The sequence below is a fragment of the Fringilla coelebs genome (genome assembly GCF_963513975.1).
Source record: "Fringilla coelebs genome assembly, chromosome: 24".
Taxonomy (NCBI): domain Eukaryota; kingdom Metazoa; phylum Chordata; class Aves; order Passeriformes; family Fringillidae; genus Fringilla; species Fringilla coelebs.
In genome coordinates, this window is record NC_140050.1 from 4,624,869 (window position 1) to 4,867,055 (window position 242,187).

The 242,187-nt window shown below is 47.1% G+C and overlaps 12 protein-coding genes across 17 annotated transcripts; 6 read left to right on the forward strand and 6 right to left on the reverse strand.

Annotated features, from left to right (window-relative positions):
• Positions 1-475: 475 nt before the first annotated feature.
• Positions 476-65,742, forward strand: CPAMD8 (C3 and PZP like alpha-2-macroglobulin domain containing 8; the record flags this gene model as incomplete). The annotated part of the gene is made up of 43 exons (XM_084221341.1): positions 476-564; positions 2,786-2,937; positions 4,059-4,081; positions 4,974-5,139; positions 5,261-5,313; positions 5,875-5,892; positions 6,850-6,904; positions 7,046-7,159; positions 8,153-8,237; positions 8,512-8,620; positions 10,655-10,882; positions 11,020-11,190; positions 11,558-11,686; positions 14,571-14,760; positions 15,895-16,067; positions 16,182-16,331; positions 16,434-16,595; positions 19,354-19,496; positions 20,357-20,422; positions 24,608-24,833; positions 25,843-25,996; positions 26,542-26,684; positions 27,096-27,147; positions 27,783-28,081; positions 28,814-29,039; positions 29,584-29,760; positions 33,504-33,585; positions 35,188-35,344; positions 35,781-35,855; positions 38,173-38,338; positions 39,373-39,459; positions 40,341-40,477; positions 40,819-40,974; positions 41,360-41,422; positions 42,179-42,417; positions 45,889-45,976; positions 51,928-52,002; positions 52,602-52,707; positions 52,792-52,902; positions 54,203-54,418; positions 54,877-54,951; positions 60,967-61,135; positions 65,721-65,742. 43 exons carry the CDS (start codon positions 476-478, stop codon positions 65,740-65,742), a joined length of 5,577 nt encoding a protein of 1,858 aa, XP_084077467.1.
• A 993-nt stretch (positions 65,743-66,735) lies between these two features.
• Positions 66,736-69,292, reverse strand: F2RL3 (F2R like thrombin or trypsin receptor 3; the record flags this gene model as incomplete). The annotated part of the gene is made up of 2 exons (XM_084221081.1): positions 66,736-67,805; positions 69,217-69,292. 2 exons carry the CDS (start codon positions 69,290-69,292, stop codon positions 66,736-66,738), a joined length of 1,146 nt encoding a protein of 381 aa, XP_084077207.1.
• A 4,816-nt stretch (positions 69,293-74,108) lies between these two features.
• SIN3B (SIN3 transcription regulator family member B) lies at positions 74,109-88,961 on the reverse strand (the record flags this gene model as incomplete). Its single annotated transcript, XM_084220933.1, has 19 exons — positions 74,109-76,605; positions 77,006-77,210; positions 77,623-77,717; positions 78,005-78,097; positions 78,393-78,566; positions 79,384-79,553; positions 80,420-81,014; positions 81,228-81,411; positions 81,911-82,149; positions 82,510-82,626; positions 83,260-83,467; positions 84,099-84,217; positions 84,463-84,552; positions 85,017-85,139; positions 85,348-85,491; positions 85,835-86,098; positions 87,184-87,337; positions 88,113-88,219; positions 88,857-88,961. 19 exons carry the CDS (start codon positions 88,959-88,961, stop codon positions 76,375-76,377), a joined length of 3,417 nt encoding a protein of 1,138 aa, XP_084077059.1. The 3' UTR covers positions 74,109-76,374.
• Positions 88,962-104,492: 15,531 nt separating this feature from the next.
• On the reverse strand, positions 104,493-111,371 carry TMEM38A (transmembrane protein 38A). 2 transcript variants are annotated; one of them, XM_084221209.1, is made up of 7 exons: positions 111,073-111,182; positions 109,499-109,577; positions 108,955-109,111; positions 107,917-108,101; positions 106,947-107,034; positions 106,724-106,841; positions 104,493-106,468 (listed from the first exon to the last, which is right to left on the reverse strand). In XM_084221209.1, exons 3-7 carry the CDS (start codon positions 109,098-109,100, stop codon positions 106,247-106,249), a joined length of 759 nt encoding a protein of 252 aa, XP_084077335.1. In that variant the 5' UTR covers positions 109,101-109,111; positions 109,499-109,577; positions 111,073-111,182; the 3' UTR covers positions 104,493-106,246. The 2 variants fall into 2 exon arrangements, with proteins under 2 accessions (XP_084077335.1, XP_084077334.1); XM_084221208.1 differs by lacking the exon at positions 109,499-109,577 and having other exon boundaries at positions 111,073-111,371.
• A 56-nt stretch (positions 111,372-111,427) lies between these two features.
• Positions 111,428-114,166, forward strand: SMIM7 (small integral membrane protein 7; the record flags this gene model as incomplete). Of its 2 annotated transcripts, XM_084221106.1 has the most annotated exons (5): positions 111,428-111,476; positions 111,946-111,987; positions 112,071-112,123; positions 112,722-112,812; positions 113,236-114,166. In XM_084221106.1, exons 1-5 carry the CDS (start codon positions 111,451-111,453, stop codon positions 113,249-113,251), a joined length of 228 nt encoding a protein of 75 aa, XP_084077232.1. In that variant the 5' UTR covers positions 111,428-111,450. The 2 variants fall into 2 exon arrangements, with proteins under 2 accessions (XP_084077232.1, XP_084077233.1); XM_084221107.1 differs by lacking the exon at positions 113,236-114,166 and having other exon boundaries at positions 112,722-112,816.
• A 1,693-nt stretch (positions 114,167-115,859) lies between these two features.
• On the forward strand, positions 115,860-138,238 carry MED26 (mediator complex subunit 26). The gene is made up of 3 exons (XM_084220898.1): positions 115,860-116,116; positions 132,644-132,718; positions 134,024-138,238. The coding sequence occupies exons 1-3, from the start codon at positions 116,042-116,044 to the stop codon at positions 135,704-135,706; spliced, it is 1,833 nt and encodes a 610-aa protein (XP_084077024.1). The 5' UTR covers positions 115,860-116,041; the 3' UTR covers positions 135,707-138,238.
• A 731-nt stretch (positions 138,239-138,969) lies between these two features.
• On the forward strand, positions 138,970-145,465 carry SLC35E1 (solute carrier family 35 member E1; the record flags this gene model as incomplete). Its single annotated transcript, XM_084221046.1, has 6 exons — positions 138,970-139,369; positions 140,511-140,581; positions 140,897-141,034; positions 141,638-141,763; positions 142,234-142,479; positions 143,590-145,465. The coding sequence occupies 6 exons, from the start codon at positions 138,970-138,972 to the stop codon at positions 143,818-143,820; spliced, it is 1,212 nt and encodes a 403-aa protein (XP_084077172.1). The 3' UTR covers positions 143,821-145,465.
• Positions 145,466-149,724: 4,259 nt separating this feature from the next.
• On the reverse strand, positions 149,725-168,777 carry LOC311162805 (scaffold attachment factor B2-like). 3 transcript variants are annotated; one of them, XM_084221353.1, is made up of 21 exons: positions 168,450-168,777; positions 167,605-167,692; positions 166,122-166,186; positions 165,823-166,033; positions 164,526-164,584; positions 163,692-163,719; positions 162,240-162,741; positions 161,762-161,808; positions 161,257-161,357; positions 160,297-160,446; positions 160,098-160,198; positions 159,512-159,645; positions 158,895-158,983; positions 158,252-158,388; positions 157,374-157,667; positions 156,618-156,755; positions 155,307-155,346; positions 153,257-153,369; positions 152,412-152,524; positions 152,154-152,220; positions 149,725-150,125 (listed from the first exon to the last, which is right to left on the reverse strand). In XM_084221353.1, exons 1-21 carry the CDS (start codon positions 168,642-168,644, stop codon positions 150,005-150,007), a joined length of 2,793 nt encoding a protein of 930 aa, XP_084077479.1. In that variant the 5' UTR covers positions 168,645-168,777; the 3' UTR covers positions 149,725-150,004. The 3 variants fall into 3 exon arrangements, 2 of the variants coding, with proteins under 2 accessions (XP_084077479.1, XP_084077478.1); XM_084221352.1 differs by having other exon boundaries at positions 164,526-164,588; positions 165,755-166,033; XR_014616738.1 differs by lacking the exon at positions 152,412-152,524 and having other exon boundaries at positions 150,053-150,125; positions 164,526-164,588; positions 165,755-166,033; positions 168,450-168,776.
• A 256-nt stretch (positions 168,778-169,033) lies between these two features.
• Positions 169,034-188,175, forward strand: LOC311162807 (scaffold attachment factor B1-like). The gene is made up of 21 exons (XM_084221356.1): positions 169,034-169,329; positions 170,572-170,659; positions 171,574-171,638; positions 171,723-171,929; positions 173,972-174,034; positions 174,607-174,634; positions 175,532-176,033; positions 176,464-176,513; positions 179,405-179,505; positions 181,184-181,333; positions 181,429-181,505; positions 182,406-182,545; positions 182,816-182,907; positions 183,256-183,362; positions 184,176-184,469; positions 185,168-185,305; positions 185,783-185,825; positions 186,669-186,790; positions 187,287-187,399; positions 187,508-187,559; positions 187,813-188,175. Exons 1-21 carry the CDS (start codon positions 169,141-169,143, stop codon positions 187,940-187,942), a joined length of 2,751 nt encoding a protein of 916 aa, XP_084077482.1. The 5' UTR covers positions 169,034-169,140; the 3' UTR covers positions 187,943-188,175.
• Positions 188,176-190,106: 1,931 nt separating this feature from the next.
• On the reverse strand, positions 190,107-192,942 carry MICOS13 (mitochondrial contact site and cristae organizing system subunit 13). The gene is made up of 4 exons (XM_084221017.1): positions 192,781-192,942; positions 191,478-191,634; positions 190,723-190,774; positions 190,107-190,301 (listed from the first exon to the last, which is right to left on the reverse strand). The coding sequence occupies exons 1-4, from the start codon at positions 192,807-192,809 to the stop codon at positions 190,204-190,206; spliced, it is 336 nt and encodes a 111-aa protein (XP_084077143.1). The 5' UTR covers positions 192,810-192,942; the 3' UTR covers positions 190,107-190,203.
• Positions 192,943-193,500: 558 nt separating this feature from the next.
• On the forward strand, positions 193,501-199,047 carry HSD11B1L (hydroxysteroid 11-beta dehydrogenase 1 like). The gene is made up of 7 exons (XM_084220903.1): positions 193,501-193,832; positions 194,500-194,630; positions 195,471-195,582; positions 195,957-196,048; positions 197,784-197,877; positions 198,180-198,345; positions 198,570-199,047. Exons 1-7 carry the CDS (start codon positions 193,748-193,750, stop codon positions 198,754-198,756), a joined length of 867 nt encoding a protein of 288 aa, XP_084077029.1. The 5' UTR covers positions 193,501-193,747; the 3' UTR covers positions 198,757-199,047.
• Positions 199,048-202,429: 3,382 nt separating this feature from the next.
• CELF5 (CUGBP Elav-like family member 5) lies at positions 202,430-235,526 on the reverse strand (the record flags this gene model as incomplete). Of its 2 annotated transcripts, none has more annotated exons than XM_084221118.1 (12): positions 202,430-202,557; positions 202,657-202,800; positions 203,818-203,901; positions 203,989-204,051; positions 204,265-204,411; positions 205,000-205,144; positions 209,477-209,623; positions 210,560-210,639; positions 211,199-211,327; positions 217,568-217,619; positions 228,768-228,850; positions 235,241-235,526. In XM_084221118.1, 12 exons carry the CDS (start codon positions 235,524-235,526, stop codon positions 202,430-202,432), a joined length of 1,488 nt encoding a protein of 495 aa, XP_084077244.1. The 2 variants fall into 2 exon arrangements, with proteins under 2 accessions (XP_084077244.1, XP_084077243.1); XM_084221117.1 differs by having other exon boundaries at positions 204,946-205,144.
• Positions 235,527-242,187: the final 6,661 nt, after the last annotated feature.

The window sequence follows — 242,187 nt, forward strand, 5'->3', positions numbered from 1 at the left end:
ACCGGGACTGCACCGTGCCGGGGCTGCCGTGCCCCGGTCCTGCTCCCCGGGACTTCGGCTTTCGCAGCTCCCATCTGTGGAGCTCATGAGGAAGGCGAGGAGCCCGAGCAGCGCTCCCGGGGCCGTTGGGGCTCGGGCGGAGGCGGGCGGAGGTGCGGAGCGGCCGGGGCCGGGCTCGGCGCACCTGGGGCCGGGCGGGGCGGCGGGCGGGGCGCGGCCCCCTCCCCTCGTCCCCTCCCCGGTGGCGCTGTCAGGAGCGGGCGGGGAGCCGCAGACAAAGAGCCGGGGCCGGAGCCGAGCGGGCACCGGGGCCAGGAGGGGGCGGCCCGGGGGCGGGGACGCGGCGGGGGCGGCGGCCAGAGGCACCGGGGAGCCGAGCCCGGGCGCGGGGCGGCGGAGCCTCGGGCTGCGCTCGCCGGGAACAAAAGGCTCCTGCTGCCCGCGCACGGCGCCGTGGCCCGGGCTCCCCGGCACCATGTCCGGCTGCGAGCCCCGCCGCGCCCGGGCGCTGCTGCTGCTGTTCGCCCTCTGCAGCCTGAGCGCTGCCCAGCCCCGCCAGCGCCAGTAAGTACCGGGGACCCCGCGGCAGCATCCCTGCGCAGGGCGGCGGGGGGAGAAGCGGCTCTGCCCGGCCACGGCTCCGCGGGGTTCAGCAGCCGCGGAACAAAGCCCGCGGGGCGGCCAGAGGGGTCGCGGATGGAGCGCGGCGGTTCCCGGCTCTGCCCGGCGGTTCCCGGCTGTCCCCGGCGGTGCCCGGGAGGAGCGGCCGGGAGGAGGAGAGAGCTCCCGTGCCATACCTGCCTGCAGCTGCCCCGGGGAGCGGAGCTTTTATCTGCCAGCAGTTATTTAAGGAATCCGCCTGCTGCGGTGCTGGGGGTGGTTGAAGGTAGCGCTGGGCGCTCCTGAGCGGCGTGTGAAGATTTTTATATCTTTTTTTTGTGGGAAAGATCAGCCGGGGAGAAAGTGCGGGGAAAGTTCTCTGACTGTTAGGAAGTGAATCCGCAGCTCTTCACCAGCAGGTTTAGGTTAATTTTGATTAAGGTTTGCTTTGTTCTTTATCCCTGGCTTGTTATAGCCCGACAGCATCGTGAATAGCTGCATTAACTGAGTGCCATGGAGAACTTATTCTCATTTGCTTACTAGAAAATATTTCACGTCCTGCCAAGTTTTGGTGTAACCTGACAGAGCTGTTACTTAAAAGTGTTTAAAGGATCTGTCCAGTCCCTGTCAAGTTAACTCTTTGATTGCCAAATCCAATATTTCATTTTCAAATGCCACTTATTAAGTGATTTAAATGATTGTATCAAGGGACTGATACTTCAGAAGGAGTTTCAGCAATTCGGAACAATGTGAGTACATGTGCTTCACATATGGCACTGCAGCGCTGGGCTCATGACAGTTTAAATCTGATCATTTCATCCTGAGTGCAGCTGGTACTCTTTCTCCCTCTGCAGCTAAATCAGCTATCTCTCTTACCCACGATTTCAGGCTCAGTAGTAACTTTTTATTGTTATTTATTACCATTCTGATGAATTTTCAAACCTGGCAGCCATAAGGTTTTGAATCTGGAAGTACCCCGTGCAATTTAACTCAAATGCCACAGAGTTCTGAACTTCCTTTGGGGGTAATGGGATCTCCATGGCAATGAGGCCTGCTGAGAGAGGAACATGGGCTTGGAATTTGATAAAAGATTACTTGGGGGCTGTAAAACACCATCATCCTCATCCCAAAGTGATAATTAATCATGAGCTAAAGCAACCTGACTCATGGGACTGTAGAAAGGCACGGGCTGAGAAATTTGGCTTGAAAAGGCATCTGAGGAATTGCCTCTTGTTTTAAAAAAAATCCTTTTGGGTAGGGAAGAAACCCCAGAAAGGTGTGTCATGAAGAGAATATAAATGTGTTGCTTCCAGCCCAGTGCATCAAAGAGCTCAGAGCCTGCAATGCTTTTAGCTGACAAGTTCATGGCACGGTGCCATTCAGAGAGGAGTGGTGCAGATTCCATTCAGAAACTCTCACATTGCAGCATCTATGGGAGGTCGTTTTGGGTGGCTTTAAAGCTCTCTGTGTGCCTCCTAAAATAATGGCTTTTGTAAACTTGCAGGGTCGAATTGTTTGAACAAGAATGTGGTAGTAGAGCTGGGAATTCGAGCTCAGTTTTGTAGCTGCAGTTTCTGGGCTGCTTCTGTAGAAACTGCAGGGTCAGGTGTGTTACATGCCTTGAGCCTGACATTTAGAAAGCTCCAAAAATCAGCTCTGAGTCCTTGCACTTCTCCTATATGAAGCTGAACTGTGAAAATGGAGCCATATGACTGAATCAAAAATGTCTAAAATGTTTTGAAGAAAGCATTGGCTACAAAGCTCTATGAGAGGTTCAGGTGCCTCCTTACTCCTTCATGAACTTCAACTCTTTTATGATTAGCTGGTTGCACATTTAGTTTGTTACATATAGCAGATAAATGAAGGGGGTTTCATTAATTTATTCACTTGAATATGAATTTATTATTATAGATGCAATAAACATTGATATATTACTGATTTTATTTAAATCTTAAGGATTTGCAAGCTATTTCTAGCCACTTAGGCTCTGTTCATTTATACAATAGATTATATTTATACATTAGATACAGGCTTAGACTGCTGGTGACAACAAATGTGACCCTACAGGGGCAAATACATCACAGAGTATTTGTTCTTTTCCTTTTGCTCCACAAGAAGTGTCTCACAAATGGGGACATTCCTTGTGGCTGTGCCTTGACTGACCCCTTCCAATTGTGCTCCTCAGGGGTTATTTGATTGCAGCACCTTCTGTTTTCCGCTCTGGGGTGGAGGAAGCCATAAGTGTGACCATCTTCAACTCTGCCAAGGAGACCACGGTGCAGATCCAGCTGGTGGTCAAAGGAGAGGCGGTGTCACGGAGCCACGGGACAGTGCTGGGTGAGCTCTGAGCACTGAGTGATGAGCTGAGGTGCTGTGGGAGCACCTTGGTATCTCCTAAAGAATTGCTTTAGGTGATAATGGAATCAAACAAATTGATTTGCTGCTGCTGCACCTTCTCTGGGGATTGTGTAATGTGGTTTTGATCTCAAACACTTTGATAACTTTGGAAGACCAAGACATCCAGAGACCAAATATAACTGATATTCTAGAGTTTTATAGTGATTATACTTCCTTTTGATACCTGAATATTTATCAGTGAATATTTTTAAGAAAAACAAAAAATCTACATCATCATCATCAATTTCTTCTCTCCAAAATGAGTTCTGGGAACACAATCTCCCCATCTTCAGGACTGGGTGTTGCTGAGAGAGGTGGTAATGTTTGTGTAGTTGGATAAATCTTTAAAATCCAAGCTAGATCCCTCTGTCTGTGAGTAAAAGCAATGTGATCTGATAATATCCAACTTAACCCTGGGTGAATTTACAGTGGTGACAGTGAAGTGCAGCAGCTCTGTGGTACCACTGTCAGTAGAGCTGGAAGCTGCAGTGTAGTCAAGGCAATCAGGCTCTTTAACCCTCATGTTTTAACCCTTCTGTATGTTAAAACTGGGAGTTTTATGAAAGCCATTCCATTTCTTGGAACAGTTTGTCTCTGGTTGTGTCCTCCCCTTGATGTCTTTGAAAGTGGCTGACAATTGCAAAGCAATTCAAAGGGAGTGATGCTGACACATGTGGACAGCAAATGCTCCAGAGAACTCCTAGGTATGGCAGTGTCCAGCAATCCAAACAGATCCCATGAGTGTTTGTTTTGAGAATTATTTAAGTCCCAAAAGAGGCCAGGTCCTTTTCAGAGCAAAACAATTCAACAGAGCACTTTGCAATTTAAGTTGGGCAAAAGTTGTAAATAAATGTGAACTAGGTTTATTTTGGAGAGCTCTTCTGGGTCTGACTTATTCACCCTGCAGACAGTGCAGGAAAATTATCTCAGGTAAAATCACAACTAAGGGATACTGCAGGGAGCAGCTCCCTGGTGTGGGGTCTTCCTTCACTCAGCTGCCAAGATCTAAAATCTTGGTGCTTACCTTGAGAATAACTCCCTCTCTCTCTCTCATATTTTAGGTAAAGGAACAATTAAGCTGAAGGTGAGTATCAATATTTTAAATGTTTTTGGTGAACATATAAGGGACTTCCCTCAGCCACACCAAGCATTGCTCTCTGGCACAAATAAATGTCACAATCTGGGGCACACACTGAGGAGGACACAGCCACCACGAGGAAAGGTGGAGAGTGAGAACAACAAAGCTCAGCCCATCACAGCTCACCTTTACACCACTGAGGAAATCAGAAATCAGTGGCTCGTGGTTCCATATAGATTTCTGTGCTGGGGTTATTTTATAAGAATGGCAGTACAGAATTCTGTGTGGGGGTTATAACTTCAAATGTTGGCAAAATGGAGCTGGACTAGAAGAACAAGCCCTTAAAAGTGTGGGGTTTTGGTAAAGTTTCTTAACTTAGGACTTTATTTGGGCTTGTCATCTTTGGGATGTTAAAGGGGGGTGGTGGAACAAAATATTCAACTGTGATCTGCATCTGGAATGGTATCAGATTTTTTATTTTGTCACTTTTAATCTGAAGCAATTTTAAAGTACTTATTTCTCTGAGCAGATGGTTGAACATGTTCATGCATGCCCTTTTTGTTTTGGGGGCTTTTTTGTGTTGCTCATTGGATTGGTTTCCCCACATAACACACTTCTGTACTGGGAGCTGCCTGTGTAGATCATGGATAAACCATCACTCTGCTTGAGTGATAAAGGGCAGAAGAGAATTTCCTGCCCTGTTTCAGCATGAATTCACTTCTTTAAAGTGTATATATTGCAGAAAACCTATTATATCCTTAATTTTCCTTTCACTACTAACACAGATTTACACCAAAACACAGCAGGTGCCTCTTCTTGCTCTCTTCAGTGTCACTTACATTCCCCAGAAGCTCAGAGGTTTTTCTGTGTGCTCCTCACCTCCTGGGGTGTTTTTTAGGTGCCTTCTGGGCTTCGTGGACAAGCACACCTGAAGGTTTGGGGCAACAGGCACCTGGCAGAGGAAGGGTACATCTTCCACAACTACACCACAGTCACCATTGACAGCAAGGGCTCCTCAGTGTTCATCCAGACTGACAAACCTGTCTACAAACCCAAGCAGAAAGGTAAAGTCATCCTGGACCATTTGCCAGATGCTGGGGCTGCTTTCAAGGGGAGTTTTAGGCTGAGCTCTTCTGTTCAGTCTCAGCTCTGGTGAGTGATAATTTCCCTCTCTTCCTTTTTTAGTGTTGATAAATCTCTTCATGGTGACTTCTGACCTGAGGCCAGTCAATGACAGGGTAAAGAAATCTGTTTTCTTTCACACTCTGCAATATGATGGAATACTTGCATTTTATTCAAATAATTGAGAATTATTTAAGTCCCAAAAGAGGCCAGGTTCTTTTTAGAGCAAAACAATTCAGCAGGCACAGGCTGCCCTGTGCTGGAAGCTCAGCCTTGGGGGTGCTTTCCAATGCACTTATGCAGAAACAGAATTGGATTTTGTGCATAGCTTGTGACAGCTTGTTTTATTTGTAATTAAGCTTTTTTCACTTGGTTATATTCCTATTGGAGGTGAATACAAACTTTTGGAGTGCTGGCAAATAGGAGGCAGCTCTGCCAGAGCAGAGACAAGAATTTTTCAGAGACTTGCACCTTATTTAGGTAGTGCACAGAAATGCAAATTGTCACTTTTCCAGATAGCTCTCTGAATTAAAAGTGTGTTTCTCAGGCTACTCTTAGCAAAGATGTTCAAACTCTGTCACTTTGGGTCTCACACTCTGCTTATGTTGGCTCAACACTTCATCACAAAAAGCAGAAAGTTGTTTCATAAAGCCTTTTACTTTTCTTTTTTCTTTCAGATTGAAGCTTATGTGGTGGTGAGTATCTGTGTGCCCTTCTAGCACCTTCCTGTAGAGGTACAAGGTTTGTGTAGCATTTAAAGGAACAAATTTCTGCTTTTCCTGTCCATAATGGCCATTCCCAGACCTGACCAATGCAATTCTCAGTCCCTGTGTCTTTATCTGATCTCTGTGCCTCTGGTTTTTTGCCATCACCAGCAAATATCCCTGTTTCCTATTTCAGTTTCAGAAATTCATTCCCATTTTGCAGCCTGAGAAGAACTGGCTTGATTCACTGGGATTTACAACTGTGACAGCCCCACTCCCTCTCCCTTCTTTTCACTCCAATCCTTCATGTGCTGGGCTGGCAGAGCAGGGCCAGCCTCATCTCTGCTCCCAAACAGGGATAGTGGAGAGCAGAAATTCATGGAAAGGAAGGGGATCTCCTGTCCTCTTCCTCATGAGCTGAAAGAGAGGTTCCCTCTGTGTTTAGGTTTTGGGATTTTGGTTTTGGGTTTGGTTTTTTTTTTTTTGGTAGGTTGGTTTTTGTGGTGGGTTTTTTGGGTTTTCTTGTTGTTTTTTCATGTGCTTACCTGTCAGAAAGCAGAAGGATTCATTCTTGTTGAAGATTTAATGCTGACAAAACCAGCAGGATTCCTTTCATCTGGGTTTTTTCAGCCAAAATTTGTCTTTCTGCTTGTACAGCTCCCTTTAGGAATGAGGTCAGTTCATCCCACCCAGGGCTGGTGTCCTAAGGCAGGGGGAAGATCTGCTTGACAGCATTCACTTGTGTGCATTGCTTACAGGACAGAGCTCTTAAATAACTCCAGAAGGCAAATACCCCTGGTGTAAGGAATTCTTGGGACATTTTTGACAGTCATTGGTTACATTTGAGCTCTCAGAGAGGTGTGTGTGTGACAAAAGGAAGTTCTTTGTTGCAGACTGAGTTCAGTGCATGAGTGATGCTCATTTTCTCCCCCCTGAACCTCCCTGCAGGATCCCCGGGGCTCTCGGATGATAGAATGGAATAACTTGAAGCCATTTTGTTGTGGTAAATTCCAGATTATTTATTTTTATTTTCCTCTGTGTACTGTAATTTGCCTTTGCTTCTGCTTTCACTGAGTGGTGTTCAGTGAGGCTTGGCAAGGGCTGGAGAGTGACAGAGTGCAGAGAGTGTTGTTTTCTCTTTCAGGCATTGTCAATATGACTTTTCCCCTGTCTGATCAGCCAGTGTTTGGGGAATGGCTCATCTTTGCTGAGATGCAGGGGCACACTTACAACAAATCCTTTGAGGTGCAGAAATATGGTGAGTGACCAGATGCACTTGGAAGAACAGAACACTGAGAAATGCTTTCACTTGAGATGAAACACCTGAAACACTGCCATGAGGGAAAATTCCTTAGAGCCATGCATTTCAGGGGTGCAGGCATTGCTAACTGGGAGATTTGCTGAGGTCACCTTGCCAAGGTGGTTTTGGTTTGTTGCTGTTGTTGATTGTCCTGGTTTGAACAGACAGGTGTCTGTTAAGGAAGGCAGGAGCCTCCCCTGAAATGGAAAATGCAAACCCCCTCCCTCTGAATTATTATAATTTTGAAATGAAAAGGCCTTTAGGCAAAGATATGGGAATAGGAATAACTAGGAAAATTAAAAATACAAATGCAATAGTACAAAAAAGAAAACAAACCACTGCCAGAGTCAGAGCATGCTCTGCCCCCCTGTGTGTCAGGGTGGGGGCACAGCCCCATCCCAGGGGGGCTCAGCCCTCCTGCAGTGCCAGCTGTGGCTCTGCTGCAGCAGGATCCTGCACAAGGGGGGAGTTTTCCTCTGCAGCTCCAGGGCTGCTGGAGATGGGCCTGCTCTCCCTCTGGGAATGCAGGGCAGGAGAAAGCTGCTCCTCTGGGAATGCAGGGGGCAAAGGCTGCTGTGCTGTTCCAGGGCAGATTGTATCCAGGTAGGAATGCTTGGCTCCTGCCCTGGGCACAGCATCTCCCCATGGGATGATGGAATTTGATCAGCCCTGCAGGGACACTCAGTGGCCATGGACAGAGGAGATCTCCTGGAGGGAGGATTGGCTGTGGGAGAGATAAAGAAAACTGCCCCATGAACAGAGAGAACTGCCCCAGCTCTGACAGATGGGAACAGAACACACACCCCATTTCCAACCTAATTGATTGACCCTCTGCTGGATATTACCCTGATAAACCAGAGCCAGCTCCTGTCAGAGCTCTGGGGACTTTTGCTATAAGCTGGCCAATGAGATGTGCTTGGAAAGATTCTGCTTTATTTCTTTTCATTGTAGTGTTGCCAAAGTTTGAGCTGCTGATCGATCCCCCTCGCTACATCCGTGACCTCTCCCTGTGTGAGAAAGGAACTGTCCATGCCAGGTAGGAACAGGTCCCAAACCAAGTTTCACTGCTGAGGGTTGTAGTGCACTCACTGCAGCTTGGATCCCACCTGCTGCTGACTTTTCAGGTGATTTCTAATCATCAGCAGCAGCTTTCTGATGTGAGAGCCTTCAAAACCATGGTAAAAATAACAATCTGGAGAACTTCCTGTGGTAATGTTTTCTAGATGTGCAGCTGACATGGTAATTGTCTTTATACAACCAGAGGAACAGAAACCAGCTGGAAGTTATTAATCATCTCCTTTGCATTTCAGATACACGTTTGGCAAACCAGTGACAGGGAAGTTAATTGTCAATATGACTATAAATGGTGTGGGGTACTACAGACATGAAGTGGGACACCCTGTCCTCAAGACCACCCAGGTGAGGGAGACCATGGACTCACCTGTGATAAAATCCCTGATCTGTCTTCTTTAACATTTATCCCACAGCTCTGTTTTGTTGCTGCTGGGAGATCAGAAAATGAAGGAGTAGTTATTATAACGGATGTCATTTCTTATTTTTACATGGTATGTTTATGATTTTACATATTAGGAGGAGGCTCTTTTCCCAAAGGCTGTCCAGACTCCACAGGGAATGATCCCAGCCCCAAGGCTGCCAGAGCTGCAGGAGCTCTCAGGGCTGCTCAGGGTGGGGGTGTTGGGGTGGCTGTGCAGGGACAGGGGCTGCACTGATCATCCCTGAGGTCCCTTCCAGCTCCGAGGTTTGGTGGGATAAGAATTTGTTGGCATAATTTTAATCTGTTTTAAGAGCATGTGGAGCTGAGGAGAGCAGGACCTGAGGTGATAGAGTTAGTCCAGACCATGGCTAAGGGAGGAAAATGAAACTCCCTTTTCCTTTTTCCCTCCCCCTTTTCCTTTTTCCCTCCCCCTTTTCCTTTTTCCCTCCCCCTTTTCCTTTTTCCCTCCCCCTTTTCCTTTTTCCCTCCCCCTTTTCCTTTTTCCTTCCTTTTTGTCACAGACACATTTTATGAAAAATCCTTTTGTTAGGGTCTTTTCTCCTGAGAAGCCTCAGAAACGAAATGTAGGCAATAATTATCTGCTGCTGTGGAATGCAACAGGTGCATCTTTGATTGGTTTTCATGTGGTTGTTTTTAATTAATGGCCAATCCCAGTCCAGCTGGCTCAGACTCTCTGGTCAGTCACAAGATTTTATTATCATTCCATTCCTTTCTATTCCTTTCAAGCCTTTCGATGAAATCCTTTTTCTATTCTTTTAGTATAGTTTATAATTTCCTTTTAATATAATATATATATAAAAAAATAATAAATCAGCCTTCTGAAACATGGAGTCAAGATTTTCCTCTCTTCCCTCATCCTGGGACCCCTGTGAACACCATCACGTTTGGTGACCCCGAGTGAGGAACATTCCCTTTCCCCTTTCTTCTTTTTTCCCCTTTCCCCTTTCTTCTTTTTTCCCCTTTCCCCTTTCTTCTTTTTTCCCCTTTCCCCTTTCTTCTTTTTTCCCCTTTCCCCTTTCTTCTTTTTTCCCCTTTCCCCTTTCTTCTTTTTTCCCCTTTCCCCTTTCTTCTTTTTTCCCCTTTCCCCTTTCTTCTTTTTTCCCCTTTCCCCTTTCTTCTTTTTTCCCCTTTCCCCTTTCTTCTTTTTTCCCCTTTCCCCTTTCTTCTTTTTTCCCCTTTCCCCTTTCTTCTTTTTTCCCCTTTCCCCTTTCTTCTTTTTTCCCCTTTCCCCTTTCTTCTTTTTTCCCCTTTCCCCTTTCTTCTTTTTTCCCCTTTCCCCTTTCTTCTTTTTTCCCCTTTCCCCTTTCTTCTTTTTTCCCCTTTCCCCTTTCTTCTTTTTTCCCCTTTCCCCTTTCTTCTTTTTTCCCCTTTCCCCTTTCTTCTTTTTTCCCCTTTCCCCTTTCTTCTTTTTTCCCCTTTCCCCTTTCTTCTTTTTTCCCCTTTCCCCTTTCTTCTTTTTTCCCCTTTCCCCTTTCTTCTTTTTTCCCCTTTCCCCTTTCTTCTTTTTTCCCCTTTCCCCTTTCTTCTTTTTTCCCCTTTCCCCTTTCTTCTTTTTTCCCCTTTTCCTTTTCTTGTCTTTTCCCCTTTTCCTTTTCTTGTCTTTTCCCTTTCCCCTTTCTTCTTTTTTTCCCTTTCCCCTTTCTTCTTTTTTTCCCTTTCCCTTTTCTTCTCTTTTCCCCCCTTTCCCTTTTCTTCTCTTTTCCCCCCTTTCCCTTTTCTTCTCTTTTCCCCCCTTTCCCCTTTCTTTCTTTTTTCCCCGTTTCCCTTTTTTCCCCTTTCCCCTCTCTTTCTTTTTTCCCCCTCTCTTTCTTTTTTCCCCCTTCCTTTCCCTTCCATCCCAACCCTCCCCAAGCCCCGCTGCCCACCCCTCAGCGCTGTAGCCGTGTTTGCTGTGTGTGTGTGGATGTGCCAACCCCTCCCTTGTGTGCCCCACCCAGATCGATGGCTCAGCCCAGTTCGAGGTGTGTGTCAGGGACATGATGCCAGCAGATGTCCCCGAGCACTTCAGAGGCACAGTCAACATCTGGGCCACGGTGATCAGCTCTGATGGCAGCAAGCAGGTGACCTTTGATGACTCCACACCCGTGCAGAAGCAGCTGATTGATATCAAGTACTCCAAGGACACCAGGAAACAGTTCAAACCTGGGCTGCCTTACAAAGGCAAGGTGAGATTTAAGAATAATCCCATTTTTAATGGTGGTGGGTATTAATAATACTGATTTAAGTTGATCCTAGTGATTTTCCCCACCTGGAATTGCTGATAATGTCAAGCTAACTGTTCTATAAATGCCCCACTGTGCAGGTAGAGGTCACTTACCCTGATGGAAGCCCAGCTGACAGAGTCACCATCCGAATTAAAGCTGAGCTCACACCAAAGGACAATGTTTACACAAGTGAACTGGTCTCAAGGAATGGCCTGGTGGAGTTTGAAATCCCCTCCATCCCCACAGCTGCCCAATATGTCTGGTTGGAGGTGGGTAAAAGCTCCTTATAGGATTAGCAGGCTTTAATGTAACTAATCTTGTCAAACCTGCACTTTACAAACCAGTGCTACAAACAGGAAATCGGTGCCTTTTAGCTTCAGCTTCTGGATTTCAACACAGCAAACACTGGTTTGTTTCCTGCTGCCAAGGGAACTGATGTTGATAACCACCATGAAAAGATGCTCCTCCAAATACACCTTCACATGGGAGTAGGGGTCCAATATTTGGGGAGTAAAGATGTCAAGAGATGAAAGGTGAAAGGCATAAAATGGGAGAAAAGAGTAGAGATTAAGAAAGACCAAAATGAGCTTTCTATGCATAACACTGATGTAACTTTTTTTGTTGTTTTTTTTTAAGACCAAAGTGACAGCAATTGATGGGAAGCCCTCTGGGGATCAGTATCTGCCCAACTACTTGTCCATCAGCAGCTGGTACTCACCCAGCAAGTGTCACATCCAGCTCCAGGCACCAGATAAACCTTTCCAGGTGGGTTGACTTCACCTTCCATCGTGGAAATGAAATAAAATCCACTGCATTGCTTGGCTTAAAGCACTTTGCTCTCATTCAAGATTTCTGGACATTGCTGATTCTGGGATCTTGAGCTGTTTCCACCACACAGGATGAAGGAGCTGCACTTGAGCCACCAAATAATTGTTGAATGTGGTGCTAAACACAACAGATCCTCAAAATCCACCCTTTCTCACCTCAAATCCAACCCTTTCTGTTCAGAGGGGGTGGGTACAGGCCTGGAAAACTTCAGGATTTTCACATTTGAATGTGTTTTCTGTGCCTGAGTAATGCTCAGGCATGGATTGCTTGCTGAAAATGATTGGAAGTGATGTTAGTGGGAGTGGCTGAGTTACTAAAGACCAAAATTATGGCTGTGTAGTCTCACTGGAACTTCCAGTTTAAATCTCAGCTGGATCTGCTCAATCTTCCAGTTATGGAGCTCTGAACATGATTGCTTTGTCTTCTTTGGTAGGGTTTGTAGGAGCCTCTCTAAAAATGTAGTCCTGCCCTATAAAAGTTGTTGTGATCCCTCTCCTAGAGAAAAGATCTGATTTAACCATGGTTCCTGTTGCATAATGTTTTCTGAGAGTTGTTCAGGGTTTCTTCTTACCCAAGAAAGTGTTCTGAAGGTCTGTGGAAAAAAAAAAAATTGGGTTTTGGCCATAAGCACACTGAGATTTGTTATCAGCAGGTCTGTGAGGTTGGTTTCAGATTCTTTGTATCCAAATAAGAGCATTTTTTTTTAATCATTGCATTTCATGGAAGTTTAATGGCTAATTAATCTTTTACAAGTTTCCTGAGGTATGGAAAGGGGATTATACACTGCTAATCTGAACACATTGTTCTTATTATAACCTGATTAGAACTAATTCTTCTGTGGGAAAGCTTGGAGCTGCTTGACCAGCTGATGTGGGAACTATTCCCATGCATTGCCAGCTCTTACTGGGTGTTCCAATTAGCTACATTCATTTTTTAATGAATTGTTTCATCATTTGCACTGGGGAATTCTTAATACTTCAAATATTTGATGTCACGAGGCACCTCTTGGACTCTGTGGCATTCTCACTGTGTTTAAGCACCAGCAGCTCCACTTCTGCCCTTTTGGTTGGTGCCATGTGTGCATTCTGCAGGGAGAGCACTTGGAGCTGAAAAAGAGAGGTTTTCCAGAACATTCCTTTGGGAATTTTCTAAGCCTGGATGGTTTTATTTGGGAACTGCTGTGCTTTAAATGGCAGGAGGGTGAGGAGGGGAAGGTGCTGAGGAAATCCTGCTGACCACAAGTGTCAGCCCCTCCTCAGATGCCAGGAGGAAGGAGTTTGTGTTCCTAGGGAGGTCTGCTGCTCCTCAGGGTGATTGATCCCATGGCTGGGTCTGTTCTGTTGGGAATTTGGGGGATTTTGTTTTGGGGGTGTTCAGTACTCACTGAGCCCCTCTGGGTGCAGAGTTCCAGGTGTGCTGCTCTGGAACCTATTGCAGGTATCAGATGAGCTACCCAGACTAAAAAAAAGCAGATTTCTTCTCATTTATTTGTGTGTTTGACACCTCCCTGAGTGCCCAACTTACAAATTGTTGTCAAGACTTTGTGTAATTTGACAGCATTTTCCCTCAGATCTCTTCCCAGTCATTTCAGGCTGATGTTTGAATTGGTGTTTGCCAATGGATGTGATCACAATTAAACTGCAAAAACTATCAAACACAAATCTCTTCCCACCCCCAACCCAACTCTTTCCTTTTTTGGGCTGGGCTACTGAAGGGGTTTCTAAAATTCAACCAATTCTGACAGCTGCTCTGTGCCAAAAGGCTTAACTTCCAGGATTCCAGAGATTCCTTTATTGTTCCATTAATGCATACAGCCCCCAGCTCAGTCTCCTGTAGATTTGCAGGGAGTGGAGAGCTGAACACAGGCCCCTTCTTAGTGTGGAAAAAGTCCCTGAGAACAGTGCTAATGTAATAATACAACAACATTCTTCCTCCTTCTTCCTCCTTCTTCCTCCTTCTTCCTCCTTCTTCCTCCTTCTTCCTCCTTCTTCCTCCTTCTTCCTCCTTCTTCCTCCTTCTTCCTCCTTCTTCCTCCTTCTTCCTCCTTCTTCCTCCTTCTTCCTCCTTCTTCCTCCTTCTTCCTCCTTCTTCCTCCTTCTTCCTCCTTCTTCCTCCTTCTTCCTCCTTCTTCCTCCTTCTTCCTCCTTCTTCCTCCTTCTTCCTCCTTCTTCCTCCTTCTTCCTCCTTCTTCCTCCTTCTTCCTCCTTCTTCCTCCTTCTTCCTCCTTCTTCCTCCTTCTTCCTCCTTCTTCCTCCTTCTTCCTCCTTCTTCCTCCTTCTTCCTCCTTCTTCCTCCTTCTTCCTCCTTCTTCCTCCTTCTTCCTCCTTCTTCCTCCTTCTTCCTCCTTCTTCCTCCTTCTTCCTCCTTCTTCCTCCTTCTTCCTCCTTCTTCCTCCTTCTTCCTCCTTCTTCCTCCTTCTTCCTCCTTCTTCCTCCTTCTTCCTCCTTCTTCCTCCTTCTTCCTCCTTCTTCCTCCTTCTTCCTCCTTCTTCCTCCTTCTTCCTCCTTCTTCCTCCTTCTTCCTCCTTCTTCCTCCTTCTTCCTCCTTCTTCCTCCTTCTTCCTCCTTCTTCCTCCTTCTTCCTCCTTCTTCCTCCTTCTTCCTCCTTCTTCCTCCTTCTTCCTCCTTCTTCCTCCTTCTTCCTCCTTCTTCCTCCTTCTTCCTTCTTCTTCTTTTTTTTTTTTAATGCACTTTTCAATGCCCCCATTTGTTAGGAGAGGGCTCACCCCTCCTGTGGCCTGGAACCCAAGCAGGTTCCTGTGCTTTATCACCCCAAAACTCCTAACAGAGCAAATCTTTGGCTTTTCTGTCCCTGCCTGCAGGTGGGAGAGGAGGCCTGGATTGCAGTGAAATCCACCTGTCCTTGCAACTTCACTCTGCATTACGAGGTGGCCTCACGAGGGAACATTGTCCTGTCGGGGCTGCAGCCCAGCAATGTCACCCAGCAGAGGAGCAAAAGAGCCACCACAGCCCTGGACAAGAACATTGACCTCACACATTTCCCAGGAACAGGTAGGCAGCACCAGAAAAACAACCTTTCCACACCCTTTTTTTAAATGTGACACTCCTTAAAGAATATTTGTGCAAGAAAAAGAGTGAAATCCATTGCCCTCGGGCATGTAAAAAAGTTCTCCAAGAGGGGCAACTCTTGAAAAGTTTCCTTTGGTCTTTCTGAAGTCTTTCTCAGATGAGGAAAGTCTAATATTTGCTTGGAGTGGAGTGGCAGGGAAGTGTAGGGCAGGGCTGGGGCAGTTGGTTCAATTGGTTGAGTTTAAACTTAGATGGAAAGAGAAAATTCAATGGATTGATGAAGGAGATCACACAGCCCACAGGGGGAAGGGAAATGGAATGGGGACTCCTGCTTTGTACAAGGAGTAAGAGAAACACACAAATCTGGTGGATTTGGGGAGCAGGGGGGTGAAAAATGATGGGGTGGGGAAGATGGATGTAACACCTGCCAAAGGAAAAGTCTGGCTGTCCTGGTAACCGCTGTGGGAGTGACAGGAACCTCCCTCCAGGTACCCAAGCCTCTGGCAAGCAGTAATTTGGGATTTGTGGTGATTCTCTGCACTGAGGGTTTGCTCTGAGCTGTTGCATTCAGGGTTTGCTCAGAGGCTCTGTGGCTGCTCTGGCTCTGGGAGGGTTCCAGGCCAGGTTCTTGGGACTTTGGGCAGCCTGCCCTGGTGAAGGACATCCTCATCCACACAAGTAGAGGATCTTTAAAGGTCCCTTCAACCTAAACCATTCTGTGATTCTATTTAACAGCTCTGCTCTAGAAACTGCACAATCCTTTTTCAGGCTTATTCCTTTTCTCTCATCAGCATTCTCCAGCAATAGATAACATTTTCTGTTTATTTTCAATGCCTTGATAACTTAACTGTGTGTTTCCTTGATTTCATGGCTGGAAAACCACTGAGTAATCCTTCCCTACCCACCTTCTCCATGCTGCTCATTAAATTATGAGTGCTAATCACCTTTCACAGTGAGGAGGAAAAGGGAAAAGATTCTGAACTCAAGAAGGAACAAGGGAAGAATGCAAGTCCTGAGTGGAGAGTTCTGTGCCTGTCAGCACTAGGAGGGGGCAGGAAGGGAGTGACTGGGATAAATAAGGCTATTTTTTTTTTCTCTCCACAATTCCCATTTCAGCACCTCCCAGCACTCCTGCAGCAGAGGTTGAGGTGTGTGTGACCTTCCTGAGGTTCTCTGTCGTTCACTCCATGGCTCCCCTGGGTCGGCTCCTGGTCTACTACGTCAGGGAGAACGGAGAGGGGGTCACAGACAGCCTGCAGTTCACTGTCACCTCCTCCTTTGAGAACCAGGTACTGCAGAGGGAGAGCAGCTGTCTCACTGCTCTTTGGGTTTTGGGACAATCGTGGCCTTTAATGGCATTTCCCTTTAATGGCATTTCCCTTTAATGGCATTTCCCTTCCCAGGTTGCCGTGACGCTCTCGGCCAACGAGACCAGGCCTGGTGACCTCGTGAGCATCAAGGTCAGAGCTGCAAAGGGAAGCTGTGTCTGCATGGCCACAGTGGACAAGAGTGTCTACCTGCTCAAACCAGGCTTCCAGCTGACAGCCAGCCAGGTAGAGCGAGCTGCCAGCACTGATGTCCCCTCCTGACCCCTGTGACCCTCACCCAGCTGGAGGGAGCAGCCCAGGAGAGCAGCCCGTGCCCTTTCCCTGCAGGTGTTCCAGGAGCTGGCAGAGTATGATGTGTCTGATGCTTTTGGAGCTCCAAAGGAAGAAGGGCACTTCTGGTGGCCTGGCATGTCCTCGCGCCGGCGCCGCAGGTCCTCCGTGTTCCCCTGGCACTGGGACATCACCAAGGACGCTCGCTTCGCCTTCACAGTAGGGAGAGCCACCCTCCCTTCTCTCTCCTGTGCTTTCCTGTCTTCATTTTCAGCCCCAGAGCCACCCTCTCTTCTCTCCTGTGCTTTCCTGTCTTCATTTTCAGCCCCAGAGTCACTCTCCCTTCACTCTCCTGTGCTTTAGGAAGAGCCACCCTCTCTTCTCTGTCCTGTGCTTTCCTGTTTTCATTTTCAGCCCCAGAGCCACCCTCCCTTCTCTATTTTCTGCTTTCCTGTCTTCATTTTCAGCCCCATAACCACCCTCCTTTCTCTCTCCTGTGCATTCCTGTCTTCATTTTCAGCCCCATAACCGCCCTCCCTTCTCTCTCCTGTGCTTTCCTGTCTTCATTTTCAGCCCCATAACCGCCCTCCTTTCTCTCTCCTCTGCTTTCATGTCTTCATTTTCAGCTCCAGAGTCATCCTCCCTTCTCTATTTTCTGCTTTTCATGTTTGCAGGATGATTTTCAGCTCCCAAACCAGCCTCCCTTCTCCTTGCAGTGTCTGATTGGTGTTTTCATGTTTTCTGGGGCACTCTCAGGCCCAAAACTACCCTCCATTCTCTCTTCTCTGCTTTCATGTGTTCAGAGGCATTTTCAGCCCCATAACCAGATTCCCTTCTCTCTCCTGTGTCTGTCATTTTTGCAGGGGGAATTTTCAGCTCCAGAGCCATCTTCCCTTATTATTTGTGCTTTTCATGTTTGCAGGGGCAATTTTCAGCTCCAGAACCTTCCTTCCTTCTCTGCAGAGTCTCCTCTGTGCTTTCATGTTTGTGTAGGGTGATTTTCAGCTCCATAACCACTCTCCCTTCTCTCCTTTGGTGCTTTTCATGTTTTCAGAAGCATTTTCAGCCCCATAACCAGCCTCCCTTCTCTTCAGAGTCTCTTTGAAGTTTTCAGGGCAATTTTCAGCCCCATAACCATCCTCCCTTCTCTCTTCTGTGCTTTCATGTTTGCAGGGCATTTTCAGCCTCCCTTCTCTCTGCAGTGTCTCTCTTGTGTGCTTTCATGTTTGTAGGATGATTTTCAGCCCCATAACCATCCTCCCTTCTCTTTTTTCTGTGCTTTCACATTTGCAGGGGCTTTTCAGCCCCATAGACCAGGGGTTTCCCCCACATCAGAGCTGGGTTAGGATGAAAAGTGATTTTTGAGAACAGATGACGCTGTTCTAGCAAAGATATCTGAGAAGCATGGTTTGATTTTTGGCCAATCCAATTTTGGGAGGGGCAGTTGTCCTGCTGGGTGAAGGAATTCATGCTGATGCCCTGGAGAATCAGGCAGGGACCAGAAGGCTCCTCCAGGCAGGGGTGAGCTTGCAGATCTCTTCTCCAGCAGGGAGGGAAGGTGGAATGTGAATCTTTCCTTGTAACCTTTTGGAAATCATTTCAGTTTTTCTTTCCTGCCCTGCTTCTCCCAGCTTCTGTTGCCATCTGCATGAAAGACCTTCATACTCCCTCAATGCTGTATATTTACAGTTAATTGGTGTGTTTCCATAGTTAAATCTGGCCAGATTGTAAAAATCTGATTTCCTTTGATCTGTGCTGTGCATTTGAATCAAATTGAAAGTTGAGCATTTAAAGCAAGTTGGGTTTTTTAAATGTACTCATGCACTAATTCATTTTTTTTTCATTGCTTTGCATACTAACAGTGCAAACCAGTCATTTATAGCTCTTAAGAAAAAAGCTGCTATTTCCATGAGCTTTTTGCTTTGCTTTTGTTTAAAATGGGTGTTCCCTCATCTATTTGAGAAGTTCACCCTTTCAGGCTCTGCTCCCATCCCTTCTTTGCTTTCCACACCACTGCAGGGTGGAACCCCTGCTCCCTGGGACAAGGAGAAGGCTGAGCTGGAAATGTTTCATATTCCTTAATCATCTTCTCCTTCTTGCTCCTCTGAAATGCAGACTGGCCTGGAGAACCAGCTCTGACGTTTGTTCTTTCCCTTTTTGCTGAAAATGGTGATCCTTGCTTCCTCCACATCCCCCAGCTCTTCATTCTTTGGCCTTCCTCTGATTTTAGCTAAATTATTTTATTCTGTAGCCTTAAACCCTCAGAGGCTTTCACACATTCCCCCAATTCCTCAATCTCTTAATTACAAACTCTAAATCCTCATTTTTGCCACTGCTGCTTCTCCCCCTGGGGTCTGAGGATTTTTTTCTCTGATGCAGTTTTTTTGTCCTTACTGAGAGCTGCAAACTCTTGGGGAAAATTTCATTTTTGGGGAGCTGGTGTGAATGCAGGGCTGCACACTTGGTGTGTGCAGAGAACAAAGCTCATCCTGGACAAGGGAATTTAGGGGACAGAGCTGGGAGCTTTCCCTGTGTGAACACTTTTCATTTTGCTTGGCATCCCTGGCAGGACAGAACTGGTGATGCCTGATGCCTGCTCACTGCAGCAGAGCACACTGGAAACTTTTAGGAAGGATAAAGAGGGGGAAAATAAGATTTTTTTTTTTTTTTTACCTGTCACACTTGCCCAGTAATGTTAAATACTGATTTAATGCATTTTCCAAACAGACAAGAGCTTCCTCATAAAGCACCTTCACACTAAAAATCATTTTTACACAAAGCTTTAAAAAAATCCTCAAGATTCCATTGAGATTTCCCTGGTAAACTTTGAAATAGGATTGAGGGATTCTATTTAAAAAATCAATTAATTAATCACATTAAGTTCTTTTTCTTTAATTCTTTTTATTTATTTCTTTTTTTTTTTTTTTTTCTTCCCTTGCTGGTTTTTGTTTTGTGCTGTTGATTTTTCACTGTCTAGGAAACTGGCTTGGTGGTGATGACTGACATAGTCAGCCTGAACCACAGGCAGAATGGAGGGATGTACACAGATGAGGCTGTCCCAGCCTTCCAGCCACACACTGGCACCTTGGTGGCCACCATGCATTCCAAAATAGCTCCAAGGTAACTTTTGGGGTTTCACATCTCTTGTCTGTCATACTCCTGGCTGGGTTTTCTTCTCTATTCTCAGGTTTAGAAAAGGCAAAGGTGGGGAAATTCTTCCAATGGCTTGGTAGATGTAAAAAAAAAAAAATTAACTGACACAGCTTTGTTAAATTTAATTTAATTCTGGAAAAGTGACACATGCAGAGAGTGCTAAATTATCATTTTGAAGAATATTTCTTTGCAATTTGCTGTGGATTTCTTGCAATATTTGCGAGCTGCAGCTGTTTTTGCAGAGTCACTCATTGCTCATGATTTGGACCAGAATGAGGATCTGCAGGAAGGGAAGGCTCTGAAGTACCACAAGTGATGAGGATGATCCTTCCCTCTGCATCCTGAGCTTCCTGGGAGCCTCTCTGAGCAGAGGAACTCCTGGGTTTAGCTGGGAAATTGATAATGAAGTATAACAGGTAGAAACAAGATGATTAAAATTGTTAAAATATCAGAAATCAGGACAATTCCAAGAGCAGGGATGGAGAAGGATGGGATTGCAGGAACTGCTGCTGGAGGTCACGTGCTGCATTTCTTCCCCTTGGTTCCATTTGGTGAAAGAATTTGGGTCACAAACCAATTTTATTGTAAATTCCATTATTTCTGCTGGTTTCAAAGGTTATCTTACTTATACTGCTTTTTAGGTTCTTGTTTCTGCCTGCAGAGTGGGTGTGCACACAAAGGGATTGTTTCAAACCATTTTATTTGTGTTGTTCACTCCTTTGTGAGTCTGCACCAGCCAGAGTCAGCTGATAACTCTGATTTATCACTGACTGCTGGAAATATCTTATTAAAAGAATCAGTTTGCAAGGATTTATTTCTTGTTTCAGCAGAGCAGAGAAGAGGAAAAGAACCTTCTTCCCTGAGACGTGGATTTGGCACTGCCTCAATGTCAGGTATTGGCTTTAATTGTATCCAGAGGGTTGGAAACAAAGCTCTTTACAATCTCATGAGTTACACTGGCATTTTATGATTTTAAATTTTTTTTATTATTATTTTTTCCCTGTATTGTTGTTGTTTTTCTTCATTACCACTTCAGTCTTTGCAGCATTTCCTCTGAAGTGTGTTCCCTGCTTGAAGCTGAACCTGTCAGCTGTGCCCACACTGATTCTCTGTTGATGGCTTTTCTAATTTCACCCTTCTTTCTCTGTCATCTCCTGCAAGAACATCTCCCCCAGACCTCAATCTGCCTCCTCTCAAATCCTCTGGTTTCCTCTGGGTACAGTTGGAACTAAAAAAATAAATCACTAAAGAGACAACTAATCCATCCCACAACAGCACATCTAGGATAATTTGAAGCAATTATTAAAAAGCTTCTCCAGGTTTGCAAGTAAACTTCATCCTTAATAAATGGTTGTAAATTAAATTTGACAGGAACTTGGAGCAAGTATATTCAAATCTGTTCAATTGAGCATGAAATATGCTTTGTAGAAATACACAAAGAATTCCAGAAGTGCCCATTTGGGCCTCAGCAAGCCAGGGCAGTTAATTATAAGTGGGAGAGTGTGGAATAAAAAGTTGCAGATTGCATTTTCTCTACTTCATTTCATTAGAAACAACTGAGGTGGAGCATTCCTTAATTTCCACTCTCTTGAACAGGAAGAATTTTTTTTTTTCTTCTACCATTTATAATATACAATCAAAAAAAAAAAAAAAAAAGAAATTAAAAAAAAAAAGAAACAAAAGCCTAATGTCAACTTCCCAAACCAATTCTAAAAATTCCTAGAGCCTGGCTGGAGGGTCTAATGGCTGGAAATGAGTGTGTACTTTGGCCCTGTGCCCAGAAGAGTAAGTGCCCTCATGTGTGAAAATAATGTTAATGCTGGTTATGGGCTGAAATCCCAGTGGAAAGAACATCAGCTGCAACAAATTGTCCGGTTAAACAGGCTGGAGCTGTGCCAGCCCTGGAGGCAGAGCTGCTCCTCCTGCTCCTCAGGGCTGAGCATCATCAGGGCAGCTGCAGGCCAGGGTGAGCACCAAGTGCCTGCTGGAAAGGAGCTAAAATAACTTTGGCATTTAAGTAAGTTTAGATGGGATATTGGGGAAAAATCTTTCTCTGAAGCCCTGGCAGAGGTTGGCTGCCCCTGGATCCCTGGAGTGCCCAAGGCCAGGCTGGACAGGGCTGGAGCAGCCTGGGACAGTGGGAGGTGTCCCTGCCATGGCCAGATGTTCTCCAAGGCTCCTTCCCACCCAAACCATACCATTGATGCCTTGTGAGGGCTGACCTAGAACAGAGACCAGACAGAGTTAGTTAATAAAGCAGGGATTTGTCAGGACACCTCAATGGATCCACCTTGGGCAGCACCAGAGCCCAGCCAGGGCTGCTCCCAAGATGAACCAAAATGGTCCCAAAATGGACAACAGGTCCCAGGGTCTGTCCCTGGGATCAGTTCTGCTCCATTTGCACCTTGTAGTTCATTGTCCCATTCCAGCCCCAGCCCCTGCAGTCCCACCCTGCTTGTTTTTCTCTCTCCAGCCCACGGGGTTTGTGCTCTTGGGCTGAGATTTGGATCATTTGTCCTTGGTGCCCAGCTGGAGCAGGAATTGTTTTGTCTCCCTGCTCTGTGCACAGAGCTCACCATGCCCTGATATGAAGCCCAGACCCACCCACTAAAGCAGCACAGAATGTGAAAAATAGAAAATCTCAAACCTGAGGCATCAGGGTGACTCCAGGCTCTGACTTCTTCAGGGCATCTCTGATCCTTACAAAGTCTCATCCTGCAAAGAAAAGGTGGGACATGAGCAGGATCAAAGCAGAAGTTCAGGGGAGGGCACTGTGTTCAGCTTCTGTGAATCAGGAGTGGCAGGACAAGGGGCAATGGGGTTGAAACTGAAAGAGAGGAAATTTAGGTTTGATAACCAAAGAAATTCTTTGCTGTCAGGAGGGTGAGCCAAAGGTTTTCCAGAGAAGACGTGCCTGCCTCATCCCTGGCAGTGCCCAAGGCCAGGCTGGACAGGGCTGGGAGCAGCCTGGGACAGTGAAGGTGTCCCTGCCATGGCAGGGGTGGCTCTGGATGGGCTTTGGGGTCCCTTCCAACCCAACCCATTCCATGTTTTTAGGATCCAAGTGCATTTCCCAAAGCTTTTCCCTCTGCAGTTTGAGCTGGGGGAGCCGCGTTCACCAGCCAGTGTTTGCAGTCTGGCTGAACGATAAGAAGCACACTCATCTCCACTTTTTATTGTTTTAATCCTTTCCCTTTTTAATCCAAACACAGAGGTGAGTCCCTGATGAGCTGCCTGAGGGAAACAGCAAAATCTGAAGAGCAAAACTGAATTTCTATTATTATGAAGCATGGAAGAGGATACCAGGTTCTGTGCTATGCACAGAAAAGCTGAACACACAGAGATTTGATTTTTAATAACTCATTTCAGTCCTCACTGAAAGAAAATGATAGCTTTGGAATTTTTCTGAGTCAGTCATTCCAAAACCAAGCAAACCAAAATGTTTCTGAATCAAAACAAGCAGTTGCTGAACTGGATGTTTAGAAGTTTCTCATTTGTCCTTGCATTCAGGCAGAGTCTGCAGTGTGGCAGTGAGTTTCAACAAAACCCACTTTTATTTCATTAGCTGTTCAATCAATTATTGTTGAACTGTTTTTAGCCAGGACTTTGGGATTATTTCCTTTTTTTTTTTAGATTTTGGGGTTTGTTTCAGAGTTTTGTTTAGATTTTTTTTTAACTCTGTGCAGACATTTGCCCCTAAGAAAAGGGACTTGGAAATGAGGCTGTAAATGAAGTTTTTAATCCAGGAAGAATTTGTGATTTGCAGAATAACTATTTGCTTTTCTGCTGCTTATAAATATTAAAAATGAAATACTTGCAGGTCTCAAAACTGATAGAAAGCACAGAGCCTTTTGTAAAGCTCAAATCAAACAATGCTATCTGATAAATCTGCATCTGGAGGGAATTCCCCAAAATATTAGGAATAAAAATATTAGGAAAATTAATCCACAAAGATCAGAGGCTTATGTCCAAAAAGGAGACAGAGGAGTCCTTTGACTTTATTTGAATAAAGGGAGAGGCCATGGGGCATCCCCTGGGATCTCTCAGATTTTTGGAGGATGCAGCCTCCTTTTTATCCCGATTTCCCTTCTCTCTTTCCCCATTTCTGAGGTACTTGAGAGGTTCAGACTTCCCAGAACACCTGATACCAGAGATTTCCCTCTAATGTACAACCCTCCCTTTTAATTTTTCATTCTTATGGAATTTAGGGTTTTTCCCCATTGTTTCTTTCATCTTTCAATGTCTAATTTCATTTCTCAGCAAACCTAAAGTTTATTTGGAAAAGCAAATCTCTTTTTCCATTCATCAGTCACTGGAATCCTTCATCTCCCAGTGCTGGTTTTATCTACCAGCAGCCCCACAGCTTGTTTGGAAAGACAAATCTGCTATTCCTCTCAAAAATCATTTAATTAATGTGATGAACATTAGTGCATGTTGCTTTGGCAGTACCAGCTGTGAAAAAGGCCAATAATTTGTTTTTAAATTTTTTTTAAGTTTAATAGTAATAAAATGGTTATAAAAATAGTAATGTAATTAGAGGAATAATAATTTGGACAATTTGGATTAGACAATATGAGATAATAGAAATTAAGAGTTATGGACAGTCCGGGTACCTTTTTCTGGGCAGCATAAGCCCAAAAAAGGACACATTTAACAGAGGATTAACCCTTAAAAACAATAACCTGTTGCATATTCATACACCTCATCCATGATGCATAAATTCCATTCAAACACAGGATTCTGTCTGGGCAGTTTCAGCTTCTTCCTCTGAATCCTGACAGCATCATCCTGCCCAAGTGAAGTGGGAAGAAGTTCATTTCTCCTGATAATGGGGCAATAAATTCTCTTTCTCTGAAAGATTGAGGTGTCCTGTGGCTGCTATCTCAGTGAGAGTCCTTTCTTTAGGAAGAAAGTATCCTACATAGCATAGTTTCTATTTTAACATTTTGTTATAACCTAAAACTATATTTACCACACTACTTAAGAGAATTAATACAGCACCACTTTCTAACACAACACATATAATATTCATTTGAATATTTACAAAAAGCCAATAAAAATATGCATTTTTCCCACAGCTCAGGGGAAGCCCAGCTGCAGGTGGAGGTGCCTGACTCCATCACCACGTGGATCACCGAGGCTGTGGCTCTGTCTGAGGAGAAGGGGCTGGGCATTGCCAGCCAGACAGAGCTGAGGACCTTCAAACCCTTCTTCATCGACTTCACCCTGCCCTACCACGTCATCAGGGGAGAGCAGACCAAGATCCCCCTCACTGTCTACAACTACCTGCCCCTGTGTGCAGAGGTAAAGCTCAGCCCTCACCTCTCACTGACACATTTTATGGAAAATCTTTTCCTTAGGGCTTTTTCTCCTGATAAGTTGAGGGGCCTCAGAAATGAAATATAAATAATAATTATCTTCTGCTGTGGATGCAACAGGTGCATCTTTGATTGGTCTCATGTGGCTGTTTTTAATTAATGGCCAATCCCAGTCCAGCTGGCTCAGACTCTCTGGTCAGTCACAGGATTTTATTATCATTCCATTCCTTTCTATTCCTTGCTAGCCTTCTGATGAAATCCTTTCTTCTATTCTTTAGTGTAGTTTTAATATAGCATTTTAATATAATATATATCATAAAATAATAAATCAGCCTCCTGAAACGTGGAGCCAAGATTCTTCTCTCTTCCCTTGCAAATTCCCCACTCACCCCTGCCTCAGTTCTGGCCCCTGGTGGGTGAGCTACCTGTCACAGGAGATAAGGTGGCAGCTGACACAGGGCTAAGCTCAGCAGAGATGCTTGGAGAAGATAAATATTGCTTTTTCTTCAACTCAAATAAATGTCATCGCTTGGTTTGGTTTTGGTTTGAAATGCCTGTGGTAGGCTGAAGTGTCTTGCAGCACTTCAGAAAAGCAAATGTTGAAAAAGGCAGGGAAAGGGCACTTGAAAAGACATTTCCCAGTTGGGAATCTCATGCTGAACCAAAAAGAATTTCCCTCATAATCAAAAAGCTGCCAAAAATTGGTCATTTTGAAGGAATTTTTTTTCTCAAGGGAAAAAATCTCCCCGGATGTTTTCTTCTCACACTCCCCATCTGCCCAGCTCCAGAAGCATCTCCCAGAAATACCTGTAGAACTGCTGAGCTGAAAGCACTGCTCTCAGTCAAATCCATGGCTAGAAACTTTAGAAGAATGACCAATCTTCATTCTGTGATTGTTATGAAGAATTCTGTGGGTTTCCCATCATTCCCATCGATCAGTTGGACTTTGTGGCCGATATTATTTCCAATAAATGACATTTCCATATCTTTCACAGGTCCATGTGAAGATTTCTGTCCCAAAAGGCATCAAGTTTGTGGGGCACCCTGGGAAGCACCACCTGACCAGGAAGAAGTGTGTGGCCCCTGGGGAAGCCAAGCCCACCTCCATCGTCCTGTCCTTCAACGAGCTGGGCCTGAGCAACATCACTGGTACTCAAAACAGCTTCTAGGAGGGGTTTTACAAGTGCTTCTTCTTCTTCCTCTCTCAGGAGATAATTCTTGTTTCCCTATTGCCCCAGTTCATTCATTCCACTTGTTGCCAGCTTGGCTTTTCAGCCTCATTTATTGTAGGAACAAATCCCCTGCCTGTGATGCACAGAATGTACAAACAAACATCAGGACGTTCTCTGGTCATCGTTTTTTTGGGTGTGATATTGAGGCTGGGCCTGTTTCATTTCCCTGAAGAGATCAGTGGAAATTTTTAACCAAGAGAATGACAACAAATTCTGTGCAAATAATCCCAGTGAAAACTAGAAACCAAAAACTAGGGAAGAGTTTCTCTGTTGCCCCGTGATTGATCAAATATTGCCTAATTTTAGATGTGACCACTCAAACACAGATAAAGGGAATATGAGAGAGGTAATTACAGCACTTGATGTGCTGTTAATCAGCTGCTTCTTAATTAGTTTGGATCTCTGACTTCTAGAGATCTTCCTATCTCAAAATCTCTGCTGCTTTTCCCTTCTGTTTCTTAGCAAAAGCTTTTGCCTATGGTGGGACCAACTGCTGCCAGGAGGGGATGCAGAGCCTGAAGAATGGCAAACACTCAGAGGACTCTTACTTGGACAAAAGGAGCCCTGTGGGGGTGGATTATGTTCGCAGCAGTGTCATTATTGAGGTGAGAAAACACCAATTCAGGAAAAAAAAAACGCTTGGGAAATTGTGAAATAAACCTGAGCAGGTTTATAAAGACCCTCAAGGTGATCACAGCGTGTTGGGAGATTGGAAATAATCAGCTTTAGTGGGACTTGTACAGAGAGAGCCCATTTGAGCTCCTCTGGTGAATCTTCAACACTGTTCAAATTTCTATTTTATGGGATCTTTCCCTGTTAATCTAAGAAATACAATCAAAGGGAAGGTTCTCTGGCACTGCTGTGGCTAACAGAACACAGTGCCATCACTTTTCTATAAAGAATATAAAGCACTGCACAGCAGCAAAAATAATTTCTGTATCTTCCAAGTCAAACTGGGATCTGTTCCTGCTAATCCAAGCCCTGTGGTTTATGCATGGATTTCTGTCTTTCTATAGCCAGAGGGACTGTCCAGAGAATACACCTACAGTGTGTTCTTCTGCCCAAATGGTAAGTTCATGATTTGAATGAGATATTCAGTTTGTTTGAATCAGTTTTAAAAAGAAACATTTGGCTTCTTAAAAAAAAAAAAAATTAAAAAAAATCTTTGTTTCCATTTCTCTGTGATTGATGAGTTATGGTCTGTAGGAAGAACTTGTAAATAAAGAGTCTTTCTTACCTGGCTGGCTAATTATGAATTTGCTCTAACTGCCCAAGTGATTTCTGGAAATGGCCATTAAATTCCTTTACTTTATGGAACAGTTTCAGTATTCAGCACTGTGGACAGTAACTGGGACTGTACTTTATTTTCAGCTGGTGTTTTAAGATTCAGTTCTGGAATCAGTCTGTCCTTTCTGCCAGAGATTTGGAGAGCTCAGAGCTGGCTCCAGTAGCTGAACAGAGATGCTTTTGACCGCTAGATTAGAACTGAAAAATCACTTGCTGAGCTCATAAGAAATTCAGCTGAGCAGTTTGAAGTCTTTTCTGCCTTGAAGGGGGTAAAAATAAAAGATGAGAAGAAACAACCCTGTGTATTTTAGTATGGAAATAACCCCCATGTACATAGCAAAGCTCTGTTTGAATTTCAGCTATCAGCTCGAAGCCGAGCTCCAATTCTGACAACATTCCCTTGTTTTTCTGACTAGAGAAAATACACATTTCCACACCTAACAAATATGAGTACCAGTACCTGCAGAAGCCAGCCCAGATGAGGCACTTTGAGCTGGCAGTGAAGGCTCACAATGATGCTCACCTGGCCCTGTCCTCGGGCCCCCACGACATGGCCGAGATGGCCGAGATCGTCATCGGGGGCCAGCAGAACTCCAGGACCTGGATTGCCACCAGCAAAATGGGAGAGCCAGTGGCCAGCAGGGACACACCTGGCATCCTCTCCTGGGATGAATTCCGCAGCTTCTGGATCAGCTGGAAAAATGGAGTTATCCAGGTACTGAACTCTTCTGGGAGTCTCCTTGTGAACGGAGTTTGAGCACACACAGAGCAGTTTTTCCTCGAGCTTCATTCCTGTTGCCTTTTCCCTCTGAAGCCCTGATCAGGCTGTTGTGATCACAACAAATCTGCTTTTGCCACCAATATGTTCTCAGGACCTCAGTCCTGGTTGAGATGGAGACAATACAAAGCAATGTACTTTTGCCATTGTCTTATTTGCCATATTGTCTTATTGCTATTTTCAGAAGGCTTCAAACTGTTTTTATTCTAGCATGCATCCTTTTTATACCTTACAAAGCTCCTAAGTTAACACTTTACTCATTGGTGACAAGAGACAAAGTGTTTGTTGGAATAGTTGCAGGTTTCTCTTATTTCTCCTTTTTTCTTTCTTGGTTTCTCTGTCAACAACCTTGGTAGAAAATTCTTTCAGGGGTAAACGTGGATCCTCAGATCAAACTTCTCTCTGGCTCACAGAAGTTGCTCTAAAACCTCTTCCACGAGTCCTCAACATTTGTAGTGATGAAACCTGCAGGCCAAGCCTGTGGATTTCTCATTGAACTCCCTTGCACTGTTTTGTGGGTGGGAAGGAGAGAGCTATTGCTGCATCTGCAGGGCACACCTGGGCTGGGAGGTGTCCCAGCACAGCAGGCACAGTGACTCCACCTGGGTGGGCTCCTTGAACTCCACCTGGGTGGGCTCCTTGAACTCCATGGTCTCTTGTCCCTTCCAGGTTGGCCACGGTACTCGGGTGCTAAACGAATCTATTATTGTGGAGTGGACAGTCCCCAAACAGCTTGAGGTGAAGTACATTGGCTTTTCCACAGGCTGGGGGTCAATGGGAGAGTTTAAAATTTGGAGAAAAGAAGAGACTGATGAAAATCACAATGAAGCATTTACTCTTGGAGTTCCCCACAACATAATTCCAGGATCAGAAAGAGCTACGGCTTCAATAATAGGTATCAATAATCAGGAGGTATCGCTTAGGTACCCCTTCCCAAATGTCAACAGATGCTCCAGCTGTTACTTCTGACCAGTACTTGAGTCATGCACAGCAGATAAGATAGTCACAGGCACTTTAAAAGGTTTATTACTGCTTAATTCTGGGGCAGATCATTCCTTGGGGTTTTTTGTTTGAAGCCTTTTTGGGTTGACAGTGGCTTGAAGTTGGTGTCACATGAGGGGCTTGGCAGGGGCACTGTCTGCTCCAGCTCATGGTGTTTATCTCATTGTCATCCTCATCACAAATTGTGCTGTGTTCTAAACTGGTCTAAACTGGGAAGTCATGGATAATCAGAGGCTGAAATGTGGAATTTCTTTAATCTAACAAGAGATTGAAGGGCTAGGACTTAACAGCTGAAGGACTTCCCACTTCTCTCAGTTTATTTAAGCTGATTTGGGGTAGCCAGGAGATATTAGTGCAGTGAGGTGGGGGATAACCATAAAACACCAAAAGGAAACTTTAATTGCCTGATCCTGAACATCTCCCCTCTTTCTCATCAGGAGATGTGATGGGTCCTACCCTGAACAACCTGGACAACCTGCTGAGGTTGCCCTTTGGCTGTGGGGAGCAGAACATGATCCACTTTGCTCCCAATGTCTTTGTCCTGAAATACCTGCAGAAAACCAAGCAGCTCAGCCACGAGGTGGAGGTTGAAGCTACAGATTACCTTGTTCAAGGTAACTCATCACAATTAAATTTACAGATGGAGACAAAGTTTTGAATTCATAGTTTTGCTTTACATGTCCCTTTTTGTAATCAAGAATAGCCCAAGTGGTGAGGATTCATCATTTCTTGCGGGATAATCTCAGCGTGACATATTTTGATGGCAAGATGTTTTCCCTTGATATGTAACCTGTGTTTCCCTTCAATAACTCCTAGTTCAGATGTTTATTGATTTATCTTAATCTTTTTTCCTTAGCTGATTTCTATGTTTAAGCATTTTAGAAAGTAAAGGAAAATGAAACTTAGTAAAAATCTGTATATTTAGGGGGTTTTGCCTTATTCATAAATTGTCTTTTTAAACCTTTAGTCACTAGAGTTATGGCTCCTTTCTGGACTTTTTTTAAACAGTATTTTCTTAGTAATAGTATACCAAAAATCAAAATTTGGTATCCAAAGTAGTTAAAAGCCTTCATTAGATGGCTCTAGGTTATCTGTCCTCTCAGTGTCCTGTCCTACTTTACTAAGCAGCTCCTCAAAACAACCTTTTTTCTTTTTTTCTTTTCTTTTTTTTTTTTTTTCACACTGTTTTTCTCAGCATTTGTTTTGGGAAGAGCCACATGCAAAATAGTTTTATAACTAAGTACAATTCTCAGGACAAATAAGAATTCAGAGATCATTAAAAACCAGAGTGACCCAAAGGGACAAAGCTCTCTTGTGTATGAGTCAGACAATAGTCATGTCATGAAATCAGAGGTGACAGGGTTAGGTGGTTCTCCTCTGAAAATATAAATATAAAATGTAATATGTGAGATATTTCTTGTGTTCAGCAGCAAAAGCCCAGTTCTGCTTCCTCTGCCTGGCTCCAGTCATTTCACTTGTAATTTTCTGGGCTTGCTGGGAGCAGTGAGGCAAAGGGAATTTGTTAATGGCCCGAGTCAGTGTTTCCTTTGCAACATCATTTGCTTTTGTTTCTTTTTATGAATCTGCAAACCTTCCAGGTTTTTGGCTCCAAACTCTGTTTGCTAATTAACCCTTACAGAAGAAACCCCCAAGAGTTTTAAACCTTCTGTGCTCACTGGAACCCTGCCAAGTGTAAGGTTTAGATGGGAAATGCTCACTCTAGAAGGCTTTTGTGATTTACCAAGCCAGAAAACTTCTTCATCCCTCAGGCATCCATCATGGAAAGTGCTGATAATAAATGCCAATAATTCCCATGTATTCCTTCTTCTTTTGAAGTGGCCTGGGCTAAACCAGCCAGTATTTTTTCTACTTTCCCACCAAAAAAAAAAAAAAAAAAAAAAAAAAAAAAAAAAAAAAAAAAAAAGGCAGGTGAACAAGAGAAAACTGAAGAGGGGCAGGTCTGCAATGATGCAATGAGCCCCAGAATTCAGAGAAGTGTTTAGAAAAGAAGAGGGCTCAAAAGAGCTGCAAGACATAAAGTCTGTGCCACTCCCAACCAACAAGCAAAGAAGAATAGCAGTAAAAGCAATGAAGCATAATTCAGCTCAAAATCACAGAATTACAGAATATCCTGAGTTGGAAGGGACCCACTGGGATCATAGAGTCCAGCTCTGGAATGAGTGGCCCGTACAGCCTTGGCAGTTCTGGCACCACGAACATTCAAAAACAGGAGAACAGGAACAATGAGAAGAGGGATGTAAAATATAAGAACTGAATGTGTCCATTCACACACTGGAAATGAACACTGAGAGCTGTTGAAGCAGGCAGTGCTCAGCAGTAAATCCTACCTGAGGGCTACAGGGGGAAGAAAGCAATTTAATTTAACACCTATTTTTTTTGGAGGAAGAAAAAAAATTATACCATTACTTAAGCTTTCTGCCAGGTGTTTGTACCTATCCCACACCCCCAGATAAAGATGTGGTGGCTGCAAGAGCTTCATCAACCTCTAGGTGTTCATTCCTCCCATTTTCCAGGCCTTTCCCTGGGAGCAGTCTGGGGCTACAGAGCAGCTGGGGAGTGTGGGAGTGTCTTGGTTTGGAAAGCCAGGTGTCTGCTAAGGAAGGCAGGAGCCTCCCCTGAAATGGAGAATGTGAACCCCCTCTCTCCAAATTGCTATAAATTCTAAATTAAGGGGCTCTCAGGCAAAAATATGGGAGCAGGGAATAACAGTTCTTTAATGGGGAAGAAAATAAAAGGATAAAATAAACAATGAAGTGAACCAAACCAACACTGACAGAGCCAGGGCACAGCCTGGCACCCTGTGGGTCAGGGTGCTGGCAGCAGGGCCATTGGAATTGTGGCTCAGCCCTCCTGCAGTGCCAGGGGTGGTTCTGCTGGAGCAGGGATCCTGGAGAAGGGGGCAGAATCCTCTGAAGATCTAGGGGCAGAGGCAGCTGCTGTTCCTCTGGGAATCCAGTGCAGAAACTGTGCTGATGTTCCAGAATCTCCAGATTATATCCGGGTAGGAATGTTTGAAATGTCAGATTGTATCCAGGCAGGAATGTTTGCAATCTCAGATTGTATCCAGGTAGGAATGTTTGATATGTCAGATTGTATCCAGGCAGGAATGTTTGAAATCTCAGATTGTATCCAGGTAGGAATGTTTGCAATCTCCAGATTATACCCAGGTAGGAATGCTTGGCTCCTCCCTCTGGGCTCACATCTCCCATGGGATGCTGCAGCTCTTATCAGCCATGCAGGGACATTCAACAGCCTGTTATCAGCAGATATCTCCCCAGTTGTGGAAGAGATAAGGAAAGCTGCTCAATTAACAGAACCAGGTGCCACACAGATGGTGATAGAATCCATCCTGCCTTGCAGTCTGGCACAGGGAGTCAAGGGCAGCCCCTCCTCAGGGACTGAGCTCAGCAGAGAAACTTCCCCTCCACAAATGAAACAAAAAATCCACTCCCATAAAAACCTTGTGTGGTGTGGAATAAAACTCCTGTGCTGCAGAATTCAGCAGGCATTAAGTGCTTTTTGACACAATCTTTTTGCAGGTTGGAGTTTTCCTTGTCAGAAATATCCATCCTGGAGGATTTGACTCCAATGGGTGTTTTAGAGCTTTATCCAAATGTGTGTTGTATATTCATCCATGTGGAGGGATGAATACACATTTTATACAATTCATTTGTTGGCATGAGCGTGGCTGTAGACAAACAGGGCTGAGAAACAAATCATTTTCCTAGTAGAAAGAGCATTTTTTATTTTCAGTTTTTGTCCTCAGAAGACATTCCAGGAGAGAATTCTTATCTTCAGCATTCACCTTAATTATTCACCTAATTATTATAATGTTAATAATGATGTCTAAAGCAAACCTTGGGACTGCCCCTGCAGCTGGAGGTGTTCACATGCATTGAGGTCACAGCTGTTGTTTTTATGTTACCTAAAGTTGTTCCAAGCAACAGCTTTGGGAAAAGTCAGAATCCAGCTGTAATGTCACAGGCAAAACCTTTTCATTTCCAAATGGAAGGAGAGTGGCTGTATGATTAAGTAAAAACCTTTTGATAATGCATTTATTTCAGAGAAGTGTCAGATTTTCAGCATTTGCAGTGTCCAAAAGGCAGGAGCTGCAGTGTCCCAGATGTTACCCTGAGCAGATTTCTGGACAAACTGCACACAGAGCTGGCTCTCACTCACAGCAGAATAAGAAGCTGCCTCAGGCAGCAGAATCCCTTACACATGTTCCAGATGTTCTGAGTCTTCATTCACTTTAAAAACTCATTTTTCTCTGTGTGAGGAGTTTTGGACTCCCCAGTTCTTTTCAATTTCTTTTCTTTTTCCCAATTCCTTCCAGGCTACCAGCGCCAGCTGACCTACAAGAGGCAGGATGGCTCCTACAGTGCTTTTGGGGAGAGGGACTCCTCAGGGAGCATGTGGTGAGTGGCTGTTTAAAACTGAGCTCAAACTAGTTAAACTGAACTAAAACTGACTTAGAAAACTGCTAAGCATTTGCTAAGCAGGAAAAACACACAACTGGGAAAGAGGAGTGATTTTCCAGCTTCTCTTGTGGTATCACACACAGTGGAGAGGAAAATATTCAATAATATTCCATGGAGTTGCTGTGCAGTGCTGCTGAGTGCTCTGACTGCATTAGCTGGTGTGTTGGAGGGGATTCAGGACTCAGGAGCAGTTAGGAGAGTTAAATCTGCTAATTAGTCCAGGTTTCAGGCACAAAGCTGTAGTTAAGGATCATATCTGCAATTGGAGAAGCAATTAAAGGGTATTTAGGCACCTGACTCCATTAGGGAATGGAGTTTTACCTGAAGCAGGGAAATGTGGCAGAGGCTTCTGTCAGGTGAAAAACCCACCAAAACCAGCTCAAAACCCCTCCAAGACATCCTTGTACCAACAGGATGGGTTTGTGCACTGTGATCTTTGTGATCTTTGGATTTGTGCACTGTGACCTTTGGAGATACTCCCTAAATACATTTTCTATCACATCAGTTTGTTGTATGTTCATAAACTTTTTCTCTAAAGTAGTTTACATATTCTATGAACTCTTTAGCATGGCTCCTCCTTGGTTCTACTTTTTTAGAGTATGTTAATTCCTTGGTTGTGGTTTTAGTCTTTTTTTATTATAATTTTTAGTTTTGGGCTTTGGTCTTCAGTCAGTGAGTGCTGATGGTTGGCAGATTTGTACAGGTGTCTTCATTATATTTTTATTGGATGTTACCCCACCCCAGCAGGCATTTTAACACAAAAACATTATATCAGCTATTTCACTAAGCTTAATTAACAACAGAAATAAAAACTATATCTTTATAACAAAGTTATTTTAATACCACACATACAAAATCCATTTTAATATTTGCAAAAAGCCAGTATTATAATATGTATCTATAACACAGGGAACTTCCACCTCAGCCCCAGCATCTCCCAGTCCCTGGATGTGAAATGTGGTGACACAGAATTACTCAACACTCCAAAAATCCCCTGCCAGGCAGCAGAGTTTGCTACCCTCCCATTCCTCAGGGGCTTGTAAATGCAATGACTCAATCCCCCCAAGCTGGCCAGTGCTCACACTTGTTGTCAGAGGTTTAGAATTCCAAAAACACTTCTGGTGCTTTCTGAAGTCTTAATTCTGTATAAAGTGTAGCACAGCTTCAGGCTTGAGGAAAGGATCCTGATTTCTTATGAGAAATCTATTGATTCTTAATTTTAAAATATTGATTCTTAGCTTAAAAACTTTAATAATTTGGGATGAAAAAGAACTGTATTTCAGAGTGTGGCATAATTATGACAAATACACCTTTGAGTTCTACTTTTTAATTTAGTTTGTCGACCTTTAATCCTTTGCTTACCCAAAGCCTGGTCAGTGCTCAGGTGATTTTATGTCCCATGAGCTTTTAACAATAATATTTAGTGTTTCCCAACGAGATTTTTTCAATTTGTGCTTTCTAAGAATATCGTTTTTTCCTTACAGATGCTTTAATCTGAATTTTTTTTTCTCAGTAAAGATGATGAATTCATTTTTACAGGTTAACAGCTTTTGTCCTCAAGTCCTTTGCTCAGTCCCGTGGGTTTATTTTCATTGACCCCAAAGAACTCTCAGCTGCCAAAGACTGGATCATCCAGCACCAGAAAGAAGATGGTTCTTTCCCTGCTATGGGCAGGATACTGAACAAGGACATTCAGGTAAAAACCACCCAGGATCAACTTGCAGCAAGGACATTTAAAAGTTGTTATCAGAGCATGAAGTGATGCAGTTTGAATGTGAATTTTGCACTTGAAAGGCTGGGATGCTGCAGGGAGAACCAGGGGGATTTCATTTCAGAAAGGTCCATCAGAATGTGTCTGTGGGCTGTCCCCAGAGGATGGAAATCAAGGTGTGAAATCTTAAAAATTCCTGCATTAAATGTGTCCTCAGGCCAGGGACAGCTGGCTCCAAGCAGTGTGGGCTTGGGTTCCTAAATTTTGTATTCCTTGTGTGCAAAGAAAAGAAATTTGGTGATGCTTCAGCTTCTCCTCCAGTCCTAACACATCCTTTGGGTTGCTTCAAAATCTGGTTTTTTTCCTCCAGTGTCCTTTTCTCCAGTTTTCATCCAGTGGTTTGTGTTGTTTGCCCTTCCAGGGTGGGATCCATGGGAAGATCTCCCTGACAGCTTATGTGGTTGCATCTCTTCTGGAAACAGGTGTCACTTCTGAGGTAACAAAAGCTTGGTTAGAACAGCTCCAAAAATTCTCTCCATTCTTTCTTTATAAAATCTTCATTTTGCTGGTGTTTGCCTTCAGAGGTTCTGTGCTCTCTGGAATGACTGACAGCATCCAGGGAAGGGGAGGCTGCTGGAAAGCCTTGGGATTGTTCTGAAGTTGTTCAAGGTGGTCTCCCACCCTCCAGCCATCAACTCATGATTATTTCACCAGAGCAAAACACTCCCCTGCAGCCCCATCCTCAACCTCTCCCAGAAATTACTGCAGAAAGAGATTTTCTGCCTCTTAGCTTCAAGCTGTGAGTGCAGCCTGTGCTGATCCTGCTCTCTTGCCTGCAGAGATTCAGAAATCCTGGCTTGGTGCTAAAAGCAGTTTAACTTGGGGATCCAGAGAGCTCTTGTGGTCTGGCTTGGCTGCAGTGGCCAAAATGCTACTGCTGTTGGATTCCAGTGGCTCTGGAGAGCTGAGCTCCTGCACTGAGCTGGACTGAGGGCTCTGCAGAAAAATATTTCTGTTCTTTGCAATGAGACAGAGCAGGAACACTGCAAAAAAAAGAAGCAGCTATGTAGAAATGGCCAATTCCACTGGGAAAAAAACCCCAAATTTCCAGTACAACTGGTGTTTTTGGAATTCCTCCTTAAAACTCCTGGTGGCACAGTGCTCCTGCTCTCTGCTGTGTTTCTGCCAGCATGCAGCTTCACCAGGATGGAGATGTTCAGGTGAGGTTGTGGTGGCACATCCCCACTGACCAGCCCTGGGAGGATGCTCCCCTGCAGATCCTCTGCAGCCAGGGGAGAGGGCAGGGGGGCTGGGAGGTGAAAAGAGGAGGTGCAATGGATGCTGCAGCATCTCTTGGAGATCTGCTCTCACACAAAAGGGCCCATTCAGGCACAGCCCCGTGGGTTTGTGGAGGTGTCAGGTGCCCATTCAGAACCTCTGAAAACCTCAGCACTCCTCACCCATCCCTGTGGAGCCTGAGGAGTGAGACCAGGCTGCTGCTGCAGGCAGATGCCCCCTAACCCCCTGTCCTTATTAAAATTATTAAAAATTCAGAAAACCCTGCAGAGCTCACAGAGGAACTTCCTGCCTCCCCTGTGAGCAGTGATGTGATGCTCTCTGGGCTGCTGTGTGGCAGGGCAGCCCCAGCAGTGCAGTTTCTGTGCATTCTAATGGTTTTCCTAGAGGAGATTTGTGAGTGTTCCTAATGATCTGAGCTAGGAAATGAGGAAGGGGAAGGTTAGTGCCACAGGGAAATCAAAGGAAACCAAATTACATCAAGTCCAATTAAATTGTTTCTATAAATTATCAGAGCCACGTTCCTGCATGGTGAGGTCATTGGGGGAGTTAATAAAACATGTTTGTTGGCTGCAGGGACCCCTGGGAACCTTGGCCTTTATTATCCTCTGGCGTCTGCCAGACGCTCCAGAGTGTCAGGAACACAATCAAACCTCCAGCCCAGAGCTCACCCTGCCCTGCTCATCTGCTGCCTTGCAGGGCACACAATTTCTGCAGCTCTAGGGGAGGAAAAGTGTGTCTCAGTGTTAGCCTAAATCATTCTTACTCTGCTGTTTTCACTTTTTTTTTTGAACTTTTGATGAATGGCTTTTCTCTGTTAGCCTAAATCATTCTTACTCTGCTTGTTGCACCTTTTTTTTTTGGGATTTTTGATGCATGGCTTTTCTCAGGGTGTCCAGTGTGTTCTCAAAGTGTCCATGCTGTTCTGCAGAGAGCAAAATGTATCTTTCTGAGTTGATTGTGTGGTTTTTGTTTGGATTTTGTTGGTGGCTTTTGTTTGGTTGCTGTTGTATTTGCTGGGAAATGTCCCGACAAAGGAAGGAATGATGAATCTGACTCCATGTTCTCAGAAGGCTAATTTATTACTTTATAATCCTATATTATATTAAAGAATACTATGGTATACTAAAGAATGCAGAAAGGATACTCAGTGAATGCTAAAAAGACAATTAAAAACTTGTGATTCTCTCCAGAGTCTGACACAGCTTGGCCCTGATTGGCCAAAGAGTGAAAACAACTCACAGCAGAATCCAAAGGAACAATCACCTGTGGGTAAACAATCTCTAAACACATTCCACATGAGCAAAACTCAGGAGAAGCAAATGACACAAGAATTGTTTTCCTTTCTCTGAGGCTTCTCAGCTTCCCAGGAGAAAAATCCTGGGCAAAGGGATTTTCTCAGAGAATGTCAATGCCCCACGTTGCCTTTTTTTGTTTTTTAAATGTAACGAGTACTAAAGCAATCCTAACTCCTGAGACTGGTACATCTACCTGGGCTCTTTCCCCTGTGAATGTAGGAAGAAAGAACAGCTGTAGACAAAGCCAAACACTTCCTGGAGTCCAACCTGTACTCAGCAGAGGATCCCTACACCACTGCCCTGAGTGCCTACGCCCTGACCCTGCTGCACAGCCCCAGCGCTGCTGCCACCCTGCGCAGGATGAACAGCATGGCCATCACCCAAGGTAGGAGCCCTGCCTCACCTCTTGGTCCTCTCTTTGTTCCTTGGATAGGAAAAGGCAGCAAAAGCTGGTGTTTCTTGTGCCATGTGAGTTAGTAAGGGAGGTTCTGCCAGCTGAGCTGTGTGGGTTTGGTGTGTTCCTGTGTTCTTGGCTATTCTGCCCCCACAGCAGCTAAACACAGCCTGGATGCTTTGAGCCCTGGAGAGGATGGGGCCTGGGGGATGAAGGATGAGGGATTCCTCACTGGCAGTTTCACTCAGAGGCTGATTTTGGAGAAAAAAAAAGAAATAAAATCCCATCTCTCTAAAGTGATAACATTTGTGTTCATATGGAAATCATCACAGTTTCCTTTCACAAGCACGTTTGGGCTGCCATGAAGCTCCTTTGTGCTCTCTCTAGGATCAGACCCTTGGTAGGACCCTTTAAATCCTATCAGAAGAGGAACACCAACAGGACAAACTCTAAATCTGGAATGTTCTTTTCTTTATCAGTACATGATAAAGAAAATAAATAAAAAAATAAAGAGGCAAGATTTTCACACAAACCCAAGTTTGGCTTTGTAAGGCAAGGGTGCTCCTGGTTTTCTTTGGAGAGGGCTCCACACACATGGCTGATGCTGAAGGGAGGCAAATGCAGCAGAATCACAGAATATCCTGAATTGTAAGGGACCAGTGAGTGGCCCACAGAGAGATCAGAGCCACAGCCCTGGTGCTCAGTTCAGTTCTCAAACCAGCAGAGTGATTTCGAGTTGTTCTAAGGCTCTGCAGTGCCCTCTAACACCTCACATTCCCTGGTGGTGTATTTAAATCCAAAATCCAAGAATCACCTGAATTTTTTGAATCATCTCTTTCATTCCAAAGGGAGCTCCTTGCCCAGGCACTGAGTGTCCAAAAGGAGGGACAGTGCAGCTCAGGGCAGGGAGCAAAAATGGAATTTGGCTCTTCCCTTGCACAGAGGCTCAGCTGCACTCCTGCTCTGATAACAGCTCTGTCCCTCTGCTCTGATAACAGCTCTGTCCCTCTGCCCTCTTCTCCCAGATGGATTTACACACTGGAGCCTCACAGGAACCCTTGTCACTGATGAAGACACCTTCATGGGGTTTAATGATGGACTCTCTCAATCAGGTAATTGGGAACCTGCAGGGCAGAGGCAGAGAAAAGGGAAGGGGCTGCCACAACCAGCCTGCATGTATTGCAGGGAATTGTTTATAAAATACAAGTATTCTGAAATTGTCACTCAGGGAAGGGTCCAAGAGAGCTCAGAAAGGCAGGTAACATGCTGAAAGAATAAATGAGAGGCAGAGCAAGATGTGGTCCAGACAGGACAGGTTTTTCAGCCCCAGATGTCTCATCAGCTTTCACTCCAGTTTTATAGAGACAGAATCCCAAGTGGCTCTCACTCTTCTGTCAGGGAGCAATAATTCAAAATGGAAATCTAAGGGAATTCAATTATATTTAATTTTAGAGCTATTTATCTTTGAATTTTCAAATGAACCTAAGGATTGTAGCACTGACACTTCAGCTGATTTTTCTACACTTTGGTTGTCACAGCCACAGAAACTGAATGATGCTGGAATTTTCAAGCCACTTCAAGCCACTGACTCTTTGGATATGATGCAGGTGCAGCAATGCTCAAGAGGGATCTGACTGGATATTGTATGAAAATCTCTAGGGCAGGACAACAGTGTGGGCAGCAGCAGAGTAGAACTGGAGTGGGAGAGGAATTACTTGTGGGATACAGTCAAGAAAAAGAGTTTATTGTGTAATAATTGGTTATTTATTGCCTGAAGGGAGGCTTATATTGAAAGCTGAGATATTTTAGGCAGCTGAAGCACCTTGGGGGCAGACATTTTAACTTCCCTTTTCCTGTGTTTACGTCTTCAAACTCTTAACTTTTTAGAATTATTTTTCAGTTAATAAATATTCATAGAACTGTCTCTAGACCTGCCTGGATTCTCACTTCTAGGTGGTATTTTTAATTTCTTTTTAATTCACCCCTCCTTCAGTTGTTTCTGCAGAAGTGGAAATGACATCCTATGCCCTTCTGACCTACACACTCCTGGGAGATGTGGCCTCTGCACTCCCTGTGGTCAAGTGGCTCTCACAGCAGAGGAATGCACTGGGAGGATTCTCATCTACTCAGGTGGGCAGCCTCTGGGAAAGGTGCCTGGGATGCAGGCATTGGCAATTGATTCAGGAATGTGGAGTTTCCATCTTCCTGACAGAAATTGTTTGTGTTCTGGCAAGAGGAAAACCTTTCCAGGGCTCTTTACTGCTTCCTCCTCAGACTGGTAATTTGAAATGAACACAGAATTTGTCCTCACAGGTGTCTTTGATAGGAAAAGGGAACCAAACCTGATATTTCTTGTGCCATATGAATTAACAAGGGGGATTCTGCCAGCTGGAGCTGAGCAGAGCTGTTTGGAAGTTTGCTGTGCTCCTGCATCCTTCACTATTCTGATTTCTCCCTCTTCTGGCCCCCAGGACACCTGTGTGGCTCTGCAGGCTCTGGCTGAATATGCCATCCTTTCTTATGTTGGAGGAGTCAACCTGACCATTTCCTTGGCTTCTACAAACCTGGACTACCAGGAGACCTTTGAGCTTAACAAGATGAATAAAAAGGTCCTTCAGACTGCAGTGGTAGGTGGTTTTGTGCAGGCAGGTTTGTAAAGCAATCCACATTGCTGGGTTCTGAATGAGGGCTTGGATCAGTGATGGTAAAAGCAGAAGTTAAGCACTGAGAGCTGTGGGACTTGCTGTGGGTTTGTGGCTGGATTCTGCTGGGAAGGAGGCAGCACTCCAGATTAAAGGCATTTTTCACCATAACCAGTGCCTGATGTTTATTTTGTGCTGCTGTTTGTCTCTGCCATTGGAAGTGCAGGTGGTGAAGAGACTAAGCCATGCTCACTTCCCTTCTGCAGTGTCCTTTAGAAAGGTATTTTGTACAGAACAGAGCTAAATTTAATGTTCATTTCCATTCTGAGTGCCATGTCTTGTCTGTGTCTCACCTGTGCATTCTCCCCAGATCCCCAGTATTCCAACAGGGCTGTTTGTGAGTGCCAAGGGTGAAGGCTGCTGTCTGATGCAGGTGAGCTTGGCATGGGGCTGGAGAAGGCATGGCAGCAGATGGTCTCTAACCTCACAGCCTGATTGCTGCTTTTCTAATCCCACTTTGCTGCGAGGAAGGACTTACACTTGGAATTTCTCTCAAAATTGTTCTATTACTATTGGGGTTGCTTTAATTTGGGAAGTGAATGTGTAGATGTCTATGTAAGCTCTGGTAGAGCTTATATAGAGACAGAACTGTGTGTTATTGTAGCAACAATTCCCCCCTGAATGGGGAATAATTAGCACTGACTCCATGACTCCAATAATTAGCATTGACTCCATGATTGCAGAAGGCTGATCCATTGCTTTATTAAGCTCTACTCTATTACACTGTACTGTACTACACTGGTAAGAAACTCATAACCTTTACAGACTGTCTGATGCAGTTTTAACTTAATTGGTCAATCAATCCAAACACCATCCAGTGTCCAATTAAGAAATCACCCTTTGGTAAACAATCTCCATAACACATGTGCACAACAGTAGGTGCACCAAATGAAGATAAGAATTGTTTCTCATTCTCTTCTCTGAACTTTCTCAGGAAAATCCTGGGAGAGAGCTGTGTCTCTCTCTGTTTAGAGGGTATGTGATTACCACAAGCCTCTGTTGCCTCTTTGCCTGCCATTCCCCCCCTCTGAGGAGATCTTGTGTCTGTGCTGGACATTTGTGGACAATTTTAGTGTCGACATTGCACTGGAGCTGTAACAACCCACCTGGATTCCTTTTTCTTTCCCAGATCGATGTCACTTACAATGTGCCTGATCCCATAGCCAAGCCAGCCTTCCAGCTGCTGGTGAACCTGAAGGAGCCCAAGGCAGAGCAGCCCCTGCCAGCCCCAGCCCCACTGCGCTCGGGCTCCGCCGCCGAGCGCCGCCCCGGAGCCCTGCACAGGGACAGGGCCCTGGGGGACGACGAGGATCCGGCCTCAGACCAGGACCACCGAGAGTACAAAGTCATCCTGGAGACCTGCACCAGGTAGGAAATGCCACTCCTGCCCCCCACTGAATGTTTGGTTTGCTGATCTTGGTGGCATTGTCACCGAAGGGGTGTCAGGGACAGACAAGGGTGATACACAGACTCCACCTTCAGAAGGCAAGAAAAGCACTTTATTATTAGAAATCCACAGCTCTTATCAAAACAATGGTGGGCCTAAGACCTGATTGACCTTTAGGAATCTTCTCTCACCTATTGGTCAAGAAGGGACAACTCCTTCTTGGAAACATCTTTGACAAACAGAGATTGCCTGCCAGGTGCAGAGATTGATGTAATAATTGTTTTAATTCTTTCTCTGAGCGCTCTCACAGCTTCCCAAGGAAATCCTGGGAGAGCAATGTCTCTCTTTGTTCAGAGGATATGTGATTACCACAGTGCACAGCCCCTCTGTGCCAGGAAAGCACTGAGGTCTCTCTTGCTGCACTGGCTGGATCTCAGGATTTTCAGCAGAATTTTCAGCCACCACTGTGGTTGTAGGACAGAGTCATCCCAAATTACAAATGTGATATGATTCCCTTGCATAAGGATGAAAAGAAAAAGTTTTGGATTATTTTCACCACTTGGGTTGTAGGACAGAGTCATTCCAAGGTCATTCTTGATCATTTCAGTGCTAACTGCATGTCAAAGGTAGAGAAATAGAACAAAACCTTGAGGTTTTATCACTGAGTTTCATTATTGCCTCTCCAAACCCTGAAAATTACAAATGTGGTGTGATTTGCTTGTATAAGGATGAAAAGAAAAGTTCTGGATTATTTTCACCACTTGGGTTGTTGGACAGAGCCATTCCAAGGTCATTCTTGATCATTTCAGTACCAATTAGAGGAATAAGAAAACCACCTTATGGTTTTATCACTGAGTTTCATTACTGCCTCTCCAAACCCTGAAAATTACAAATGTGGTGTAATTTGCTTGTATAAGGATGAAAAGAAAAAATTCTGGATTTTTTTCTTAAAAGCTTCAAAGAGCAAGGTAAATTCAGCTGGTTGACTAATGTCTTAATTGTGTCAATAGTTTTTTAAATATTACTGACTTCACTTTATTATTTGAGCTCCTTAGTGGTTCAGTTTTGGATGCCAAAAACTAACAGAAGATGCTTATGGCAATGGTATGAATTTGGAATATATGGGAAAAGCACAATATATGCAGATATTTGCTAATAAGCCCTTAAATTCCTTATCTCCTTGCTCCATATAATGAAATGTAAAATAACTTTAAAGTGGCATGATCCAGAAGTTTCATTTCTAGCTCTCAAAGCACTTTGCAGAGACATGAGCAGTTCTGTCTCATTTTATAGATTGGAAAACTCAAATTATTATGAGAAAACAGCTTGGCTATAGACAAACAGCAGCAAGAAGAATTTCTGACCTGTATTAAATCCACTTACAAGTTTTGCTCAGACACCTTGGCACTGCTGCAGTCATCAGGGGCTGCTGATCTCTTTAGAAAGCATTTGGACTTTTAGGGAGGTTATTGGGAATTTGACCCAAGAGAGATAAAGCCACAACCAGAGGAAATAAAGAGGGCTCACAGCATCCTGCTGTGCATCAGGAGAAACCCTTCCCAAGAAATTCAGAACTAATTTCATGTTTGTGAACCAGGAGCAGGGCAGGTGCTGCTTCTCTCCAACAGGAGAGCTCCAGAGAGTGCCTCAGATGGAAATGGAAAATTGTGGCTGCCTTATCAGGGCTTAATAGGAAACTCTGTTTCCCCTATCAGCTTCTGTCCCTTCCTTCCTGCAGAGGCAAGGGCAGCCAGGGACTGCAGCCCTGAGCAGAGCTGCAGGGCCCCAGGAAAAGCTGGGATTTGTTTTCCTTGTCCCAAACTTGCCCTTGGGGCCGTGTTGTGGCACAGGCACTGCCCCCAGGTGTCACTGTGCCAACCCCTTCCCCCCCTGCCCGAGCCCTCAGCCTGTTTTGGGGAGAGGATAAAATTCCACAGTGGTGTCAGAGGCTGAGGAGGCTGCCCTGCATCAGCACAACCTCTCTGCTGATAGCTCTGAAACTCCTGCCCTGGGAATTGCTGCAGCTGAGGCAGAAATTTGAGAGGAAGCCCAGGGCAGGGAGATGGATTGCTTGGAAAGGAAACAAAAGCAAATGAAATCTTCCTTTCCTCCCCTTCTCCCTGTAGTGATGCTCTCAGCTCCATCATCATCATCTTGCTGGGGCAGTGTGGAGAGAGGAGTGCAGCTAAGGGTGACAACTGAGCTGTTTGGGGCTGGGGGTGTTCTCAGGATGGGATGAGGTCTTGTCATGCCCAGTGACATCCCTGGGGCACTGCTGAAGGGTTAGGGAGAGCCCAGGCTGGAAAACAGAGAGCTGTGATGTGCAACAGAGGCTGGGGAGATGCAGACAGAGAGATCCTGGATGATTTATTTGGGAGTTGGGTCTGTTTGAATACACTTTGCATGCTCTTGCATCTTTTGATGCCCATTACCAAGAGGAGCATGGAGTTGGATGGGAACTGGGGAGGTTTAAGGGCTCTGGGAGCCCTGAGTGCCTCACCCAGAGCCAGCTGGCTCTGTCCCCAGGCCACCTCCTGCCACTGTGGCACCCCAACCTCAGCCAGCTCACCACCCCTGAGCTGAGGGGGCTCCAGAGAGAGGAGCCAGCTCAGAGCTGGCAAATCTGGTGCTGGAAGCTGTGGGGTTGTGTTTTCTCAGAGCTGATGAGCCCTGCTGGGCCCAGCCCAGGTGAGGCACAGCAAACAGGTGAGCTGCCAAGGAGGGAGGGCTGGGAGCTGCTGGCAGTGCAGAGAAAAGGAGCTTTGTTCTGGGATTCCAGGAGCTGTCTAAGGATGGACACTCCTCTGCCATGCTGCAAAAATTGAGATTTTGCTCCAACAGCCCTTCTCTCCACGCCTTTCTGTGTGTGGGGGTTTGTGCACATTTTTAAAACTCAGTTTGAGATTTTTCTGAGTTTTCAATCAGACTCTAGAGGATGATACAGGCAGGGATTTCACACCAGTGAGGCAGTGACTTTGCTGACTCGTTAGCAAAAGCCTTTTTCTCAGTGCCAGGGGTGAAACAGGCACTTGTGAAAGCCCAGGACTGAATGACCTTGCCTGGTGTTGGGAATTAGCATCCCTCTCCCACTAGAGTCCATCCACAGCTCTCCTCTCAGGGTGGAACAGAAGTTTCTTCTGCTCCAAGGGTTTATTTCCTTTTCCCAAATGCATTTTCTCAGGGATTAATTGAAAAAGAAAGAAAGCAGCCCCACAGGTTCCTGCATCTCTGTGTTCCAGGACATCTCCCACCCCCTGTGAGCTGGGATCATTTTGTTAAATAAAAGTAGAAAAGAGGATTTTTAAAACCAACTTGTGGCTTTCCCCAAGCACTTCAACGAGGAGAGCCTTTTAATGTGATATTTTTTTCTTCTTCTGGAGCTGGTTTCTCCATTCTGAGTTCATGGATCTTGAATTTGCTCCCATTTTCTCTCTTTTTGTTCCCATGGGAAGATGGCTGCACTCTGGATCCTCAAACATGGCTGTGTTGGAAGTGCCTCTGTTCTCAGGGTTTCGGGCAGATATTGAGAGCCTGGAGCAGGTAAGGGATGGGATTGGGGTGGGATCCATGGGATGGGATGGGACCCATGGGATGGGATCAGTGGGATCAATGGGATGTGATCAATAGGATGGGATCCATGGGATGAGATCAGTGGGATATGGGATCCATGAAATGGGATCACTGGGATGGGATCAATGGGATCAGTGGGATGGGATCAGTGGGTTCGATGGGATGGGATCAATGGGATCAATGGGGTGGGATCAGTGGGATGGGATCAATGGGTTCAATAGGATGGGATCCATGGGATGGGATCATTGGGATCACTGGGATGGGATCAGTGGGATGGGATCATTGGAATGGGATCAATGGGATCAATAGGATGGGATGAGATCAATGGGATGGGATCAGTGGGATGGGGTCAATGAGATCCATGGGATGGGATCAATGGGATCAATGGGATGGGTTCACTGGGATGGGATCAGTGGGATGGGATGGGATCATTGGAATGGGATCAATGGGATCAGTAGGATGGGATGGGATCAATGGGATCCATGGGATGGGATGGGATCATTGGAATGGGATCAATGGGATCAATAAGATGGGATGGGATCCATGGGATGGGATCAATGGGATGGGAGTGCAATGTTTGGATGTGGATCTCTGCCTGGGAGGGGTTCCCTCTGAGGGGCAAGAAGAGTCCATTGAGTGTCAGAGCACTGCAATTAAAATTGGGAAAGCGGAGGAAGAGATTTCACTTGTCAAAAAATCTCTGAAATGAAGGAACAGTCATTCAGAGCAGGCTGAGCAAACCCAGCCCAGCCAAGCCCAGGTTTTCCTGAGCCAGTGCACAGTAATTAACTGAGAGCCCTTGGAAAAGCTGAGGTGCAAATGTGCTCGAACAGGAGCTGTTTATGGCTGCTTAGTGAGCTGTGTTATCTCCAACATCTGGATCCCATTTCTTTGGAGGCTCTGTGTCTTGGAATTTTTTTGCCCTTTTTATTTTTTTTTCCTTTCTCTCTGGGAGAACATGGTGTTTCTTGCAGCCAAGCTGAGGTGGACAGAATGTGCCTCGTGCCCAGCCAGCCCTTCAGGGCAGATGAACTGTCATCCTGAGCTTTGCTTTAGATTTGTGGGAGTATTCCATTCTTTACAACCCATTACATTTTGTGGAACGTTGCATTCATTGGTGGGGTTCTTATGCTGCAAAGATTTTTTTTTTCTAAGGACTGTTTCACTGAAGAGGTGTAAAATTTAGAGGTGTAAAATTTTTGCATCCTTGAGAGCTGGCAAAAATATTTTGCTTCTAAAGGACCTATTCTGTTAATAACTTTATATTGGGAAGGGATCTGAGGAAAGAATTTGAAAGTAGAATCGTTGGGAAATTAAATTTGATATCATAACTCAAGGAGGAGTGCACATTGCTTTACCTTCTCTAGGATTTCCCTTAATTTGGCTGATTTATAATTGAAACTGAAGAGGTGTAAAATTTTTGCATCCTTGAGAGCTGGTAAAAATATTTTGCTTCTAAAGGACCTCTTGTGTTAATAACTTTATCTCATTATATTGGGAAGGGATCTCAGGAAAGAATTTTTAAGTGGAACCATTGTGAAGTTTAATTTGATGTCCTAATTCAAGGAGGAGTGCACATTGCTTTACCTTCTCTAGGATTTCCCTTGATTTGGCTGATTTATAATTGAAACACCATTGCATTTTCTTGGAGGAAAAAACCCTCTGGAGGAGGTTTACAATCCATGTCAGAAGCTGCTGTCAGATGTCCCTGAAGCCACAGAAATTTTTGTATTAATCCCTGAGAAGCAATTGCATCCTTTCACAACAGGAGATCAGATATGAAGTTATTCCCATAAAGAGAAAAAAACTGCATTTATTTATATCCATTCACAAGCTGCATGTGGAGAAATCTCTTTTCAAATCCAAGCATGTAAAATGAGTCACTTTTTATTTGCCTCTGGGTCTGATATTCTCTCTCATGCAACCAACTGAATGTTCAGGTGGGAGTAGGAGTTCTCCAGCATCCTCATGGGGAAAAAAAAAAGGAAAATTGAGGTGAGGAGCCTGCAGTGGGTTTGGTTCCTGCTTTGCCCCCTCTGCTGAAGGTGCTGGAGTGATGGTCATGTCTAGGGCTGTCAGATACATTCTCATGGAAATAACAGCAGGAAAAAATATGGATTAGAACCAGAGAGAGCTCCAAGTGTCCCAGGAGGAGAACAACAGGATATCTTCATGGTGTTAAACCTATGGAATGTTCTGTGAGCAGAGGGAAAGGGTCAAAAGAAACAGTGTGAAGGGTTTTCACTGCAGGAGAACAGGAAAGTTCTCAAGGAACATATTCCTGTACTCCTTTTCTCTCCCCTGTTCTTCCCCTTTTTCTTTCCCCTTTTTCTTTCCCCTTTTTCTTTCCCCTTTTTCTTTCCCCTTTTTCTTTCCCCTTTTTCTTTCCCCTTTTTCTTTCCCCTTTTTCTTTCCCCTTTTTCTTTCCCCTTTTTCTTTCCCCTTTTTCTTTCCCCTTTTTCTTTCCCCTTTTTCTTTCCCCTTTTTCTTTCCCCTTTTTCTTTCCCCTTTTTCTTTCCCCTTTTTCTTTCCCCTTTTTCTTTCCCCTTTTCCCCCCCCTTTTCCCCCCTTTTTCCCCCACTTTTTCCCCCCACTTTTTCCCCCCTGCAGGGCCTGGAGGGGCTCCAGGAGAGCTGGAGAGGGACTGGGGGCAAGGATGGAGGGACAGGACACAGGGAATGGCTCCCACTGAAAAATTGAAATTTAGATGGGAAATAATCCCATTTAGATGGGATATTGGGCAGGAATTGTTCCCTGGTGCTCACCTGGACAAGGGAACCTCAGAGCCCAGGGACACCTCCAGGGACACCTCAGAGCCCCTGGCAGGGCCTGGAGGGGATCCAGGAAAGCTGGAGAGGACAAGGATGGAGGGACAGGACACAGGGAATGGCTGCCACTGGGAAAGGGGAGATTTTTGTGGGATATTTGGAAGGAATTGTTCCCTGGGAAGGTGGGGAGGGGCTGGAATGGAATTCCCAGAGCAGCTGTGGCTGCCCCTGGATCCCTGGCAGTGCCCAAGGTCAGGCTGGACAGGGCTGGGAGCAGCCTGGGACAGTGGGAGGTGTCCCTGCCATGGCAGGGGTGACACTGGATGGGCTTTGGGGTCCCTTCCCACCCAACCCATCCTGGGATTTCTTCATGGCTACCAAACAAGGGCCCAACACAAAATTCACCCACTGCAGCCTCACAATGTATTGTGGACCCCACCTTGAGCACAGCCAAGTCCCACCTTTGCCCCTGCTGCCTTTTCCCTGCCCTGCTGTGGAGGGGCTGGGCTAGAAATCAACATTTTCCGACATTTTCTGACATTTTTTGATTTTTCCCTGAGCCCAGGCCTGGAGCAGCCCCAGGGCAGCTCTGCTTAATGAGGGCTCTGTGCACAACCCACCACAAATCCTCCTAATCATGCTGGATGTCGACAGGGTCAGGAGGTCACCCTGGGCTGGGATGGATCAAACCCCGGCACAAAAAATGCGCTTTTAGCTGAGCCCAGCAGTTCCCGGCGGCGCCGGCGTCTCCAGGCCCTCATAAAAGTCCTGTCTGCAGCCATGAGGAATAACAGCCACCAGCAGGGCCCTGAAATTAGGAGGACAAATTAAATTGGCCCTTTCCAGGTTGTGGGGGCTTCCAGAGATGGGGCTTGGCAGGAGCAGGGGGGTACGAGGAGGAGCGCTCTGCTGGTGGCAGGTCTGGCAGATTTCAGAAAGAAGCAATTCTGCTTGGTTTGTGTCATTCTAAATCATAATTAAAACTGTTATTAATCTATTTATTATTATTAATATCGATTGGTAATTATTATCATAATTATGATAGTAATCATGATTATAATTCTTTTAGCCTGCGATCTCAAAGTAACTCAAGATATATAATAATATATATTAATATTACATTATTAGATATAATTATTCAATTTATTAGTAATAATTATGATAATCATTATGAAAATATAATAATAATGATTTGTTCCCATTTCTGTAGAGATTTTAGCCTGCAATCTCAAATTAACACAATATATATAATAATATATATTAATATTATATTATTAGATAGAATTTTTCAATTTATTAGTAATAATTATGATAATCATTATGAAAATATAATAATAATGATTTGTTCCCATTTCCACAGAGATTTTAGCCTGCAATCTCAAAGTAACACAATATATATAATAATATATATTAATATTACATTATTAGATATAATTATTCAATTTATTAGTAATAATTATGATAATCATTATGAAAATATAATAATTATTATTTGTTCCCATTTCTGTAGAGATTTTAGCCTGCAATCTCAAAGTAACACAATATATATAATAACATATATTAATATTACATTATTATATAGAATAATTTTTAGGTTTATTAGTAATAATAATGATAATTATGAAAATAATAGTAATTATAATGACTTGTTCCCATTTCTGTAGAGATTTTAGCTGCAATCTCAAAGTAACTCAAGAGATATATAATAATATATTAATATTACATTATTATATGTAATAATTATTAGATTTATTAATAATAATCATAATTATGAAAATAATAATTATTATAATTATTTGTTCCCATTTCTGTAGAGATTTTAGCCTACAGTCTCAAAGTAACTTAAGAACAATAAAAACAAAATAAAAACAAACCCAAAACCAGAAAAAAAAATTTTAAAAAACCAAAAAGACTAAAAAAACCCCTAAAACCAACCAAACAAACAAAAAAAACCCCACAAAAAATCAAAACCAAACCCCTAAAAATTCCAAAAACAAAAACAAAAAACACAAGCAAACAAAAAAAACCACCAAAAACCCCCACAAGAATATTTTTACAAATGGGGTTGTCTGACAGAGGTGGAAGTGGGAGAGTTTAGAGCACAGAATTATAGAATAGAGTGCTCTGGCCCTATCTTGGCTGTTCAAACTTTGATTAAAACACAAAAATCCTTTTCCACAAAAACCCTCATCCTCCCCAGCTTCAGTATTAGGGATTTTCCTCGTGCCAGATGCATTCTAAATACAAATTATCAAAATAGTAATCTAAATTCTAAATACAAATTATCCAAATTGTAATCTAAATTCTAAATACAAATTATCAAAATAGTCATGCTTGATCAGGCAGGACTGTCACAGTATTGAGATGTTCCAAGGGCAGAAATCATAGGAGCAGCTTTTGGAGAATTGAAAATGAAGGTTTGGAGATATGGGAAGTGCCTTTAGAATGTGTGCAGATAAAAAGATAAAAATATAAAAATGGGGTCTGTGGGCCTGCCTGGGCCATGCAAAGCCCAAATCCCAAATCCCTGGGCTTGGAAGGGAGAGAAGCTGAGGAGCAGAGGCCTGGCCTGACCCCATTTGTCAGAAGGGAGGGTGCCTGGGGCTCTTTCAAATGACTGCTCCCTTCAAATGGGAGGATTAATTTTCCTGGCAGAAGAATGTTTTGGATTTTTCAGCTGCTGGGAGGAGGGGACCCTTCAATACCCAGGGAGATTCCCTGGTGGTCTGAGAGGTGTAAATAAATAAATAAATAAATAAGAGAGTTCATTGAGTGGTTTGGGGTCTCTGAGGTCTTGCTGGAGCCTTGGCACTGAAAACAATCTGGGAGCTGCTGGATGAGATCGTGGATGAGGCAGCAGCAGAGTCCCAGGGGGATAAGGAAGAGCCCTGAGCTGATGCACCTTGCAAGAATTCCTCAGCAGGACAGGCAGGGACACACAGGTGGCTTTTCTCCTTCTGTCATTTGACAGCAACTTCAATCCCTTTGCATTTTCCCTCTCTTATGGAAACACCCTTTTCCAGCAGAAGAAATCCCTGGAGTTTAGTGTTTGATCAGTTTTCTAAGCAGCCTCAAATCTTATTCTCTCATTTCTACCTGTTTTCTATCAAATGAGATTAAACTAAACACAATGATTTTTTTTTTCACCCCCAGTTATTGATGAACAAGCAAATTGGGCTAAAAAGATATGAAGTGGATGGAAGAAAAGTCCTGTTTTATTTTGATGAGGTAATGGCTTTGTTTCTTATAATTATGTTGGATTTTAATGAGAGGCAAATGAGCAGGGGATGAGGCACAGGCAGGGTGTTGGGGTCCCTCAGGGGTGAGGATCACCCTGCAGCTTTAAGTGGTTTTTGCTTGAGCTGCTTTTGCTTGGAAAGTGAAGTATAACAGAGGCAGGTGATTCCCTTCAGCCCATGGAGTGGTTTTGGGTGGATATCACTCAGATTTTTGCTTTGAAATAATCTGATTTTCAGGTCCAGCTAGCAGTGCTAAATGCAGAATGATTTAGATATCCCAGCACAGACCTGAGAGTGGAAGGTGAGATCTCTCTTGGCTTGGTCAGCAGCAGGAAATTTTCTGGTGGTTGTGGGCAAGCCAGGGAGCACAGCTGGAGTGTCAGTGGCAAATATGTGTTTTAAAGGTCAGCCAAGCATCCTGGTTTGGTTCACTCTGTTTGGTTTTTATTCATTTAAAAAGTTCATTATCTCTGTCCCTGCACTTGGAATATTGGAGGTATCTTTGTGCTTGGCATTTGAGGCGTGTGCTGTGTTCATTTCTCTTCATTTCAAGTGTAATTTTTGAGTCTTTCTGACCATTTCTCACAGATTCCCAGCCAGTGCATGACCTGTGTGAAGTTCCAAGCTTTCAGAGAGCACATAGTTGGGAAAACAGCCCCTGTTCCCATCAAAGTGTACGATTACTACGAGCCAGGTTTGTGCCTGTTTCCCTCTGATCCCTGCTGCCAGCAGAGCTCCAGGCTGGAGGCTCAGCTCTGATTTCTCCTCCTTGCTGCAGCTTTTGAAGCCACTCGATTCTACAACGTGAGTGAGAACAGCCCCCTGGCCAGGGAGCTCTGTGATGGCCCAACCTGCAACGAGGTGGAAAGCTCAGCCAGCCAGTGGGTTGGTGAGTGACCCCAAAAGCACACAGATCTTTAGGAAAACTGAACTCAGAACATTTATATTCTGAGTTATAATATTTTATATTATATAAATATATAAAAAATACATAAATATATATTTTTAATACTTATACAAACTCATATATTTATATATAAATATATAAAATTATATATTATTATATAATATTATGAATTATACTTAGACAAATGTTGTGTTTCACTCTCTGTGTTAGTATAATAAAATAATATCATTTTATATTATATTTATATATAAATATATAAAATTATATATTATTATATAATATTATAAATTATATTTAGACAAATGTTATATTTCTCTCTCTGTGTTAGTATAATAAAATAATATCATTTTATATTATATTTATATATAAATATATAAAATTATATATTATTATATAATATTATAAATTATATTTAGACAAATGTTGTATTTCCCTCTCTGTGTTAGTTTAATAAAATAATATAATTTTATATTATATTTATATATAAATATATAAAAATATGTATTATTATATAATATTATATATTATATTTAGACAAATGTTATGTTTCACTCTCTGTGTTAGTATAATAAAATAATATAATTTTCTATTATATTTATATATAATAGAAAATATTATAATATCATATATAATAAAAATATAATATTATATATTATTCTATAATATTATAAATTATATTTAGACAAATGTTGTGTTTCCCTCTCTGTGTTAGTGGAAATTTCACAAAGGTTTGGGGGGTTGCAGTGTTAAAGTCAGGACAAACAGAGCAGTGGTGCTCTTCAGGCACCAAAGTGACTGATTTGCTTCAGAGGCAAGATAAAATGTCTAATTCTGGAAGAACCAGCACAAGGGGAGGTGTGTCAGTAAATGAGGAGGTAAAAAAATCCTCACCATGAAGTTTGGGTTTCCTTCTCACTAATATTTCTTACCATGCAATTTGGTTTTCTTTCTTTCCAATATTTTGCAGTGGAGTTCCACAGTTAACTGTAGGATGACTGAACAATTTCATACATCCATGAATGGAATAACTTGCCCCAGAAACTGTGTGTTCCTTTCTGTGCTCTGTGGCCAAAATCCAGTTGTTTTACCCCAAGTCAGGAGGCTGTTGCACCATGGCTCTTTCAAAAAGGCAGCTTTGTTCCCAGACCTTTTAACCTACAAAATCCGTAATTCCTCTTAGAAATCTTCAAGAATTCAACACAAAAACTGATGATCGGTGAACTATTCCCATTCCACCTTCCCTGTGCTGTGCAAAACTGACTGGGCTGTTTTTAATCCCCAGGCTTTGTCCACTCTGGTCCTTGCAACAACATCTTTGGCTGCCTGGAGGACGAGCACTTCGAGCAGTGCCTGTGCTCGCGCGACTGCGGCTTCGACGGCGAGCCCGTCTGTGCCTCTGACGGCCACATCTACCCCAACCACTGCCAGATGGAGGTGGCATCCTGCAGGAACAACACCAGGATAGAGCAGATGCCCATGTCTCAGTGCTCTTCTGCCTGTGGGTTTCGTTTCCTTCCCTTTTCTGTCGTGGTTTGGCTGCAGGATGTCACAAATGGTCATTAGGGCAAATTAATGTTCCATACCTGTGGTGGGGAAAGGAGAATTCTGAACTTGCTCTGTGTTATCATTTTGCTGTTCATAGTATAGCTGATTAAGTGATAAGGGCAGCTGCTTTTCAGCTTGAAATAACTGGTTTGCTGTTCTCATGGATACATGTTTTACCAGTCAGAGTGAATTGAAGAGAAAATGAGTGATACTGTTTGATCTGAAGTGAATATTCCTGATAAAAATTAAATCCATGAAATGTAGCATGCTTTGGAGATTCTGCATGGGCTTTCAAGGTGTGTAGTGTATCAGGGAACTGATTATGCCACCTCTGGAAATACAAACCTTTATTAGAGAGGCATTATTAATGAATTATGTGACAAATGAGTTTATTTTTCTTTGTATTTGCAGCCAAGAACTTGCCAGAAGAAAGGGAGGCACACTCCCACACAGCTGAGCAGCCCAGTGTTCCCCAGACTCCAGCAGGTAATGCAATACTTTTGCATTTATCCAAAAGCTTTCTTAAATAAGGTTAAAATTTATCCTATCTCTGTGCTAAGTACAAGTGGCTCTCAAGCACATTTTAAATAAAGATGCTGGATTTCTCCATCTTATAGAAAAGATAGAATATTCAGAAATCAGAAAAAAGATGAAGAGGTCAGGGAAGCTGAGGATGAGAGGTATTCAGTAGCAGGCAGCTCTCCTAGTCTGTTCCTTCCAGGAAATCATGCAGGAATCCTGCCCAGCTCAGCACCTGCAGGATTTAGATAATTGTTTGTAGGAGTGGACAACTAACCCTCCTATTTTCTCAGCCTTGCTGTGTTTGAACAACACACTCTCTGTGATCTTTTCTGCCACTATTAAGCTGGAAAGATCCCATTGAAAGCCAGGCTGATGTAATGATTTCCAACAAACAACTGAGCAGGACGTGCCAAGAGCCCAAACCAGTGCAAGGACTCAAATCCAGGTGGATTAACTTTGTCCCTGCAGTTCTGTGCAAAAATGGGGCTGGCAGTCTTGGTTCTCTCAGAGCTGCTGTTTGGAATAAAGAGCCTTAGTGAACAAAAATGTGAAGGTCAGTGGATGGAGTGACCAGGAATTTGGCTGCTCATTTTATTTGGTGCTTATGTTCGTGCACTTTTTTCCAAGACTCGTGTCGAACTCACTCATGGCTCACAATAAATCTCACCAAGAAGCAGTGGAGGGTCAATAGAATAGCTTGTTTCATGCTGTTTCTAGTAAATAAACTGGTCTAGATTTTTCCTGGCTGCTTTCCACTCATTAATTTTCCCCTGGCCTCCAACTCTCCCAACAAATTGGTAAAACCAGTTAAACTCTTCAGGAGAAGAATTAAATTCAGGCTCCTCATGTCCTCCTTGTACACCAGAGTCAGACTGACACATCCAACAGGAGTTACCATCCTGTTCTTTCCCTTCTGGACAGCAGCTGAGGGACAGTTTTCTTATTAAGGTGCAAAAACATGGTGAATATTCCATTATCACATTTTCTAATGGTCATTCAGTCTTAGTGTTTAATGTCTCTGCTGCTTTCCTCCCTTTTTTTTTTTTTCCCTGTACTTACTGTGAATATATTTATATCTTGTTGCCTTTTATTCTAAACACATACCATGTGTTCAGTATGGAAAATTTGCAATCTGAACCCTTTCAAGCATCATTCCCAAAGTGTTTCATTTGGGCACTGCTGGAATGTGAGGCCACACCAAGGTCTACAGAAATGGGGCTGCCATTACATAATTTTCAAATAAAAATTTGATATGATTACCTGGGGAAAAAAAAATGATGGAGCTTGATGGTAATCCACAATCAAAAAAATGTTTAGAACAGAGTTTCTGAAATAATCTGCATTAAACTCAAAAGGAAAATCCCTCTGTGGTTTCTGTTCTGAATTGACAGAAACAGTGCTGGTCAGAAGGAGCAAAAGAGAAAAATCTGTAATTGTAATGCAGATTTTAGATGCACAAACTTTTGTCAAAGCACGAGCACTTGGAGCTGGCTTTGTCCTGGGAGTGCCCAAATTTCCTGGCAGGAGGATGCTGAGCTGGGAGCAGCCATGGCAGAATGAGCATTCAGGAATCAAACTGACTAAATCCCACCCCAGGAAAAGAGCCCAGCATGTGATTTTCATTAATCCTCAGGGCTCCTCTCAGGTCAAGCACACGGGACATGAATCAAAGTGCAGCAGATGAATGAGCCCCTCCTCGGGCAGGCTCTCCTGGGCTCGCTGCTGCTGGAGCATGTGATGGGGTTAAGTCGGCTCAGGTGCTCCAGCAGGGGCTCTGCTGAGCCGTGCCTAAATCTGGGACTTCCTAAAGGGATGCAAAACTCCAGGAGCCGAATCAAGCTTAGGGCAGGTTGGTGTAAAACCAACTGGGTGTGTTAATCTGCAGGAAATGCTGGGTTCTGAGAGAGGCACGTGGTGTTTGTGCTGTCTGGGAGCCTCCTGTGTTTGCCATGAGACTGCTGCAGCTCAGCTCGGGCTGATGGATGCTTTAATTGAGGGCTTTAATTGAGGAGCAAGCAGCTGCCTCCCAGCCAGCAGTGGGAATTGCAGGATGTGTTGGGGCTCCCTCTGGCACACACAGAGCCACAGTGAAGTTCCACACAGGCCAGTGGGTTTGCTGGAATAAATTCCAGCTGTTCAAGATGAGTAATTGAACAGAGATGGCCCTGAAAGGTCAGGATGCAGCGCTGTTGCTGTTGTCAGAACATTTTAAAATGCCTTCCCAAAGTCTGCAGAGAGGCAGAAAGGCTGAGGTTTGACCTTAAAACTTTTTCTGAACAGATGGGTGGGATCCTCCTTGCATCTGTAGATGCTCTGATTGCCAGGGAAGTTTGCAGGGTGACAGGACTCAGCTGTAATAACTCCTGTGTGAATCCCCTTCCTCAGCTGTTCCTTCTCAGGTGAATTACTGAGTCTCAAAAGGGTGGGACAGGATTTTGATGAGTGGACCCAGCTCTGGGTGTGCTCATGTGCCTTCACAGCCTGCTGCAATATTTGTTTGGATAGAAAAGCCTGGAGCAGGAGCTGAGTTACTGATTGGGATCTCACTGAATTTCTGGCTGTGCCTTTCCTGAGATCCTTGTCACTCCTTGGGCACGAGGATCTGGATGGATTTTGGAGCCTGTGAGATCCCCAGTAGCTCTGATAGTGTCTCTGTGATGCAGTGGTGCCTTGATTGCTTCCACACATCACTAACTCTTCTGTTCTTCTGCACACAGTGAGATCAAAGTGTCATGCAGAGGGAGATGGCACAGGGGATTCACTCTGCACCCTGAAAATCTCTCCTCTGACCAGGCACCTCAGGTAAGGAGAGCCCCACCTGCATGGGAACATGTCCTGTGTGCCCTCAGCTGTGCATCATTCCATAAAACAAGTGACAAAGCTGCAGGGACACCCTGAGGGAACAGCTCACTTGCTGACTGATCAGTGGAAGCAGCCAATTTTCTTTTCAGCCCAACAAGTGGGAAGGTTTTGAGGCCAGGAACCCACAGCACAGCCATGGACTCCAGCCTGCATGAGGAGCTGAGCTACCTCTGCCCCAGCACAGCCACACAGCACTGAAATTCCCTCCTTTGTGCAGGGACAGACCCAGCACAGGCAGCAGCAGGAATTTCTCCTCTCCCCTGTGCTGACCCTGGCAGGTCCCTCTCACCAGGCTGTGCCTCTGTGCTCCCTGTCCAGAGGACAAAACTGACAGAGGACAGAGGACAAATCTGCTCTGCCAAAGGCTCTCAAGGCACAGCCACTGATGTTGGAGGACAGTGTTTTGCCATCACAGTGCTGTGATTCTGCATGGGTGTGGTGGCAAACAACATCCAAATGTGTGGGGCAGCAGTGCTGGGGTGTCAGTGCTGCTGTGAGCAGGAATCCCCCCAGGCTCAGCTCTCTGGCCCCCTGCCTCTCCCTACAGCCATGCCCTGTGCACAGATTTGCTCCAGCAATCAGAAAGGGCCAATGGCTGGAACTGGAAGAAAGTTCTAGGTGGAATTATGACACTTTTGTTTGGTGGGGGTGTTTTGTTTGTGGATTTTTTGGGGGGTTTTTAGTTGTTTTTTTTTAATTAAATGCCATCACCTACACCAGTTCCTACCAGGAGCATCAGCCTGAGCTCTGCTTCCAGGTGGAGTCATCCCCAAAATTCCCTTTGTGTTCCCCACAGGGCTGCAGCTCTTTCAGGACTGATTGAGCTGGCACTGGGCTGTTTTTCCTCTCCCCCCATCACTGCTCAGCAAACATTGGCCTCCACACAAACATTTGGGGCTGGGGGAGTGGTTTGTGTGCAGCAGGAAACCTCGGCCTGTGCTCTTTGCTTGGGCTCCAGAACTGAGAATGAGCTCCTGTGATGTTCATCCCAGCCCTGGTGGACAGCAATCACCCATTCATAGAAGGAGCTCATGGTCTGGCAGGTTCTCACAGGGAGGAGGCCAAGAAGGAGGGAACAGAGCCTGACTCCCCTGCCCAGTGCTGGGAGGATGTGGGAGGCAACGGGGAAGATCCTTCAGATATTTTCTTTCCAGAGAACAAACATTTTCAAAGGCCTTGATGAGTGTTCTCTTTAAATCAAGCCAGCTTTGGGCAGGCTGGGGACTTTTCCTCCCTGCAATAATTCTGCCTCAGAGCTTGCTTTGGTTTGGATTAGGGCAGTGTACACAGACAGCAAGCAGGAAGGATGGACAGCTGAGCTGGCTCCAGGAGCAGTTCAGGAAACACAGATCTGCTGCTGTTCCTGGAAGTTTTAGCTGGCAGTTTTGTCCTCTGGACAGGGAGCACAGAGGCACAGCCTGGTGAGAGGGACCTGCCAGGGTCAGCACAGGGGAGAGGAGAAATTCCTGCTGCTGCCTGTGCTGGGTCTGTCCCTGCACAAAGGAGGGAATTTCAGTGTGGCTGTGCTGGGGCAGAGGTAGCTCAGCTCCTCATGCAGGCTGGAGTCCATGGCTGTGCTGTGGGTTCCTGGCCTCAAAACCTTCCCACTTGTTGGGCTGAAAAGAAAATTGGCTGCCTCCACTGATCAGTCAGCAAGTGACCTGCTCCCTCAGGGTGTCCCTGCAGCTTGGTCACTTGTTCTATGGAATGATGCACAGCTGAGGGCACACAGGACATGTCCCCATCCAGGTGGGGCTCTCCTTATGTGAGGTGCCTGGTCAGAGGAGAGATTTTCAGGGTGCAGAGTGAATCCCCTGTGCCATCTGCCCTCTGCATGACACTTTGATCTCACTGTGTGCAGCCCTCGGGCTGATGGGTTTAAACTTCAGAACCTCAGTTAATTCCATGCTCAAAAAGGAGACTTGGGGATTTTTTTCAAACTACATTGCCCTTTGCCTCCCTTTATTTCCCTTTCCCCCTTGTTTTCTCCTTCTTTCCCCTCTTATTTCTCTCCTTGTTTCTCCTTCATTCCCCACTTGTTTCTTACTCTTTCCCCCTTCTTTCTCCTTCTTTCTCCCCTTCTTTCTCTCCTTGGTTCTTCTTCTTCCCCCCCTTATTTTCTCATTTCCCCTCCTTGTTTCCTCCTTTTCCCACCCTTATTTGCCTCCCCCCTATGTTTTCCCTTTTCCTCCTTATTTCCCCTTTACCCCTCTCTTTCTTCCCCCTCTTTTCTTTCATTTTATTCCAGTTTCTCAGACTGGGAAATTGAAAACTCCTTTAGCAGCAGCTTCTCCCCTCCTCTCCCCTGTGAACCCCACCAAACCCATGCAGGTGTGCTGTCACCTGCAGCCTCCTTCCCTGCTATTGAAATATCACCAATATAGCCAGATGGGACGTGCCTGAGCTTGGTGCTGAGCTAAATAGTGGAAATTGTGGTGTTTTACCCAAGAGACACTTTTGGCTGGCTGGCTGTGTGGTGTTTCACCCCACAGACACTTTTGGCTGGCTGGGTGCTGCCCTGGGCACGTGGGGGCAAGCCCAGGCGTGCAGGAGCTCTGGTGGTGTTGCGATGGAGCTTCCCCCTTATCAGGGGCTGCTCCTCAGGGTTCCCTCTGTGGAGAAGCTTTAAGGTGATGGGGAAGGAAAGGAGTGGGTTCTGCTGGAGGGTTTGGATCCAGAGCTTTATTCTGCCCCACAGCCCTCTGAACCCACAGCAGCTCCAGCAGAACTCCTGACCCCGTGGGTGCTGCTCCTTTAACCCCGAGAGAGGGGCAGGGAAGGGGCAGGAGCCACCAGCCAGGGACAGGAGGGGAGGGCTCAAGGGACAGAGGACACCTGGATGGCCCAGTGCCCCCCTGGGGGTAGAGGGCATCCTTTGAACCTGCCAATCACTCTGTGCCCTTCTGGAATGGCAGGACTGACAGACAGTGCTGGGAGGGCAAAGGAGAGGTGACTGACACACCTGGGGGGGAATCATCAGGGGAGGGAGCCGAGGTTTTGGGGTAAACCCTGAAATCCCAGCACAACACCCTGGTGTCCCTAACTAAACCCCTTCCTCCTGCTGCCCTGCCCTGCTGTGTGGCCACGCAGCTCCTGCAGCTCTGGTTCCCCCAGCAGCCGAGGAGGGGCCCCCCCTGCACACAGACCTGTCCTACTACTCCTACGAGTACGACCCCGACGCCTTCGCCGTGGAGGGCGACGTGTTCGAGGTGGTGGCAGAGCTGAGCACGGCCAGCACCTTCAGGGGAGGGGACAGCAGCCAGGCTGAGGCCACCCCAGCAGAATGGTGAGTGCACAGAGGGGCAGGGGGCTGCTCTGAGCCACCTGTGGTGTCCTTGTGCTGGTCAGTTCCCCCAAAAGGGAATGGGGCAGCTGTAAAAGGCTCTGGGACCTCGGTGGTTTCATCCCCAAGGGAATGGAGTGATCTGTCACTTGGTGTGTTCAGCTGGAGCAGAAGAGACTGAGGGGAAGGTGGGGAGGGGGAATGGACACGGATCTGTGCTCTGGGGTGACAGGGGGCCAGGAAGGGCTGGAGCTGTGCCAGGGCTTGGCATGGAGCTCAGGGAAAGGTTCTTCCCCCCGAGGCTGCTGGGCACTGCCCAAGCTCCCCAGGGAATGGTGCCAAGGCTGCCAGAGCTGCAGGAGCGTTGGGACACAGAATCACTGAATTCCAGAATTCCAGAATCGTTGGGTTGGAAGAGACCTCAAAGATCATCAAATCCAACCCAGCCCCAGCACCCCAACTGAGCCCTGGCACCCAGTGCCACATCCAGGCTTTGTTAAACACACCCAGGGATGGGGACTGCACCACCTCCCCGGGCAGCCATTCCACAACTTTATCACCCTTTCTGTAAAAGACTTTTTCCTGCTATCCAACCTGAATTTCCCTTGGTGCAGCCTGAGGCTGTGTGCTCTGGTTGTGTCAGTGCTGCTGCAGACAGAGCCCAGCCCCAGCTGAGCACAGGCACCTTTCAGGAGCTGTGCAGAGCGATGAGGGCACCCCTGAGCCTCCTTTGCTCCAGGCTGAGCTCCCCCAGCTCCCTCAGGGCTCCTCTCAAGGTTTGTGTTCCCAGCCCCTCTCTGACAGCGCTCTCAGGGCTGCTCAGGGTGGGGTTTGGGGTGTCTGTGCAGGGACAGGGGCTGGATTTGATCCCTGAGGGTCCCTCCCAGCTCTGTGACCTTTTCAGCTTTTCCCAGACTCAGTGATATCTCACAAAGATGCATCACAGCAAGGTAACTTTTCTTCCTTTTGTCCTCCTTCCCACAGAAATACATAATTTAAATCAAGAGAAGAGGCTCAGAATCGACTCCTGTATGAGTTTGCTCCTCCAGATGACCTGCTGCAGAACAGAACCTGAATGATGACTACTTCCTGATGCCCTCAGAACTGTAGGCTTTGCTGCCCCACGGGGCAGATCTGGAGCTCTAAGGGGGACACTCAGCGTTATTTTTCTGTCCATTTTCCTGCCTTCTTGTGCATCCTCTTTGGAGCCCTCCCAGTGATGAGAGACCAATATGCTGTGCCCTCTAGGTGAGAAAAACAGGGGCTGGAATTCAAACCTGTAGAGCATTTCCAAGTGTTTTCTCTGCTATCAGGATATTCTGCAAATGCCATTTCCTAGCTACATTTAGAAGCTAAGTCCAGGCCTTGTGCTTAGCTGAACTGCTGTTTGAGGAAAGATGGCTGAGAAGCTTTTGCTCAAATTATAATAATAAAAATCAGTGTGTTTTGTCAGTTATGACATAGAAAGAGGCTGCTCATCTTCCCCAGCCCATCAATCTGCACCCATGAGAGAAACACTTCCCTGTGGCTCCACAATTCAGGGAAGCTCTTGGGAGGTACATTTTACCTGAGAAAACTGAAATCCACTGCCAGGGCTGAAAGGCTTCATGTCTGCTGCTGTCTGCAGCCTCAGCAGAGGCAGGGATGAGGTGGGGGAGCCCTCTTTGTGTTGCACTACGTGCTGACAGGAGCTGCTTGCAGCCTTCTCAGCCCCTTTCTCCTCAAAGCCTGGCCTGAAAATGAACCTGGCCCAGGCACAGCCCTTTTCAATGTTTGCCTGACTTCACCAACCCCTTTTATTTTGCTCCCCCTGGCATCCAGCACAGCATGTTCTGGTCCTGGTGCTCCCTGGCCAGGCCCTGGCTCTGCTGGCCAGTACCAATCCCTGGTGTCACAGGCTGGACTCCCTCAGTCTGACCTGCCCCAAGCAACGTGGCAAAACTTAAAAAGAAAAGCTTTGTGTTTCCAAAAGTGCAGGAGCCAAGATTTTTGAGTTTCCCTTCCTGCCTGGAGCAGCATTGTTCTCTTTGGAGGAGTTACATGCAATTGCCTCTTGCAAAATAGTGTTAATATTTTATCTTCCCACTTCTATTGTTACCAGGACCCAGAGCAGGGTGGAAACTCCTTTTGAGGGTGTTTATTGGTGAATGGAAACAGAAAAAAAAAAGCCCAGCTCCATTCATTTTTAAGGCTTGTTTACACAGGAACCATGACAAGAATATATCCCAGTATAGACATTCCATTCCAGAATAAAGGCAAGTTTATTCCAGAAAAATGTCCACATGGGGACAACCAGGAGGTATCCCAGAGGTTGGGCATGTGTAGTTTCCAGTCCTTTTTGTCTGGGGCCAGACATTTGCAGAATGCAGTTGACATGATGAAGGTCTGGGTCTTGAAGTTCCCAGAAATTTCTGAGCTGCCTCAGAAGTTGGCAGCTGTGCCAGCCTCCCCTCGTGGCTGCTCCCAGCACCCTGCTGGCATGAGGGTCCTGCCCCAGGTCTGGGGTGTGCAGGGGCAGATCCTGCCCTCACCCTGGCAGCTGCATTCCTGCCTGGCAGGTAAATTAATGCCTTTAAATGAAATTCCACCTCCTGCAAGCAACTGTCCTGGCAGGCACTGGCTATTGTGTACACACACAGGACTGAGTCAATATTTATCCCTGGGTAAATAACAGGCCTAGTGTGAGCTGCAACAAGATTCCTTTTTTCTTTTCTTTTCTTTTTTTTTTCCTTTTCTAAAACTCCAAACTGCACAATACAAACCCTGCTGTTTGCTGGTCCAGGCTGCAGCTGTTTGGTGCTGGAGTTGGGAGGATGAGGCATTTGGTCACCCTGGTGATGGCTCTGACTGCCTTCATCCAGGAGCTGGGACCTGTGCTCTGGATTCCTCAGTCCCTTTCTGGTTTCCCTCTCCTGCTCTCTCTCACCCATTGTATTTGAGAGATATTTGAAGTCATTTTCAATTGCTTGGTCCTCTCACAGATCCTTGGGCACTCAGACCTCCCCCTGGGGATGAGGAGGTGAGGGTGGGGAGCTCCAGCCAAGAATTAAACCTGGCTTTCTTCACTTTCCTCAGGCTGTGGGACATGTAATGTCCTAATTCCAGCTGCAGACATGCCCCTATTGCTGCCAGGTAAATAATTCCTGCTGGTGGTGCCAGCCCATCAATCAGGGCCTTGTCTGAGGGATCTCTGTGCCAGTGCTTGAGGCAGAGGAGTCTGGCTTCTGTTTTACAATTCAAAGTAAAGCCAGAGAGCCCTGGACCCTCAGAAGGCAAAGGCAGAGCAGCTTTAATGTCCTCAGAGCCAGACAGAGCAGGGCAGTGTGTGGGAGGGGATGGGACAGGATTTCTGGATCCTGACTTCACCCCCAGCCTTGGCACTTCCAGTCCCTCTGTTCTTGGCAGCCTCTGCCTCCCCCTGCTCTTGCTACACCAGACCAGCTCCTCTTTGTGGCTAAAAAGAAAAAAGGTGATTTTATTTAAGGAAATGAATCAAGGAACCTGCAGTTCCACACTGTGGTTGCCTTTTCTCCCATCACAGGAATAAAGGAGGTCTCTGCTCTCTTCTCCACCCCAGCTGAGGGTCCAGAGCTTTCCCCTGTCCCACATTTCCTGTTCATGTTTCTTGTAACCATCATTCATTATTATCTAGGGAGAAAAAAATCATAGATTATTTTTCCTCCATTGTTCAACATCCTGCTTGGAATACAGAACCTGTAGGACTGGATCCCTGAGCAGCACTGGACACAGCACAGCTGAGCAGACTCAAAGCCATTCACAGGCTTAGGCCCAGCTCTGCTCACTCTCCCTCCTGTCCCTGAGAGCACAAGGACATCTCAGGCTCCCACTTTGTGCACCTCAGCCAGGCAGTTTAGAGAGAAAGATTAATTTTATTTTTTTTTTCCACCAAGGAAAAGACCAGCTGGGTGCTGGAAAGCCAAAGCCAGCAAGGCCAGCAGCTGCTGCTGCTGCTTTGGGTTATTTCTGGTTTAGAGACTTTGCCTCCCTCTGTCAGAGATATTTCTCCTTTCCTTTTCCTGATGGTCCCTCACTGCAAAAGGAGAAAAGTGCCAGTGGGTTTGTAAGACACAGAAATCTCTTCTTCCATCGAGTTCTGTGACTGAACAGCTGCAGCAGTGCTATTATCAGTGATTGATGCTTGCAATCCTTTCAAGGAAATGAATATTTATATATTTGTAACTGTACATTATGCAGAGTAATCATTACCATGGTATTTATTTTAAAGCAATAGTTCCCCTTGTTCTTTCTTGTCCTGTGTTTTGGTCTTGCCTCTTCCCCTCCTTCTTAATCAGCCTCAGTAGAAAGCAAATACCAGAAGAATGTTCAGCTTGCTTGAAGAGCATCCCCAACACACCAGCACTTGCTTTGCTCACACTGACTGTTGACATTTAATGCACAATAACCTGGTTTTCATTATTGTGAATAGAGAAACTCTTTAGCAAACCTCTCCCAGCCTGGCTTTGGCTTTGGGTTTGGGTTTGGGGTTTTTTTAGTCCCTGCTGTTTCTGACTGAGTGCCCAGCACCTGGAGCCCAGCTTTGTGTTTCCCCTGCCTTTTGCCCCCCCAGGTACACACAAACAGCTCTCTGACCAGTTGTTGGTTTGTTCACACACATCTTAGCAAGTCTGAGTCCAGAAAAGTGTTTGTTTTAGATTCTGATAAATATTTTATTAAAAACTGATTTTAAGACAATCCTCTCTGCCTCTTCGTGCTTTATGTTATCAAGCCTGTGCTGGGAAAACTAAGGAATTAAGGAGCTCTAAAGAGGTTTATTGCTCGTTTTCTACCTGGCTGTTCTCAGAGTTGTGCCCCAGTTGTGTCTGAGAAATGAGCAGGCTGCATTTTGTCAGATTTGCAGCAGATTCCATCAAACAACAAACCTGAGCACCTCTTTGATCAGAGCCAGATTTTGGCTGTGGGTGACGTTACACAAAGGAAATGTGGAGTACCAGAGGCTTTGCTCCATTCCTACTTTAGTATTTCCCTTCATGAGACATCATTTTTTTACAAAATCCATTAATCCATTAATACAAACTTTGCCTCAAAGACATTATGGATGCCAAGGGTGATTTGCAAAAACCAGGGATGAGTGGAGGGGATTTTTACACCTTTTACCAACAGTGGGCTGACATTGCTGACAAATCAAGCCAAGAATGTTTTTGCTACACGAGCCAGCACTCTGCACTGGTTTAGTCCAGGAGAGTAGCTTTTGAAAAATTCAGAGATTTGGTTTTGCAATGATGGCTCTTTTTTGTTTTAGGGGAAAGGAATATGCTTTTAAGGACAGGAGCAGGACTAGCAGGCAGACCCAGCTGAGGAACATCCCTGGTGATGTGTGACCAGCTGAGAAGCTGCAGGCATGTCCCAGTGCAGGATGGATGTGTCCAGCACTCAGCATCTTGTCTGGGCAAAGAACCCCACAGCCTGGCTTTGTTCATCCTTATCTGTGCAGACAGAGGAAAGCACTTGGCTCCTGGGAAACGCTGTTCTGGGTGAAACTTGTGGAATTCCAGTGCTGAATTCCTCTTATCCCCACTGCGTGCATTATGAGCGCCCTGGGAGCAGTGAGCCGGGCTGGAGGCTCACACCAGCGACTGCTTGGAACGGGGCAGCGTTTCCTTGGAGGTCTTTAAGGAAATGGTGGTTTTTTTGCTGCTCCCAAACACTCTCCTCCTCACCTTCTCCCGGAAATCCTCCGACACGTAGTAGTAGACAAAAGGATCAGCGCAACTGTTGAAGGTGCTGAGGGCCAGGCTGACCATGTAGCTGAGGTACAGCCGGCCCTGCAGCCTGGAGCAGGCCCTGGAGTAGTGCAGCAGCAGCAGGACATTGCTGGGGGCATAGAAAACCACGAGGGTGACGAGCACCAGGGCCGTGAGCTTGGCGGCGTGGCCGTAGCGGCCTCCCCCGCGCAGGAGGACGCGCAGCACCGCGCCCGAGCTCAGCGCCAGCAGCAGCAGCGGCAGCAGGAAGGCGCAGGAGATCAGCACCACGAAATAATAAAAGTAGAAGCCGTCGTCCTCGTGCCGGGGCAGCACGTCGTGGCACAGCGTCTGGCCCGCCCCGAGCAGGGGGTAGGATTGCTGCTGCAGGGCCAGGGGCAGCGTCAGGGCGGCCGAGCAGAGCCAGGCCCCGGCGCAGGTGGCGGCGGCCAAGCCGGGGGTGCGGAAGGCGCGGGAGGAGAAGGGGTGAGCCACGGCCAGGTAGCGATCCACGCTGATGCAGGTGAGCAGCAGCACGGAGCAGTACATGTTGCCGTAGAAGAGAGCCGTGGTGAGGCGGCACAGCCCCTCCCCGAAGGGCCAGTGGTTGCCCAGGAAGTAGTAGGAGATCTTGAAGGGCAGCACGGAGACGAGCAGCAGGTCGGCGGCCGCCAGGTTCATCAGGAACACGGTGGGGGCCCGGCGCTCGGCCCGCGTGGCCAGCACCCACAGGGCCAGGCCGTTGGACGGCAGCCCCAGCAGGAACACCAGGACGTACAGACACGGGATGAGGCGCACGGTGACGGCGCTGCCCAGCTGGGCACGGGTGGCCTCGGGGATCTGCAGGTAGGTGACATTGCTGACCGTGACCTGATCCCCCGGGATGGCTCGGGGACAAGGGATGGCCTCGGGAGTGCTGGCCTGCTCGCTGCTGCTGTTCTGGGAGTATTCTGTGAGGGGAAGGCAGCCTGTTACACACTCAACCTGTTACACACTCAACCTGTTACACACACAGCCTGTTACACACTCAGCCTGTTCCTCACTCAACCTGTTACACACTCAGCCTGTTACACATTCAGCCTGTTACACATTCAGCCTGTTACACATTCAGCCTGTTCCTCACTCAGCCTGTTACACACTCAGTCTGTTACACAATCAGCCTGTTATACACTCAGCCTGTTACACACACAGCCTGTTACACACTCAGCCTGTTACACATTCAGCCTGTTCCTCACTCAGCCTGTTCCTTATTCAGTCTGTTCCTCTCTCAGCCTGTTCCTCACTCAGCCTGTTCCTCTCTCAGCCTGTTCCTCATTCAGCCTGTTCCTTATTCAGCCTGTTCCTCTCTCAGCCTGTTCCTCACTCAGCCTGTTCCTCTCTCAGCCTGTTCCTCACTCAGCCTGTTCCTCTCTCAGCCTGTTCCTCATTCAGCCTGTTCCTTATTCAGCCTGTTCCTTATTCAGCCTGTTCCTCTCTCAGCCTGTTCCTCACTCAGCCTGTTCCTCACTCAGCCTGTTCCTCTCTCAGCCTGTTCCTCATTCAGCCTGTTCCTTTTTCAGCCTGTTCCTCTCTTCAGCCTGTTCCTCACTCAGCCTGTTCCACATTCAGCCCATTCCTCACTCAGCCCGTTCCTCATTCAGCCTGTTCCTCACTCAGCCTGTTCCTCACTCAGTCTGTTCCTCTCTCAGCCTGTTCCTCATTCAGCCTGTTCCTTTTTCAGCCTGTTCCTCTCTCAGCCTGTTCCTCTCTCAGCCTGTTCCACACTCAGCTGGAGACTCTGTGGAGGCTGCACACGCTGCTCATCCCAAAGGCTGCCCTTTCTCTTTTCTGTTGGGGTCCCTACAACTGGGAATGTTCTGGAAAGGCTGTTGAGTGACAGGCAGACAAAGCTGGCTAGCAGAGCTCGGTGTGCAGGAGCCACCCTCAGCCACCTCTCTGATTCCTTTGCCCTGTGGTTTCCACAGCTCACAATGGACTGTGAAGCTCTACAGCCATCAGCAGGCCTGGGAATCCAGAGAACAATTCCTCTGCTGGGCTTTCACAACAATCCAAAGTTCTGGAGCCACTCCAGTGTAAAGCTGTGGCTCTGGGTGTATAACTGGCTGAAGATTTAGCTTTTGAATTCTTTCTGGTTTACTGCTCCTCTCTTCTTCCTTTCTCTTTCTAGTTTCTTCCACCCCGGCTCCTTTCTCTGCTCTATCACCTCTGTCAACCTGCTGCTCCAACAAGAGCCCCCACGAAGCTCTATCAGAGCATCCTCCCATGTGAACCCATTAAAAAATGAGCTTTCAGGGATTTTACAAAGATCCAAACACCAGCACTTTGACAAGCAGCAGCTTTGCACCCAAAGCAGACACTCACCATCATAGTCCAAGGCCAGGCAGAGTCCCCAGAGGGCACAGCAGAGCAGGAGCTGCCTGTTCCCAAGGGTGCCCATGGCCTGCAGGGTCTGGCAGAGCCCAGAGCAGTGTGGCAGCAGCAGCAGCAGCAGCAGGGACCCTGCTTACGCATTTCCTCCTCCTGCTGCTCCTTAACTCTCGGAAGGAGCGGGGCAGGGTGGGGGGATGGAGGGACTGGCACCACAGCAGCTCAGGCTGGACACCCCCAGCGTCAGAGTGGGACTGGGAGGGGTTTATCCATCCAGGCCTGGAGTGTTTTAGGGCTGCACTTCATCCTCAGTGTGAGATGATGGCTCAAGTGACTCATCTGGGTCTCCTTCCTGCTCTGGAATATTCCTGGAAATAACAAATGTGGTGGGGTTTGGTGCAGTCTGCACATGAACAGAGCCCAGGCAGCTCAGCCCATGGAAATGCTGAGCATCCTCCCACGACAGAGGCCTGAGTGGCTCTGTGGGTGAGCTGAGGTCTTTTCCTAAAGCCTGAGTCACAACATTTGCTGGTACTACAAACAGGGAGATATCCCAGACACAGAGCTGCAGACCACCCAGATCTCCCAGTGACTCCAGAGGGCTCCTGCAGACTCGTGTTCTGGCAGTGGAAAGGTTTTAGTGTCAGCCTTGCAGCCTCCAGATCAGGCTGGACCCTTCTGAGTTCCCTTTTATTCCCTTTTATTCCTGCTCCTGTTTCCTGGCTAAACAGCCCCAAGCTCCTGCACCTTTTACTGCAGAGGATGGTTAAAAGTCCTCTGGGTTGGAGCTCTTTGCACTGGAAAGCAGCAGCAGGAGCACCATGACACACCAGGGGTGGCTGGCAGAGAGAGGAGATGCTTTGCTTCCTCTGATAAAGCACTGGGACAGGGGGAGCAGCTCCAAGCAGCAGGAAAGGAGAGGGGCCTGCAGAGGGCACGCAGGAAGTCCCTGCTGCTGGGGAGATAATGGGGAGCTCCAGCCACTCCTGCCCCACAAAAAGCTGCTTCCCAGAGCTGAGCAGTCCCACCCTGCACAATCCCCTCTCTGCCTGGGATAAGGACTCAGAGCAGCACATGGAGCTGCAGACAACTCAGATGATGCAGAGGATAAATGAGCCTCAAGATCCTTTGCTGCCATGGTCCCCCCTGCTCTAACCCCCAGAGCAGGTCCCTCCTGTGCTCTGAGAAGCTCCTAAATCCTCCCCCATCTCCTGTGTCAGAGCCCCAGAGTGGCCCTGGCCACCACATGCATGGGCCAGTGGGACAGGAGGTGATGGCTGGGAGGGTGCTGGGCTTTGGGCTGTGCTCTGCAGTGCTTGCCTGGCTCTGCAGGGAAGGAAGGAAGGACAGGAGCTGGAGCCCAGGCAGTAGGAACTGTAAATTTGGCTTGGCAACCTGAGGAGCAGCTCGTTTCTTTCTCCTCGCCTCATGAATGGCCTCTTCTGTGAAGGTTGCAAATCTGAGCCTGGCTGCTGTTTGATGAGATTCTTCTATTCCAAGGAGAAAATGATCCTATTTCCTTTGCTTTCACCATGTTCCCACATCCTTGTGCCGAGCGTGTCAAGAGGTGGAGTTCCACTGGCAGGGAGAGGGAAGATGCAATGTTAGATGTTTTGTTTTTGTGATTCTCTCAGGATTTATGAACCATTGCAGAATGACTCATGTGGCCACATATTTTCCGTGCCTCAGCCAGGATCCTTTCCATGCTTTGTATGCAAAAAATTAGCCATAATCAGGTTCAGATAGTGTGCAAATCACAGCCCTGCTTCCTATGGGCAGGTCTCTGGAGTGGAGCAGAGAGGGGTTACTCATCGCTGTATCCTTCATTTTTCAGATGCTGTGTGATCTTTAGTGACTGCCTCAGATGCAGAACAGCTTGCCTGAAAATTCTGATGCCAGAGGTTTGTCACGGCTTGTTAACATCTCTTTAAGCCGTGTGATCCCTGCCCTGTGGGGTAACAATTTGGTTTTAAAGTAATTCATTGTGCAATAGATCATCTCCTGGGAGCAGGGGCTCTTCCATTCCGTGGCTCTGAACCCTAAAGATGTAATGCTGGAAATCAGGCTGGGGATTTCAGAGCTCAGAGGGAGGGTGCAAACCCCACCTGGCCTGTCCCATACATCTTGGAGGCTTGGAAGAGCCAACTGTGGTGGGTAAAGGATGGGACTCACTGTGGCTGCTCTGTTCCAGCAGCTACAGGGGGTTCCTGAGCAGCAGCTTGGAGCTGGTTCTGCAGGCTCTGCACGTTCAAGGTGCCCTCAAATCTCTGACACAGGTCCCTTCTTTCTCCCTGGGCCAGCCTGAGACTCTCCATGGCTCCAGGGAATGCCCTCCTCTCCTCCTGCTTGTCCCAGAGCTCTCCTGCTCCTCTGGCATCCCACCCTGGGTGATCCCAAACATTCTCCTCAGCCTCAGCCCGCTGAGGGAGGTTTTTCAGAGCTGCCCTTCTGCTGGCTGGCAGCTTTCACATCACACCATAAAAGTCCATGTGAAAACATTTTCCAGGAATATTTGAAGCTTATGAACGCCCCTACAACTCAGTGGTCTGGAGCAGCTTTTTGGGGGCCTTTCTCAGTAAGATAGTGACAGTGGAGTGGGGGTTACCTGGTCTGACACGGCCTCATCACCACCATCATCATCATCATCAATCATTATCATCATCATCATCATCATTCCTTTTCAGCATCAGGACCCTTTGGATTCATTCTTTAGCATGGGTTAGGAGTTTAGTTAATTAGGAGTTTAGTTAATTCCTCTTTAGCACAGGTTAGGAGTTGCTAGACTTTAATTTAGTCTGTAAATTGAATTAGTTTGTTCTAATCCAGAAGAATGGCTAAAACATGAAGCAAACTTCAATTTGTGGTTGCTCACAGTTCTGAACTCTCTCACTGGTTCACAGCCCCGACCCTCCCAGCGCATCCCTGTGATGAGGAAACACACTAAAGAAGTCCTGGAATGCTAAATGCTGAACTCAGGTACTCCCTTTAGCAACTCTGAGTTTAATTGTGCAAACCATTTGTACCTATTCCATCCTGCAAGCCTGAAGGATGTTTTTAAGCTGTTTGCTGTTGTCCACTCAGTGAGCTCTCCGAGAGCTCTCATGTCACATCTGGCTGTGCAGCACAGGGAACATCCCCTTTGTGAGAGGGCCAAGACTTGTGCAAAGTGAGCTGTGTCCTCTGAGACACCACCACCACCATTTTAATCCAATTATTCTGTGCAGTCCATGCACCAGGGGATTGTTCTGGGGAGAACAAGAGTTTGTTTCCCTGTGAGTGAGCAGGGGGCTGCCCAGAGAGCAGAGCTGCCTTTTGTTATGGCAACGGAAGTGTTGGGGATGATGTCAAGGAAACTCCTATCAGCTCTGGGTCACATCACTACAGCTTCATTTGCAAAATCCACTCATTCATTTGTCCTGCAGAGCTCACAGGGAACACAGTTAAACATGTTATTAGCCAGGAATTTGGGGAGGCTGAGGGAAAGGCGGGTGGAGGGTTATTTTCATGGTTGCAGTTGTGTTGTCTTAACCTGTAGCAGATGTGCTTGTGGGGTTGGGAACTGGGATCAGCCCCTCCTGTGAGCCCTGCTTGTGTTCAGGGAGGGATTCCTGGGGCTGGGCCTCACCTCAAAGGTGCTGCTAGGCAGGAACCAGGCTGCAAGGAGTCACTGCCTGGCAGGACACAACTCCAGAGCTGGAAGGATCCCACAAGGATCAAATCCAGCTCCTGGCCCTGCATCTCTGTGAGATATGGGCAGGGAAAAGCTGAAAAGGTCACAGAGCTGGGAGGGACCCTCAGGGATCAAATCCAGCCCCTGTCCCTGCACAGACACCCCAAACCCCACCCTGAGCAGCCCTGAGAGCTCTGTCAGAGAGGGGCTGGGAGCACAAACCCTGAGAGGAGCCCCTGAGGGAGCTGGGGGAGCTCAGCCTGGAGCAAAGGAGGCTCAGGGGTGCCCTCATCGCTCTCACAGCTCCTGAAAGGTGCCTGTGCTCAGCTGGGGCTGGGCTCTGTCTGCAGCAGCACTGACACAACCAGAGCACACAGCCTCAGGCTGCACCAAGGGAAATTCAGGCTGGGTAGCAGGAAAAAAATACAGGTTGGGTATTAGGAAGTTGGTGAGATCCTATCCTATAGGCAGGACATTAGGAAAAACCTAATTGGGATATTAGGAAAAAAATATAGGTTGGATATTAGGAAAAATTCATCATTCTTTCAGTTTTTCATGGAAAGGGTGATAAAGTTCTGGAATGGCTGCCCGGGGAGGTGGTGCAGTCCCCATCCCTGGGTGTCACCAAAGCCTGGATGTGGCACTGGGTGCCAGGGCTCAGTTGGGGTGCTGGGGCTGGGTTGGACTCGATGACTTTGAAGGTCCCTTCCAACCCAGGGATTCTGTGATTCTGTGTCCCAACGCTCCTGGAGCTCTGGCAGCCTTGGGGCTGGGACCATTCCCTGGGGAGCCTGGGCAGTGCCCAGCAACCTTTCCCTGAGCTCCATGCCAAGCCCTGGCACAGCTCCAGCCCTTCCAATGTTTGCTTTGAGACCTCTCTGGTGGAGCAACTGTGCCCACCCTGGGCTCCCTGCTGCAGGAGGGGTTCTGGCAGCTCCCACCTGAGTGCAGCCCCAGCTCCTGCACGGGATCTCTGCTTGCAGGAAATGAAATTCCCTTTTCCATCAGCAGTGCACTGCTCACACCCTCACACAGCCCTTGCTGACACACAGCTGCATCAGCACACCCTGCAGCCTGTCCAGGAACTTCAACCTTTCCATTGCATTTTTCTCTCATTTAAAATCCAGTTTCAGGTAAAAGACAATCAATTCTGGGGGTTGTCACAATGTTTAAATTAGTCAGAAAGAAACGTAAAACAGTGAGAGCTGCAGACTTTTAAAATCAATATTTTATTTTACTTGAATGTGCAAATAAATATAAAAAAAACTACATTCAAGGAGCTGGCAAAGCAATTACAAGCCCAAAAAGCAAAGATCCTTCAAACAAATGGAAGAACAAACTCTTGACTCAAGGTCGTGCAGATACACAGCTGAAACCCTCAGACATGAACAAACCCCTCTCAAACCTGCCTGATATTCCCTTCACAACCTTTGCTACTCTCAGCTGAGACAATAGCACTGTAAAGGGCAACAGTCTTGCTTAATCAGTTCAGATTATAAATTAAGGTTTACAAAATAAGGATGCTTAAAAATACCTGAAGTACACTTAGAATGGGTGATGGAACAGGACGGTGCCCAGGTGTGTTGCCCACCGTGGGACACCTGGAATCAAATGCATTTTAAGCCACAAGTTGCCACCTATTTTCTAGTAAACAGTTTTCTGTATCATAAAACCATAAAATTTGGCACAATTGTCATCTCCACTGGGAGACAGCAGAGAGGTGAGCAGGACTGAGGTGTGTTTTGGTGAGCTGGCTGGAAGGGAAAGGGGGACACTGTGCTTGGCACTGGGCTTGTCCCCCTGCTCCCCCCAGCCCCTGCAGAGCCTCGTGGTCTCTTATCACTGCAAGGAGGGCAGGGGAAGAACCTTCAGATCATTTCAGGAACCAAAGTTTAGCAGAAACCCAGCCCAGGAGAACACGGGCTCTTGAAAAGTCTCTGCTGGCAGTGGTTGTGCAAGTGGCCACGAATGCCAGAGAGTGGCCTCCCTCCTTCCCTCCCACAGATTATTTTGCAAAAAAGACAAAGGCTTGGGACAGTTTTCTATTAAACATACCCCAAAGGCCAATTTTTCTACTGTCAAGTGAGACAATTGCGAAACCAAATGTCATACAGTGGAAATAACCCAGGACAAATCCTACAGGCTGCTCCTTAGGTCTGGCAGAAATCATAACCTAAAAATCAAAGCCACAGAAAGTTTCAGGGTAGGGGGGTTATTGCCCCAAAAGCCAGGGAAAAGTTGGAAGCAAAGCTGAAAGGAGGCTGGGTATGCCTCAAAAATGTTAATTTTGTAATACACTCCACGGACAGCGTGCTTGCCCTTGACCCCTGAAAAACAGGAGTGAAGAAGTCACAGTGGGGCTGCAGGACAGACACAAGTGAATTTCCTTGATTTCTCACTAGATTAAGTCAGATGTAGTGTTCTGCATGGATCAGGGCAGGCTGTGTTAGGCTTCATGGCAAAAAAAGCTTCAATAGCAGGGTGGATGCTCGTCTAGGATGGTTGTGGCTGATCTCCCTCTGCTCCTCGCACATTTCCGAGTGTCCCTGCAAACGCAGCGCCTGTGCTGACCCAGCAGAAACAGGAGAGTCCGTGGGCCGTGGCTCAGCTGCCAGCTGTGCTCCGGGAGCTCCATCTGCCGATGTCACCGATGTGGTGCAGCCCCGGAGCGCCGGGGGCCGGGAAACGCCCAGCTCCGGAGGGAGCCGCCCACCAAAACAAACCCAAAAAGCAGAGCAGACCTCGCAATGGGCATTCCTCCCCATGGATATTCCTCCCCATGGATATTCTGGAAGGCAGAGTCTGCAGCAGCTCCTCAGCTCCCAAAGCAGTGCCAGTAGCAGGAGGATCTCTGGCTGGGCATCACTCCCATCCCAGCACCACAGCTCAGGGTTCTTCCCCTCAGAGCTTTGAGTGCTGGCCATCCTTGTGTCAGTTTTGGCATTTTTCTCACCAGAGCACCAGGAACAAGAGTCATTTGTTGCCTTGTTGGTTCACAGGGATAACGAAGTCCCCCCGTGCCAGGGGCTCTCAGCCCTGCTGGCACTCCCAGGGTACAGTGAAGAGTTCTGCAGGCTCCAAGACAGCACAAAGTCAGGAAGATAGGGAATATCAAACCCTTGGAAGTGGAAGCAGCTGCCAGCATCTGCTCAAACACCAGCCCAGCTCCACCTCTCCAACAAAGCCACTAGTGGTAGTTCACCCCCTCACTGAGCTGGTCAGCAGTGGCCTAAAGCCAGGAAACTACTAAAAAGTGTGTGGCAATGCCAAGAGCCCCCTTCCCATAAAAGCTTTTCAAAGTCTTTTCATGATGGCTAGAGGATTACACTGCAAGGAGACAAGTCTATACCATATGGAAAATACATGATAATCCAAAGTAAAATGCTGTTTGGATAAATATCATTAATACATACATTGCATTCCCACCACTATTCTCACAGCAAATGTGCTTCACCAGCAGAGCTCTGCCTTGGTCTGGGTGCTCAGGGTGAAGCAGGACGGCGGCTGTACTGGACTCTGTATCTGTTCACTGGCACCCCATGGACATTCACTGTCTCACAGGTGGTTTTGCAGGGCACCATCTCCTCATCCTCATCCCCCATGAGCCAGTCTTGAACCACATCCACGGCCTCCATGGACACGTTCTCCTCCAGCCACCGGTTGTGCCACTCCTCGAACTGCTGGTGGTGCTTCAGCAGCACCACGGGCTGGACCTGGGAGCAGGGCAGTAAAGATCACTGAGAGGTTCCTGGGGGAGAAGCCAAAGCCCTCAGCTCTACCTGAGGTGTGCAATGCTTTGGGAACAACACAAAGGGAAACAGGAAACCACAGACCGTTTAACCACCCCTATTTCCTAATGGTTGCCACTCCCACTTCAAATTTGCACGTAAAAAAAAAGGCTGCTAAATGAATTCAAACTACAGAGCATTTACCAGCTCTCCTCTGTGTTACATCCAACACAGATCAGTAACTTTTGGGTTCAGCTTGCAGGAATTCGGCCACAATTCCTGCAATTGGTATCGTGGATTCGGAATTATTGCTACCTGAATTTTGGCTCCCACCCCCAACCTCTGCTACCACCTGGGCTGCAGAGGGAGCAAAAGGGAGATGTACCTGCTTGGCTCTGCAGAGAGCTCCCCTCCTGTACATGTAATCCTCAGAGTTCATGATGAACATCATCTTGTGGGTGTTGAGCTTGAAGCGGCAGTCGACGTTGCAGGCGCTCTCCACCCCGATCAGGCGCTTCCAGGAGCTCTTGACCTCGCTGCGCAGGGCCCTCACCTGCTTGCACTGCCACTTGCGAAACTTCTTCAGGTTCCTGGAGCAAAACAAGGGTGACAAAGCATGTGTCACACCTGGTGAAGTGCTCTCCTCAGCTGACAGGGCTCACAGCACAAGTATGGGACTTGTATTTGCACGTTTTGTTTCAGGCCTTCGCCGGGATCTTCCTCCGTATCCTCTGACAAATATTTAGTGAAATGGGAACAAAATAGACCCAGAGTCCCATCCAGAGTCCATCCTGCTCCATTCCACTGCTCCTCAGTACAGTGAGTACAGTGATCACAAATTTCTCTTTCAGCATTCCCTTGCAGCTCACTGGCCTGGAGCAGCCCCTCCAAGGTGAGTGCATTCCCCCAGGGCTGGCACATCACCCAAAGCCCCTGGCACAGGGGCAGGGAGGAGGCAGCAGCAGCAGCTGCAGGTGTGGCTCAGGGCAGGGAGCAGCTCACCTTTGCAGAAAGACCGGTTTCAGGAGGAAGCCATCGTTCTGGTTGTTGGGAGCTCCTTCCACCCCAACATACTGCTCCATGTAGTTTGCCAGGTGCTACACAAGGGAGACCAGTTCCAGTGAGATTTCACTTCATCAGGACAAACATCACTGCAAAGAACCTGTTTATTTCCAAGCTGATTATTCTGAGGCAGATTTATGTTGATACTCTTTTGCTAATGCACCATTTCTGTCAGTGGCCACAGCCCCATAAGTCATCTGCCCACCCTCCAGGCAAACCTGTCCTCCTGGCAAAGCCTCACAGTTTGGAACAAGAAAGCAGGGAAAGAATTCTTACACATCTGCTCTGTGGTACACAGACTCCATGGTCACTGTGCTGTTACCTGGACCTCCACAGGATCTTCTGTCTGGGTTTCTTCTGTATCCAGCAGCTCAATGGTCATGATCACCTGTCCTTTCCTCTGGAGAAACATGACCTGTGATAACGTTACAGAAAATATTTGCCACAGGGATTCACAATAAAATGCTGCATATTCACAAGTCACTTGGACAACAAATAGAAGCTAGGAGAGAAGCAGCAGGGCTTCTCAGTGAGCCACAATGTCCCCTCCCCTCACTGCTCGTGCTCTGATTTTGTTACCTTCTCTCCATATTGCTCATTATCTCACCTTGGAGCTTCCAAACCCAACTTCTCCCAGGTGAAGTACCACCTGGGAGATTTCCTGAAGTTTTTCAGTGATTTTGTGGAGTTCCCTGGCAGCAAGGTCTCACCTTGAAGCAGTTCTCATCTGCCATGCACCGTTCAGCCTTCCACTGGTAGCTGGTCTCCTTTGCTGCCCGGACACAGCGGGATGACAAATTACCCCCAGCAGCTCCTCGCTTCCTCTCGTTCAGGTAGAGCTCAACCACCTTCAAGCAGATGTCATCGCTCACTAGATGGTGAAGCTTCCATTAAAAAAGGGGGAATTCAGTCAGCAAGCCTGGGCCAAGAGTTAACTGCAGTGTGTCATGAAAGGAGTGTAAAACTCAGCATGGCATCACACTCAGCTGAAGCAGCAAACTCCAGAGACTTCCCATATCTCACTCTCTATCTCCTGACTTTGCAATAAAAGGAAGAGAGGAGAGTGAGGGGATGATGTGCCTTAACTAGAAAGCTACAGCTGGAAGGAAGATTTGAGTAAGAAGGACCTGACATTTCTTGTGTTGCCTTAGGTGTATGTTACTGTGGGACACAAAACAACACGAGCATACAACGCTGCTCTCAAGGTGAAGAAAAGGGAAGTTTGTTTTCTGATTTTAACATTTATAGTTTTTCAAAAGCGACAGTGGATTGGAGGGTGAAAGTGCCACCTCTCCAATGACACTGGACAAACTAATAGTCTATCAAATTTTTCTTCTTCTATAAAAGAATGCAAAACAATAAGTTATTTACAGAAGGTGTGTGAGAAAGTTTGTTACAAGAATGTAAACATCAGAAAACTTAGAATATCTTAAAAAATCAGAACGACAAATGTATTTTGAGTATGGCAGAATTTTGAAAAGACTGCAACTCAAAAAAACATTTGGAAAGACCAGAGAGAATAAATTCCCTAAGACGGTTTTTGTATGGAAGCTGAATTTCTGCTGGGGCGTTTCCCTGTCAGATTTAACTTTTCTCTGGATTTGCTCTAAGCTCAGTGCCCATTGCTCTGCCAAGGGGGAGCCTGGCAGTGTGTGAGGGGGGATGAGCAGCCCAGCCCAGCCCAGCCCAGCCCAGGCTCACCTGGCGCACGATGTTCTGCACCAGCTTGTCCATGGTGAAGCCGATGTAGGCGTGGATGGTGAACATCTCCCGCAGCGTGTCCTCGTACTGCGTGGGGTCGATGTTCCCGTCCAGCAGGCTCCTCACCATGTCCAGGAAGGCTGGGTAGTACTCCTCCAGCTCCACCTCACCTGGCCAGGGGAAAGTGAGCTCATTTCACACACAAAACAGGCAGAGTGAAGTCAAGCAGTGCAAGAGGCAGCATGTCACAGACATATTTTATGAAAAATCCTTTTGCTAGGATCTTTTTCTCCTGAGAAGCTGAGAGGCTTCAGAAACGAAATGTAAACAATAATTATCTGCTGCTGTGGAATGCAATAGGTGCATCTTTGATTGATCTCATGTGGTTGTTTTTAATTAATGGCCAATCACAGTCCAGCTGGCTCAGACTCTCTGGTCAGTCACATTATCATTCCATTCCTTTCTATTCCTTGCTAGCCTTCTGATGAAATCCTTTCTTCTATTCTTCTGGTATAGTTTTAATACAATATATATAATAAAATAATAAATCAGCCTTCTGAAACATGGAGTCAACATTCTCATCTCTTCCCTCATCCTGGGACCCCTATGAACACCACCACAGCAGCACTGCTCAAGAACCACAAATCCCAGTGCAGAGTGACATTACAGACAGGCAGCTCCCTGCCAGCTGCCCTGACAGGCTGGGACAGTTTTTCTCATGCACTTCCAGCACTGCCCTGGGCAATAACTATTTCTTTGTGGGGCTGTTTACATTGTAAATCAAAGTAACGGATTCCTACAATGATATACCTGAGAACACCTGAGCACAGCAGGCTGGCAGGAAGTCTCTGTGAAGCAGCCTGTGACACCCTGACTGCCCTGCTGAAGGAGCTGTGTCCACAACCCACCCATACAGCAGAGTACTGCACGTCCACACCCTCACAGAGCTGCCTGCTGGCCCCAGTGACTCAGACACACACAATGGAACACTGCACCCAGAGCATTATGAATGAACTAAGCCCTGCATTATTCTTACTTGGTTGTTTGAGTCTTAGTTCCATGGCTGGATCATTGGTTTTCTCTTTCCTCCCTTCACAGAGGAGCTTCTCTCTCTCTTTCTCAGTCCGATATTCCAGAAGCTGCTTCTGGGCCTGGCGATAAATCTTGAGGAGCCTGGAGCACAGAGTCTGGTGAAGGCGTAGGAAGAAATACCAATTATTATTGACAAAGAAGAGGCTGTAAACATCATCCAGGGTGTTGTGGGGCTCAGCAGCTGTCACATCACAGAAGGTTGCTTTGGTCTCCAAAGGACTGCTTGGAGGCCCAGGCACGTGTTTTTTTCGCAGCTCAGGCGTATCCAGGTTCTGCCCCTGGTGGTTTTCTCTGTCCTCATCTGTTGATTCCTCAGAAATGTTGTGTTCAGGTGGCTGAGAGAAGAACAGCTCAGGTATGAAGTGATGCACAATCTGCCTGATGGTTGCCTGATCCTCCTTTTGGATGGTGGGCTGCCTTTTCACATAATAGCTGATAAGAGATGCTGCATCTTCCAAAATCTGCTTGTCTTCATAGATGAAGATAAGATGAGGCTCGTTTGTGGATGAGCTCCTTCCCTCTGAATGCTGCTCCTGATGCTGTAATCAAGAAACAAACAGATAAAGATCCTTCCAATCCATGCTCAAGAGCCATTCCTGCCAGGAGGAATAAGCCAGTATAACACTGTGCTTGGGACAGCTGGTTTTGACCCAACTTCCAACCACTTCCACAGGTCCCAGGTGCTATGGACACATCTGGGTCACACCAGCAAGGCAGAGAATGGAGGAGGGCTCACTCCCTGGCACACCCACCTCGTCATAGACACTCTCAATTTCATTCAGCAAGCTCTTGGAGCGCAGAGCTTTGGTGTCATTCTGCTTGAAGTTGACAGCCTGGTGGTCCAGGGATTTCAAATAGGCCTTCTCATACTGCTCCCTCCAAATCTTGTTGAAGCCCTGCTGGGCCTCCCTCCATTCTTCCTCTTTTGCTTTCAACCTGCATAAATGGGCAGTTTACATCAGTTTACACAGACAGGCACAGAAACACACCCAAAACATTTTGATGTGGTCAGCTTGGTGCAGCAAGAAGTTTTCAGTGGAAAAACAGAATTGATTCCTGGAAGCAATAAATAAATTTGAGAAAGCACCAGCAGTGATGATGAACTGAAACAACACCTACAGAATCACAAAATCATTTAGGCTGGAGAAGATCTCTGAGATCATCAAGTCCAACCTTTGATCAATCAGTGCTTTGTCAACAAGACCAGAGCACCAAGTGCCATGTCCAGTTGGTTTTTGAACACCTCTAGGGATGGGGACTCCCTGGGCACACCCTTCCAATGTTTAAAAACCCTTTCTGTGAAGAAATTCCCCCTGATGTCCAACCAGAACTTCCAGCAGCACAGCCTGAGGCTACATCCTCATGTTTTATCATTTAAAAATACTTTAAAAATCCTTTTTCATCTTCTTAAAGAACACAGCACAATGGGAATTACCTCTTAAGAACCACAGGGACAGCAGTAACTGGGTTTTTCTTCAGGCTCTCGATGATCTCTGGGGCTTTGTCGCCGTAGATGCGGTAGATGGCCCGACGCTGGATCACTTCTGAGGTTCCCCCCAAACAATCATCCAGCCGAAACTTCTCCTGGTCCTCCTGGCTCAGGCGGGACAGTTTCTTCTGCACACTCTCCAGCACACGGATTGTGGCTAAATTGGTCTCCAGGACAACATCCAGCTGTTGAGAGTACCCAGAAATTAGTGTCAGAACAGGCAGAGCAAGAACACAGAGAGCAGCAGCAGCAGCAGCAGCCCAGGTTTGTGGAAGGTGTTCCAGCCCCACAGGGTGGAGCCAGGAAGCAGCAGAAGGTTTTTACTGGAAAACAAACCTCTGCCAGCTCTCCCAAAGGTCACATGCAATTTAGAGCTGGATTCATGCCTAGGAAGAACTATTAGACTCCGAGCACAGCACACCAAACTCCATCTCAAACCAGCAAACACTGACAGAACTTTCAGGAACTGGCCACTAATTAATTCAGCAGAATCCAGGGTTTTTGCTTTCTGAGGGAGCAGAGAGGGGGCTCAGCAGCAGAGGTACCTCAAAGCGCTCGTCCTCGCAGCGGTGCAGCTGCTCCTCATACGGAGTCTTCTTGGAGCTGACAAAAGTGGAGTCTTCAGACCAGGATGGAAATGAAACCCAGGTATCATTTAACACCTGCAACAGTGCAAAGGCATGACATTGAGCAGGGCCTTGTGAGCCCAGAGCTGGTCTCATGGGGTTTTCTTTCTTGTCTTTTTGCATAGTTCTTCCCTGAGGTTCTGTAGGATATTCCAGGCCTAATTCCCAAGTCACTGCTCCCCAGATTTGAGGTCTCTGTGGAACTGCAGGGCCTTGTTCAGAAAACTCAGTAACACCTTCACTATCACCTGACAAACAGAGATCACTCTGCAGTGATCAGCAGCTGTAAATAAAGGAGACAGAGCTCCCCACTATAGTAGGAATGGCACCTCAGCCACTGCCTCACAGGGCAGAGAAATATTCCAGAGAAATAATGTTCCCAAAGGCCATACCGGCCCACTGCTAGAAAATTAATTCCAGGATATTTAATATTCTTTTCTGTCTATAGGAATAAATTTCTGTCTGCACACAGACTCAAAAGGTATTAGAGATGTGATTTGAGAAAGGTTTAGATAAAATTAGTGAAATGTGGGTATTATTTCAATAAGTAGGCTGAGTAAATTGAATTAGCACCAAAAAGGGGACTCCACATGCAGCAGCTGTGGCACGAACCACTCCACTCTGATTTTTATGTGTGTTCAGGGATTGAACAGCCTGATCCCAGAGTACCTCCTTGCAAATGGCTGTTCTCCCACTGCACTTTGGCTGCTGGTAGGTTTTTGGGAGAGCCCTGTAACTGGATCCGATGCGTTTGCAGGAGGCGTAATCGATTTCCCGGCTCATTCCGTCCCCGGAGCGGTCACTCAGAGGAGAAGCAAAGGAAAGCTCTTTCACCCCAAGGAAGGACTTGAACTGTGCAAAGAGTTCTGGGAATTTCCTTCAAAAACACAAGTATTTTGTTATTTCAGTGTGACAGTTTTAGGGTGGTTAATGCCTGTCATAAAAAGGAGGCAGAAATATCTGAACAAACTCAGCAGTGCAGGGAGAAATCTTTCACCAACATCTCACCTCTATTATCACTCTCTCTGAATTGCTCTAGGGTTTGTTTTACTTCAGGTAGGAAAAATATTTCCCTCCACCACACAAACACTCCCCTTAAGTGCCTGAGGAGAAACTGATCCTTGCCATTTGACTCTCCCTCTCCTGCTGTAAGCCAAACAGCTCAGGAGGCTCACAGCAGAGCTGGAGCTGTTTATCCTTCTCACAGCCCTGTTCTCAGATTTCATACTTATACCTTTATTACACTTTGAGATATTAAATAGGGAGTGTGAACAGACAGAGGAAAATATCTTCCTCACAATACTCATTAAGAACTGTATAGATAAATTTAAAGGTTCAGATTTTTTTACTCCTCATTTTGGATTAACTTCGCTTTCTTGCCTGCTATCCAGGAGATACTTCTAAATTAAAAACACAACTTCTGTTAAAAAGTTCACAATGTGCCCAAAAAATAACAAGAGTAGGACCTACAAAGTACCACAGGGCAGAGAGGTAAGTTAGTAACTTACCCTAAAAAGGGTGTAACAAGCTGGAGCAACTCAGAGCCAGAGACCAACTCCTGGTTGAAGAGAGCAATGCAACGGAGAAAATTTTCATAGACCTCCTGACTCTTGAGCACCCTGCGCACCTGCAGCAGTTTGGAGAGATGATCACAGCACCTGAATGCCACTTGTATTGAGAAAATTATTCATTATCAGTCTATTCATCTTCCAAACTCACTTATTTTCATTTTTGTCAGACTTTTCTATACCTGAAAAGTCAGGGAATGTCTTAAGTGCTGACACATAAATTGTACAGAAGACCAATCGATTGACAACCACGTAAAAGGCTGAAGATAAGTTCAGAAAATGTGAGAAAAGGACAAATGCTGACCTTGTCAAAGAAGGAGAACTCTTGCAGTGTTCCATATTTCCCCACTGTTGCAACTGACAGATCTTTGGTACCTCGCAGCTTCATTTTCTTCTGTTAAAAGAACAAGCAGTTATATTTAAAATGTTGTGACTCAAATGTCATCAAATTCCACTCTGTTGACACAGAACAGCTCCCTGCAAAGGCTCAGACCAGACCCTGTATTTCCCCAGCAGTGATCTGGCATTGCTGTGTCACATCCTCACAGCAATCTCTGTCAAATGTCTCCCAGCTAAGAAGAAACAACAAAAAAAGAGAATCACTTGAGATTCTGCATAAAATTGTCCCCTCCCAGGGCCAATACTTAGCACAGAAGCTTGTGATATTTAGTATCAAACATGTTACCACACACACTTCAGCATGCATTAAAAATCCCTTTTTTCTACAGCAATTAAAATAACTCCAAAATTTGTGTCTCATACACCTACATACATCAAAGACACTACTCATTACACCTTTATCTCAGCAATTACTAAGCACAAGTAATATGAGGCTATTCTAAGGTTTTAGAAAGATACCTTTGCTGGGCCAGAAACAGGACGCAGCAGCAGCGGCCTGGATCGCTTCTTGCTGTGCTCCAGATTCTTCTCATGCTCAGTTTTCTGGACACTGTTCACTTCACATGGTCCATTTCCTGTGAACTGAAGTAAATAAATAATGATTTCAACATTCTCCTCTCAAATAAAGAGCCCTAACAGGACACAGAGCATGTGGTTAAGTCACCTGTTCTGAGAAAATCCAAACAATGAGGAGGAGCAATGTTCATTACTGGCTGTTTGATTTTCCATGTTTTGCATATTCTACATGCAGAAAGAGCATTCAATATCCTGCCCTGCTCTCAGCACATACCAAAGACCTTTTTGCCTCTGGAAGGAACTGTCCAAACTCTGAGAGCAGATCCTCCTGTCCTCGGAACAGATTGGCCACTTCAGTGAACACTTCTTCCTCTGACATGCCCCGGAAGGGTCGGCCCTTGGTGTTCAGCTGCTCTTTCTGAAAAGATACACACAGATGTTCAACAGAGTTCAAAAGATCCCTCACTCTGCCAGAAAAATCACCCTGAGCCAAAAACATGAATGCCACAGAACTTGAAAGGACTCTGAGGCAGCCCCAAGTTCTTACAGGGCCTCTTCACACACAGGGTCACAAAATCAGCTGAAGGTGAGTAAAGACAGGTCTGGCTACAACCTCTTTACACCCTACAAAGTTCCACAGTTTTCACACTTTTTATCATTTCCTGTGAACATCTATGAAGACAAGTGCTTGGGAACTCTTAAGTCTGTTCAACAGGCAGAGATTAAATTTGACAAGCACAACTCCACAGGAGACTTTTTACCTGGTAAGTGTGAAGAATTTCTAGAAAGGATCTGTAAATCTCTGGATGGTCAAGGAAACGTGTTTTGATCTTATTCACATAACTGATGGCATTATTGAACTCCACAGAATCAGATTCCAAGGGAATTTGGGATTTATCTTCTTTGTAGGGAAGCTGCTGTCGAAACTCCTCGGAGCAGTCGCTGTGGTTGTGGGAGTTCTCCTGGGAGTAGTGCAAGACCAGCCCACTGCCAGGGAGTGCACTGGGAACAGGCTCTGGGGGCACCTGGGGGCACAGGACACACGAGATGGGTTGGAAAAAGATCAGGGAGCAGCTCAACAACAACCCAGCAGCAATGCTGGCAAGGTCTCCAGCTAAAAAATATTGTCACGTGAAGAAGGAAGAAAAAGTATTTCAGTCACCAGTCAATTTCCCTACCTGGTTTATTAAGTCCACCTGTTAAAATAATGCCTGAAGTTCTCCCTGGTGTAGGAACCACCTGATTTGTGGCTGTCTCAGCCTTATTGGCCTGACTTGAGAGGCTGCACCAAACACCAGTGCAGGTTCTGCTGCCACTGGTTATTGCAGAGGAGCTGCCAGTTTTAAGGGGTATATTAAACATAAGGCCCTTACAGGTGTTAATTCCTAAATAACACAGAGATCTGAAGGAGCTGAGATTGAGTTCCTGCTGCTAACTGGAGTTAAACCACAAATTTTTCAGCAGAATTCATTTTATGGCTCTATTTCAGCTCCACGACCACAAAATAACAACAAAAAACAAGCAGGGGCAGCACCCTGTATCCCAGCAAGTGTGTTTCACACCAACACTACCTCAAGGGGATTCCATGATCTTAAAGACCTTTCCCAATGTAAACAATTCAATGATTTCACAGCTCTTTTGCCTGTTTCCTGGTTTCTCAGTGGAAGACTGGAAGTACAGTTCTTCCAGGATCACCCCTTGAAATTTGCCACTACCCACAACCCATACTGGGAACCCATTTAACAATATCAAGCCAATCACAATTTCAGTTTCCAAATACAACTGAAATGTTTTGTGTTGCAGTGGTGTTTCCATGCAGAATCATCATTCCTGTGTAAGTCAAACTACCTGATTAGAGAATAAATCAGGGGCTGGAACTAGGTGATCTAGTTGGAACTAGGTGATCTTTAAGGCCCTTCCAACCCAAAGCACTCTATGATTCTTTGAATAAACATTTAAATTTATATTATACCCATTATCACAGGTTTGAAAACCATCTAAAACCATCAGCAACATGCACTACACATAAATCTCCACAGCCTAAACTGTGCAGACACGTCCAGTGACACATGGAACAGTTTATTTAGAGAATAAGAGCTCTGGGACCTACCTGACTATTCAAAGGTGACTGTATACTTAATTTCCCATTCTTTGGAATTTCTATCCTGTAGCCCAGAGGGAGAAATGCATTGAATCCTACAATGAGGTCAGGATGCTCATGGAAAAGCTGAGAAACACGTCGGATGACTCCAGGTGTGTCAATGCTAAAATTAAGAGGGGCTTGTTACTTTTATCCAAATCAGAAACATAAATTAAATCCAGAAAATGCCAAGAGAAATGTGAAGTATCTGGTAACTTAGGGATGCCATTCTTTTAAAAAAAAATTAGCCCAACTAGAGGGAATGACCACTGCAGCTTCACCCTTGGAATGTTATCCATGGAGAGGAGAGATGAGTGTGCAGGTTGGCAAAGGGGCAGGACAGACAGACAGCACCTCCAGGGCTGGCAGGTCACAGGTTCTGCTCAGGCTACTTCACTTATTTCCCAGATCTGTGTTTCAGAGTGGAAAGCAAAAGCAGATTTGCCTTCTCCTGTGGATTTCACCTCTGGAAAATTATGGGATGGGCAGAAGTACTCCAGCTTCACAGGACTGCCCCACTGGGGGACAGGGCAGTGAGTGTGCACAGGAGGAATGATGGGGTGAAGGCTGGGGGCCTCTGCACAGGTAGAGACCCCACAAAGGCTGAGACCTGAGGGAAGGGCTGGAGCTGTGCCAGGGCTTGGCTTGGAGCTCAGGGAAAGGTTCTTCCCCCCGAGGCTGCTGGGCACTGCCCAGGCTCCCCAGGGAATGGTGCCAAGGCTGCCAGAGCTGCAGGAGCTCTCAGGGCTGCTCAGGGTGGGGGTGTTGGGGTGGCTGTGCAGGGACAGGGGCTGCACTGATCATCCCTGGGGGTCCCTCCCAGCTCAGGATATTCTGGGATTCTGTGAAAGGCTGAGGAGCTTCCTGGAGCATCCAGGGGTGCAGGACCTTGGCTTTACCTCTGGCTCTTGAACTCCTTCATGATCTCCAGGAAGCCGTTGTAGGTGGCAGGGTCGCTGCCAAAGCGAATCTTCACCTGGTCCAGGTAGGAAAGGGCATCCTCCACCTGGGGGGGAGAGCACGGTGGGAAACAGCCCTGGAGCCCCCCACGGCACCAGAACCGGGGCGGGGGCACCTCAAGACTCTGTAGGGGGTGGGAAGCGGCCCCGGGGAGGCCCGCAGCACCGGCGGAGGGCACTCGGTACCGGGAGAGGGGCCGGAGGCCGGCAGGCCCCGGTGGCTGCCCGGGCTCGGCGGTGTCAAGGCACGGAGGGGAGCACGGCACCGGGGAGCCGGGAACAGGTCCCTGGGGAGGATGACCGCGGTACCCGAGAGGAACAGCAGGGCCGGGGAGAGGGGCACGGCCCAGGGGATGGGGGAACAGGCCCGGGGAGCCCTCACGGTACCGGGGGAACTGGACACGGTACCGGGGGGAAAGGATGCGGCCCCAGGGGACCCCACGGAAGCAGCGGAGGAGGGCGGGGAAGCCCGGGGCGAGAGGAGGACAAGCCCCCGGGACACCTCCCGATACCGGCGGGTGAGGGACAAGCCCCGGGGGGCGAGTTCGGCACCGCGGCCGGGACAGGGCAGGTCACGGCGGGGGCGGGCGGGGCCGTCCCGGGGGGGCGAGGAGCGGCCATTCGCGGGGGCGGGGAGGGTGGGGAAGGGGCGATGGCGGCCGCCGGGGCGGCCCCCGCACTCACGTGCACCGGCAGCTTCTCGTGCGGCGCGGCCCGGCCGCCGCCGCCGCCCCAGCGCGGGGCGCTGCCCCCGCCGGCCCCGCGGCCGCCGCCGCCCCCCGCCGCCATGTTGGATTCGGGCGGGCGAGCGCGGCCCCGGCGGCGCGCGCGGCCGCTGCGTCAGCGCGCACGGCCAGGCCACGCCCCCTCTGCAGCTCCGCCCTCTAATCGACCACGCCCCGTGGTAGCCGCACCTCCTTGCCGCCCACATGGTGTAGCCACGCCCTGATCCATGCAGGCCACGCCCCCAGTGCGGCTTCCGGCCGTTCGAGCGCCGGGGCGGGAGCGGCGCCTGAGGGAGCGCCTGAGGGAGCGCCGGGGCTGAGGGGGAACAGCGCCCGCAGAGGAGCCCGGGGGCTGCGGGACACTGAGGGGGCTGCAGGATCCCAGGGAGTCTGCAGGAGCCGCCGGCTGAGAACTGGAACTGCCGGGGATGGAGGAACCGCGTCTGGTGCTGCGGGCTGAGGGAGCCGGGGGGTGTTGGGGGGGTTCAGACGGGGCTGGAGGAGCCCAGACGGGGCTGGGGAAGGCCGGGAGGGTTGGTGGGGCCTGAGGGGAGCTTGAGGAATGAGGGCTGGGGGAGCCCCAGAGGCTGGAAGAGCCAGGGGGTGTGGAGGAGCCGGGGTTGGAAGGGCCATGAGGGGTTGGGAGAGTCATGGGGGGGTTGGGGTAACCGGGGGAGCCCGGGGAGCCCTTCACTCGTGTGCCCTGAGCTCAAGGGCTGCTCTGGGGTAGCAGGATAAATCAGGATAAATGTGAGCTTAAAATATTCCCCTCCCCCCAGCGGTCCCTGTCAGCAGGCAATTTGAACTCAGTAAAACTGAGTGACATGAAGAGCCAGGAGGAGAGGGCGTATAAAATAAGCCATGTGGTTTGTTTTTCCTTAAAGCATTACCCATGATTTGCATCTTAGAGAAGTGCAGAAGCCTTTCTTGCTTTGCCTTTGAACTTGCTGCTGGTATTTGAACCCAGAATGTTTTTCTCTATGTTGTGCTGGGATATTCCAGCTGTTTGCAGCTTCCAGGCAGGATGCTCACACACTGCCTCTGGGTTTGATATTCCATCCCCTCTTCTGATACTTGCACAAACTGCTGCCCTGTGACCCATTTCCCTTCATACAGGAAGGATTAAATTAATACAGACTTTTTCTTTCACAGTTACTGCTTTCCACATCCCAGACTGTGATGGATTGATTCAGTGACCCAGCATACAAGTATTTATCATCTTTGGAGAAGCAGGCACTGCAAAGCCCTTTCAGGAGAGATGTGGGCTGAAAATGGCATTAGATTGTTGTGCTGGTAAATAATAGGTTGAACTGAAGATGTTTTAGAGTTTTCAGTGGTTATTCAATGCTTAAGAATAGAGATAATAAATACAGATTTTTACAGGGGTGATGCTGGAAGGGTGGTGGGACCAAATAGAGCTCCTAGGTTATGAAGCACTCAAAGCTGTGCAGGGAAGACAACCTGGTAGGACAGAGTAAAGCCCTTTATTCCATCTCTGGAAAGGAGTAGCTCAGAGATATCCTTTTTTTTTTTTCTTTTTTCCTCCTGGATTCTCCTGAGCTGGCCCAATTTCTGTTTTCTATTACTATTATTAACTGGAGAAGTCTCATCCTCTTCCCTGGTTGTGCCAGGTCGTGACATGAGCAAAACCAGCTGCAGACAAATAACTCCTGTGAGTTTTGTTTTCTGTCAGAGCAGAGTTCCCAGCCCTCAGCCCCCAACACCTGGGTGGTGAATCCAGCTGTGAGGATGCTCCTAAAGCAGCCCTGAGTGCTGGGAAAAGCTTGTGCCTGTCAGTTAGTCAGGATTTGGGTGTTCTCCTGGGAATCCTGGGAGCTGGATGTCAATTAACCACTGACACTCAGCTCCTCAGAATAGCTCAGCTCAAGTTGCTGCTGACAGAGCTCCAAGGGACCCTGGGCTCCCGTGGCTGCTGCTGCTCCCTGGGCTGCCTGCCAGGCAGGAGCTCTGTGACCTTCCCAAGGGAGCCCAGGCACTCCTGAAGGACTGAGCCCCTGTGGGTGACGGCCTTGGTTTGGAAAGCCAGGTGTCTGCTGAGGAGGGCAGGAGCCTCCCCTGAAATGGAAAATGTAAACCCCCTTGTCACAGATGCATTTCCTGAAAAATCCTTTCATTAGGATCTTTTCTCCTGAGAAGCTGGGAAGTTTCAGCTTCTCCAAGTTTTGCTGCTTTGGAATGTGATTTGGAGAATTGTTTACCCAGCATGTGAATTGTTTTTACTTGATGACCAATGACAGCCACCTGTGTCGAGGCTGTGAGCAGTCACAAGATTTTATTATCATTCCTTTTCTAGCCTTCTGATGAAATCCTTTCTTCTATTCTTTTAGTATAATTTTGATATATCATTTTCTTTTAATATAATATATATCATAAAATAATAAATCAGCCTTCTGAAACATGGAGTCAAGATTCTCATCTCTTCCTTTATTCTGGGACCCCTGCAAACACCACCACACCCCCTCCCTCCAAATTGCTATAAATTTTAAATTAAGGGGCTCTCAGGCAAAAATATGGGAGCAGGAATAACAGTTCTGTAATGGGGAAGAAAATAAAAAGATCAAATAAACAATGCAGTGAACCAAACCAACCCTGCCAGAGCCGGAACAAAACCTGGCACCCTGTGGGTCAGGGTGCTGCAGCAGGGCCATTGGAATTGTGGCTCAGCCCTCCTGCAGGGCCAGGGGTGGTTCTGCTGGAGCAGGGATCCTGGAGAAGGGGGCAGAATCCTCTGGAGATCCAGGGGCAGAGGCAGCTGCTGCTCCTCTGGGAATGCAGTGCAGAAGCTGTGCTGGTGTTCCAGGATCTCCAGATTATACCTGGGTAGAAATGCTTGAAATGTCAGATTGTATCCAGGCAGGAATGTTTGCAATCTCCAGATTATACCCGGGTAGGAATGCTTGGCTCCTCCCTCTGGGCTCACATCTCCAGTGGGATGCTGCAGCTCTTATCAGCCATGCAGGGACATTCAACAGCCTCTTATCAGCAGGTGTCTCCTCAGTTGTGGAAGAGATAAGGAAAACTGCCCACTGAACAGAAGATAACTGCCACACAGATGGTGATAGAATCCATCCTGCCCTGCAGTCTGGCACAGGGACTCTGTGATCTCCAAGGAAATCAGGGATCTGGTGCTGTGGGTGGGCCTGTGGATCTGCAAGGACTAAATCATCCCGTGCTGTGGCAAACTGCTGCTCCTGCCTCTTGGCTTTCATGTGGTTTCTGTGGCTCTGGAGGGAGGGTGACAGCATCACCAAAGGGGTGTCAGGGACAGACAAGGGTGATACAGAGACTCCATCTTCAGAAGGCAAGAAAAGCGCTTTATTATTAGAAATCCACAGCTCCTACAGGAACAATGGCAGGCCTAAGACCTGATTGACCTTTAGGAATCTTCTCTCATTGGTCAAGGAGGGACAATTCTTTCTTGTAAAACATCTATGACAAACAGAAATTGCCTGCCAGGTGCAGAGATTGATGTAATAATTGTTTTAATTCTTTCTCTGAGCTTTCTCACAGCTTCCCAGGAAAATCCTTGGAGAGCAATGTCTCTCTTTGTTCAGAGGAGATGTGATTACCACATGACAGTGACATCCTGCCTGGGGTTCAGTGGGAGCACAAGGGCTGTCCAGGGACCAGCCCCATGAAAAGAAGCTGCCTTTGCTTGGATATTTCCAAGCATCTCACTCAGGCAGATGTGTGCAGTGTGTCACACCCTTCACCTATGAAACAAGGAAATCAAAGGACTGTTCCTACTCTGTCTGCTCCCAGATGGGGCTCATGGTTGGCTTCTTTCCTTAGGAAATGGCTTATTATTCATATTTCAAATTTACACCTGTCACAAGCTCCAACCTTCAAAGTTGTGGCTGCAAATTTGAGTTTCTTTCAGGCTCTTTAAGCTAAAGGCTGACTGCACCTTTGTACAGACAATCCTGTGCCCCTCATCTGCAGGAAGGTGATGTGAGGACTGTTCTTTGGGATGCTTATCCTGGATAATGAACCTGCCTCTGACAGAAATCAAATTCCAGATGTGCAGAACGTGATCCATGGCAGCAGAAACAGCACAGGCTCCTTTTTCAACCCCTTCCACAAACCTCACCTCAGCTATCAAACAAGAGAGGGGCTCACAAAATGGGGGATTTTCTCTGCAAGAAACACAATAAATTTGGAGGAGAAAGGGAGGAGTAAAGCCCTGTTTGTGTGGGACCCAGCTTGGAGACAAAGGCAGGAGGAAGGTGCTGTGCCTTTGTGCTGGCCATGCCCTGGCCCCATTGGCAGCTGCTATCAAATGAGAGAGGAGCTCAAAAATGAGGGATTCTCGTTATTTTTGGGATTTAGAAGAATGCTCGTGGCTGGGAGATGTCTGTGTGCCTAAAGCTCCAGGACTGCCAAGCTGTCACAGCTCTTCTCAGGCATGAAAGCAGCTTCCAGCCTCAAAAAGTGGAGAAGGCTCAGCAGAGTGCCCAGGAAGGGCTTGCAGCATCCCCAAACCTTCCATACTCCAGACAATCGCAGAAGCTGCCACCAGCAGCTGGCAATCAGGACCAAGTGGCATCACTGTCAAACAGAGAGGAGGGAGAGGCTTCTCCCGCTGTCACAGCCAGAAAAATGACATTTTGGGGTTTGTTTATGTGCTGTGTTTCCCCAGTTGGAACCCCTGGTCCTGTGTGAACCCCGTGGTCTGAGCCAGGAGCACGATTGGGCTCCTGCAGGCAGATCTAGGTCAGTGTGTGCTGCTGTTGTCCTGACGACTGACTGACCCACTTTCCCCTCATTTGTGGAAGCAGCTGCCAATGGGGCCAGGGCATGGCCAGCACAAAGGCTCAGCACCTTCCTCCTGCCTTTGTCTCCAAGCTGGGTCCCACACAAACAGGGCTTTTCTCCTCCTTTTCTCCTCCAAATTTATTGTGTTTCTTGCAGAGAAAATCCCCCATTTTGTGAGCCCCTCTCTTGTTTGATAGCTGAGGTGAGGTGTGTGGAAGGGTTTGAAAAAGGAGCCTGTGCTGTTTCTGCTGCCATGGATCACATTCTGCACATCTGGAATTTGATTTCTGTCAGAGGCAGGTTCATTATCCAGGATAAGCATCCCCAAAGAACAGTCCTCACATCACCTTCCTGCGGATGAGGGGCACAGGGACTCTGTGATCTCCAAGGAAATCAGGGATCTGATGGTGTGGGTGGGCCTGTGGATCTGCAAGGACTAAATCATGCTGTGCTGTGGCAAACTGCTGCTCCTGCCTCTTGGTTGCCATGTGCTTGGCTGGTTTCTGTGTTCCCCAGATGAACACAATCAATTCTTCCTGTTTATTGCATTTCTTGCATCTCATTCATAACAGATGGATAATTAGAAATATTTTTGTGCTGTATCTGCCCCAGGAATGATTCTACCTTTGAGGATAGGTAGGATCCTACACACAACCCCGTGGAGAAATCCACCCAGTGGGATGAGCAGGGGGTAGGGACAGACCCTGCAGCTGCCCCAAGGGCTCCAGGAAGGAAAGCACCAAGGCAAGGAGCCTGGCCAACACTTCTGTGTGGATTATCCTCATCCCTGAGAGGGCAGAGACAGAAAAACCTTTTAGGACCTGGCTCTGGTGAGCCTGTGAGAGCATCCAGAGCTGCTGTGTTTCTGTGGGGTGCAAATCTGGTCATACAGGGATGGCTCCAGTGTAAAACCTGGGAAATGTCACGGTGTGGATTTTTCCCTGAGGAAACTTCAGTTATACCCCCTGAGACTTTGTGTGTTTATTCTCTTGGTTCACAAAACTTTCTCCCTTTCTAAAGCCAAAACAACCCAGGGCAGCCACCTGGTCCTCCTGCAGGGCTCTGAGCCTCCCCTCGTGCCAGGCTCACAGCTCTGGGTGTGCATTTCTCTTCATGGCTGTCACCAAAGTGCTTCAAGGACCCTGAGCTGGGCTGGGCAGCTCTCAGGGCTTAGGAGGAGCGAGCAGAGGATTTGAGACAGGAGCAGGGAGCTGGTGCCAGCCTGCACTGACACCCTGCTCTGTCCCTGCTGGTTGCTATGGCATTTCCATTTCTGCTTCTTTGCAAGGGGGATTTGTGCTTTTTCCCTGGTTGCTGAGCAAACCCCAGCAGTATGGAGTCACTGCTAATGTAAAAACAGTGATACGGGGAAAATTACATTTAATTTTTAGATGAGTCTGAACAGCAGCAGTAGGGAATCACAGAATGGCTTGGGTTGGAGGGATCTTAAAGATAATCCCATTTCCACTCCCTTCACATGGGCAAGGACGTGCAACCCTAATTGCCAGAACTCTGCAAGGGACTCTGACATATTCAAAATCTCTTGCTAAGGATTTCTGCTGTGAAAAACCTGGGGAGTTTGGACCCAATAAACAACTTGGTCTTTCAGGACAAGGAACCTCATGGCTGCAGGTTATTTGCTGCAACATTTCAAGCCTGTATTCTGCCACAGAATAATCCTTCATGTTTCAATAGCCTCTTTTATGGTAGAAATTCTGTGCAAATTAGTCTAATTAGGATTAAATTACCCCTGAAATATATCCAGTGGAATTTATACATGGCACTTTTTTTCCAGTTGAATAAAGAAATGAAAAGATTATATAAACCCTCACATCACTTTTCCGGTGTTTGAAGGTGATGATCCACCTAAATCAAGCCACCTCAGCCTTGAAATCCAGACAACTCAATCATACAAATACACTTCATTCAAAAGTTCTAGGAAATTGGTGCAGCAGTATTTGACTTCTGAGGAGATGGAAAATCTCTGAGTGTCACTGTGATATTTTATGAAAAATCCCTTTGCCAGGATTTCTTCTCCTGGCAAGATGAGAAGCCCCAGCTTCTCCATGTTTTGCTCCTCTGGAATGTGATTTGGAAAATTGTTTACCCAGCATGTGAATTGTTTTTCATGAATGACCAATCCCAGTCCAGCTGTGTCAGGACTCTGGTCAGTGGCAAGATTTTCTTATTCATTCTTGTTTAGCCTTCTGATGTCTCCTTTGTCTTTCTTTAGTGTAGTTTTAGAATATGATGATAATGTAATGTAATGTAATGTAATGTAATGTAATGTAATGTAATATACTATAATATAATATGATATGATATAATGTAATATAATATAATATAATATAATATAATATAATATAATATAATATAATATAATATAATATAATATAATATAATATAATATAATATAATATAATATAATATAATATAATATAATATAATATAATATAATATAATATAATACTATAATATACTATACTATTATATTACACTATTATATTATACTAGTATAATACTATACTATTATATTATTATATACTATATATTATTATTACTATATATTATTATATACTATTATATTATTATATATATAATTATATATATTATACTAGTATAATACTATACTATACTATATTATACTATACTATACTATACTATACTATACTATTATTATATTATATTATATTATATTATATTATATTATATTATATTATATTATATTATCAGCCTTCTGAGAATTTGGAGTCAATTCTCATCTCTCACCTCATCCTGGAGACCCTCACAACACCACAACTGGTGACCTCACCATGAGCATTTTGGGATTATTTTTTGGTCCATCTCACACATTTTGGTGGCCTTTGGACAGGACAGAAAGGAGAGAAGTGATTTCCCTCAAAGCCTGGGAATACACCTTCTCCAGGAGAGCATTCTTTACACAGCCAGGTCTGCAGGGGAGGATTTCACCTCTCAAGGCAGGAATGTGAATCACAGAGTAATTAAAGAGAATCCTGGAATGTCCTGGGTGGGAAGGGACCCACGGGGATCATCAGAGCCACCCTGGCCCTGCACAGGCACCAACAGCCCCACCCTGAGCTGGGGGGCACAGGGAGCAGCCCTGGGGACAAGGATGGAGGGACAGGACACAGGAATGGCTCCCACTGGGAAAGGGGAGATTTTGGTGGGATATTTGGAAGGAATTGTTCCCTGGGAGGGTGGGGAGGGGCTGGGATAGAATTCCCAGAGCAGCTGGGGCTGCCCCTGGATCCCTGGCAGTGCCCAAGGCCAGGCTGGACAGGGCTGGGAGCAGCTGGGACAGTGGGAGGTGTCCCTGCCATGGCAGGGGTGGCTCTGGATGGGCTTTGGGGTCCCTTCCAACCAAACCAATCCGAGATTCTGTGGTTAAAAAACACCATGAAAACTCTGGATTGAGACATTTTGGATTGCTTGGTTACAGAGCACAGCACAGCAGCATTGATCCAGAAAAACACATTTCTTCCACCTTGCTGCAGCAAATCCTCCAGCTCATTTCAAACCCCCACACTGTGAGCTGGCCAGCTCAGCAGTGAGACAGCCCTAATAAAAGAAAATTCTGCTCCCAGGGAAGCTTTTCATACACAGTGGAGTCTGAAATTCTTACACTGCTTCCCCTGCTGTGCCTTTTTACAAGAGAGATTCCCACTTTTCCAGAAAAATCTGTGTGACACCTTTTAAGTGATGCATTCACTGAATTAAATCAAACAGCCAGCTAGGGAAAATTCAGATAAATTAAGAAGAGAAAGCAAATAGAAAGAAATTAAGCACATACATGCATGAGAGCTCTCTCCCAGCAGCCTCTCCTGTTCACTGATACACAACATTATGTTCATGGATACTTTCCATACATACAAAATTAAAATATATAGAATATATATAAATAAAGGGAATATATATATAAATAAATATAAAGTATAACTATATATAAAAATAGATTTATGTATAGATAAAGGGAATTTCTCAAATAAAGGGAATATAAATAAATCTGCATTTTTTCATATAAATAAAGGGAATTTCCCAAAAAAAGGGAATATAAATTAATCTGTACTTTTATACAATAAATATAAAAGTATGTTTTGTCATATGAGATTAAAATTACTTCAGAACTGTCATACTCTCTCCCCAAAATTATGTAAACTTTCATGGCATTACAGAATCATGTGATAAAGCAGTACAAGAGGGAGTGCTAAAATTAGGAAGGGGAATGGCTCTGTCTGCAGCTTCCCTTGGGACTGGCCTAAGTGAAAAGTGATCCCTGCTGGAGCCTGTGCCAGTCAGAGAGGGAAGAGCTCCCTGGGGTGGGAGTTGCTGTCCCAGGGGGAGCCAAGCTTAGCACAAAGCCCTGGAATAATTCATTAGCTCTCACCAGGACTGCAGGAGTTAAAGGAAATTCTTGTGTCACTTTACACTCCAGCCCACAGGAATTCCAAACCTTCCAGTGAGAGAATGGGTTTAATTTATTGTCTTTTAGTGAAAATCCAGTGACATGGTGCATCCTTCATCCCAAAGCTGTTCCCAAAAACGCCTGAGGTCCAACACACCTTGGCCAGGTGCTGGAGGTGAAACCCAGCACTGTCAGTGTCCTTATCTGCTGACTGATCTTAGAATTATTAAGATTGGAAAGGATCTCCAAGATCACCGAGTTCAACCTTCAATTTCAGCCTCTCTGCAGTTCTCATGGATTCCTTCCAGAAGCTGCAGCTCCAACTGTTCTGCAAACAGAAACTGCAAAGGGGCTGAGCCAGCTGCCTGCCCAAGGAGCACACACACCTCCCTGCACAGATCCTGGGGCTCCCCTCCCTCGGGGGGCACTTTCTGTGCAGCTCAGAGCCCCTCCAAGCCCTTCTTGTCTCAAATGGAGTCCGAGGGAATGATTTTCACAAGGGAGAGGCTGAGTTTTGTAATTCCCGAAAATCTGAGTCACTGCTGCCCACTGCCAGCTCCACTGCAGGAGCTCAGTCTGGCAACTGCGTCCCAGTGGGCAGAGGAAGTGGGAAATGTTTGGGATTTGTCCAAGAGAAGTTCTCCACAAAGTGTTCCAGGGCTGGATGGGAATGCAGTGTGTTCTGCAGGATTTTGGGAAAGCCTCGTGCCTGGACAGGCTGGAAGTGCACAGCAGTGTCTGTGTGTCCATCCCTGCCCCTGCACAGCCTGGAAATGCACAGCAGTGTCTGTGTGTCCATCCCTGCCCCTGGACAGGCTGGAAGTGCACAGCAGTGTCTGTGTGTCCATCCCTGCCCCTGGGCAGGCTGGGAGTGCACAGCAGTGTCTGTGTGTCCATCCCTGCCCTGGACAGGCTGGAAGTGCACAGCAGTGTCTGTGTGTCCATCCCTGCCCCTGGATAACCTGGAAGTGCACAGCAGTGTCTGTGTGTCCATCCCTGCCCCTGGACAGGCTGGAAGTGCACAGCAGTGTCTGTGTGTCCATCCCTGCCCCTTGACAGGCTGGAAATGCACAGGGGCATTGTCCAGGGGCAGGGATGGACACACAGTGGTTGCTATCTCTGTGCCAGTCCTTTCTTTTAGAAAAAACTATCCTACATAGCACAGTTTTTATTTTAACATTTTGTTATAACCTAAAACTCTATTTACCACACTACTTAAGAGAATTAACACAGCATCACTTTCTAACACAACACATACAATATTCATTTGAATAGTTGTGAAAAGTCAATTGCATAAGTATGCATTTTTCACAAAATGGACAAAAACCAGGATAAAAAGGGGACTTCTGATGGAGAGGAATAGCAGATTTGTCTTTCCAAACAAACTGTGGGGCTGCTGGGAGATAAAACCAGCACTGGGAGATAAAAGAAACAATGGGAAGGATTCCACTGATTGATGAATGGAAAAAGAGATTTGCTTTTCCAAATAAACTTTAGGTTTGCTGAGAAATGAAATAAAACCCTAAATTCCATAAGAATTAAAAGGGAGGGTTCTACATTAGAGAGGAATCTCTGGTGTCAGGTGTTCTGGGAAGTCTGAACCTCTCAAGTACCTCAGAAATGGGGAAAGGGAGAAGGGAAATGGGGATAGAAAGGAGGCTGTGTCCTCCAAACATCTGAGAGATCCCAGGGGATGCCCCATGGCCTCTCCTTCACTGGAATAAAGCCAGACAGAACTCCTCTGTCTCCTTTTTGGACATCAACCTCTGGTGTTTGTGGATTCATTTTCCTCACCTCACAAAAGCCCATAATCTATATTTTCTGTGGATTTTTGCCTCTTTCAGGAAACTGAACTGAGCATGTGAGAAACAGCCAGTATCAGCCAGAGCAGCTGCTGAGCTTTTCCTGGCTCTCTCATGAAATGAGATTTCAGAGGCTGGTGTCTATCCCTGCTTGGATCCCTCTGGCATACAGAGGAATAATTAATGAAAAATTAGTAATCTGCATTTATGGGCTCCTTTTGCAGACAATACTTGATTAATCTCCACAGTCATGTACCCAAATAAGAGGAGATTAACCGACATCCTAATCTGTCATAAATCAAACAGAGACAGACAAACAGCACAGAGCCCACATCAGGGTTTAGCCTACATTATTCTAAATCTAATTTAAGCCAACACCAGGACTCTGAAGATGGATTTTTTAGGCTGCATTTCAAGGTACCACAATCTGGGATGTGTTCCCTGCTTCTCCCACTGCATCTCCCTGCCATTGTCACACACAAAGAAAATCAGCTTCCCTCTGCCTCAGGCAGGTGGGGACAGTGGCACAGAGGCTGCAGAGCTTTTTTTTGGGAATGCCAAGAGCTGCCAGCCCCATTGGGTAAAGATAGAAAATAAAAATGTGATCACTTGCAAAAAGCCCAGCAAGACAGAAATCAGAAGGAGAGAAGAAAATCTCCCTTCCTGAGGGATGCTACAGCTGCCAGAACTTGTGATTCCCCTGAGCAGCACCAGGGCTGGTGTGAAAAAGGACAATCACTTGTTTTTAAAATTTTTTAAAGTTTAATAGTAATAAAATGGTTATAAAAATAGTAATGTAATTAGAGGAATAATAATTTGGACAATTTGGATTAGGACAATATGAGACAATAGAAACAAAGAGTTATGGATGTCTGGGTACCTTTTTCTGGGCAGCACAAGCCCGAAAAAGGACACAGTTAACAGAGGATTAACCCTTAAAAACAACAGCCTGTTGCATATTCATACACCTCATCCATGATGCATAAATTCCATTCAAACACAGGATTCTGTCTGGGCAGTTTCAGCTTCTTCCTCTGAACCCTGACAGCATCATCCTGCCCAAGTGAGGTGGGAAGAAGTTCATTTCTCCTGATAATGGGTCAATAAATTCTCTTTCTCTGAAAGATTGAGGTGTCCTGTGGCTGCTATCTCTGTGCCAGTCCTTTCTTTAGAAAAAAAGTATCCTACATAGCATAGTTTCTATTTTAAAATTTTGTTAAAACCTAAAACTATATTTACCACACTACTTAAGAGAATGAAGACAGCATCACTTTCTAACACAACACATGCAATATTCATTTGAATATTTGCAGAAAGCCAATCATAAAATACACATTTTTCACAGCTGGGGTGGTGGGGCAGCAGCAGTTTTGTCTCTGCAGGAATGCCGAGGCTGGGCTCGGCTTTGGGATTTGCAAATCAAAACCGAACAAAATCAGACAACGAAATCTTTTCCGGGGACATTCTGGATTTCCTCGGGCTATAAAAATGCTGAAGCCTCGGAACACCTCAGACCTGTTTTGCTGCATTCCAGGGCTATAGCCTGCCTGTACCCTAGGGCTAAGATGGAATCGCTGTCTCACACCGATTCTTCCTGACATTCACAACCTCCTTAAAAAACCCCATCCCTCCCCACATTCCATTTTGGCAAGTAAAGGAAGCGGATAAGGAATTATAAATGGCATTTTTTTCTAAGGATAACGCGTGAAAGATGCAAATGCACGAGTGTGAAAGACAGCCCAGACTCCGAGGCGTTCGTGACTGTTGATCTCAGCACCATCAGCATCTTTTTGTCGCAGATGTCATCACAGAGGTGAAGTGAGGAGCAACTGTGACTCAGGATGGCAGCGTGGGCTGTGCCACGGCTGGGAAGGGATTTCTCACTCTCTGCCTGTTCCCGGAGCCAGCAGCCCCCAACAGCTCGTACAGAGCCTGCTGACTTTGAGCAGGATGAAATTCTTAGCTGCCAGGGGATTTTGTGGGTGTTTACCGAGTCCTGTTGATGTCTGATGAAATTCAAACCCCTTTAATTGGCATTTCCTCGTTGGGCAGGATGAACCTGATGCCTTGGGGCCAATACTAAGAGCATCCTAAAGAGGAAAATATCAACCCACTGTGCAGAGGATTTGGCATCAGCAGTGTAATTTCTCAGTCGTGAGTGGTTTGCCTTGTCTGTGTCCTGTCTTCCTGGATGGAAGCAGCTCACACTAAATCCAAACTGCCTTTGAGACCTTTCTGAAAAGTCTTGTATAGATGTACATTCTGATTTCTCCTTATTTGGACAAAGAATTAAAATTTAAGGCCATAGGAAATGCCACTTTATCCCGAATTTACCTTCCTTAGCATCCTCACAGGAGCCAGTTCCATCCTCTAAAGAACAGCACAAGAACTGTCAGAGAATCACAGCTAAGGGCCCCATCAAGCTGTGCTACTCTGAAACACACAAAACTCTAATTTCTAATGCTTTTTTGTGCCCTTAAAGCACCAGGAACAGGCTGCAGGAAGGAGCAGGCATCTGGCAGCTGATCACCTGGCAAGTGTTAAAAGGAACAACTTTGCACAGCTCAGGAGACTGCCAAGGTAACATCCATCTTCATCCTCTGGGTCTTTCTGCTTTGCTGGATTGTATAATTCGTTTATTCTTTGGACAAAGCGTGCAACAATGTAAATATTGGCATCAATAACAAAAGGAAAAGTGGAAACCAAGAGCACTGGTTGCTCTGGCTTGGTGCTCTTGCACTGGCTTTGCCCTTTCTGAAATTCTTTCCTTTGCCCTCCTCTTTTTGTTACTTTATTAACTGTGAAGAATTATTAATGTTCTGTGTAAAATTATCCCCTGGGCTTGTTTGTTGGTTTTTTTTTTTTTTGTTTTAAATTACAAACACATAAGGTCTGTAGAGCTTTGCCTATCTGTGGAGCTGATCTGCCACCATGGAAAAGCTGCAGGCACCGGGTTTGGCTCTGCAAGAGGAAAGGGAAACCTGTCAATCCACATGAAATGCTGAAACAGCAACTGAAACATTTGCTTTTCCCAGCAGGCACCCAGGGCCTCTTTGAGGATTAAACCTGCTGCTAAATTTAGCCTGGTCTCAGTGGAGTCAGTAGCAGAAGTTATCAGATCAGGACATCTCTGCAGGGAATGACGTCTGTCCCTGGAAGTCTGAGCCCCTGAGCCCTGGCAGGCTCCTGTCCTGGGAGCTGGGAATATTCTGTGGAGTCAGAGACTCCAGAGGAATAATTAATGAAAAATTATTTATCTCCACATCGTGGGATTCTTCAGAGGATGTGAGAAACCTGCTCTCACCAGCCTGTTCAGAGCAAAATAACCCCGACCTGAATGTCACAGGGCAGAATGGTGAAACCTCCTGAAACATTGCCACCCGCTCTTTTCTGGGCTGGATTTTCACTGTAAGTCTTTCACTGACCTTTTCCATTGTGCTTCATGCCAATGGAAATTCCCTTTTCCAGAGCAATTTACACTCTCATCTGCTCTAAATCAAGGAGTGTTGATGAACATTTTAAAAGAGTTAAATCTGTGGGGAAGACAAGAGATACCCTTCAAAATATAAACTTTGCAGATTCTTGTTTGGTCGATTGGCTGTGTCATGATTTCCTCATCATTCCACCTCTGAGCTGTGGAAACAAATTACTCCATCCCTTCAGGAAACACCCCACTCCCTTTTTCTCTCTGTTTGGAGCAGATCCTGAAGGAAGGAAGGGTCTGGAAAGGTCAGGTGGGGCTTTCCAGAGGTGCTGGAGCAGCTCTGTGTCCCCACAGCCCTGGTTAAATTGTGCAGCTTTTTCAAATCCAATTTTTCCTTCTTGGGATGAAGGACACCAGGCTGGAATTGTACCAGTGCTGAGCCATGGAAATTCAAGACAAGATCCAACTCTCCCACTGGGAAAGGCTTCACTAAAGGGAACTTGTGATTCCTCTGTGGCTGCTGTCTTCTCAGAAATAATCCTGCTCCTTGTGGGTACCCTGAAGGTGTTCAGAGTTTAAATTTTAATCTCCTTTGCAAAAGTTCTTCTCTCTGTGCTTGATTAGAAGCTGTGATTTGACTCAGTTTGATTTGATTCAGTGTCCAAAAACTGCATACAGAGAGCAGAGCAGCAGCTACAGGACCAGGCTAAATATTCACTTATGCAGAGAATTTTGATTTTTTTTCCACTTTTAAATACTGATACTCCACACAAATCTGCTGGAACTGTGTGTGTATATATTGATCAGACACAGGTGATTGCCCTCTGCCATCTCTCAGTGACAAAAGGAAAAATAGAGACAACTGGTATAAATACCAAAGAAGGCAATTCCTTTTTCAAGGAATAAGGAAATTTCAAGGAATTTTTCAAGGAAATAAGGAAATTAGAAATTTCCCACCCTGAAATCCGAGGATGAGAACAACACCACAAACACCTTTTACCCTGTTATTTCTATTTATAACATGTTCAGACACAGCTGTAGGACATTAAGTCTGATCTCCTTCAACCAGAATCATTTTGTCCCCAGGTCCTGGTGCCACAGAGCTCCTGTGTGGCTGGGAAGGGTAAAACAAACACAGAGATTTCCTCAGGTGCCACTGGACAACCAGAGTCACTTCACAATTTTTATTTGTTGACAGCTTTTATAAAACAAAATTCCCCTTGGATCAGACATCTGATAAAACATTTATTCAGTCTCGTGCATGCTTGTGACACACCAGGTTCCAGCAGAGCAGCATCTGCAGGACCAGACAGAGCTGAAAGCAGAATTCCTGCTCTCTGCTGAAGGGGAGGGAAACTCACAACATTAAGGCACTGTCAAACCCCAAACCCACACATCTGACCTTTCCTCCTGGCCTCCCCCTGCTTGCACACAAGGAGGGTTTCTTATCTTTAATGAACCATCAGCTGCAGTTTAGAACAGGGACACACACACACACACAAACCCTCACTTCTCTCCAATCCTGTTTCCATTCCCAGCTGCAATGGAAACAGCAGCAAACCTCAGTGCCAGGGATGGAAAATGCCCAGTGCTACATCCCCAGGCTTGCCACTCTGCCTGTGGTGATCCCAGCCCTTGGAAGATGCCATTTGTAAGAACAAAATCAGTTATAAGAACAGCTTTGAACTACTCTAAAAGCCAGTGTTCACTAAGCAGAACACAAATGAGCTGCCAGACCTCTCCTGAGCGGGCAAGGCAGTTCAGATTCTTCACTCACTGGCCCCAGGGGACCTACAGAAGGTGACCAGGATTTTCAGCTGATGTGCTTTTATCAGTCCTTTAAGGTAGTTTTTCATCAGCTGGTGTGAAATGCCCTGCTTCAGCCTTTCTAGGTGAATTTAAGAATATAGGAAAGGTTTCTTCCTGCATCCAAGGAAGAAACTCAGGCTGTCCTGGAGCACACCAGGATCACTGCAAGCCCAAACCAGCACATGGCTGTGGGCTCAGGGGCACAATGAGAAGTTCCAATTGTAATGTCAAAAAAAAAAAAAAGCCAGATTCAGGTCCTTGCCTTAGGTGCCCTGGCAATTATAAATAAATAGTAATAAATACTTCACACACACTCCTCCTGTATGCCACAGGATTACAAACAAACCAGAGCCATGCTTCTCCCCTGGTTCAATAGGATGAGGTTGGGGGGGGACTCAGCAATGCCACACACAGCCCAGGATGGTGACAGTGCCAGCACATGGCACTGGGAGCACTTCACAGCTTCAGAGCTCTTGCAAACACAGACTTGGCTGAGCAAATACAATGTCCTGACCATCAGAATCAGAGGGAACCGAGGTGAACAGGGTTTGGCTCAAAGGCCATGTCCTTATTGCATTGAAAATGTCACATTACTTGGAGATATGGCAGGTGTGGGAGCTGGGAAAAACCAGGGCAGGCTCATACCAGGCCAGTTAATTTCCTCGAGTATGAAACCTGATTTCCACGTTGTTTCTTAACAGTTTGTTGTTTTGGCAGACACTGAAAAAGTCAGTGAAAATTCAAAGGAACTTAAAGAGTTGCAGGAGCACAAACCATCCCCCCCATTCATAAATAAACACAGTGAAAGATTTTACATCAATTGAAAATGCTGCATCAGATTTGTTGACAGTTTGGGAAGTGGCACCCACTTACCACCCTGGCACAAACCTACAAATCCCTGAAAATCTGATCAGAAGAGGGAGGCAGAGACCAAGAAGCAATCAGCAGCACAGAGAGCAAAAATGAAATTCAGGGACCCAGCTGGCAGTGTCCTGGCTTCCACCTCTCCTCTGGAGTCTGAGAGAGAAGGACTGGAGCATAAAGGAGGTCACAGGTGGCTTTGAGACTCAGCTCTGGAAGAATTTTCTTGGCCTATTTCCTGCGCCGTTGCTTTTTTATTCAGCTTTTTTTGCCTTCCGTTTCCTCGTGCCTTCATTCAGCTCCTCTTTGGACTTGGCAGGAGGAGGAGGAGGGTGGGAAACCTCGTGGGAGGCCCCGTGGTGGTCGTGGTGGTGGCTTGGGTGCCCACTGGAGACAGAGCCAAAGAGGACTGGGCAGATGAGGTTTTCCAGCGGAGCAAAAGGCGAGGCGTGGGAGTGAGTGGCCGTCATGAAAACCTGCCAGGCAACAGGGAGCACCCAGAGATCACACAGAGCAGGGAAATACTGACCAGTGAGCTTCCCACTGACCCCAGAGAACGTCCCTGCTGCTGCATGACTCTAGGCACAAGGAGCTGCTTGTGTGATGGAGAATTTAGCACTGAAGTTCCTGAGCAGATCCTGCAGCCAGTGAATCCTGCAGTGGCTCAGGAAGGTGAATATTCCCAATTGAGGTTCTGTCATTTGCTGGCAACAAAGCTGCTGTAAACTTACCTTGCAGACTATCATGAACATGCTGAAAAAGAAGATGAGGTTGGCTTCAGAGATGGGGAGCCAGTGAGTCTGCTGCAGAGTGAAGAGGACTGTACCATACAGACTGGCCTTTGTAGGGCTGCAAGAGAAAGAAAGAGGTTTTCTGGAAGGTTTGCATCCAGCCCTGACTGGTTCTTTCATTCCATTCTTCATCTGGCTGGGAATTTCCAGGCTGCTGACTTACAAGGACATATGAAGAATTTCATTTGTTTCAGGCTTCCAGACCCCACGCAGCAGCTGCTCAAAGTTCGACATCAAGGCCACACCAGAACCTGTGAGACAGAGGAACCTGTCAAAGAGCTGGAGCTGCCACAGCAGAGGGCTCTGCATCCTCAAGGGGACAAAGGGTTCTTGACATTCTCCCCAAATTTAGAAGTTAGCCTAAGCCAACAGAGCAGGGCAAACGCTTCCCTGACTTTCAACCAAGTGGATCCTGACTCAGGGAAAAGGCATTTGCCTCTTGCAGTTACTGATGCTCAAGTGCTTGCTCCAAACACAACCCTAAAGGAAAACTGACTGGCAGAACCCTCTGGAAAGACACAGGTGAGGTCAGAGATCAGCACAAACACCTGTGCAGTAAGAACCTGAGCCCACATCTGTCACTGTCACATTTTCTGAAAAAATCCCTTCACCGGGATTGCTTCTCCTGGGAAGCTGAGAAGCCTCGGAGAAAAATGCAAACAATACTATCTCATTTGCTTCTCCTGTGTTTTGCTGCTTTGGAATGGGGTTGGGACATTGTTTACCAACAGGTGATTGTTTGATTGGTTTCATGTGAATTGTTTTTACTGAATGACCAATCGCGGTCAGGCTGCGTCGGGACTCTGGAAGGGGTCAAGGGTTTCCATGATCATTCTTTGTAGCCTTCTGTCTGTAACCTTCCTCTATTCTTTAGTATAGTTTTAGTATAGCATAATTAGAATAGAATAGAATAGAATAGAATAGAATAGAATAGAATAGAATAGAATAGAATAGAATAGAATAGAATAGAATAATAAATTAGCCTTCTAAGAACACGGAGTCAGATTCCTCATTCCTTCCAACCTCGGGGCACCCCGGAAACACACCAAACATCCCCTCGCTGCTGCTCCCCCTGAGCTGCCCCCACACTGTCCCAGCCCTCCCTGCAGCCTCTGGAGCATCTCAGGTGTCACCTTTGAGCCATCCTGTGGCCATCATGACGAACCAGCCGTGGTGGTAGAGGTGGTGAGCGTGGTGCACCCCGGCCGCGATCTTGCGCACCCGAACCACCTCCTTCATGGCCACCAGGATGAGCTTCACGGGCAGGAAGCTGACACACTTGTAAAAGAGGTTCATGGGACAGAAGAATATCAGGTACCTGCAAAAAGAGCACAGGTTTGTTCTGATCTGGGATGTGCAGAGAGGGGTAGTGCGGCGGACTGAGTTATGGCAGGAGAAGGGAAATCTAAAAATAAAATATTCCTGATTTCATAGCTAATCCTGAAAGAAAACCAGCATGCAATGAAGCCTCTCTATAGCAAGAACTGAGTGAGCCCTCAAAAACTCAGAGAGCCCTTACTACTAATACTCCATCTTGAATAAAACCCAGTAATTTTAATTCAGAATTTTTTAGAAGTTTGTCTTGTATGGTCCAGAAGCATCAGCTCACACAGAACAAGAAGCTACATATACTGAAATGATATTACAGACAGATCTCAAATAGTCTTTTTTCCAGAAGACTGCCATATTTTTCAGCCCTGAAATAAGATCTCTTTTTTTTCTCAAGAAAACTAGATGGCTGAAGGATTTACTCCAAGACTTTTGTTTATGAAAACTTCATTCCCAATGTTTCCCAACAATGCTCATTCTGCCAGGCAAAAGCACCTACAACCCACACACACTGGGGAAGCTGAAGGTTCATTTGTGCACATTTCACCAACACAACAAATAAAATGCCCCCAAACCTCCAGGATGTGCCACCCTTTGCCCTGTGTGGGATCCGTGGGCGCTGCAGCTCCTGGCTCAGCAGTGGCTGCTATGAATAGAAGTGCCCCAGCCCAGATAATCACAGCATTAGGCAACTGGGCAAGGAAACTGGGAACCAGAGCCAGGAGTGCAAGAGCCTCAAAGACAGCCTCATCCCACTGCTGCTGTCCCCAGTTAATCCCAGTGAGATCAGAGCTGCGTCCCAACATCTCCCCGCCACATCAGGAGGGCTGCAGGGCACTCACCACACTGCTGTGGCCAGGATGACACTGGAGTTGTGGCTGAAGTAGGCAATGGGTGCCTCTCCCAGCAGCAGATCAGCCAGGATGTAGCTCCCAAAGCAGTGGAGCATAGCACAGAGCCAGGAGGCAAAAGGGCTCTTCCGGGACATCTCCACGGCTCCTGCGAAAAAAATTGGGAATCACGGAGTCACCAGCGGTGGAAGGGACCCTCAAGGCCACCTCAGTGAGAAGATGGATCTAGCAATGAAGCAGGAACTTCAAGACCCAGGAAGAGAGAGGCTCAAGGTGCGTGCTCTCCCACAAAGCAACTTAAAGAAAAGCGCTTGTAAAACAAAATACAAAAGTGTGAAACCCAAAGAAGCACCAGAGACGGCCAAGAAATGCTCACAGCCTGCAGACCCCCCAAAGGTCTCACACAAACAGAGTCATTAGAAGTTGATGAACTGGCTGAGAGATTCTCTCCTTTATTCTGCTTCAATAAAGAACATTTTTTTTCCCTTGAAATCCATGTCTTTTTACAGTCTAAAAATAAAATGCATACTGGTACCATTCTCTCCACTGCTTCAACCTAGGTGCCCTCTAGAATTCATGAACAATCTGTTCAGCTCTTTCATTCATAAGATAACCTGCAAAAATAGAACAGGAATTCTTAATCTTTATTTGAGAGAAGAGGATTTGAGTGTTCTTCCCCGCTCCTGTGCTAGTCTGGAAATACTTTGTGGTTTCCTCCCACAATCTGCTATGGCCTTTTTTAAAATTCCTGTAGCAATTTTCATCCACCTTTGTACTTTTTCAGGGAAACCTCCCAATAACATCAATTCTGTGAGGTTCTTTCATCACCTTAAACTGCTCCACAACTCTTCGTGCAGCGTTTCACATACAAAACTCTGTTCAGTGAGCAGACAAGGAGAGAAAATACTGAAAATGTTATGTCAACATGATTACCTGGTACCCTTTAAACAGCAGTAAGTGGATCAGCATGAGCCAAAGCTGTGAGTGCCCAGGCTCTTCCATCCTCGGGGACATTTGAACCAGCTGAAAACACAGCAGCAGCGAGACAGCTGCAACAGCCGAGACATGAAACTGGTTCTATAGGAACCTGAGGTTTAGCTTGAGGCTTAAATTTAGTAACACTTGTTTTTGCTTGGCTCCACGAAGCCATGCTGTCTCCAAGGGGGAAACAGGACAGTTCTGTCCTGACACTGACCCCCAGCCCACAACTGCGGGATGGGAGCACTGTAGGAATCTGGGGAAAAGCACACCCCGGCCTTATCCAGTCCCAAGTGGATTCCTGGGCTTGCATATGTTTAAAAGCTATTTTTGTGAAGGCTGTCTGTTAATTGTTCAGGACTCCATGCTGGAAGGCAGCTGGGAGTGATCAGGCCTGGAAAGGCAGCACTTGTTTACAGGAGTTTAACGGGAACAGCGCGTGGATTGTACAGCTCGGAGGTGGCAAAACAGGAGATTTGAAAATCATTCCCGAGCCCGGGGTTGGTTTTCCCTTACCGTGAAACTGCTCAAAACAGAGCTTGAGGAGTGCATACATTGTCAAAAACAGAGGGAAAGGGGCATTTGGAAAAGAGGGAGGCACAGCCAGGCTGTGAGAAAGGGAGAAGGTGAAAGCCAAGGCACAGGTCTATCGATCTGTGCAAGATAAGCTCAAGAGAACAAACAAAGCAAGGTCAGTTATGGTTCCTGAGAACAGCTCAGGGCATGGTCCAGAGGGTGGGAAAAACCAAGGTTTTACTTCCAGTCCTTTTGTATATAAATAGGAGGAAGGTACTGCTACAAAAATATTCAAGCCAAGGGATTGGCCAGAAACGCAACTCTCAGTCCTGGGGTGGCAGCCAAGTGACCGAACTGAAATACCTCAATGCTGCCGGAATCCAGCCTTAAATAAAATCCAGGATTATTTCTCAAAATCAGAGTCACGGGTTCGCGGGGGTTTTCCTGCTTTATATTTAGGCAGAGGTGTCGGAGCTGCGACATCGCCTGTGACAGGCGGCAGAGGAGAGGCACGGGCAGGTGGCAGGACCTGTTGGAGCGGGGCAGTGCGGGTCTGTGCCGGCACAGCGGTACCGGAGCTCCCCCCGGGGCCCCCCGGCCAAGGGCCGCACTCACCGGGCTCGTACTTGAGGTAGAGGACGGAGATGATGAAATAGGCGGTGTCGAACAGCGGGAACACCGGCAGAGCGGCGAAGGCGGCCGCCAGCTCCCCGAGGGGCAGCGCCTCCGCCAGATCCATCGCGGCCCCGGTGCGCGGCTCTCGGTCCCCGGTTCTCGATTCCCTGCCCCGGCCCGGAAGGCCCGTCCGGGGCTGCGGGGGATGCGGGCGGAGCGCCCGGCGCTGCCCGGGCCGGGCCCCTCGCTCCCCGCGGTGTCCGGGCGCGGAGCCGCCGCCGCCGCTGCGGAGCCGCCGCGGGGAGCGCAGGCGCCGCCAGCCCGGGCAGCGCCCGCCCCTTCCGCTTCCCCTCGGCCCCCGGAGCCGCCGCCGGAGCCATGATCGGGGACCTGCTGCTCTGCGGGTACCGGGGCCGGGAACCGGGAGCGGCTCGGCCGGGTTAGCCCGGCCCGGCTGTGCCTGACCCTGTTCCCGTCCCCCTTCTCGACCCCTTTCCCCCTTCCCGACCCTTCCCATTCCCGTTCTCCCTCCCCGACTGCTTCCCCGGCCTTTCTCCCCTTCTTCTTCTCACTTTTCCCATCCTTTCCCTTCCTTCCATTCTCCTTCCTCTTGACCCTTTCCGCGTTCCCCTTCCCCGACCTCTTTCACCATCCTCGACCCTTTTCCCATTCTCCATCCCCGTCCTCACTCCCCTTCCCTCTCCCTCTTTTTCCGTGCCCGTTCCCCTCTTCTCTTTCCTCATCCCCCTTCCACCGTCCCCACCTCCCCCCCCTTCTCCGTCCTCATTCCCCTTCCCCGACCCTTTTTCCCCTTCCTCATCCCCTCTCCTTGCCCCTCTCCATCCCCGACTTCCTTCCCCGTCTCTCCCGCAGGACGCTGCTGGTGAACGCCGGTGCCGTGCTCAACTTCAGGCTGTGAGCGACCGGGGAGGGCGGACAGGGGAACGGGCAGGGTTTTTTGGCGTTCACCTGCCTGACACGACCTCTCTGTCCCGCAGGAGGAGGAGGGACACGGAGGGATTCGGAGAGGAGCAGAGGGAACCCACGACCGGTAACGGAGGGGATGCGGGAGCCGGGCACAGCCCTGCCCTGGGCCGCCAGGACACGCACAGGAACGGGCTTTTCTGGAGGAAATCCTTGGCCAAACCACAGCTTTTCCACCCCTTTTTGTTGGATGCGAATTGCTGTGGGGCTGGAATAACTGGTTTATTAACTTGTAAACTGAAATGAGAAGAAACACACAAAAAGCACATTTCTTTCAGCATTTTTGACCTGTAGGTACCTGTGCTATAGAGGTAATGCTCTGCTCACTCCCCGATTGCAATTTCTATGTGGATGCATCTGTGTTGCTCCCTTGTAGCTCTGTTTGCTGGTTAAAAACCCTAGAAAGCCTTTTTTGGTCTCCTCTTTTTCACAGTGTGATGCCTTTTTATACTTTTTTGGTAATTTTGCCATGTATCCTTACAGAGTTGCACTGAGCAGAGCATCCATCCTTCACCTACAACCTCAAATTTCAATCCAAACTTTTTGTCGTGTTTTTTAAATTTTTTTTTTCCCTCTCAGAGTTGCTTGTGATTTTCAGGCAGAGCTGAAAATGTGACTTGTCAGGTGTGTTTTTCATATCCAAAGCTTCTCCTTTTGGTTTCTAGGTGACAATATCAGAGAGTTCTTGCTGAGTCTCAGGTATTTCCGAATCTTCATTGCCCTGTGGAATATCTTCATGATGTTCTGCATGATTGTGTGAGTAACCCTGAGCAGCATCTTCTCACTTGGTTACAGAACATCATATATCAGCACTTTTCTTGCACATATATCTCTTTTCACATCTCTCCCACTCGATTTTTCTGTAATTCTTTGTCACCTCACTTCTTTATTTCAATTTTCAAATATGGGTTGATCTCTGGGGTTTTTTTTTGCTAATGTGGGCGCCTGTAGTGCATGAAAACCACCTGTGCCAGCACCTGAGCCATTCAGCATCAGGCAGAGTCTTGTTTGTTGGGGGTTGCTCAAATCAAACATCACTTGGGTTTAAATTTGGGGATGTTTTTCACTTTGGGATGGGGTGGAAACCCACCCACCAAATTAATTAGATGAAATCAGCCTTGCACTGATATGGTTGTTTCTCATCTCTCTTCCTTTTTTTTTTTTTTTTGCATCCCCCAGGTTATTTGGATCTTGAAAGCCACCCATGGACACGTTGGAAGAGACTCTTGGCTGGGAACAAACTTTTCTAGAAGTAAAAGATCCTGCTGCTCTCCAGCTGCAGCCCCGGGCCCGTGGGGAGCTGGGACACGCTCATCCCCTCCCAGGTTCCTGCTCTGCCAGGGCTTGGAGCCACAACCTTCACACAAATTATCTCAGCTTCACTGAAAGAGAATTTTGACTTGGTTTTCTAAGCTCTGAGTGAGAGCAGAGGAGAATTTAAACCAGTTTTAAACCTCTGCCTTGCCAGTCCCAGCTGGGGCTGTGCCAGCTCCAGTTACCCCTGTCCAAGTCACGCACCTGAGTTCTCAGTTTTGTGTCAAAGTTGAGCAGAGTGTTCTTGTAACTTCTCACTATTCCATTTGTTTTGTTGGAGGTGTAGAAAAGGAATATTCCAGAAAAAAAATGCCATTCTCACCTTTTCCCTGTTTTTCTAGAAAAAAAAATGCTTTTTAAGTTAATATTTCAAAGATTTTTTTTTTCACAAGCAATATGTAAGGGATTTTGAATGGGAGGAAATGGCAAAAATGATTCTCTAAGCCAATGTTAAGAGATAATTTTGGAATAATCTTGGATTTGGTTGAATAAAGTTGTTCTATTTAAGGGTAAAATATATATTTGATGGCATGTTCATTCTGTTTCAGGAGAAATTGATTTTGTATTGGTGTATTTTGGGAAATCAAAGCTATTCCTGTAATCTGTCTGGAGTCCTGTGTTATTTATATTAAGTTGGGCTTTTTGACCAACAGCTTTTCCCTAGAATCACCACGATCATTTAAGAAAGTGGGGTGCTGATTATCTTTCAAATCAAACTTTAAACTCATAGTGGGGCTTCCACAGCTTCAGTTTCTTTAGCTGCTGAGGAGAAAGAGACCTGATTTTGGCACAGATTTTAAGGAGTATTTTGAATTTTTCCTGATAGTGAGATGTAAGTGTTGAGCACCTGCAGCATTTTACTTGAGTCACCCTCTTGGTTGAACTGAAGTTTTCACGGTAATGAAACATGACAGGGGAAGGGACATTTGAGGGAGGCTGTAATGAATCCAGAAAAATGTACAGACAGGCTCCTTCAAATGTGTTTTGAAGGAGAAAATCCAGACATATATACAACCTGTGGTTAAATTTAAACATATTTGTTGTCTGTAATTTTGGTGTATTTTAACCCTTTTCTGATTCTTTAGAATGAGACCAAAAAAAAAAGAAAAAAAAGTACTGCCAAATACAATACAGGGATTGAACAAATATAATTCTTGGAAAACATTTAGTGCCTAATCTTCATTAAACCAAGTGTGAAGAGAAGGGTGGATGTGGCATTGCTGTGTGTGTGCGACCTGCTGGACACCCCTGGGCTCAGCTTTGAGCAAGGGGGGTTTTTATTCTTAGAAAAATGATGACTTCATAATGACAGAGTTCCACTGACAAAGGAATTCAAACAGTTTTATCACCCTGCACACACCGTGTGGCTCCAGAGCGTGCTGTCCCCACAAGAATCCAGTTGTGATTCAGCTTTGAAGCAGCTGCTTAAAATAATGAAATCATAAGTCAATGTTGAGCTGCCCTTAAATGCTGTGAACAACTTTTAAGTGCTTTGCTGAGGGGACCAGAACACCCCTTAGACCTTCCCAGCCTGCAGGGGGTTTATTCCCGTTATTTATTTCCATTATTTATTTCTCTCAGCAGCGTGCTCAGTGGGGGTCCACAATCCCCCTCAGGGCTCTGCGCCACAGCAGCCTCTCCTCCCTCAGGGGTTCCCTGTTCGTTGTCCCCATGTCCCTCAGCATGACCCCTGTCCCCTCAGGGGTGTCCCTGTTCTCTGTCCCCATGTCCCTCAGCATGGCCCCTGTTCCCTTAGGGGTCCCCATTCGTTGTCCCCATGTACCTCAGCATCACCCCGTCCCCTCAGGGGTCCTGTTCCCTGCCTCCATGTCCGCCCTTTCCCCTCAGGGGTCCCTGTTCGCTGTCCCCAAGTCCCCCAGCATCACCTCTGTCCCCTCAGGGATCCCCGTTTGCTGCTCTCATGTCCCCATTATCGCCCCTGTCCCCTCAGGTGTCCTGTTCGCTGTCCCCATGTCCCTCAGCATGGCCCCTGGCCCCTCAGGGGTCCCCATTCGCTGTTCCCATGTCTCCCCTGTCCCCTCAGGAGTCCCCGTTCGCTGCCCCCAGGTCTCCCCTGTCCCCTCAGGGGTGCCCGTTCGCTGTCCCTATGTCCCTTCTGTCCCCTCAGGGGTGCCCGTTCGCTGTCCCCATGTCCCCCCTGTCCCCTCAGGGGTGCCCGTTCGCTGTCCCCATGTCCCCCAAGATCGCCCCCGTTTCCCTCTCTCTCCGCGTCCCCCCTCTCCCCCCTCACGGCGCCCCAGCCCCGCCCCTCTCCCCCACGGCGCACGCGCGTTCCCGCCGCCGCCCGCCCTCCCCCGCGCACGCGCGGTGCGCGTCCCCGGCGGTGCGGGCGGGCGGGGGCCGGGGCGCGGCGCGCGCACGTCACGGCGTCGGGCGCGTCCCAGGGAGCCGCGCGCGGCGCCGGCCCTGCCCCCAGCGCGCCCCGCGTTCGGCCCGAGCGGAGCGGAGCGGAGCGGAGCGCTGGGCTCGCCCGCTCCCCCCGGCCCCCCGCGCCGCCCCCGCCCCGCGGGGAGCGAACATGCTCCTCCGGCTCCCCGAGGCCGCCGCCGCCGGCGAGTGAGGAGCCGCCGCCGCCGCCGCCCCGGCCCGGCCCGGCCCCGCCGCCCGCCCGCCCCGGCCGCAGCCGCAGCCGCCCCGCTTCGCCCAGGCAATGACAGCGGCTCCGGCCCCGTCCCCGCAGCAGATCAGGGACCGGCTGCTGCAGGCCATCGACCCGCAGAGCAACGTGAGTACGGGCCCCGCGGGCCCCCGCCGCTCCGGGCCGACCCCCGCCCGGCGCTCCCGCCGCGACGCCTTTCTCCCCCTCCCGGGGCCTCCGGGGCTCCCGCCGGGGCCGCCCCGGCCGCACCGGAGCCTCCGCTGCGGGCGGTAGCGCGGAGCTCCCGGCGCGCCGTCCGTCCGGGGTCCCGCAGCCGGCGGCGCCTCCCGCCCGCGCCCCCCCGGGCCGGGAGCGCAGGGCCGCCCCGCTGGGGGCTCCGGAGGCCGCTCCCCGCCCGCCCGGGGCCGCGGCCGCCCCCGCCCCGCCGCCGCTCGGCGCCCCGGGCCCGGCCGGTGCTGCCCGGCCATGCGGCGGGCGGCCCGGCCGCCTCCCCACGCCAGGCCGCGGCTCGGGCGCGGCCTGCAGGGGGCTCTGGGCCGGCCCCGCCGCCGCTCGCCGGGACCTTCCGGGGCGCCCACCTGTTCCTCGGGCCCAGCGGCCGCTCCCGCCGCGGCCGGGGGCACCCCGGGCTGCGGGGACGCCGGGAGGGCTCCGGCTGTGGCTGCGGAGCTCTGGAGCTGCTCCAGCACCGAGCAGCCTCGGTCTTCGCTTTTATCCCTTCCTGCAGCGCCGTAATGAGCTTATGGGCTCCTTCTGGGATGTGGTGTAAGCACAGAAGTCAGCGTGTATTTTACCTGTAAGTGGCCTTAAGTGGCGGATATCCAAAGGATCATTTGCTCCTTTTAAGGGTTTTTTGGCTCATCCTAGCAGTTCTCCTCTTAGGTGTTTATTGCTGTGAGAGGACTGCAGGGCCCTCAATCTGTCGAATTTTTGAGTCTTAGATCAACAGTCACCACCGCAGGATGCCAAGGTGGGTCTGTCTTGGCCATCTGCAGTTTGTGGGGGCAGCCTCTGGTCCATCAGGCTGAATGTGTGTGTGTTATTTTAGGGGCTGGGGTGTGTGAAACGGTGCTTTGGTTCCATTAAAGTCGTACCTGCTCCTGTCTGAACAAGTGCTATTTTGTGATAGACCTTCCTCAAAGTGCTGAAGTAGCTAATAAAGTTATTGTCATTTGGAACCCCTCCCGGAGCAGCCTGCCTGTGTCATTGGGACTGAAGAACAATCACTCTGGCCTTGTAGGTTCTGTAGAACCCCCTGGGATGGGCATCTGTGGGGAGCTGCAGTGTTACACGTTGGAGTAACAGTAACAAATCGTGGTGGTAATTGTGGGCTGTTAAATGTCAGCGTTGTCTGAGTTTGCAGTACTTTAACGTGGATCTTGCTGAAATGTCAGTCAGTGCACTTCATGAATCCTGTTTGCTCTGAGCTCTCTTTCTGCAGCTGCAGGTTTTTCACTCTATATGAGACTGAGTGCCAACCTACTTTAATAAAATTCTAGCAGATCTGTGGTGTCTTTTGACTTCAGAACTGTCAGCTGCAGTGGTTACCCTAATTCTGGTGTTACTTTGTCAGACACTGTGGCTGTGCAGAGCTAAGCAGCCAGGAAGTCAATTTTGTGATGGATACTCTTCCCTTTCTCCACACGCTGATGTTTCAGGATGCTGTTGTGAGAGGACCCAAAATAACCAGGCAGCTCCCTGCTCCCAACAGGTCAGTAGCCCCTTAAGTTTAGGAGTGATGTATGTTAAATTATAATTCTACATACTTGATACTTATCCAGGGCAATAATTGGTGGCAGAAAAATCAGCCCATTGTTCCAAAGTGCCTGTAGGCAGGGTCTGTCTTCCAGTTTAACCTTTTCTTGGAGGAGAGCAGAGGTGGTGTAGCTGAGGTTCGTTGTACAGGCTGAGAGCTCAGGCTCTTGGCTCCAAAGCACATGGAATATGTGGTGGTGTTGATTGTTCACTACCTGGCATGTCACTGGCAATGAGGGAAGAAAAACTTATATTTTAAACGTGCTTAAAAAGCAGATTTTGAGTTTAATCACGCTTGGGCACCATAATGAGAGTACAAGAAGCTGGTCTGCTGTTTTCCTCCTGGGAAGAGTCAGTGCAGCCATGAGCTGCTGTGCCTGCAGGGAAAGCTCCAGCTACTTTCTGCTGGCTCTTAGAATCTTCTCCTGATGGAATTAGTTGTGTTCAAACCTACAGGAGACATTGTTGTCACTGACTTCCTCATTTACCAAGAAGGTCAAGCTTTGAGGCCTAGAGTTGATTCAAGCTTTTCAGTGTAGTTGCTGTGTGTGTTTCTGGAGAGGCTGAAAGCTGCACCAATAGTGGGCAAAACTAGTCCAGTTCCATGAGGCTGAGGAAGGGGGAGATGCTTGGTTCTTCATGGTGTTTTACTGTAGGGTCTGTAAATTTTAAGCTTCACTTAAATTCCCTAACACATCCCCTAACACAAGCTGCCATTGTGGATATTTATTCCTGAGTGGTTAGTTGGATCTTGGTGGTCAACTCACAGGTCATGCCTTAAGTGAAAAAAAAAAAATAGGACATAAGTTTCTCTACCTCTGTTGGGTTGAACTGGTCAAAATAATGGTTTCCCCAAGCTTGCAGAACCTGCTGGCCTCAGGAAATCATCTCCTGTGCTGATTGTTCATCTCCAGCTGCTCCATAAAGCCCTGCTGACTCGGGAGCAATATTGAATTTACACATGTTTAGCACTTGAACCTCCTCTAATAATTGCTGCAGAATATATTTATAACTTAGTTTCTCACACTTAGAGGTTACCTGTGTAAATTCTGAACTATTTCAAAGGAGACCTATAAGAAATAAGCTATTTTTAAAAGAACTTACATCATCCTAGAAGCCACCCGGGATGTCTGGTATTGTGTCTTCATTTATTCAGCCTTTTCTCCTCGAGGAAACATATGGGCAAACCACTTCTGCTCCATGACCTAAGCACTGAGTACCAGCATCACTTTCCTTCCAAGGCTTCTGTGGGAACATAGCAGGAGGTGGAGGAGAGCAGGAGTTCTGTTCTGTGAGGTCTGACAGGGGAGATGTTCCTTCATTCTGGTGGGAACAAGGCTGAGAAGCCACCCCTTCAGAACACCTTTGCCTTGATAACTCATGCTCTGTGCTCCTGGGGGAGTTTATTCTCTGATGTCAGGAGTAATGAGAAATGTTGGTTTTTGCTCTGTGGACAAGCCTTTCGTTTCCAGCCAGCTGCTAGAATTGTGCTTGCAATTAAATGGTTCCTCATGCTGAATATGTAGCAATCTGTTCCTGTTTTTAAATATTAGATAATAACTTCATTATTTGCCATTAGTACCCCTCTGTGACACAAACCCAGCTTTGGTTTGAGTAACAGCCTGCATTGTGTGCTCCCTGTGAGCTTGGGCTTGGCTCTAACTCAGCTGGGCTTGCTGCAGACATTCAGGAGTGGTCCATGGCCTGAATTATTAATAATTAATTAGCCTGTGTGTTGGAATATGTTGGGTGGTGCATTGGCATGGGCTGATCTCCCAGCTGGCACAAGTTGCATGGTTCCAGATGTTGGTTGTTTTACCAAGGTGCTGGAGGCAAAACCCCCCTCACCAGTACAGGTGCTTTCCAGTAGTGTCTTAAGAAGGTGCAGGGCACTGCTGTAATAATATAAATACAGAAAGCAGGGGAAGCTGGTGCTTCACTTCCTGAGGGTCCCAGTGATTTCTTTGGATGCAGCAAGTGTTACGTGTGGGCGAAAGTAGACTAGGAATGGCTCTTGCTTGAGCTTTATCCTTTTCTGTGAGCCCTAATGAGCTTAGCAGTTTTGAGGGAGGTGCAGAGAACCTGTTGTACCTCTTGCCCTCTTTGTCCCTTTCCTCACTTGCAGCTCATCTTGTTTGGAGTCTCACATTTTGTGCAGGAAGGCAGCAGGTTGTTCCAGGTGTGTGACAAAACGCAGGGGGTTGGGGAGCTTTCCTTAATGTGCAAAGTCTAAAGTGTTGTTATCATGTCAAGCTTTAATTTCAGATAAAGATTTGGGCCTGATGGAGAGAGTCCCATTGCATTCAGGTTTTTAATAATAACTTTAAATGAGGCCTGTGTTTCTTAGTCCTCCTTATTACAAACACTTGGATTCACTTGAATTCACTGTGTGGGGGTGGTGGTGCAGTGTGCAGTTGGTTTGAATATTGCTTGTCCCCTTCTTTCTGAAACAGCTTATTTGGTTTAGTGGCAGTGCAGGCTGTCACTTCTTGAGAGGGGTTGGAAGGCTGGAGGTTTAAAAACTTCTAATTTGTACAGTGCCCCTTGTAGCAGTGAGACCATTCTGAACTTTGAGGCTGCTAAGACAAAATCTGAGTGAACAGAGATATCAGAGAGTTTAAATTGTTGGGTCAAAGCAAGGGGAATGCCAGACTGATTTTCAGTTGTTAATTCCTTGAAACTCCCCAGGTTGCAGTGATGATGGCAGTAGTCATTTGCTCTGAAGCTCTAATTTGAGTGTTTGTTTCGGCAGCAGTGACAATTTAAATAACACCCACTTCTTATTCCTGCTACACACACCCATTTTATGTGTACAGGATGGTGTGGTGAACTGAACCGAGGAATTGATCAGGACTTAAAGAAGAAAAAAGGCAATATATGGATCTTTTCCCAGGTAGTTTTTGATGTAGCTCAATTATTTGATAAAACTTCTGGTGCATCACAAATAGTTTTGGCAGCAGAACGGGGTCTTAAAGTGTTTAAATGAGTTTGGAAGCAGAAAAGAACAGCATCCTATGAGGGTGGGGAAGCCCTGGATCCCTGGAAATGCCCAAGGTCAGGTTGGACAGGGCTTGGGGCAACCTGGGACAGTGGAAGGTGTGGGAGGGGAATGAATGGGATGGGCTTTAAGGTCCCTTCCAACCCAGCCCAGTGTGTGAGTCCATAAGGAGTGGAATGTTGCTCCTTCCTGGGTGCTTCCCTGCTGCCTTGGGACCTGGCAGGAAGGAGGTGTTGTCACCTGGAAAAGTTCACCACGCCTGTCTGGGTTTTTTGAGGTGACAGTGGCTGCCTTATGGTCAAGTTTCACTTGCAGAGCCTTTTTTTGTTGCTGTCACTTGTGTGTGGCTCACTGATGTCTGGAATTATCCTGTGTTTTTGGGCATGCAGCAATAGAGGGCTCTGAATGTGTCCAGGAATAACTGGGAAACATCTTCACAGCCAGCCAGGAGGATGCTCCTGAGTTGTAAATCATGAGTGGGCTCTGCAACTCAAGATTAAACCATCACCTTCCACTAAAGGCTGTGTGGACAGTGCTCCAAATGATCAAAAATTGGATTGACTTGGCTTGAACCCCTGTGTTACAGGAGCTGAAGCTGCCAGTGGAGCTGGGAGAGCTGCTGGAGTCATGTCCCCACCTCCAGCTGTTCTTGTTCCCTCCCTTGTCCTGACCCAACCAAGGAACTCACCTGGCCAAACCCTACCTGAACAGGGGATCCTCAGGGACCCCTTTCCATGCCCCAGCTCCTCCTGGGCTCAGAGAGGGGGAGCTGTGTGCCAAGGAGAGGTGACAGTGGGGTGGTGGCAGCTCAGGCTATCCTAGAGCAGCTTGAGCCCCTCACATTGTCTGACTGGCTCATCACAGGGGATCATTAAAGAGATTTTTAAATCCAAATGATAAAACTTTGCAGCAGGAACCCATCTGCACGTGGGTCCTTGGTGGGAAACAAACACTCTGAATGCTCAGAGGCTGCAGGGAAAGAACTCATGAACACATTTTTATTGGTGTAGCCATGAAACAGCTCCTCAATGGAAGAACCAACTTTTTGTAGGTACTATAAATATGGGGAATAATCTCTGGCAGTCACCAGGAGCCACAGCTTGGAACAGACAGCTGGTGAGGGTCCTTCCAGGAGAGATGTGCTGGAACAAACTTCCCAGGCAGCAGAGGACCCCTGGCTGGTGCTTCCCAAGTTTCTCCAATTGGGGATGTTCTGGACCCTGTGTGAGGCTGTTTGAGTGCACCTTGGCACACCTTGAAGCCAGGAGAGCAGGGAGCTGAGCAGCCCATCCTGGCAGGGCTGGAGCTGGATGGGATGGGCATGGGATCCAGCTGGATCAGCTCCTGCTGCCAGGGCACCAGCAGGGGCCAGAGGGAAAACACTCCAAAGCTCCCACGTGGAGAGGGACCCAACCTGTGCCTTAGGAAATAGGAGGACTTTCAGCTTAGGCTGTGTTTCAGAAGTCTGAAGCTGGGCTGGGAATTCCAGTTTGTCTTTTTGGGGGGTTTTGCCTGGTAAGTTGGGGGTGAGCCCAGTGTAGGGGTGGTGAGGTGTGTGTGTTTTTGCCTCTTTTTGGGGTTTTGCTGTGGCCATATGACACAACAGCACTGTCATCCTGGCACCTTTGGCTCCTGATCAAAGTAGCTCCACTGCAGCTGAAGCTTTCTCTCCCTGAGAGATCCTTTCCCAGTTTCTTCAAGAAGCTGCTGCAGGTGACAATTAATGTTTCTTTTTTTTTCATGAACCACAAAAGTTTCAGGAGAGGGGAAGGAGGAATTGATTCTGCCTGCTGCAGAATTTTGATGTTAGTCAAGATTCACTGCTTTTAAGGCATAGTTACTCCAATACATTAGGCTTGGAGTTAAAATTAATGTCACTCTAGTTTTTTTACATAAAAACATGTCTGTTTTGGCTGATAACATTTTGCTGCTATCTCTTCTCACCAGTTATGTGCTTGGTGATAACACCAAATATACTCCTTAGGTCTGTATAATGAGGTTGGATGTGGCCCCACTTTTATACTTGGTCTTTAAAGAAATAATTTAAGGTAAAGGTAAGTAAGTACCTCATATTCAATTTAATGTAAATGTAGGTTTGTTTATTCAGTGTTCTAACAGCTAAATTACTCTTTCTGAGGGTAATTCATGCTTTTGGTGTTTGGAATAATATTTAAGTGCCAGCAAATTGCTTTAATTTGAGGTGCAATCTGCTAAAACTCAGCAGAGAATTGGTGTTTTCAGGGGCACGGCTTTCACAGGGCAGCCGTGCGTGCCCGAGTGCGATTGTTAATATCAAAGTGTACAATTTGCAGCATGTCCAAACAGTCAGTGGTAGCAATTTCTGCTGAGGAGTCACTGGAAGTAAAACATAATTAGCTCTGTTTTAGTGAACAGAGTGGTTTCTAACCCAGCAGCTGGGGAGGAGGGATCCTGCATCCAAGGGATTCAGGGACACGCTCGGCTGGGCGTGTTTTCAAACTTGGAGCTGTGGAGACGACTGCAGAGGTGGAAGTCTTGTCTCAGAGTGACAGCCAGTGCTTCTGTGAGCTGCTTTCTCACATAGTTTCCATGCAGGATCAGCTTGCAGAGTATCACAGTTATAGTACAGGTCTGGAGGGTTTGATTTTTATTTTTTTTAAGGAGTGTAGAGCTCTGGAAGGTAGAGGAACATGGTGTTTTTTCCAGGTGGTGATGCACAGTCATAAATTGTCTTTGGTGAACAAATTTACAGCACATCTACAAATGTAACTCAAGCCATCACTTTCTGAGCAGGTCAGTACATAACAATTCTCATGCTCTGTAAATTAACTGCAGCAGGAGAGGACAGGGAATATCTCTATATAACTTGTCATCCTGAAAGTTCCAGGAAAAAATATTATTTCAGTATTGTATTTAATCCTTGGAGAAACCACAGTTGATTCTTGAATAGAGTTGGGCACGGTGAGGTGGAGGAGAAGATGCCAGGGATGATGTTTCAGATTTCTTTGTGAAGGTGGGTGCCTGCAGCTCATGGGCTGAGCACACTGCTCAGGAGCCTGGAAAACTCAGTGTCCCTTGTATTGTGGGCAGGAGTTTGTCTGTCACAGTAGGAGCTTTGGGGTTCTGACTTCTTATTCTCTTTGCTGGACTTTTCAAGACAGGCTGCCAAGGGGCTTAAGGCTCACTGAGGCTTTCTGAACTGGAAATGGAAAAGTTTTTTGCCACTAGGTTAGAAATAAGCAGGAGCTTCATGAATGTTCTGCCCCATCCCTGGAAGTGTTCAAGGCCAGGTTGGACCAGCCTGGGATAGAGGAAGGTGTTCCTGCCCGTGGCAGGGGGTGGAATGAGGTGGGGTTTAAGGTCCTTTCCAACCCAAACCAGTCTGGGATTCCACAATTCCACGTTCTGTGTTTAAATATTGAAAAAATGCTGCTGAGTCCTGGGTTCCTTGCTCCTGCCATGACCACACAGGGCAGTTGGCTGGAGTGGAGCTGCTTTTACAAACCCTGAGCTGGGAAGGCTCCATGCCCACCTTCCTTTTTTTCCCAGCCAAAGGTAGAGAAGGCATTTTGTTTCCAAGGAGCTGCTAAGGATTGTGCCACTGGCTGGAATGGCCAAACATTCTCCAGGGATTACTGGGGGGCTTTGCTTTCCTGACAGGTGACATTGTCCTGAGGTGACACAGCCCTCAGAGAATACAGGTATTTGGAAATGGCTGACTGGCAGCAGTGTTTAATCTAGAATTTGGAGAGCAGTAAGTCTAGGAGATGTGTAAATTGATTTCAATTTTTTTTTTCCATATCCATAAAACTTGTTTATGGTGTGTGCTGACAAGAATTCACTATTGGTAACAGTTGTTGAAAGGATACAGTGACTTCTCCACAAACTTTCCCAGTTTGTAACACTATTTTTCTCAGGTTTTATGAACAAACACACCCTGCCTAAACTCTCATGAGCTGTCACATGAGCATCTTGCACTTCAGTGTGATGAATTAATATATTCCACAAAGAATTCAGCATTGTATTCACCTCAGCCTTCTCTATCATTTAAGTAATCAGCTGAGAAACTTCCCTAGAAATTTGAGAAAAGTTGGCCTGCAGCATTTAAAGTACACTGGGATGGTGATAAATGGTTTTACTTTTTAAAAAAGAGTGAAAATTCTGTCTTGTGGGGACATTAGTAGGGCCTTTCTGAATTGCACTCAGATATAAACTGCTCTCTGTTAACAGCTCTGGGTAGGTACTTCAAGGAATGGCCAAAATAATGTTTAAGAACTTCACAAAGCTCTGGACCCCTTATTATCAACTCCTTAAATGCACATGACATGATTTTAAATGCTCACCAGCTGTGTGGAGTGGATGAAGATGGAGCAGGTGCTCACAGAATGGTTCTGTCCAAGTGATGCTCTGAGGGATCCTGTGGTACCTCACTGTGCTCTTACCTTACCCCAGGGAGGTACCAGCAGTGAGTTCCTTTAACAGAAAGCCCCAAGATGAATCACAAGGGGCACATTTTAAGGCTGGATTTTCTGGATATTCTGTATTATTCTGCCTGAATAATCATCCAACTGCATTTCTGTCTTGTTGAAGTAGGACCAGTTGTCCCCGTGACTTTGCTTGCACAGCAACCTCATTTTATGGCTCTCTAAATTTTGAAGCAATAATTTTTGACTTCAGTTCATGGCTTATAATAAATAGTAACTACTAAGATTTGTCTGGTTGAAGTTTCTGTACAGGAGGAAGAGGAGGAGAAATGATTATCCTATAGACAAGGAAAGTGTATCACAGTTGGATGTGCTTAGCACCAGTGCAGGGATGGAGGGGTTTGAGGGTGAGTGTGAGGTGGCTGAAATAGTGACAGAGCCTGAGTGGGGAGAGAAACTTTGGGCATTTGAGATTGTGGGGATCACATGGAGCACAGTGCTGGGCAGTGAGGCTGCAAGTGTTGAAATTTTAGGTCTTTTACAAAACAAGCTGTTTTCTAGAGTTACCTGTATGGATCTTTTTGAGAGGACAGTTCTGAATTGCTGCTCTGAGTCTAGTTTGGAGTAGATGGGAAGGGTGTGATGTGTTTGTGCTCCTTCTAGTTCAGTGTCTGTTCCCCAGGTGGAGGGGCATGGCTGGAAGGGACTTCATGTGGTCCATCACCTTCATGGAACAGCTCCTTCTGGACTTGTCTACTCTGTTCTTAAACCTCCATTGTGGCTCAGGAGACTGTGGAGAGATTATTTGAGTGCCCTGGTAGCTCACTGGTTATTTCTATATGCAATCAGTATTTATCTTGTTGCAAATTAGGCCAGTGAGCATAAAAACAGTTGATTAACATTTCTTTATTATGACTAATGAGGCATAGGAAGGCTTATTTCAAGCTTCATGTGTCTCTTTCCTATTTTTTCAATGAAAACTTCAACTTTATGTTATTAACCATATTTTCAAAACATGGTTATCCTGCTGTCCTCTGACCTCCTCTTGGCATATGTTCTTCTTGCACTGGTGCAGCTTGAGATGAAGGTGTAATTCCAGCTGAATTTGATTCCTCTGCCATTCCTTACAGCTTGGAAAACAGCACTAAATGATCTTGCTTGCAGTGTGCTGTGGTGGATCCCACCAGGAGTGGCAGTGGCTGCCTGGGGTTGTGCTCCCTGCTTCTTGCTCTGTTCCTTCAGCAGGAGTTTTTACCAATTGAATGGTATTTCATGTCGCCTCTTTGGCTACTGGGCTCTTTAAAATCAGACTAATTCATTTTTATTTGTCCAGCTGCACAGTCTGGTGTGGTGGGTTTGTTGTGGAGTGTGGAAAAAGAAGTTGGAGGGGGCTGCATATTGCAGTGAATCTTTGTAAATCTGCAGCTCAGGGTTGGCACTGCAGGCACTATTCCTATGGTGTTATACAAAATGTTTAGTAACTGTTGAAGTCAACATGTATTTCTCTCTGTAGTAACAAAAATGTCTTTCAGTTCCTGGCTAATAAACATGAATGGAGAAAAGTGTTTCACTGTTGTTTTCTGTTTGCCTTAAAGACCTTTTTTCCTGTAGCACAGGGAGCTGGGGCTGTGCCTTGTCTTCACAGTCTGTGTTTTACTGCCTCTTGTACCATCCTCCTCCAGTGGATGCTCCTCTTGTTGGGTGGTTTCCCCTGCCTTGGCCCAGCCTGGAGTTTGTTCCTGGGTGCCTCCCTGGGCATGGGCCATGCAGAGCAGAGCTGGAGCCTTCGTGGCACTCCCAGCTGCTGGGGATTTGTGTCTGGAGGCCTTTTGTGAGTGCCAGGGCAAACTGGGCTTTGTGCTGGCAAGCTCCCCTCGTTCTCTTGGCTGCTGTGGTGTCTGCCCAGCTCAGGGATGTGTGTGGGCACTGTCAGGAGAGAGCAGGGGAAATATTTCAGGTCCACTGGTTCCTTCACACTGCAGAATTGTATTGGAATCTGACCTTACTCTCATTTGCTGATCCTGCCTTTGTAAAGCATACACAGGAGGATGTTACTTTGCCATTAAATGAAGCCCAAGTACAAATAAAATATATGCAGATTGGTGTGACTCTGTGAAGTAGACCTGGGAGTTTTAAATCTGGGTAATGCTTCCTGTGCCTGTCACTCTTTGGACTCTTCTTGGTATTCAAGGAGCATTTCTTCTACCCCTTGTTGTGCAGCACAAATTTCTGATCATTTTTCAAAGCATGAATTTCTCTGTCATAGAAGATTCTCCCAGTGAATGACTTTCTACCCAAATAATTGATTCCTTCATATTTAAAGATGTGTTTTACCAAATACTATAAGAAAACTGGCCCCCACTTTTAAGAATATTTTTTGTGTACTGGTTAATGTTGGACCTTTGCTTGGCAAACTGACTTTCAGACATTTTCAATAATGTGAGCAAAGTAGTGCATGGTCATCTTTTTGGTATGTTGTGTCTGTGAATAGTATCTCATGTTCCCTATCTTTAGACAACATCATGTCACACTGGGGCTGGGGGGAACTGTTAATAGATCAGCTGCAAGGGAACTGAACTAAATACCAGCAGGTTGTAACCTGAATTCTAACTTGGTGTGTTTGGTCTGTACCTTTGAACAAATGACATGACAATTTGCTGTTGGTGGTGTGTATGATCAGTGTCTGGTGTCTCATAGTTCCTACACAAAGTGCTAAATAAACTCTGCACTGCTGTATTGCTGTTGTCACATTTAAATAAAGCCTCCTGTGAATAGCAACTTTTCTCTCCTCACTTCTTATTCCAAATTTTAGATTATTGTGCAGTGAAGTAGCTTTTGTACAAAAGCAGTGTTGGGGCAAGGTGTGACACTGAGGGGGACCCTGGTCTGGCAGGAGCTGCTGTTGGGCTGCAGGTGACACTGAAAGAAGGAACACCAGCCATGCCATCACCCCTGGAGCAGGCACTGCACCTCCTGGGAATCAGCTCTGCCTCCCTGGCCTCTCCAGCAATATTCACCTTCAACCTGGAATTTTCTTGAATATTTTCCTGCACTCCCTGAGGAGATACACAGCCCTGGAGCAGGGGGAAGACAAAAAATGCTCCTGTGAACTTCTGTCTGGACCCTACTGCCACCAGCAACCTCCAGCTTGGCAATGGACACCTGGATTTGTGTTTGTAGGAAGAAGAAAGGCCTTTTCAGTCTCCCACAGTGTCTCCACTTCTCTGCTTGCTTCTGTCACACTGCTTTGGTGCTACAGGTGGGACAGTGTTGCAGAACTTTCTCTGAAACCATAAAAATTTGGAGTATTTATGGATATTCTGATGAAGCAGTTAAGTATGATGGCAAATCCATTCTCTCCAAAGCAGTGTGTTGTGATACCTGTGGGCTCTGTTCACCATGCTCATGGTGGAGTCAGGCTGGGATTGGTGGAAGCTGTGATTTCAGGAGGATGGTGGTGTTACAATTTGGTTTTAAAGGATTGTCAGTGATGGGCAGCTCCAAGCCAAGTTTAAGTATCCCTTAGAAACTGGTGAAGGCATTAATGTGACCCAGGAGGATGATGTTACTGTATTAAATGATGCCTTTTAGCCCTGGTACCTGAACTTTGTGGTTGAAAAGAGCCTTTCTACCTGAATGGCAGGAATCTGCATGAGCAAGGTTCTTTTGGAATTGTGCATTGAGTTTTCCATGTTGCACAGAAAGAGCTGCTCCTCCTCCAGGTAACTCAGAGCTGGTTTGTCATTTATCACAGTCTAGTCAGGCATGCAAAGATCTTTGAGAACATCCCTGTGAAATATTAAAAAAAGAAAATCATTGCTTTATCTGAGTGTCTGCAATAGAAAGTTTCTGTAATGTTTGTTTTTCAGGCTGCAGTGAGAGAGTGCAGGTTGTGCTGTGTGTCCAGGCAGTCCCCAGGAGGACAGGAAGGTGTTCTGGGGGTGCTCACGTTGCTTTTGGGCTCTGGGCTGGTGTGTAAACGAAGGAAAGGAATCAAAGCATCCCATGGAGTGTGCTCAGAAAACACATCCCAGCATCTGGAGGTGGTGGGGGAGCTTGTATGGGTGCTGAGCTTGCTGCTGCTTTCAGATTTCCTGGTGGAAATGGAGCTGGGAGGGGACAGCTGTACCTCAGCCTTCCCCAAAGCCCCTTTGAACTGCCATGTAACACCCTGAAATTAGTCACTGACTTAGTCCTGGTTTATAAATGCTGAAATAAGATTAAGATGGCAGTTAAGAAAAGAAAATTAAGCTTCTTGATCTTTTCCTGAGAGTTCAGAAACTCCTGCTTTTGTCTGAGGCTGGAGTAAAAGCATTCAGTGCTTAGCTTGGAAAATATCTCAGCAATAGTAAGCTCCAGAGTATGGCTGAATGGCTGGATGACTTAAGGAGCCTTGCATGGAATAAATAAGATTTGTTTTCTGTGGCTGTCATTAGGGTTGGCTGGAAAGGATTATCGTGGATGACTCAAAGCAGATGTTCTCCAGTAAACTTTGGAGTGAATTAGTGTGTGTGCCAGTCAGTGCTCTCAGCATGGGAGAATTTGGAACACCTTATCAATTACTTATCAATTATTTTGAGCTGTTTGCTGCAAGCTCCTAAATGGGGTTCCTGGAAGTTGTTTTGGGGGGGTGCTATGGGGTTGCAGTGGGAGCAGACAAAGGCATGTAGAAACTAAAATGCAAATTCCTGAGTTGCTGACCTGGGCAGTTACAGCTCAGTGTCCACAGGGAGTGGGGCTGCTGAATTCCCTGTGCTGCTCTGCTCCATGGCACTTTACCTGTCTGTTCTGTTCCCAATAAGCATCTTCAGTAGCCCTTTGTGATAATAAATGATCATTTCTGGTGCTGCTCAAAGCAGGGTGGTGTCCTGGCAGGTTTGGTAACATTATTGTCAGGTTGGTTATGTGACAATGCATTAATTTTATTTAACAGTTGGTTTAAGGTGAAGGTATTGGTGTGCAGGATGGGTGTGCTGCTGTTATCTCTGAAGTGAACAGGTGATACTTGAGGTGTTTTGGGAGGTCCTCGTTTCCATCACTGTGTTTAACTGCACTACAAGAAATTTCATAATCTGTGCTATTTTAAAATAGGCAAATATGATTTTTCCTATAAACTTCTCTGTATGGCACTTTGGATAAAACATTCTGAGAAAACTACACGAGGGGAAGGGAGGACAAGTTGTTGAACGTGCTTGAACATTTTATGTATTTATTTTCAAAGAATTAAGCTTCCCTACAGGTCAAAAAAAAAAAAAGAGAAAATGAGAGGAGCTGCTGGCAGTTGTCTGGGGTGTGAGATGTTCGTGCTCTGCTCAGCAGTTGCTCCGTGACAGCGCGTTCTCAATTGGTTACAAATGTGTGAGGAATCCAAAGGGGTGGTTTGTGTTCCAGCAGGAGCTGAGGGTGCAAGGCCACTTTCACTGTCCTTAATTGGCACCACGTGTCCCCCAGAGCAGGGAGGGAATCACAGCCTGTCAGTGCTGCTGGGGTGGTTTGGCATTTGGGGCATCCTCTGCTCTGTGCTTGGGGGTATTGAACAAAGGCACAGCTGTGACTGGAAATTCCCTGACCAGTTTCACCTTTCTGTAGGTGTGTGTGCACATGAATGTATCACTTTCCCCATCTTCACCTTCTGATAGGCCAGTGACCCTTTTTTTGCCATCAGTTCTTCATTAAGATAATGAATATTTGGGGATTACCAGTAACTGCAAAAATAATTGTGTGTGCAACAGAGCCTTTTTCACTCTGGTAATTCACAGTCTAAAATATGTGTTGGGAAGGAGAGTATCATGTTTTGCAAGTTTAAAAATATTTGTCTGGAAACTCCCAGAATTGAGCTTTTAACTATTCTAAGGGCTCTGGTTCTAAAAAGTGAAAAAAACAACCCTGATGTTGTGTATTGCTTAAACTGTGGTGCAAATTGTCCTTCCTGGGCTCTGAGGGCAGGGCAAGGGTCAGAACATGGAAGAAAGTCAGTGCACTGAAGTGAAATAATAAGAACTAAAACATGTCAGAATAGGTGCTCTTGCTGCTCTAAAGGTTAAGCAGAGTTTTACCAGGCCTGACCTCATGGTAGGGCTTTAAATATCTGCAGAGTGAAGAAAGAACCAGGACAAATTAATTCATCTTTGGCCTGGAGTTAGTTTTACACTCTATAGGAGTTAGAATCATTCAAAGCCTGCGTGGACTTTAAACATAAGTTTGATAAAAATGAATCAAAAAATCAGGACAAATGTTTCATCACTGACCAGGTATCTCCTAAATAACACAAAACTCCTAAATAGCACAAAACAGTTCTGCAGGGATGGACAAAACATGGTCTGAGCCCAAGGTTTTCTGAAGGGAGGAGACTTCAGCTCCTGGTGTTCCTGTGGGATCTTAGTGGAGGGGTAGAACTGACTTGGAAAAGCCAATTCTCACACAAGTCAGTGTTTTTAAGAGCAGGGCTTGTGCAGGGAAGTGTGTGGCTGGGAGGGCAGAGCTGCCTGGTGATGATGATGCTCCTGATGAGGTTTCAGGATGATGTAGGATCCCTGCAGAGATTCTTGCTGAGAGATTTTTCTCACATGCACTTCACATCCAGTTGAGTCACAAATGCAATTAAGCAATAAATGAGACTGTGATTCAAGTTTTCCTTTGCTTATCTTTTAAATCTGTCTCCAAAGGTGAATTAGAAATTCCAGGTTTCAGCTCTCTTAACATCAGGTAATGGAAACAAAGATCTCTCTGTAGGATCATAAACTGGTTTGGGTTGGAAAAGCTCTCCAAGATTAATGAGTCCAACCCAGCACTGCCCTGTTTACCCCTAAACCAAGCCCCTAAAACGTGCATGTGTGGTTTCTGATGGAAACCATTAAATCACACATGTGCTGAGGATGTGCAGGTGCACAGCTGTGGTCAGAGAACCTGATCCTCACCTCTTCAGGGCATCTGGGTTTGTGCACTTCCTTCTCCCTGTGTCCAGCCCCAGCAAGGAGTGATGATGGTCTGGGGACACCTGCTGGGCACAGCCCTGGCCCGAGGAGGGCCCTGCAGCCTGGGACTCGTGTGTGCAGAGCAGGAGCTGATCCTGGGAATGGAACTGCAGAGAGTGCCTTGGGGCAGTCTGCAGTGGGCCCTGAAGGATGGAACTCCACATTTCCCACTGCTGCTCCTGCTCCACTTGGCACTTGCTTCTGTTAGGTGGGCACAGTTAATCGATGCTTTCTTTGCAGAGGGGTCTCAGAACTTTGTTACTCAGTCACAGCAGTTTTATTGCCACTGTTTCCTTGGGTTTTACATAAGAGTGTGTTTGCTACAGCTCCTGCAGTTTCCAACTAGGTCAGTAAAAGTGTCCTTGTCCCTATTCCTTGAACAATCAGCTCCCTAAAGCCAGACAGTCTGATAGCAGTTTGTGATTAATGCTTCCAGCAATTATAAAGTGGAAGGTCTTAAATTACATTTGTTAACTAAGACCAGTACATGAAACATGAAGTGACTTTGTCTTCCTTGTTGCAGATCCATAACATGGTGGCAGTGCTGGAAGTGATCTCCAGCCTGGAGAAATATCCCATTACCAAAGAGGCACTTGAGGTATGTCACCCTCTAAACATGACTTTTTTTTATATGTATAAAAGGACTTTTCCCTGCCTTTCTAATTTCCATTAGAGCTTTTCTGGAAACAATAGATGGATTGCAAAGGATTCACAATTAAGATATTATTTTGTCCCTCTCGTGCTGTTTCCGACATTTCGCTGAACACAGGGATCCTTTCTGGGCCCAGATCAGTATTCTGGGCAGCACAGTTCCTGTTTGTGCAGGGCACTACATTAATCATCACTTGCCACTGATTAATTCTGTTCCACTCAGCAATATCACCCTGCTCTTCTGGTCACCTTTGTAGATGTTTGGTGACCAAGCACCTAAAATCTGAAATAGGAATAGAGTTGCTCTGGGTCTGTAAAATTAATCTTAAGTGCAGTTAAGCAGGTTTCAAGGCCTGATATTTGTGGTTCGTCAGGTGTAGGGAGAGCTGAGCTCTCACTGCCACTCATAGAAACAGTCCAGAGAAGTTTTGTGGCTGAATTAGATATTTCTTTTTCACTCTTTGTATTGAAATTAGCGGTGTTCTTGCTTTTAACTGTTGCTTAATTACAACTCCACCTGTATTTCAACATATCTATGGCAACAGGTTGCATATTTCTCTCACAGTCTGGTCTGTGTTCTCCTTTGAAGTGCTTTTCTTAAGAAATCTGACTTGTGGAACAGTTCTTTGTTTTCAAATGTGCTTTGGGAACAATCAAACACTTCCTTCCGCTCATGAAACCACCTTGGGACACCCTGGGAATGTTGTTTAAATGGCTTTTTCATACGTTTACACAAGTCTGGGGAGTGAAGGGAGAGGAGAGAGGTGGAGGAAAAAGGTAGGACACAACTCACACCTGGTAGTCAGGTTTGTCAAATGGAAATTTTTATTGTTAATGAATTACTGTAACAGGCCAAGATCCTGGAATTCTTTTCTCTTGGCTCTCTCTGCAGATCTTTCACTTCCCTTGTGATAAACACACACCTTTGGGTGCTGCATTTCCCCTCGAATCTGAACCTGCACCCTTATTCTTAAAGGTTGTTTCTCATTAAAGAATTCCTTTCTGATGGTTTTTCCAGCTCTCCTGCTTTTACCAGGGAATAAAGACAGCCGTGACTAGAAACCTACAGTCAGTTTCATGTTGTGTGGCAGAGCACTGGACTAATCCTTTCCAAAAACATCAATTCAGCCCTTAAATCTTTGGTGTTTTTAACAGGTGTTTCTCAGGGGTGAGCATTACAAAGCAGAACCATTCCTTAAGAATTTTGCTCGGAATGCTGCATGTTTGTAAACCACCTTGTCTGTCTTTGTAGGAAACCAGACTCGGGAGGCTTATCAATGAGGTGAGGAAGAAGACATCCAATGAGGAACTTGCCAAACGTGCCAAGAAATTGCTGAGGAATTGGCAGAAGTTGATAGAACCTGTAACCCAGAACGAGCCAGTGCCAAGGGGGCTGCCCAACCCGCCAGGATCAGCAAATGGAGGTGCCCACAACTGCAAACCAGATTCCCAACTTCCTGCTGTGCCTGGCGCCAAGCCCATCAGCGAACTGAAAAGCAGGAATGATATCCAGAAACTCAATTCTCCAAAAACAGAGAAACTGGGAAATAGGAAAAGGAAAGGTGATCACAGGGACGGGCATCAGGGCCCTCCTCCCCCAAAGGTCTCCAAAGCTAGTCATGAAGTATTACAAAACTCTTCACCCCCTCCAACCAATGGAATTGGAGGTAGTCCTGAAAATTTTCCTAGTCCTGTAGACATAAACCTACATGCAGGGCCCGAAAGCAGCAGGACAGATCTCAGTGAAAACGATAAACACAATAAGATCCCAGTAAATGCTGTAAAACCTCACACCAGTTCTCCAGGACTTGTAAAACCTTCAAGCACTTCCTCGTTACTAAAGACTGCAGTGCTTCAGCAGCATGATAAATCAGAAGAAGCCACGGGCCCCCACCAGCCCAAGAGCCCACGCTGCTCCTCCTTTAGCCCCAGGAACGTTAGGCATGATACTTTTGCTCGGCAGCACACCACGTACTCACCAAAGGATTCGATGCCCAGTCCATCTCAAAGGTCTCAGTTCGCCGACGCCGCGCCGGTGCCGTCGCCGCCTCCATCCCTGATGCAACCATCCACACCTCCCATGCCAGCCAAGAGACTGGAGTTCCCTCCTCAGGCGGCCCCCGAGGTGGCACAGCACTGGCAGGAGCAGCAGGGAGCCCCCGAGGGCCAGCACAGGCACACAGCAGGGACACTTCAGCAGCAGCACACGGCTCCCGGCTGCAAAGGCCACCCCGGGGAATCACACATGGGCTTCCCACAGGACACTTCCAGAATGGACAGTGATGATGCTGCTTCAGGGTCTGATAGCAAAAAGAAGAAAAGGTACCGACCCAGAGACTATACAGTCAACTTGGATGGGCACGTGATAGAAGGGGGTGTGAAACCTGTGAGGTTAAAAGAGAGAAAACTCACTTTTGATCCCATGACAGGACAGATAAAACCTTTAACACCGAAAGATCCTTTGCAGGTAGAAATCCCTGCACTTACTGAACAGCACAGGACAGAAACGGAAAAGCAGGAGCAAAAACCCAACCTGCAAAGCCCCTTTGAACAAACGAACTGGAAAGAGTTGTCCAGAAATGAAATCATTCAGTCATATTTAAACAGACAGAGTAGCTTGCTGTCTTCATCAGGAGTACAGACTCCAGGAGCTCACTACTTCATGTCTGAGTATTTAAAGCAGGAGGAAAGCACTAGAAAAGAGGCTAGAAAGACTCACGTTCTAGCTCCTAACAGCAAACCTACAGACTTGCCTGGGGTCACCAGAGAGGTCACGGGCGATGACCTCGACAGAATACGTGACCACAACTGGCCAGGCGTGAACGGTTGTTATGACACACAGGGTAACTGGTATGATTGGACACAGTGCATATCCTTAGATCCACATGGGGATGATGGGAGATTGAACATCCTGCCTTACGTCTGCCTAGACTGAGAGCAGTTCTGCTAAGCACGCTTTTTACACCTGCAGTTAGCAGAACTGGCAGACACGATGCCACTTCCAGCTGGAGAGAGCCTCCTGTCCTGGACAAACAGGCCCCACGAGCAGAGGGGGGGAGGGAGCTGGACCTTTCCAGCTCGTTCCTTTAAATTCTCCTTTTGTGAAATGCTGCTACCAGTTTACTAACAATTGCAAAGGAAGGCATACGAAGGTTTGATCAGTTGAGTTCAAAACTCTATAGCGAGCCAGCTATAAAAAGTGTTAGTCCCCAAGAAGTGAAGAGGATTTCCAGCACTTTCTGAATGCCGGAATCTTATTACAGGCAGGTACAGAGAAAAAATTGTGGAAGTTACCTTAACAAAATATGCATCTATTTATTTGACTTGATTTGGGTTTTTATTTGGCAGTGAGGTATTCGAGAGACAATGTGCAAAAACTGTAGTTTTATTTCTATCACATCTCTGAACATGATTGCGTTATTTAAGAGTCATGTGGTACGGAGATTGGGTTTTAAACAGCAGGTGTTGCACTGCAGGCTGGGCCACCAGCTTCAGCTCAACATTCCATAGGCATCCACATATTTTAGTCTGGTTTCAGTTTAAATCCAGTCTCTGAGAAATGCTGCAAAAACTAGATGTTTAACGATATTTTTTGATCCCACCACCACCAGCCAAATATTTTTCCTCCTTTTCCCTTCCTGCAAACTTATAGGTAAAAAACAAAAAGACAAAAAAAACAAAAAGACAAAAAGGAAAAAAAAAAAAAAAAAGAAAAATCACCTTTTCTAGAATCTAAATGTAATGAGGGTGCTACAAGTTTGTAACTGTACTGTGAGAGGGAAAAAGGAAGCCTGTTTGTATGCTGGAAATATACTTGTTACCATTCCTTTAGATATTGTTTGCCTTATGGATATCCATCATAAACGCAATTTGCAAAAACAAAGAGCCTTAGTGAATGTACAGTAACTAGACTTCTGTGTTCCTGGGATGCAGAAGGGAGCAACTTTGCTATTTGGTCCTTTAAGTGGACACGTTGTGATATAAATGTGGAAATAAAAAAAATTTGCACAAACCAGTTTGTGAATTATTTATATACACACTCCACTCGTTTTCCCCCCCGAGTCTGCTCAGTTCAGCCCAGCCAGGGGAGCCCTGGCACCAGGGACCCCTCAGAGCAGGGAGGTGGAGCTGAATCCCTTGGACACTGCCCCAGGGAGAACGGGATTGTCTTCCAAGAACCTCGCTGTGCTGTCCAGTCACACAGGGTGGATCTGTTTTAACTCTGGAGACTGATAACCCAACTGCTGATAATGTACCTCAAAGTCTAAAGAGATCAGATTTCATCTTTGTAATGTTTTATTCCTGTTTGTTACAGTGCTTTCTGAAGCAGCCTGGGGTGTAGAAAGTGAAGGATTTCTGTTAACTGTAATTGCTTTAATATTTGGGGCTGTGTTGTTTGATGCAGTCCCCACTGTTGGGTTTCTGTTCAGGGGGTTGGGGAGGGGACACTATACCAAAAATATTCCTGGGTTTAGTGATGTTAACTCTGTTAACCCATCTGTGCTGGAGATGAGCCCTGGCAAGAGCTGTCCTGCCTTTGAGGGTGGAGTGAAACTCTTCCCTGGTTTGCAAAGGAAGGTGCTCCTGGCCAGGCCTGCATGGTGTTGGTTCATTCCCTGGAATACAACTGATGAAGTCTGGTTTATTTTAAAGTCATTCTTGTTCATCATTTATGATCTGACTGTTACTGAAATGTGTGGGTATCTCAGAAATAACAATGTCTGTGTGCTTCCATTTCTGAAATCTGAGGTCTGAGAGTGAAACCAGAAGTGGTTACCAAAAAATGCATCCAAGTATATTTTCAGTTTACTTCCATTTTGTCCTTCTGCAGTTGCTGAGGTTGAGCAGTGTGGTTTAGAGCTGGGGAAAGCTCCTGTCTTGCAGCTCAGATTTGATGGTAGAGGGCTAAGCTGCTGGTCATTTTGGAAATGCTTAAGTTTTGTTTATGTAAAAAAGTACTGTGCATCTTCTCTCCCCCTGCCCTTCCTCCCTCCTTCCCTGAATGGTCCCGTTTAGGAACAGGGTCCGTGCTCTTTGGAGGCCTTTGAATTCAGGAAATGACAAAGTATTACTTGATAAATTCCACCTTTTTCTCCACTGCTTCCATTTCTGATGCAATTGATGGCCCTTGACTGTACTGGGTGAGGTGATACCCAAAGCTCATCACAGCTTTCAGATTCCACCCAAACTGCCTGTGCTGGTGCTCCTCTGTTTGAGGAAGCATCAGGAATCAGACCCAGCCCTTTCCCTGGTGATACAAAAACTGCTGGAGAAATTCCCTCCCAATGCAAGCTTTAAATCTTGTTCCTTGCTGAGTTTGTTGCTGCTGTAAGGGGTCAACTCACTTGTGTGTCCTCCAGGGTGAGATGAGGCTTGACAATCTTTATTTCAGCATGCCAGTATAACCAGTTCTGTGAGCTCCAACAAATGTGAATAAGTTTACAAGGTGATATTTTTTTGTCAATTTTGTAAACAAGTTCAAATGAAGTTTACCATGTGCGTACCTGCTGTGTACTCTCATTTGTGCTCATTTGTGCATGACTCAGTTTCTCTGCTACTGCCTTCTCCTACCTCTCGCAAAATTCCTCCTTCTAACCCTAAAACCTGAAGTTTAAAAACTGCCATTTCTTCCTTGTCAACGGATGACAAGAAATGGCTCATCAGCAAATCTCTGGGGAGTCTCCATCACCTAAAGTGCGTGTTTTTATGGCCAAATTAATTCTGCAGAAGTGTCTCTTGACAGGGTGCATGGATGAACCGGGCTCTCCAACACCCCCTCCTGCCTGCCAGGTACTCACCCATCCTGTACCCCGGCCGGCGCTCCTCGCCTTAGTTTTAAAGGTCGGGAGCGCTCGTCTCGGTGCCTGCGAGCCCGTGACCTTCGCTCCGTCCCTGCCCCGCCGCTGCCTCCCTGGAGGCGGCTCCGCTCCCCCGGGCCCGGCTCACGGCGACCCCCGGGGCTCCATCGCGCCGTGCGGGGCCGGGCCCGGCTCACGGCGAGCCCCGGGGCTCCATCGCGCCGGGGCCGTGCGGGACGGGCACCGTGCGGGGCCGTGCCGGGCCGGGCGGGGCGGGCGAAGCGAAGTGACGGAGGGCCGGAGGAAGTGACGCTCGGAGCCCGCCGGGGCGCCGCGCCCGCCCCGCCCCAGGAAGCGACGCGCCGGGGCCGCGCTGACGTTCGGCGGCGGCTGCGGAGCGATGGCGGCGCCGCTGGCGGCTCCGGGCGGCGCCGGGGCCGGGCCCGGGCCCGGGGCGGGGGCGGCGCGGGGCGGGCGCGGGCCGGCGCTGCGGGAGGGGGCGCGGGTGTCGGCGCTGTGCCTCGCCTGGTACGGGCTGAGCGCCGGCGGCAACGTGGTCAACAAGCTGCTGCTGGGCGGCTTCCCGCGGCCCGTCACCGTCTCGCTGTTCCACATCCTGGGGCTGTGCGGGCTCCTGCCGCCGCTGCTCCGCGCCTGGCGCGTCCCGCCCGCCGGCCCCGCGCAGCTGCCGCCCCGCGCCTACCCCCGCTACATCCTCCCGCTGGCCTTCGGCAAGTACTTCGCCTCCGTGTCCGCGCACGTCTCGCTCTGGAGGGTGCCCGTGTCCTACGCGCACACAGGTGAGGGCTGCGGGTGCCCGGGGATGTCCCAGCGCCGGCCGCGCTCCTGCGGAGGTGCCCGCGGGGGTGTCCCGGGGGCCAGCGTGGATTCGTGCCCAGGGCGGTGACCTGAAACCCGGGTGTGCTCCTGTGGGCGCCTGGTGCAGTGTGCCGGTGCCCCGTGTGGGTGCCCAGGGCAGTGTCCCAGTACCCTCTGTGCTGTGGGTGCCCAGGGCAGTGTCCCAGTACCCTCTGTGGGTGCCCAGAGCAGTGTCCCAGTACCCCATGTGGGTGCCCAGGGCAGTGTCCCAGTAGCCTCTCTGTGCTCGTACAGGTATCCAGTGCAGTGTCCCAGTGCTCACTGTGTGCTCTGCAGGTTCCCAGAGCTGTGCCCCTGTCCCCAGTGGGTGCTGTGGGTGCCCAGGGCAGTGTCCCAGTACCGTCGGTGGGTGCCCAGGGCAGTGTCCCAGTACCGTCGGTGGGTGCCCAGGGCAGTGTCCCAGTACCCTCTGTGCTGTGGGTGCCCAGTGTGGTGACCCAGTGCCCACCCTGTGCTCATACAGGTATCCAGTGCAGTGTGCCAGTACCCCATGTGGGTGCCCAGGGCAGTGTCCCAGTGCTCACTGTGTGCTCTGCAGGTTCCCAGAGCTGTGTCCCTGTCCCCAGTGGGTGCTGTGAGTATCCAGTGCAGCATTTCAGTGCTCACTGTGTGCTCTGCAGGTTCCCAGAGCTGTGCCCCTGTCCCCAGTGGGTGCTGTGGGTGTCCAGTGCAGTGTCCCAGTGCTCACTGTGTGCTCTGCAGGTTCCCAGAGCTGTGCCCCTGTCCCCAGTGGGTGCTGGCAGCAGATCCAGGGGCAGTGCCCTGGTGTGTGCCCTGTGGGTGCCCAGAGCACCAACCCTCATCCTATTCCCACTTCTATCTCACAACCTCAAGAACACCCCCAACACCATCAGAGGCACAATTAAAACCTCCTTCCTATTCAGTTTAATCCCCATAACAATCTACATCTACTCAGGGACAGAAAGCCAAGGTCCAGTCAGTACAAGTGTCCAGGACAGTGGCAGGGAGGGAGGCTCCATCCTGGGCTGGGCTCCATCCCTCTGCTCCTGGTGGTTGCTGGAGCTGTCCCAGTCCCCAGTGATGTTTTCTTGCTGTCCCCAGTGAAAGCCACCATGCCCATCTGGGTGGTTCTGCTGTCACGGATCATCATGAAGGAGAAGCAGACGACGAAGGTGCGGACAGGTTTGCTGAGGTTTCTTCTCTTGGTGCTGCTTGGGGGATGCTCTGCTGCCTTGGGGGGGATCTTGTGACTGGAACTAGATTGTGCAGATTTTAAAAATCCCTTTTCCTTTTATTGTGAGTGTAAAACACATCTGAACAATGTCCAGGGTGATGCTATGTGATGCACTGGAGTTGTCAGTGTCTACTGCAGTCACTTAAATTTCCTTGAACTGCAGTAGTAAAAGGGTTGATCCCTAAATAGCAGGCTGTATAAACTCATTGAAAATTCTGTGCAGGTGCCATTTACCCCTCTGTCCCTGCTGCAGGTGTACCTGTCCCTGATCCCCATCATCACTGGTGTCCTGCTGGCCACGGTCACAGAGCTGTCCTTTGACATGTGGGGACTCATCAGTGCCCTTGCTGCTACCCTGTGCTTTTCACTTCAGAACATCTTCTCAAAGAAGGTACAGCTCTGTTCACAGCTCTGGTGTCACCCTTCAGCAGGACAGGGTGACATTTCAGTTACATAAATGTATTTTTTTAGTTGGCTTTGCAGTCAGACAAGTCCAGAGGGATGGCTGTTATTTTATGTTTTCTCTGCAGCTCTTCCTACCTGTTGAAGCTGTTACACTGAGTTTTTCCTGAGCCCTTTCTTTACTCAACATGGATTTTTTTTTCTCTGGTAGCAATTCAATAGTGCTCAAATGAAACAGTTCATTTAATGTATCTTGTTATACCAAATCATTCCTCTGTGCTGAACGAGCCACTGTCAACACTGGCCACTCCTTGAAACCACAGTAACAAAACTGAAGTGTGTGGTTTGGCTCTATTTAGTTACAAAATGGTTTCTGTTTTGTAGAGCTATTAATACTAATTTTAATTTTAATATCTTGTTGGTACTAAGAGCCACCACTCAAAAAAAAATTGTTTTTCAAAGACACATCAATTTTTCTTTGGTCACCCTAATAGGAAATTAATACTATAAGGGTATTTCCTTATTTTCCTGATTTCCCTGTCCCCTAAAGCAGTTTGTTTCCTGACTGCTGTTCAATCATGGCTCTTGCCAGGTGTTGAGGGATTCCAGAATTCATCACCTTCGGTTGCTGAACATCCTTGGCTGCCATGCTGTGTTCTTCATGATCCCAACCTGGGTCCTGGTGGATCTTTCTTCCTTCTTGGTAGAAAATGACTTGGTAAGTGCTGAATTTGGAGAGCTGTTTGCTATTATGAAAGAAAAGGAAAAAAAAAAAAAAACCCAAGCAAACTGCAGCACCCAACCAGAAAAGTGCTCGAAGTGTTTCAGTGTGGTTCTTGTGAGTGTAGAAGGAAGTGTTGTGAAACACCTGCAAATTGTTTCACAGCAGTTAACCAAGTGTTTATTGGGAGAATTCCTGTCAGGGTTAGGAGAGGCAGCTCATGGACAGCAGAAATGTCAGGAGCTGGGAGCTGGAGGCAAGAACAGACACTCCCAGAGTGCTGGGGAATGTCCTCTGGTTTCTCTGAGTTGGGAGTTGCATAAAGCAAAGAGCTTGGGGGCCTCTTTAGAGCTCAGTGCAGACATTCCTCCCTCCCATGGCAGGTAAGAGGTGCCTCAGGCTGTGTTTGTGTTGTTACCTGAAACCCAAGATAATTTTTTTTCCTCCTGCTGTTTGCTTTTCCCCAGAGCTCCATGTCTCATTGGTCCTGGACCTTGATGCTGCTTATAATCAGTGGATTCTGCAATTTTGCCCAGAATGTGATTGCCTTCAGCATCCTTAACCTGATCAGCCCCCTGAGTTACTCGGTGGCCAATGCCACCAAGAGGATCATGGTGATCACCGTGTCCCTGATCATGCTGCGCAACCCCGTCACCAGCACCAACGTCCTGGGCATGATGACAGCCATCCTGGGCGTCTTCCTCTACAACAAGGTGAGGCAGGCCCTGGTTTGTTCACCAGGAAACACAGCTGGAGCAGAACAGCAGCTTGGAATTATTGTTTGGACAAGTAAAGAGCTCCTTGAGCAAAAATAGCGCAGGAAGGGCACAAGGCTCCGTGGCAGAGGAGGGATGAGATGGCCCAGGTGAAGGGCTTGGCTCACAGCAGCTGCTGGGCCTCTCACATGATTAAATTTTGTTCTTAAGCTCTTCTTGAAGAGGGAAGTAACTCAGAATCTCTTGAGCAAAAGTTTGTTTGGCATGTGAGAGGAGTGAGGTTTTTATTAGAAGCCGCTGATATTTTAAGACTCTTAACAAAAAAAGGTGATGTGGCTGTAGAACTGGCTGCTTTTTTCTGGGTATGAGAATATGTCTAGGTGATATCTAAGAAAATCTACCTTCCCTGAAGGGTTGTGAGGCTTTGGAAGGGAGGTTTGGAGTGCCCATCCCTGGAGGTGTCCAAGGAAGGCCTGGATGTGGCACTCAGGGTGGGGATGGGGCAGAGCTTGGACTTGATCTCAGCTTTTCCTGTGGGAATCTTTAAAATTTGAGGGTTTTGGGAAAGCTGCAAAAGGGAGGTTTTAGAGACAGCAGAGCTGCAATTAGAGCTAAGCAGTAGCCATAAGATTTGTCAGCAAAAAAGTGATATGAGAATTAGAAAGTAAGGACCAATAGAATAATGGTCTGTATATTAATGCTTGGCTAGAATAACTCCTTAAGCTACAGAAAAATCCATCTAGGGAGATATCAGGAAATTCTGAGCTTAATAATGGAGCTCTGTGCATTGTGTTTGAAGGCTTACAAGCAGGTATTGTATTTGAAATAAGCCAGGATTGTTTAACCCAGGGTAGGTGTGCTCATAGTGGTTGGATGGAACTGCTGTCAATGTGCTTTTGCTTTGTGTGATTGCTCAAAAAACTTATAAAGTGAGTTGTAACACTGAGTTCTTTCTGATTATGTGAGCTGCTGGCATCTTCCCATTGTCACAGCTGGAAAATGAACCAGCTTGGGAAGTGCTGCCCACAGCCCCATCCTGGCTGTGATCTGTACACAGCCCCCTGGGCAGCCTCAATGATCCTGTGCCAAACTTCCTTCCTTTCCCAGACAAAATACGATGCAAACCAAGAGGCAAAGAAGCAGCAGCTTCTCCCAGTGACCACTGGAGACCTGGTGAACTTGGAAAGGCACCGAAATCCTGCTGAGAAGTCCCAGAATGGACTCGCAGCCTTTGGCCAGCACGGGGACTTCCTGCGCAGCAACGTCCTGACAGAGCACTTCCAGTACAGCAGGCAGAACTATCCCACAGCCTACACCCTGAATAGGTTTGATATTTAGGATTTAGGTACAGACTGTGACATCCCAGTGTCCCCAGCATTATCAGAACACTCTCAGTACATCCATGAATGTCACGGAGCCATCGGAGTGTGCAGGGCTGGCAGCAGGAGAGCTGCAGGGGGGTGGTGCAGGAGCTGCAGCTGCTGCTGGGCAGAGCTTTAAACCTGGAACAGCTTTAAACCTGGAACAGCCACGCCTGACACTGGAACCAAACCCACAGGGCAGATCCTGCTGAGGTGGGAGTGACACTCTGCAGAGTGGAACATCTGTCGCTGCTCCTTTCAGAGTCTGCCAGCTCCTTGTTCTCTTGGCAGCTGAATTCTGGCCAGTATCTCCTTTCCATGCTGGTAATGTCACCTTTAATTTGTTCTCTAATAATGGTTCAATGATCCTTTTAATGGAGCTTTCAGGAAGAAGTGAAAGCAAGGGGTTCTTGTGCTGATCAGGATTTGTCTGGGGTGGATCAGCTGCAGGCAGGTACACTCGAGTTCATCTCCAGCATCTCTGCAGCTCCTTGTGGATGTTCACAACTCTTGTGCCTCTGCCTTCAGCCCTGGATGAGAAACCAGAAGTGTTTCTGCAGGAGCAGGCAGTGGAAGGATTGATCTCTCCCAGAACTGCTTCAGGACAAACACAGTTCTCCAAATCACTGCTCATGGCAGAGAACAGCCAAGCCCAACCTAAAATCATCCTTGTTTTCTCAATCATGTAGTCCTGTAACTGCAGACATTGCTGTCCCCTGGCCATGCAGGAAACTCCTTCACAAATAAAAGTGTTTGGAATAATGTGATTTTATTTTTTTACTTGCTTCACACCTGTTCTTTCAAAACTGTTTTGTTGCTTTAGAAATTGAAAGGTGGAAGGTGTTTTGTTCTCAGTTTTATGCATAAGTTATGCATGAGTTCTGTCTTTTGAATGCATTGATTTGAACAATCATCATTATTAATTGTCTCTTCAAACTTTTTAGCCCCTAATTGTTTGGGTTTTTTAAATTTCTTAATCACTGCTGTTGGAGCAGCTGTGTGGATTTAGGCTGACTTCCACTTCCTGCTGAAAGAAGTTAAATTTTGAATCTTCTTGTTCCTGCAGCTCCCCTGGCTCGAATAGGAAATGAAAGAAAAACTGTTTGAATCAGCAGTAAAGAGATAATTTATGGCTAAGAACTGATTCAGAATAAATTGTAGACAGGGTGATTGTGTGTGTCAGGTACTGCATTTGTGCATGGAAGGGATGAACCTTGGCTTCCCTTCCTTGGAATGAAGTGAAACCCAGCTTGGAACTTGGGTTTCACTGAATCAGAATTTTCTGTCATTGCTTTAGTAAAAGATTTTAGGGGCCTTCTTTCCTTCCCAGACTGTTGTACAGTGAGACTTTGATAGCATAAGTTTTATGCTTTTAACCAGAGAGGTACCAGACACCAGTGACAAAACCCAGGGGGTGTCCCAGAACACTCCTCTTATTTATTGCTTTAAAAATGACCATTTCCATGATGTGAGATGATGATTTGGCTCCTTTCTGGATAATAAAGAATTTATTTTTAAGTGCAAAATCAAGCTGATCTTATTCTTTTGGCTGCTGGGGTGGTAGTTACATGAACAGCCTTCCACCAGAGAGTCCAAAAGAGGAAATGGTCCTTCTGAAACTTGAGAGATGGGTTAAAAATGCTGCTGCTGCTGCTGGGTGTGAGCAGAACTTGCCTTGACTGGAGTTCAGTGTGTTCATGCCAGCTGAGAACTTGGGATTTTGGTAGTAAAAATCTAAATAAATCTGTCCCTAACCAGGGTGAACAAGATCATGAGGAAATATTTCCTTCAGATGAAATTTCTTTTGCCTGTTCCAGTATTAATGTATATATAATTACAGGGAAAATGTCAAATGTGTATTTCTAGGGCTCATTTCTCAACATTTCAATGCTTTTACCTGCAAGTAACAAGGATTTGGTGGACTCTGGATTTGGATTTGGTGGAACCTGGATTTGGATTAGGTGGACTCTGGTTTGGATTTGGTGGACTCTGGTTTGGATTTGGTGGACTCTGGTTTGGATTTGGTGGACTCTGGTTTGGATTTGGTGGACTCTGGTTTGGATTTGGTAGACTCTGGATTTGTTTTAGGTGCTGACTCTGCAGAGATTGATTTGAGGATGAGAGATTCAGGCTGAGATTTCAGGAGGGGCTGAAGTTCTCCAGCTGCTCTCAAAGGCTGTGACCTGGTGGATTCCTGCAGGTGCTGAGTTGTGTCTCTGTGCCTCAGTTTCCCTTTTGGGAAATGAAGATGATTCTTCTCTACATCAGAGGGGGTAAAATACCAGAAAAAAGTGGCAGTGAGGCCCCAGAGATGTGCAGGGATCCCCTGAGTTCATCTGTCCATCCTCTGCTGGTGTTCCTACAACCTCAGCTGCTACAGGAGTAAATAAAAACCAGATCAGAGGCTTTATTAAATGGATTTAGATTTGTTTCCTTTTAGAGAACACAACCAAACCTTTTCTGGCCAGTGTTTTCACAGTAAGCTCACCCTGCACACTTCCCAGGGCAGCTTTTAAGCTCGGTTTTTTCTGCAGTCTTGGCAGCAGCTGAAGGTTTCCTGTTCAGAACTGTCCCAGATTCCAGTCTGGCCCCAAATGAGGATATCCCAGGAGGATAATGGATCTTTTTAGGGTGCCCTGGAGAGCTCCTGCTGCTGCTCCCAGCTCTGTGGGCAGCAGGGGTGGCTGGGTGTGGTGCAGGCTGTCATTAAAACTGTCAGGTTGCACAGGGTGGATTTGCTGGATCCCAAATCCCAGTCCTTAAGCAATATTGCCCACATTCAGGGACTGGCACTTCCTGACATTGCTGGAATAAACCTTTTCATCTTGGAGCTCTGCAAGGTTTTTTGTTTGGCCAAGTGAGATGTTTGTTTTAAGCTGGTTTGTAAATGAGTGGTGTGTTTGACTCTGTACACAGGGCTCTAGGGAGGACACAAAAGCTGGAATAGAGAGGGCAAAGTCTACTCAGCTTGTACAATGACCCTGTTATTAAATCAAAGCCCAGGGTTTGGGTTCATTCCTTGCAGGAAGCTCTGGGAGTGTCACAATGGCCACTGCTGAGGAGCTGGGTGGATGTTCTCACTCACAAATGCTGAAACCAGGGTTAGAACTGGACTCCTTTGGGATATTTGGATTTTTACTATGCATTTTTAACACAGAAATACACAACAACATTGAAAAACTTCTTCCCCAAGCAGCCCAGGCTAGTTGTGAAAATAAGAAAACCAATCTCTCCCCACTCCACGTGGGTGTTCTGTTGGTAGTTCCAAGGAGTGTTTGGTGCTCTTTAAAAATATTTCCCCTGCAGGTTCAATTTTAGTACCCAGTGGTGGTAAGAGTATCCTCATCATCTGGTAAAATGCTTGTGGTTTTTAAATAACTGAATGCTAAATAAAATCGAGGCAAGGCTTAGGCTTTGCAAGTGCACAGTGATTTGTAAAAATAGTGTTGGTATTTTGGGGTCAACTCATGATGATTTCCAAAGCTCAGTTTTCCTTTCTAATCTGTTCAAACCCATTTTTTTCTGATGCAGCATTTTGCAGCAGAAGGAACTTCTGCCATGTGGCTCTTTGTGAAACAGGTGCAATATAAATAAAGGGAAAATTTTGTTTTTCCAAGGCTTAAATTTCTGGGTCGTGCTGTGAGCTGTTAAAAATAATTCTGAAATCTCTTTGTGGTGATGTTCAGGGCAGTGAAAGGAATTTGTTAACCCTGGAGTGACAGGTGTACAGTGTGCAGATATCCAAGGGGTACCCAGCTTTTTTTGCTGCTATTTTATGTTAGACCTCCTATAAATCGATGGGAATATGGGTGAGTTTCCCAAAAAATCCCAAACCAACCCCACAGCCCTTCCTGTGTGCAATCCTGCCCTTCAGGAAATGAACTTTTTGGTGTTGTTCTCCTGGTTCTGTGATGTTCTGGATGTCACTGGGGTCCCTGTGGATCCTGCTGGGATCCCTTTGGAACAACCACACGGGGACTTCAGCTCCTGGGGCTCCTTCCTGCCTTCCCCAGGAGGTCACACAGGTTTTGGTGGATCCCTCTGTAGCAAATCCCTGGTGTCACCGTGCTGGGGACAGCAGTGAGCCCCCAGTGTCACTGTGCTGGGACAGCAGTGAGCCCCCAGTGTCACTGTGCTGGGACAGCAGTGAATCCCTGGTGTCACCACACTGGGGACAGCAGTGAGCCCCCGGTGTCATTGTGTCAGGGGACAGCAGCAAGACCCTGGTGATGTCACTGTGCTGGGGACAGCAGACAATGCCCAGTGTCACTGTGCTGGGGACAGCAGTGAATCCCTGGTGTCACCGTACTGGGGACAGCAGCCAATCCCCAGTGTCACCGTGCTGGGGACAGCAGCGAGTCCCCAGTGTCACTGTGCTGGGGACAGCAGCAAGTCCCTGGTGTCACCATGCTGGGGACAGCAGTGACCCCCTGGTGTCACCGTGCTGGGGACAGCAGTGAATTCCCAGTGTCACCATGCTGGGGACAGTTGTGAATCCCCGGTGTCGCTGTGCTGGGGACAGCAGCCAATCCCCGGTGTCACTGTGCCAGGGCCAGCAACGAGTCCCCGGTGTCACCGTGCTGGGGACAGCAGTGACCCCCTGATGTCACCGTGCTGGGGACAGCAGCGAGTCCCCGGTGTCACCATGCTGGGGACAGCAGTGAGTCCCCGGTGTCACCATGCTGGGGACAGCAGTGAGTCCCCGGTGTCACCATGCTGGGGACAGCAGTGAGTTCCCGGTGTCACAGTGCCAGGGCCACCAGCCAGTCCCCGGTGTCACCGCCGTTTCTGCCCTGCAGTTCCGCTTTCGGCCAGCAGGCGGCCCAGCGAGCTCTCAGGCCGCTGCAGTTCCGCCCCGTCACCGCCAGGCGGCGACAGCGATTCAAAGCGAGCCAAAATCTCCGCCTGCGGCTTGGTCAGAGACAGGAAAAAATAAACACAGAAACCTCCATTTCTTCCTTACAGAACCGATTTTCTTACATTTTCCAGGTCTTTATGTTTAATTTATAGATATATATATAAGCTATATTTGTATGTTCAAGAGCTATAGGTATCTGTATTCAGAATTCCTTACCTTCTAAAATTCTGTGTATAATTCAGTAGATGAAGAGGGTTATTTGGAAATTACCCTGTTATTATATAAATTAATATTATTTTTCAGTATGTGTATGACTAAGAAGTTTTAAAGGGAGGAATTAAAACACAGGGACAGGAAGCCAGAAGTGGATGGAAGAAATAAAGATGGGCCATAGGGAAGAGAAGGAAGAATTAAAATTTGTGACTGAGGAGCTCCACCAGTGTGACATCACTCCAAACCTGTGAGCACAACCCAGGGGACATCTGTCCCTGGTCTCTCCTTCATCCTCCTTCCCCTCAGCATCCCCAGAGTGCCCAGGGGATGTGAGACACTTTCTGCCTCCTCTGTGGCCCCCAGGTGTGTTTGTGGTGCTGCTCAGGGGGGAGAAGATGCGACTTCTGACCCTGGGAGCATTCTCACGTTTGGCTTTTAGGTTTTTATGTTGAAGGTGCAAAGCAATGAACAGAGCAGGCCAGCAGCATCAGAGGGGGTGAACAGGGTGAGCACTGAGCCCTAGACTCAACTCAATCCTACTTTTCAGGCCTCCTTCCTTCCTTCTTCTTCCTCCTCTTTCCATTCCCATAATGACAGAAAACTAAAATGGAAATGCAGAAAGAATATTTAAACTTAATGGCACAAAGGAAATAATTAAAGACAGGCAGGGTCTGCCAGGCCCCTCCACATCCACAATGTCACAGATCTATCAGTTCTCTGCAAATCTCAGATTGCTAAAAGCAGATTGTCTCTTTAATGACTTTTAAACCACTCACGAGGTCACCAAAGACACCACAAACAAAAAACCAGTAGCCATAAACCAATTTTATTCTTTTTGAAAAATGGAATGTTTCACTTACAGAAACTTAAAAGCGATGTTCGACCAACACCATGTTCATTACAAACAAACAAAAAAAAAAACCAAACCAAACCAAACAAACCCCAAACCAAAGTTGACACAGGATTTGGCTACAGCGCAGCAGCAGTCTGGCATTTTTAGAAATCACAACCTCAAGGTGACCCTGGGTTAATAAAACTCACAACCGCTGTCAGGTGGCATTGAAAACACCCCCTCTGTGCACAGGGGGCCTCAGTAGCGGCGGCTGAAGCGGGGCTCCCCCAGCCTGGGGCTCCTCTGGGGGGCTGCAAACACCCCTGGCACAGCAGGGCCCTGCACAGCCTGGCCCTGGCTCCCGGCGAAGCCTCCGCGCCTGCAACGACAGCGTGGGCATCACACACCCCTGAGCACACAGACAGACAGACAGACAGACACCTCCCTGCCACGGGGCTCCTCACAGCTCAGGGAAAATGAGATACAATTCTTATCTTCACTTGCTGCACCTGTTGTTGTGCACATGTGGAATGGGTTAAGAAATCACCTTTGGCTAAGCAAATCTCCTCAACACGCTCCACGTGTGCACCAAGGTAAGAATTGTTCCTCATTTTCTCTGAGCTTTCTCACAGCTTCCCTGAAAAACCCTCCAAACACCATCCCCAGAGTCCAGTTAAGGAGATTTGTTCAGCAAAGTGGGATTTCTTAACACACTCATGTGCATAACAGGTGCAGCAAGTGAAGATAAGAATTGTTCCTCATTATCTTCTCTGAGCTTTCTCAGAGCTTCCCAGGAAAACCCTCCAAACAGCATCCCCAGAGTCCAGTTAAGAAATATCCCTTTGCTAAGCACATCTCCATAACACATCCCACATGTCCAAAGTGTCCAGTACAGCTTTGACCTAAGTGGTCAATCCATCCAAACACCATTCAGTGTCCAGTTCAGAAATCACCCTTTGCTAACCAAATCTCCTTAACTGAACTCTGGTGATGGTGTTTGGAGGGTGCTCCTGGGAAGCTGTGAGAAAGCTCACAGAAAATGAGAAACAAATCTTCATTTGCTGCACCTCTTGTTGTGCACACGTGGAATGTGTTAAGAAATCACCCTCTGCTACACAAATCTCCATAACCCATTCCACATGTGCACAACAACAACAGGGGCAGCAAGTGAAGCATCCTCAAATTCAGGATGAGAAACAGGAAAATGTTTCTTATTTTCTCTGAGCTTTCTCAGGAAAATCCTCCAAACACAATCACCAGAGTCCAGTTCAGAAATCACCCTTTGCTAAAATAATCTCCATAACATATTGCACATGTCCAGGTAAGAAATCTTTGCTAAAGAAATCTCCAAACACCATCCCCAGAGTCCAGTTAAGGAGATTTGTTTAGCAAAGGGATATTTCTTAACTGGATTTCTGTGATGATGTTTGGAGGGTTTTCCTGAGAAAGCTCAGAGAAAATAAGAAACATTTTCCTGTTTCTCATCCTGAATTTGAGGATGCTTCACTTGCTGCCCCTGTTGTTGTGCACATGTGGAATGGGTTATGGAGATTTGTGTAGCAGAGGGTGATTTCTTACCTGGACTCTGGATGGTGTTTGGATGGACTGAACAATTAGGTCAAAGCTGGACTGGACTGTGTGGCAAGGCTGATGGGTTTTTCTGAAGAGTACAATTTAGTTTTAGTACAATAAATTGACTGATCAGCCTTCTGCAATCATAAAGAAAGACCTGTGGGCTTTTTGCCTTTTTAAGCAGACAAAGAATAATTTAGTCACTCCAAGAGGGGGCACATTCCTACACATTGAAATGTGTTTCTTCAATTTGTTGGTTTCTTTAATTTGTTGGGTTTTTTCTTCCCCCTTGGGGCACTACCCAGGGATGGGTTCTGCTGCAGCCACGTCCTGTGAGCTCTAAGAAGAACCCATCACACCCAAGATAGCCCAGAATGGCATCAAATCAGCAGGATGGCTTCTGAGGCAGTGTTGGAAACAGAAAAAGGTTTAAAAAAAGGCAAAATAACAAAGCTCTTACAGAGAAAAACTGAGCTAGGGGTGAGAGGTTCTTGGTCCTACTAAACACCCCTCAAAAGCAATTATTTATTTTGTTCTCTTCCTTTTTCAGTGAATTACCCAGGCGGGACCTCTTGGCCTCTGTCCAGCGGACAGCCCCAGGTCTGAGGTGAAGTCCCAAAGGTCCTGAGAGGTGTCTTTGTACCAAATTGGGAGAGAAATTTCTGGGCTTTTTGCCTTTTTAAGCAGACAAAGAATAATTTAGTCACTCCACATTCCTACACTCTGAAAGGTGTTTCTTTAATTTGTTGGGGTTTTTCTTCCCCCTTGCCAATCCAGGCTTAGAGAGATCAAAGTATTCTAAAAGCATCAGAAACATTCTGACAGAGGTTCTTACCCTGATGTCCCTCCTCGAGTCATCCCATGGCCTGGTCCTGACTGACCAGGCATGCTTCTATCACCACCTAATTCAAAAAAGAGAAAAAAAAGGGGAAAAAAAAGAGAAAAATACAGGTTTTTGTGCTTCCCTAATAAAAATGTCACCTTGTTCCCAGAATTTCATTTGATTTCTCAGTAATTTAACTACCACTAGAAGGTTCAGCAGCAGTAATTCACAGAAAAGAACCACAATCACACTGGTAAGCAGCAAGTGTACCTTGCCATCTCTCATGATCCCGTCCCATCACTCCTCCATCCACATTTCCCTGCCATGTACGATCTTGATGCCCCTCTAACTTTCGACCATGATCTCCCCAGTCACGTCCATCTCTTAAAAAAATAAAAGAACATCTTCTAGGTATGTTCCCCTACCCACTGAGCAGCACAGGGTAAAGCCAAACACCATACCCCATGCCAAAGTGTGTTAAAGGGTTAATCAAGCTAGAGCTGTAGCCACCCAACCACTGCAATCAGAGCTGGACAAAGAGAAACAAGGACAGACTTGCTGAACAGCATCCTTCACACAACACAACTTGTCTTTTTTCATCCAGAGACATCATGGATATTGCAATGGACTGAAATACTTGGGCATGGATCGATTCATTGGCTGCCACTCCTCTGGCTGAAAATTATGCAGCTGGAATATGCCCAGCTTGATTAACTGGTTTAAAGAGAAACCACTACAATTCAGGTGAGTCCAAGTTCTCTACCCCCAGCACTGCAGAGACTTCTCACTCAATTTCCTTTAAAACCTGACCCCTGGCCATGAATGAGACTTGTGTAGGCCTTACTGTAGAAACAGTCTGAATCCCAGCTGTAGAAATGAAAGTTATTTACAGGAGAAGCACAGTCAGGAGCTGAGCTAACTGAGCAGCTCTTTACTCACTACAAAGCTTCACCCTCCTGAGGAGCTACACGTGGCAATCCCCTGCTCCTGCAGATGCTCAAAGATCTGGAGAGAGGATTCACACTCGTCAAGCTGCTCCTGTTGCCACCCTTCAAAGGTTGACTGAGGAATTGTGAAGAGCCCCCAGTCACTTCCCTGATGTGCCAGGCACTAACCGGCTCTGTGGGGGGATCCCTCTTCCCTCACTCATCCTCCTGTCAGAGCCGTAGCCCCCCCAGCTGTCCCGGGAGTGCCGCTCGGGGCCGCCGTGCCGCTCCTCGGGGTAGTGCTGCAAGGCAAACAGGCCACGGTCACGCCAAAATCCAGCACGAGCTTCCTTCCAGTGCAAGAGCTGACAGGAGGCATGTGGGGCTCCAGGGACTCTCCAAAATGCAGTTTAGTACATCCAAGAGTTACAGCAGTTCAGGGTCAGGGGTGACAGAGCTGTGCCTGCAGCTGCAGGCAGGACTGGAGACCCACATCCCTACTCAGGCTCTTACTAATGGCACTGCACATTGGGCGCCACTCTAAGAGCCTGAATGAGGGATGTGGGGCTCCAGGCTGCTCTTCAAAATGCAGTTTATTGTATCCAAGAGTTACAGCAGCCCAGGGTCATGGGTGACAGAGCTGTGCCTACAGCTGCCAGCTCCAGCTGCAGGCAGGGCTGGAGTCCCACATCCCTACCCAGGCTCTTTACTAATGGCACCGCACATTGGGCGCCACTCTAAGAGCCTGAATGAGGGATGTGGGACTCCAGAGACTTTCCAAAATGCAGTTTATTGTATCCAAGATGTTACAGCAGCCCAGGGTCGTGGGTGACAGAGCCTGTGCCCACAGCTGCCAGCTCCAGCTGCAGCCAGGCCAAGTGTCCCCATCCCTCACTCAGGCTCTTTACTAATGGCACCGCACGTTGGGCGCCACTGTAAGAGCCTGAATGAGGGATGTGGGACTCCAGGCTGCTCTTCAAAATGCAGTTTATTCCATCCAAGGCATCATTCAGCAGTCCAGGGTCATGGGTGACAGAGCTGTGCCCACAGCTGTAAGCTCCAGCTGCAGGCAGGACTGGAGACCCTGAGTTTAGGTTACAATGCATTCTATACTTTTCTTTTGGTTACAATGCATTCTAGACTTTTCTTTGCTGAGCATTTCAATACAGTAGGACCAATCTATCCCTTAACTTTTATCTCTAGCCTATCATAACTGCTGTCATTACCATATTCATGTTACTGTTCTTCCATCACTAAAGTCAGTACATTGCAGTTTAAGCCAGAAGTTGTTTTTCAGTTTTCTTGCTGTGGAAAATTCTGAGACCTTTTTTCTACTTGCCACATTTGCTGACTTGTTTGTCTGTGCTCTCTTTCTGCTTGGTAAAAACATCCTCTTGTTTGGGGTGGGTTTGTCCTTTGCTCTAAGTCATAAAACCCCTTCTAACTAACATACCCTTTGCCTCCCCCAGTAAGGCTGGCTCAGCAATTCTTTTCTTCTATATCAAAACTTGCTTCCAGCTCTATTCCTTCATCAGACTCCACATTTAAAAATCTTTCTGCTAGGCATACATATCTGTGAGACTTTCTTGTCAAACATTCATCCTTCCCAACATTCTAGGATTGCAAAAATTTGTTTTTTTGGAAAAAAATTAGAGCTGTCTCATTTTTAAAGGTTCTGTTGTAGGGCATGGCTCACTCCAGGTATTTATTTTTCACTGGTGGGACAGATCTTTTTTGTTTGGTAAGGTTTTTTAAGGCTTACGTTCTTGGCTTCAGATTTTGAATTTTTATATAGAATATCTGCTTACTTCCTACCTCTCTTCAGAAATGAAAGGTTTTGAACCCCATTGTGGCATTGCTTTTCACACCTGTCCTTCTACAGCCTTGTTTCATTCTGGCACCAGTTGTTTCATTTAGATAAATGTGAGAGAAGGCTTCCATTGCCAGCTAAGGAAGCACAGCAGCTCTCTCTTAATACCTAAGATGGTCAATCAAAAAACTTTTACTGCCACACATCAGCCTGAAAACATGCTCCCATTACTCAGAGGTTTCCCCTTGCCTGTATCTGGAGCTACCACCCCAGCAAGCAGGTAACCTAATGATTTATTTGATGCTCATTAGCACACAAAATTAGTCTTGCTTAAGTGTCTCAGCTGTGTGCACACTGTGTCTTTTCTGCTTTGGGCTCAGCTTGTGTTTGGTTTTTAACTTTTTAAGCAGTAATTTGGTTGTAACATACCTGCCCATCTCGATCTGGAATTCCCCTTGTACAGTCTCTCCTGGAACAAAAAAGAAAAGTTTCAGTTGAATCAACACTGTGATTATAATTCCAGGGTCTGCATGAAATAACACATGAAAAGTTAATCTTCATTAGGCTGTAAATCTGGGTGATGAAGTTCAGTGGCAAGATAACCCAAGAGTTCTTATTTCATAGTACAAAAAAGATCAAACTAACACCTATCAGTGTAATATGGGTAAAAAAGGCAGCACTGAGGATGGCCAGGTACTCAGTGACAGCAAGGGAGAACACTGAGTGAACCTACCAGTGTCAGAAATGAGTTACAAGCAAAAACAAACAGTACAGTTTTCACCAGAGATCCCTTGAGAGCAAACAGGAATCTCAATGGCACCAGGCAGAAAATATTTTTCCATTCTGTGGTGCTAAAAACCTGCATTAGCCAGGCTACAAAGATGAAAACAGGGAAAGTTTTAAAGCAAAAGGAAACAGTAAATCTTAGAGGTTCATAAAGCAGACTTCCATACACCTTGAGAGCAGCTGTTCTATCTCCATCAGCATCATGGCAGACTGCATTAGGACTTGACTTATAATCTTTAGGTAGCCTCTATGTCCCTTGTAGCCACATTTCTCTTCACAGAGAAAAGCAAGGCACAATTCTTCCTAAGAATACTTCTGAAATTCAAATTCTCTGAACCTCAGAGAAAGGAAAAGCAATTCTTATTTGCTCTGCCTGTGTTGTGCCAAAGTTGAATGCAATATGGTGATTGTTTAACCACAGTGATGGTGCTTTGTTTCCTTGGCCTGTCAGGGCCAAGTGTGTAGCCCCACATTTCTCTTCACAGAGAAAAGCAAGGCACAATTCTTTCCAAGAATATTCTTATCTCATTTGCTGTGCCTGTGTTTGTGCCAAAGCAGAAATGCAATATGGAGATTGTTTACCCACAGTGATGGTGTTTTGGTACCTTGGCCTGTCAGGGCCAGGTGTGAGTGCGTTGGGACTGTGGGCAAGATTCTGGGCAGTTGAGTGCTTGGCAGATTAAATTTAGATGTAAAGTAATATAGAATATAGAATAATATAGTATAATAAAGTAATTAATTAGCCTTCTAATAAGATGGAGTCCTCCTCATCATTCCTGCCTGCCACGGGAGTCGTCCTGTTTCGACAGTCCCTAACCCATGGAAACAAAGGATTGCAAGCACGTGTGAAATCAGGAGTGATTTCTTTTACTCTGCTGACACTGCTCAAGCCACAAGAAGACACTGAAGAAGAAGAAGAAGATGAAGAAGAAGAAGAGGCAGTGCCTTGCAAACCTGTCCAAGCAGTGCTCCTGGTAGCGGCCGCGGTCGCGGTGGTCGAAGTCGTGGAAGCGATCCTGGCGGCCGAAGTCCGAGTGGTAGCGATCGTCCAGCGCCAGCCGCTTGGCCTCGGGCCAGTAGGGATCATCCCTCCTGCACACACAGGGCTCACATCAGCAGCAGCACCAGAACCACCTCCCTTTTCCTGCTCTCTCAAACCTCACCCAACCCAGGAATTAAAAATCTACGTGTGTTAAGCAGGAGTCGCATTTCGGTTTCAGAGAAAATTTGGTTTACCAAAAACAGCTTAATTTCATCACGTGGTGATGTCAGAAGAGAATGAGTATTTTTCCCTTACCATTTAGAGTTGATACAAACAACTCTACTACTCTATTATTCGTACTACTAACTCTATTCGTACTACTCTACTACTACTACTACTCTGTTATTACAACTCTACTACTACTACTCTATTATTTCTACTCTACTACTCTATTAATACTACTCTACTCTCTATTACTCAAAGTACTCTGGGTTGTTACTACTCTTGGTCATCCCTCTTTGGGAAAGAAGAGCAGACTCAAACAGCGCTCACAAGTGACAAGCACGGTATTTGCTCTTCTTCAAATTGCTATTAGCGTTAAGCAGCATCTAAAGAGTCTTTCAGCTGTGAGCTCCCATGACTGCCTTATCCAGAGTGCTCCCCATTTCCACAGGCTCCCCCAGGGGATGTGGCTGGGGAGTTTGGAGCCCCCCTGCCCTGCTCCTCACCTGCTGTCAGGATCGTAAGGCCTCCTCATGGCAGATCTCCGCTCCTGCTCGTAGCGCAGCTGCTCCTGCTGGCGTCGCAGCTCCTCCCTCTCCCTCTGGATTCGCTCCTGCTCCCGTCTCCTTTCCTGCTCTATGTGCATCCTTTCCCTCTCCAGCCTCTCCCTCTCCAGGCGCTCTCTGTCCAGGCGCTGCCGTTGGAATTCCAGCCGCTCCCGCTCCCTCTGGAGCCTCTGTCTCTCATCGCGCTCGTGGATGGCTGCCAGGCGCTGCTCCCGGTCTCGCCTCTCTCTCTCTCTAATTTAAAAGAGATACTTAGTTTTTCATTGAGATTCTTCAGAAGCTCTACTGCTTCTTTGTTTTGGGTTGTGCTTCTTGTTTTTTTAAGAAGTTATTATGTTCTCCCCCTTCTTCCCAATTAAGTAACAGATAAGAGGAAAATAAAACACTCCATACAAATGACAAAAGCAAAGGTGAGAATTCTGGACAAGTAATATAGTATCTACTTTTAAGTCCGGTCTGAAAAAGTTTTCAGAGAGCACAAGCAAGTCCTAAAACAGAAATCTGACATACAAAAAGTCTTTACAAGCTTCAGAGGCAAAATGAAGGAAATTCAAATCCAGTCAAGTGGAAAACAAAGCCTGAAAGCACCTGTGGAAGTCTGATGAGAACACTGATTTCAGCACTAAAATCCTCTATCACTTGGCATTATGTCTGTTCCAGCAATAATTAGTATGAAATCAATCTGAGACAGCAATTAGTATGAAATCAATCTGAGCTCTCACTGTTGGAGGGTCAGCACAGCACTGCTTTGAACAAAAACACAGAACAGGCAAGGAGTAAAAAATGCCATTTAAAGTGCAGAGGTGCTGGGAACTCACCGGCGCCTCTCCGTCTCCCTGATTTCTCTCTCCCTCTGCCTCTGCCGTTCCCGCTCCCGCTGCTCCTTGATTTTATCAAAAGATAAAATATCCTGCTTCTCCTTGCTCTCCGACTTGCGGTCCTGGCTCTTTGTGCTCTGAGATGAATCAGAACAATGCATGAGCTGAACATGGTGCATTTTCAGCTCCAACTCCCAGGCAAATGTCTGCACTATGTCAATCTGAACAAAACAGGCTGTCATGCCTTCCCCAGAGGTAAAAACAGTGGAATTCCAGGGAAAAGTACCCCCAGTTTGAGCAGAACTTCTAAATATTACAAATAAATACTAGAGGAACATAATCTGACTTGCACTGATTTTAAACAACACACACTAATAACATTCCAACTCAGGGAAACACATCATCCTAACACCTTTTTCATATTGCAAGTCAATTCTTGCACTAGGACAGCAGTAAAAAAATATAAAAAAGGTGAAACACAAGCATTTCCCCTCTGCCACATCATTAAAACCCTGATGCTTTCCAGAAAGTGCTAAAAGGATAATTGTACCAAAATGAAAGGCTAAAACCCCTTCATCTCTGAGCACATAAATCTATTTGAGATCTATTTTTACACAAAAGCTTCTCTGGAAGTTGGCCTTACCCTCTCCTTTGATGCAGAAGTTTTCACACTAATAACTGGCTCTCCTTTAGATTTATCCATTACCACTGTCCTTTCTGTTCCTCGACTTGCTAGAAAACAAAACAGAGCCAAAAATAAATGGTACAAAAGACATTCAACAATTCTTGCAAGATTCAAAACTGCGAGGATAGTAAATAGTAAAAAGTTATTTTAATGAGGTTTTTAATTATTTATGGGACTTCTTAATGATTTAAATAGCTTGCTAAGATTTGGCCAACATGAGGATGGGAGCAGTAAATTTATCACAAAATTACAGCAGTATTTTCTGGCAGGGATAACAGCTAAAAGAACACAAATTTAATTTAATTCTTCTGTCCACAAAATACATCCTTTGCCACAGTTAAAAGAAAAAAAGCCAAAAAAGGACACAAACCACACACAGTGTCAGGTCTAAACCCAGACAATTTTATAGTAATTATGGAAACTGTTTTAAGTTAGTAGGAATTGAAGTCAAAATTTTCAAAGTGTTTTCTGACGTTTGTGTCAGTTTTATTAAGCTTCTTTTTACTGAATTATCAATCACATCTAATAATGTACAAGAATCCCTGAAAACATTTCTGAAAGACAGCCAGCATCACCTGATTTGCTTGCCCTGGATCTATCAGATCCAGTCTTTTGTTCATCCTTTTCCTTTCCTTCTTTTTCATCTTTTTCTGATTTCTTAGCATCATCTTTTTTGTCGATCTTCTCCTCCTTCTTAATACCAACAGATCTACAAAAAGCAAGAAAGCAAAATGCCTCTTTCAAAAGCAACAAAGCACTTGAAAAACCAATGTTGGAAGCATCACTCACTAACCACACAGTCAGTCTACAGAAAGACAGACTAAATCCTAGAAATATTTGTCAGTTAAAAGTAGAGTCCAAGACAGAGTCAGATCAGAGAATAAACAACTGGTAAAAATAATGGTTTATCTATAAATAATTTGAATTAGTATCTTCTCATATAGCTAACAAGTTTTTATACTAATACTAAAGAGCTTTGTATTTCTGGGGCCAATTAAGATGCCCTTACTACTGTAAAACATCAACTCTCCAAGCATTATCCCTATTTCAAATGCAGAATGAAACATTAAATCAACATTTATTACAGTTACTGTTCAACTTGGTCATCTGGCTATATTTGAAATGTCTTTAAGTATCATGAAACACAAAACAACACTTTACTTCTCAGATTTGGACTCTGCAGAATGGTGCCTGTCTTTTTCCTTCCTTGTTTCACCTTCCTTTTTCTCAGAAGGCTTTTTTCCTGCTGGTTCATTTTTTGCCTAGAAATTCAGCCAGAAAGAATTACATAGTCAGAGACAGAGACTAAAATTGCATGCTTTTATTTTCATCACAGTGCCATGAAATAGCTGCCACTTACCTTTTCCACAGAAATCATTTTACCATGCAGCTCTGTTCTGTGCAGGTGATTAATGCACTTGGTGGCCTCCTCAGATGTTGACATTGTCACAAAGCCATAGCAGCGAGCACCAGGGCTGCGAGCATTTGTCACCACTTTTGCACCAACCACCTTGGGGAAAAAACAAAATATTCTGTGTTTACAGGTCTGTCACTAAATAAATTCTAACTTAATGACAATTTCTTAGAACAGTTTGGATGGGAAAGGACTTTTAAAAGCCATTTATTTCAATCAATCCCCTGTCACAGGCAGGAACAGCTTCAATAATGCAGCTCAGAAAATTCATCTTCAAGTTGCTGAGCAGGTCAGGAGCTTAAGGCAGATATATACAGAGAAGGGACTGTAAAACCAAAATAAAAATGAAGAAACAAAACTACTACCACTTCTCTTTCCTTACAGGACATCTGTACCCACAGAGGACAATCTATGACAGGCAGTGGCACTTAATGACATAAACATTTAATATTACATTCAGAAAAGTATTTGGCAGAAGGGGGCATGGTCACACAGAGAGCTCCCTTCCACAACTTCTGCTCTTATATACCAGCAGGAACTGTCCTCAAAGACTGGGTTTCTCCAGAGGATACCCCTTGAAATGGAATAGTTTAAAACAGCATTAATTGCTGGATACTCAAGACATAATTAGACTACAACATGATGATCTACCAGTCTCTCCTGTCAAGAATTGCCTCATTCTCACAGGTATCTGCACAGATATTCTCTGCAAATTCCATCTCTGTTCCCACCCCTCCATTGCAATCTTCTTTATTGAACTGTGTTCCTTTCAGATATGGAGTTTCCAAAGAACAAAGTTAAGAACTCAGCCTGTCCAGTTATTCATGAGGGAAAATAAGAGTTAAATTTAAGGTCAGCCTTTTAAACTGACAGAATGGTTTGTTAATTTACATATCCACTACATACCTTTCCATACTTGCTGAAAAGGTTCTTCAAATCTGTAGCTCTAGTAGAGGAGGAAAGTCCACTAACCCACAAATTTCTGCCAGAACCACTCCCCACACGGCCTGGGGCACAAAAACCATAAAAAACCACGTGAAACACAAAAGCAACAGTGCAAAATTCAGAGTCCTAAACTCCCACATTTTTCCTTCATAAAACTCCATACTTAATGTGCAATTGAACAGCCTTAAAGAGTTTGTAGCTACAGATTTTCTTCCTGCAATTCAATCACTTTTAGGAGAATTACAAAGTATCAAATGTTCATTCACAAAAAAAAAACTTTTTTAAAACCAACCCCAACTCTGTTTGTTAATAATGTTACAGAAGTTACAAAGAACTGATACTTGAGTTATAATTTGAAGGGCTGTGTTACAACTACCCTGAGGGTTCACTGAATTAACAGACCTCCTTTTTACTTCAGGTCCTTTGAAAACAAAAAAACCCAAAAAACCCCCAAAAGTGCACCTACCTTTCTCATCTTTTGTGACTGCCTTTGTATCTTTGTCTTCAACAGGGCTAAAGATAAAACATCACATTATTCAAGAGATCATATGCAAAAAGACCTTTAATTCTAGACAGCACAACTAAAATTGGATACCTACCAGTAAATTAGTTCCAAAATAAACACTATTATTGGCAATTTTCTAGAAGAGTGACAGGAAATAGGGATTTGTACCCCTAAACGGACAATTCTGTTTTGCAGATGACAGAAATAAGAGTAATTTGGGGAAAACAACCTTTGAAGGTTGAGGAAGGAAAAGAAATCAAACCCACTGTTCTTAAGAAAAAAAAAAAAATATCTACACATGGAGAAATAAAAGAGACCTTTAGGAATAGGCTACAATTTCATCAGTCTCGGAGGCCAATTGAAGGAAACAGCTTATTGGCATCACTTAAGGACCAACGATAAAAGATAGCATCTGGTCTAGAACGGAGAAAAAACAAACCTCTTTTTCTGATCACCGCCCTCACTGGCTGAGGACTCTTTAGTGGCAGGGGAAGATTCCTCAGAATTAGCTTTGTCTTCTGCTCTCTTGCCATCTTCTTTGCTATCTCTGGCTTCGGCACCTGCGCCTTTCTCCGCTGTCTCCCCACTAGAGGCTTCCAGGCCTTGGGAGCGTTTGCTACTCTGATCGCTTAGGGTCTCTACCACTACACCTTCAGAGTCCGGGGCCTCTTCCTCGGGGCTCTGTTCACTTGTCTCCCCTTTTGCTACCACTAAACGCTTTGCTTCCTTCCTTGCCAAAGCTTGGGCCGATTTGCTGTCCAAAGCTAAAGCATCTTCCTCCAGCTGAGCGGCAGCGAGAGCGTCCTCTTCCTCAGCCAGCCTCTTGCCTGGCCCCGCGTTACTGGCTTCCTGCGCACGCGGCCGCTCCGCTTCGGGAGGTTCTTCGTTAAGTAGCTCAGATTTACAAGTTTCCCCCAAAATGTCGAGTATTTTCTCATTTTCTACGGATTTAACAGGAATAGAATGGCACAAGATTTAATCACCAGGGAAATACAGCAATCACAAATGTGGAACTGGCATGGCTGCCACACTAACACCAAGAGAACTGCTAAGCTACACAGAGATTGGAAAACCCTAGTGTACACAGTGTTACAGCTACCACGCTAACTGCTCTCTCACACCCTGACAAATCAGCCCTAGCACCTCAACAGCCAAGAAAAATGCCCCCACAGATTTAACAAAAAACTTCGGGCTCAGCCTTCATATTCTTCAGCAAATTGTTCAGCTCTGTTTCTTCTCTAGTTAGCTTCCAGAGTCCGAGGTGCTTAACTGAACGTATCAAGGCACTGAGAGTTCAATTTTCCAAATTTCTGTGAAGTTCTTTTAGCAGAGACAGTCCAACATGAGAACTGGGCATCTTCTGATGGTTCTGAGTGTGCATGCAGTCCAGAAAGCGAGTGGGATCTGTAGCAATTCCTGATGGCAGCATGTTCCTTCTTCTGAAGTCCAGTCACTCCTTAATTTCTGTTCTGCACCAGAGCTTTGCACTGCCTACACTCCTGTATTTATATTTATTCACAGAACCACTGTACAGTGTGATATCACAAGATCTGTTTTCAGAACCTTTACATCTTTAAGGCTCATTCCTTAACTTCACTCTGCAGTAACAGTTCTAGGGAACCATTTCATGGCATTAAACAACTTTTCCAGGGGTGGTTATTCACAGATCTGGTGATATGACTGGGTTTCCAATCTCTATGACCCTGCATGACCTGGATTTTCCACCATAATAACGTACACTACAGTAATGCATTAAAAAAAAGAACCAAAAAAAACCAAACAGGGACGCAAAAAGCCTAAATGAAGAATGAAACTGTTTAAATGCCCAGGATTTTTTTTTTTCATTAAAAAAAAAAATAAATCAAAGTAACCAAACAAAAACAAACAGTACCTGGCTCCAAAGGTAACTCTTCAAGTTCCTGTAGTGAAAAAGATTTTGAAAAGGAGAAATATCACCATTTTATATTCTGAAATATTTCATATTCTGAATGACATTTCTTATCCACCCATTACAGGAGAGTATTTAGTGAAAACACTACCATAATTTAGCCTATTTCACCTTTGAAAACATTGAAATTCAAATAAATTTCTCAGAAAAAGTTACATGATGAGTTTTTAACATCCTCAAAGTTTTATCAAGTCTGAAAATATTGAAACCTCTCAAATTCAGCCACCTGTTGAACACATGGTACACATTCACATGGATAAATAAATCAATAAATGCAAGTAGCACAGAGGAAAGCTTATCTTCATGTTGCCCTCCTATACCCTGTGTTTTTTGAAGTCTCTTTTCTGAAAACAGGATCAACAGAAACACCAGCTTCACCTGGAGCTGGTGCTCTTAACCTACCAGGAATGATCTGGAAACAAGGCCAGCATTTCAGGAATAGACAGTTCCAGCTTTCTTCTCACCCTGGGACATGTACATTTTTAATGGAAGTTAAACACAATGTAAGGCACTGAGCTGGTATTTACATCAGATAGAAGGAATCCAATCTACCACCAAACTCAGTGTGATACATACATCAGAAATATATATTTATATATGTATATAAATATATATATACACATATATGATCTGGTAAAGAAATAAATCTTTGTGATTAAATCCAAAGGCATTAATTCCCATTCTTTGCAGAGGAACAATGCACCCACTATACACACACTATTAAATAGTGTATTTTATACTTTTTTTTATTTGTAAAGAAAATTGGCTACCATTTACCTTTATTATGGTTAAATCTGATGAAGAAGCATCTAAACTGTTCCCAACATCTTCAAACTCTACCTTTAAAAAATAAACAGGAGACATCTTGTTATCTATAAAGGAATATTGTGAATTAAACCTGAATGAGAAAATGAAGATTTGTATTTGTATTGACAGTGGTTACCCAGCAAAGACATCCAGCACCCAAAGTAACCAATAATGGTAAAAACTGAGTGATAACCCCCAGGACTCTTCCTGATCCCCACAGCCTGAATAAAATCTCCCATTATCTCTTAACTATGATGGTCAGCTCACAAGAATCTTTTCGGTATAGGGATTCCAACAGCAAAATTTCTCTGATTTGTATCCCTGTCATTTACAGGAACAACACAGAGCCAAAAAACCCACAGGACTTGGTAATTATTTCCTTTACTGATGAAAGCAGATGATGGGAGCTGACCTAGCCTCAAGACATTTACTCACTTAAAAAGAAAAACCTTTTCTGTGACTATTTCCATTTGATTTGTGTAGGACAAGGATCTGCCTGGGGATAGGGGGCCAAGTTTATTTCTGCAGCTTTAGAAAAGAACCACACAACTTTAGAACCTCACAGTCAATGTGGACACACAACAAAGAGGAACACTCCCCCATTAGATGGGGCAGAAATAACTTTTTTCAAATGCTTTGTTGTACATTTCAGGAGATAAATTGATTATCCTCTAGCCCAGTGTCAACAGCCAGATGAACACAGAAAGCCAATATAAAAACACTTTCAGCAACTGAATAACTGCAAGACCCAATCTTAGCAGAAAAATAACCTTGACTATAATTCCCTAAATAGTGCTGTTTAGTTGAGAAGAAAGTAAACTACACTATTTTTATGCCTCACAGGTTCTCTAAAATAAAGATGTTAAAATAGGAATATATTATATAGGAATATATTACAATTAATATGGTAAAGCAGAGTTCAAAGCATGATTAAAAACTGCTCTGTAAAACTGATAAAAATTTAACTGATAAAGCTCTGTAAATTCTATTAATACAATCACACGTACAAACAACATTTAAGTATTCTAAAAATTAAGACACATCTCCACAAATATGTAAAAAGAAAAGCAACGACCATAAGAACCAGTACAGCTCCAAATTTTCCCAAGTACTCTTTAGCCACCATTTTGCTATTTAATCCATAAATAAATAAATTCTAAAAAGTAAACCCTGATTCCACACACATAAGAGATGCATACCATCACTATTGGTATTTCTCTTGATTCTTCTTTAATTTCTGAAAATTGTGGGGATGCCTCCAAGTTACCTACAGCATACTCTGTAGGCTGATCTGGAAGTTCCTTCACTTCTGCATCATCATTTTCTTTACTATCAGAGAGCGAGTCAAGAATATTATGGGCACTGTAATCATCTCCACAATCTACTGCATTGCCATTATCTATTTCAGCTTCATCTAACACACTAATATCCATCATGTCAATATCCTGCAAGTTATCCAAACTTGCTTCAATATCGTCCTGTGAAAAGAAAAAAAAAGCACACGTCACAGTCAGGGTGACTCGAGAGCCATCTGTCACCACCCCCTCCAAAGGCAGCCCCCTGTACCTGGCCATCTCCAGAATCCTCCTCCAGGCCGTTGTCTTCCACTCCCTCTTCATCTGCTCTACGTCCTAACAACATCACCATCGTTAGAATGAGAGCAGAATTATCGTTGTACCCCTCAAAGCTTTAGTTTTTCACCAGGGATGGTGCTCCCTGCAGTTTTCCCCCTGTTTGTGAGCACCCCAGAAGTGACAAACAGGTCACAGTCCAGCACCTGGCAGGAGCTCAAGCTCTGTGACCTCCCCAGAACATCAGGCTCAGCTCAGATTGCAGCAATTTATTACCTCAACCTTTCAATTCTTTACAGACATTTAGGAGAAGAAAAATAAACCAAACAAACAAAACACAGCACAAAATACTGAAATAACCCCACTGTAGCTGTGAGATTCACTGCAGTGCTTTGCCCACCAGCTGGATGTGAATTATTCCAATTAATGGAATTACTGAAATTAATGAAAACACTACACCAGCCTCAGCACCAAGGAGCAACTCCTCAAACTCAGAGCTGAGCAGCTGTTTGACCTTTTATGAATTTGATTTTCCTCAAAAACTACAAGCATGTTACAAGTGAGAAGGATTTTAGAGCCTTCTAAAATCCTTCCATCTATTTCCATCCCCACATTAAAAGTGCTGTAATAGACATCAGGTGTTTTTCTGAGACTTGGAAATTAATATGATTTAAAAGATCTCTTTCACCCAGAGTTGTGATATCTATCTGGTCAAGATTTCACATGTCAGCCAGCAAGCAATTGCACCATTGCTGCAAATCGGATGTAATGACAAAAATCAAACAAATTAGCTGGCAAAACAGTTCAGTTTCATCTCACAAGTTTACAATTTGTGTGAACCAAATCTAGTAATAAAAATACTCTAGCTAAACTAGTAATTTTGCTCACCTCTAATGCAAAGTTTAAACACTATTTGCTTACAAAATAAGATGGAATCGTGCTAATTAACTAATTTTACAAAACCAGTAAACTATTTTCTGAAAATAAGGATTATATATGACTGTCTCACTACTACAAGAGCCAAGCATAAGGCCTTGAAAACATATCTGACTTCAGAAATGGATTAAAAACTTATCTTCTGAGAAGAAAACTACAACTACTATTAGCTATAAAGCATTAACGCTACAGAGCTTATTTTGCACTTGCTAAAAACTCTGCATTTCTGCATTAAAAAAAAGTATTAAAAACACTGACACTGCTTCAGTGTTACTTCATAATTCTCAATTCAAATTTCAGGGAACTCTGAGAACAAACCAACAGATCCTTCAATATTTCCTGCCTTACTAAACACGTGAAATTCTCTGCATAAATGACTGCTGAGCTTAATATTATATCACCCATCCCTAAAAACCTCAGCACAAATGTGGGGTAGAGTACCAGCAACAATAAAAAAAAAACATTATGAAGGTTCCATTTGATCAGTACACTTGCTTGAAAACTCAAAGATAAGGTGGAAAGTCTCTCTAACTGCCCTGTACCTTTGCTGCTTCTTTTTGGAGTTTTCTTCATGATATTTTCTGAAACCACTGGAATTTCATCAGGATTTCCGCCTTCCTCCTCAATAGCCTAAAAGGGGCAAAAGAGAAAGATATAAAAATAGACGTAAAAAAAATTTCGTTTCTACATTTTTGATGAGTTTAAGAGCTGCACACCAGAGGCTGAAAAATTCCAAACCATGAATCAGCAACTTGGATACACAGACAAAAAAACCACCAGAGCAAAGCAACAAGCAGGGAGAAGGCAGTAATATGTTGGTGTAAGGTTTTGGGAAAACTGTCAGCAAAAAAGAGCCAATCCTACAGCATTTGGAACTGTTCATCATCAATCCTACAGCATCTGGAGCTGTGCACAGACACACGGGTTGCTGTGACAGGGTAAAATCCTCGGCTCTGGGACACAGCAAGCAGATCAGAGCAGGGATTCCTCGTGGTGTTAACACAAGAAACGCTGCGATGAGGACACAGTGAAAGGGCTACCAGCTGAACTGCCAAACACCAGCACGCAGCAAACATCCCGACGGACAGCGCACAGTAAATCCAGCAGCTCGGAGAACAGCAGAACCCTGCGCTGCACGAAGCCAGGAACAGCCGGGCCGAGCGCTGGGGTCGGAGCGGGCTCGCTGACACTCCGTGACAGCGGCAGCGCTCGCAGGGCGAGCCTGGGCCGGCCCAGCCCCGCCGGTACCGAACGCTCGCACCGATCCCGGCGGGCCCCGGCGCAGCCCCGGCCCCGGGCGCTCTTTGGCGCCATTTTCCTCAGCGGTGCCCGCCGGGCCGGGGTCGCAGCCGCTCCGCGCACCCTGAGGCGGCCCCAGCGCCCTCACCTTCCTCAGGCGCTCCATGAGGACGCTCTTGTTGCCGCCGCTGTCCAGGTTGCGCTGCCGGAGCTCGGCCCGCAGGTCTATCACGCGCAGCTCGCTCAGCGGCCGCCGCCGGCTTTCCGACTCCGAACCGGGGACGCCAGGCCCAGCCAGGGACGCAGACTCGCCCAGCCCGCCCGGCGAGTGACTCTCCGCCATGGGCCGCGGTTTGGACTCGCTGGCGCGGGGCGAGGCGGGGTGGAAGCGAGGCGGGAGAGGCGCAGCCGCCGCCGCAGCACAAAATGGAGGAGACCCGGGGCGCAGGGGAGAGCGAGGGGGCGGGAAAGGGAGGGAGGCGCAGCGCGCATGCGCGCCGGGGCCCGGGCGGGCCGCGCGCGTCGCGGCGCCGCCAACTCCGGAGCGGCGGTGACGTCACGCAGACGGCCGGCCCCGGGTCCCCCTCCCGCGCATGCGCGACAGCTCGCGAGCCGTCCTTGGACGCGGGCGACGCCGTTTGCGCCTGCGCGGGGCGATTCTCCCGCCAGGCCCCGCCCGCTCAGTCCCTCCCGCGCATGCGCACAGCGCGCTTTGTTCCCCCTCCCCTCGGCGCGTCTCGCTCCCCACCATTTTGTGCCGTGATCGCTAGGTTTGCTGCTGGGTTGTGCTGTGTTCTCCTGCGCGTTCGGGCTCGAGGCCAAATATCGAAGGGGCCTTGATGGCGGAAAGTCAATCAGCGGCCGGACTAGGGGATTTCACATCCCTTGGTGGGGCCGCGGCTTTTGGTTCGGAACCTGAAACCCGGCGGCTGAGCGAGCTGCGAGTCATCGACCTGCGGGCTGAGCTCAAGCGGCGTAACCTGGACAGCGGCGGCAACAAGAGCGTCCTCATGGAGCGCCTGAGGAAGGTGAGGCAAAGCGCGGCGGGGGAAGCGGGGGGGGAAGCGGCGTGCGGCCATCCGGGTCCTTTGTCTGTGGCGCTCTCGGCGCGTGCGCGCTCGGGCCCGGGGCCCTGAGGGGAGCGGGACGGCCCTGAGGGGAGCGGGGCTCCTCTGCTGCCGCCGGGCACCCGCGGGGTGTTGTTGGGTACCGGCGTGACCCCTTTGCTGCCGCCGTTGCAGAGCCGCTGCCTTTGAGCCGTTTCACGGCACCGCTCTGTGGTGTGGGCGCCCGTTCCGCCGCCCGCGCTCCATCGCTGCTCTGAGCGCGGCTCGGGTTGCACTGGGTGGAATGTGAGATGGCCTCGGCCTGCCCGTCAGTGCCTGACCCCGGTGTCCGCGCGTCCTTCCCCGCTTTACAGTCCCGTTCCCCCGACGCACACACCCGTGCCTCTTCCCCGTACCCGTTCTCGTGTTTCTCCGTGCCGTTCGTAGAAAGGGTAAGCTTGGAAAGGATCGCAGTGGGTCATCTGCTCCAGCAGGGTTTTGTCCTGGAACCTGTGGTACAGGATTTCGTCCAGACAGTTCCTGAATATGTCCAGTGAGAGTCAGTCCACACCATCCCTGGGCGATCTATTCCGGTGCATGCTTACTTGCACTGTAAAGAATTTTATGCTCCTATTGAGGTGGAACTTTCTGTGCATCAGTTTCTGCCCTGATGCGTGGCACCACTACGCTTGACCCTGTTCCATCTCTTCGACCTCTCTGGAATGTGTTCCCACAAACTTCCATGAGGCCAGAACAGCGTGGTCAGCCTTGGCCCTTTTATGGGTTCTAACAAACATGCACATGGAGAAAAAACTTATGCACCTGAGCTCCTGTGAGAGTCTCTCCCAGTTTTATACTGTTAATGTGTTTATCTGCAGAGCAGGGAGCTTTGCTCCCCAGCTGTAGCCTGATTTGCCTGTGGGGATGTGTTGCACCCTATTATTTAGTGTTTCTGACAGGTGGTGCAGCTGCCTGGCTGTATGACCTGTGCTAGGGAGAGACACCATTGTTTCTCTCTGAAAAATCCTAAAAAATGCAGTTGTGGTTAAACCCTAGCAGGCAGCCAAGCACCACATAACTGTGTTATCAGCACTGTTCTCAGCACAAACTCCAACCACAGACCCCTGTCAGCTGCTGTGAAGAGAATTAACTGCCCCATCCAAAGCCAGTACAGATGCACAGCAGCAAATAATACAGTGGATATCATCCTGCTGTCTCCAACAGGCTATTGAGGAGGAAGGAGGAGATCCTGATGAAATTCCCGTGGCCTCAGAGCTGACCACAAAGAGAATGCCAAAAAGAACTAGCAAAGGTACAGTGTCTGGACACTTGCACTTCCACTGTTTGCATGGTGCTAGAACTTGGCATGCAAACTTGTTTTCTACTGTTGAATTAGTTTAATTTGAAAAAAAAAATTGCTTTTTACCTTGTGGAAAATGGTAAAACTCTCTTGCATTAATGAGCAGTAACAACTTTAAACCTGTGTTTTATTAGGAAGTCTTGAAACTTGAACATGAAACTGTAAATTGCAGGTGTTTCTGTATTTGTGACCATTAGTAGAACTGTGTCAGGTACAGAGCAAGCAGCTGCAGCCTAAGCTCCATGGAAAGCCTCTATAATTTGTAAACTATAATTATATTTAACTATATGTTGCTTCAAAATACTAAATGTTGTACATGCTATTTTACACGTGGCTTACTTGAGTTGCTGGTAACTAGTTCTTAAAAATACTTTCTGATGAGAAACATCATTAAGCTGCTTCTTTTAAGGCAGAGTGGCTAAAAATAGAAAAAGAACTGTTGCCTTGAATAGCAGTTTGGGGGTGACAGATGTGCATCAATGTGATTTGTATGTCCAGGATCTTGAAAGTGAACACTAATTCTTAAATCCATTTAATTAAGGGAGGTGTTTTCATAACAGTCTTAAGGTGTTGCTTTTAAATGGATTAGCCAGAGGCTGTTGTGTCTTTTTAGGTATGGAAGTGTTGTGGAAGGAGACTGTAGCTTTAGAAAAATAATGTAGCATTAAAAATAAAAAATGCTGCTGGTAGTTCATGCTCCTGCTGTTTGCTTTTATGGAGTGGCAAAGGGACCTCAGATACATCTGTACAGACCCAGAGTTCCTGATCAGCCTCTTCAGGATTACTTTTTGTAACAGATAATTCACCAAAGCTTAAACATAGTACAAAATGTAGTGCTACATCTTACTCAGTGATACTGTTTTTAGGAAGGAAGCCTGAAGAAGAAGGTGTGGAAGACAATGGTCTAGAAGAAAACTCTAGAGATGGGCAGGTAAGTGAAATGATAATTGCAGTTACAAAGACCGTGCATCGTGTAACCTGCAATAAACACACATTTACCCTTTTCTCTCTGTAGGAGGATATTGAAGCCAATCTGGACACCTTGCAGGATATTGACATGATGGATATTAGTGTGTTAGATGAAGCTGAAATAGATAACAGCAGTGCTGTAGACTGTGGAGAAGATTACAGTCCTGACAATATTCTCGATTCTCTGTCCGATAATAAAGATAATGTTGAAGCAGAAATGAAAGAGCTTCCTGATCAGCTAACAGAAAATGAGGTGAGTGAGTAGAGGTCTTTGTAATTTTTCAGAAGATATTTGATAGAGATATGGGCACATGGAGAAGGTATTTCAATCCAGTAGAATATAGGACATGAATGTGATCTGGATTCACAGCTCTCATGTCCTACTCTTATAAATAGTAAATATTCTTGAGGCTCGAAATGTTCTCAGTAGATAAGTCACCATCTTCCTTACCTTGCAGCATCATCTTGCTGTGAAAGGAGCCTGGAATTGAAAATGCTTATTAGTTTCTGTATTCCCTCTTCCTGTCTGTATGTTATAGGTGTTAAAGTGTAATGTACATACAACCAGCCATCCAGGTATTTATATATATGGGGAGAGAGAAAAATAAGTTTTCAACTCAGGTAATTTGGATATCTTTTCTGCAGAAATAATGCTCTGGTTTAAGGAAACTGTGTTGCTCTGTTTTCTCATAGAGATTGATAAAAGAACTTCCTGTGTTGCCCTGTTCTGACATTGTCAGGCTTTTGACTTGGTTTTGAGAGCAGCTTGCAATGTCAATTGCAGACAGCTCCGGGTTATCCATGTATCACATTCATTCCCCAAATATTATCCTTCTTGGATCTTTGTGGGTTTGTTTTAATTTATTTCATGTTGTTCACTCATTGAACAGAACATCTTCTTTCTTTGGTGTCTGCATATCTGCTTCAACTTCCTATCATTTCCCTTCTGTCACCTGAAAAGGGAGATTTTCTCAAAGCCTTTGTGTTTGATTGGTCTGTCAGTGCCACAGGAAAACCAGGACCTTTGGGCCCACAAAGTATCAGCATCCTGTTCTGGGCACCCTTCACTGCGAGTCCCCTGGATCAGAGAGTGGTTCCAGTGCCCCAGGGAGGGTCACACAGTCAGAGACCCCTGTCCCAGGTCTCCTCAGCCAGGTGTGTTACTCACTGCAGGCACTGCTGGTGCCCTTGAAGGACTCACACTGATCCCTTTATGGAATAACAGCCTTAAAATAATAGAAAATTACAACAGGTTAAGGTTCCAGGATTGCTGGTGGTGGTGTCTGTCTGCAGAACAACCCCACCATATTAACTAGCTTTAATTCCTAAGAGAAGCTGGCTGGAGTTCATCCTTGTACTTACAGTACAATTCTTACCCACCAGACATCTCTAAAGAGGAAAAGACAGGTTCAGACTGTTGCAGTGGAGCCTTCCTTAAGTTCTCCCCACTTTTAACTCACTTTTATACTATTTTTACATTTAGGTGGAGCTTGTGTGACTCTGGTTTTGCATCCTGTTCATGCAGGGGGTGGTCATGCCCTGGAGGTGGGTGACATCAGTGTGATATCTGAGGTGACCCTTGGCACAGAGCTGTGTATTCTGCTGGGTCAGCAACAAGAAGTCCTCTGTCTGTTCCTTGGGCTGACAGCTGCAATTTACCTCTGAGTCCCCCCTCTGGCAGGGATTTCTAGAGAGCCTGGCTGTGGTGTCTGCACCCCAACAGACCAAACAAACACAAAGGCTCAGAGAGAATCTCCCCTTTCATGGGACTGAACATCAACAGCACGGCAACAGCATCCCCTTCACCTGAAAGGCAATTTTGTGATATTCTGTAAATTAACTTCATGTCATGGATGAGTTTTGATTGCATCTTACCCTCAGCTCTTTAAAGAAAAAAGATTTTTGCGGTGTGTTTTCAGTTTGGAAAAGTGTAAACCGAAGTCAGCTTCATTTTTAACTTGATTTTTTAATTTAGAAACTAAAGTTAAAAAGGGGGGAAGTGAAAAAACAGGTTCAGTAACAACAGAAATGTGAAATAAGACTCTAAGAATAGCTTTGAAATAGACAATAACCTGTTGAAATTAAAATGAAAAGTAATTGGAGAAAGATATTTAAATATCAGGTATGTTTACATGTTGCTCCTCATTTCTGGGTCACACTCTGAAGTAGTAATTAAGATCTGTCAAAAGCTTTAAAATATTTCCGGTTTTCTTGAAAGAGAAAATTAAATACAGGTGTATTCTCCTTAAGCTACTTTTGGTAAGAAATACTTTCATTCCTTTCTTACTCTTTTAGGAAGATTATGATGAAATTGAAAACAATTTAGAAGCCTCCTCTTCAGATTTAATTGAAATGAAGGTAAACTGAAAATGTAGCTGTATTTCATAGCTGTATTATTAGTATTTACTGAGTTCTCATACTGCAAAAAAGGAAATGTGACCATAACAAAAATGAAATTGTAACAGAATCCAAGACCTTGCTCAGCACAGTGTGTGAATTGAGGGTGCCCTGTGGTTTTTTCCCCACTTTTCAGTCAGCTCTCAAGATCACCTTCAATTTATGGCAGATAAAAAGGGTCTTGTACTGCTGATTTCTTCTCTCTCCCATGACTATATGAAGTAGTAGCTGGGTTTGTTTTTTACTCTGCAGTTGGTGTGGTGGTACACAAAGATACTTTATTGGTTTCTTTATAATTCAGATTTATTTGGGAGAATGCAGTTATGGCTGATATTTTGATTTGGCCTTAATGTGCCAGAAAAGGTACTTATATGAAATATTTATTTCCAGTGGATGGTGAAAAAAAGAGCTAAATGTAGCAGATGAATTTGTTTAGTTTTCAATTTTGGGATTGAGTAGGGAGTTGTTATTATTCTGTATTAGAAAATACATTTTATAAAATCTTCATTCTGTGGTCTTTTTTTCCTAAACAGAAAATGGAGAAACTACACTTGGAGCCAGGTACTGTTAAAGAAAAACATATTCCTGTCTTTTCAACTAATACTTTTTAAACCATTAACTATTAAAAAACCCAAGCAAACAAACATAATTTGCATTATTTTTATAATGGACAATCCAGATCATGCAGGGTCATAGAGATTGGAAACCCAATCATATCCCCAGATCTGTGAAGTGATGCTTGAAATACTTCCAGTGAAATGAAATGGTTTAAAAACCTGTTAAACTACATAAGTGGATTTAGAGAAGTTTAATCACAGTTATAAAAGCTAAATATTCTACTTGTAAACAGATCTTGTGATATTGCACACACCTTAACTCTGTTACTATGTAGAGAGCAGTGAAAGCAGTAAAAAGATATTGTAGGGCATTAAAATGTAAAGATTAGTTACTGGATACAGAAGAAAGAAGAGTTTCTTCATGGAAATTTCATACAGATACTTTTCCCTTTCTGGACTGCAAACACACTCATGCACCATCAGAAGATGCCCAGTTCTCATGTTGGACTGTCTCTGCTAAAAGAATTTCACAGAAATTTAAAAATTGAACTCTCAGTGCCTTGATACGTTCAGTTAAGCACCTCGGACTCTGGAAGCTAACTAGAGAAGAAACAGAGCTGAACAATTTGCTGAAGAATATGAAGGCTGAGCCCGAAGTTTTTTGTTAAATCTGTGGGGGCATTTTTCTTGGCTGTTGAGGTGCTAGGGCTGATTTGTCAGGGTGTGAGAGAGCAGTTAGCGTGGTAGCTGTAACACTGTGTACACTAGGGTTTTCCAATCTCTGTGTAGCTTAGCAGTTCTCTTGGTGTTAGTGTGGCAGCCATGCCAGTTCCACATTTGTGATTGCTGTATTTCCCTGGTGATTAAATCTTGTGCCATTCTATTCCTGTTAAATCCGTAGAAAATGAGAAAATACTCGACATTTTGGGGGAAACTTGTAAATCTGAGCTACTTAACGAAGAACCTCCCGAAGCGGAGCGGCCGCGTGCGCAGGAAGCCAGTAACGCGGGGCCAGGCAAGAGGCTGGCTGAGGAAGAGGACGCTCTCGCTGCCGCTCAGCTGGAGGAAGATGCTTTAGCTTTGGACAGCAAATCGGCCCAAGCTTTGGCAAGGAAGGAAGCAAAGCGTTTAGTGGTAGCAAAAGGGGAGACAAGTGAACAGAGCCCCGAGGAAGAGGCCCCGGACTCTGAAGGTGTAGTGGTAGAGACCCTAAGCGATCAGAGTAGCAAACGCTCCCAAGGCCTGGAAGCCTCTAGTGGGGAGACAGCGGAGAAAGGCGCAGGTGCCGAAGCCAGAGATAGCAAAGAAGATGGCAAGAGAGCAGAAGACAAAGCTAATTCTGAGGAATCTTCCCCTGCCACTAAAGAGTCCTCAGCCAGTGAGGGCGGTGATCAGAAAAAGAGGTTTGTTTTTTCTCCGTTCTAGACCAGATGCTATCTTTTATCGTTGGTCCTTAAGTGATGCCAATAAGCTGTTTCCTTCAATTGGCCTCCGAGACTGATGAAATTGTAGCCTATTCCTAAAGGTCTCTTTTATTTCTCCATGTGCAGATATTTTTATTTTTTTTAAACGCAGTGGGTTTGATTTCTTTCCTTCATCAACCTTCAAAGGTTGTTTTCCCCAAATTACTCTTATTTGTAATCATCTTCTTAATGTAAGTCTGTTTAAGAATCTGACTTCGTTATTTCTTGTCAGATTTCTTAAATCCAGTATACAAAGGTGTGTTTTCATTTGCAACATATTTTCTGGTAGGTATTTAATTTTAGCTTTTTTCATAGTTTATATTTAGTCACTTTTCTTTCTGACTTGAATAATGTGATGTTTTATCTTTAGCCCTGTTGAGGAGGACAGAGATACAAAGGCAGTCACAAAAGATGAGAAAGGTATGTTTGTTTTTAGATGTAAAACCTTAGTGATTGCTTGGATGACTTTGTCTTGGATGGGTTATTTCATTAGAAATTGATTGCAATCTATGCAGTTTTTAATTAGCATAAATTCACCTCTTTCTGCATTTTCTTAGTAATGTCTAAATAAGTATTTTCCTATAATGCATTTTTTTCAGGACATGTGCTTTGCACTGTTGTGTTTGTATCTTTAAAAATCAAGGTTGATGTTAATACATGGTAATTATGGATTTTGGCACTGGAGATGCCCACTAACAGCTGTTAGCAACCTTTTTCAATTGTCTGCTTTACTATGCCCTTGGAATTCTCCTTCCCATTTTCTGTTTTGCTGAAGTAATTTGGGATCCAGTATTCACATACTTAAATGCCACAAATATTACAGCTTAATGTTGTCTTGAAATTATATTGATTTTATTAAATTTCTGGCCACACAGATCCTATCTATGCTGCAAATATGCATCATAAACAAGAAGAACATATTTTGATCAGTGTCAGATACCTTCATACTTCTTGCTTTTAATGCACCAGGCAGCTGAATATTTGCAATTCTGTTCTCTTACATGCTGCTGGCAGGTACTTCAATACTTTAGAGTATGGCAGTTCCAGCAGTTCCTATAAAAATCAAGAAACTCATTATGAGATCTGCCAGCTGGACAGGAGGAATTGGATTGGTTTGAATTGGGTTTTGCAACCCAGACTCACCTCCCTGTCAGCTGCTTTTTCCAAGATCTTGGGTTAAAAACCTGTTTGCACAAGCTGCTGGACCTCCCTTGTTAGGGTCAGTTTACCTCTTGCTTCCAGTTTGTAATCTCGAGTTCTCTTATTTCAGAATATTTGAAGGAGTTTTCTCTGTATGCTGTCCTTTACCTAAGGACTTGAGTGTATTATTTTTGGGGACTGAGAACACCCTTCCTTGAGTTTGCTTTCAGAGCTGCCTTCAGGAATTCGGGTGTCTGAAACCACCTTGCTCCTGCATCCCTCTCTGCAATGCATGTGCTGTGTTCCACATTTGTTTTATTCATGTTCTGGCTTTGTGAACAGCAGTGGTGAGAGGGAGCTGCTTGACTGTGTAACATCCTCTGCATGCAGAGCAAAGTGACTGAGCCAGAAGGAACCTAAAATAGTATGTACAAGTCAGGTCTGACTCATACATTGCTGTTTGCCCACTTGTATGAAAGGGTTTTATTTAGGATGAAGAGTTTTCCATATTCCATGCAATAATGCTGAAAACTGTGTCAACAAGAGTGCAGAAAAATAACTTTATGAGCTCACCCTGGTGGGTTTGGCTGTCAATGGATGCACATCTGAAAGATTTCTCCAGTGTTGATGGTTGGCTCCCAGTACCTGCATTGTTCTTAGTTCCAAATTAAATATTTCCAAGTCCCAGAACTATTGCAGGAGCACTTTTTAAAGTCTTGTGGGAGGGCAGAATCTGCTATTAAGACTGATCAATCCTCAATCAAAAAGGACATTAACATAGTTTAAAAAATCTTTTAAAACCTCATTAGTAAAATATCAGAAAAGAGAAAAATGAGCAGTTTGTTCTTTCTCCAGAATTCTGGTGCCAGAGTAACTACAGACAGTAATTTTTATATTTTAGAAATATGTGGAATAAAAGCATCAAAGCCTATGGCTCAGCTTTTTAAAACACCAGGACAATGCATCTCCCACATGTTTGTGTGCATGACATACCTTTGTCCAGGCACTTCTGAGATAAATAATGGCACAAGTGTGCTTATACCAAAAAACCCCACCTCTTTCTGGGTGCTTTTGTGAGAGATTGATACAAATCACTGCATCCCTCTCTAGGAAACTTGTTTGAATATTAATTTAATTAATCAACGTAAATTTAATGTTAATATAAATTTAATATTAATTATGTTCTCAGTTACTTGTGCTAGTGACTGAAATTATCAGGATGTAGAAGATGGATAGGCACCCAAATAAAATAGCATTTTGGAAAGGTTCTGGGAAAAACCCCAAAACAGAAGTATGGGAGCAGAGAGCTGGAGTGAAACCCATTCACTGAGGCCTTGGAGCTGCCCATACTGACAGAAGGACAGGACAGACATTTCAAAGGAGACTGGAAACAGAATCCTTGTGTGAGGGCTTCATGCAAACACTGAACCTTGGCCTTCAGTTCACTCTTTAATCACTTGATAGTGGGTGTTCAGACTTGGCAAGTTCATCAGCATTTATTAAATCACCTTTGTAGCTGAGATGCAGAATTGGCCAGGGGTGTTCTGGAATTCTTGCACAGTTTAAGCAGGCCAGTTTAATTTCCTGATTTCCTAGGCCAGGTCTTTCTTAACTCCTGCAGCTGAGGTGTGACTCTGAATCCCAACTGTGGAATCTGTGTGGGCAGAAACAGAAATTTCCTTGGTTTTTTGGTGGTGAATGGATTCCTTGAGAGGAATTCTGCATCCCAACAGCATTCCCTTGGAGTTAAGATAAAAATGAGATGAGATAAAAATTAGTTAATATAAAAAGATATGAGCACGTGTGGGGTGCAGACACAGTTCCCACAACTCTGGTGTAAGTTACTGGGATCTCACCTGGCCCATTTTGAAGGGCTCATTAATTCAGAGGTGCCCTAATCCAGTTGCTTTCTTGAAGAATGATATGAAATACTTTTGCATCAAAACTCATCATTCCACCCAAATTTTTGATTTGTAGTGCTCCTTACCTTCAGCAAAGCAAATCATGGGAGGAGAATATCACACAATGCATTTCAATTGCTCTGTGATTTAAAAAAAATTTAAAATTTGTGATCCTGCTCTGTTTTAATTCACATAACAATTCAAGTAATTAATCCCAATAATTAGGATTTGGGGTATGTTTTGGTTTTGTCTGTTTGTTTTCCCAACTAGGTCGCAGTGCTAGCAGTTCTGGTAGAAACTTTTGGGTGAGTGGATTGGCTTCCACCACCAGAGCTACAGATCTGAAGAATCTTTTTAGCAAATATGGGAAGGTAAGGAGCTATTTTTGTTGGTTTGTCTTTGTTTTGGTGTTTGGTTTGTTTGAAACTGTTAATAAAACTTTTAAAACTCTTATCACTGAAAGTACCCATGAAAGGAATCCAATTACCAAAAATACTGTGGGATAACAAGGAAAAGTACACAGTGAATGACTGGAGGTTTTTTTTTATTCTGTTGTCCAGAATATATAAAAATACATATAAAATTCCCTTTGTGATCCTTTATTTGAAATAGTCAGTAACTGTATGCACACACTTCTGTGCTGCAGTATGGTATTTTCACCTGCTGAAAATTCACAGTCAGCTGTGAATTAAATGCTTATTAAAGATTTCCTTAGGATTAACTAAAGCATGCAGTAAATGTTGAGACAGAATTACTGGGGAATAACTTAAAAATTGCCTTAGTAACTTAAATTTTAATTTATCAAGAGTTGGCAGTTCCTTTGAAAAACACTTGTTTGGGTAGTCAGGGATATGGGGAGGTGTTGTTTGGTTTTGCAGTTGCTGTTAAGGACAGACAAAATGTCAAATCTCCCTGTCAGCTGGAAAATTGAAAGAGTTCAATAAAAGGCTGATACCAGAGCCATCAGTAAGGATTTTTGTCAGACCTCTGAAGCCTATTTACAGATTACTACCAGCAGATTGTAGTAAAAGCAAATTGTATGTGCTGACTATCAGCCATTGGATGTTTTACTGATAAAAATACTCTGAAACTTAAATATGACTTTACAAATAGGTACAAAAATTGATTGATTGTAGCACAGCTTGGAGTTTAAAAGTCATGGGACTGGTAAAACCTTTTTAATGCTCCTTGTAATGCAATGCTTACACTGATTTGCTTAGAATTCCATCTGGTAACTTAAAATGTTGATCATGGAGATGTGCAACAAAACTTTAAGTGTAATTAAAAGCTAAACAACAGCCAACCTAGAATTTGGCTCTAGATAGATGCCATGTTACCACTGAGTCATTTAAATAAAATATTGTTATTTTCTTCAGGGTGTTAACAGAGGCAGAACTTCCTGGAAGTAGATGTACTTGTGCAATAAAGCAAATGCTCAGAAGTAGGTTCTTTATTCAGCTGTACTTTGAAACATCTCTCCTGAAATATGATTGATTTCTGTATTACAAAGTGAGCTGTACTGAATATCTGAGCATATATAAACACCATTTGTGTGACCTTTTCAAGCTCTAGTTTTTGGGGAAACTTCATGTTTCTTAAGGATTGTAGATTACATTGCTGATCTCCTCAGCAGTAACATATAAACATTTTTTGGAGGGAAGGTGGCACTTAGCTGAGCATTAATGTGGAAATCTGCTTAAAAAATTGTATTGGTATTTACTATTTTATACTGAAGCAAAGTGATGTTATTGATGTAAAGTTAGATGCCTTTAAAAAAAAAATTACTGTCACCTGGGGGGGTCTTTCTGTGAAAAATAATTCAATCTTTAGCTTCCACTTCTTAGTTCAGCTTTTGAAGCATTCCACTGGGAACAGAAGCATGGTTGGCTCCAAGCAATGCACCTTTTGTATTTGTTAATCTCTCAAAACCAGAACTTTCCTGCCTGGTAGTGGCCAGGAATTAAAAAGAGCAGAAGTGGAGCTTGCAATTGGTGGTGTTAAACCTTGAGGACTTGTCCCAGGGAGAGTAATTGCAGTTTTTTTGGGAAGGTGGTGGGGGCCAAGGTGGTGACCAACGCTCGCAGTCCCGGCGCTCGCTGCTACGGCTTTGTCACCATGTCCACAGCTGAGGAGGCCACCAAGTGCATCACCCACCTGCACAAGACAGAGCTGCATGGCAAGATCATTTCTGTGGAAAAAGTGAGTACTGGGCCTCAGAAATGCTGAGTTCCCACCAGATTGTGCAAATGATCGAGGCCACATTCTCAGCTGATGATGTGCAAAATAAATTTCAGGCAAAAAATGAACCCGCTGGGAAGAAGACAAGTGAAAAAAAAGAGAGTGAAGCAAAGAAAGAAACAGTCAGTGAGAGGTACTGTGTTAAAAATTCTCCTTCCAAAGGTGTTGTGCTGTGCTTCAGTCTGTGTTGATGTCAGGGAAAAGTAAAGTTGCAGTAAGAATTTCTGTGGCAAACATTCAAAAAAGAGGAGTACATGGATTTTTTTCAGCTTTTACTACAAGATAGACTTCAGTTGATGTGCAGTGCCTAAATTAAATGTTTCTATTGTGTGCCTTAAAGTAGGCATTGCAAGGTTGCATTTTCAAGCACACCTTTTAATTTAGCCATATTTGAGGTTTAGTAATGATGGCTTTCATGTCTTAAATCTGTAGGAAAGACCATGTGAGGATTTTGATCTGTGTCACTGTTTCTTCATTATCTCGTGTCTCATTGGAATAGGGTTTCCTCCAGGTCCCAGACAGTTAAAACAGAGTTGTCAAAGATCTGTTCCCAGATCATGTTCTCTTGAGCACTGTGCTCTTCCTCTCTAGCATTGCTGAAAGTATCTGAAAGAGGCACTAAGAGAGTGAATTAAACACTAGGAACTTTGCCTTCTTGAATTATCTTCTTGAGGCATAACTTTATTAAATGCTACTTGCTGAGAATATTTTGCTATTATTTCACCCAGTTGCCTGACAAAAATGGTTCATTGCCATGTTGTGTAAGAAACTCTGTGGGCATTAAGCATGTGGTGATGTGAATTTGTCTTCATGCTTCCAGTTGAGATCCTGAATCCTGACCAAATTTGTTGACTACTGCACAGGATGGTCTGAATATCTTGTTTTATGGTGCAGGAAGTTGTGGAAGGAAATGTTTGGAGATGTAATTATGATTGTTATCACATCAGAGTTCTACTTTGTTGCTGCCATTTCCCTTGAATTTTTTTTTCTCTTAGTCTGTATTAGTCTAATCTGTATCAATATCTATCCACAGACCTGGTGGTGCTAAAAGGGATGAGAAATCTGACCAAAAAGATGATCCTAAAAAGACAGAAGATAAAGATGAAAAGGAAAAAAAAGATAAAGATGACCAGAAGTCTGGTTCATCAGATCAGTCTAAAACTGTTAAATCAGGTAATTGGGTTGTTGGTTTTTTATACAAATATTTAATTGTAGGTAGTTCTCTCCAAAGATTCTAGGATTGTTTCAGATTCTTAGTTGGAAATCCAGAATGAGTAAGGGGAAGGGGAGATGTTTGACATTGTGCAATCCTTCAGAGAAGTACCTGGATTAGGTGGAGTGAAATAATTAATTTTGAAGACAGGGTTAAATGCCAATTTTCACATCTTAGAGAGAATGGTGTAGGTCATATAATTTGTTTCTTTCCATTTCTGATTTATTTAGGAAGTAAAGGAACAGAGAGAACAGTAGTCATGGATAAATCCAAAGGAGAACCTGTTATTAGTGTGAAAACATCCACTACATCAAAGGACAGAGTAAGTGATGCTTCTGCATAGGAAACATTTTCCTTAGAAACAGGTCCTGCATCCTGCCAGGCTCTGTATTACCCACACTTGTCTTGCCAGTTTGTCCAATTATAGTTTCTGTAACATGGTTTTAATTAGTAAAATACTCTCATTTGGCTGATACAGCACTCAAATCCTGCCAAACAAATGGGGCAAGGTATCACTGTATTGGTGATCTGTAATGGTAAAAAAGAACAGCTTTTGGTAAAAAGCAGGGACCAAGCTTTGAGATGTGAACTGTACAAATGGAAACAGAGCTCAGAGGATTGTTTGTGATGGTTGTCCTTTAATAAATTAAAGTTTCTCTTTTAAATACAGAGTGTTAAGAGCCAGGACCGCAAATCAGAGAGCAGAGAGAGACAAGGGATTGTCCCCTTCGACAAAATCAAAGCACAGAGGAAAATGAGGGAGGCAGAGCAGCGCCGGTAAGAGCAGCCATTGTTTGGGGTTTCTTTTCCCCACTTGTAATTTTGTTATATTTCTATGGGTATCTATTGAACTTAATTTAGGTATTGAATTATTTTTGATGGGGCCTTTTTTTGTTGTTGTTTTCATATGATTAATAGGTTTCATAATGTTTAAAGGTGATCATTTCCATCCTTCAAATTCCTTGCTAGAATTGTGACCTGAATTCCATATTCTCCACACATTACAAAACTTCTATTTCTCACCTAAAAGTAGTCAGATTGAACAGGAGGAAAATATTTTTGTCATTTTTATTGAGGAGGAAAAAGTTTCTCCCTCCTAGTTAAATTCCTGAGCTTTAACTCAGGAATCATTATCCGCCATACCATCCTGCCTTTCTTCACAAAAATGAAATATTCTTCACAGATACTTTATTTCAATATAAGAAATGAATTGTGGGCATTTGGATTGAGATTCTCCTGATTCTGTAGAAGTATTTGTGGACATTTGGATTCGGATTCTCCTGACTGTATAGCAGTATTTGTGGGCATTTGCATTCAGATTCTCCTGATCCTGTAGAAGTATTTGTGGGCATTTGCATTCAGATTCTCCTGACCATACAGAAGTATTTCCCCCTGGGGATGGGTTTTATGGGAGTCATTTGATCAGTCTCTAAATAAATTTCTGTACACTGAGTGTCTTCCCTCCACACGTGTTAATTTCAAGGGGATGATGCAAGTTTGCAGCCACTGTGGTTTTAATTTTTACCACTCTTTTGACTTCCTTTCTTTGTTGAAGCATTGCCTGTGTCACTTCTGTCTCTGCTCAAACAGCACCCGCGAGCGCCGGGAGCGGCAGCAGCACCTCCAGACCATCCGAGAGCGGGAGGAGAGGGAGAGGCTGGAGATTGCTCGGGAGAGGCTGGAAATAGAAAGGCAGCGCCTGGAACGGGAACGCATGGAGAGGGAGAGGCTGGAAAGGGAAAGGATGCACATCGAGCACGAGAGGAGGAGGGAGCAGGACCGGATCCAGCGCGAGAGGGAGGAGCTGCGGCGCCAGCACGAGCAGCTGCGCTACGAGCAGGAGCGGCGCTCTGCCATGAGGAGACCCTATGACATAGACGGCAGGTAATGCCACCAAACCCTCATGGTGCCACTGGGAAATGTCACTGCCAGTGGGAAATGTCACTGCCAGGTTCTGTCTCATCTGCCTGGACTGGAAGAGGCCATCCATGCTCTCTCAGCAGTTGTTGGTTGCATTGAGATTGTTGTGTTTAATAGCCCAGGTTTTTCAATGCCCTTTTGAAGTTAATTTCCCTTCTTTTGGTTTGGAAGGAGGAACAGTATCAAAAGGCATTTTTTGAATATCAAAGCAACCCCCATGGCAGGGAGAAATGACACATCTGACTCCATTGGTATGAGAAGGCTAATTAATTACTTTATTATGCTATATTATTCTATACTATATTACACTACATCTAAACTGAATCTGCACAAACACTCAACTCCACTCAGCTGAACACAATCTCGTGACTGTCAGCCAACAGTCCTGACACACACACACGGATTCAATTGGTCAATGAATCAAAACACACCAGAACCCAATTAGCAATTCCCTTCAGGTGAACAGTCTTCCACAATGCATTCCACTTGTGCACAAGAGGAGCAGCAATTGAGATAAGAATTGGTTTTTCTTTCTCTGAGGTTCCCCTCTGCGATTCCCAGAAAATATCCTTAGGAAGTTGTGCCTTGCTTTTCTCTGTGAAGAGAAATGTGGCCACAGGCATTTATTATCTGAGCTGAAATGAGTCTGTTCTTTCTTTCAGGAGGGATGATCCATACTGGCCAGAGGCAAAACGAATGGCCATGAATGACAGGTACCACTCAGACTTCAGTCGCCAGGATCGCTTCCATGACTTCGATCACAGGGATCGTGGGCGTTACCAGGAGCATTCAATAGACAGGTTGGTGTCTCACCTGCACTGCTGCTTGAGAGCAAAATACAAAATGTGTACTTCATGTCACATTGTGCTCCTATGCTGTGTGCTTAGTTTGCATTTTATTTTTCAAGCACAACTTAGTGGCTGTGGAATTTTTCTTGTAAAACCATGAAAAGATCTGTACTGTGCCATGAGTTAAAGCTTCTGGCAGGCTTGGTCAGAGTGTTTTTGCAATGCTGTTTCATATATTCATAGGATTCTGAAAAACTTCTAAATAATATTGTAGGCACCTAGAATTTTAACAAGAATGTTTTGGTTTATACATTAGGACTAACTCTGTTTCCCAGGCATCCAGTATGTGGCACGTTTTCCATATGTTCCTTGTGGATAATATGCCACGATGTGAGAGCAGGATTTTTCATCTGTGTTGTTAAATAAATGGATTTTTGTAGACTGCTCTGTGTTTTACATCACAGTCTGATTCTAATTGTCTGTTTCTAGGAGAGATGGATCCAGAACAATTATGGGAGATCGGGATGGACAAGTGAGTTGCTTTATAGAGCTACAGAAATGTCTTTACATCTTACAACCTGGTTTTCTATAGTGTGTGTGTCAGATTACATTTCAGTAGTTGAGAATTACATTATATCTACCAAAATATGTTGGAATAATGAGATTGTTTTCAATAAGATTAAATTAAATTCAAAGACTTGCTTATTATAAAAGATGTAGTTATTTTGATAGAAATCAAAGCAAGGGAATTGTGTCAAAATACACTATTCCAAAAGATTGCATAGAAGAGGCAAAGGTACAAATTCACTCTCTGAGGTTACATGGTAATAAGAGCTGAACTGAAGAGATGTTTGTGTTTGAGGGCTGGGGGAAAGACCTTCAGGGTTCATTCAAGCAGTGACAGGTGAATTTTATGGAGTCATAGGATCCTCAGTGGCCTTTACTGTGAGGTTTGGAGGGACCTGGATAGGCTGGAGAGGTGGGCTGATGGGAATATCCTGAAGGTCAAGAGCAGGAAATGCAAAGTCCTGGGTGATCTTACCAATATGCATTAATAACTGATGGGAGGGAGGACATGGATAAGATGTAACAAGGTGCCACTCAGTGGTGCCCACTGAAAAGACAAGAGTCAGTGAGCACAAACTGGAACACAGTTCCATCTGAAGAGGATTCAAATCCCCTTTAACTGGGAACACTGGAACAGGTTGCATGGAGAGCCTGTGAAGTCTCTAGCTGGGAAGAGCTCAAAACCCACTGGGAAAGCCTGGAGCTGGCTGACCCTGAGCAGATGTCAGGAGGTCCCTTCCCTCCCAGATGAGTGTGAGATGGAGCAGTTCCAGCTGTGAGCAGGTGTATAAGAGCTCTGTCCTTCCAGCACTACCCAGACGAGCGCCACGGAGGCCCCGACCGGCACTCGCGGGACTCACGGGAGAGCTGGGGAAGCTACGGCTCCGACAGGAGGATGAGTGAGAGCAGAGGGATCCCCCCACAGTCACGGTTAGTGCTGGAAACACCTCTTCAAAACCTCTTCTTCTGCACCTAAGGAGTGTTTCCACATCAAAGTTTTTGGAAGATGTTCTTTTTTTTCCAGCTTTCACCAAAGGTGTTATTGGATGGACTGCAGACGATTTGATGCCTTGTGCATCAAAACATGCACTCACCTGATCTTTTCAATAACTTCACATCTTACAGTCATAATGCTTTCCATTAATTTTAACTAACATTCCTATCAAAGCTTCTATTTTCAGGATAGTGGTTCTCCCCTAGTATCTTATTGATGCATCATCTTAGTTGGTTTGAGCAGAAAAATTCTTCTGAGATTTTACTTATAGCAATATAAATATAAGATTAATATATATATAGCAATATAAATATAATATTCACATGAGCCTTGGTAAGACATTTGAGAAAGTTTGTGACTTAGATTCAAACATAAAAACTATTCCATGTGCTCTGACTTGTGTGAGAAGATGGGAATTTCCTGTCTTCACAGGGATGGACGTGACTGGGGAGATCACAGTCGGAAGTTTGAAGGGCACCAAGATCGTTCCTGGCAGAGCAGCGTGGATGGAGGGATGATAGGACGGGATCATGAGAGATGGCAAGGTATGGCTCTTGCACAGCTCCTTAGCTGTGCTGTGTGAAGAAGAAAATGCAGAGATTATCCTTGAACTATAACTGTTGGTGGGGATATAAACGTTTGAACTTTTTTAGGTGGCGGTAGAGGCAGACCTGGCCATGTGATGCATCGTGGAGGCATGTCAGGGTAAGAACTTTAAAAGGAGCAAAGTGTTTGTTTTCCTCTTAAGTGACATTTCTTCTATTTAAATTGGCAAAAGAAACATTTTATGGGAATGTCAGTTATCTAATTTGTTACTTAAATATCAAGGAATAATTAAATGTCCCCATGGTTTCTATGTAATGCATTTTATGGAAGAGTGAAAACAAACAGAACACCCATTCTAGCAACCTGAGTGTACCAGCATGAGAGAATACTAAAATGTCTGAATCCCTTTCAGGCGTGGCAGTTTCATGCAGGGTGGCAATCAGAGTCAGATCATGCACGGAGGAGGAATGCAAGGAGAAGGATTTGCTGGCCAGGAAAGGGCAAACAGACCGAACGATCCTCGTTTCAACCGTCGCTACTGATTGTGTTTGGTTTTTAATGCAAGGTGGCAAGTGAAACAAATCTGTTACCCAGGGTTACCATTAATTGTAACTTTGGGCTACTGTAAGTGTAATTTTTTTTAAGCTGCTGCCATATTATGTCACTCAATCCAATGTGAACTCATTTGTTTTGTAAGGTGTTGTTCATATCCCATTTAAAAATGTTTGTTAATGAAGCATTCCATTTTCCATAAATAAACGCCAGTTTACAGTTACTTGCTTTGTTTCAGCAGTCCCTGTCAAACAGATTTCTTCAGCTGTGTGTTAAACCATAACTTTGTTTCAAAGATGAAGTGTCAAAACGCCTTACAGGTGTCCCTTTGCACTCTCAGAAATAGTGAAATGTGTTTTCCCTCACAGCTGTCACTTACCAACCCATGTAACCATGGCCCTTGTGCCACCATGAGAGAATGTTTGTGGATCACAGCTGCCAAAGTTTGAATGCCCTGCCACTGCAAAATTGCCACAGGAGCTTGTAGGGCAAGTGGTGAAGAATTCTTTTCACCTGGCATCATGTGCAATATGATGTCTGAAAAAGGAGTTAAATTCTCTGATAGCAGCACAGCTTCTGTAAGAGACAGCACAGAGGTGCTTGTCAGGATCACTTTATTTAGCTTCTGGTAGATCAGGGTAGTCCAAAACTGCACCAGTCTTACAGCCCAGTAATTTTACCTAGCAGTCCAAAATCTCCTTAGGAGCAGCCCCTGGCTGTGCTTTGGCATAATTTTGTGTTGAGGAACTGACATGATCAAGATTGGTGCAAATGATCTGTTGCTTTGTCATATCCAAGTTGTAATTTGTCTTTGTGCAGACATCTCTGGAGCAACATGACCTTAGCCTTACTCTAAAATGGCCAAGAGGAAAAAATTCTCCTGTTACTTTCATTTGTAGGGTCACTGGGGTTTTTCCATCTTTAGAGAAGGGTTTTTTTACGAGTTGTAGAAGATATTTTTTCATTCATCAATGGAGAAAGCATATCACAATGATAGAGCTTTGGAGAGCACTCATCAAAGGGCAAAGAAGTGGTACAGAAGATCTTGAAAAGCATGGAGAACTCAAGTTCTGAGCATAGCAGAGGTGCAGTATCCTGTTTGTACATGGTGTGCTTTGCTCAGAGTGGTTCCATTTGGTTTGTAGCAAAGCCAGAGAGAGGAAGGCTCTCTAGATGAATGTCAGGATTTCCTTAGAGAAGGGGGAACAGACCTGGAACCAAAGCTGTGCTGCCTCAAGAGCAGTGGAAAGTTAGAGAAGAAATGGGGCATTGACAGAGGTTATCTGGGATTTGGGGTGCTGTGAAGCATCTGCCACCTGCAGGACACAACTCCAGGGTTTACTGAGCTCCAAGCTTCCATCTGGACCATGAGGTATTAGAGCTGCTGATGGACCCATCCTTCAGGAATTAACTTAAGCACTTTTTAAAGGCATTTGCATCTTAGCCAAATCCTCTGAAATCTTGGGGCAGTTGGCTTCATCATGTATCTATTTGTTATAAAAGGAAACAAAACTGCAAATCCTTCTTCATCCTCATGTTCTTATTTGCTTCCTGACTTGACTAAGGACTCCTCCTGCTCCCCCCTCCTGCTGCTCCCTGTTCTGAAGCTGCACATTTTGGCACATTCTGCAATTATAACAACCCTATCAAAGAGGGTTAAAAACACAGAATCAATTTGTAACTTTTACAAGTGGTTCCCTCCAGGCCACTGGTGCTCCTAACATTTGTCTGGGCTGTGACTGAAAAGTGACCTTGTGAAAGTTTTCATCCACCTTAAAATGAAAATGTGCACAGTCTGCCAGCTGGGCCATGGTGCAAGCTAACAAAAGGTTTCATGCAGATAAACTTTGCTCAGTTCCTCTCCCCTGTGCTTGTATAATCCTCCTAGGCCATCTTTTACAGCATCTTTTACTGTTACCTTGGATTTTTATATTTTTTTGAACTCTTGTTGGCTTGGTTTGCATTAGATGGCATTCACCTGCAAGATTAATTCAGCTTCAGAATAATCTATTTCATTTCCAAGCTTAAAACAGAAGCTGTTCCTCAGCACATGGCCATCACTTCATCCCAACTATCTGTGATTCCTGGAGCCTTGGATCAGTGCTAAGACAAAGCAATTGTCATTCTGCAGGCTAAAACCAACCCAAATACAAATGGAAGTTCCACCAAAGTCTTTTATTGTAGCCCTTACATGGCTGTAAGGTGCCCTCCAGAGGTGGAAACAGAGAATCCTGAGCCCTGGAGAACGTGTTCATTTCACAAGGTCCTTCACATATTTCCAGCCTTCCCCTGTGTATTCACAGGCCTTGGTGGGAGCTGCAGACAAGGCAGACATGACTGTGTGCACTCCTGCAAGCAAAGCAGAGAAGAATTACCCCAAGATCATCATTCAAGCCCAATTTCCCAATTTCCAACACCACCACTGTAGATCTCTTTAGGCCCTGAGCATTTGTGACACAGAAGTTCCAACCTCAGGGTCTGTACATGAGCTAAGACAATTACAGGACTGAGCTCAGTTCTTTGTTTAAGTCCTGTTTTATTTCTGGCCTGGCGTGATGCTGGACATGTCACAGTTATTTGTGGATTGTTTTTCCCCACAATTATAAGAAGACTCTTTGCTGCACCATAAAACCTATATATTACTAGGTATTTATAACATGCTTTGGCCTTCAAACAAAAATGTCTAAAATTCTAATAACAATGGAAATGCTCATCCCATCTGAAAAGCCAAAGACTGAGCTCAGACTCAGTTAGTGAGCGGTTATTTTACCTTTATTCCAGGAAGCAGAGAGGGAAAAGTCAATTTTTGGAGCGGATGGGAGCTAGAAAGAAAGAGAGAGACAAAATATCAGCACTTGAGGGAATTCACATCACCTTGGCAAAGCCTCTTGACCTGAGATCTCAAAAATGCTTAGGTGCCTATTCTCCATAAGCCTCAAAAGGGACCAGACCAGCTTAAAGTCTGGGTTTTGCTTTTTCCTGCAGTAGGTGCAAAAGATAGCACATATTATTTAGGTGCTCCTGAAAAAGCATCTCCATGGCTGTCTCTGTTTGTAATATGAAAAATCTCAAACTTTAGGCAAAGATCCCTTATTTTCTGAGGATTTTTAAAACTAAGAACTGCTCATAGAGGAGGGCCCTCTTCAAGCAATTTAAATTCAACTTGAACTGTGAGCAATGTGAAAAATTGGGAGAATAATATTTTCATTGTTTTTCTTAAAAACAAGTAGGATCCTTCAGAAGACAACTCCATAGTGAAATACCTCCCAGAGCAGGTTTGCAGCCCCCCCTTGACCCTGCACAGGCTGCTTACCCCTCTCCTTTGAAATAACATCTGTGAGCAATGTCTCTGCCCCAAATTTAGCATTTTATTACCTTCCATTTCAATCCTCTTCCAAATATTTGCCATGTGAAACCCAGTTTCAACAGTAAAACTCCTGCCAGCCTCACTGAAACCAGAATATCACCCCCATATTTTCTCTTCCTGATTCAGAGAGGTGTTTGTGTTACAGCAGCAGCCCTTACCTCCCAGCCCAGGTAATCTGTCCACTCTTGGATAGCTGGAGGCAGCGTTTCTTGAGCTTTTCTGAGCGCTTCAGCACCTTCTATGCCATTGCCCAGCAGCCCCTGGTCATATGCCACATACACAGCAGCTCCAGCCAGGCCTCCTTTGGCCAGAAACCTGAAAGAATTGACAGCACAACAGTTCAGTTCCTCTTCTGACCATCACTGCATCTCTCTCAGTGGCTGTGACTGCCAAAGAGGGTTCAATAAAGAAACCTCATGTCTTATTGTAAGTAAAAATCAGCAGAAAAATAGCTACCTGTGTTCCTTTCCTTCCCAGGACAACTATTCCCTTTCAGCCCCTTCAAACTACTCCTAATTCACATTTTATCAGTGATGATTTTCAATATTAAAATGAGATAGTGTCAAGTTCCTCAAGAGCATGTGCCACTTTTTAAAGCCTGAGAATCACTGGCATATTCCTCTGCTAAAAGCAACTAAAAAATTCTGCAGTGGGCAAGCCACCCATGTTAATTCTTCCTGATAAATCTGATATTTATCTAATAAATCTGACAGACACCAATATCTTGTTAAGCTCATTACAGCCCAGTGAACACCTGGCCATGGCATTTGCATTGCCAAGGCTGTTAAAGTTTCCCTGCATGATGTGCAGTCACCAGTTTTACAGCTGTGATGGCAACCTACAAAAGGGAAGATGGGAAGAGAATATTTGGCATTTATTGGCATTTCTATTATAAATAAGAGTTCGGAGGTAAGTGACTTTCCCAGACTCACAGAGGGAGGTTTCCCCTTTCAAAAACCAGCAAAAACTATTGTACAAGGGAACAACCCAAAACTTGGCAGACAGCGGTACTGCAGTAGTAGGAGATACAAGAGAGCTGAGAAGAGAGAATCAATTTTTAAAGTCGTGTATTCCCATGCATTTTGGATAAAAGCGATTTCTCTGCTGAAATGCACCGCTGGCCCCCAAGGATACCCTTCCTCACTGCCTCGCTGTGGCTGTTGGTGCAGCACCGAGCCCCGCGCTGCTCCCGGCTTTCTGTTCCGTGTCCGTGTCCGCCCGCAGACAGCGGCGGGGCCCTCCCGGCGCCTGCGGGCACCCACGGGAGCTGCGGGGGCGGCCCAGGCCAAGGGCGCGGAGCGAGGCGAGCAGAGCCGAGGGACAGGGCCGGCCGCGGGCCTGGGGACGGGCCGCGGACAACGGCGAGCACTGAGGGGCGGCCGGGGAGCACGGGGGGGAAGAGCAGTGCGGAGGGTGCGGGAGGGCCGGGCCGGGAGGGCGAGCAGGGCCCGCAGGACTCACTTGACAGCGGGCAGCATGCGGGCGGCCATGGCGGCGGCGGGGCCGGAACCGTCACGGGCGCACGCGGCCCCGCCCGCGCCGCCGGCGTGAGGGGCGTGGGGGGGCAGGGCTTGAGGGGCGTGAAGGGCGTGAGGGGCTTGAGGGGCGTGAGGGGGCAGGGCAGGGCTTGAGGGGCTTGAGGGGCGTGAGGGGCTTGAGGGGCTTGAGGGGCGTGAGGGGGCCGGGCAGGAATTGAGGGCGTGAGGGGGCCGGGCAAAACTGAGAGCTTGAGGGGGCCGGGCAAGACTTGAGGGGCGTGCGGAGCGTGAGTGGGCCGGGCAGGGTCGAGGGTGTGGAGGGGCTGGGCAGAGCTGAAGGGGCCGGGCCGAGCCGAGCCGAGCCGAGCCGAGCTGAGCTGAGCTGAGCTGACCTGACCTGAGGGGAGTGAGGGGGCCAGGCAGGGCTGAAGGTGTGAGGGGGCCGAGCGCGGCTCCTCCGCCTTTGTGGCGCTGTCCCCGCCGCCCGTTCTGTCGCGCTGTGTCACAGCGTGGTGGCGGAGCAGCTCCTCCTGCTGCTCTTCCTATCCAGACACGGCTCCGTCCTGTGGGCTCTGCCGCCGCCTCCCTCCCGAGATCCGGCTGCTTTGGGGTCACTGCTGCCAGCTGTCGTTAGTCTTTAATGAATTAAGAGTTCTCTAAAATTAGACATGGAGGGGTATTTTTTCTCCTGTAGGCTCGCGGAGTGTGGAGGCTGGCTCTGAGGGCAGAGGGCTGTGGGAATTGCCGGTGAAAGATATTTTTTATTCTTGACCAAGGTGGCTGTGGCTCCCAGGGGAAGGCCCTTCAGGCGGGCTCTCGGTTCTACAAAAGCCTTGACGTGCCTCTCCCAGGCCGGCACCAGACATCAGAGGAAGGAGAACACGGTGTTATTTTGGCTGAAGTGCTCAGCTTCAAGACTTCACTTTGTTCCTCACAGCTTGGAGAGGGATATGAAGCCAATTGGAAAAGTGCTTTGTGCTACAGGGGTTATAGCTGGGCTCATAGCTTTCTTCTGGAAAGACGACTTTAACCCAGGTAGGCTTGCCAGGGGGATGATTTCAAGCTGAAATACAAGTGACACGAGGGAAGAGGTTGAATTTCCAAACTTTGACTGATGGTCTCATTCCTGCCTGTAGTCTTACTAGCATTGGTGGCCCCAAAGCAATGTTTCATTCCCAGAAAAAGAGAGACTTGAAACAAAGAGGAAGATTAAATGCTCTAAGAGCAGGGATCCTGTTGGCTCTGTGGGGGAAAAAATGGCACTTTGCTACTGCCTTGCTCTTTTTATGTTTTGGTTGTAAATTCCTTGGTTCAAATTCAAGAACCCTCTCTATAGGTGTGCAGTGCCTGGCACAAGGGGGCTGATGTGTCTCCAGACTGATGGCAAAGAGTAAATCATGTGCAGAAGGAACATAGCCTGGTTTCTGGCTTATGTTGTACAGCTTCTCAGAAGGTGAAAAACAACTTGGCCCTTGAAAAATTTTGGTCTAGCAACCCAGGCTATGCCCTGTGACACAGCTAGCTGGCATCATCATGTCATTGCATCACCAGTCCTGCCTCTTCTAGTTGTGGAGAAGCACCAGGAATTTTGAGCACTCAGGTGCATCTTTCTTCTTTAAAGCTCTGCCAGTAGTTAAGGGCAGGTCCTCTGCTGCTTTCTTCACTTACCTCTGTATCTTTTATTCTCTTTCCCATAAAAAAGAGAGCCTGTCTGGTGCCCGTGTTCTCGTGACTGGAGCCAGTGCTGGGATTGGAGAGCAGCTAGCATATCACTATGCCAGATTTGGTGCTGAAATTGTGTTGACTGCCAGAAGGGAAGCTGTGCTGCAGAAGGTAAGAACCTCATCCTTGTATGGGGGAAGACATGAGGCATTCAGGCTTTTACCAAACCAACAAAAAAATGAGTTGTCAGCATGACAGATTTTCCTTCAGAACTGTCAAGCATAAATCCAGAAGAGAAGTTGGCCTGTACAAGAAAATACAAATACAGTGCCTGAGCTCCATGTACTACAATTCCTGTGCAATACTGTGCAGCTTTTCAGAGTCCAAATTTTTCTATTTGTAGCTGTTTTGTTAAAAACTCAAGACTTTTTGTAGGTTAAATGCCTTTTCACCAACTCCAACAGATGAGACTTATTCATCTTTATGAAATGGGACAATATTTAGAAAGGGTAACTTTTTAATTGTGGGGATGTCTAACTTCCAAGGAAAGTTCTTCACTGTGAAATGGTGCCAAAGGTGAGTTGGGGACAGTGAGCACAATAATAGTTCCTAATGACTGGAAGGCATTATTTCAGCAAATAGCTAAAACTGCATATCATTGTCAGGCACATTCACACACTCCACATAGCAAAGGAGTTATGAAAGATGAATTCTTTTCCAGTTATTTTGGAAAAAAGAGAAGAATTTAATGTAAAGCATAACCCTTGTTCCAGAAGATTTCTCCTGAAGAAGACTGGGGTTTTGTTCCAGTGAATCTTGATCTTATCCCAAAGTAGGTTATTTAAGCAGACAGTTAAATAGAGGTAACTCTTTGCAGGATGCAGATTCAAAGTCTGAATGCAGAATGAGCTCTCCATGGCCCAAACAGCAGTAAATTTTAAATTAAAGTGTGTCTCTGTACCCCCAGTCTTTTTCCAAATAGTTTAATCTTTGGGTGTGTTCTTTCTCAAGGTGATGGAGAAATGCCTGACACTGGGAGCAAAGAAAATATTTTATATCCCTGCAGATATGTCTTCCCCTTCAGAGCCTGAAAGGGTGGTGCAGTTTGCTGTCCAAAAGCTGGGTAAGCATCTTGAGCACCTCTTTGGCTTTCAGGTGTGTGCGCAGTTCTCATCCTTGTAGGAGCTTCCTGCTTCAGTTCCCTGAACTGAGAAAGGTGTTAAGGACATAGATGTACCACCAGAACTAAGTTCTGATCCTGAATCTTGCTGAAACATCATTTCAGGGAGTTATTGTCAAAGTCAAAACAGTTTTCCTTTCAGTTCTACCCCTGAGGAGCAGTCAAAGCTGCTCCCAGATGGGCATATTCAATCTGTCTTCATGGTAAAGCACTTCCAGCCTTCTGAGGGAGTGGTTGAGCCCTCCTGGCATTTCTGAGCTCCCTGGTGGATGGTCAGGGATGGGCTCCTTGTGTCACTGCCTTTTCTGCTCTCCAAGGGGGCCTGGATTACCTCGTGTTGAACCACATTGGCACCAACCGCTTCCAGGAGTGGGCTGGGGATGTGGAATACACGCGCTGGCTCCTGCAGGTGAGGCTTCCCAGCTCCCCTGCAACTTCCCAGCTCCCCTGCAGCTGAGGCTTCCCAGCTGCCCTGCAACTTCCCAGCTCCCCTGCAACTTCCCAGCTCCCTGCAACTGCCTGAGCCTGGCTCCTCCTGGGATCTCAGGACTTCTGCTGGTCACAGTGACCCCAAGGTGCATTAGAAAGTCTCTTTTCCCAGCCCGGCAGTCAAAGAAGGAGTCAGAACTCTTCTATTTTTGTTCTCAAGGTTGTTTATTGTTTCTCATCTATAAAGTTCTTTCTCTGACCTGCTGAGGTCTGTCTGGCAGGTCAGACAGGGGCACACTGTCCATCCTTGGGGCTGTGTTATCTTTTTATACTAAAAACTACATGTACACTATTTACAATAACTTCCCAATACCTATCACCTATGTTAGGCAGTGAGCTTCTACTCTAAACCAACCTAAAAATGCCAACATCACCCAGAAGATGGAGGCTAGGAAGAAGAAGGAAAAAGGACTAGGCACACCCAAATTCCTCCATCTTGGGACCCTGAACCCCCATTCTAAAAACCCCAAAAATTTATTTTTCACTAACTGTTATTCTACTGAAACTTTCTTGACTTGTAATTCTTCATATAAATGTTGGTAATTGTTTTTTCCAAGGGCTAAATCAAAGGCACTGGGGTCTTGGGCTCTGTGCCAAGATCTCTGAGCCCCCCCAGGCAGGGGCTTGAGCTCTCCAGGACAGCCACAGGAATTTCCTGGGCTCCAACACTGGGACAGCTTGGGAAGCTCCAAGGCAAATCCACATCTGTGGCAGTGGCTGAGAACAATCCTTTTACTTCATTCCTGTTTGAAGTCAAGTAGTTTGGAGGCGTTGCAGCTAGAGAGGTGTTTTGCTCAGACATTGATTTGTGAGGAGGAATGTTTGGGAAGAACTTCAGACTTCTTCCTTCTGTCCTTCTTACCTCCCTTCAGCCCAGGGGTTTAGGATTGATGAGCAGAACCAGGCAGTTGTGTTTAGTTCAGGAAGGGCTCTAAGTGAGCAGCCAACACTTCCTACTCATCTATGGCATGTGCACAATGGCAGAACACAGAGTTGTTTGAAATGGTGTCTGCCATTCAAGTCTCTGTTCACAGATTTAGAACTTCCCTGGTGCCAGGTTTTGGGGCCATGGAAATGAAGAGCTGTTTTCTTGATTCAGTCTTCTTCATTCAGGTGGGTCATACTAGTTTCTATTTCATTTTGGAAGGAGGCTTTTTGCTGTAGAGTGGGAACTTAGGAACATAAGTAAGACATCAATATAATTTAAGAGAGCAGTCAAGCTCTGAAGAGATGCTGAATTTTGTGCCTCATTGTAGTCTGAGCTCACTGAGTCAAGAGAAATTTAGTCTGAGCTCTCTGAGTCAAGAGAAATTTAGAAGGGGAGCAAACTGACACTGGTGTCTTTGGTAGGGATTGCAGAGTAAAGAAAAGCTTAAAGAAAAAGCAGGGACAACCAATTGTATCTTGTCAGGAAATCTGTATGTTATAGCCCAGGAACAACCTTTGCTCTGGATCTCCTTCACTGCTTTTTCTGGAATCTGAAAGACTCAGGGATGCAATGTTTGCCCCCATCTTTAGAGATGATTTTTCTCCTTTGATGTTTGAAAAGGCAATTCCAAACCATGCTCCTTTCCATTTCTGACCACTCTATTGACTTTCTTCGCTCATGCTACCAAACCCTCTTGCTTCTTCCATGTCTACATTTATCATTCCAGGTGAATTTTTTGAGTTATGTGGCTCTTGCAACAGCAGCTCTTCCCACCCTGGAGAAGAACAGAGGTGCTCTGGTGGTTGTTTCTTCCCTCACAGGTTGGTGACTTTACCTGGAATAAGTGCTGGCCTTATGGAAACAATGATTCCCAGTACTGTTCATATTTCTCTGTTGTTCAACTCCTAAATACATCTTCAAACTGTGCTTTCCATAGTATATAATAATATTATAATAAATATTTAATAATATAGTAAAATGTATTCTAATATACTTACATAAAGGGAGACTCACCTGAACAGGACATGAGTTGATACAGTATGACAAAGCCTGCATCTTCTCTCCAGGGATCCTCCTTGCACCCATTTTCCTGGGGTTTTCCATTCTCTCTTTCCCTTTCCAGGGAAAATGCCCACTCCCTTCACCACTTCTTACTCTGCCACCAAGTTTGCCCTGGATGGATTCTTCAGCTCACTGCGCCACGAGCTCATCATGCAGAGGAGAGATGTGTCAGTCACACTGTGCATCCTGGGCCTGATTGATACTGAGTCAGCACTGGAGTACACCAGGTTAGTCTGCAGGAACACATCACTTCTTGAAAACATGCAAAAAAATGCACAGCAGTTCTAAGAGGGTGTGTGCACCTGCCTGGGGAGGGTGCCCCTGCCTGGGCACACCAGGGGGGTGTTCATACAGGATCAGGAGCAGGCAGAGCGCTGTGGGGCCAGCGTGCGCAGCTGGAACCCCAGCAGGGGCTGCCTGCTCGGAGTGACCCGTGCCCGTTGCCTTGCAGGGGCAAAGTGCTCCTCAGCGCCTCCCCCGCTGCCGAGGCCGCGCTCGCCATCGTCCAGGGCGGAGCCGCTCGGGCGCACGAGATTTTCTACCCGCGGTGGCTGCAGCAGCTCTGCTGCCTCTGGGCTCTGTTCCCCCACAGCGGGAACCAGGTGCTGCGGACTTTCTACAACTACAGCAGTCCCTGAGGGATGCCCAGTCTCATCCTACAGTCCTTCTAATCCCATTCCTGCCGTCCCACTAAACATCCCACTCAACCACTGCAGTCAAGCAGGAGCAGGGCAGCAGTGGTGGCAAAGTCCTTTTCCTAACGTGACTCATGCTCTGTCATCATGCTTCAGCCATGGTTCTGCTGCTGCTGCCCATCAGCCAGAGATCTTTCCCTCTGTTCACTCTGCCTTGGCCCTCCTCCCATCTCCCCTCCTCCTTCAGCCTCCCCTGTGTGCTTTGACTGCATCCAGCGTCTGCTCAGCCCCAGCTTTAACCCCTGTCTGTCTGCACAGCATGTCCTGGAATGGCTGTACCTCCTCCTTCACTACTTCATTTTGGATCCCATGAACCCTCTTGCTTCCTCTAAGTAGAATTTTTATCTCTATTTTAATTAAACAAGTTTTTAACGTGTTGGTGTTATGTGTTGATGCTTCCTCTGTGATTGGCCCCCTGGATTCTGTGGGCCAAGGCCTGTTTGCTGACCCATTGTGACCTGTTAAATTACTCCAGGGCTCTGGCAATGTCTTCAAGTGCAAGCATTACCTAAAAGCAGGTGCAACAACAGGAAGTAGAGCCCCAGTTACTTAGCAAGTAAAACTTTTATTAAATAAATTTAGGATTTTTTTTTGACCAGAGTGAGGAATTTGACATTGACAAAGCTTGTATCGCACCTGTAACATTGTACAGTCACATCAGTAACTGTGATGGAAGAAACTGTAAATGCTTGTTTTAAACCAGCTTGACCTAGGATTCCCAAAGTCCTTTTTTTTCCCATTTTGCATTTGTTCATATTTTTTCTTTTTTTTTTTTTGTTTTGTTCAAAATTAGACTAAGTTTAAACTTCATGAAATTACTTGTAGCAGAAATAAAGTACATTATACAAATCACATACATAATAGATGTTAAGTATAAAAATGGTATTTACAATAAGTAAACATGGACTATAGAAACACACAGACTCTCACAGCTTCATTCACCTCTCAAGAAACTCTCAGCGTCAGACACAGAAGGGTGGTTGAGGAGATCTGAAGGTACTTAGAGGACTGTGCCACAAACACCTGAACAAAGGGCAAACTGGAGGAGAATGAGAGTTGGCTGAGATTCTCCAAAATCCCCATAGCTCACTTCAGTATCAATTGCACCAACTTTGCCCCACCAACTCTCTTGTCCCTATTTCAATGTGCTCACACACCCTCACACACACACCAATGTTTGTGGTACCTTATCAAACTCTGAATATTGAAATCGTTCATTCCTAATCACTCTGGGGTTTGTTGGTCTGTTCTGCCTTGCTTTCCTTTCCTTACTTTTGTAGAAACTTGAAGAGACTGTTCCAAACTGTTCAAGGGATGTGCCTTGTCAGGATGACACACACCCCCCACTCCCAGGGGATCTTTTTTAAATCCAGTTCTGAACTACATTCTGTGCTTTAGAGTTTGTGTATATAGTGTATAGAGCTGTCCCTACATATATATATGTGTATATATATATGTATATGCTGCATAATGTATAATCTGTCTCTTGGAGGGGGTGCTGGGGGGAAAATCCCAGAATGGAACCCTCTTTCATCCTATTTCCTTGCATCTGCTGGGGAAAGCTTTGCAGCGGGTGCATGAAGAGAGTCCTCCTGCTGAATTCAGAGGGAGAAAACGTCCTGTGTCATCTGGAAGGAGAACTGCCCACTCCCCAGTGCTGGTATCCGACACAGGGAGGCAGTGTGCAGCCCCTGGGAGCCTCCTCTAGCTGTGCTGGAGATTGCATCTGCTCACACTCTCATCTTCTCCTGCCTTCATCAAGAAAATGCAGTTGCCATGGAGAGCTGTGAAACACGGATCTGTGCCATGTGTGGGGAGGCAGTGCAGCTCCTCTCAGTGAGGGGACTGCTTTCCTGTGCTTTCAGCCTAACCACGGAGTGCTCAGGGTAGGGGCTGGCACCACATGCCAGGAGCTTTGTCTGCAGAAGCCCTTGGAAAGGTAAGACAGAGCTCTCCAGATCCTCAGCCAGGCTGGTGCTAAGGTGGATGAGTGACTCAAGCTGAGCAGCTGACTGTGCCCTAATGCTGGAGGAATGTATTTCTCCTTCTTGCTCGTGTTGAGCTGAGAGATGTGCTCTCTCTCTCTCTCTCTCTCTCCCCAATCCACCCCCAGCTCCCTGTCTCCAAAATGTTCAGGCCTATCTGCAGTGCATGCTGAGAAGACACTGTTGCAAAGGCAAACCCCTAATTTCCAATACCTCTTGCAAGCAGTCACTCTCTGAATGGAAAAGTTTGGTCCTGTGAGCTAGTTTAAAAAAAAAATAGAGACTGTATATATTTATAGTTATCTATGAAAGGGCCAGAAACAGAGCAGGAGGGAGGGAGGGACGGAAGTAAATTTCCACACATCACTGCAGTAACCTAGAGACACACCATGGGTTTGCTTGGTCCATGTTCTCCAGCCACACCCCGAGAGGAAGAGCTCCGTGTCCCAGGGGCTGCTGGTTTGCTGGTCCCTTTGCTTTGCACCACGTTAGCAGCAAATATGCGAGTCCAGGCGTGGCAAGAATCTTCCTCCTGGGCAGATATTGAGCCTTCTCTTTAATTGCATGTCTTGGAGAGGAGGGGAGGAGGAAGATGGGGTGGGAAAGGTGGGAAGCCGAGGAAGGAAAGGGGTGGTGTCAAAAGAGTCGATAAATTTACTGGCCTCTCTGAAAATCAACCTGAAGCAGAAATTCTTCCTCTGGACTTTCCCTTCACCTGAACAGAAATGGAGGAGGGAGGGAATTGGGAGGTTAGGAGGACATCTGTGCAAACCTCAGGCTTTGAGCTGCTGCTGCTGCTTAAACATGGAGGACTCTGACCCAAATCAGATCAGCCCTCCCCTGCTCCCCCTCTGTAGGCTGGCAGGAACTGGCTCTTGGACAGCAGCCCTTCAAGGGTCTCACTTTTTCTCTGCTTTTCTGTGATCCCTGTGAATCATGGGATTGTCTCTTCTTACCCCAGGAAAGCATTGTTTGCAGACTAACTACTGGGGTTTAATACCTTTCTAGGCAGTCAAAAGCTTTTTGGACAGCAGAGTAAAACCTTGCACAATCAGGCCACTGGAACCATTTGCCTGTCAGGGCACTCACAGGCCTTGATGAACTTGACCAGCCCCACCTGCACTGTCTGTCCACACTGCCCACAGCTCCAGGAGTTTCCTTACAGCCCTGTGCCACCAGCCTTTGTCTGATACACAGTGTGGAAATGCCAGTCCCCACCTGCCCACGGGCCTGTGCTCTCCGTGGATCTCATTAGCTGGGCTCCAACCCCTGGACTGGTTTCCCACCTCAGTGTTTGTTATTGTCATTACAGACCTGCCTGGCAATCACTGGACTCGGTCTGACCCTGTTCACCTTCCCTAGACCTGACCCTGATCTTGACTCTCTGGTTTGGCTTTGGGCTTGCCCCACAGCCACAAATTTGCCTGACTGATGATTGTTGAACCTGGCCATCATCTCCAGGCCTGCTCTGGCCACCCAGCTGAGGTGAAGCCTCTGCCCCTCCAGCTGTGTCACAGCCTCCACTCCTGGCTTCCCACTCTGCAGGGAGCAGCTGGAGCCTGGCCAGAGCTGTGCCCTGCTGGGGACAGTTTACCTGTGCTGCAGAAGTGACTCCTGCTTGCTCACTGCTGTCAGTAGGGGTGGTTGGCATCCTTGGGCCGTTTTAACTGGACCTTCAAGCGTTTCATGCCAATCTGGAAGCCATTCATGGCCTGGATAGCAGTCTGTGCACTGGATGGGTTGTCAAAGCTCACAAAACCTGAAGGAAGGACACAGGATGGGTGACAATGGCACTGCTGGTGCCACTCCCAGTGTGAGTGTCATTGTTATTGATCATGTTTCCCTTGCCTGCACTTACCAAAACACTTGCTCTGGTTGGTGGCACGATCCATGAACACCTTTGAGGAGATGATATTGCCAAAGGGCAGGAACATCTGCATCAGCTCGTTGTCTCCAAACTCCTGGGGGAGATGGTAGATGAAGAGATTGCAGCCTTCAGGACCTGCAGGTACGGGGGTGATGGAGAAGGACAAAACAGAAAGCCCCCAAAGGGCAGGGGAAGAGAAATGGGCTCAACTCACAGCACAGCACTGGAGGAGAGCCCTAGCACTGCCTCCTTCTGCTCTGACCTCCCCTTGCTTGTCCCTGTCACTGTCCATCAAGGGATCTGAGGGCTCTCAAAGAGCAACTGGGAGACTCTCTACAAAACTAGAGTTTTTGGAGAGCAGATTCTCTTTCAAAGCTTGCCCAGTTCCTACACAGGGTGCTGGACACAACCAACTCTGAGTGTCTGGGTGCTGTTTGCTGGAAGGAAATCAGCTGAGGTGAGAGCTCACAGCTGTCCCAGTCCTAGGAGAGTGGCAGACACTGCTGTGTGAAAGCTGCTGCTGTAGCACTCCCTGCAGCATTGCCTTCAGTCCAGAAGCCACAGCATTAACTGGAAACCTCCTGGATTGCCACATCCAGTCTATGGGCTGACCTGGTCCTGGCCACTCCTTCCCTTGCTCCTTAGGAGCACAAGAAGCTGCTCCCTTGCTGACCCTTGCTCTACCAATCAGGTGCAGAGAGACAATGCCTTTGCCCCCAAATCAAGCCAGTTTTGAAGTAAGTTGAAAATAAATTCAGTAGGCTATGAAGGTTGAAGGAGAGGAGAGCACATTGGAGAGGCTGGTTTGACTGATTCCACTGTGGTTGTGGCACCAGCAAAGAGGGGGATGAGTGCTCTTTGCCCCTGGGAAGGTCTGTTTGCACAGGGAAGGTGCTGACTCTCATCCCCTTTGGTGTGAAAGGTGTTCCAGGGCCTACTGCCCCTCTGCACCTGGCAGCATCTGGCCAGATGTGAGGTCATGAAACATCCTGTGATCCTTCCCACTCACTGCAGACACGTGGTTGTTTCCATACCCCAGCTCCAGCATTAAAGATCAGTGGACAAAAATTAGTGCTATCTCCTCTGCATTGGCTCTGTTGTGCAGAAGATGAGCTCCACAAATCCCACCCCCATTCCCAGTGTGATCCTCACCTTCTCGCTGCTGCTGCTGCAGGATGGGAGGCTGCTGGGGGATGCTCTGTGCAATGGGGGTGATGGTGGTGGTTGGATACACAGCTGTAGCCCAAAGAGACAGAACAAACCATTTACCTGAGGATCTGGTCAGCCACACAAGGGCCTGAGGGAGACAAGGGAAGCTGGTACCTGCATACTGCTGAACTCCTGTGAAGGCTGGGTGCAAAGTCTCTGCTACTGAAGGGCTCTGGGCTGCAGAGAAAAACACAATCAGAAGCACAGCAAAGGGAATCACTCATGCATTCAGTGTTTGTGTGTGTTGTGTTGTTTCCCACCCTCGCCCCCAAGTGAGTCTCAGTTCCTGGCTGGGAGGGAGCTACAAAAGTGTGGAGAATCCAGAAAAGAGGAGCTAATTGCAGTTCCAAAGGTCTCTGTATGTGGGGTTTTTTTTACTGCTCTCAATACCTGAATATGGCACAAGGCCATTGGTGTAAACTGTTTCCAAGGTTGGATGCCCATTTGGGAATGGTACCACTCCAGTGAATCCATTGGAAATGGGTGCCACCAGTCCTGGCATGGCTGCTGTTCCCAGGAGAGGTGGTGAATGTAGCCCTGGAGGACAAGAAGAGAGGACAGCCCATGAAAGTCAAGGTCCCACAAAGCCCCTGCTCCCCCCTTCCACCTGCCTGGCAAGACTGCTGTGTATGAAGCCACTAACTCTTCTATTTGGCACATGGGGATGACAGACTGGAGCCTTCACAAAATGAAGAGGCAGCACTGGTGGGAAGAGTGTGAGAAGAACTGCCAGTCCTGAGTGCTGTCAGAGCTTTGGGGGAGAACATCTTTGATCTGGGTTTGCACAGCACCTGGCAGGACACATGCCTGCTCTGACAGGGTTTGAATCCAACATGCATTACTGCTGTGGGATGATCATGAACAGCAGCACTGCTGATCTGAGCCAAATGCACTGCTGGGAACCCAGGCCTGTACTAAAACTGCAGCAAGAATGCACAACCACAGGGCAGGAGGATGTGCTGAACATGTGAGGGTGTCAGGGGGGTGTCAGGAATTTGTGCAGAGCAGAGACTGCTGCGCTCAGGGACTGCAGGGTGCTCATGGAGCTGCTGAGGTGCAGAACTGTCTGACCTGGGGGGCCCTGTGAGTGCTGGGCTGGGAGTTCCCTGCCGGGGGAGGCCTCACCTGACGCTGGTGCAATGGGAGTGGCTGGCAGCCCGTTGAGACTGACGGCCCCGATCTGCTGGATGTGGCACGGGGAGAAGGCGACGCCCGGGCTCAGGTAGCTGCCGTGGGAGGTGGAGAGAACCGTGGTCTGCTGCTGCATCAGCTGCAAAGCAGGAGCGTGCACTCAGGGCCTCCCTCTGCCAGGGCCCTGCAGAGCTGGGGGAGGCTGTACCCCCAGGTCCTGCCACCTGCCCTGGAGCTTCCCCTGACACTGCCAGAGCTGCTGGGGTGGGCAGTGGTGGCTGTGCTCCCCCACTGGCTCCCTGCAGCCCTGTACTCACACAGCTGCTGTCCCTGCCAGCTGGGACAGTGGCCACCCCTGGGACACAGCTCAGGGGGCAGCCCAGAACACAGAGCCAGGGTCACAGCTGGGCACCCCCTGCCTCACCCTCTGCATGGCCCAGCAGCCCCGAGGGCTTGTGGCTCACTCAGCCGGGCAAGGGCACCAGGACAGGCCCTGGGGCTCAGAGAGCTCCTGCAGAGGGGAGGGAGCGGCTCAGGGCTGTGCCCCTGGCACCCAGCAGCACCAGCTCCCCTTTGCACTGCCAGGCACAGGCCCCTCTCCCTGGCCACTTCTGCCAGGACAGTGGCAGATTTAATAACACAGCTCTGCCTCGAGGAACAGGGCCCAGATCCCTCTGCCTCTGCCCAGCCTCCACCAGCAGATCCTGCTCTGGCAGGGCAGAGCTCTGTGCCAGGCCCAGCTCCCGTGGCTGCTTTGCCCTCAGAGCTCTGGCCCACGAACCCCTGAGCTCTGGCACTGCTCTGCACCTGGGGCTGGGGGACATCAGCTCCTCGTGGTGCCATGACACACCTGCACAGTACAGAAGGAAAGGTGGGAGGGTTGGGAGGAGGGTTAAGAGAAGAAAAAAAATCCTTCTGGTCCTGTTTGACCATCAGTGGGAGCATAAGATGCCCTCAGAGGGCAGTGGCAAAGAAGACTTAGCTCTGGATGCAAAATTCCCTTTATCAGCTCTGTCTTCACATCAAGCAAGAAGAGCAGGGGAGGCACAGGCTCTTAGGAAACCTGAGCTCCTCAGGAGGAGCTGAGGGGGGACACAAGGGGCAAAACCCAAGGAAACACCAAAAATCTTCCTGACATTGCCACATCCCACTGTCTGCTTTGCAACACAAGCACAGAACTCTCCAGGAACCCACCCCTCACCCAGGGCTGAAGGCAGAAAGGCAGCTGGAGGATCTGCTAACTGAGAGAGGTCTGTGGCTAGCTAAACCTCCCAATTTCCTCACACAGAAGCTGATCGTGGCTTCAGCACAAAAGGAAGAGGAATTTGATGGCAGGGCTGCCTCTGTAAGCTGGAACAAGCCCAGCCATGGGGTGAAATTGGCTTTCCCTTTGGTGAGTGCTCCCAAGCCCGTCCCAACATGGGGCTCTGGGGCAGGGGACAGCACAGGGCTCACTCCTGTGCCCCTCCAGGAAGGACAAGCCCTGGTAGCACCTCTCAGGTCACCCACAGCATCCCTGGCTCCCCTGGACTCACTCCTGCCACTGGGAGCCCCCTGAGCCAGGGCTCCAGTGACTCCCTGGGCACAGCCCCAGCAGCTCCTGCTCCTGTCCCCACTCCAGGGTGCAGGAACCAACACATTTCCTACTCACTATGTGAATATTGATCTCTTTTCTCATTTCTGTGCTGGGCTCTGGCTGGACCAAGGCTACAGCAGCACCAAACTGGCACTCTGGAACTGTTCTCATCACTTATATAAAATTACCATAATGAACCATAAGAGCAGAAATAAAAGGAGGGGAGGTGAGAACAAATTATATTTTGTGTTTGGAACTAATTGATTTATGATAGACAAGAAAAACTCAAGCATTATAAGCACTTAGTAAATTGCTCTAGTTTCTTTTTTAAGATTTTTGGCCTTTCTTTTATTGATAATTTTTTTTTCAGCTCCCAAACTTTTCCCTGAGTCCACCTGAACTAACTGGTTGAATAAAATGAACTCATTTGCAGAAGCACCTGGGATCAAAACCTGATTTAAGCACTGCCATAAACTGCTTTCAGATGCTTGGCCAGTTGTACTTCCCAGATGAGCCTTTTCCACACAGTTTCAGCTAACATGCAATGTTTGACATTTTAAGCACCTTATTTTGCATATTTGCATAGATCTGAATAACTTTAGACTGAACTTAGTGCATGATTATTTCATGTTTGAGATAGATTTTGAAGAAGGTTATTAATATACATTTAAAACAGACAACTAAAAACAAAACAAAAACAACCCAGGCTCCAAACTTCTTCCTAAATCCCTGGGGACCACTTTGGCTTGGTAACTCAGCAAACCCCGTGGGGACAGGGAGAGGAAGCTGCTGTGTATGAAATGATGGCTGCAAGAACTGTGATGCCTCTGATGCACCAGTTCCCCCCAGCAGCTCTTGCTCCTGTCAGTCTGGTTCAGCCACATCCAGAATGCTCAGAATCCAGAATGCTCAGAATCCAGAATGCTCAGCTGCATCTCCCAGCCCTGGGGGCACCTTGGGTGCAACATTTACTCCTCCAAGCCCAGTTTGAGGAAGGCATGAGGGATTTTGGGCTTCTCCTGAGCTCTGGATTAGCAGAGGTCCAAGGGCTGCCCATGGCAGAGCATTTTGAGGAACCAAAAGGAGATTCAGCATGGAAATCCTTCTCTTTTCCCCTCACTTTCAGAGAAATTAGGTGGCATTCCAGAGGGCTGATTCCCTCTCCCTCTGATGGTGTGTGTGAGGAGTGGCTGGGATCTCTCCTCCAGAAGGGAGACCAAAGATGGGGATGGCACAAGAGGAAAAGAGTCAGGTGTGAGGTCAGTGCCTCAGGGAAAAAAAAAAATAGGAGAACAAAACCCAGTGGAAAGTAAAAGGAAAAGAAGGAAAAAAATCCCCAAAAAGTGGGAGACAGGCTGAGCCTTGAGTTAAGGGGAAAGCCAAAACAAAGTCTCAGAGGGAAGGCCAGTGAAGAATCAGAGAGAAACACAGTAACAGACACAACTGGGGAGAAAGAAGATGCAGACAAGCAAAGAGGCACAGCTTAGACCTGACTGCCTTCTTGGCACCAGCAGGGCTCCTGAAGATTAAAAGGCTGAGTCTGGAAGCTCTCACTGCTCTTCCTCCCTTCACAGCCTGCACCTCAAGCTGATAAAGCAGCTCCTGCCACCATAACCTCACTGTGTGGTCCATCCCTGCCTTCACCACCATTCCCAAGTCAGAGCCATCCCTAGGACAGCAGGATGATCATCTCATGGCTGGCTCAATTCTGCTCTCAGGTGCAGCTGGCTCCTGGGCTGCACAGAAAAGAAGGATCCTGGCAAAAGGTGGTGCCTGGTCACAAAGGGCTCTTCAAATAATCTGTGATGGATCAGTTCTTTGTTTGGCTTGAAAATTCCCCCAAAGTTATAGAGCCTCATATGTATTTCCTTTTTTTTCTCACCCATACTCTTGCCACACACTTAAAATGCATTTGGCAGTTTCTGGGGAATCTTTGAAGAAACAGCCAACAATTGAGAAGCAGTTCCTCCTCTGTCACATGAAGGAAAGGAAGGCACATCAAGGAGCTGCTGAAGCCAGAGGAGAAGAGGTGTCCACACACAAAAGAAGAACAGGTTTATTTGCACTCCCCCCTAGGAAATTACTTTCAGTAACAGTATCTACTTTTGACTTCTTTGTCAACACAAGAATCTCTCCTGCCTTGAGCAATTTCTGAGCCTCCTTCCGTGGGCTTTACACTTGTCAGCAGAGACCTGAAGATGACAGTCACCAAGGAGGCTCAAACAATGCTCCACCACAGCTGATCTGGGACTTGTTGAGTTTGGGACCTACCTGGAACATCAATGGCAATTGCCACCATCCTCCAAGGCAAGGAGGTTCTCTCACTAAAACCCAAAGCACAGCCAGGCTGCTGAAACACCTCTGGCTCTCTGCTCCCCACTGCTCCCTCTCCAGCACTTTGCAAACTCCACAGTCCCACTGGCCAAGTGAGAGAACCTGGGAGCCAAGAGCAGCACTGGGGGAAATTCCCTCCTGGGAATTTCAGCAGAGAAAGGAGCTCCTGAAGCTGGGTCCCAGAGCTCTCCTGCTGCTCCAAACCCAGAGAGACACACATTTGTGTCACAGAGCCAGAGGAAGGGTTCACAGGTTGGTATTGCAGGAACCAATGCTCTGAGCTCTCCTCATAACAAGCCACAAAGGAAATGGGTCATGACTGCCCTGTTCCCAACACCTCCAACAACATCAGAGAAATCCCAGGCTCACTCTGAGGAGGCTCCAGCTCTCCCCTGCCCCCCGCCCCATTTCCAACAGAAAACCACACAAAAACTCTGCAAGACGAGGCAGCTGAGTGCTGAAAGGAGCCAGCCAGCTGCTGGGGAGCTCTCCCACAGCTGCAGGAGCTGAGTTTGGAGGTGTCCCAGGGGCTGCATCCCCCCCTCCCCCGCGGATACTCACAGCCTGCGCATAGGCGCTGTATGGGCTGAACGGCAGGGAGAGAGATGGAGTGAAAATGCCCAGCTGCCCCACCATTTGCTGCATACGGCGCAGGGTCCTCTCCTTATCTGTGTCAGCAAACTTCACCACTAGACTGGAGGAGGCACCCTAGGCACAGAGAGAGGAGACAGAGAGGAGGCAGGAGAGGAGAAGAGGCGTGGGACAGCCAGAGAGTCAGCGGTCAGCCAAGGGAGGACGGGGCAGGACAGGCAGCAGAGAGGAGTGGGAAGAGGAGCAGAAGAGCAAATATCGGTGTGGAAGTGCTGGGGAGCTGCCTGGAACCTGGGCTGTGCCTTTCCCCATCTGTCTGTCCATCCAGCCCTTCCCTCTCACACCCTTCCCCTCACACCTGAGCCTCACACAGCTGCCTACGTGGATGCACACATCCCTGGCTGCGCTCACCAGGTGATGGTGCAGCCAGGAGCACTCAGGGCACCACCATGAGCTTGGCTGGACAGGCAGAGCAGCTCCTGGCAGCTGGGAACTCCCTGGCTGCAGCAGTGCGCTGTCCTGTCCATGAGGTGCCCCAAATTCAGGTTGGACATTGCCAGAGATGAGGCCACAGCTGCAGCTCCGCTTGCACAGCTCCAGCCACACAATCCCACACAGCACAAAGGGCTCCCACCCACACCCAGCCCGCCCCAGGGGCCTCCTCTGCTGCCTAAATCAGAGAAGCCAAGGAGTGCTCAGACACTGAAGCCCTGACCACCCATGTGGCTGAACTGTCAGCTTTCCCCCTGCTCAGTTTTGAACAGGTCGCTGTTTCCAAGACAAAATCATGGCCTGATTTTTGGCTCTCTTTTATTTAGCTTTTACAGCTGTGCTGTCCCTCCCAGACTGGAGGAGCACAGGCACAAAGAGCAGCCCAGGGGACAGGATGGTCACTCTGAGTGGAGCACACACACACACCCACACAGCTCCCAGCCACACCAGTGGACACTGCTGTTGAACCTGTCACGGTTTTTGGAGAGTGTGGGGAGGTCCCTGGAACAGGAAATGGGACAAGGATTGGGAAGAGGGAAGGTCCCCTGGCCTTATACTCACGGGCATTGTCTGGCTGCCATGGAGGGCGTGGATTGCTGCCTGAGCCTCTGTGTGAGATGAGAACTTTACAAAAGCACAGCCTGGAAAGGGACAGAAAGAGCACAGGAGATTGCAGTGACAGGACTGCTGTGAAAGTGCCATCACGCAAGAGACAGTGTCTGTGTCTCAGGTAAGGCAAAGGAAAGCCACCCCAAAGAAGCAGGGAACAAAAAGGATGACTCATCCCAAGTCCTCTAGCCTGGAAAAAAGAGGAAGGGCCTCAAATTATTACTTCAATGATATTCTCTACAGATGATGACACCATCTCCACCCCTGCCCCTGATCACCTCTTCCCCAAATCCTCTGTGGACTCCTCACTGTGGGTACAAACACTTCAACCTGCAGCCCCAGCTGGACAGGACAGGCTCACGAGAGCTCAGCTACTCACCCTGCTCTGCTTCTCCTCCTGCTCCCTCAGTCTCTGCCCACCTTCCCCAACCCCTCCTGGCAGCAGAGGGATCCTGCCCTGCTCCCTACTCCTGGCTGGTTTATGGGTTTCCCTAAACACAGGGAGGGGAATGAGTGCCCCAGGGGGAAGGTGAGGCCGGTGAGCACCACCCAGGGCAGGGACAAAGGGCAGGACACACACAGGGTTCACACCTTTGCTGTTCCCATCAGGTCCACGGAGCACCGTGCATTCATCAATGACCCCAAACGGTTCAAAGAGCCGGAGCACGTCATCCTCAGACTGCTGCTTATTTAACATGCCCACAAAGAGCTTCCTGTCCCCTAGGGGCAAACACAGAAACATCAACCTTCTATGAGGCTTGCAGTCCAGAGCAGGAGGAGAGGAACACTTATGCACAAACAGTCTGCTGTTAAAGACATGCCTGGCATGGAAATGGTTTGCTGTTGGCTGAGATGCTTCCAGGGGTGAAAATGCAGGGTGTCACACCTTCAAGGGTTTCTGTGGCTTCCCCTGTCTTACCCTCCCCAATGGAAAACAAAGGATTAATAATTTTCTTTCACTCATGAGCCTTTTCCTTTGAATAATCCAAAAGAAATGATAGTAAGAAAAACTGTCAGGGCAATCCAATTTCTACTGATCAGCAGGTGAAGTCCAACAGGTGCCTTAGGTAACACAGCAAACCAACCCAGGCAGGGTGATACATTCCAGGACCTTTGACTTCTGTTTCCTTCTCTCCAAGCCCACCATTTCCTTAGCTGCCATGTAACCAAGCACCTTGATTTCCATCTGCCCTTCCCCACTCCAACCTAACCAGCTGCCTCCCCAGGCCTGGGACAAACCCTGCAATCCTGGGTCCCAATGTGCCTCACTGTGGGATCATCCCAATCCCAGACAGCTGGGTGAAGGCCAAGATCAGCTCCATGGTCCCAGCTCCCCTCTCCCCTGTGGCTTTGTGCACCCATGTCACACTGGCAGGGAGCTGGCACAGTGGCCAACACATCCAGGACATTGAGCTCAGCCTTCATCTGGGTTCCTCCTCAAAGAAACAAGTGAGGGCTACGGTTTTGTTGGGATGGGTAAGTGTGAAGGCAAGGAAGCTGCAGAGTGCCTTCTCCCACTCTCTGCCCACCTCAGCACCCACAGGAGCCCATCCCGTGCCTGATGCTGCCCAGCCAAGCACAACACAGCAGTGTTTGGGGCAGCATCCTCCCCAGCCTGATGTGAACAGCAGTAAAACAGCACAACACCAATGTTCCAGCCTCAGTTTTTGCCAGGAAACAGAGCTAACCCTCCCCCACTGGCCCAGATCTGGGTGGGGAGACAGGACCCACAGGAGGGAACGTGTCAGGAGGTGGCTCTGGAGCAGCAGTGCCAGAGGATTCCTTATTGTTAGCGACAGGATCAGAGGGGCTGGCTCCACACACAGCAATGCAATGTGACAGGGGCAATAGCAAGGGAGCTGCTCTCTGCCTCAGAGTGCACTGACCTGAAAAACAACAGGTCTTGGAGCTACAGCAGCACAGCAGCTCCAGGGGGGTGCTCTGGAGGGATGCCAGGCAAGGATGGCACATGACACATTCACACTGTCACCGAGGCTGGCCCCAGCCCCTGCCCTGCTCCTCTGGGCTCAGGGGATGGGTTCCCACCCAGGTGAGGAAGGGAGGCACTTCCCTGCTGCTCAGCCAGGTACAGATGCACCCAGCACACACAGGCAGGACCTACAGAAAAGCAGATGCACACAAGCAGCACTAATGGGCTCACACACCCCTGGAACACACTTGTACATCCCCAGCCCCCAGGGATGCCTTCCAGAACGAAATTCCTCAGTGAGCAAGAGGAATGTGCAGGCAGCCACCACAGGAATCACCTCACCCTGCCCAGAGCCCCAGCAGGGGCTCAGCCAGGCACAGCTCTCCTGCAGCCCCAGGCAGACATGTGCCACTTGTGTCCACCACACACATGAAGTGTTAGAAGTGGCTCTTAACCCACTCCCAAGCAGATACTCCTGATTTATGTAACTACAAGTGGCTGAAATATATGGCTTGGCATATTTTTTTTAAAGCCAGGTTTCCCAGCTTCCCCATTTTCATGAACCCCTGGGTAACTACACCCATGGGAATTTCATCCCCTTCTGTTTTCCTTGTGATTCTTTCTACATTCCTCCCTGCACCTGCATGGCAATGGCTGCCTTTGCAGACATTATTTCAGCTGATTGAGTCCATTCAAACTGGTGATGCCCAATAATCCCCAGCCAAGGCACAGGAGTTGATAAAGCAGGTGCTGTTCTGAGCAGGGAGACAGCACCTGCCCCCACAAGGGCCAGCTCAGGAGTGCTGGTGGTCAAACCAACCAGAAAACAGCACACAGAGGAGGTGAAAAATCAGATTGGAACAGAGAGAGTGAAAAAAAAAAAGGGACTGGACAGGAACAGATTGACTGGGCAGTGAAGAGGAGCATGAAAACTAAAGGAGCAGCAGCTCTGTGGTGTGACTGACATCAGCTGGGGTCAGATGTGAGCCCACTTTGGCCGTGGCAGGGGACACTGGAGGTGTGGAGGGCTCCTCCTTCCTCTGCCCTGAATCTCCATTGCAGCTGCAACCAGGCCTTGACTCAGACATGCTGCAGCCTTTGGGTGGCAAACACAGGGAGCTCCTTCAAAAATCATCAGCACAGGGGAAAAATACATTGGGAAACATTTGCACTGACTTTGGTGCTGTGAAATAATCCTCTGTTCTTTGAACTGTGGGCTAAGATCTGACAGCCAGAAATGCACCTGATGGTCCTGCCCTGCTTTTCAGGGACCTCTGGCTGGCTGGGGCAGGGGGTGTTGAGATGTTTTGAGTTATCCTACACCTTGCAATCAAATCAACATCAAATTACAAGTTAGTCAGTATTTTCTCCTTCAGAGCCCCCTCAGATTTCCTGGGTAATTCCTGTGGTTTCTTCCTCACACCATTTCTGTTGAATCAAAAGCATTTTTCTTTACCCTGCCCTATGGGAAACAGTGACTGCTCCGTCCCTGCAGCTTTACAGGGCTTCTGCTGTCTGACAGGGCTCACTAACAGAACCTTTTGGAAGTCCTGCCTTCATGTGAGAATTTCAGCTTTGCTTTTTGGAATTTGGAAGGGGAAAAAAAATGCCAGTCTTCCTGGCTATGCAGCACAGGTTAGAACTGTGACACCTTAAGGACTTAAGCTATAAAGCCAAATATAAATACACACACCTATGGGTTTGGAATCTTTTCTGCACCATAAGATTTTTTTCATAGTGAATATCCTGCTTCATACAGCCTGCTTCTGAAGATCACATTAAGGAAAATGATCCAGCTTGTTCCCTTTGGATGCCTCTGCAGCAGCTGGGGACCTCTGAAAGGGCTTTTCTGCTGCTGACCTCTACCTCTGCATCTTGGAGCCCAACCCATGATCTGGGATCCTCTCGATTCCGTCAGCTTCCAAACAGGGCTGTTCTCCCACGGCATCCAGGCTGACTCATCCCTCCCAGCAGGGCTGGAATGCTGCAAACCCTTCCCTTCCACCTGAGCTGTGATCCTAAAACCACCGATCCCAAACCATCTCAGGGCTGATCCCAAACCCTCTGGCACTCTCAGGGCTGATCCCAAAACCTCTGGCATTCTCAGGTCATCAGCTCCATCGTTCTCCAGCTCCCCACAGGGATTCCTGCAGCACTGGAAGCTCTTCTCTCCCCTCCTCAGCACAGCACACCCTCCCCTCCTGCTGCTTTCCCCTTCACTTTCTCTACAGCTCCTGCTTTTCACCCTCTGATTGGCAATTTCCCGTGCTGTCCAGCAAGCAGGGAAATTCACTGTGATCTCTGACTGTCGAGTTCCCATGGAAACGTGCTCTGGGCACCGTCAGCAGGAGGGGCCAGCACAGAGCACGCTGCTGATGGAGGTACCCGGGAACAAACCAGGGGCTGAGGCTGAGTGCTGTGGCCAAGGGAGAGCACACAAGCACTGGACACAGCTCCTACAAACCAGTGAATTCAGGTCATCTGGCCAGCAGCAGGCAGGAGCAGGGAGAGAGGGAAGCCAGCTCCTGGCTGTGGATGGGATGCAGCAAATCTCCTTGGAAGCAGAGAGAGCTTCCTTGTCCCTGGGCAGTGCTGAAGGCTTGGGTTACCTTCATGCCCATCACTGCAGCCCAGTGCTCCAGACAAGCACACAAACTCCTCTGCCCCCTCCTCCTGGCTCTCCAGGCTCCCAGCAGAGCAGGAAAAGCTGGCACTGTCTGGCCCAACATCACAAGGCCCACTCTGAACTAATGCAGACAGCAACCCTTCTGTAGTGAATTTCTTCTGCAGGGTGCAGGAGCATTGAGCAGCCCCTGCAGGGCTTGGCCAAACCTGCCCCTTTGGGCAGAAAAATGAGCATCTCTCAGATCAAGAGATAAATTCTGGTGTTCCAACTCCATGTTCTTAATTCAGGGTGCTTCACTTGAGAAATGTCAGTCCCTGGTGAGTACAAAAGAGGTTCCCTTCAAGGGTAATGCAGAGCAGTGCCTCACTGATGCATGCAGATACTCCTTGATAAATTCCTACTCCATACACTTCTGCCCTGCCCCAAACCTTTCTTTCACCTTCTGCCAGTGTGGGATTACTGCTGTAGTGATATCGCTCTTCTCACATCTGCAAAGCTGTTCAGCCACTTCTCTGACAAGTGGAGCATCAGGACAGAAACATTTCAGGAGAGCAACCTGTCTCAGACAAACACAGGGTGCTGTCTTGATGCTGCTCCTGCCTCAGGAAAAAATCCAGTTTGTCATGGATCCTGTGGGAGCTGCTTGTTCTTGGGCTCTGCCAGGAGCCTGGAGGGAGGTGCTCAGACTCCAAAGGTTTCTGTTCTTGTCCATGGGAAGCAGAGTTGATGTTCTGACATTTGCAACCATTAGGGAATGTGGCACTTTTCATAAACTTAGAGATTTCAAAGTCCAGTGCCTCGGCCAAAAGCTTGTTTCTAAATCAGCACCCTGGTTTTTAACCTGCTGAGCTGTTCCAGCTCAATTTGACAGAGGCATCAGAGATATCAGATCCCAAACCTTCATATCAGGTGGGTGTGTACAGAAGAGCCCCCAGTAGTGCCCCACCAGCAGAAGAGAGATGCAGAGATGGCCTCAGCCCTGATTAGACACCAGAGACTCCAGAGTTGCACTCATCAGACACATAAACTTCTTTTTTTTTTAATCAATGTGGTAGGGGAAGCACTGAACCCAGTGGTTGAATCCAGAGGCAATGTGAGGTCTCAGTGAGAAGCCAGCCCTCCCCACACCACCCACTGCAGACATCTCTAAAGGATCTCTCATCCATTCTCAACATCATTTCCAACAGTGAGAGTGGAACACCCTGAAGATTCTGCTCTCTTTTTATTGTCTATAGCACAGATAAGGACCTTAAATTCAACCCTAAACCAAGGGGCTGAAGTAAAATCCCCAGACCTCAGTAAAACTTAGGTGTACAAGTAAATAACCAAAAGTTACAGAGTCTATCTGATTTAAACAGACTTTTTTTTTTTAAGGAGTATCACCCAACCATAAATACACACATTCACATAAAATATTATCAAATATATCTCATGTTCTTGACAGCGACAGTCACTACAAACTGTTTGGGAATGTAAAACAAAAGCTTTCCAAATCTAAATAAAATGCTGTCCCACAGCACAAACAGCAGAACACAAACCCTCCCCTGGCCTCTACTAAACTGCTTTCAGGGGCAGCACCAACAGCACAGGGCATGGAGAGCCAGAGGTAGGAATGGAGAGAAAAGGAGAAGAAATAGATCAGTAAAGCAAGGAAAAGAAGCAAAATGAGTTAATGGACTTGGAAAGGGCTGAAGTTGCAAACCTTCTCCACCTGGAGGAGGCATTTGAGCTGCTGAGAGCTCCCCACTAAATTACCAGATTCTCTTGTTCCCAGCCTTCCAGCTCTGAACTTCTTAGTATATGCTGCTCTGACCAAGCTGTCCCCTGCAGGCTGACAGCACCTCCATCTCAGGATCCTTTCCCTTCAGACATTATTTCCCCATCATGTGATCTTTTCTGCAACAGCATTTTGGCCTTGACAATGTGCTGGGGGCTGCTGCAGGACTGAGAGTGGCAGGGCTGAGACAGCTCAGCAGTGATGGAGGAGGCAGTGGAGGGAGCTGCAGACCAGTGAGCTGAACACATTAAAAAGCCAGTGCTGCTGCAGGGATCTGGCTCTTATTGGACTGATCAGGTGTAGGAATGAAGGAACCTCTTCCCAAAGGCTTCAGGAGCCCCAGGGCCACACAGGTCTGCTTCAGTAATGTCCTGGGGCAGACATTGCCAGGCTGATGGCACCCTCAAATAGCTGGGGAAGAGAGTGGAGGGGGCAGCCACATCATCGCCCTCAGGACCTGGTGTGCTGTCAGCTGTGTCCCTACACTGCCCTCCTGCCCCCCAGCTCTCTGCCACACACAGACCCCTCCTCACAGAGAGGAAGGCAGAGTCAGGACCCCGTGTCTCATTTCCTGCTCCCCCTTACAAGCACAGGGCCACCAAAGGAGAAACAAGGAGAGATGACAACTACCTCCACGGCTCTCGCTGTCCGCAGGCTTCACCTGGATCGGGCGCGCCATCTGCAAGGGAACAGAAATGCAGAGGTTATTGCTTGGCCCAGTGCCCAGCACAGGCTGCTGAAGGCACTGTCAACAGGGCACAGGGAGGAGAGAGGCAGAAGAGAAACCAAGACATTGTGATGGCCAGCAGTACCCTTGAAGAAGGGAGCATTTTTTCCAAAAGGAACCTGGCGCTTTTCCCCGCTCAGCCGCTCGCCCCAGAGAGCAGCTCTCCTGGAAATGCCCACCATGCACAAAGCTCTGCCTCCTCAGCTGCTGCAAGCAGCACAGAGAGGACTCTGAGAAGAAGCAGCTCATCACCATGTGACTGAACAGTGGTCAGGGTGGCCCGAGGTGAGGCTGTGCCTGGAAGCTCTTCCTGTGTCTGTCCTGACTCAGTGCAGGCACGGCCACGTCACCCAACGGAGCCACTGACTGTCCTTGCAGCAGGGAAGAGACACTGCCTCTGAACTTGGCCAGAAGCAGCACAGCAAGCAGGGCTGCCGTGTTCCCCCTTCCCCAGCCCTCAACAGACAGCTCTGTGCACCAGAGAAGCTCTTGAGAAGGGCAGTGCTGCTCTCCAGCCACATCTCTCATCTCTGGCCCTCAGGGGCAATGCTCAGGTTGAAAGTGGCAAAACTCCTCTTGCCTGGGTGTGGAGAAGAGATTTTTCCTTCTCTTGCAGCCATTAGTGTCATCAGCAATAATCCAACCACAAACAAGCCTGAAGGGTAGTTTAGCTCACATGGCATGGGGACTCTCCAGCTAAGACAGAAGTAGCTGCATTAAAGAACACACAGCTTTAATTGTCTGCTTTGAAAAGCAGGGCAAAACTCATCTGCTGGCAGGTCTGTGTGTCCTGTGCTGCCCAGAGAGGCAGCTGACAAGCTGTAGCCTCCTTTCCCAGCTAGCAGGATCCAACTGCACCAGAATATCCTCCAAGGAATGGTGCACAGGGCAGATTTCCACATTCACAGCACATCTCACTCCATGTCTCTCAGCATCAGTCACAGAGGCTGACAGTGACCTGAATCAGTGACATTCATAATAAAAAACAATCAGAATATTGCAGGCAAGGCCTGCACACAAACTGCAGGTCCAGGCACAGTCTGCCCCCTCTTTTAGGAAACCCCTGAGGAAAAACAGCAACAAAACAGAAAATGAAATCAAGCCATAAAAGTCACCAACTGAAATGTGTTTAGAAGCCAGCATGCAGTATGTGGAGAGCTGTCAGTCTCCAAGTGGTGGCTGAGCCAGACTGGCCAGAAACCAGAGGCAGAGCCCACATTCCCAAGAGCTGGAGGAAAACCTGTGAGGTGGCTCTGCAGTTCCCAGGACAGAGATGCCAACCAGGAGGTGACAGCTGGCATGGCATGGCACACAGCCTGGCAGCTGGGGGCTCTGAAGCTGTTTTCCTCTGGCTGATGGACCTCGGGCAGGATGAGCAGAGGCTGGGAGCAGGTCCACACCACTCCTGCCTCAAGGACTGATCATGGGGCTGCTGAAAATGGCCCCAGGGATGGGCTGGCAGCTCCCCAAAGGAAGGCCACGCTGCTGCCATGCTGCACCTTGACAGACAACAGCCCCAAGGCCTGCTGAATCATTTAGGGAAGAGGGAGAGGCTGCAGGTCCTTTCCCCACTCTTGCTCAGCTGCAGGGATTTCCAGAGCTCCTGATGCCCTGCTGTTTCTGCCACGTGGCCCCAGCACTTGCAGCACTGGAACTCACCAGGAGCTGCTGAGGGCCTGGCACCTCTTTCCTGAGCTGAGTGGGATGTGGGGCAGGGATTCAGGAGTCTGAGGTCAGAGATTGTTGCACAAAGCCTCCAATTTCCTTGCTGAGAGGCTGCTGTCACTGCTCACGGTCCCTGGCACCCTGCCTGTGTGAGCTGAGGCTGGCAGAGCTGTGGGAGCAGGCTGAGTGGGAGAGGGCAGGCAGGCCAGATGTGTGCTCAGAAGAGAGAGCTCCCTGCAGAGCCAGGAGAGGCAGCTGGCCACGTCACATCCAGGACATGGATTCCCCCAGCACCAAGGAATAGTTTTGTTTCTACCCAGGATGCAAAACCAGGGCTAAACTAACTGAACTGATGGGGAGGGAGATGAGGCACAGACTGGGATCTCAGCTTCTGTGAGGAAGCCAAAGCCCCCAAAGCCATTTGGGGGTAGGAGGGGCAGCAGGGATGCTGTGGAAATGCAGTACACACACATCCAGCACCTCCCTCCCAGGGATGCAGGGGCTGAGGGAAGGATGGGGGGAGGAGAGGGGGAGGTTAAGTACCTGAGGCCATCTCCCTGTCCCCTCCCCCAACAGGGCTGTCACTCCAGCTCCCAGCACCTAGGATAAAGGAGGTGTTGTCATGGAAACGGTTATTCACCACATGGAACCTGACATTTGCAGTTGCCATGGAAACCAGCTCTTGGGGGCATTCCCTCTGCTTTGCACAAAAGAGACATTTTGATATGATCTCTGGGGAAGGGGCCCCCTCTCCCCATCTGTCCATCTCTGTCCTTTCCCCCATCCCAGGGACATGACCCCAGGGGTGGTGACCCCACCAAACCTGCCACCCTGGGGGAGTGCATCCCACAGGGCCACTGACCCAGTGAGCTGATGTGCCCACAGCTGGGCCACAGCACGATGCCCTGGCAGTGAGGTGGCAGTGCCAGTACAGCAATGGTGCAAACCCAGAGGCAGCTCCTGCCTGGGGCTACAAGAGGAAGCACCCCCAGCACGGCCCAGCTATGGCCACAGCTCCTCTCTTGCCCACCTGAAACAGCACCTGGGCTGGGCACTGAAAGACTTTCCCCCCTGCCCATTTCCAGAGGCCTTGCCACCTCCAGTGACTTTAAGAGACACCCAACAACCTGAGGTCAGGTCTCTGGGCTGATCTTTATCTGCTCTGGAAGATATGAGTAAAGAGAAGAAAACAAGATACAAGAAATTTGTCCAGATGCTGAGGCTTGGAGAAGAGCAGCAGGATTGTCTGGCAGCTTGCTCCTGAAACAGGAGGTCTCCCAGCTGAGGCAGAGGGAGCCATGGTCCTCCTTGCACACAAGAGGCTTCCATGGAGTGGGACACCACCACTTCCATCCTTCTATGTGTCATGTTGCCACCAAAGATGAACAAATTATCAAAGGCCTCTCAAGCAGAGGGAGTTCACAGCAGCTTTAACCCAACCACCTTAAGGCCTCAAGAACTGTCCCTGGGGGATCCTCAACTCTGTACACAGGTCTCAGACAAAGAGCTCTGTCCCCTACAAGAACACACCTAGAAATGGTCAAGTTTTACCTCTCTCATTTGAGGGAGAAAGAGAGGAACAGGGCAGCAGGGAGGACCCACTTCTGGCTTACACAGCCAACTCTGGAAGTACAAATTCTCCTGGCCTCCAGTCATCACCTGAGGCTGCACAGTAATCAGAGAGCACACCTGAATAAGAAAACTGTATTTGTACATCCCCAGCTGGGCCCAGAATCCAGCAGTCAGGATGTGCCTGCCTTAAATTCCCAGAGTGGAAAGACATGGATGCCTTTTACCACACAGGAACACATAGGTGAGCACATGTGTAGGATGGAGAATTCCAGCAAATGATTCATGAGCCTGCACCTGCCTCACAAGCTGAGCTTCATCTTCCCTGTTAAATTATTCAGCTGAGCACTATTAGTCTTCATTTCTTAAGAATATCACATTAACATTTAGCACACACTGTCAGGACATCATGGGCCAAATGTCCCCTGCCCCAGTCCCTCACCCTGACACCTCAGGGTCCTCCTTACCCACTGCTGCTGCCACTGTAAGGGCTGTCAGCTCCATGACCCACTGCACTCAGGAAATCCTCTGGAGCAGCAGTGGGCACCAGATGGGCAGCAAAGCTCCTACTGCCCTGTTCCAGCTTCTCACTCACATTTCCCTCCTGGCTGGATACACAGCTTCCCCAGCACAGCTGTCCCTACCCTGCAGCTCTCACAGAGGTTTCTCTGCCTGCACCACTGTGCCTCTCAGGAGCCTGCAGCCCTTGTTGGCTCTTTGGGGGGTTCTTGGTGGGAAGCAATGTGGCAGCCAACCTCAGGAGTGTCACACAAAGCACAGCAGCCACGTCCTGTGCAGCCCTCTGAGAACAGTGAGGAGACACCCACAGGGAGGTCACTGCAGCTCAGAGACTTCCAGGGAAGAGGAAAGGCTCAGAGGCCTTGCTGCAAGTGTCTGGATTTCATCCACCCCAATCCCAGGATTGGGCAGCACAGAGAAGCAGGGAACCCTGCTCTGCTTGGGCTTCCCCTCTGCTTTTGAAGAAATGCTCCCCACCTTTGTGCTCACCTCTAGAGAACAAAAATCTGGCATCAAACATCCTGGCACTCCTAAAGTCAGAGGGAGCTTTGCTATGGGTCTCACCAAGGCCAAAATGCACCACTTCTCTCATCACACCCCAAATAAAGACTTGTGGAGGTGAACTGGCTCCCCATGTTTAATCAGTGCCCAGCATGAGCTATCAGTCAGCTCAGCAATCTGGTAGCCCTGTACTTCAAGGAGAAGATTCCCAGATCCCCCTTCTTCAGCTTTCAAATTGCAAAAAGCTGGATGGAAGGAAAAAGCCCCCTGAGACAGCAGGGCAAGCCTCTCTATTAATTACAAGTAAGTGATGTAAAATAGCCCCTTAGGTGCAATGCAGGGGAACCTCACAGTGTTAAGAGGGTCAGAAGCAGAGTGTACAAAGCACACAATGCAGGCTGGCTCCTCTGGGATGGCAGGAACCAAAAGGCATCCAAGGCCACTGGCAGAATTAGGTCCTAGGCTCTCCACTTTACAAACTGTGGGCTGTCCTCCTCTGGCCAGTTAAAAATGCCCTGCCTGAATGATCATAATCACTTCTAACTGGGCAGAGCACATAAATCTAAATGCTAATTTGTTCATTTGGATTCTGTTTCTGATTGGGGATGCAAGCAGGGATGGATTGGTGCCAGTCTCTGTGCTCAAGTATCCTGCTTGCATCTTCCCTCTGACATCTCAGTGTGCCTTAGTCCTGTCCAGGAGAACCATCCTTCCCTGAGAAAGAGGGGTTGTCTCATACAAAAACATGAACAACAATAGTACCAAGTTCTGGCACAGCTCTACAGGCTATTTATGAATTCACCTCATTCAATCCTGCTATGGAGGAGACAAGGATAATTATGAGCAGTGTGTTCCAGGTGGAGGAATTGAGGCATGTGGTGATGAAGATCATGCAGAAAGTCTGTGGCAGAAGCAGGATGTGAATCCCAGAGTAAAAAACACACAGCTTCTGCCTGCATGGCTCAGCTACATCTTTTTGCACAAGCAAGAAAGATTGTTGAAGGGCTGATTAAACTGAAAACCCAAAAACTCCTCTAGAAAGTTCATCAAGACCACAAGAGATTGGTCTGGCCTCCAGAAAGCCATGGACCCACAGTCCTGTGTCAGCTGCAGCATTTTGCTTCAGAGACTTGTCCATGATTGTCACATTTGTCACTCCCACTGAAGGACACTTAGCAGGCCCAAGGAATGCTTAGGGCTTAAAGCCTGCAAAAAGCAGCAGTAAGATGATGTGAGATGGGTCACCAAGTTCCCCTGAGCAAGTGCAAGAAAGCTGCAGATGGAAAAGCTGGGAGCACACACTCATCTGGCTTTGATCTCTCCACTGAAAGGACACCCAGCACCCTGAGCCTTTCCCTGTGCCCCCAGGTGCACCACTGGCCCAGTGAGCACCTTCAGGGGCTTCTCTGTGCACAAGCTGCAGCCTCCAAGGACCCCAAAAAAGCAGGGAAGGGAAGAGCCTGGGGCAGCAGTGTCTGAGCTGATGGACTCAGCAGCTCTGCAGAGCCTGCACAAGCCTCTCCTGGCTGTGCTGGCAGGTTCACTGGGCTGCTGCAGCCATGCCCTTCTCCTGCCCCATGGCAGGTAATGACAGTGGCCAGGAAAAGACATCTCTGCTGATGTAACAGAGGGAGCAGGCACAGGGACCCTCTGCCTGCACACAGAGTGGCTGTGCCAGTTCCCTTGGCAACCACTAACACTGACAATCCCAGCGGAGCAAAACCTCCTGCGATACTGACACACCCACGGGAAAATCCACCCCAAACGGGCCCAAGCCCCAGCACCACCAAATAAATCCCCTGAGCCTGTTCTGGGCTGATATGAGATAAGCTGTTTCCCTTTAGGGGTGCTGGCAGATGAGAAAAGAGGCCCCAGGTGACTGCAGGATGTCCCTGGAGACACTCAAATCTCTTTGGAGAAGGCCCTCAGTGATCTGGTGTAGTCAGCCCTGCTTTGAGTGGGGTGTGAGCAGAGACCCCAGGGGTCTCTTCCACCATAAATTATCCTATGATCCCATCTACATCCATGTTCACAAACATTTATGTGCAGGCACACACCCCAAATGACCCCAGGGAGGTGGGAATGCGGAGCCTCACTCAGGAGGGTGGTGCCTTTGCAAAGAGCAAGGTCTGTGTGGGCTGGTGTGCAGGTAAGTGAGACCACCAGGGAAGACCCAGCTCTGGGAGGCAAAAGCCAAAGATTTGTGCTGCAAGGAGATGCCAGGGCCTGGCTGTGCAAAGGGCAGCAATTTCTCTGGAGAAAGGAAGAGCCCTTGTGCACAGGACAGAGCCTGCATGTGCCCACTTGGTCAGCATGTGGGAACGGGTGCTGATCTTTAATTTCACTGTTCCTCCAACTCCACATGGAACAGGAGGCAATGTCTGCCTTGGCAGCTTGATCTTCAGTGTAGGCACTTCACTGGGCAGCTGCTTTGCCTCACTGAGAGTTCTCAGCCCCTCAAGTCAAACCCTCAACAGCACAAGTATTTTCAATTCCCTCTGCACTGAACAGGCACTTCTGCTTCTTGCCCAGGGGCTGCTTTAGCCCAGCACTTCATGTCCTGGTGCTGCCATTTCCATGAGACAGCCCTGGCATACTCTCTGTATTTCTAATTGATAATGCTGCATGGCTCTCAGCAATGGTATTGTCTATCAAACCTGCAGGATGGACATGGGAAAAACTTCTCCACCCTGCCCTGTTCAAGGGTTCAAGCTGCAAAGATTAATGAGCAGGGCCCAGCTTCAAACCTCAGCCAAATGTTTAGACCACCTGAAACTTTCAGAAATACTGCTCCAGGCTGGTGCACAAACGAGAGGGAAGAATGAGATGCTCTGCCCTCTCCACCAAAGTGCCTCCAGTCACCTGTGCTCCCTCCTGCCACCACGGGCTGTGGATCCTGCCAGATGGCCCAGGTGAGCCCTTGCTCCTGGCAGCACAGGACACAGCCTGCCCACAGGGATGCCCTCTGCTCCAGCTCTGCTGGGTCTCTGCACAATGCTGGTGCCCAACCACCTGAATTAGTGCTGCAGCATCTCAACCCCTGGTGCATTCCCAGAGTCTCTGTCTGCTCTCATGCTGCTGCTCTCTGTAATTTTCCATTCCTGTGTCCCTGCATCCATGAGTTCTCCCTATGATGTAGCCACATTTCAGTACCTTCATCACTGCTCTTAAACTGCCCGTATTCCCAGCTTGGATCAATACCAATTTCTGCCACTTACTTGCCTACCTTTCAGCAGGCCTTTCTTTGTTCTGCATAGAAATAAAACTGTAACTGTACCTTGCCAAAAGAATTACTTTTTTAAACCTCCCCCCCTCCACTTCCTCCCTCTATTCTTCTTCCTCTTCTTCTTCAGGAGCAATTTTATGTAATTTGCAACTGTCTGGCTGCAAATGAAAAGAGACATAAAGCGTTTCTGCGAAATATTGAAAAGCTGGATGCTTTTCCCTCAAATTTCACTTAGCAAGAGGCTTTAACTTGCTGTGTGATCACTGTGTGTCATTAATAACCTCTCCAATTCCTTTCAGAACTCAGCAAAGTGAAGGCACAATCACGAATCAAAGGCATGGGTTATTGAGATATAATATCATTTCACTGAGGCAGGGAGGAGTGTGCCAGGGAGTGGGGAGAAGGTGAAACATTGCACTGCTGGGCTGGCTGGCAGCTGAAGAGGGCACCAAATTTAGGAAATAGCCTTAAAGGCCTGATTTCAACAATTCACCAGCTCTGAGGGCAGCACAGGTGTGTTAGATAATACAATATGCAGCTGTACAGGTGAGACTGGTTGAGTCACCATCAGATGTGGCACTTAAGGACATGGTTCAGTGCACTTGGCAGTGCTGGGTTAATGGCTGGATTCAAAGATCTCAGAGGTCCTTCCCAACCTGCTGGTTCTATGACAGTCCTGTGGCTTTACACTCTGAGAACACTGGTCTATATAAAAGAATGTAAAAGCCAAAATTCTGTCTACCTCAGAAAAAGATGCTGAGCCTTACTGTTAAAAAATAAGCTTTTTAGAGTTTAAACTCCATTCAGTTACCATACATCCAACAGCACTCACTTCAAAGACAAAAGAGAATTTTGACCTCACATAAAGAGAACTTGCCCCAAATGCCACAAAAATAAATACAGACAACAGTGATTCCTACTGACTTATGTGGAAAACCTAAAATATAAAGATAACTATATATAAAAGCTTAGGTAAGCTACACTGCACTCATGGCCCTGCAGGTGGGCTGACATTGCTGGTATCAGACCTGGAGGACCTCAGCAACACCTCTGTGGGCCCAGACCTACCCAGTGACAGCCTGGAAGAGAACCCAGAAGTTCTGCTCAAGATGCCTGATCACAGCCTAAGACTAACTCAGAAACCACATCAAAGCACTTCCACTACTCTGTCCTTACCAAATCCTCAGTCTAGACCAAAAAAGTCATTTGTGTCTATTCAGGTTCATGAACTGTTGAGTTCAAGCATTGAGACCAACAAAGGAAGGTGCTTTGGTTCCTGTGCCATCTGCAATTGCTCGGTGCTACAACAGCAAGTGTAGGATCAGCACAAGATCTTTCCTCTGCCAGCTTGATCCCTTGCTGCCTCTAACCCTGCTGAGGCTTGGTCATGCACTCAGGTGACAGTTTGTGTCACCCTACACTTCATAACCCTTTATCTTTCTTTCTTCTCCTGCTATGTGCAATGCAGAGAAGGGATATGGGTAAAATGCACAAGGAATCAGTTGTTTACCAGAGTGTGGCCCATTGACTGAAATCTCAGTGCTGTGGTCAGAACATTCTGTGCCCTGCCCTATGCTGGGGCCTGGCTGAACTCCTGGGGATGGGCTTTGCCCCAGAGATCATCAGAAGATGATCCAGAAGTGAATATACAGAGATGACATTTTATGTCCTTGTTCCTGAAACAGGGAAGCATCTGCCTGGCTCTCCTGTCTGTGATTCATTTCCAAAGTGTTGCCCACAAGGACAGGTGATGCTACACAGACACCAGCAAACCATGGCTGGAAGCCACCTAGCTCACCCAAGCCATGTCCATGCCAAGCATCCATCTCTACATGACCAAAAAGAGAGAGAATTGTGCCTTCTTGGTCACTGAGGGACTGAACAAAAGAGAAACTAAATGTGATGAAGTGGTATATTGGCAGCCTGAAAATAGCTCCAAATGCAGCACAGCTCATCTTCATCCTAATCCTGAAACATAATTACACCACACTGCTCATTAACTGTCTCCAGACAAGTATGTTCAAAAGTACTCACCTACCACAGATTTCTTACTGTTCCCAGGCAGTGTCTTACACCTCCCTTAACATAAAAAGCCTTTAGATCACCACATCATAGATAAATTGCTGCTTTAAACACTGCTCCATGCAGCTCTCTACAACCCCTGAGAGCACAGACAGTAGAGAACACAGTGAAACATGCAACAAATCCCCCATGTAGAACTGTAGCAAAACTGAGATTGCCTTGAATCCACCAAGCCTCCCATGAATAATTTTTCAGAGACACATCTGACTTCCCCACTGCATTAACAGCACTGTACCATGACTCCTCTCAACTGCTCCTCCACCCTTTGACTTATTCTTACAGACACTGTCAGCTCTGCCCTGGACCAACACATGAGGTTACACTGCTCTAGTTTAAAAATCCAACCATTTCCCATCACACAAAAATATCTCAGGCAGATTTGTGCTGGTTATCTGTACTCTTCCCCCTGGCTGTCCTGAGATAAGGATTTTGTTAAGTGATAATTAAGTCACATGCATTTTCCAGTACAGGCCCATGCCAAAAAAGCAGAAGTAAACAAATACAAAAAAGGATGTGTGTGTCTCTGTGTGTGTGTGTGTAGAGGTCTTGAGGGCAGCTGGGAGAGGTGAGGGAAGTTCTTTGGACCTGTATGGGTTAAAGAAAAAAATGTTATGGTTAAGAATTCCTAACTACCCTCCAGAGACCCCTGGTTTACATTAATTATTCTGTTGCCTTGAGCACTCAGGGCCTCCTGTGAGCTTCTATCTATAAGTACCCAACTCCTCCTCCTACTCACCTCCAAATGAATCCTTTCAATGTGCTTGATCAACCCCCTCAGTACAGCAAGGGAACTGCCCAGTCAAAGCTCTTAAATCATACCAAAATGGGAAGGGCAACAATCCAGAACTCCTTTGTGCTCTCCAGCAGGTCCCAGGGAGGCAGAGGGCTGCCAGGCAAGGAGGGACCTGTTCCACAGTGCCCAGGTGGGCTCCCTCAAATCCCACTGAACTCTGCTCCCAAGACCAGCTGTGGAGTGAGCAAGACCCAGGAACAGACCAGCAGTCCTTCTCTCACCTAAAAATAACTCATTTCTCTTCCAAACAATGGCATGTGGCAAGTCTATATTTTATTTTTGAGAGGCTGATCCAATTCAGCCGCTGCATCAGAGCTCCATCCAGGCACCCTGCAGGGCAATGGCAGAGTAGAATTGGATGCACCAGGAGGTTCTGCACACCTGGAAAAAGGCTCTGGTATCTTAGCTCTAGTGCATTTTTCAGCAATGCCCACTGTACACCCACACACTTCACCCCAAAGCCCACAGCTCCCTAGTGACAGGGACAGAAAGCTGAAGGTGTCCTGTCACACCTCAGAGAGCAAAGAGCAGCACAGAACAGGCCTGGCCAGCAAAAAAAAATCAGCAGCTCTGAGGAACAGTGCTGTGCTTCCACTCCCATATCCCTGTTCTAAGCCCTGAAACACCCCTCTCTTCCACAAGCAGGAAAACTGATCTAAGCCACTTCTCATCCTCATTCCCTCCCCCAAAAATTCCCCATCATCCTGCCCACAGCACCAACTCCAGACAATTCACTGGGACTTACCCCTGGCAAAGTCTTCTGTTCATGCAGGGCTGTCTGGGCTTTGATGGCAGAGTCTCTGGCACAGTATGTGAGGAATGCACAACCTGCAGCAGATACAGAGAGTGTCAAGTTAGACAGGCACTTGCAGATGAACATCAACACAAATGTTACATAATTTGGATGTGTCTAAAGCTCCAGGGAAAAAAAAGACAAAGAAACAATGTGAAAGGACTTGCAGGCCACATCTGAAGTCTATTAAGAGCTGGAAAAGGGTCCCAGTGAATAAAGGGGCTTGACACAGGTGTTGAACGAGGTGAGACACAATGGGGGAGCAAAAGGAAAGCTGATCTTGTCTGTGGCAGAAACAGCCCCAAACACAAGGATCAGGAGAGAGGAAAGGATCAGCATGATTACTGATAAAAAGAAAAAAAGAAGCAAGGAAAGAAGAGAAGTATCTGGGATTTTAGGCTTATACAAAAGCTCCATGATCCAGACTCACAAATCAGGGCAGGAGAGGCCTGGCCCTGTGTGATGCACACAAACACACACCAAAGTACACAAGCACCACAAGGGCAATACAGAGCCCAGCAGAGCATCCTGCATTCTGCAAGGGCCAGCCTAAGAAGCCAGATGAAAAGCACAGAGAAAAGGCCAGATCCTGACATTCTTAGTCAAGATATGACTCAACATCTCAGACGAACGCTGGAGCCAAGGGAGGAGGGGGAGGAGTTGTAGCCCCTCCAGGAAGAAGAGGGATCATCTTTGGGTGCTCTGATGCTAAGAATAAGCAAAGGAAAAATCTGGCTGGTTATCAAGAAACATTTCCTAGCAGAAAGAGATTTAGACTGTGGAATGATCTCCCCAGGGAAGTGCCTGGAGCTCTGTCACTTGAGTTGTCTCAGATGAGGGTAGGCAAAGCACTGGAGAATAGACTCAGAATGCATCTGACCCCCTCACTCATCCCCCTCCTATCCACAGTGGCATTTCACATCCCAAGCAAAGGCAGGACGAGTCCCTCTGGCTTGCTGATGAATATCCCTGTCTACACTGCTGTGCTGGGGCTGCAGATGCATTGTTATGGCCAGAGAGGCCCATTTTTCTGCCTCCACATTCTTCTGCCTGGCTTGGGGTACTCCAAAGCTGCTTCAGCTCTCTGTGAGCTGCACCCAAAGGTGGGTGCAGGGACTGTCTGGACCCCTCCCCTCCAACTCAGTGGGATTCCATGGTACACAGCACCCTTAGGCCAGCTCCTCAGGACAATCCCAACCACAGCAACATCATTATCCTGTTCTTCCATTCCAACTCCCAAGAAGCTGCTGCAGTAAGCACATCACATCTGTCCTCACACCTCTTGCTAGGAGAAAAAAACCTTCCATAAACAGCACACAAGCACTAGGTATCTCTAAGAGGTCATTAAAGCCCCTTATTGCCCAGGTTTTGAACCAAGAATGCTGCACCAAAGTCAAATGTGGGACCAACAGGTAATTTACCAAATGCAGTGAGGCCAGGAAGAATGCAGGTAAACTTCCCTGCTCCTGGCAAAGGCAGCTGGCTCTGTTGTGGTGGGGAAGTTCCCCTCAGCTTTCACTCTCCCCATGGATTGCTCTGATATCAAACCTCAAAACCAGCTCTATAACCAGAGAGACCAGACTCTATAACCTCTATAATCTATTTCTAACAGATTTGAAGGCCTGGTCACCAAAGCCTCAAACACAGATACTCAATTTCACCTGCTGCTCCAGGCTCCTACTTTGCAAGTCATACAAGACTCAGAATTCTAAGATAATTTGGGCCAGGTTTAGCTCACAAAACTCTGAAGTCAGCACTTGGGAATAAGCAATTTATTCCACTAAAAGCTTCAATGCATTGGTACTATGCCCACGTGCAGTGAAGGCACTATTCTTGCCTCAGGAGCATCAGCCATCAACCTCAGAAAACTCAGGACAGGAGTGGAGTTATGTCTACATGAAGCATGCAAACCCTATCCTTGAGCCCCATATTCCAGTGCTCAGGAGTGGCAAAACTGAGGCAAAGCACACTCACAAACCCCAGTCCATGGGAGGACAAGAAAAAATGAGAACTGGACAAAGAGACACCATTTAGTGGGGATGAAGGAGAGACTCCTCACACAGGGAGCTACTGTCATCATGCCAGATCAGGGATTTGTAAAGGCCAGCAACACCTAGGTCCACTAGCACCAATGAAAAAGTGCCATGAATCCCCTCCCTAGAGCCCTCTGGTCCTTCCCTACAGCAAAGGCAGAAACACTGCTCATCTTTTAGCAGCTCAGGTACCAAGAGGCAGCAGCTTCCAGAGACAGAAACATGCTGTAACTGTGGAGCCTGAAGATGCCTCATTCCAACTCCAACCCAAGGGTGATCCCCACTGCTGCTCAGCTTTACAAGGGTGTGGGTATTTGCTCAGCAGAAGCCACTGGTGCTCCTTCTCTTCCCTCAAGCACAAAGCAGCACTCAGGCAGCCTCTAACATCCTGCTTGGACTGGGGCTGCAGGTACAGGACAGCCTGGTGTGCTGCTCTTCGTGTCTCTAAGCTTTGAGGTTTGAGGACATTCCCCTCGCTCTTACTTCCCCAACTGCAGGAACCTGGGAAGCTGTACTGGTTCTGGAAAGGAGGGAGCTAAAGATGTCAGCTATGCCTTTTGGAAAATATGATTACTGCCTTTCACAACCAGGTGCTTTGGAGGTAGAGCAGTCAATTCCATCCTCTTTACAAAGTCCTGGTCAGAAATACAGGAAAAGGTTTGGCAGAAACACTGTGCTCTAAACCTAATTGTGGAACCAAATATTTGGGGAAAATAAACTTCCTTCCTGAAGAGCCATTATCTCTTGCAAACTAACTGTGCAGCTACTCCTGGGATGCTGGGACAGGATTCTGCTCACCCTGTCTTTCATGGGTTCTTTGGGCTCCTAAATCTTTGAAGAGATGTCCAGAGGTGCAGAGGGGCCTGTCACTCTCACTAGGTTTTCTCACTTCCACAGTTCCTGTTTTAGTTAACAGCAAGCTCAGACAGACAGGCTCAAGTCCCTTTGGGCACTTCTCACACCAAGTCAGCTGTGCCTGCTGAGACACAGGACGTGGTGTTAGAAAGCGCTCAGGGTGTTCAGAAGTGTCAGCCTGGAAGGTCCCAGGCACCCAGGCAGTGCCAATGACCCAGCACAGGGATGAAGGACAGCACCCAGAGCACTGCCTGCAAAGCCATCATTCTGCCAAAGATCCCTCTACGTCCCATCAGTGTCAGGGCTACCACCCTACTTCCATGGGCTCCAAGAGGGTTTCCAGCTCCCTGAAGGCAGAACCCAGCCTAGTTTCACTTGCAAGAGACTGCATTAAAAAAAATATATATTCAGTGCCTGATCCTCCCTACAAACTACACATTGACTCTGGAATTTACAGTCCCTTCAGATCCTAAATATTACTCCACACATCAGCAGTCTAAAGCCTTGAGCAAGAAAAGGCTGCTGGTTTGCAGGAGGGAGGGATCTCTAGATTCTGCTTAGCATCAGAAATCACATTAAATACTTCAGCAGGGGAAGCGTGGAGTCAGTGGGGAGCTAATCTACAAGCCTGCAGAAGCTGAGTCAAAACTGGGCTGCCAGGGAGACAAGTTGGGCTGAGGATGGTGTTGTTTCCTTGCCCTCTGGAAAAGCCACCTATCTGTCCACACACTGTGAGGGGGCTGCTCCTGCCCCTGCTGAATATTCCCCTGCAATTCAGTTTGGCATCTCATACTCCTTAATCGCTCCACTTTCCCTACCATGAGCATTCCTAGGAAACCCATCCAGTTGACACTTGTGAAGGAACTGCCTTCTGCCTAATCCTGGAACACAAGGCCAAAAATTTCCACTTGATTCTCCCCACTCAGCCTCCTCTGACCCATTCCAAAAGCCTGTTCAAACACCTCCCCGCTCTTCCCATGAAAATATTAGCTTTGAGACAAACACTGCCATTAACATGCAAATGTATCTGTGATTAACATAAATAGAAAAACTGCCTCATGAATAATATTAGGCTGGAACAGTATCAGCTACCAGTAGCCAGGTTGCTGAGACATGACTAGTCAGGTACTAACAAAACCATTTCCTAGCAGAGCTCACATTTCTAAATCTCTAAGATTTTCCTCTGCCTCCACCAAATTCATCCATTTTCAGCACCCATACAGGACCAGCTCTTGGACACTGCAGCCCAACTCACACCCTCCAGCCCCTGGCAGGCCTTTTCCACCCTTTTTTCCTCCCTGGAGGCAGAGGTGGCTGCTCAGCTCCATGTCAAGCTGCAAGGGAATACAAGGGGACATGCTGGGCTTCACCAGCAGTGCTGGCTTCTCACACAACTGCTTCCTCCCCTTTGGGGAGAGAAAGGGAAAAAAGCAGATGGAAGCTGCATGTGAGCTGTCAATTGGATCTCACTGCAGATCAGGAACATAGGGAGAGAAAACTGAGTCTGCTGTTAGAACTGCCCCAGAAAGGTGGCTTCTGTTCAGTGCAGGAACGAGCCTGCAGCCAAAGTGTCCCCTGTTTGGGGCTGTGACAGTGCTCCAGGCCACTGCAGCTCCTGGGTCAGGCCTGGCACCTTCCAGGCCTGCAAATGCCAGCAGCAGCTCCTCACCAGGATGGCCTTCCTGCATGGAGCACAGGCACTGCAGCCAAAGCTGGTAAATGAGAGTGTTCAGGCACCAGGGTGGGCTGGATTGTGGATCTCATTCCCTCGCTGCACGCCAAACCCCCACACACTTCCTTGTCAAGGGATGACTTCTCTGGAGAGGCTGCTCCAAAACAGGCTGAGGATCTACATGCAAACTCATGCCACCAGGAAAGGAATCCCAGCCTCTCACTTCGTACAAAACAGGACAGGGAGGGGCACAGGGAACTGAAGGGGAGTGGAAATAACCCCACAACAACGACCAGAGAACCTCACATCTCAACAGCCTCTTCTGGACAGAACAACCCCTGACCAACAAAACCCACATCCACTCAAAAAAAAAAAAAAAAAAAAAAAAAAAAAAAAAAAAAAAAAAGCTAGAACCAAAAGGATGTATTTATTTTGCTGCAGAAATCCTGCTTTTAACAGCAAGTTAATATCACACACATCTGGCTAATACCACTGCTGCCCCCTCTAATTTCCATACCTAAGCAGATCCCTAGAATTTGTCTCCTGCTTGGAAGCTGACCTCAGACCACACAGTCTGTATTTAAGATGTCAACTGGAATGAAATGTGCAATTGTCTCTTGCCTTGGGCCCATTCTCCTCCTTGCTGGGTTTGAAACCTTGCAACTCACCATTCCCTGGCAGCAGGTTTGGATGCAGTTCCTTGCACACAGAGACACACAAGCACATGGCATCCTCGTTTTTCACTCACAACCAGACACACTTCTTCAGCTAAATTCATGCCAGCCCAGCCCCCACGGGCTTCAATGAGAAAGTGCTTTCCTTTTGTGCTGGAGAGTTAGATTTGGCCTTTTGTTTGAAAATACACTTGTTTTTTTCTAGTCCTCTTCCCTCTCCGTTCAGTCTAGAATGGTTCACGTTGCCAAGGCACTCGATTTTTCCTACCCTTCCTCCTAAATCTGAGGCATCACGACTGAGCTTTGCACACTCCCTCCAGCATGCACCAACACATGGCCCCGCCACAGATCATTTTAGGGCACAGCAGCCCAGGCTGAGCACCGACAGCTTTCAGGGCACTCACTGTCGGCTCCCTGCAGGTTGTTCTACCTGCGCCAGGGAGCGACGCTGCCATCACCCCCTGGGATCCTACAGCAAACAACTCCGTGAGTTCCCTTCCTGGCTGGAGCCGTGCTGGTCACAAGATCCCAAACACCTGCTGGGGTGGGGTAGAGCCGCTCCACTGAAGGGAGCTGCCACGCCGAACGCGACAGCTCTTCAGTATAAAAACACAACAATAAACGAGGCTAAAGGAGCCTCCTCAAACTTTTCAGCATCCATTAAAGGTCCTCCTTCAGCGAAGGAAGACCCCTCATCTCCCCGAGTGCCATCACGAAGGCCCCTCACCTACCCCAAATGCCACTGACAGCAGCACGTTCGCGGCCAATATTCTTTGTTGCACGGATTTTAGAACCGCAGCGCCGGAGCCCTGCCCGGGGTCGGTGTGAGCCCCCCTAGGAGATGGCCAGCCGCCCAGCGAGGGTCGCGCTGCGGCCCCCGCGCTCCGCAGCAGCCTCGGCCCGGCCCACGCTGCCCATCGCCGCCTTTGTCACCGCACCCCACGCGGGGAGACAGGCCCCGGGCTGCCGGAGGGGCGCGGGCCGCGACCGAGGGGCTCGGCGGGGCTACGCCGCGGGGATGGGGACCCCGCCCGTGGGCGCTGGGGATGCGGACGCGTTCCCGGGCAGCGGATCGGGGCCGCCAGCCCCGCTGAGGGACGCGGGGGTGTGGGAGGACGGCACATCGCGGTGGGTCACGCGTGGAGCGACCCGGGGCCCGCCGCCCCTTTGTGCGCGCCGCGCCGCGCTCACCCTTGTGCATGCCGGTGTAGCGGTCCTTGAGCACGGTGAGCTCGTAGATCTTGCCGAACTGCTCGAAGAGCGGCTTGAGGTCCTTCTCCTCCAGGTTGCGCGGGATCTGCCCCACGAAGAGCTTGATGGCATCCAGGTCCTTCATGCTGTCGGGCTGCGCCGGGGGCTCCGCGCCGCCGCTGCTGCTCATGGGGGAGGCTCGGCGCGGCGGCGGCGGGGGCGGCTGCGGCGCTGGCGGGAGCGGCGGCGGCTGCCTCCTCGCCTCGCCCTCGGTGAGTCTGGCCATGCCCCGCGCCCGGCGCGGCTGCGGGCGGGCGGGCGGGGGAGGCAGCGCGGCGGGAACGGCCCCGCCGCCAGCGCCGCCGCCGCGGCGCCACAAAGAGCCGCGCCACAGCGCCCCCTGCCGGGCCCCGCGCCGCCGCGGCCCCTCAGGAGCGGGGGGCAGCGGGGACGGCACCGGAGACCCCCGGGAGCGGCCCGGGAGGGTCACTCGGGCCGCCTGGGCCAAGAGGGAGGTGAAGGCGACAAGGCGGCAGTGACCGCCGCGATGCCCGTCCCCGCGGGCGAGGGAAGAGCTGTGTTTTTAGGGCCCGGGAGCGCGGAGGGCCCTGGGAGCACGGGAGAGCTCAGAGCACCCACGAAGGCAGAGCCGCTCCACATCCGTGTCAGAAATTAGCATTCGGCCCATTTTCTTGGTGCCTCAGCACAAGGGTCTGGAGGCGAAGAGATAATTTAAAGCAGAAAATTTTGTAACGCAGCCGTGACCCAGCGGCGAGCACAGGGGCTGGAGGGGGCTGAGCTGGAAGGGGAAGCCACACATACCCCAGCTCTACAACCCCGGGCACACCTCTCTGCCTGCCCCTGCCTTTCTAGGGAAAGTCCCATTTCTTTCTTCCGAGCAGCTCAGCTCCCTCCTCACTGGGGCTGGGTGGAGGATCCCCAGCCCGGTCCTGTGTCAGACCGTGCCAGATGGCCAGGAGCTGGTTGTGTATCCATGTTGAAGCAGCCATTATTGCTGAGGGGACCAGCTCTCCCTCCCCGTGTGAGGGAGGTTCTGCATCGCTCTCCCACCGCTTTCTCCAGCTCTGCCCGATGCTGTGAGACACTGAGGAGATGTCAGCGCTCCAAGCAGCGCGGCCCAGGTGGCCTCGGGGCTGTGTCACCTCTGTGCCCCACCTCTGTCACGCCAGGGTGACGCTGAGGCACAGCACGGCCGAGGCTCCGTCGGGAGCTGCAGGGACGCAGCCCAGCCCCGCTCCGCCGCCCACAGCCACACGCTGCCTGCATCTCCTACCGAGCATTCCCTCTGCAGCGTGCACGGCTTTTGTCGTCACAGCACACATTTCAGCCTGTCATGCTGCCCCGGTGTCCCTGAGGATGAATACTGGGAGGAGGGAGGGGGTTTGGCTGGGTTGTTTGCAGAGAGCTGTGGCAGAGTCAGGTGCTCAGCTCCTCTGAGCATGCCAGGCTGAGCCTGTGAAAGGACCTGGTGCAGGCACAGCCTGGCCTTGCTTCCCCTTGCGTAGTCTCTGCTGAGAGCTTTCTGCCTTTCCCTTTTCTCCTGCCCTGGATCCTGCGGAGGGAGGGCGGCAGCGAGTGGAGAGGTGACCCTACTACACAGCACAACATAACGAGGGCAGCCACAGCTCTGTGCTCCCACTGCAGCCCAATTCAGCATTCTCCTGCCTGGTGCCCAAGTCCCATCCTTCCTCCTACCCTCTCCCCACAGTGCCCCACATGCCAGAGCCTCAAACCCTACCCAGATCTCTCAGGTGTGATTTTACCTAGGTCCCTGCACCAGGATATATGTGCAGCAGGAAAAGGCAGGTTAGAAAAAAGTGGGGGTGTGTTACCAGGGGAAGAAGAGGGGTCCCAATCTTCCAGAGCAGAGGGAAGAATGGAGAATGCTGGTTGTGTATGAGCACCCACCGGGCTCCCAGGCTGAAGTTATGGCAACAATGAGAGAGGCAGAGCCAGAGGGATTGGGGATTCCTCTTCACTCTTGTGCTCAGCAGAGCACAAGCTCTGTACCCTGCTCTCTGCAGCACTGGCTCTTGTGCCCAGCTGTGTGTGGAGCTGCCAGAGCACTCACCGAGGGCCAGCAAGAGCCTGGGATTTGCATCCAGGCTTTTCATGGAAATGGACTCACAAAGGCCTGCAGCTTTCTGCAGCCTGGTCTAAACCCAGGGACGCTGCAGGTGTCTCAAGACTGGAGAGCTGTCTTTTGTTTGATGGTGTTACCACTCCTAAAATTCACCCTAAAACCACCCAGAATCTTCCCACACTGGTCAAACTTTCTGTTGGCATATCTTGCAGAGACTGCCAGGGTTCTGCCATCTATTTGGAAGGCACAGATGCATCAGCTGGGAAGCCTATGGCAAGTCAAGCTGTTCTCATTTTTAACAGCTGCAAAGAGATATGGCAATGTTTAAAACAAGAAGGCTTTATGGCAACAGCAGCAATCCTCACCTTGGATGAATCACACCTAAGCAAGTAAAGTTTTCAGGCACCTTTGCATGCCTAGCTTGCTTTTTCACATCAGCTGTTGCAGCAAAAGCTGCTCTAGGCTTTTGTTACAGCTCAAGGGACCCAGTGCCTCGGGTAGAAAATGTCTGTTTAGAAGGAAAGATAAATCCAGTCTCTTTTGGAGTCCATGAATGGACATACTAATACCACCCTGACTGCAATAAAGAACAACAGCCATGAAAATTCTGCTGGTAAATGAAAAACAGAACAGCTGTCAATCAGCACCTGGGGTTTACAGAGCCAGACAGAGAATTATATACCAGAGTAACAGGATTAAGGGGAAGATAAAAGGAATCTTAGCACCAAGACAGAGAAAAAGGGAAATGAGAGGTCACCTGTGCAGAGGAAGAAGAAACATGTTGCATCTGTCATGGAGGAGTCTACACAAGAGTGCTAGAAGGAGCACAGCAGAGCTCAGATGCACAATTCCCAGGGGTGAGGGAACAAATTCTGCCCAAACCTGAGATGCTGCTTCAAAAAAAGAACTGTTAGAAGAAAACCACATTGTATGCCCAACAAGTTTCTCTTTTTCAGAGATATTTGCTAGTGAAAACCACCCAAAATATTTTCCTTACACGCATCTAGACTTGCCTGGTTTCTTGTGGCATATGAGTATTTGTATTTAGATGGGGCAGCTTAAGATGAAAGGTGAAGAGGTCCAGTCTAGTGGCCCAAATCTGAGAAGGGCTCAAACAAAGGGTGCAGGAGCAGCCAGGTACAATTTGCCTTAGGAGTGCCTGCCTAGTCCTTCCAGCTCCTAAAGGCAATGAGGAATGGAGAAAATACAAGCTGGAGCTCTGAATTTCCACATCACCTAGGAGACACCATTTAAGGCAGAAAATCCTCACCACAGCCCAGAAAAAAAAAATAAAAAGAGGGAGGGGGAAAAAAAAGGGTCCTTTAAAACAGTCTGCCTTTCCTTACCTATTTGTTCCCCATGCAGAAGAGCCAAAGGACTGGGTAAGACAGTCCTGGCAGAAAATATCCAAGCAGTAAGACAGTATCTCAGGGAGATAAAAGTTATTCCTGTAATGTGATTGCTTCTTGTCTGGTGTAAAAGATTCTGCAGCCAGACTGTCAGCCCAAGAGAAAAATATCCTGTGTAAAAGGATATAACTTGCAATCAGCTTTTATCCTCTCTTGTCCACCAAGATCTTGCTATTTAGCTTTCACTGAATATCTGTTTTACCAACCAATTCAGAGTTAGGGAGTTTTAACATTTTAACTTTGCAAGAACCCAAAAATTAACTAAGTTTTGAGGCTTGTGCACAGATTTGTCACAGTGGGTGAATTGAAAGTGACCATCACAGATTCCAGATATCTTTGTGCAGATATCAAAAGCAGCTGTTCTGTGAGGATTGATTTCAAAAACAAAACCCAAATAAACAAATAAAAACACACCACCTTGTGGAAGAAGTTTGGGTTGTGTGCAGTTTCTTCCAATGCTTGAAAGCAAGTTGGTCAGGAAAGAATGGCACAGGGCTGTCCTTTCCCAAATAGTGAGAGGCAGCTGCTGAGCTCTGCAATCATGCAATACTCAGTCGAGCTGATTGAGTTCAGTTTGGACCTGGTCTTAATCAGCAAAGATACTGAGCTCTGCTGATTTGATCTGGCTTCTCCTCCTGCTCCCCAAACACTCCTGGAGCAGAGATGGTCATTTCTGTCACATGCTGTCTTCTGGGTACTCCTTAAAAATAAAAGGACTGAGCATTCCTGGAATCTTGGGGTCATCCCTACAGCATCTGCTTCTCACTCATCTCTTTCTTTTTGGTCAATTCTCTATCTTCCCATTACTCCCTATCACTGTATTAAGATATTACATTAAAAATATTCCACAGGAATAAGCTCACAACATGAGCAACCTGGCTTCAGGACACAACCTCGTTGTCCTCATGTTCTCATAACCTGAGAGAAAGAAATGTGGCACCTGAATAAAGCAGAGAGGATTAAAGGAGAATGTGGCAATCACCAGATCTACTCATCTCCACCCCTGCTCCCAGCACTATACCACTGAGCCCTTCAAATATTTTTTCAGAAGTTTTATGAGGATTTCTTTTCTCCTTCTATCCCTAAGCCAGCAGTGACAAATCCAGCCTCTAGAAAAGCACATTTTCCACTCAGGACTCCACCCCACATCTTCCACACATCCCTGGGCTATTCCAGCTCCAGCAGCTCCAAAGAGCAAGGCCCTTTGTACCTCCTACTTCACCAAGGTGCTGTAAGTGTCAGATATATTTAAGAGCATGAAGCATTCAGATACTATGGAAACCAGGGCAAGAGAAAAACCAAAAATAGATGGAAGACGCAAGCTGTTGTAAGGTCTGGAAAAGCCTTGCTGAGGAAGGCTGTGCTTGCTGCAGCTGATTGCAGAGTGGGATCCATTTAGAGCTTGAGCATAAAATATCCTCTCTCCAGTCTTTCTGTAGTTTGTCATTTTTCTCTGCCACAGGGAAAGGGATATTCTTTAACTTCCCCTCTATTTAACAGGCCTCCTAATTAACAGTTCCTTTGAATGATTCATATTCTAGTGTGCCCTTCCCATGACCTGGAGTAGACTGCTGCCTGACTGCTTCTGTAGAGCAGGAGTATTTGGGAACACACCATGAGGAAAAACCACCACAGAGCACTCTCCTAAAAGGGAAACAACAACAGCAACCTACAGAGAAAGGTGCCTGGAACTAAGAGTTGTTTGTCTGCCTCTTCTTTTAATAATCCTTTCCATCTCTACAGACAAAACAGTTGCTAAAGTAGAATAATACCTTCACTGAAAAAAACCAGAATGGCACGTGGAGGAAACTGAGAGGATGCCAGCATGGGGAGTACAAACCATCTGACTCAAAGATGGTCAAACAAATGCAAGTCTGTAACAGCACTTCAGCATCCCTATCAAGAACTACTCAGTGCTATCACAGAAGAACCATCTGAGAGTAAAAACTTTAATAAAAGTATGAGTCCCACAGCCCCTTATGAGCTATTCTCTAGTGAAGATTCCCAATCCCTCAGTGGGGCAAGCAGAGGTGTCCCTGCACTGAGAGCCAGGCTGAGCTGGAGTGGGGTGGCTGCCACAGCCTGTCTCCATCCAGGGAAGGCAGCTGGACCTTCTTCCTCTCTGCTTTCACACCACCCTTCCTGTCAGCAAAGAACTCCCTGCTGTCCACAGTGACCTTCCCTTCAAAGCAGGGCACTGACATAATTATAGGTGATCTCAAAGGTCTTTTCCAGCCTAGTTAATTCTGTGATATTGACACAACAGAGCCTGTGTTAAACCCAGCCCTGCAATGAGCTGCCCCTCAGCCTGTAGGGTTTTTCTCCATGTGCCAGAGGGCTGTGAGGGGACAGTGGGCACCCCAGCTCCAAAAATGCACTGTTCCAAGCAGAGGAGGTAGAGGGGACACTAGAGCAGCTCTTTGCTCTCCATCCTTGGAACACACCCTCCTCTTCACTGCCTCGTCCCAGCAGCTCTTCTGCCACCTTCGTTTTCAGCCTTTCCTCTGACTTAGAAGACATTTCTTCTTTCTTTTCGAGAAAGACAAATCACCACTTTGAACAGCCTGGTGTGAGGAGCCAGGACCTCAGCATCCTCCTGGCACCACGGCATCCCCAGCAGCAGCGCCAGGGACCTGCAGACAGGCAGCCACAAGTTTACCTCAAAACCTCGGGTCCCTCCCCTGATAATTCCCCCCCAGGTGTGTCAGTCCCCTCTCCTTTCCCCTCCCAGCACTGTCTGTCAGTCCTGGCATTCCAGAAGGGCATTGAGTGACTGGCAGGTTCAAAGGATGCCCTCTACCCCCGGGGGCACTGGGCCATCCAGGTGTCCTTTGTCCTTTGAGACCTCCCCTCCTGTGCCTGGCTGGTGGCTCCTGCCCCTTCCCTGCCCCTCTCTCGGGGTTAAAGGAGCAGCAGCCACGGGGTACAGGAGTTCTGCTGGAGCTGCTGTGGGTTCAGAGGGCTGTGGGCCAGAATAAAGCTCTGGATCCAAACCCTCCATCAGAACCCACTCCTTTCCTTCCCCATCGCCCTAAAGCTTCTCTGGGAAGCGGCCCCTCTTGAGAGGAAGCTCCGTCCCACCACCACTGGAGCTCCTGCATGCCTGGGCTTGTCCCCACGTGCCCAGCTGCAGCATCCAGCCGTTCAAAGGTGTCTCTGGGGTGAAACACCACAGTGCTGCTGTTTGGTTCAGCACCACGGGCCAGACAAGCTCAGGCAGGTCCCATTTGGCAATATTGGTAATTATTCCAACACCTCTGGGCATCCCCGGGCCTCTGGGCATCCCCGGGCCTGTGCCACAGGGCTGTGATTTTGGGCACCCCAGCTCCTGAAATGCACTGCTCCAAGCAGAGGAGGTAGAGGGGACACCTGTGTGGAGAGAACAATGATGATCCGTTTCTAGAGCTGGGATACACCTCCGGAGTCGTGCCCAG

Coding starts and splice junctions, on each gene's coding strand:
- LOC311162807 (XM_084221356.1), top strand. CDS start 169,141: ATGGCGGAAAGTCAATCAGCGGCCGGACTAGGGGATTTCACATCCCTT. Junction 169,330..170,571: donor TCATGGAGCGCCTGAGGAAG/GTGAGGCAAAGC, acceptor TGTCTCCAACAG/GCTATTGAGGAGGAAGGAGG. Junction 174,635..175,531: donor GAAACTACACTTGGAGCCAG/GTACTGTTAAAG, acceptor TTAAATCCGTAG/AAAATGAGAAAATACTCGAC.
- LOC311162805 (XM_084221352.1), bottom strand. CDS start 168,644: ATGGCGGAGAGTCACTCGCCGGGCGGGCTGGGCGAGTCTGCGTCCCTG. Junction 158,389..158,894: donor CTTCTGCATCAAAGGAGAGG/GTAAGGCCAACT, acceptor GATTCATCTCAG/AGCACAAAGAGCCAGGACCG. Junction 150,126..152,153: donor ACTCGAGGAGGGACATCAGG/GTAAGAACCTCT, acceptor CTGTCGTTGCAG/GCGCGGAGGCTTCGCCGGGA.
- MED26 (XM_084220898.1), top strand. CDS start 116,042: ATGACAGCGGCTCCGGCCCCGTCCCCGCAGCAGATCAGGGACCGGCTG. Junction 116,117..132,643: donor CCATCGACCCGCAGAGCAAC/GTGAGTACGGGC, acceptor TCCTTGTTGCAG/ATCCATAACATGGTGGCAGT. Junction 132,719..134,023: donor TTACCAAAGAGGCACTTGAG/GTATGTCACCCT, acceptor CTGTCTTTGTAG/GAAACCAGACTCGGGAGGCT.
- TMEM38A (XM_084221208.1), bottom strand. CDS start 111,196: ATGGATCTGGCGGAGGCGCTGCCCCTCGGGGAGCTGGCGGCCGCCTTC. Junction 107,035..107,916: donor GGCCACAGGATGGCTCAAAG/GTGACACCTGAG, acceptor TCTGTCTCACAG/GTTCTGGTGTGGCCTTGATG. Junction 106,469..106,723: donor TGTTCATGATAGTCTGCAAG/GTAAGTTTACAG, acceptor GTTGCCTGGCAG/GTTTTCATGACGGCCACTCA.
- HSD11B1L (XM_084220903.1), top strand. CDS start 193,748: ATGAAGCCAATTGGAAAAGTGCTTTGTGCTACAGGGGTTATAGCTGGG. Junction 193,833..194,499: donor GAAAGACGACTTTAACCCAG/GTAGGCTTGCCA, acceptor CCCATAAAAAAG/AGAGCCTGTCTGGTGCCCGT. Junction 196,049..197,783: donor ACACGCGCTGGCTCCTGCAG/GTGAGGCTTCCC, acceptor TTATCATTCCAG/GTGAATTTTTTGAGTTATGT.
- MICOS13 (XM_084221017.1), bottom strand. CDS start 192,809: ATGGCCGCCCGCATGCTGCCCGCTGTCAA. Junction 191,635..192,780: donor CGCATGCTGCCCGCTGTCAA/GTGAGTCCTGCG, acceptor CAATTCTTTCAG/GTTTCTGGCCAAAGGAGGCC. Junction 190,302..190,722: donor CTCTGCTTCCTGGAATAAAG/GTAAAATAACCG, acceptor CTTTGCTTGCAG/GAGTGCACACAGTCATGTCT.